We start from the raw sequence: 274,862 nt of genomic DNA, 5'->3' as shown, positions 1-274,862 counted from the left end.
TCTCGCTCTGTCGCCCAGGCTGGAGTGCAGTGGCGCGATCTTGGTTCACTGCAAGCTCCGCCTCCCGGGTCCACGCCATTCTCCTGCCTCAGCCTCCGGAGTAGCTGGGACTACAGGCACCTGCCACCACTCCCGGCTAATTTTTTGTATTTTTAGTAGAGACGGGGTTTCACCGTGGTCTCGATCTCCTGACCTCATGATCCCCCCGCCTCGGTGTCCCAAAGTGCTGGGATTACAGACATGAGCCACTGCACCCGGCCTATTTTTATTTTTATTTTTTTAAGACAGAGTCTCACTCTGCAAACCAGGCTGGAGGCAGTGGAGATATCAGGGCTCACTGCAGTCCCCACTTCCCCAGGCCAACCCATCCTCCCAGATTAGCCTCCCTACCTGCTGGGACTACAGTGTCACGCCACCTCTTCTTTGTAGAGGCAGGGTCTCACTGTGTTGCCCAGGCTGGTCTCAAACTCCTGGCCTTACATGATCCTCCCTCCGTGGCCTCCCAAGGTGCTGAGATTACAGGTGTGAGCCACCGCACCTGGCCTCTAAAAGACCATTTGGCTCATTTTAAACATGAGGAAAATGAGCTACAAGGAGGCTAGGGCCTGCTCCAGGGCCACTCTGCTTTTCAAAAGTCAGTTCTCCTAATCCCGCATCTTAGTTCTTCTTGAAGGCTTCTCCAACTCTGAGTGCATAACGATAAAGCCTTGGCCCACACTGCGACATATCAAAAGTTTCTCCAAGAGGTGTCCTCACCTGTTACCTGCACATCACCCTCTTCCACCCCTAACCTTCACCACTCTCCTTAAACTCCTGCTTCCTCCCTGACAAGAGACAGCTCCTCCTATACCTCTGATCTCCCAGCCAGGCTCCCGAGCCAGCCCATCCCTTCCATCAACACCCAACCTTGTTGGATCAATCTCACCTTCTCAGAGCTGCTCCCTCAGAGCCCACAAGAGACCCAAGTGACATGGCAAAGCTTCAAGGTATTGTGATATACATATTGGGAATTACATGATTTTTTTGTTGACAACAGTATCTCTCTTAATGCTGAAAATATGAGTGGTCAGAATTCTTGTAGTTGGGAAGAGTTTTTCACAGGAACCTTCCCTGGCTTTTGGGATAAGTGAACCCCTCTGGTTGCCCTGGATCCTTCTCCTCAACCTAGACACATGCTCAAGTATCTTCCAATTCAGAAATCTGCTCCCTGAACCTGAGTGTCCTGTTTTTTTGTTTGTTTGTTTGTTTTGTTTTGTTTTTTGTTTGTTTGTTCATCTTTGAGACACAGTCTCGCTCTTTCACTCAGGCCGGAGTGAAGTGGCGCGATCTCGGCTCACTGCAACCTCTGCCCTGCCCCCGCTGGGTTTAAGCAATTCTGCCTCAGCCTCCCAAGGAACTGGGATTACAGGTGCCCACCACCATGCCCGGCTAATTTTTGTATTTTTAGTATAGATGGGGTTTCACCATGTTGGCCAGACTGGTCTCAAACTCCTGAACTCAGGCAATCCACCTGCCTCCGTCTCCCAAAGTGCTGGGATTACAGGTGTGAACCACCGCACCCAGCCCTGAGTGTCCTCTTTTGCCTGCCATCTTCTCTCGTTTCTTTCTCAGACACATTCCATTTTAATGGCCACATCTATGATGCTAGATTCCAAATAACAAGCCCTGACCTGTTATTCCCTTAGCATGGTTGCCTGGGCATCCTGGTGGCACCCCACAATGTCAGAACGGAATTCCTCATTTCCTCAAGACACACTTCTGCTTTATCTCATCTGGTGGCCCCATGATTCACCCACTCACCCAAGCCAGAAGCCTGGGAGCCATCAGTTCCCACCTCTCCGGAATTCCTTTGGTTACATAGTTCTACCAATGTGACATTCCAAATATCACTCAAATCTGTTTGCTCCTCCCTATCTGCACCTCCTCTTAGTTTTGGTCTATACTGCCTCTCATCTAAACATGTCCTAGTCTCCTCCCTCTGATTCCTGCCTCTGACCTCAGTTGACTCAGCTGCTGTAGAAGGCCTTACCTGACTGCCCTCCTGCACTTTGGCCTATCAAGCACCCTGCTTTATTTGATTCAGAGTACTTTTACTATCTAAAATTATCTGGCTTACACCTTTGTATACTGGTCTGGATCTCTCCTCCATGATAATGGAAGCTCCTCAAGATTGGGAACCTTCTCTGGCTTGTTCATTGTTCCAGTCCCATCATCTAGATTAATGCCCAGTACATAGGAGGTGCTCAAGAAATATTTGTAGGCCAGGCACAGTAGTTCAGCCTGTAATCTTGGCACTTTGGGAGGCCGAGGCGGACAGATCACTTGAGGTCAGGAGTTTGAGACCAGCCTAGACAACATGGTGAAACCCCATCTCTACTAAAAATACAAAAATTAATCAGGCATGGTGGCGTGTGCCTGTAATCCCAGCTACTCAGAAGGCTGAGGCACAAGAATCACTTGAACCCAGGAGGCGGAGGTTGCAGTGAGCAGAGATCATGCCACTGCACTGCAGCATGGGTGATAGAGCAAGACTCTGTCTCAAAAAAAAAAAAAAAAATTTGTTCAGTGAATGAATACTCTAGATCATTATTGCTCAACAGAAATATACTGTGAGCCACAAATGTGAGTCACATGTATTATTTTATTTTATTTTTATTTACTAATTTTGTATCAAGACCTAATCTCAGTCTGCTGCCCAGGCTAGAGTGCAGTGGTGTGATCTTGGCTCACTGCAGCCTCTACCTCCCTGGTTCAAGCAATTCTTGTGCCTCAGCCTCCCAAGTAGCTGGGATTACAGGCGTGCGCCACCATACCTGGCTAATTTTTTGTATTTTTGGTAGAGATGGGGTTTCTCCATGTTGCCCAGGCTGGTCTTGAACTCCTGACCTCAAATTATCTGCCCAACTCGGCCTTCCAAAGTGCTGGGATTACAGGCATGAGCCACTGCGCCCAGCCACATGTATAATTTTAAATATTCTTGTAGCCACATCAAAAAGGTTTAAAGAAACAGCAAAAATTAATTTATAATATATTTTAGCCCAATATATCAAAAAGATTATCATTTTAACAAGTCATCAACATAAAATATATTAATGAGATACTTTATAATCTTTTTCCATTCTGAGTCTTCAAAATCCCATGTGTGTTTGACATAGTACATCTCAACTCAGACTAGTCATATTTCAAGTGCTCAACAGCCACATGTGGCTAGTGGCTTCTGTATTGGACATGGCAGCTCTAGACTTACCCCTCCTGTCATACTGACCTGGCTTCAGTTGTGCCATTTTACTATTATAAAAATAGATATGATAATTACATCACTAATCAATTCATTTTATCAACAAACATCCTCAGAGAGTCTGCTGTGTTTCCATCATTATTCTAAGAAGTGAGCATACAAAGATGAATTACAAATTGCCCAAGAGGACCACAGACTAGTATGAGAGAGAAAGACATGTAAACAATTACCATATAATGCAATAAAAATATATAAGCCAATTGCTATAGGAAACAGCAAATTTGGTCTGGAGGATCCAAGAAAAGCCTCAGAGGGAAGTGAGGCTTTAGACCAGCCTTGAAGAACAAGTAGAAGCTGGCCAAACAGACACGGAAGAGGTTGGGCTTTCCAGGCAACAGAAACACAACATGTTAAAGGCAGAAAGAAATGTGTGAGAAAGCTTGCCACTTTATGAAGTGCAAGTAATTTGCGCTGGTTGGAAATACTGGGATGTCGTGTGCTGGGGGCTGGCAGGAGGTGAAGATGGAGAGAGATCAGGGGCTCAATCTCAGAGAAGATTATAAATCTTAAATGATTTGTATATGAGGCCAGGCGTGGTGGCTCATGCCTGTAATCCCAGCACTTTGGGAGGCTGAGGTGAGAGGATCACTTGAAGCCAGGAGTTGGAGACCAGCTTGGGCAACATAATGAGACCTTCTCTCTACCCTGCCCCGCCAAAAAATTAGCCAGGTGTGGTGGCACGCACCTATAGTCCCAGCTACTCTGTAGGCTGAGATGGGAGGATTACTTGAGCCCAGGAGGTCGAGGCTGCAGTGAGCCATGATTGTGCTACTGCATTCCAGCTTGGGCAACAGAATGAGACCCCATCTCTGAAAACTAAAAAAATAAACCATATAAGTGGGAGGAGGGATGGACTTGATCAGAGTAGCATATTTAAAGCTCTGTCTGGTAGCTGGCATGGACCATGGTTTACAAGGAAGAGGGATAGGAGGCAGAAAGAATAATTAGGAGGCTCCTACAATTGTCCTGTCAAGAGAGGATGAGCCCTGAACCAAGGTAATGGCAGTGAGAGGGAAGAGGAGAAAAAGAAGACACAGGTGTGAAAGGGAGGAGGGCACTAGAGATGATTTTGGTTGTGGACATGTTGGGTTTTCAGTACCCAGGGGCTCCCAGGAATAGCTGTCAACTGTTTGGGTACTCATCTGCGGCACCAAGAGAGGCACAAGTTACAGAGAGTTTGGGGGTCATTAGCATAGAGGTGGGGCTTAAAACAAAGGAAATGAATTCGATGTCCCAGGAAGAGGAGAGCGCCAAAGAGAATGGTGAACAGAAGCCACTTCAGAGAGGTTGGTGAGTCTTTCCACCAGCAGAACAGCCATGGGGATCTGAACTCGATAACAGAAACATCCAACAGCCCAACACTGAGACCTGCTCCCTTAGAGCCCACAAGGGACCCAAGCGACATGGCAGTGTTTGAGGTATTGTGATGTATGTATCGGAGATTACATGATTTTTGTTGACAACAGTTTCTCTCGATGCTGAAAATATGAGTGGTTGGAATGCTTGTAGTTGGGAAGAAGTTTTCACAGGAAACTTCCCTGGGTTTTGGGGTAAGTCATAAACCCAACAAATAAAATCTGATTTTGTGACAATACAGTATTCTGTAGATTAAACAGTAATTCCATCAATTATATCTCCTGTAATTCTCACAACTGCTGTCTGAAGAACACAGAGCCATTTATGGATGAAGAAACTGGGGCTGGGCCAGTTGCGGTGGCTCAAACCTGTAATCCCAGCACTTTGGGAGGCCGAGGTGGGTGGATCACGAGGTCAGGAGATAGAGACCATCCTGGCCAACATAGTGAAACCCCACCTCTACGAAAAATACAAAAAAAATTAGCTGGGCGTGGTGGCGGGCACCTGTAGTCCCAGCTACCCGGGAGGCTGAGGCAGGAGAATGGCGTGAACCCGGGAGGCAGAGCTTGCAGTGAGCGAGATCGCACCCCTGCACTCCAGTCTGGGCAGCAGAGCGAGACTCTGTCAAAAAAAAAAAAAAAAAAAAAGAAAGAAAGAAAGAAAAGAAAGAAACAAACAAACAAACAAACAAACTGGGGCTGAAAGAAGTTTGCCAAATTCAAATGTCTAAGAAGACGCAGGGCAAACTGGAATTCACATCTTCTGACTTAAAGTAGCTAGACTCATGATATCATAGCTGACCCCCAGCAAAGCTCCATGCCCAGCACCTTAGACAATGATGTTTGGACATGCTTTGATTTAATCATTTGACTCATTGCCCAGGAGACTAAGGTCTGAAGTTCTGCTCAGTGTAGGTCAATTCCAAAATTATTGTTTGAAAAAGCGTTGTATATGGCTTTTTAAAAAGGCATTCAGGCCGGGTGTGGTGGGTCACACCTGTAACCCCAGCACTTTGGGAGGCCCAGGTGGATCATTTGAGGTCAGGAGTTCGAGACCAGCCTGGCCAACATGGTGAAACCCCATCTCTACTAAAAATACAAAAATTAGCTGGGTATGATGGCACACACTTGTAATCACAGCTACTTGGGAGGCCAAGGCATGAGAATCACTTGAACCCTGGAAGCAGAGGCTGCAGTGAGCCAAGATCGTATCACTGCACACCAAACTGGGCAACAGATCAAGAAAGACTCCGTCTCAAAAGAAAAAAAAAAGTCATTCAAACAATAAAGATGTTTTTTGATTTTTGTTTTCTGCTTTTTAAGGAGCATCAATCTTGCAAGCCATAAAGGCTAATATTGCAGCTGTGACAAAGCATCAAATTTGACTCCAAGCTTCCTGGAAGCAAAAATAGAAACACAAAGGCTGTACAATGCCAATTACCTGAGAAAGACAGTGTTTTATAATGCAAATTCAAAAATCACTGACTTAACTGACTAATCAGGAATTAAATGCAAAGCCCCCACCTTACCATGCCTGTTTCTGCCACAGAGGGGAAGTGAAAGCAGAACTTTGAGGAACTTGGTCACATTGAAGCAGGAACAATGGAAGAGTGGGGCTGGGCAGATTAATGATCTTCAGGAAAAGTAAAGTGGAAGTCGGCCCCGCTTTCACTCTTTAGCCCCCAGCTCCTGAACATTCACTGTCTTCCCCTTATCACATGCTTCCATTCTCCTTTTTAAAAAAAATCTTTTTGATAAAAGTTGTGTTTGTGTACTTATGAAAGGCTACCCACTCTAGATGAATGTGCAAGAGGCACGTTCAGATTGATCTATGGGGTGTATAGGGACAGAACAAATGATCTGAGAGAGAGCAGGGCAAGGAGATGTGCTTAGTGTGTAGGTCACTAGGATCCTCTCTGAAGAAGAAATCAGGGAGGGCCCAGCCCACCTGAAAAAAAACTCTGGAAGAATCTACTGATGAATGAATCTCCCTAAGTCTTTCCAGTAACCCCGAGTGCTGTGACTAAGGCTGTAATTATTAACATGGGTTTGGGAGAGGGGAGGGTAAAGGTGACTGTGAGTCCAACCCCTAACACAGTGCCAGGCATACAGCAGATGCACAATTAATGTTAACTGAAGAGGGGAAAGGAGAGATGAAGAAAGCAAGCAGGGGGAAAAGAAGGGAAGGAAATCAAGAGGGAAGGAAGGAGTTCCGAAGAAAAAAGAGTGATATGAAAATAAAATGATGGGAGAGGTAAAGTTAGCATGTCAAATGTTTTTCAAAGGTCTTGTGCAGTTGCCAGAGGAGGTCTGCAATTTCGTCCTGGGTTTCCTAGCAACCAAAGCAAGGAGGGAAACATAATCAGTTATAACATTCACAGTGTCCATAAGGTAAAAACAGATCCGTTGCTCAGAAAAACTCTTCCCTGGTTCCTCTTAAAGGGAACACCATGTCATATAGTTTATCCTCAGCAACACTTCTGCAATAAATATAGAATCAAATTCTGAACAATTGTCTCTCAGAACATCCTCAAGGCAGGTGATTGGCATATTGTCAAGTGCCACACAGGACACTCAAGTGGTCAAAACAATTATATACAGACAAACAACTTTCTGAAGTTCTGGCTTGTTTTCAGTGATACATTTTACAATATCTGGGAACAGGGATGAAAATACCTTCCTGGCACCCACACCATCACTTCTAGTCCAAGCCCAGGACAAACATCACCAAATGATCACTGAACTTTTTCCCACTGAGACTGGACATTGCCTCATAATCCTTTCCAACTGTACTCATTAATAGGGTTCTTCTCCCATGCCAACTTGAATCTATCTGCCAGCTCTGATCAAAGGAAATTGGTGAATATCCTTCAAGCAATGCTCTATTAATATGATTTCATATAATAAAGCTTGAATACAAATGAGGCAAGAGGGAGTGTGAAGTTATAGTGGCTGACAAGAAAGAAGAAATATTATATATTGATAGGTAAGGATAAAATGTAATGGTTTGACAAGCAAAGAAATGGATAATTTGACATTCTGTATGAAAAAGGTGAATTAGAACAAGGCCTAAATCAAAACCCAATGTTGCTGTAGTATCCAGACTGTTGCTGGGTGTGTCTTTCTCATACATACACATACATGCACACACACATTTTTTTCCCTTTAGAGACAGGGTCTTGCTATGTTTGCCAAGCTGACCTTGATCTCTTGGGCTCAAGCAATCCTCCCACCTCAACCTCCTGAATATCTGGGACTACAGGTGTGCACCACCAATCTCAGCTCTGTTTTATTTTTTAAAGAAGAAAAAACACAGTACCTGAAAACAGGAAAGGGTTCTACTAGTAGACCAGAAAATGTGAAGGGTACATAGAAGATTGTGCTGTTACTTCGGGTGCCCCAATAAACTACATCTCTCCTACCACTTGACTTTGAACTTGGCTATGTAATTTGTTTTGGCCAATGAGACATTAGGAAATGTAAGCAGAGGCTTATAAAACTGCTTGTACATTAGGGTTTAATCCTCTTAGAAGGAACCTCAGGTTCCTTCTTGGAACCTAAGCCACCATGCTGTCAGGAAGCTCAACCAACCATGTGGAAAGGCTAACATGGAGAAGAACTAAGGTCCCTGGCTGACAACCTGAATTGAGATCCCAGCCAGTAGGTATCACTAAAAATTAGCCATGGGAGGGTGTCGTTGTGAATCTTTCAACACCAAATAAAGCAAAACAACTGCATAATCAACCCACAGAACCATGAGAAATGATACATTTTTTTTTTTTTTATGTTTTAAGCCACTAAATTTTGGGGTGGTTATGCAGCAGTAGATAACTGAAAAATACAAAACAGCAATGGAGAAAGAATAGAGGATTAACACTGAAGCACCAAAATTCTTCCTAAGGGAGATAGGTCCAAGCTCAGAGTCAACAAATGCAAAGAGTAGAAGGAGACTTTGGATGATCATTCAGGAACAACACTGAGAACAGCTCAGATAGTCAGCTCTTATCCTCTTCTCTGCATGAACATGTAATAGCTACAAGCAATGGCTTTCATGCTCAAGATTAATCAGGAAAACTGCTTTTTAAAGAAAGTGGGCAAACTTCCTAAGGAGTGTTTTTCGTTGTTGTTGTTTTGCTTTTTAGAGACAGGGTCTTGCTGTGTCACCCAGGTTGGAGTGCAGTTGTGCAATCATAGCTCACTGCAGCTTCAAATTTCTGAGTTCAAGTAATCCTCCCACTTCAACCTCCAGAGTCTTGGACTACAGACTTGCACCACCACACCTGGCTAATTTTTAATTTTTTGTAGAGATGAGATCTTGTTATGTTGCCCAGGGTGGCTCATGGAGTGTTTGAAGCAGGGTATAGGACTTAAGAATGAAGCAGACCCCAGTTTGAAATACTAAACAGATCTACCCCTCAGTAGAGGGTAAAGCCCCCGTGAACTACTGTGAATGTCTCTAACCTGACTGTTTGCTTCTCATCCAGACATCCTAAAAATCCTAAAAGGGTTTCTCTCTTTTGATAGGCCCCACCTACTTACAAATAACCCTCAGATGATTCTATCAGCCAAGGAAGGGGCCTAACAGTGACTTACACATCTCTGCAAAGACACTCATGGAAACTACCATACTAATGAACACAGTCCTTTATTCATCAATGTAAACAGAAAACCAAAGATTGCAAATATATTAGGAAAACCAACAGCATGGAAGAGAAGATCCAAGTTGGACCAATAGAAAAACTGACCTTGGAGGAAACAGGGATAGTTTAGGAAAGAAAGACTTTATAAAAATTGTGGTCACTATCTTCAGAGTAATTTGAGAAGATGCTGCATTCAAGAACTGAGAAGAGGTGACTATGGGAAAGGAACAAGCAAAGAACAAGAAAAGATTCTTGGGAATCAAAAGTGGGATTGCAATAAGGAACACTCAAAAAGTGGACCAAATAATAAATTGGATACAGCAAAAGATCAAGCAGTTGACCTGGAATCAAGGAATATCAGAATGTAGAGCAAGAAAAACAAAGAGACAGCAAACATAAGAGAGTGCCAAGGACAGACACAGAGATCCAGCGTCTATCTGATTAGGAAAGAACAGAGAAAATGAAAGAGAGAGAATACCCAAAGAAGTCACGGAACATTTTCTTAAGCTCAAGAAATATATGAGTCTTTAAGACTGAAAGTGTTTACTGAACAAAATTAAGGTAAAAGGGTTAAAGTCTTAGGCATGGTGTCTGACACCTATAATCCCAGCACGTTGGGAGGCTAAGGCAGGAGGATCACTTGAGCCCAGAATTTCAAGACTAGCCTGGGCAATATGGTGATACTCCATCTGTACAAAAAGTTTAAAAATTAGCTAGGCATGGTGTTGCACACCTGTAGTCCCAGTTACTCAGAAGCCTGAGGTGGGAAGATCGCTCAAGCCTGGGAGGTCGAGGCTGCAGTGAACTATGATTGCACCACTGCACTCCAGCCTGGGGCAACACAGTGAGACCCTGCCTCAAAATAATAATAATAATAATAAGATTAAACTTCCCTCACTAGCATTCCCAGTTCTCCTTACTCTATTTATTCCTTTTTTTGATAGCACTATATAATACGAGCACACTATATAATTGTCTTATGCATTATGCATATTATTTATGACCTGTCTCCCCTGCTAGAACGTAAGTTCCAGGAGGGCAGGAATCTTTTATTTGCTCCCTAATGAAGCCCAGCACCTTGAACAGTGCCTTGCACCCTGGAGCCATCAGTAAAGATTTGTCAAATTGAATTAAAATCCAGACACATCTTGGTACAATTTCACAACTCCAAATATAAATGGGAAATCCTAAAATCTTGGGGATTTCCTAGAAAGAAGAAGAAACAGAACTTTCACCTGACATGAACAACATTGGATCCTGGACAACAATGAGTAACATAACATCCTCATAGTTAGCAAGGAAGAAAAGCTTGGTACAATCTAAACCCTGCCAAAGTACCAGTTATTTCTAAAGGCAATCATAGGGCATTTTCAGACATGCAAGAACTCGGAACATTTACTGTTCATATTCCTTGGATGACAAAATTATTCAAACACATTTTCCAGCAAAAATTAAAGGAGAGTCCAAGGAAAAGGACAACATGGGATACAAGAAATTGAAACCCCAAAGAAGTGAAAGAAGCCGGCAAGAGATTAACAGGATTCATCATTTTTGGATGCCCAAAAGGATTTCTTTAGACCAACAGTTCAAATGGCATGAGGATTTACATTTATTAATATTCCCTGGCTCCAATCATATTAATTGGCTCTTTTTTTATGGGGGTTTTTCTTTTTTTTTTTTTTTGAGACGGAGTCTCGCTCTGTCACCCAGGCTGGAGTGCAGTGGCCAGACCTCAGTTCACTGCAAGCTCCGCCTCCCGGATTCACGCCATTCTCCTGCCTCAGCCTCCTGAGTAGCTGGGACTACAGGCGCCGCCACCTCGCCCGGCTAGTTTTTTGTATTTTTAGTAGAGACGGGGTTTCACCGTGTTAGCCAGGATGGTCTCGATCTCCTGACCTCGTGATCCGCCCGTCTCGGCCTCCCAAAGTGCTGGGATTACAGGCTTGAGCCACCGCGCCCGGCCCATGGGGGTTTTTCAGTAAAACAAAACAAAACCCAAAAAACAAAAACAAAAAAATCAGAAAACCTGGTAGACAAATTCTAAAAGAGCTGTAACAATTGGTTATTTAGTTAGTAATATTTACATAGTCACAAAGCTGAAATACTATTTTAAAGTTTTTAATTTTTGAAACAACTATAGGCAAAACATAGAAAACTTACTTAGAGTTACCAAATAAAATGTAAATTTTATAAACGTTTACCCTGTAAGAACAGTAACTGACAAAAATTGAGGTGAGGTCGGGGGGCGGGGGGCAGAAAATATGCTTCTTTTTTAAAAAAACAAAATTGAAATCCCCTCTGCAGTCCTGGTCCTGTCTCTCCATCTCTAGAAGCAATCACTCTCCTGAAATTGGGGCATAGTCAGCCCATATTTATATACTTTACCGATAAACAATAGATAGTTACTTTATAAAAATTTAAAGTTTATGTAAATAATATCCTAACATGTTTTTTTCACTTAACATTAAGTTTTTGAAATCCACTGATTTTTATACATTTGGTCATTCATTTTCACTGTTAGAGTATTGACCTTACCACAATTTTTCATTCCCCTCACTAATGGGCCACCGAGTTGTTTCACTACTATAAACCACGTTGTAGTGAATATCCTTGTACTTCTCGCCTTGTGCACATGCTCAGGAGTTTCTCCAGAGCACCAATGCCTAAAAGTGAAATGGCCAGGTGCTGGGTGCGTGCACGTTGTTTGGAGCCTCTTTATACTTGGTCGGTTCATCGCTTCTCTGTGATTTGGCTGAGATCAAGTGTGTACTTGATCAGTCCAGGACCAGCTCCAGTCAGTTCCTCCACTGACCTGCTGAGCTTTGAAAGCAAAGGCCCTTTAAGAGTCACTAAGCTTGGCTTTAATCAAGAGACCTCAAGTTTTAATGTGTCCCAGGACTACTTGGGAAACTTGTTAAAAATGTAGTCTCCCGGATGTTCTGATTTATTAGCTCTAGGGTAAGGCCTAAGAATCTGAATCTTTAACAAGTTCCCCAGAGATTCCAATACAAGTAGTCTCTAGCCTACACTCTGAGAAACATTCTCCTAATCCACAGCTACAGACAACACATTTTAACCTAAGCCAGACATCAGCAAAAGGTGCTATGTATTGCCAGAAGAATCAGATGGGTAAGGGGAGTCATTTCTTCCAGAATGTGCTGGTAGCAGAAACTCAAATCTCAAACAATGGTATACAATGACCACAAATTAACAAGCAAGAGTTTTCCCCCTACTTTAAGCCCAGGCCAAGACATGTCTTCATTCTTGTCTTCCCGTGCGCAGGGACATTTTTTTGCTAGTTCACCCTTTTATCCCCACATCACCTTTAAAAGCCTCAGCTCTCTGCAGAGATGTCAGTTTCCATTTTCTGCATCCAGTAAACTCAGAGCCTGTTCTTCTAACTTGGTGTAAACAAAAACCAAACTTCTAGGTTATTGAGATGGCAACCTCCCTAGAACTGTGCCACGTTGCTCATAGACTCTAGGTCCCAGAATTTAGTTTTCTCCTAGCCTCTGGGGCTTTTACCTGTTTTCTTGGATGCTTGGCTGTGTGTTTAAATGATTTTGTTCTATTTTATCCAGCATTTTTAGGTGCTTTGTAGTGGAAGTGTTTTCAGATTATCTAATGAAGATAGTTTGAGATTTTAACTTGAAAAATTAAACTATCAGGTAAGAGGAGCAAAAAATAGAAGCATTTTCAGAGATGCAAGATTTCAAAAAAATCTACCTCCCAAGGGCCTTTACTCCACCAAAACCAGGCAGTACACGATGCAGAGGAAGATGTGGGGTTCAGGAAACAGGAGCTGTAGATCAGGAGTGAGGCTGAGGGGTCCCCTGGCACGACAGGGTGAGAGCTGTACAGCAAGCCTGGATGACAAACGGTCCTGCTTAGGGCAGGAGGGCTGCCTCTAAAGAAATATGAAATTATTAGGTTATCTAGTATGTTTGAAGGTCTTAGAGATAAAAACTTTTTCACCACAGAATTTGAGGCAGAAGTAGTGAGAGGAAATAGAAAACTAAGCGAACAGGCTTATATTACAAATGAAGACCCAAAGAAACAAGGAAACTTGGCTGGGCGCAGTGGCTCATGCCTGTAATCCCAAAACTTTGGGAGGCTGAGGTGGGCAGATCATGAGGTCAGGAGATCGAGATCATCCGGGCCAACATGGTGAAACCCCATCTCTACTAAAAATACAAAAATTAGCTGGGTGTGGTGGTGTGCACCTGTAGTCCCAGCTACTCGAGAGGCTGAGGCAGGAGAATCGCTTGAACCCGGGATGCAGAGATTGCAGTGAACCAAGATCGCACCAATGCACTCTGGCCTGGCGACAGAGCAAGATTCTGTCTCAAAAAAAAAAAAAAAAGAAAGAAAGAAAGAAAGAAAAGAAAAAGAAAAAAGAAAGAAAGAAAGAAAAACAGGGAAACTTGCGCATTTTTGTGCTAGGTTTAAATTTTTCACTACTATAGACCATGTTGTAGTGAACATCCTTGTACTGCTTGCCTTGTGTACATGCTCAGGAGTTTCTCTGGGGCAATGATGTGTAAAAGCAAAAGGGCCAGCTGCAGGGTGTGTGCACGCTGTTTGGAACCTCCTTTTATTGAGACAGAGTCTCACTCTGTCTCCCAGGCTGGAATGCAGTGGTGTGATCTCGGCTCACTGCAACCTCTGCCTCCCAGATTCAAGTGATTCTCCTGCTTCAGCCTCCTGAGTAGCTGGGATTACAGGCACCTGCCACCACACCCGGCTAACTTTTGTATTTTTAGTAGAGACAGGGTTTCACCATCTTGGCCAGGCTGTTCTTGAATTCCTGACCTCGTGATCCACCCGCCTCGGCCTCCCTAAGTGCTGGGATTAGAGGTGAGAGCCACCGCACCCAACCTAGAGTCTCCTTATACTTGGTTGGTCCATCACTTCTCTGCTCTTTGGCTGAGATCAAGTGTGTACTTGATTAGTCCAGGACCAGCGCCAGCCAGTAGATAGTCATGAGGAACTATGATTGGACAAAGAGGATGTGATCTAATGGAAAGAAACTGAGGGGAACTCAGCAAGGCCTGTTTGTTCAGATTCTTCTTGGCGTCTCTTCGAGGATTAGGATGTTCCTAATGCCGTTGTCCTCTGCACATAGGAAGGGTAGTTCTGGAATGAGGGTTTTATGATTCACTCCAGAGAAGGGCAAGAGGGAAGTGAGAGTGACCTTCCTGATTCTGCTGTTTTCTCAAATGCCAAGATGCTGTCTTTTGGGGTAACGTATCCTGAACCTCAATAGGAGAGAGTGATTAATTCAACCAGGGAGGCAGGCTAGTTAGATAGAGACTGTGAACCCTGAAGGACCAGGGCAGAGAGTGCCTTTCAGAAGAAAGGTAATTAGAGCAGGTAGAATGGCCCAGACGCTATAGTCCCACAGCACAATCTAGGAACTCCCGGCCACCTAGCTGGGGGAGGAGGGTTAGTGAAACTTTTTTTTTTTTTTTTTTTTTTTTTTTGAGATGGACTTTCCCTCTTGTTGCCCAGGCTGGAGTGCAATGGCACAATCTCGGCTCCCTGTAACCTCTGCCTCCCAGGTCGAAGTGACTCTCCTGCCTCAGCCTCCTGAATAACTGAATAGCTGGGATTACAGGCACCTGCCACCACGCCCGGCTAATTTTGGTGTGTTTTGTTTGTTTGTTTGTTTGTTTTTGAGATGGAGTCTCACTCTGTTGCCCAAGCTGGAGTGCAGTGGCCTGATCTTGGCTCACTGCAAGCTCCGCCTCCCTGGTTCAAGCAATTCTCCTGCCTCAGCCTCCTGAGTAGCTGGGACTACAGGCGCACACCACCATGCCTGGCTAATTTTTGTATTTTTAGTAGAAACGGGATTACACTATGCTGGCCAGGCTAGTCTTGAACTCCTGACCTCATGAGCCGCCTGTCTCAGCCTCCCAAAGTGCTGGGATTACAGGCGTGAGCCACCTCGCCTGGCCTAATTTTGTATTTTTAGTAGAGATGGGGTTTCTCTATCTTATCCAGGCTGGTCTCGAACTCCTGACCCCAGGTGATCTGCCTACCTTGGGCTCCCAAAGTGCTGGGCTTACAGGTGTGAGCCACTGTGCCTGGTTGGTTAGTGAAACTTTTTTTTTTTGAGATGGAGTCTCATTCCGTTGCCCAGGCTGGAGTGCAGTGGCGCAGTCTCGGCTCACTACAACCTCCGCCTCTGGAGCTCAAGCAATTCTCCTGTCTCAGCATCCCGAGTAGCTGGGACTACAGGTGCCTGCCACCACGCCTGGCTAATTTTTGTATTTTTAGTAGAGACGGGGTTTCACCCTCTTGGTCAGGCTGGTCTCGAACTCCTGACCTCAAATGATCTGCCCACCTCGGCCTCCCAAAGTTCTGGGATTACAGGCATGAGCCACTGTGCCTGGCCTAGTTAAACTTTTGAGCAGAGGAGTGACATGGTCGGCTTGGCCATTTTACTAGTTTAGTCTGGTAGATATGCAGAGAATAAGGTGAGGGGGGATGAAACAGGCAGCAAATTGCTGAGAAGAGCAGTAATCTAAACCAAAAATGAATGGGTCTTGACTATGGCAGCTGCAGTGAAAGGAGAAAGGAAAGGTTATTTAGGAATCAAATCTAAGAGTTTGATGATTAAATGGATGTTGAGAAACATGCACCACAGAAGGATTTAGGGATGACAGCTGGCTGGGAGAAGGAAAGGGAAAGGGAACTAAAAGGACTAAGGTATACTGAGAGACATTGAGACATATTTGGGTTTTTCTCTGAGGCCTGGAGACAAGGTCCTCCTTCCTTGTGCTTGTGGCTGCCCAAATAAAATCAGGTTTCATAAACTAGGGAAGAAAGGAGAAAAAGATGTTGGGTAGTGGTTATAAGATAGAAACCTATTATATGCTTGATGCATTACTTTCAGTGCCTGTCTTGATTCTCAAGCAACTTTACAAGGTACTGTCTTCATTGGGAACGCACGAAGTTACAGGTAACAGAATGCATAACTCTGGTTTAAGCCATGAAGACATTTGAAAATCTGACATAAGAATCCTGGAGAAAGAAGTTTCCTTTTTAGCTGCAGGGGCTCGAGGATGTCATTAAGAACCCGGCCTCTTTATGTCTTCCTAATCCTCATTCTCAGCATGTTGGTTTTTCACTCTTAAGCTTGTCAACACAAGGCTTTTTCCTCTCTGGGCTTTTACCTTTAACTAGGCTACAAGAATCTTTCCAAAAGCCTGCTTCCAGACTCTTCCATCTCATTGGCCATAATTGGCCACATGCTGGGTTCAGAAGAAGCAATCTCTAGCAGGGGAATGGGCTAGGCTTCAACCAATCATGACTTTTCTCTGAGGCCTGGGGACAGGTATTCCTTCTTTGTACATGTTGTGGTCCAAATGAAATCAGGTTCTATTAACTAGGAAAGAAGAAGAAATAACTGTTAGGTAATGGTAGTAAGTCATATTTCCAACCTTCAGAACATATGAGGAAAGGGGACGAAAAGAAAAAAGAATTGACCCAGGTCAATCTCCTAAATGCTCTTTTCTTTTTTTTCTTTTTTTTTTTTTTTTGAGACAGTCTCACTCTATTGCCAGGCTGGAATGCAGTGGCGCGATCTTGGCACACTATAACCTCCACCTCCCAGGTTCAAGCGATTCTCCTGCCGCAGCCTCCTGAGTTGCTGAGACTACAAGCATGCACCACCACGCCCAGCTAATTTTTAGTAGAGATGGGGTTTCACCATGTTGGCCAGGATGGTCTCAATCTCCTGACCTTGTGATCTGCCCGCCTTAGCCTCCCAAAGTGCTGGGATTACAGGCATGAGCCACCACACGTGGCCCAATCTCCTAAATACTTATTGATGGCATTTACAATCAGAAAGATAACAAAAAGGCCTTATTTATGCAATAATTTACCAATATATAGCTGATCTGTCAGCTATGTAATTACTGAAGTATAAAATGAAGGTGTTTCCTGACCTCTTTGTGTAAGTGATATCCTGCACACATCACTTAAAAACCTCCTATGTCCATTCTGTGCCAGGGTGCATCCTAATGTGGCAAGAGAGGACCGGGAGCTGCAATGGTGGTCCTCAGGGTCTCTGTGCTTGGCCCAAGTCTCAATATCATCTGTATCTTTCGAATTCTCAGTAAAGGCCAATGCTGGATAAGATTACCGATGCCTGTGAGTCTAATTGAACAATCTGATCTTTTGTTATCCTAGGTAGGTAAACAACAATGTTATTATACCCATTTGACAGAAGAAGAAATGGAAACCTAGCAAGGTTTAAAACCTTGCCCAGGCAGGGCGCAGTGTCTCACGCCTGTAATCCCAGCATTTTGGGAGGCTGAGGCAGCCAGATCTCCTGAGGTCAGGAGTTCGAGACCAGCCTGGCCAACATGGTGAAACTCTGTCTCCACTAAAAATACAAAATTAGCTGGGCATGGTGACATGCACCTGTAATCCCAGCTACTCAGTAAGCTGAGGCAGGAGAATCACTTGAACCCAGGAGGCAGAGGTTGCAGTGAGCCGAGATCGCGCCACTGCACTCCAGCCTGGGCAACAAGAGAGAAACTCTGTCTCAATTAAAAACAAACAAACAAAAATCCTTGCCCAAACTCACCTAGCTATTGATGAGTAGACCAGGATAGCAACCAGGGCTTAACTAGTTTCTACCACAGCATGTGGCTAACTGGTTGGTGGTGCTATTCCCGAAACAGGAACGTGATGAAATCATTCCCTCATCTCTGGACACAATAGTATGACATACATAGCACATTTCCGTCTCATTCTTATATAAATGATCTGTCAGACAGCCAGACATTCTTCCTGCTTCACTACCAGGATTTTGGCTGGATTTTTTTTTTTAAGGTAGCAGAAATTTACTTACAAGGAATTGAAAGAGGTTCCAGGGAAGGAGATGTAGTCAGTTCAGTTTGACATGTCTGTAGGACACCAACAGATTTCTAGACATTTGAATGTTCAAAACAAGTATTATGCTAAGAATGATCAGGGCTGGAGCTACAGCTTTCGAGATCACCAGCACTAGCTGAAATCATGGGAATACATGAGATTAAGCAGAAAGTGGGTTGAGAGTGAGAAGTAGACAGCCAAGGGTGGAAGCATGGGTAATACCAGTGCCCAAGATGGGGACAGAAAAGGAGGTTGTGATATAGCATTCAGAAAACATTAGAGAAAGATGAGTGTGAAAAATTATAAAACTGTGTTACAAATTCCAGGTAAGGAGAGTTTCAAGATGTGAATTGTCAACTACCACGCCCAGTGAGGTCAAATAACATGACAGAAAAAGACTCATGGACTTGGCAGGTAGGAGATCACCAGCCAGTGGCCTTAGAGCCACTCAGGGGAGTGGTGACCAGAGCCAGATCATAGTGGCATGAAGACTGTGAGGAGATGAAAATGTGGAGTGAAGAAACTTTCACAGGAAGGAAGAAGAAAGGAAGACACTCAGAAGCTGAAGTAGAGGCTTTGAGGACATGTTTTTCCTTTAGGGGGATTAGTTATGTATTTGTGGATATCAGGGAAAGGAACCAGTGGAAATGGAGACATCAAAGTCACCAGAAAGGAAATGGACAGGCCAGGCACAGTGGTTCATGCCTGTAATCCCATCACTTTGGGAGGCCAAGGTGGGTGGATAACCTGAGGTCAGGAGTTCGAGACCAACCTGGCCAACATGGAGAAACCCCCGTCTCTACTAAAAATACAAAGTTAGCCGGGCATGATGGTGCAAACCTGTAATCGCAGCTACTTAGGAGGCTGAAGCAGGAGAACTGCTTGAACTTGAGAGGTGGAGGTTGTGGTGAGCCAAGATCGCACCACTGCACTCCAGTCTGGGCAACAAAAGCAAAATTCGGTCTTAAAAAAAAAAAAAAGAAAGAAAGAAAAGAAAATGGACAGGTAGTTTAGCAAGACAGCAAGGGAATAAACTCAACAGCAAAGATGGAAAATTTAGCCTTGAAAAGAAGGGGAATTTCTGAGGCTGGAAGGAAAGAGATAAGCAGACCTACTTATAGCTGGGTTGATTTAGTTTCTGTTGGCTGGGAAATGAGTAAAGATGGGCAAAGTTAAATAAAATGTGTTCACATAATCAGTCTGGTCTATATTTATTTCCCTGTAACCAGAGAGGCAGCATATTCTAGCATCGTAGACTTTGAAACGCAACCTACTGCTTTGAATTTTACTTCTGGCCATAAGATGCTTTTTCGTGGAAGGTCATATTTATATCACTGCGGCAGAATCACAGCAGCTGTGCCTAGTCCTCATAGATTATTTAAAAGATTCAGAACATGTGGGACAGAAATTTCAGCTCTTTAAAGTCCTTGGAGCCCTAATATTATTTTTATTAACACAACAACAGCCTTGATAATGTGGTATAAACTGGCCTAATTTTAGTTATTTATCTTATATTTGACTGCATCAAAGCAGTATGTAAGACAGCTAATAATAAAAGCACAACTGGACAGTTAAAATGGATTAAGAAGAAAAACAACTATGACAAAAATGTAAACAATAACAATACGGAAATGTAAGTTTGAAAAATGAGGCATCTTATGTTAGATAATCAAAAGCAAAGTCAAATTATTAAATCCTTGTAGGGTAGACTTTAGGAAAAGAGTAATACAGAAATTGCCAGTCAGTATTGAAATTGGTTTGGTTCTTTGAACACTTGCTAACATTTGTTGAGCACTTACCCTACATTGGGCACCGTTCCAATATGTATTCATCTCATTTTAATTTAACCCACTGAGGTAGATCATGTTACTATTATTGTCATCCCTATTTTCCAAATAAGGAAACTAGGACACAGAAAGGTTAAGTAAATTGGCCAAGGTCTTATAGCAAATAAGTGGCCCAGCTGCAATTCAAAACCAGGTAGACTGACTTTACAGCCCTTGCTCTTAACTAATACTTTAGACCTGCAGTTCTCAAATGGGTCTCACAGACACTCCACGTTCTTAAAAATTATTGAGGCTTTCATGACAAAACATTCAGCAAACTAGGAATAGAAGGAGGCTATCCTCAACATGATGAAAAACACAGCTAACATCACAGTCAATGGTAAAAAGCAAAAACTTTTCTGGTTTTTTTGTTTGTTTGTTTTTGAGACGGAGTCTCATCCTTGTTGCCCAGGATGGAGTGCAATGGCGCGATCTCGGCTCACCACAACCTCCGACTGCTGGGTTCGAGTGATTCTCCTGCCTCAGCCTCCCGAGTAGCTGATATTACAGGCATGTGCCACCACGCCCGGCTAATTTTGTAGTTTTAGTAGAGGTGGGGTTTCTACATGCTGGTCAAGCTAATCTCGAACTCCAGATCTCAGGTGATCCGCCTATCTCGGCCTCCCGAAGTGCTGGGATTACAGGCATGAGTCACCATGCTCGGTCAACTTTTCTCTTAAGATCAGGAATAAGACAAGGATGCCTATTTTCACCACTACTCTTCAACACTGTACTAGAACTCCTAGATGGAGCAATTAGCCAAGAAAAAGAAAAAAAAAACATCCAAATTGGAAGGGAGGAGGTAAAATTATCTTTATTAACAGATGACATGATCCTATATATAGAAAACCACAAAGAATACACACACACACACACACACACACACACAAACCTACAAAAAGGCTGGTGCGGGGGCTCACACCTGTAATCCCAACACTTTGGGAGGCCAAGGCGAGGAGATCAACTAAGGTCAGGAGTTCCAGACCAGTCTGGCCAACATGGTGAAACCCCGTCTCTACCACAACTACAAAAATTAGCTGGGTGTGGCGGCATGCGCCTATAATCCAGCTACTTGGGAGGCTGAAGCAGGAGAATTGCTTGAACCTGGGAGGCAGAGGTTACAGTGAGCTGAGATTGCACCACTGTACTCCAGCCTGGGCAACAGAGCAAGACTCTGTCTCAAAAAACAAACAAACAAACAAACGAAAACAAAAAACACACAGAAAAACAAACTCTTTAATGTCTGGCTTAATGGGAGACAGCAGGATTCTCTGCTTCTGCATTCCATCTGTTTCAATATCGCAAGTAGCCTTTGGAAAACCCCACTGCACACTCCTGAGACAATGAGAGTGAAAAAGGCAAAAATATCTTAGTATTTTTATGAAAATGTTTTTGACCTCACAAATCACTTGAAGGGTCTCCATGATCCTCAACACCCCAGGCCATATTCTAAAAACTTCTACTGCATACTATATAGACAGACTGCTTCATGGACATAGGACGGGTGAGGTCTCACAGGGCCCTGTTCTCTGAAGAGCCCCACATTTGAGGTTTAATGCTTTGAAGTCGCCATCTTGAAAAATTCTTAGTTATTTTATCTTCTTTTTTTTTTGAGATGCGGTCTTGCTCTGTCACCAGGCTGGAGTGCAATGGTGTGATCTTGGCTCACTGCAATCTCTGCCTCCCAGGTTCAAGCGATTCTCCTGCCTCAGCCTCCCAAGTAGCTGGGGCTACAGGTGTGCGCCACCACACCTGGCTAATTTTTGCAGTTTTAGTAGAAATGGGGTTTCCCCACATTGGCCAAGCTGGTCTCGAACTTCTGATGTCAAATGATCCGCCCACCTCAGCCTCCCAAAATGTGGGATTACAGGTGTGGGCCACTGTGCCTGACCCTTAGTAATTTGATCTTTGAATCTGTGCTTTGTAAGTGAAGTCTGATGAAACAACAGGGTATGCACTGGAGCTTGCATCCTGGCTCATGGAAGGTCCCACCTCCCAGGAGCTGCCTCCCCACTTCCTAGGGCCAACCCAAGCCACTTGCTTCCTACCCCCTGGTGCCTTGGGCCTCACTTGGCCTGTCTCCCCCACTCCTGCACAGCAACCACTGTCACCCTCCATCTCTGATAGAAACCTTGGCATAGGCACCAGAAGGTCAGAGTTGGGCACATGCACCCAGGTTGTAACTCAGGGGAAGGGATGCCAGCAACCTATCTCACCCAAACTGGCAATGCCATGACACATTCAGTAGCAACTCTTAAGGTATTTTAACAGATGTATTATACATCTATAGCAACTATAAATGTATTTTAACAGATGTATTAATTGTTAAAATCAAAAATATAAACTAGGCTGGGCACGGCGGCTCACACCTGTAATCCCAGAACTTTGGGAGGCCAAGGCAGGTGGATCACAAAGTCAAGAGATTGAGACCATCCTGGCCAACATGATAAAACCTCGTCTCTACTAAAAATACAAAAATTAGCTGGGCATGGTGGCACATGCCTGTAGACCCAGCTACTCAGGAGGCTGAGGCAGGAGAATCGCTTGAACCTGGGAGGTGGAGGTTGCAGTGAGCCGAGATCACACCACTGCACTCTAGCCTGGGCAACATAGAGAGACTCTGTCTCAAAAATATATATATATAAATATATATATTTATATATATACACACACACACACATATGTATATATATACTAAATGATTGATAATAGAAAAATTTTTATATTGAAAATAGAAAAATGACCTAGAAAAGGTAGTTTTTTCTTCCTCTCCTACTATATCTCTTCCCCTAATATTCACCATTTCAGCTCTTATCCATTGAGAAGTCCTAGAAAAAAATCATGAGCACAGAAGAAATGAGCTCCTGTGGGGCCACATTCTGGTTTCTAAATACATTTCCCACTAAAGGGAACAAATGCGCCTGGGAGAAAGGGCTGATTCCAGGTCTGGGAGAGGAGATGTACCTCTTGGCATACTACAAATCAAGGAAGCGCTCAAAGACCACTGCTGTTATGTCAAAAGACCTAGGAACCCAGGGCCTAGAACAATGCCTGGTAATTAAAATGCCTCGACACTGCAATTGAAAACAAGCCCATGTGGATGTGTGCAGGAGCGAATAGGGAACAGTGTTTGCTACCTGCTCATTCTCTGTATTCAAAACCTTATGGCAAGGATAGTCTTACTCATCTTCTAGCTGAATACTCAACGCATAGCTCCAACAAAATGGCTATTGCTTGGTGGGTGGATAGATGATTAGATGATGAATAGAGTGAAAAAGTAAGAGAAATTATAAACATTGTTTAACTACTAAATAAAATATTGTGGAGAGTTGCAATGCCAGGAGCTTTCTTCTCAAGTTATTCTATTAAAATATATACAAAACTTTCTATCACAAACTACTTTCAACATAACAAAAGTCTGCCAGGTGGGAAAATCAAGGAAAAATAAACAAGAGAAAGAAAGAAGGCTGCAAATTTATTCATGCCATACTCAGAAGTACTGAAGAAATTGAAGAAATGTTTTATTTCTCTGTAAGTGATCTGATCTTTTTTTTTTTTTTGAGATGAAGTCTTGCTCTGTCACCCAGGCTGGAGTGCAGTGGTGCAATCTTGTCTTACTGCAAGCTCTGTCTCCCGGGTTCACGCCATTCTCCTGCCTCAGCCCCCTGAGTAGCCGGGACTACAGGCACCTACCACCATGCCCAGCTAATTTTTTGTATTAGTAGAGACTGGGTTTCACCGTGTTAATGAGGATGGTCTCGATCTCCTGACCTCAGGATCCGCTCGCCTCAGCCTCCCAAAGTGCTGGGATCACAGATGTGAGCCACTGAGCCCGGCCGAGTGATCTGATCTTACCAGGTCCCACCCACTAGGTAACAGGGAAAAAATGTATTCAGTCTATCCCACTCTATCAGTCCAAGACAAGAATGTAACCAATCAATTTAAGTAAGGCTACCCCATAGGCAAAATGTCTCAGCCTCAGATTCCTCTCTCCTCTTCCAGCTTATCTCTAAGGTAGAATCTGGGTCTACAGAGAAGGGGCCGATGTGCCTTTGAGATATTGTGGGTTTAGAAGCCTCCCTTGGCCTCATGTTGGCCCTTTGGTATGTGCAGACTGGTGATCACTGAGGGGCAGCTGGGCCTGGCCCTGGTGTTCTGGGGTCCACAGCTAATCTCTGCAGTTGGTCTAACCAGCTTTGTTCCTCTTGGTGAGAGCCGGAGGGCCACTATCCAGCTGGCTCAGCTCACCTTGGCTTTCACTGACCCCATGAGCTCCACTGAATCACTGCCACATTGTCCATCTGGCCCCTGACCAGGAGGTCGAGCAATAGGGTCACATCACCCTCCCCCAGCAGGCCCATAGCTCTTCATTCTGCATTCCTGGGAGCTGAAAGAGGCTTGGGAGCAAACACCAGCTCTTCTCCCTGGTCACCCTATTGTTAAACCAATCACCTTGATAAGGAAGCCAAATATTCACTCTTTCCTGCTCTGGGAAGATAAGCCTTCTTTCTTACAGGAGGAAAACTGCACAGGAACATTAAGAGGGAAATCAAGGCTGGGCGCAGTGGGTCACGCCTGTAATCCCAGCACTTTGGGAGGCTGAGGCAGGCAGATCACCTGAGGTCAGGAGTTTAGACCAGCCTGACCAACATGGAGTAACCCTCTTTCTACTAAAAATACAAAATTAGCCGGGCGTGGTGGCACATGCCTGTAATTCCCGCTACTCGGGAGGCTGAGGCAGGAGAATCACTCGAACCCAGGGGGCGGAGGTTGTGGTGAGCTGAGATCACGCACACCATTGCACTCCAGCCTGGGCAACAAGAGCGAAACTCCGTCTCAAAAGAAAAAAAAGAGGGAAATCAAATACATCACTTTATTGTGTGCACAAATATTGTCATCGTTACTCAAGCAAGCAAAAAGTAATTTAAGGACATTGATGGTAAAAAGCAATAAGAGCCTAAGGAATATCTCTTAACTAAATCTTCCAGAAGAAATTCAAGAATTTAGAGAACAAATCTCTAGCTCTTTTTTTGAAACTTCAATAAAGACTAATATATACACAGAAAGGTGCGTGAATCCTGAAGTGTATATAGCTCAGTGAATTTGCAAAAATGGATAGCTCTTGAAAGCACACAAAGAAATGTTGGACATAATGAGCTGCCTCAGTCAGACTCCAAAACAGAACAGAAACAGCACCCAGAAGCCCACCTCTTGCCATTTCCATATCTTGCCTTCTGACACCATAGATTAGGTTCTTGTTTTTGCACTTTACGTATATAGTACACACTCTTCGGGATCTGGCTTCTGTTATCCAATATTATGTTTGTGAGATTAATCTATGATGTTGCATTTCATGGCTCATTTTCATGGCTGTTTAGTATTTATCTGTGTGAATATACCACAATTTCTGTTTTCTACTGAAGACGAACACTTTGATAGTTTCTAGTTTTTATTACAAATGATACTCTTGTGAACATATTTGGACATGTCTTTTGGTGAACACAGGTGCATATTTCTGTTGGGAATATCCCTAGATTACAGATTATATTTGTGTTCATCTATAGGTGATAATGCCAAACAGTTTTCCAAAATGGTTGCACAAATTTATACTCCCACCAGGAGAGTATAATATGAGTGTTCTGATTGTTCTACGTCTTTGACAACACTTGTTATTGTCAGCCATTTAATTTTTAGCTATTGTGGTTCTGGTGTAATGGTATCTCATTGTGGCTTTAATTTGCATTTCCTTGATGACTCATTATGTTGAAGATCTTTTTGTGTACTTATTGGCTATTTGAATACCTCTTTAAAGAAATACTTGTCTTTTGCCCATTTTCTGTTTGATTGGCTTCCTTTCTTTTAACAATTTACACATTTTGGTTGCCAGACCATTATCAATAAAGATCTTTTCCAAGACTATAGTGTGCCTTTTCCTTCTCTTAATTGGCATCCTTTGATAAACAGAGGTTCTTCTTTTTAATATAGCCTAATTTATAATTTTTTTCTTTTACTGTTAAAGCTTTTTATTTCCTTTTTAAGAAAATTTTGCATACTCCAATGTGTCCTATGATTTCATCTATAAGTTTTTTTATGTCTTTCACATTTGGATTTCTTCTGTGAGGTTCATTATTTATAAAAGAGACAAAGGGAGCATACACCCAAGAGCAGTAAGGCCAAGGTTTTAAAAAGTTTATTATAAAAAAACTATGATAGACTATTTAAAGTCGTCATTAGAAGTGGAAATCAAAATTGATGTGGTAGAAAATCAGTCAGCAAAACAAGTCTAATTTGAGTAACATTCAGAACATGAAAGAAATCTACAAAGAAAAACATACAGTAAAACAAGAAAAATTAAAAAATACTAAACTATTGTGTGCAGAATAGCTTATGTATAGTATATTTTGTCAATTATGAATGTATATTTCTTTACATTTTAACATCTCTGAAATTTAAATGAATCTTTTTTTTTTTTGAGACAGGATTTTCCTCTGTCTCTCAGACTGGAATGCAGTGGCATGATCTCAGCTTATTACAACCGCCACCTCCCAGGCTCAAGCAATCTTTTCACCTCAGCTTCCTGGGCTGGGCGCAGTGGCTCATGCCTGGAATCCCAGTGCTTGGGAGGCCGGGGTGGGTGAATCACTTGAGGCCAAGCATTCAAGACCAGCCTGACCAACATGGTGAAATCCCATCTCTACTAAAAATACGAAAGAAATAAGCCGGTGTGGTGGAGTCCACCTGTAATCCCAGCTACTCCGGAGGCTGAGGCAGAAGAATTGCTTGAACCTGGGAGGTGGAGGTTGCAGTGAGCCAAGATCACATAGCTGCACTCCAGCCTAGGTGACAGAGCAAGACTGTCTCAAAAAAAAAAAAAAAAAAAAAAGGAATTTTTGAAAGAGAAAGGTGTAAAATAATAAGGGTAATGTCAAAAGGAGGAGGAAGAAGAGGAGGAGGAGGAGGAGGAGGAGAAGGGATGACCAAAAATAATGACCTCAATACGTTAAGTAAATATGCTTATTGGCATTACTGTCGCTTCTAAATAAGCTGTCCTCAGAGTATCCTGCCTTCTATTTCCATTTCATTAACAAATCAATCTCCCCTGCACATTCCTTTTTATGTAACAAGCCCCTGGACATTATTTACTTAAATATGAACTAACATTTAGTTCAGTTCTACTGGTCCAGGCAGAGGCATACTCTCACAGGGCCAGAAGAAAGGAGGAGAAATTTTGATAAAGATGACAGATTCAGGGAGTCCATGAGAGCATTATGGGATCTGGAGTTTGTAAGAAAAATGGTGGGATGGAAGTAAATATAAATCATGCCTAGAACCCTGGTGCCAGCCAGTGCAACAAATGCTTGGGTTAAGAAACCAAGGCTCTTTGGAAGCTACAAACCTCAGCTTCCTCCAGTCATCCAAAGAAAACTGGATCTGAAGGAATGTTATTGCCTCAAGGAACCTAGGAACAGGAATTTTCTGCCTCTTCAATCCAAAAAGATAAAGGGTACAGATAGACAGCATCTCCTGTTCCCACCCACATGTCGAATTCGTCAGGGAAAAGGTGCCAAGAATCTGTTTGGGATGGGTAGACGTGTCCCCCATCCCTCAGATGGGTCACAGACTAAAATTGTGTATCAGCTATTAAATAAATTCTTACTCAAGCCCAGAAGAGTGGCTCCCAGGTGAGGCAGAACAGAGATATTTACTGTAACATGGAGATGAGACATGTCTGAAAAAGAGCTAGTGAACTGAGAGAACCTGAGTGGACCTGGGGAACAGGTCCATCTTTCCACTCATCTTTTTTTTTGAGACGGAGTCTCTCTTCTGTTGCCCAGGCTGGAGTGTAGTGGCACAATTTTGGCTCACTGCAACCTCTGCCCCCCGGGTTAAAGCAATTCTCCTCCCTCAGCCTCTCGAGTAGCTGGGAGTACAGGCATGCACCATCGTGTCCAGCTAATTTTTGTATTTTTAGTAGAGACGGGGTTTCGCCATGTTGGCCAGGCTGATCTGGAACTCCTGACTCCAGTGATCCACTCGCCTCGGCCTCCCAAAGTGCTGGGATTACATGTGTGAGGCACCACACCTGGTCCCTTCTTTATCCTCTTCTTGAAGAAAAGGTCTGACCATTGAGTCATGGAAGTGACGTGTAGAGAAGAGAACCTCTCAGAGAAGGATGAAGAAGAGGCAGCAAACTCACTTAGCACTGCCACTCAATGGAGTGGGGCACAAGAGGGGAGCCATCAAGGAATGTGGCTGGGCAGAGACAGCTGGGATAGGAGCCTGAGACAGAGGGGATGGTCAAGCGGATGGTTGAGGACAGGACAGCAGAGAAGGAAGGTTGAGCAGCTCTGTGCTGAACGTGGCAGGCAGATGGTGGGAAATCTGAGATGGAGGGGGTCTGCATAGTGGGGAGATGGGGTGAAAAGATGGGGGGATCAAGCTGCTTCACACTAGGGGTGACCCTTTTCCTGTTTGTTTGTTCATTTGTTTAATTCCTAGGGCCATGCCTCTGGGAAAGCCTTCTCAGAAACTCGAGATCTCAGAGAAGGAGGGAATGTTGGGTTTTGGGGCTTAGGTCAATCATATCTTTCCAAAAAGTGTTAATTCTCAGTCAAAAAAAGGTGAAGTATGGGGAGAAGTTAATAACCCTATGGGCTCAGAGATCTTAGAAATCAGCCTCTACTGTGCATTAGTGTTATAGTAAAGTGTGTCGAAGGCTGGGGTGGGTTTTAGATTTATAGGAAGGAGCCGGGAGCGGTAGCTCACGTCTATAATCCCAGCACTTTGGGAGGCTGAGGTGGGCAGATCACCTCAGGTCAGGAGTTCAAGACCAGCCTGGCCAACATGGTGAAACCCCATCCCTACTAAAAATTCAAAGATTAGCCAGGCTTGGTGACGTGCACCGGTGGTCCTAGCTACTTGGGAGGCTGAGGCAGGAGAATCGCTTGAACCTGGGACATGGTGGTTGCAGTGAGCCGAGGTCGTGCCACTGAACTCCAGCCAGGGCAACAAAGTGAGACTCCATCTAAAAACAAAACAAAACAAAACAAAACAAGATTTGTAGGAAGAGCATGTTGGGGCCCCTGGCTTTTATCCCTCACTTCTTTCCTGGAGCTCAAGCTTGGGTCATGGGCATAATTGCAGCCTTATGAGTAGAGGATGTTATTTTACATGCTCATCGGTCTCTGCTGGATGTGAGAGTCTTTTTCTGCCTTTGGCTTCTTGACCTTAGCTTCTATTTATACCTACAATACTCATCCTTTCAAATAGAGGGTAATTCAATAGCAGCTATATTTTCATGCACTCGCTGAAATATAAAAATCCTAAGGGCATAATAATTGCCTTTTATGCTTTTTAAATGTCTTATCTTTCTTTGGCATTAAATTATTTTCCAAAATAGATTTCTTCCTTCTTCTTTCTCCTGACTGCCTTTTCTAGAATTTTACTCAATGTTTTTTGCCAATAGATCTTTTTCTTATAAGTCCTCACATTTGTTCTAATTATAAACTAGCACACATGGTGACATATATTACTTTCCTAGGCTGGATTCCAGAAACCAATGACAAGCAAAGAAAGAAGAGCTCCTAAGTAAGCTGAATTTAGTCTAGGGTATGACAAATTGCCTTTGCTGCTGCATTTTTATTTTTTCAAATCCACCAGACATCAAAAGAAGTTTTATTTCTAGCTGAGCAGGCTCCAGTGGGCTTCCCCCTTTTCTACTAAATTATAAGCTTCTTCAGGGTGAGTAACATGTTCTAGTCATCTTTGGAATCTCACCTTTAAGTGCCTTGCAATAAGCATCGAACTGAATTAAGTTGCATTTAGTCAAATGAAAGGTGAAACCTAACAGCATTTCAGAGGAAGCCAAGGAAACAAACTGCATTCTATGGCATAGACATGCCTAGTGTCCCTGCTATAGTTGACCAGGTGGCTAATTCAAAACTTGCATATAGTCAAATCTCACAATATTTTTATTAAAAAAAAAAAACTCTCTCAAATAAGAAAAGTAATAGATTGAGAGGCTGAGATAGGCAGATCACAAAGTCAGGAGTTCGAGACCAGTCTGGCCAACATAGTGAAACCCCGTGTCTACTAAAAAGACAAAAAATTAGACGGGCATGTGGCAGCACCTGTAATCCCAGCTACTTGGGAGCCTGAGGCAGGAAAATCGCTTGAAGGCGGAGGCTTGAAGGCAGGAAGGCAGAGGGCTTGAAGGTGGGAGGTGGAGGTTGCAGTGAGCTGAGATTGCACCATTGCACTCCAGCCCGGGAAACAGTGTGAGACTCTGTCTCAAAAAAAAAAGAAAAGAAAAAGAAAAAGAAAAGTAATAGAAAGTAGGGGAAATCACCCACGTTCCCATTATCCTGCAATATATCAAATTGATAACAGTGGTCCTATTTTGTCTCTTTATACACATATATGTGTCAGTATATATATAGACACATATACATATATCAGACATTTAAAACAAAATGGTATACTCTGAGCCCAAAAGACAAAATGGTATGCTACACATCTTGTTCTGTAGCCTGTTCTTTTTACTTAGCATTAGGGGTTGAGAATATTGTTTCACATCAGTAGAATTTTTTCAACAGATATTTATTATTCCATCGTATGATTGATTATACCATAATTTAGTTAATTGATGATCTAAGTTGCTTCTATTTTTAAAAATATTATAATGCTTTGATATCTTTGTTATTGTTGTTTTTAACTCTACACCCAGCTCTTATTTCTTCAGGATACCATAGGTAGAATTACTGAAACAAAAGATATGTAGGTTTTAAACTGTGGGCACATTTCTGAATTGCTCTTCAGAAAGGTTATACTTCCATGAGTTCCCTGTTTGTGTCTTTTGTCCATTAAAAAAGAAAGAGTATTTGTCCTATTGAGTGGTAAAGGCTCTTTATATATTAAGGATACCATGCCTTTGTCATAAACCATGCCAACATTCTTCTCAGTTTGTGTTTCTTTTTAATTTTATTTTGCTTTATTTTTATTTTTACTTTATTTTATGTTTTTCTAATCCCAGCACTTTGGGAGGCTAAGGAGGACAGATTGCCTGAGCTCAGGAGTTCGAGACCAGCCTGGGCAACATGGTGAAACTCATCTCTACAAAAATACAAAAAATTAACTAAGTGCAGTGGCACATGCCTGTAGTCCCAGTTATTCGGGAGGCTGAGGCACAAGAATTGCTTGAACCCGGGACGCAGAGGTTGCAGTGAGCTGAGATTATACCACTGCACTCCAGCCTGGGTGACAGATTGAGACTCTTTCTCCAAAAATATATAAAATAAAAACAAAAATATGTAGCACCAGAAGCTAGTCTATGGAAAATACATCAAAGTATAAAGTTGTAAACAAAGGATTTGATTCTCATTAACACTTGGTCAAAAAAGAAGTCTTCTCCTTTCAGGAACATTCTTGATAATTTATTGATTATAACCATACCCTTGTGTGACAGGAATCACACAAAATAGAATTTATCAGATTCCTTGTTTGTAGGGCACAAATCTGTAGCAGTTCTCTGAATGTCTGATATAGCTCAGAAAGAAAATAAACACTAAGAGGGTTTCCTAGATTTCAGAGCAATCCTAAAAATGTGCATATTACCAGTAACAAGCTCTGGTTACCAGTAACAAGCATATTAACAGTAACAAGACTGAAGAAACTTCTTGAAAACAACCAATGATAAATGTTTAAGAAAAACATACATTCCGTTGGGATATCATTTTCTAGAAAGAGAATAGGAAAACATGGATATTCCTTTTTTTAAATTTTTTTGAGACAAAGTCTCACTCTCACCCAGACTGGAGTGCAGTGGTGCGATGTTGGCTCACCGCAACCTCTGCCTCCTGGGTTCAAGCAATTCTCCTGCCTTAGCCTCCCAATTAGCTGGGATTACAGGCACGAGCCACAAAGCCGGCTAAGTTTTGTATTTTTAGTAGAGATGGGGTTTCACCATGTTGGCCAGGCTGGTCTTGAACTCCTTACCTCAGGCGATCTGCCCACCTTGACCTTCCAAAGTGCTGGAATTACAAGTGTGAGCCACTGCACTCAGCCTATTCCAATGTTTTATTATCACAAATAATCCTGCACTGATATCTGCCGTGGTTTGGATATGGTTTGTTTGGCCCCACCAAATCTCATGTTGAAATTTCATCCCCGGTGTTGGAGGTGAGGCCTGATGGGAAGTGTTTGGATCACAGGGCAGGTCCCACGTAAATGTCTTGGTGCTATTCTCATGGGGGTAAGTGAATTCTCACTCTTAGTTCTCATTAGAACTGGTTATTGAAAGAGCCTGGCACCTCCTCCCCTCTCTCTTGCTTCTTCTCTCACTATGTGATCTGTATGTGCCAGATTTCCCCTTTGCCTTCCACCATGAGTAGAAGCAGCCTGCAGAACTGTGAGCCAAATAAACCTCTTTTATTTATAAATTACATAGCATCAGGTACTCCTTTATGGCATCACAAATGGATTAAGACAGAAAATTTGTACCAAGGGTCAGAGGTTGCTAGGAAGATACCTGAAAATGTGGAAGTGGTTTTGTAACTGAGTAACCCGCAGAGTTGGAAGAGTTTAGAGGGCTCAGAAGAAGACAGGAAGACAAGGGAAAGTTTGAAACTTGAGACTGGTTAAGTGGTTGTGGCCAAAATGCTGATAGAAATATGAACAATGGGCCGGGCGCGGTGGCTCAGGCTTGTAATCCCAGCACTTTGGGAGGCCGAGGTGGGTGGATCACGAGGCAGGAGATTGAGACCATCCTGGCTAACACAGTGAAACCCCATCTCTACTAAAAATACAAAAAAATTAGCCAGGCGTGGTGGCAGGTGCCTGTAGTCCCAGTTACTTGGAAGGTTGAGGCAAAAGAATGGCGTGAACCCAGGAGGCGGAGCTTGCAGTGAGCGGAGATCGCACCACTGCACTCCAGCCTGGGCAACCGAGCGAGACTCTGCCTCAAAAAAAAAAAAAGAAAAAAAAGAAATGTGAACAATGAAGGTCAGGCTGATGAGGTCTCAGATGGAAATGAGGCACTTATTGGGAACTGGAGAAAAGGTCACCCTTGTTAAACTATAGCAAATAATGTGGCTGCATTGTGTCCATGCACTAGGACTTTGTGGAAGGCTGAACTTCAGAGTGATGACCTAGGGTATCTGGTAGAAGAAATTTCTAAGCAGCAAAGCATCCAAGACATGGTGTGGCTGCTTTTAACAGATTATGAGTGGATATAGGAGTAAGGGCATGATCTAAAGTTGGAACTTAAAAAGGAAGCAGAGAGTAAAAATTTGGAAAATTCTCAGCCTGGCCATGTGGTACAGAAGAAAAGAGCATTTTCAGGTGAGGAATCCAAGAGCACAGCTGAGCAAGCACTTGTTAGAGAGATTATCACAGATAAAAGGGAGGCAGGTGCTAATAGTCAAGACAATGGAAAAAGTCCCTGAAGGCATTTCAGAAATCTTCGAGGCTGTCTCTCCCATCACAGGCCCAGAGGCCTAGGAGGACAGAATGTTTTGGAGGCCAGGCCTAGGGTGCTGCTGCCCTGCAACCACCTTTGAACTCTGCTTCCTACATCCCAGCCCTGGGTGCTGCTCAGGCTGCCTATCCAGAGGATGCAAGCCATAAGACTTGGTGGCATCCATGTGGTGTTAAGTCTGCAGATATGCAGAATGCAAGAGTACCGAAGGCTTACATTTCCTTGTAGTTTGATATATTTCATCAGTATGGAAATTTTCTAGCCAGTATTTTTTCAAATTCTCTTCTGCCTCATTCTCTATCATCCTTCTATGACTCCATTATACATATATTAGTCCTTTTCACTTTGTCTCATGATTAACAGAATTAACAGACATATGTTGTTTCTTATTTATTTATTTATTTATTTTATTGAGACAGGGTCTCATTCTGTTGCCCAGGCTGGAGTGTAGTGGCATGATCATGACTCACTGAAGCCTCTGCCTCCTGGGTTCAAGTGATTCTCCTGCATCAGCCACCTGAGTAGCTGGGATTACAGTTGGATGCCACCATGCCCAGCCAATTTTTGTATTTTTTATAAAGATGGAGCTTTGCCATATTGCCCATGCTGGTCTCAAACTCCTGGGCTCAAGTAATCTGCCTGTCTTCAGCTCCTAAAGTACTGGGATTACAGGTATGAGCTACTGCACCTGGTCTGTTTTCTATATTTTCTATGCTTTTTTCTCTCTGTGTTTCAATTTAAACACTTTATACAGGCTTGTCTTCCAGTTACATTAATCCTCTGTTCTGCTATATCTAATTTGCTATTAAACACAAATTAGTTGTTAATTTGTTATAGTACTTTTTCAAGTCAAGGATCTCCATTTGACCCTTTTGCACAGATTCCATTCTCTGGTAAAATTCTTCATCTTTTTTGATATTCTTCATTACAGTAATCATAGTTACTTTATTTGAGATGGGATCTTGCTCTGTCGGGCCCAGGCTGGAGTGCAGTGGTATGATCATGGTTCACTGCAACCTCCGCCTCCTGGGTTCCAGCGATTTTCCCACCTCAGCTCTCCCAAGTAGCTGGGATTATAGGTGCCCACCACCACACCCAGTTAATTTTTTGTATTTTTAGTAGAGATGAGGTTTCACCATATTGGCCAGGCTGGTCTCAAACTCCTGACCTCAGGTGATCCACCTGCCTTGGACTCCCAAAGTACAATCATAGTTATTTTAAAGTCCTTGTCTGATAAATTCAATACCTGAATCCTATAGAACTGATTCCATTATCTTCTCTCTCCCTCTCTCATCTTTTCAATATGCCTCATAATTTTTAATTTTCTTGACAACATTGTAGATAAAAAAGTGTAGGACAACACATATGTCTTCAAACAGATCACCTTGAACCTGTCAAGGATTAGTTTTAAGCTACTGAATTTTGTTCTTACTAGTAAAGTATAATTCTTATGTCTAGGGCATGTCCCTATGGGATTTCAGCCAAAAGGTTCATGTTTGCCAAGGCTCTCCCATCCTGGTGGAGCTGGAACTATAGCCTCCATCTCTCCAGCACTGTGCAGCACATAGAAGTCTCTACTTAACTCTTAGTCTCTCAGCTGCCATTGTTTCTCCCTGCACAGGGCAGCTTAGAAGTTATCCAACAGCATGAAGTGAATTTGTAGCAGATTTTTTAGTTTATGTCTCTGCAGTTTCCTCATTTCCAGGACTTTCCCCCAATTACTTTGGCAGCCTCATACTGTCTCCTTATTTCTTTCTGCTTGGGAAACAAGCAACAAATTAGAAAATGCCTTCAGAAGAAAAGTTGGAGTGAATCTCACACACTTCTTTTAAAGATCCTGATCCCTCAAGTCTTATCTGTATCTTTTATTCTTTCTTTCTTTCTTTTTTTTTTTTTTTTTTTTTTTTTTGAGACAGAGTCTCACTCTGTTGCCTAGGCTGGAGAGCAGTGGTGCGATCTCAGCTTACTGCAACCTCCGCCACCCCAGTTCAAGCAATTCTCCTGCCTCAGCCTCCCAAGTAGCTTGGAGCTTCCCAAGTAGCCTGCCACCGCATCCACCTAATTTTTGTATTTTCAGTAGAGACGGGGTTTCACCATCTTGGCCAGTCTAGTCTTAAATGGCTGACCTCATGATCCACCTGCATCAGCCTCCCAAAGTGCTGGGATTACAGGCATGAGCCATTGTGCCCAGCCATCTTTTATTCTTTTTTAAAAAATTCATTTATTTATATATTTTTTGAGATGGAGCTTAATTTTTGTTGCCCAGGCTGGAGTGTAATGGCACAGTCTCAGTTCATTGCAACCTCTGCCTCCTAGGATCATGCAATTCTCCTGCCTCAGCCTCCCAAGTTGCTGAGATTATAGGTGCCCGCCATCATGTCCGGCTAATTTTTTTGTATTTTTAGTAGAGATGGGGTTTCACCATGTTGGTTAGGCTTGTCTCAAACTCCTAACCTCAGGTGATCTGCCCGCCTCGGTCTCCCAAAGTGCTACAACTACAGGTGTGAGCCACTAGGCCCAGCCAGCATCTGTTATTCTTTAATATTGACAAAAACTCTCCCTTGACCAAACTTTTTAGTCAGGCTCCTTAGGACTTTTTTCTCAACTAGGCCTCTACCTTGGCCCATATCCTGTCTTTGGCCTGCTCAACCCAGTCTTAGCAAGAATCTCCCCGCCCTTAATGCATCATCTTAGTAATTTTCCACCCATTGACCCCCCTTCACTTTGTGCATTAGCTATAAATGCCCACCTATTGATGTTGTTTTCAGAACTGTGCCTGATCTCTGTCTCCTGTTGGAATGCTCCCACTGCAATCATCTTGAATCAAATCTTTCTTACCATTTTAACTAGTGTCAGAATAACTTTTTTCTTTTTCTTTTTCTTTCTTTCTTTCTTTCTTTCTTTCTTTCTTTCTTTCTTTCTTTCTTTCTTTCTTTCTTTCTTTCCTTCCTTCCTTCCTTCCTTCCTTCCTTCCTTTCTCTTTCTTTCTTTCTTTTCTTTCTTTCTTTCTTTCTTTCTTTCTCTTCCTTTCCTTTCCTTTCCTTTCCTTTCCTTTCCTTTCCTTTCCTCTCCTTTCCTCTCCTTTCCTCTCCTTTCCTCTCCTTTCCTCTCCTTTCCTCTCCTTTCCTTTCCTTTCCTTTCCTTAGATGGAGTCTTGCTCTGTTGCTCAGGCTGGAGTGCAGTGGCGCGATCTTGGCTCCCTGCAACCTCTGCCTCCCTGCAACCTCTGCCTCCCTGCAACCTCTGCCTCCCAGGTTCAAACGATTCTCCTGCCTCAGCCTCCCGAGTAGCTGGGATTACAGGCATATGTCACCACACTCCGTTAATTTTTGGATTTTTAGTAGAGATGGGGTTTTACCATGTCAGCCAGGCTGGTCTCAAACCCTGACCTCAGGTGATCTGCCTCCCTTGTCCTTCCAAAGTGCTGGGATTACAGGCATGAGCCACCGCGACAGCCCAGAATAACTTTTTTCTTTAACAATGCCTTCAAACAGTTGTTTATACACACAAACACAAACACATACACACACACACACACACACACACACACACACACACATTCCAGCTTGTATAGTTGTTTTTGGTGGGTAGGTTAGACAAGTTGGTACATTATGGCTGAAACTGGAAGTCTACTTACTTCTACAACAAACATGTATTATTTTAAACATTTCTTTTAAAACAATAATAACATGTTTAACTAGCTCATCTGGAACCTCAGGGAAGACTTTCCCTGAAGGTTATTATTTTGAAAGTTTCAATGCCTGCCCTGTGTCCAGGTTTTGAATTGTCCAGGTTTTCTAGACGAATACATTTCTTTGATATTTTCAAAGCCACTAATAGAATTACTCATATTTTTTAACTCCATAATTGTGTTTATATATCCTTTCTCATGTCCAATTCTATGTTTTTAAATCTGGTTTCCTTTTAAACTAGCTACTATAGTATACTGTAGAGTGTGATCTCTGGAAGGCCTGCATTAGAATACCTGGGATGACACTTAAAAGTAGTAAGTGAATTAATTTTCTGAATCATCAGTGGATGCTGAAATCAGTAGGTGAAAGCTTTTTGGGGAAACAGGTCAAACAGTCTCAGAGTTTCACCCTCATGGATTACTTATTACATAAGAATCATGCACCCTCACAATGGAGAGATCTGACAGTCACAGCCTCACCAGGTCATCAAGCTTAGCATCACCCACAGTGGGATAGCATACGTTTTCTGAAGTGAGGCAATGAAGTATTTAACATCACCAGCATATTCTTGCCTAAAATGTTTAACCTGGAATCTAACCATGAATCATATAGAATCCACCAGGCACATCCAGATTGTGGAGCATTATATTCCACAATTCCCCGGACTTTCAAAAAAGCCAACACAGTCAATAATATGTGAACATTGATTTGATCCTGGATTGGAAAAAAAGTCACTTATGAAAGATACTTTTGGCGGGGCGCGGTGGCTCATGCCTGTAATCCCAGCATTTTGGGGAGGCTGAGGTGGGCATATCATAAGGTCAGGAGATGGAGACCATCCTGGCTAACATGGTGAAACCCCCTCTCTACTAATGACAGGTGAGGCCAACTGGCCTTCAGGGTTGGGTGAGGACTTGAAGAACTTTTCTTACAAGAGGTTTGTAAAATGTGCCTGCCAATCAGTGCTCTGTAAAAAACACACCAATCAGCACTCTGTGGGTAGCTAGAAGTTTGTAAAATGGACCAATCAGCCTCTGTAAAATGGACCAATCAGCATTCTGTAAAATGGACCAATCAGCACTCTGTAAAATAGACCAATCGGCACTCTGTAAAATGGACCAATCAGCAGGACATGGGTGGGGACAAATAAGGAAATAAAAGCTGGCCACCAAACCGCCTTGCTCCACACGCCCGTTCTCCCTCCATTCTTCCGCTAGGCAGCAGCTGCAAGGAGCTGTGGTTCACTTCAGTGTTGTGGAAGCTTTGTTTTTTTGCTCTTCACAATAAATCTTTGGGTCCATGCCATCTTTAAGAGCTGTAACACTTCCGTGAAGGTCCTCGGCTCCATTCTTGAAGTCAGCGAGACCACAAACCCACCCAAATGAATCAACTCTGGACACACTAAAAATAGAAAAAAAAAAAAAAAGCAGGGCTTGGTGGCGGGTGCCTGTAGTCCCAGCTACTTGGGAAGCTGAGGCAGGAGAATGGCATGAACCCAGGAGGCAGAGCTTGCCATGAGCGGTGATAATGCCACTGCACTACAGCGTGGGTGACAGAGCGAGACTCCGCCTCCAAAAAAAAAAAAAAAAGACAAGTGGGGAAACTTAAATATTAACCGTACATTAAATATTATATATAGGACTGGACATGGTGGCTCACGCCTGTAATCCCAACACTTTGGGAGGCCGAGGCGGGCAGATCACGAGGTCAGGAGTTCGGGAGCAGCCTGGCCAACATGGTGAAACCCTATCTCTACTAAAAATACAAATAATTAGCTGGATGTGGTAGCGGGCACCTGTAATCCCAGCTACTCTGGAGGTTGAGGCGGAGAATCGCTTGAGCCCCGGAGGCGGACTTCGTGCCACTGCACTCCAGCCTTAGCAACAGAGCGAGCCTCCGTCTCAAAAAAAATTATGTATAGATGGTTTGATGATATGGTCAATTTTGTTATCACGATGTTTTATGTGATAATGGTATCATTAGTAGTATGATGTCCCCTTGTCTTGAGGAATTGCCTGCTGGCTTTGGGTAAGGGGTTGTTGCATCCATTATTTCAGCTCCTACTGCTTTAAGTCTCTTCCCGAGCACGTTCCTCTCCCAAAGAAGTTACCATTCTAAATGCCTAACAGCTGGAAGTCCCTTCTGGTGGTTTCACAAGTGGAGTGATTTTACAGGAGAAACCCAGGTTTGGAGTATACTATTTAGTTGAGGCATTTGTAATCTGCAAGGCTCTTCCTGCAAAGAATAGGTGTTTCCAACTATACGTGCCTGGTCAGTAACTATTTCTTGAGTTTTCTATGTTCTGCCTTTAATAGCTGACTTAACTCAGGGCCTGCCTCACTGAAGCGGGGAGAAGGAAGGCCTCTGTCCCCCGATCATGATGATCCGCATTGTAAATACTGCCTGGGAAGGGATAATAGGGCCTTTTCCATTGTGTGTGTGTTTTAATTTTTAATTTTTTAAATTTCAAGCTTAAGCAGTGGTTTGTTCAGTGCAAGGACTGAAAACAAGCGCTAGAAGGGAAGGTGGGTAAGCACTAGGGGTTTCAATACAGGGATGGAAACAGTAAAAGGAAATGTCTCTTAAGCCTGGAGCACCGAACCAAAGGGGGAATTAGAAGGGAAAGGGACCTGCGGACCTGGGGAGAGAGGTCACTGGGGTTCTAAGCCTTCCACCTCTGCTCCCGGAATTTCCACGGGTTTCGCGGCCCCTCATCCCCAGGCAGGAGTGCGAGCCGCCTGCAGATCCGCTATGCATCTTAAAATTACAAATTCTCAGGCCCTACCCCAGACCTACTGAGTCAGATACCCAGAGGATTGAGCCAGGGGGTGGGTGCCCACAGGCCCGGCAGCACCCAGCCTGCAGAAGCTCCACCTCCGGGAGCGCTAGACTAGGACGAGCTCCCCACACCCCTGCCCTTGGGCCTCCTCAAGTCCGTCCTGTCACACCTCCCGCGGCCGCGCACAGCTGCAACCCCGGCGTGCGGGGGCGCGCGCGGTGAGGGAGGGGCCTGAGGAGGCGCTAGGCCCCCGGAAGCGCCTTTCCCGGAAGGCAGGGAGGCGGTGCTGGCCTCCGGAGGCGGCCTCGGCGATGGCGGTGGAGTTCTGTTCCTAGCCTGGGCAACCGCGCAGCTGGAGGATGGCCTCGCTCGGGCCTGCCGCAGCTGGGGAGCTGGCGTCGGGGGCTGAGGCGGAGCCGGGCCCCGCGGGGTCGCCGCCGCCGCCTTCACCGTCCTCTCTGGGGCCCCTGCTCCCTCTGCAGCGGGAACCTCTTTACAACTGGCAGGCGACCAAGGCGTCGCTGAAGGAGCGGTTTGCTTTCCTCTTCAACTCGGAGCTGCTAAGCGATGTGCGCTTCGTACTGGGCAAGGGCCGCGGCACCGCCGCCGCCGGGGGCCCGCAGCGCATCCCCGCCCACCGCTTCGTGCTGGCGGCCGGCAGCGCTGTCTTCGACGCCATGTTCAACGGCGGCATGGCCACCACGTCGGCCGAGATCGAGCTGCCGGACGTGGAGCCCGCCGCCTTCCTGGCGCTGCTGAGGTGAGCGGCGGCGCGGCGCGGGCCGGGCTGAGGGTCCCCCTGGGCCCAGCCCGCCCCGACTCCCGGATGACCTTGGGCTGGGCTCCTCTGACCCGCCCAGGGCCTCAATTTCCTCCGGAGCCGTTGATGCTCCGGAGGGTCGAAATCGAAATCTGTGAGCCGGGACGGCTCAGTCGCCAACTAAACGTTCATGTCTTCATCCAGCAAGCGTACGTTTTACCGTTGAAAGGCGCTTCGCATTCCAATTGTGGATTGTCGCTCAGGCTTCAGAATTAGGTGGCAAGGATAGAGGAACAGATCAGGTTGTCCCGATTGCTCATTTGCGATGTTTTATGTTTTTGTTTGGGGGAAGAGAGTAGTTGAAAAATCTTGCAGGACTGATGTTTTGGGGTTATTGTCACCCCCTTCCCTCCGCGTTTTTTGAAAGCGGCCCAGGCTGGAGTGCTGTAACGCGATCATGGCTCACTGCAGCCTCGACCTCTCCGGGCTGTGATCCTCCGACCTCAGCCTCCCGAGTAGTTGGGACTACAGGCACGCGCCACCACGCCCGGCTAATTTTTTTTTTTTTAATTTTTGGTAGAGAGAGGGTTTCACCATGTTTCCCAGGCTGGTCTCCTGGGGTCAAGCGATCCACCCACTTGGCGTCCCAAAGTGCTGGAATTACAGGCGTGAAACCACCGGGCCTGGCCACTGTTTTGTTTTTGTTTTTCATTAACGTATTAGTTGTCAAGACCCAGGAAAGTAAATACCAAAACAGATAAGTGAGGCTTTACCTGTTTCATATTTCTACACACAAGGTCACATTTGCTTATAAATGCATCCCTCCTTTGATGTTAGAATTTGCTTGTTGGTTATTTGAGGATAGTAGATTGACATCTAATGGAAAGATGTGATTGTTTGGCATTATTAGCTTTTAATCACAGCCATTCTGTTAAGGAGGCGTAAGAATTGTTTACCCCAGTTTTACAAATGGGATTGAAGCCCAGAAGAGTCAAGTATCTTGCCCAAGGTAACAAACATTTAACTCGCACTGAAGACCATGTCTGTTTCATTATACCAAGATGGTTTTAAATAGCTGACTGAGTAGAACGTGTTGTTATTAAAGTGGCAGAGTCTTGGGTAGTACTGAAGCAAAAACAGGCAGGTCGGTGGGACAAAATTAGATACAAAGGTTCACACTGAATCAGAATCAAACAAGGAAATGAATGTAAAGTTCACACAACTAGAAACAAATACTAAGATTCCATTAACAAATGAATAAAGAACAGGATAGATAACTTAGAGAAAGAAAAAATACAACTAATTAACGAATGTTTTACCTGGCTGGTAATTAGGAAGTGCAGGTTAAAAGACAGTGGTATTTTTTCCTTCCATTAATCCCACCAAAAAGTTTAAAGGTAACATCTGAACAGCGTTATCTGACAAAGATAGTGGTAAAAACCCTTTTGGAAAACAGTTTGGTGCTATAGATTTTCTTTCCACATGTAAGAAGCATTCAAGTACTGAAAAAAAAGTTGCGTACAAAAATATTTACAACTTTATTTATAGTAGTGAGGAAGTAGTCAGCTGTAGGGAATGGTTAAACAGTGATAGGTTCACTTGATGAAATATAATGCGGTCACTAAATATGATGGATAGCACTTGAAACTGCACCATGATTACAACGTGAAAAGAAATGGACAAACATATACCTAGAGACAAGGATAAAAGGAAACATACCAAAATGCTAAGCAAAGGCACCTGGAGTAGTAAGATGAAAGTACCTTTTTTTCTTCTTTTCTCTTTGTTGCTGATATTTTCTGTAATTTAGTTCAATTACATTTATAAAGCGGGGGGTGGGGGGGGACCTCAAAAGCTAAAATCCAGGTCATTTTAGTTTAAAGTTCACCAGGAGGATTGGGTATAGTTCATTTGGATTTTCTAGACTAGAAGTAGTTTTCAAAATGATCTTTGGGCCATCTGCATTATAATCTTCTGGGGTGCTTATGAAATGTGTAGATCTCGTCCTCATTATATACCTTAATATTTGGAGGTGAGACCTTGGTAGCATTTTTAACACTCTCCCTAAGTGATACTTACACAAACTAAATTTGAGAACCACAAATCTAAAGCTATTTTGGGGCAATTTTTTATTTTGAAAAAATATTGACATTACTGGTATAAGAATGTAGAGGAAAAAATGCATATTTTTATATTTTCACTGAAGCTGCTAATTAGTCCTTTACCATCAATAGAAAATAAGTTAATTTTAGAGTGTTTGAAATGTGGGACAGTGCAATTTGTTTTTTGGTTTTTTTACATTTTAAAACTTTTTTACATTTTTAAACTTTTTTTTCATTTTTACATTTTCAGTGTGTTTTATTTTCATGGCATTGTATTTATCCTTCAGGTTCTGGTCATTTTTCTTTTTGAAATTGATATCTGGACTGATTTCTAAATTTGGTGTTGGCTGGCTTTGTAACATAGATGTTGTAGTTAGCTAATACGTGACAAAAAGATGCCTGATAGTACTTGCTAAGTTGGAAGAGTAGGTTAGTTTGGGCATACTTGAATTATTTAACATTACTTACAGGCTTACGAACTTAAGTTTGAAGCCTTACAGAAAACTGCGCACGTTGAACTGCCTGACCTTTAAATGATGTTCTTCAGTTGTTTATTTGACAAATACTATATGTCTCCCTTTTGGGGTGCTTGTGAAACCGGGAGTGGCTGTTGTAGGTGTTTGGGATACAGCAGTAAACAAGAAAAAGTCCTTGCCCTCATGAAGCACATAATCTAGTAAGGGGAAATTAAAGATACAATGTTAAGTACTGATGAATGTTTTGAAGAAAAATAATCAAGTTATGAGAGAAGGAACATTCTCAGCAAGGAAAAGCATTGCTTGTTTTAGGCACAAGGATCTCCTATTGGAGGAACACAAGAGTGAACCAATATACCTTGAGCACAGTAGGCGGAAGTGGTAGAAAATGAGGTCAAAAAGATAGGCCAGACAGGATGGTGCAGGGATTTAGAGACAGCGAAGACTTTTTCAGCTGCAATTTCATGGAAAGCCTTTGGAGAGTTTTGAATGGGGTTGGGAAGGTAGAGGTGGTGGCAGGAGGCTGTGATCTGATTTACATTTTAAAAAAACAAACTCTTTCTGGCAGTGGTTGGAGTAAAATAGGCAGCAAGGTCACAGATGAAGAGGCTTTTGCAGTAGTCTAGTCAAGAGGCGATGGTGAGTTGTACCTTGTACTAGAGAGATAGCAAAGGACATGATGAGACATGGTCAAATTCTGGATATACTTTTGAAGGTACAACCAAGATGACTTCCATGACATCCAAGTAGGGTCATAGAGTAGATAGAAATATGAATTTGGAGGTTAGGGAAGAGCTTGCTGAACATAAATTTGAAAGTTAAAAGTGAATGGTATTTAAATCGGGAGATCAAGTGAGATCACAAGAAAGGTACAAGGATGAGCTCTGGAATCTTTGAATATGTAGAGATGTAGCAGAAAAAAAGCATAAAATGAAACTGAGAGGCAGCTGTCATTGGAATTAGAAGAGAAAGCAAGGAGCATGGTATTCTGAAAGTCAAGTCAAAGAAAACATTTCAAGAAAGAAGTGGGAAATGTTAACTACGGAAAGTGGAAAGCGGTCAGTTATGCTAAATGCTGTTGAGAGTCAAGTAGAATGAAGACTTTGAGTTGATTTTTAGTCTTGGCAAGATGGAAGCTATTGATAACCCTGCCAAGAGTGATTTCAGCTGATTAGAGTAGGTTAGGGAGAAAATGGGAAGTGAGGAGCTGGAGACAGCTAGTATAAACAATTAGGAGTTTTGTTGCAAAGGGGAACAGAGAATGACGTGATGGAAGAGGCACGGAGTAAGTGTTCTTCAGTATTCTGTCCTCAGCTCTCATCATTTCTCCCATCAACCAAAGTGAGAGCTTTACGCACTGACTCCCCAACCTGTGTCTCCAAAGCTCTGCTTAGCTTCAGACCATCATTTCCAAGTGGACCATCGCCAAGTAATGTTTTATACCCATGCAAATGGACATGTTATTAATAAAAATATCTGACATTTAATGAGTACTTACTGTGTGCCATAGATTGTTCCTAAGCCCCTTTGTGATCTCACTTAAATTTCAGAAAAATCCTTTGAGACAGGCATACTTCTTATCCCCCTGCAATAGCTTTTGCCATATTAATGCTATAAATAAAGCAACCCCCAAAAAGCCATAATTTAGTCTTGCTTATGATTCTGTGGGTCAGCTAGGAAGTGACTTAATGGGCTTACTTCCAAATTGTAGTTTCATTTCACTCCATTCTACACATTTTTTGTTCATTTTAGACCATTCCTGAAAATTCTACCTGCCTCTCCATTTTTTTCTGCATTGCTTCAACCAAACTACTGCCTTTAGACTTAACTCTCTCCTTTCACCGTGTTAACAGTGATCTCTCCGATATTGATATATCGTCATATGATTCCCTTGAATCTTTTAATGACTTCTTTTTACCCACAGGATGAAGTTTAAACACTTTAGCAGTACATGAAACCTTTGTGATTTGATCTCTTTCTTCCTCTCCATCCACTCAGTGTTTCAACCCTAATTCATGATGGCCTTTTTCTTGTTTTAGTGCCTGCCTTCTAAGGCCTTCTTAGCCTTTGTACTTCTCAGTCTTTCTGCCAGGGCTCCACACTTAATTACTACTCTTCAGATAATCTTCAGGCTTTACCTCCTCTGTAAAAATTCCACCCATAGGCAAAATTGCACACTGGCTCATCTAATCTCTCACAGCATGTTTTGGTTATCTGTTGCTCTAGAACAAATCACTGGAATACCTAGTGACTTAAACAACTGTTTTATTATCTTTTACAGTGTGTGGTTTGACTGGAATCACCTAGGTGGTTTGTCATTTATGTAGCTGTAGTCAGATAGCAAGTGGGGTTGGACTCATCTGGAGGTTTGATTCAGAGTCTGGGATGGCTGAGCCTTAAGTCTCAGGTCCTCTTCAAGAGGCTTCTTCAGCTGATCTCTCCAGCAGGGTAGCTTGATGTCATGGCTCATGACTCCCAAGAACACAAAAGCAGGAGCTGCCAGGCATCCTTGAGGTGTAGGTCTCTGACTGGTGCAATGTCACTCTGCCACAATCTGTTGGTTCAAGGGGCTCACACAGGGCCAACCCAGATTCATCATGGGACAAATCTATGTAAGGGCATGAACATGAGAAAGCATGATTTCTTAGGGCCATCATTAGAGATTATTTATTAGATATGAGTGCCTAGTATATATTTCTGTTATTAGGACATTACTTTTTAATCATTTCAGTGCCAGACTATAGTCGTGTGCCACATAACGGCATTTTGGTCAACAATGGACTGCAAATAAGATGGTGGACCCATAAGATTATAATACGGTATTTTTACTGTGCATTTTCTGTGTTTAGATACACAGTACTCACCATTGTTTTAAAGTTGCCTACAGTATTCAGTACAGTAACAAGTAACATGCTGTACTGCTTTGTGGCCCAGAAGCAATAGGCTATACAACATAGCTTAGGTGCGTAGTAGGCTATACCATTGAGGTTTATGTGAGTACACTCTATGATGTTTGCATGATGATGACATTGTCGAACAATGCCTTTCTTAGAATGTATCCCCATCATTAAGTAATGCATGACTGACTGGGTAAGCTTTTTATGGGCAAAGCTATCTTACCCATATTTTTATCTCTAGGACTTTTACAGTGCCTGCTATATAATTCCTCAATAAATGTTTTTGAGTAAAATGAACAGATAAGTAGTGATACAAAGTTTCTTATACATGATCTTTTGATCATTCTTATATAAAATCAAGTTTTCACCTTAGGCTTTTACAATTTGTTTTATTTTATTTTTTGAGATAGTCTCTGTTGCCCAGGCTGGAGTACAGTGGTATGATCTTGGCTCACCCAACCTCCCCCTGCTGGGTTCAAGTGATTCTCCTGGCTCAGCCTCCCGAATAGCTGGGATTACAGGTGTGTGCCACCACACTGGCTAATTTTTGTATTTTTAGTAGAGATGAGGTTTTACCATATTGGCCAGGCTGGTCTCAAACTCCTGACCCCAGGTGATCTGCCTGCCTGGGCCTCCCAAAGTGCTGGGATTACAGGTGTGAGCTACCATGCCCAGCTCTACATTTTTAATTAGATTAAATGTAACCTAAGTGTTTTTATTTTTGTTTATTTTTGGGGTTTTTTTGGAAAACTATTAATTTTGGGGGAAAATAGGACTAATTTGAGGATATGTAATAATTTTTCTGTGCTCTCGTCCTTAGAGGTTGTATATGAGAGCTTAAATGGTCACTTTAAAATACAAAGAATTGTGGTAATGTCATGTTTAATCTTTATATTTTAAAAACCTTGGCTTAGTTTTTTAAAAATATTATAGAAACTCTAATAATTAAATAGAATGTAGAAGAAATGTATACATACGAACCAAGAGGATTCCTGGATTTTTAAGTAACTTTTTAAAATTACAAATGAAAATATTTTCCCTTTTGACATTATATAGAAACCTATACTGAATTGTCTAGTCAATTAACATGTATTTATTGAGACTTAAACACATGCCCACAATGTGCCTAGTAGTGTATAAGAAATTAAAAATATAAGATACACAGAGATCCTTTTCTTATTGTTTATTGTCCTGTATTTATTTTTAATATGCAGTGCACCCAAAAGAACTTAAAATGTCTTATAAGAAACACAGGGTAAGAAATAAACTAGAGTCAAGAGTGAAGCTAATAGAAAAATGTATGCTGTCGAGCTGGGTACAGTGGCTCAGACCTGTAATCCCAGCACTTGGGGAGGCCAAGGCGGAAGGATTGCTTGAGTCCAGGAGTTTGAAACTAGCCTGGGAAATATAGCAAGACCCGTCTCTACAAAAACATAAAAAAAAATTAGCTGAGCATAGTGGCATGTGCCTGTAGTATTAACTATTCCGGAGGCTGAAGCAGGAGAATCACTTGAGCCCAAGAATTTGAGGATACAGTGAGCTATGATCATGCTACCACTTTCCACCTGGAGTGACAATGAGACCCTGTCTCAGAAACAAACAAAATGTATGTTATAAGTAAGCTATAAACTTTTATTATTATTACTATTTTTTGCTGTTGTTGTTGCTTTTGAGACAGAGTCTTGCTCTGTCACCCAGGCTGGAGTACAATGGCTCGATCTCAGCTCACTGCAACCTCTGTCGCCCTGGGTTCAAGTGATTCTCCTGCCTCAGCCTCCGGAGTAGCTGGGATTACAGGCACCTGCCACCACGCTGGCTAATTTTTATATTTTTAGTAGAGGTGGGGTTTCACCAGGTTGGGCAGGCTGATCTCGAACTCCTGACCTCAGGTGATCCACCTGCCTTGGCCTCCCAAAGTGCTGGGATTACAGGCGTGAGCCACCAGGCCTGGCCAACTTTGTTTTAATTATCTTAGCAGCTAATGCAAAAAGAGAAACGTGGGTGGACATAATTATTTATAGATTAAAAACAAGGCAACTGCTTAGAAGATGCATAAATCTGATAATTAGATGAGTTTAAAAAAAAAAAATCCTGATGAGATCCCTTCATACAGAAGGCATTGCTGTAATGAAGTGTCTACAATCTGTGTCTTCAGATGCATACTTGTTTTTAAAGCATGTTCCTTGATAGAAGCCAAAGGTATATTACCGAAGTATAATTTGATAAAAGCAATTTGAATGGGAGATCTCACACAAAGTAATCTACAAACATGATTCTCTCTTGTTCCTGGAGTGTACTTTCCCCTGTCCTTTTAATCTTTTAGATCTAATCTCAAGCAGAAATTCCTCTACAAACCTTTTCCACATCTTCCTAAGTCAAAGCCTGCATTTATAGATTCTCATAGAACCATGTTTAGGTTTGTGGCACTTGTGCTTTTAAGTGTGAATCTACTCAAGGGCAAATGGTGATAAAGGCCTCACATTCCTGCTCTGTTTTACGACTCTAGTAATTTTTACCTGACAAAAATAAATAAAGGCAGGCATGTAAGGACTTCTAGACTTCTACTTTGTCCTTAAAACAAAACAAAAAAAAATTTTTTTTTGAGTCTCACTTTGTTGGCCAGGCCAGAGTGCAGTTGTGCGATTTCGGCTCACTGCAACTTCTGCCTCCCAGATTCAAGTGAGTCTCCCACCTCAACCTCCCAGATAGCTGGGATTACAGGCATGAGCCACTGTGCCTGGCCTAAAACAAAAATTTCTTCGGTTTCTAGTTTAAGAAGGGAATTGAGCATGCTGTTAGCATTTTCTCTCTCTCAATTAAAATGACTATTAAGAAATTTTTAAAAAATGGTAAGTCCATTACAATGAAGAGACAAAGAGAAGTTGGAAGGGCCAACAGAGTAGAAAGGAACAAAGAAGTTGGAAGCTGGTTGACGGATGAACTAGAGTGGATGAATCTGGAGCCCAGAATCCAGAGCTTTCAAAGCCTCAGTGGAGCTGGGAGCGCCTTTCCTGGCAGAACCGCAACAAAGTTATTGGCTAGGAGTTGGAAGTAAGGAGGGTGGAAATGAGAAGGTAGTGCTAAAACATGAAAATTAATTTAAAGCCTATGTGTAAACCATCCCCTTAACCAGCTGTTGCAGACTTACTCCCTATGACAATGGACAGGTTTTTTGAGATAAATTGAACAGACTGCCTGAGAAGAACTGGGACTGCTGGGTATGGCTTTGGGACCCCAGGGTTAAGCTCTCTTCCAATGGCTTTGAGGGGTCTCTGTGCTAGGGCTGGCTTCCCACTCTAATGCCAGGTCAGTGCCAGTCAGCAAGCCTCCCGTATACACAGAGCTCCCAGCCAACCTTTCTGTTTTGGAGATTGTTTTGTCTTGAAAACAGACCCGCTGCTTAGAATACTGAAGTTGGAGACAGTGTTTAATCGTTTGACATATAAGGAACAGCAGAATGTGAATGACAAAGACCAAGAGAAACACAGCAGCGGATCCTCAAGGAAATAGAGGAGAACTTTTAAAACTTTGGTTAATGTCATCTTGGAGACTTCAGAAAGCTTTGTATTCATAAAACCAGGACGTGGTGCTGTGGAGAAAAAAGGAATGATCAAGAAAGAAGCAAGGATTCTTAGAAATTTAAACGTGATTGCTGGGGAGAAAAAGAGGAAGGCACCAGAAAATAATGGCCAGGAAATCTTCCAAAATGCAGAGGGAAATAGTGATAAAAAATATGAGACAACATGCAGATAAATAGCTAATATTTACTGAGGCAATTTGTCAGGCGTTATTCAAAATGCTTTGTGTTTTAATTTATGTTAATCTTCACAACATTATGAAGTAGGTGCTGTTATTCTCCTCTTTTTAGAGAGGCAGGCGTTGATAATAACTTAAGTCACATGGCCAGCAAGTGACAAAACAAGCTCAAACCCAAGCAGTCTGTTTCCTCTTGGCCTTATTGTATGGCACTGAAAACAGTTAGAAGCCCAGAAATGGTGCGTGATAGTAAACAGCTCTTCTGTTTTCTCAGCCTTGGTTTTCTTATTGAAATTTAGGGAATAGCACCTTCCTTCTATGTGAGAGGATTAAATGAATTGGCATTTGTCATATGGCAGACACTCAACTAATGGTAGCTTTCTCTCTGGTTTATTCATTCCCCTCCCTTTGGCCAGGAGGGACTGTGCCTTACTTAGTTTTTAATTCTCTGTATTCATCACAGAGTATGCTACATAATGGCAAGTGAATGTTATGAGGGTGATACAGTTGACTAAGGAGTCTCTAAAAGGAGTGTTCAGGGGAAAAAAGTATGTAAGAACAATGTGATTCTGAAAAACAGCACCCTTGCCTTTGAACCTGAGATACAGGGGAGTATACCTCCACCTGAGATAGTTGTAAAGGTAACTTATCAGAAAAGTGCCAGGATTTGGTTAAGGTAGGGAGCGAGGGGGATGTAACAGGCTAGCATTTCATTGTGCATGGTGATTATGGCCTATAGGAATAAAATGAGGAAGTTGAAAGGTAGAGGGTAGGGACATGAAATAGAACTTAACTTTCCTCACTCACCTCAGTGTAATAAGAGTATTCTGAAAGAAGATAATGGGTTTTCTGGTTTTTTTTTTTTTTTTTTGAGATGGAGTCTCTCTCTGTCACCCAGGCTGGAGTGTAGTAGCTCGATCTCGGCTCACTGAAAGCTCCACCTCCCAGGTTCTTGCCATTCTCCTGCCTCAGCCTCCTGAGTAGCTGGGACTACAGGTGCCCACCACCATGCCCGGCTAATTTTTTTTTTTTTTTTTTTCATTTTTAGTAGAGACAGGGTTTTACCCTGTTAGCCAGGATGGCCTCAATCTCCTGACCTAGTGATCTGCCTCCCAAAGTGAGGAGTACAGGCGTGAGCCACCGCGCGGAGCCGATAATGGGTTTTCTTAAACCCATATTTTACAACTTGGGTCCTGGAAATACAAGTATAGTAAGTGTTCTGGGAGCTCATATCTAAGGCTACTTGGGTCTGAATCTTCTGGGTAAATAATCTTAAAAAAAATTTTTTTTCTGAAGTGTTCTTATGTCTTTATCACCGAAATGAAATAATGGTTCTTGCCGGGCGCGATGGCTCACGCCTATCATCCCAGCACTTTGGGAGGCCACGGTGGTCCTGAGGTCAGGAGTTCGAGACCAGCCTAGCCAACATGGTGAAACCCTGTCTCTACTAAAAATACAACATTTAGCCGGGCATGGTGATGCACTCCTGTAATCCCAGATACTCGGGAGACTGAGGCAGGAGAATCTCTTGTACCCGGGAGGTGGAGGTTGCAGTGAGCAGAGATTGCACCAGTGTACTCTAACCTGGGCGACAGAACAAGACTCTCTCAAAAAAAAAAAAAAAAAAAAAGCCAGGCACGGTGGCTCACACCTATAATCCTACCACTTTAGGAGGCCAAGGCAGGTGGATCACCTGAGGTCAGGTGTTTGAGACCAGCCTGTCCAACATAGTGAAACCTCATCTCTACTAAAAATACAAAAAATTAGCCAGGTGTGTTGGCGGGTGCCTATAATTCCAGCTATTCGGGAGGCTGAGGTAGGAGAATCACTTGAACCTGGGAGACGGAAGTTGCAGTGAGCTGAGAGCGCACCATTGTACTCCAGCCTGGGCAACAAGAACAAAACTCCATCTCAAGAAAAAGAAAAAGAAATAATGTTTTTTTTTTTAAATTTTTTATTTGTTTTTTTGAGAAGGAGTCTTGCTCTGTTGCCAGGCTGGAGTGCAGTGGTGCAATCTCGGCTCCCTACAATCTCTTTCTCCCAGGTTCAAGTGATTCTCCTGCCTCAGTCTTCTGAGCAGCTGGGATTACAGGTGCGTGCCACCACATCCGGCTAATTTTTGTATTTTTAGTAGAGATGGCGTTTCACATGTTGGCCAGGATGATCTCGATCTCCTGACCTCGTGATCCGCCCACCTTGGCCTCCTAAAGTGCTGGGATTACAGGCGTGAGCCACTGCACCTGGCCGAAATAATGGTTCTTAATGCCGTACTTCTCCGGTAGCCTCAGCTATCTTAAGTGTAGCTGAGAACTGGGCAGTAAGCACAAGGGTTTCTGAGGAGCCACAGAAAGAGACCTAAAGATGGTATGCACAAGTTCAAGTATAGTTTAACAAGAACCACCCAGGTCTTCACTGAGAATCTTAGCTTTTTCTCATTTCTTTTTTTTTTTTAATTTTATTATTTATTTATTTATTTTTGAGATGGAGTCTAGCTCTGTTGCCCATGCCAGCATGCAGTGGCATGATCTCGACTCACAGCAACCTGTGCCTCCCAGGTTCAAGCGATTCTTCTGCCTCAGCCTCCTGAGTAGCTGGGATTACAGGCCTAGCTAATTTTTGTATTTTTAGTAGAGACTGGGTTTCACCTTGTTAACCAGGCTGGTCTCGAACTCCTGACCTCAGGTGATCCACCTGCCTCAGCCTCCCAAAGTGTTGGGATTACAGACGTGAGCCACCGTGCTCGGTCTGTTTTTTTTTTTTTTATTTTATTTTAAGTTCCAGGGTACACGTGCAGGATGTGCAGGTTTGTTACATAGGTAAACGTGGTAATGTGGTTTGCTGCACCTACCAACCTATCAACCTGTCACCTGGGCATTAAGCCCAGTATGCATTAGCTATTTATCCTGATGCTCACCCTCCCCCATTTTTCTCAGTTCTATAAAACTGATTTATCTCTCGACCTACCAGTTAGAAGCAGTGAACTAGGAGGAAGGCAACATTGGGGCTGCTAGATAATATTTTTAGAGAAAAATTGGACCTAAATACTACAAAGTACATAGCAAGATGGAGTCATTTAATATATTATTAAGTTGCTTTATTCCTCCCAAGCCCCAGTACTCTAATCTGTGGTCATTATGCTAATTCTGGGATAACGATGGAAGGTTAAAAGATGCCCAGAATAAGAAGGCACTATTATCAGAAATCAATGAATATTTTAACACTTAGAGATGGAATTTTAGCCACCTGCAGATTTACTTAAGTGAACATCTTTTGATGAGGGAAAGGTAGGTGAACCACTGTTGTCCTAAGGAGCAGTGGGGTGCTAGAAAGAACTCTGAGGATGGCTTGGAGACATAGATTTGTCTCATGATTAAGTAATAATATTAATAATCCTCAGGATTAAGTAAGAATAAAATGAGATGTATGTGCAAATGCCCTGTAGATTGCAAAGACTGATGCAGATTTATTTTTATTTTTATTTCAATAGTTTTTTAGGAACAGGTGGTTTTTGATTACATGGATAAGCTCTTTAGTGGTGATTTCTGAAATTTTGATGCACTTGTCACCTGAGCAGTATACACTGTACCCAGTATGTAGTCTTTTATCCCTCACTCCCCTCCCACCCTTCCCCCCGTGAGTCCCCAAAGTCCATTATTATGCCTCTCTGTTGTGATACTGATTTCAGATTATTTTTTAGTTTGCTCATTATGTTTTAAAATATTCTCCCAGCACTTTGGGAGGCTGAGGTGGGAGGATGGCTTGAGCCCAGGAGTTTAAGACCAGTCTGGGCAATATGGTGAAACCTGTCTCTACAAAAAAATAAAAAATTAGCCAGGTGTGGTGGTGCAAACTTGTAGTCCCGGCTGTTTGGGGGGCTGAGGTGGGAGGATGGCTTGAGCCAGAGAGGTTGAAGCTGCAGTGAGCCATGCACTGCAGCCGGGAATTGATCAAGACCCTGTCGATGGATGGATGGATGGATGGATGGATGGATGGATGGATGGATGGATGGATAGATGAAAATATAAAATAGTAAAAATATAAATAAATATTCCTCAGAAATTTAACTTTGATGGATTGCTTATCTAAAACATTACTGATCATCTCTACAAATGTGCCAATTGCTTTCCAGATTTCTATATTCAGATGAAGTTCAAATTGGTCCAGAAACAGTTATGACCACTCTTTATACTGCCAAGAAATATGCAGTCCCAGCTTTGGAAGCACACTGTGTGGAATTTCTCACCAAACATCTTAGGGCAGATAATGCCTTTATGTTACTTACTCAGGTAAGTAAATGTAGCTGAGGTATGTATCATTGTAGTTTTAAAATTTTGAGTAAACTATATATGGATGTTTAATATTTCCTGGAGAATTCTAGATTATAATTTTAAAGTATATATTATTATTTTTGTAATACAAATTGGGGAAATATATCAGCTCCATAAGATTTTAGGATTGAAAAGTGTATTAGAGGCCATGCACGGTGGTTCACGCCTGTAATTCCAAGACTTTGGGAGGCTGAAGCAGGTAGATCACTTGAGGTCAGGAGTTCAAGACCAGCCTGGCCAGCATGACCCCATCTCTACTAAAAATACAAAAATTATCCCGGCATGGTGACATGGGCTTGTAATCCCAGCTATTCAAGAGGCTGAGGCAGAAGAATCACTTGAATCAGGGTGGCGGGGTGGACATCCTGGGAGACAGAGCGAGACTCCATCTCCAAAAAAAGCATTTTAGAGTTAATACGGTGCTGGATCATATAAGTGAAGAAGCTGAAGCCTTATATATATATATATATAAAAGTGGGGTGTTGTGATTCAAGGTTAGATAGCTATTTAGGATTGGAGTTGAGATTGAGATCCAGTATTGTTTCTGCTTACGATTGAGAGTATGATAGCATGAAATTTTATGAATGTGTTCGTTCTCAAATTTTGCTGGATCTAGAATAAAGATGGAATATTTCAAGTCCTGAAAAGTTCTAAGATTAATGATCTTTGGACCTGTAGTCTGGAAACTTGCTGATCCACTCCTGGAGAAGTTAAAGTTTTAGATTTATATGAAATATTCTTTTTCTGACATTTTTAAGTTTTCACTAAGTATGGAATCCATATAGAAAACTACATAGATTGTGGCTGGGTATGGTGACTCAAGCCTTTAATCCCAGCACTTTGGGAGGCCAAGGTGGGCGGATCACTTGAGGCCAATAGTTCGAGACCACCCTGGCCAACAAGGCAAAACCCAGTCTCTACTGAAAACACAAAAATTAGCCGAGCATGGTGGCGCATGCCTGTAACCCCAGCTACTTGGGAGGCTGAGTTAGGAGAATCATTTGAGCTTGGGAGGTGGAGGTTGCAGTGAGCCGAGACTGCGCCATTGCAGTCCAGCTTGGGTGACAGAGGGAAACCCTGTCTTGAAAAAAGAAAATTACACGTATTCTGAGTGTGTAGTCTAATGAATTTTTACAAACTGAACACAACTGTGGAACCTTTAACCAGTCCTTAACATATAGTATTTAGCATTTGTTATATATGTGTAATCTGAGCTTTATACTTTGTATATAAACAGTTTTTTCTTTTTAGACAATGTTGTAATCCTATGTAAAAATTGTTTTTAAAATTCTAAGGTGATAAAATACCCCATTTGATATTAGTACTGGAAGTAATCACTGATGGCCCCTAGCTCAACCCTCTCATTTTACAAATGGGAAAATTAAAACCTGGGGTAATTAACTGCCTTTCCAAACCCTCATAGGCCAGGTAGGGCCATGCCCAGAGCTCTTGTTTCCCAGTTCAGTGTTCATTCTATCATTTAGAAGATGTTTGGTACCAGCCGGGCACAGTGGCTCATGCCTGTAATCCCAGCACTTTGGGAGGCCGAGGTGGGCAGATCACGAGGTCGAGATCAGGACCATCCTGGCCAACAGAGTGAAACCCCGTGTCTACTAAAAATATAAAAATTAGCTGGGCGTGATGGCATGTGCCGGTAGTCCCAGCTACTCATGAGGCTGAGGCAGGAGAATTGCTTGAACCTGGGAGGCAGAGTTTGCAGTGAGCTGAGATCACACCACTGTACTCCAGCCTGGCGACAGAGTGAAACTCGGTCTCAAAAAAAAAAAAAAAGAAAATGTTTGGTACCTTTTAAAAACATCTTCTGTCATTAAGTATTTGTAGTTACAGAAGAAAGAACATTCTGATGTCATCTCTTCTTGGACGTAATTATAGAACTCCACGTATGCCAGACACCAAATTATCCCCTTTACCTGTCTTTTAGCACTTACTCCTCACTATGATGCTGTGATGATGTAGTTTAATATTATTACCCCTTTTTTTTCTTTTTTCTTTCATTTTTGAGGCAGAGTCTCACTCTGTTGCCCAGCCTGGAGTGCAGTGGTGCAGTTTGGCTCACTGCAGCCTCCATCTCCCGGGTTCAAGCAATTCTCCTGCCTTGGTCACCCGAGTAGCTGGGATTACAGGGGCACACCACCATGCCTGGCTAATTTTTTATTTTTAGTAGAGACAGGGTTTCACCATGTTGGCCAAGCTGGTCTCGAACTCCTGACCTCAAGTCATCCACGCACGTTGGCCTCCCAAAGTGGTGGGATTACAGGCATGAGCCATCATGCCTCGCCTTATCCCCTTTTTAAAGATGAAAAATGGAAGCTTACAGAAGTTAACATCTTATTACTAGACAGCAGTGGTAAAGCTAAGGTCTCACCTAAAATCAACAGTTGTTCAGGTTTAGTGATACTGATAATAGCAGAATGTACTGGGAGATAATTGTATGCCGGGCACCTTTCTCAGGACTTTGTGTACATTAATTCATTTAATCCTCACAATAACTTCATGAGGTGTAGGTTTTCAAAGTAAAGATTTTCTTATTACCACCATTTTTAAGTAAGGAAATTGAGGCACAGAGAGGTGAAGTAACTTGACCAAAGTCATATAACTGATAAGTGATATCTCTATTTTTTCCTCTTTTGAATCTGTGATGAAAATCTAGTAAATAAGTTGATACTCATGAGATTCTTTATTGTCCAAGCAGTTTTAATGTGTGTAGAGACGATCACTTAACTACTTTCATTTTAAAGGTGAGATATAAATTCAGAAACCAATAAACTAAACTTTGGCAGTTAAAATGCAGATTCTGGTTCAGTAGGACCAGAATAGGGCCCCAGAGTACATTTCTAACAGGCATTCAGATGACACCAGTGTTTCTGGAGCACATTTTGAGGAGCAAGGGTTAACAGGTGTCACTATGAGAAAAAAAGAACTTTTCAGTATCTTGTTGGTCTGAGATTCCAATATTACATTACATTTTTCACTGGTGGGGTCATGCGAATTAGCCCATGAATTGTCATGTGAAACTTCTTGTTCCTGCCAAGTGAGTCATTTGAACTGAGCGTGTTCATTTACTTAAGAGGGCCTTTGCAAGCTTCTCTCTAAAACAAAGTGCCAGTATACTGTACCAGCATGATTTATAGAGGGAAAAACACTTTTTATGAAGTGTTATCAGAGATAGTGCCAAAATCAAAGTCAGTTTTGAGAAAATTTATTTTACCCTAAATAGCAGCTATAGATTCCATCAGAAATTTGATATTGCCTGTGTAAGGAGTGATAGACATTTGTTAACCTGAATAAGAAAACTTTTATAAAAAATTGTTTTTCCTAGAGTGAAAGATAAATTTTTATATAAACACCAACTAAAAATGTATTTGAGTTGGCCAATTAAAGTATCTGTTGAGGCTGGGTGTGGTGGCTCATGCTGCAACCCCAACACTTTGGGAGGCCAAGCCAGGCGGATCACGAGGTCAGGAGATCGAGACCATCCTGGCTAACATGGTGAAACCCCATCTCTACTAAAAATACAAAAAAAATTAGCCGGGCCAGGTGGCGGGTGCCTGTAGTCCCAGCTACTCGGGAGGTGAGGCAGTAGAGTGGCGTGAACCTGGGAGGCAGAGCTTGCAGTGAGCCAAATTCGTGCCACTGTACTCCAACCTGGGCGACAGAGCAAGACTCTGTCTCAAAAAAAAAAAAAAATCTGTTGATATTAGAATTTCACTTTATAAAAATGTATTGCTTCATACTTTGAAAATGTGTAAGTATGATCCTAGACTAGATCATGTAATAAAAGGAAAAATGTTATTAAAAAACATTGTTGGGCCGGGTGTGGTGGCTCACACCTGTAATCCCAGCACTTTGGGAGGCCCAGGTGGGCGGATCACCTGAGGTCGGGAGTTCAAGACCAGCCTGACCAACATGGAGAAACCCTGTCTCTACTAAAAATACAAAAAAATTAGCTGGGTGTAGTGGCGCGTGCCTGTAATCCCAGCTACCTGAGAGGCTGAGGCAGGAGAATTGCTTGAACCTGGGAGGCAGAGGTTGCGGTGAGCCGAGATCGTGCCATTGCACTCCAGCCTGGGCAACAAGAGCAAGACTCTGTCTTTTAAAAAAAAAAAAAAAAACGAAAACAACAAAAAAGAAACGTTGTTGGGGCAAGTGACAAAACTGAAATACAGCCAGTGGATTAAAGATACTGTATTGATGTTAAATTTATCAAAGTTAATTACTGTGATTATGTGAGAGAATATCTTTAATCTTAGGAAATTTAAGAGTAAAAGCCCTCCAAGCCTGGTGGCTCACGCCAAAAATCCAGCACTTTGGGAGGCTGAGATGGGCGGATTGCTTGAGCCCAGAAGTTGGAGACCAGCCTGCGCAACATGGTGAAACCTTGTCTCTATTAAAAAATACAAAAGCCAAGCACAGCGGCCCATGCCTGTAATCCCAGCACTTTGGGCAGATAGATTGCTTGAGGTCAGGAGTTGGACACCAGCCTGGCCAACATGATGAAACCCCATCTCTACTAAAAATTCAAAGATTAGGTGGGTGTGGTGGCATGCGCCTGTGGTCCCAGCTACTCAGGAGGCTGAGGCAGGCGAATCCCTTGAACCTGGGAGGTGGAGGTTGCAGTAAGCCAAGCTTGTGCCACTGCACTCTGGCCTGGGTGACGGTGAGACCTTGTTGCCAAAAAAGAGAGTAAAGGCCATGACTTATGCAACTTACTCTCAAATAGTTTAGTCTCTCCTCCCAGATAGATGTATATACATATATATATGGAAAAAAAAGTAATAACTGAGGCAAAATGTTAAATAATATTTAAATAGATAAATCTGGATAAAGGGTATATGGGTTTTCTTTGCGCTATCTTTACAACTTTTCTGTAAATTTGAAATTCCAAAGTGTTTGTGTGTCTAAACAAAAAAGGTACAGTTAAAAAAAAAAGGAAATTCCGAATGAAAATTACTTTGAGGGAAAATTGCATGAGATAGATTTAATATTTATTAATACAAATTTTTTCTTTAGTGCTAAAATTTATTTAAAATTTGACAAAGCAAATTATTGTAAACAGGCTCAGTGTATAATCTAGGGAAGTGCATTTTCAAACATATTCGAGTATTCTATACATATTTTATATTATGTGTAAATGTTTTAAATTTAAAATATATATATAAAATTTTAAAAATATATTTAAATTAAAAAAATCTAAAGCCAATGTGTTCAATGTTTTCTTCTCTCCCCCATGAAACACATAACTGTTTAGATATTTATCAGTTGTTCAGTAGTATCTGAATTATTGGATACTTTAAAATGAATTTTACTTTAAAATTAAATGAAGAGTCATCAGTCATGCCAAATAATTAGTATCATTTATGATATGATTAATTAATTGGTAGTATTCTCAGAAGGTTTCTACCCAACCCAACATAAATACCTTTTGGGCATTTAGTATTTGCCCATCCTCTAAAATGTAAAGAGAACTGACCCCAGGCCAGAATGAAAGGCTGGTCATTGGCATGCTTATCATCATACCTCCTTTTTCAGTGTTTCGGCTTTTTAAAAACCTTGCTTGAATTTGACTTGGACTCTCCCTGTGTATAGATGGTTTTTTTTTTTTTTTTAAATTATAACATACGTATTGATAAAGCACATATTGTAAGCTTGACTTCTAACATCTTAAAGCCAAAATTAGTTCTTCTGAAATTATACAGTACATATTCTTGCTCATTATATATTCTGGCTTTTTTGCTCATCATTAGGTTTGTGTGGTTTGTTTATATTAGTTTGTGTAGTTGTAGATTGTTCATTCTCATTGTTGTATAATATTCCATCATGTGAATTTATGTATTTGTTCTTGTGTTATTAGACCTAATTTTGCTTAGGTTTCCAGAGCTCTCATGCTCTAAAATTCTTGTACCCTATTCTCTCCTCAAAATCAAAACAGGCAATGGAAGAGAAAATCTGATATTTATACTGTTGTGCTTGACAATTGATATTATAGTTTAGTGAAAAGACTATAAGATTCAAGTCCTAGCTTTGCAACATATTTAACTAGATGATCTTAGGCAAGTCACTGTACGTCTCCAAACCTCTGAAAATGGGATAATAATGTAAGCCTTATCTAACATAAAGGGTTCATTAAGGATCAGAATAAGTAATGTATAAGAAAATAGGCTGTATACACAAACACACATAAGCACACAGAAATAAAAATAACAGGATTGGTATTGGTAATGTGAATTTGTTCTTATCTCAGCAGGGCATTTGTGTTTTTAGCTTTTCATTTCTGATTGTAGAATGAAAAGTTTTAAGAATATGTAAACATTATCACTGTATTTCAAGTAGATATTTTTACATAATTAGCAGTTATAACTGTTGACAATGTTAATTTCAAATATGTACAGCCTGAAGGTAAAATAACTGTGAAAGTTAAATAACTATCTCTTTGTATGTTTAGGCTCGATTATTTGATGAACCTCAGCTTGCTAGTCTTTGTCTAGATACAATAGACAAAAGCACAATGGATGCAATAAGTGCAGAAGGGTTTACTGATATTGATATAGGTAAGTTCACTATGAAGTAAATTGTTACATTTTAAGTACAGTTAATGCCTTACTTGTCAGCCTTGTTGGAGAAGGAGCTGTTTTTAAATTAGTGGCTTTCCCAAATGACTGAAGTCTCTCTCAGAGTGTTGCTTTCTTTTGTTTTAGGGAAAATATTTCTAAAAGTCTTATCTACCTCATTGCCTGTTAAAAGATTTCAAATCAAATATTCATTGAATGCTCACCATATGCATGGCATTATTCTAGAGTCCACAGGAAATATAAAAAAGAGTAAGAGGCGAGTTGTCTTGTTAAGGAAACGTCTAATTGGAGAATCAAGGAACAAATATTTGAAAATTAAGATTTAAAACGCTTTTAGAAGAGAGGGCATTAATACATGGGTGATGAAATGGTCTGTACAGCAAATGCCCATGACACAAGTTTACCTGTGTGACAAACCTGCACATGTCCCCCTGAACTTAACATAAAAATTAAAAAAAAAAAACAAGAGAGGGCATATGGTAAAAAGTGATTTCTGTCTTTTCTAAATTAGATATGTAGAAAATAATTACTATGCAAATTCAGAAAATAGAGTGATTACTTCAGATCACAGTAGTGTTTGGAAAATTTTGACAGAGGAGGTTCTGATATGAGCCTTAAGGAATGGATAGTACAGTAGGTCCTTGAATAATGTCGTTTCATTATAATGTTGATAAGAAAAACGTGGACTCCTGGCGGAAGGCCACTATCTATAGAGTTTACATCTTCTCCTATATCTTCATGGTTTTCTCCAGGCACTCTAGTTTCCTCTCACATCCCAAAGATGTGCATGTTAGGTTCTTTGGTATGTCTAAATGGCCTCAGTCTGGATGAGAGTGTATGTGAGTGTGCCCTGTGATGAAATGACGTACTGTGTGGGATTGGTTCCTGCCTGTACCAAGCCACTGGCAGATGTGTTAAAGTAAGAAGTTAAAGCTACAGTCGACCTGGAATAAGTGGATTGGAAAATGATTTATCAAGTAAAAATTTGTAAAGTATATGATAATCATACAAACGTTTGATGATAAATGACATAGTATGAAAGCGCTCGGGAAGCCCACTATGTTACTTGATTTTGAACTGCGTTGTGTGGGAGGTGCTCCTCAAAATTTTCACTTTGTAAACGTTTACTTCTGGATTTAACCCACCGCCGCTATGACCACTGTCACTCACTGATTCACCAAAAATTGGGTAAATGATTATCTTTCTTGTCTTTATTAATCTTTCTTAAATGTATGTATAGCTCACATTTATTTCACTGTTTAATTTAGAAGTGCTTTGAGTATTTAGAAGCTTGGTGGTATTTTTGTGACCAGAAATAAGCCGTAAAAACTTAACTCTTGTTTGTATCAGTTCATCAGAAAGCAACGGCAAAATTGCTTTCGTTAGACATTGTTTCATTTGAAGTCACAGTTTCCAAGAACCCATACATTGAGGACTTACTGTATTTGGATAATGGAGAGGGGAGGGCATTAGGGGCAAGTGGAACCTCAGGTATAAATGTGTAAGAGGAAGGAGGTGCAAGGCAGGTTAAACCCAGGTGATAGAGGACCATCTAATGATAGGCTAACGATGTACATTTTGTCTTGTAGGAGAGTAGAGAGATCTAATCCAGGCCAATGGCTTTAAATACTATCTTTATGATGATAACCCAAAATAGGTATCTTCAATCCCTGTCTTCTTCTTGGCTACAAACTCATATACCCAACTGTCTACTTGACATCCTCATTTGGAGATTTTATAGGCATTTGAAACAGAACAGCTAAAGGAGAACCATTGATTCCCCTCACCGTCTGTTAGGTCTCTTCTGTTCCTTTCAAACTGTTTTCAGTCTTCCTTAGCAACACCACCATGAACCTGATTGCTTGGGCTAAACGCTCCAGTTATTCTTGATTATTCTTTCTCATACCCCACATGTGGTCTTATCAGCAGATGCTCATGGCTGTACTTTGAATATGTATCCTGAGTCTGACCACTTCTTACCATATCCATGGCTACCATGTAGTCTAAGCCACCATTCTCTTTTACCTGGATAATTGCAGTGGTCTCTTGTCATCTGTCCTTTCATCCAGGCTTGCTCCCATACGCTCCATTCTCTACATGGCAGCTAAAATGATCTTTATAAGTAAAAAAATCAGGCCATATAACTTCCTTGCTTCCAGTGTCTTCCCACTTCCATTTGCATAAAATTTAAATTCCTTATCAAAGCTCACAGGGCCCTGTGAAATCAGGCCTTGTATTTGTCAGGGTATGTTAGTCTAGGCTGTGGTAAGAAATAGACCCAAAAGTGCAGACTGGCTCAAACACAAAAGAAGTTGGTTTCACACTCATATAACAGACCAAGGGAGTATTATAGTCAATAGGTAATTCTGTCTTGTTGTTCTGTCATTCGCTGGAGCCTAGCTATTATCTGTGTTTTGCTGGCAGATGGGAGAAAGTGTGGATAGGGAAAATACCCACGTATTAAAAGCCTTGACCCTGATATAGCACCTACATTTTCGCTGTTATTTTATTGGTCCTATTCAGTTGCAAGATCTCACCTAACTTTTAGGGAAGCCAGGAGATGCAGACTAGTCACACCTCATGAAGAAGAGAAAACATCTTTGGTAAATAGGTGGAAGTCACTACCTACATCTGACTTTGTCTCCTACCATTCTCCCCCTAATTCAAGTCCCATATATGCTGGCCAGGATTATTTATATTCCATTCTTTTGTATTTGCTATTCCTTCTGATTAGAATCCTTCTCCCCCCCTGAATCTTTGCATCTCAGATTAAAGGAGACCTGAGACTTCAGACCTACTTAATTAGATACTGTGTTCCCCTAAGCAATCTCTGTTCCATTACTCTTACTCTGATTTAATTTCCTTGTAATAGACATTGCTCTCTGAAAGTCTTATCTAGGTATTTGTCTCTCTGTGTGTATATATATATATGTTGATTGTCTGCTTTTCTCTCCTAGATTGTAAACTCCTTGAAGGCAGGGACTTTGTCTTGTGTACAAGTGTATCACTAGCACCAAAGACAGAAGAATATAGTACATGTTCAGCCGATATTTGTTGATCAGCTGGACTGACTGGCTGTGTCTAGAATAATGCCTTTTCTTCCCATCTTGGCTGGCTCTCACGCAGTCTTAAGATCTTGGCTAAAATAACACTTCCACATGACTTATTTTTTGAGAGCTGATACCCCACCCTCCTCCGTGATGCTTGGTATATTCCTCTGTTCTAACATCCTGTTGTTCGTTTGTATATTGCACAGTACCTTGGGAACAAATAATACACTGCTTATAATATACTGAAGGACAGGGACTAAATCAGGTTCCTCCCCAGCACCTGCATGTGGTATCTGTTGAGTTACTGGATATTTGAGAGCCCTAAACACTGCCCAAGTTGTTAATGAAACATTACGTAATCCTAATTTCCTTCCTATTAGGGGCTGTCAAATGCTTCATTTGTTCTTCAGTCTGTTGTCATTTGAAGTTTTACTGCTTGCATCTGGGTAACGTACACCTTATAAATAGCTCTTAAATTATGCATGCTGTTGGAGCCTGCTAATCTTGAAGTATGTGCCTTGTACAGGGTAGAAGCCCAATAAATATTTGGTCATTTGATTTGACTCACAGTTGTTTATATGAAAATTCAATATTGTGTTACATTTATGAAACAATCTGCTGTTTTTTTCTGATCTTTATTTGGTTCTCAGCTTTAACCTCTTTCTTTAACACATCTGCCAGTAGAAGACTTATGTGTTTGTCTTTCTACCCCATAGACTAGTTTGTTTCAAATGTACTTGTTAAAAATTGGTAATTAATTAAAAAACATTTTTTATTAATGTTATTATTATTATTATTATTTTGGTAGAGAGGGGGGTTTCACCATGTCGCCCAGGTAGGTCTCGAACTCCTGGGCTCAAGCCATCTGCCCGCCTTAGCCTCCCAAAGTGCTGGGATTACAGGTGTGATCTATTATGTCCAGCCCCAGAAACTGGTAATTCAAGAGAAGACTGGGAACTGAAAGAAAGGGCTGGCTTCAGGAGCTTTTTATAGCTGTCTTATATTCTCAGGATGTTTTTTCTCCTCTGGGATTTGAATATGTGTTCTGGAGGAAGAGATACTGTTTCTTACAGCCTTTTGCTAAAGGAAGAAGATAATTTATCATGTTGATAGAACAAAATGAATTTACACCAAGGGTAGTGTGATGTGCTTTTTTTTAGTAATAAAGTTTATGTGTTTATCTCTGCAGAAGTTATTAGCATACCAAGTGGAGACATGTAGGTTCAAAGTCTTCTGGTTTTCCATCAAATGGTTAAATATTGTCATCACTGTATATTCTTAATCCGACAAGTATTGTGGCATATTGATTGCATTTAATTTACTTGTGAAAGGGCTTGCTGGTGCCATAGTTTATACTCATCCGCTTAGCTACAATAAGAGATACTAAAGTTTGATTTTTTTAAAAAAAATTATGTGTAACCAGTTTATTTTTAACATGTTATTAAAGTCTGGGACTTTGATACCTTTGCTAGTATATTACTTATGTTTGATATTAAGCACACATTTGGCTCTTAGCATGTGTAGACCATTGCAGAAAAGGTTTTTTTGTTTGTTTGTTTGTTTTGTTTTTGAGACAGAGTTTTGCTCTTATCACCCAGGCTGGAGTGCAATGGTGTGATCTCAACTCACTGCAGCCTCTGCCTCCTGAGTTCAAGCAATTCTCCTGCCCCAGCATCCCGAGTAGCTGGGATTACACAGGCGCCTGCCTGTAAACCACGCCCAGCTAATTTTTGTATTTTTTGTGGAGATAGGGTTTCATCCTGTTGACCAACCAGGGTGGTCTCAAACTCCTGACCTCAGGTGATCACTCGCCTCAGCCTTCCAAAGTTCTGGGATTATAGGAGTGAGCCACTGTGCCTGCCCCTATTGTAGAAAAGTATTTAAAGAAATGTTTATCTGTTATGTATTTCTGGATAATGTAATCATATTTAATGCTTTAATTGATTTATGTTGTGTGTAAGTATAGCATACTCATTTTTATTTAAATTTAATATAAAGTATAACTATTAGATATTTCGTAGAAGTGCCTATGTTATCTAGTTCTTTAGAGATTTTCCTATCCATCTAGAACTGTCCTTTTTTAGGAACTGGAGTATTTATTACTATTTTTTTATTAGCACAAACACATTTATTTATTAACCAAAGAGATGATCCTAATTAATCCAACAGACTTCGAAATAGCTGCATGTAAAATGTTTGTGATAAAGATAATTGGACACAGTAATGAAAAAAAAAACAGTATGGAGATTTGCTCATTGAACTGAGCTTGGTCATTCTCTTAGTTAATTCCCGTCCAAAGTGATGATGGAATTTTTATTCTACTTTTTCATAGATCCTAGTACAGGTGACATTGTTCATGACATAGTCCACCACTAATTTCCTATCTTTCAATTTTCCTGTTACTGTGTTTTCCTTCCCATCACACTCCTGATGCGGAATCAATGCACCATCTGTAAAGTTGCAGACAGTCTGAGTTTTTCTGCCATCAGCTGTGGTTTCTTCAAACTTCCTTCCCAGGGTACAAGAAAACTGTGCTGTTTTCAAAGTGCTGTCAGTTTTTATGGTGAGGTTTTTGCCATAACAAGTGATGATACAATCTGGCTTGGCCATTGTGCCCATTATTTGCAAAGCAATTCCCACTCCTAGCTCCTTCATGTATTCATCAAAACCTTTGCTGTCCACCAGGCGCCATCTTCCTTCCAGCTGCTGAACTGTGGCCATGGTGGGTGTGGGTGGGCACAGGCAGGCGGGCGTGCAGAGTGGGGTTGAAGTTGGCGTGGATAGCGTGCTGTCGAACTGGGGTATTTATTTTGACCCTTTGAGAAATCTAAGACATATTTTATTTTACCTACCTGTTAAACAATATATACCGAATATAATTTAGGATTCTCGCGATTATTCATACTATCAGTTACATTAGTATTGTACAGTAAAACCCTCAGGTCTGTGAAGTGTTTTTTTTTTAAAAAAAACTCTATAAGACCCTTGATTGCTATTCTTTTCAAGTGCTTAACGTCTTCTTTTCACGAATTTCCTCTTTTCTCTATCCCTGTTAGATTGCAGTTTATCATTTCATTCTAGCATATTAGCCTCTAAAGCCCCTTTCTCTTCTGAACTTATTGCTTCTGGGCTGCTAGAACTTAAAAGTAACTGAGCTTATTTTAATTTTGCCTATCATAAGAGGAAAAGGGTTCTGAGTGAGGACCTGAGGTACAGACATGATGTTTATACTTGGATGTCAAATAGGAATTTCAAACTTAGTATGTCTAAAATGAAACTTCAGCTCTTTCTCCACCCCAAACCTGCACCTTCTGTGATCTTTCCCATCTTGGTTGATGCTACCCTCATCCCTCCAGTGCATAAGCTATATATAACTACTCTTGACTCCTCTCTTTAAGTCACACCTCACATCCAATCTGTTAGGAAATCTAATTGAGTCTTCCTTCAGAATATATTCCAAATATGATCAGTTTCATCACTTCTACTCCTACCCCCCCTTGTCCAGGTCACCATCCCTTACCTGGATCGATGCAAGAGCCTCCAACTGATAAATTGTCTCCACTATGGCCTCTTCTCAACACAGAAGCCAGGGCAATCCTTTCAGAACATAAAATGTGACAACTTAGAACCCTCCAGGCATTCTCCATGTCACTCAGAGTAAAAGCCAAATGATCTACAGGGTGCTGCATGATTGCCCCCGCTCCCCACAGCCTCTGGCCTCCTTGCCTGCTACTCCTCCATCCTGCTCACTCCACTCCACTACGTTGGCCTCCTTACCATTCCTCAGATATGCCAGGCACACTTTCATATGAGAGCCTCTGTACTTTTAGTCCTGGAATACTCTTCCTCTAGGGATCTATTTGGCTTACTCCCCCACTTCCTTCAAGTCTTGGCATAAATGAAGCCTGCTTAAACCACCCGATTTTATTTTATTATTTTTTGGCACAGTCTGTCTCTGTTGCTTGGGCTGAAGTACAGTGGCATGATCATGGCTCACTACAGCCTCAACCTCCCGGGCTCAAGTGACCCTGCTGCCTCAGCTTCCTGAGTAGCTGAGACTACAGTTGCATGCCACCATGCCTGGCTAATTTTTAAAAACTTTTTTGTAGAGATGAGGTCTCACTATATTACCCAGGCTGGCCTGAAACTCCTGGGCTCAAGCCATGCTCCTGTCTCAGCCTCCCAAAGTGCTGGGACCGCAGGCATGAGTCGCCATGCCTGGTCCCTTCCTATTTTAAACTGCATTTCTGATTCTCCTTAACCTGATATATTTATCCACGTATATCATCTAAGATACTCTAATTTACTTGTGTTTATTTAATGTGTTTCTTCTCATTAGAAGGTAAGCTCCATGAGGGCAGGAATTTTTAACTTTTTGTTCAGTGACATATCAGTGCCAGCTGGGCGCAGTGGCTCACGCCTGTAATCCCAGCACTTTGGAAGGCTGAGGCAGGCAGATCGCTTCAGGTCGGAAGTTCGAGACCAGGCTGGCCAACATAGTGAAACCCTGTCTTTACTAAAAATACAAAAATTAGCCAGCTGTGGTGGCCCATGCCAGTAATCCAAGCTACTCAGGAGGCTGAGGCAGGAGAATGGCTTGAACCTAAGAGGCAGAGGTTGCATTGAGCCGACACTGTGCCTCTGCACTCCAGCCTGAGCAACAGAATGAGACTGTCTATCCCTCCCCCCACAAAAAAAAAAAAAGATTTATCAGTGCCTAATAGTACCTGGCACATAGTGAGTGCTTAATAATAAGTATTTACTGAATGAATGAATGAATTATAATCTGTAGACTTTAAGAATTTATGTAATTAACTTGGAACCTTTTTCTGTGGCTTGTTAATCTTATTCTGGATAGTTGAGTTTACTTGATAAATGGCATAAATATATAAGGAGAGTACTATATCTAATATTGCATGTATGGTAAGTAATAAATTGATTGTTTTTTTGTTGTTGTTTTTTTTTTTTTTGAGACGGAGTCTCGCTCCGTTGCCCAGGCTGGAGTGCAGTGGCCGGATCTCAGCTCACTGCAAGCTCCGCCTCCCAGGTTTACGCCATTCTCCTGCCTCAGCCTCCCGAGTAGCTGGGACTACAGGCGCCCGCCACCTTGCCCGGCTAGTTTTTTGTATTTTTTAGTAGAGACGGGGTTTCACCGTGTTAGCCAGGATGGTCTTGATCTCCTGACCTCGTGATTCGCCCGTCTCAGCCTCCCAAAGTGCTGGGATTACAGGCTTGAGCCACCGCGCCCGGCCAATTGATTGTTAAACTAATTTTTGTGGAACACTTTTGAGTTTAAGTCCATTAATTATTTGTATTGTAAAGTTTAAAGTCTGTAGTTTTAAGTGTCTAACCTATTTTTTGTTGAGATCTGAAAACTTAATATAACTATGTCTGTTGGTATTGCTTGGTTAGAGAGCTAAAGTATTTCTAATTGGGTTTATTTTGTATTTTGCCTGTAGATACACTCTGTGCAGTTCTAGAGAGAGACACACTCAGTATTCGAGAAAGTCGACTTTTTGGAGCTGTTGTACGCTGGGCAGAAGCAGAATGTCAGAGACAACAATTACCTGTGACTTTTGGGAATAAACAAAAAGTTCTAGGAAAAGCACTTTCCTTAATCCGGTTCCCACTGATGACAATTGAGGAATTTGCAGCAGGTAAGGGTATAAATTCACCAAAATCTATTTGAAACTGTTTTAATAGTCTGTCAGGACTGGGCATGGTGGCTCACGCCTGTAATCCCAGCACTTTGGGAGGCCGAGGCAGGTGGATCACTTGAGGTCAGGAATTCGACACCAGCCTGGCCAACATGGTAAAACCCCATCTCTACTAAAAATACAAAAAAATTAGGCATGGTGGCGGGCACCTGTAATCCCAGCTACTCGGGAGGCTGAGGCAGGAGAATCGCTTGAACCCAGGAGACGGAGGTTGCAGTGAGCCGAGATCATGCCATTGCATTCCAGCCTGGGCGACAGAATGAGACTCCATCTCAAAAAAAAAAAAAAAAAAAAAGTTTATCAGTCTCCCTGTGCCAGAGAGGAAAAGAAGCTGTTATTTATTCAGTACTAATCACATGACAAACATATATGCAAGTGTATGATTTCATTTAAGCCTTTCAAAATTATATTATCCATATTGTGTAGGTTAGAGAAGTGAAGTTGGGAGAGGTTGAGTGCCTTGCCCCAGATTATGACAGATCTTTATGACTTTTTTTTTTTTTTTTTTTTGGAGACAGTCTCCTTCTGTTGCCCAGGCTGGCGTGCCATGGCACAAACACATTTCACTAAAGCCTCCACCTCCCAGGCTCAATTAGTCCTCCCACCTCAGCCTCCCAAATAGTAGGGACTATAGGTGTACACTACCATGCTCAGTTAATTTTTTAACTTTTTTTGTAGAGACAGGATCTCACCATCCTGTCTGGGCTGGTCTTGAACTCCTGGGCTCAAGCCTTCCAAAGTGCTGGGATTACAGGTGTGAGCCACCACACCCAGCCCCTGTTTGACTCTTAAGGTTGATGCTTCTGGTTAAAATCAGATCTGTTTTGAGTCTCCATGACCACTTATGACCTGTTTTCATTAACCATATCATAATTGACTATTATCTGCCTTTAAATCATGGCCAGGTTGATTCAAAAGAAAGAAAAGTCTCGTGATATATTTTTTATTTTTTATTTTTTTTGAGACAGAGTCTCCCTCTGTTGCTCAGGCTGGAGTGCAGTGGTGTGATTTCAGCTCACTGCAGTGTCCACTTCCCGGGTTCAAACGATTGTCCCACCTCAGCCTCCTGAGTAACTGGGATTACAGGTGTGCACCACCACAAGCTGGCTAATTTTTATATTTTTAGTAGAGACAGGGTTTCATCATATTTGTCAGGCTGGTCTCGAACTCCTGACCTCAGGTGATCTGCCCACCTCGGGCTCCCAAAGTGCTGGGATTATAGGCATGAGCCACTGCGCCTAGCCCTCAATTTTTTAAAAAATAATTTCAGCTTTTATTTTAGATTCGGGGGTAACGTACAGATTTGTTTCATGGGTATATTATGTGATGATGAAGTTTGAGGTACAATTGATCGCATCACTTAGGCAGTGAGCATAATATCCAGTAGTTAGTTTTTCAACTCTTTTCCTGCTTCTGTCCCTTCCTCTTTCCCCCTTTTTAACAGTGCTCAGTGGCATTGTTTCCATCTTTATGTCCATTTGTATCCAATGTTTAGCTTCCACAAGTGAGAACATATGGTATTTGGTTTTCTGTTTCTGCATTAACTCGCTTAGAGTAATGGCCTCTAGCTGCATCCATGTTGCTGCAAAAGGCATGATTTTGTTCTTTTTTATGGCTGTGTAGTATTCTGTGGTGTGTGTGTGTCCATGGGTGTGTATGTATGTATCACATTCTCTTTACCCAGTCTACCATTGATGGACACCTAGGTTGAGTCAATGTCTTTGCTGTTATGAGTAGTGCTGTGATGAACATATGAGTGCATGTGTCTTTTGGTGGAACAATTTATTTTCTTTTGGATATATAACCAGTAATGGGATTGCTGTGTTGACTGGTAGTTCTGTGTGTTTTTCTTTCTTTTTTTTTTTTTTGAGACAGAGCCTCACTCCAGGCTGGAGTGCAGTGGTACAATCTCAGCTCACTGCAACTTCCACCTCCTAGGTTCAAGCAATTCTCCCACCTCAACCTCCCAGGTAACTGGGACTGCAGACGCCCACCGCTACACTCAGCTACTTTTTGTATTTTTTGGTAGAGACAGGGTTTCGCCATGTTGGGCAAGCTGGTCTTGAACTCTTGACCTGAAGTGATCCACCTGCCTTAGCCTCCCAAAGTGCTGGGATTACAGACATGACCCACTGTGCCGGACCTTGGTAGTTCTGAGTTCTTTGAGAAATCTCCAGACTGCTTCCCACAATGGCTAAACTTGTCTATATTCCCACCATCAGTGAGTAAGAATTACCTTTTCTCTGTAGCCTCGCCAGCAACTGGTTTTTTAAATTTATTTATTTTAATAGGTATTCTGAGGAGTGAGGAGTGTGAGATGGTATCTCATTGTGGTTTTGATTTGCATTTCTCTGATGATTAGTGATGTTGAGCATTTTTTTCATGTTTGTTGGCTGCTTGTATGTCTTCTTTTGAGAAATGTCTTCATATTTTTTGGCCCACTTTAAGAGGTTTTTTTTTCTTATTGAATTGTTAAAATTCCCTATAGCTCCTGGATATTTGACCTTTGTCAAACACATAGTTTGTGAATATTTTCTCCCATTCTATAGGTTGTCCATTTGTTGGGTTGATAGTTTCTTTTACTGTGCAGAAGCTTTAATTAGGAAGTTTAATTATGTCTTACTCGTCAGTTTTTGTTTTTGTTGCAATTGCTTTTGAGGACTTTGTCATAAATTATCTCCCAAGGTCAGTGTCCAGAGTGGTGTTTCCTAGGTTTTCTTCTAGGATTCTTACAGTTTGAAATCTTACTTTAAATCTTTAATCCATCTTGAGTTAATTTTTGTGTATGGTGAAAGGTGGGGGTCCAGTTTCATTCTTCAGCGTATGGCTAGCCAACTATCCCAGTACCATTTATTGAATAGAGGGATCTTCCCCCATTGCTTATTTTTGTCAACTTTGTCAAAGATCAGATGGCTGTAGGTCTGCAGCTTTATTTCTGGGTTCTCTTTTCTGTTCCTTTGGTGTATGTGTCTGTTTTTGTACCAATACCATGCTGTTTTGGTTACTGTAGCCTTATAGTATAGTTTGAAACCCAATGGTGATGTGATGCCTCCGGTTTTGTTCTTTCTGCTTAGGATTGCTTTGGCTATTCAGGCTTTTTTTTTTTTTTTTTTGTTCCATGTGAATTTTAGAATATTTTTCTAGTTCTGTGAAAAATGATGTTGGTAGTTTGATAGAAATAGCATTAAATTTGTAGATTGCTTTGGGCAGTACGGTCATTTGAATGATATTGAGTCTTCCAATCCATGAGCATAGAACATTTTTCCATTTGTTCGTGTTGTCTGTGATTTCCTCCAGCAGTGTTTTATAGTTCTCCTTGTAGAGATCTTTTACTTAGTAAAAATACATCTAACCAGGATGTATGGATGTAAAAATACCTGATAGAAATACATCTTAGAAATACATCTTAGTTAGATGTATTTCTAGGTATTTTATTATTTGTGTGGACATGGTAAATGGGATTGTATTCATAATTTGGCTCTCAGTTTGAACGTTATTGGTGTATAGAAATGATGCTGACTTTTGTACATTAATTTTATATTCTGAGGCTTTACTGAAGTTCTTTATCAGTTCCAGGAGCCTTTGGTGGAACTTTTTTTTTTTTTTTTTTTTGGTTGTTGTTGAGATGGAGTTTTGCTGTTTGTTGCCTAGGCTGGAGTGCAGTGGCGTGATCTCAGCTCACTGCAACCTCTGCCTTCCAAGTTCAAGAGATTCTTCTACCTCAGCCTCCAGCTGGGGTTACAGGTGCTTGCCACCACCCCCAGCTACTTTTTGTATTTTTAGTAGAGACGGGTTTTCACCATGTTGGCCAGGCTGGTCTCAAACTCCTGACCTCAGGTGATCCACTCTGCCTCAGCCTCCCAAAGCACTGGGATTACAGGCATGAACCACCACACCCAGCCTGATGGAATCTTTAGAGTTTTCTAGTTATAGAAGCATATAATCTGTGAAGAGAGATAGTTTTGACTTCTTTTCTTATTTGGGTGCATTTTATTTCTTTTTCTTTCCTGATTGCTCTGGTTGGGACTACCAGTACTATGTTGAATAGGAGTGGTGAGAGTGAGCATCCTTGTCTTTTTCTAATTCTCAAGGGGAATGCCTCTAGCTTTTGCCCATTCAGCATGATGTTGGTTGTGGATTTGTCATAGATGGTTCTTGTTATTTTGGGGATATTCATTTGATGCCTAGTTTGTTGAGGGCTTTTATCATGAAGAGATGCTGGATTTCATAGAAAGCTTTTTCCATGTCTATTGAGACAATCATATGGTTTTTATTTTTAACACTATTTCATGATTGTTGTGAATTGTATTACTTTTTATTTTTCGATTTTATTTTAGTTTTAGAGTGAAGTCTTGCTATGTTGCTCAGGCTGGCCATGAGCTTCTGGGCTTAAGTGCTTCTTCCACCTTAGCCTCTTAGCCAGTGTGCCTGGCTGAATTATATTTCATTACGCTTATTGGCCTTTTTATTTTCCTTTACATTATTCATGTCTTTTGTTGTTCTGTTGGTGTGTTCAAATTTTTTTTTACCGGTTTATCTTACATTGATTCTTTGTATATTATATATTCCAGTTTTTCTTTCTGACTTATACTTGTTCCAATTTTCTCCAAGATTGTTTTTGTTTTTGCTGATAAGAATCAGTGTTTGGGTTTTTTTTAAAACAAACTTTTGAAATTGAAGTTTAACATCCATATAGTAAAATGAACAAATAAAGTGAACATACTCATTTAACTAATTTATCCTACTGTGCTAGTACCCCAGAAGCCTTTGTCATGCCCCTTTAAGTCACTAATCTCCCTCTGAAAGGTGACTACTTTCTGTCTTCTATAAATTAGTTGTGTCCATATTTAAACTTTATATAAAGGAAATCATATATATGGTGTATATTCTTTTATGTGTGGCTTCTTTCTCTTAACATGCCTGTTAGATTCATCCATGTGGTTGAGTGTGGCAGTAGCTCATTCTTTTTCATTGCTTTGTAATATTCTGTTATATGACTGTGCCATGATTTATTTATCCATTTTACTGTTGTTGGATATATGGATTGTTTCTGTTTGGGGGCCATTGAGGCCATTCTTGTACATGTGATTTGGTATACATATGTAAACGTTTCTGTTGGATATAGATGAGTGGAATTGCTAAGTCATGGAGTGTGCATATGGTCAGCATTAGTAGATCCTGCCATCCTGCCAAACAGTCCCTTAAAGTGGTTGTAACACTTTAACATCAACAAAGTGAAGAGACATAAGAGTTTGTTCTGGTTGCCCACATCCTCTCCAGTACTTTGTATTGTCAATTTTTGTAGTTTTAGCCATTTGTGTGGGTGTGAGGACGTATTTCATTGTGGTTTTAAGTTTCATGTCACAGATGATTAATGATGTTGAATATGCCAATAGTTTTTTGTTTTTTTTTTTTTTTTTGAGACGGAGTCTTGCTCCGTCACCCAGGCTGGAGTGCAGTGGCGCAATCTTGGCTCACTGCAAGCTCCGCCTCCTGGGTTTACACCATTCTCCTGCCTCAGCCTCCCGAATAGCTGGGACTACAGGCGCCCGCCACCTCGCCCAGCTAGTTTTTTGTATTTTTAGTAGAGATGGGGTTTCACCGTGTTAGCCAGGATGGTCTCGATCTCCTGACCTCGTGATCTGCCCGTCTCGGCCTCCCAAAGTGCTGGGATTACAGGCTTGAGCCACTGCACCCGGCCACCAATAGTTTTTTAATCCAGTCTGACAGACTTTGTCTTTTATCTGAACTGTTTGGTTCACTTGCATTTAATGTAAATTTGTGCAATGGATATATTTGGGTTTATGTTTACCATCTTGCAATTTGTTTTCACAAATTGTCACATCTGTTTTTTGTTTCTTTTTTTTCCTTTCTTGCTTTCTTTTAGAGGAACCAAGTTATTTTTATTATTATTTTATTATTTTATTTTTTATTTTCTTTAGGTAATGATAACAGTTTCCCCCCTTATTCTGTGAATATAGTGAACTACATTAATTGAGTTTCCAATTTAAACCTATTTTGGATTCCTTACGTAAATCAGACTTGGTTGTTATGCATTATCCTTTTTATATATTACTGGATTTAATTTGCTGAATTTTTAAAGTATTTTTATGACTACTGAATGAGAGAAATTAGTCTCTCTATATATTTTTTCTTGCAATGAAATTGTCAAAATTATCTTCATACAAAAGTTAGAAATATTTCCTTTTTTTCCCCCCAGTGTTTAAGAGTTTATATTATTAATTTTCTCTGGGAACCAACTTCTGGCTTTATTAATTTTCTGTATTATAGTATGTTTTCCATTTCATTACTTTCTGCCTTTTTCTTTATTACTTTCTTCCTTTCCTTTCTTTGCTTTTAATTTGCTGGGGTTATTTTATTAGTCTTTGTGACTTTTTTAGATACTTAGAAGGTCAACCTATATTCTTTTTGAATGCATATATTTAAGTCTGTATTTTTCCTCCCAGCACCCTTCCCCCTCCAGTTTTTGATATGTGTATTTTCATTATCATTTGATTAAAAATTTTTAATTTTTGCTTTTTTTTTTTTTTTGACTCATAGATTGTAGATAATTTCCAAATATTTGGGATTTCTTCTTATCTTGCTCTTGCTGATTTCTGGCTTAATTCCAGTGTAGTCAGAAAATATATTCTGTATCATTTCAGCCCTTTGAAATTTGTTGATATCTGCTTTGGCCCAGCATATGGTAGTTTTATTTATTTTTATTATTTTATTTTATTTATTTTTGAGACAGTGTCTCGCTCTGTCACCCGGGCTGAAGTATAGTGGCATGATCTCGGCTCACTGTAACCTCCGCCTCCTGGGGTCCAGCGATTCTCCTGCCTCAGCCTCCCGGGTAGCTGGGATGACAGGCACGTGCTGCCATGCCCTGCTAATTTTTATATTTTTAGTAGCAACGGGGTTTCACCGTGTTTGGCCAGGCTGGTCTCGAACTCGTGACCTCAGGTGATCCACCCACCACAGCCTCCCAAAATGCTAGGATTACAGGCGTGAGCCACCTCACCTGGCCCATATGGTAGTTTTAATAAGTATTCATGTATACTTGAGAAAAGTGTATTCTTATTTGTTATATGCAGAAAAACCTGAATAGTCCTGTATCTGTGCAACAAATTGAATACTATATTTATGAAAGGAATATATAGTAATAATCTTCAAATTTTCTATATATCTGTCTATTGATTTGCTTTTTGTTTGTCCCATCAGTTACTAAAAGAAGTAGATTTAAATCTCAGGGTATGCTTGAGAATGTGTTTCCTTTCGATTCCGTCAGTTTTCTTCTTTATTTTGAGACTGTATCATTAGGTACATTCAAATTTAGGATTTTTTTTTTTTTTTTTTGAGACGGAGTCTCGCTCTGTCACCCAGGCTGGAGTGCAGTGGCCGGATCTCTCACTGCAAGCTCCGCCTCCTGGGTTTACGCCATTCTCCTGCCTCAGCCTCCTGAGTAGCTGGGACTACAGGCGCCCGCCACCTCGCCCGGCTAGTTTTTTGTATTTTTTAGTAGAGACGGGGTTTCACCGGGTTAGCCAGGATGGTCTCGATCTCCTGACCTTGTGATCCGCCCGTCTCGGCCTCCCAAAGTGCTGGGATTACAGGCTTGAGCCACCACGCCCAGCCAGGATTTTTTTTTTTTTATTGAATTTGCTTCTTTATCTTTACAATCTATCTCACTTTAAATCTAATTAAATTTCTTGTGGGTTTTTTTTTTTTTTTTGAGGCAGAGTCTCCCTCTGTCACCCAGGCCGGAGTGCAGTGGCACAGTCTTCGCTCACTGCAACCTCCACCTCCTGGGCTTAAGCAGTTCTCATAGCTGGGACTACAGGCGTGCACTACCATGCCCTGCTAAATTTTGTATTTTTAGTAGAGATGGGGTTTTGCCATGTTGGCCAGGCTAGTCTCGAACTCCTGGCATCAAGTGATCAGCTCGCCTCAGCCTCCCAAAGTTCTGACATGAGCCACCACGCCCGGCCTAAACTTCTTGTTTTAAAGTCTTTGTCTGATATTGGTATAGTTTCTCAAGGTTTTTAAAATTCTATGTCTTTCTCATCCTTTTACTTTTAGCCTTACGTTATTTTGACCATGTCTCTTGTAAGCTTCATTTTTTAAAAATTCAGTCTGAAAGACTTTGCCTTTTATTTGGAATATTTGATTCACTTTATACTTAATATGATTAATAGTCTATTAAACTTTAAACTTTCTTTTTTTTTGTTTGTTTGTTTGTAGACAGTGTCTCCTCTGTTACCCAGGCTGGAATGCAGTGGCATGATTTCAGCTCACTCCAGTGTCAACCTCCTGGGCTCAGGTGATCCTCCCACCTCAGCCTCCCTTATTAAAGAGTCTTTTATTATTATTTTAGTGGGTTGCCCTTATTATTACGAGAATATATTCTTACTGATTTTTAAATTAAATCTTAAAAATTAAAATTTTTAGGTGGGGCACAGTGGCTCATGCCTTTATTCCCAGCACTTTGGGAGGCTGAGGCGGGTGGATTGTTTGAGTCAAGTTCAAGGCCAGCCTCGGCAAAATGGGGAAACCCTGTCTTTACAAAAAAAAATTTAAAAATTTGCCTGGAGTGGTGGCACACACCTGTAGTCGCAGCTACCTGGGGGACTGAGCTGGCGATCACTTGAACCCAGGAGTTCAAGGCTGCAGTTAGCCATGATCACACCACTGCTCTCCATACCTGGGTGACAGTAAGACCCTGTCTCTAAATAAATAAATTAAATTAAAAAATTTTAATTAAAATTTTCTACACTATAATAAAGGCATTATTGATACTTTTGCTATATTTAACCTTCTCTAGCCTTTGGTGCTACTATTTCATGTATTTTCATTTTTCGTATGTTATAAAGCCCACAAAACATTAAAGTCAATAATCATTTTGATTTGCCTATATATTTGCCCTTTCAGTTATCTTCATTTTTTTCTGTATGACCAGATGTGTGCTTCTATCTGGAAACATTTCTGTTAGCTTGAAAAATTCCCTTCAGTATTTCTTTTAGAACAGGCAGGATACTAACCAGATTCTCTCAACTCTTTTTTGTCTTTTGTCTAAAAACAGCTTTATCTTACCTTTTTTATTTTTTATTTATTTTTTATTTTTATTTTTTTAGAAGAGATGAGGCCCTGCTATCCTGCTATGTTGCCCTCGCTGGAGTTCAGTGGCTATTCACAGCCTCAAAATTCTGGCCTCAAACAATCCTCCACCCCAGCCTCCTGAGTAGCTGAGACTAGAGGGGCACACCGCTGAACCCAGCTTGCCTTCATTTTTGAAGGATATTTTTCTGGGTAGAAAGCTCCATCTTTCATTTGAATGCTATTCTATTCTTTTTTTTTTTTTTTTTTCTTTTTTTTTTTTGGAGACAGAGTAAGACTCTGTCACTACCCATCCTAGAGTGCAGTGGCACAATTTCATCTCAGTGCAACCTCCACCTGCCAGGTTCAAGTGATTCTCCTGCCTCAGCCTCCCAAGTAGCTAGGATTACAGACACCCACCACCATGCTTGGCTAAATTTTGTATTGTTAGTAGAGACGGGGTTTCACCATGATTAGGAATGGTACCCAACATGTAGGCTTTTATCGCTCACCTGCCTTCCACCATTTCCCCAAAGTCCCCAAAGTTCATTGTATCATTCTTACGCCTTTGCCTCCTCATAGCTTCTTAGCTCCCACTTATAAGTAAGACCATATGATATTTGGTTTTCCATTCCTGAGTTACTTCACTTAGAATAATGGCCTCCAAGTGCATCCAAGTTGCTGCAAAGGCCTTTGTTTCGTTCTGTTTTATGGCTGAGTAGTATTCTGTGATGTATACATACCGCATTTTCTTCATCCAGTCATTGGTTGATGGGCATTTAGCTTGGCTCCATATTTTTGCAGTTGCCAGTAGTGCTGCTATAAACATGTATGTGCAAGTATCTTTTTCATGTAATGACTTACTTTCCTTTGGGTAGATATCCAGTAGTGGAATTGCTGGATGAAATGGTAGTTCTAATTGTAGTTCTTTTTTTTTTTGAGACAGAGTCTCGCTCTGTTGCCCAGGCTGGAGTGCAGTGGTGCGATCGTGGCTCACTGCAACTTCCGCCTCCAGGTTCAAGCGATTCTCCTGCCTCAGCCTCCCGAGTAGCTGGGACTACAGGCGCACATCACTGCACCCAGCTAATTTTTGTATTTTTTTACAAATGGGGTTTCACCATGTTGGTCAGGCTGGTTTCAAACTCCTGACCTCGTGATCTGCCCACCTCAGCCTCCCAAAGTGCTGGGATTACAGGCATGAGCCACCATGCCTGGCCCTTTTTAGTTCTTTAAGGAATCTCCATACTGTTTTCCTTAGTGATTGTACTAGTTTACATTACCACCAGCAGTGTAAAAGAGTTCCCTTTTCACCACATCCACGCCAGCATCTTTTTTTTTTTCTTCTTCTAATTATGGCCATTCTTGCAGGAGTAAGGTGATACCTTATTGCGGTTTTAATTTGCCTTTCCATGATAATTAGTGATGAGCGTGAGCATTTTTTCATATGTTTGTTGGCCACTTGTATATGTTCTTTTGAGAATTGTCTCTTCCTGTCCTTTGCACACTTTGTCCTGGGATTATTTGTTTTTTTTTTTTTTGCTTGCTGATTTGTTTTGAGTTGTAGATTCTGGGTATTAGTCCTTTGTTGGATGCATAGTTTGCAAATATTTTCTCCCACTCCGTGGGTTGTGTGTTTGCTCTGCTGATTGTTTCTTCCACTGTGCAAAAGCTTTTTAGTTTAATTAGGTTCCATTCATTTATTTTTGTTTTTGTTGCATTTGCTTTTGGGTTCTTAGTCATGAATTATTTACCTAAGCCAATGTCTTGAAGAGTTTTCTAGATGCTGTCTTCTAGAATTTTTATGGTTTCTTAGATTTAAGTCTTTGATTCATCTCGAGTTGATTTTTATATAAGGTGAGAAAGGAGGATTCCTGGCATCCATAAGGAACAGCATTTATTCCTGGATCTAAGTTTTGACTAATTAATGCTTTTAACATTTTAATTAATGTGTTTAACCTCAAATGGATTTATCAAAACTTTAAAATATATGCAAAGATTATATATGCTAAGGTTTTTTTCCCCTATTTTTATGTTACATTCTCTAGATTTGAATTTACTTTAAGTGGAGTATTCCAAAGTTAAGAATTGAAATCAAATTGCTTTTTTTAGGTTTATGTTTTTATTTCCACAGGTCCTGCTCAATCTGGAATTTTGTCAGATCGTGAAGTGGTAAACCTCTTTCTTCATTTTACTGTCAACCCTAAACCCCGAGTTGAATACATTGACCGACCAAGGTGCTGCCTCAGAGGAAAGGAATGCTGCATCAATAGATTCCAGCAAGTAGAAAGCCGCTGGGGTTACAGTGGGACGAGTGATCGAATCAGGTATCTGTTATATTGGGGATACGGGGGTAGAGTGGGGGTAGCAGTTACCATTTGGCCTTTTTTATGTATTATGGGAGATAATTAACCAACATTTCATTTTATACTTTGTTTAATACACTTTTAAGTTAAGTTAATACAGGAGTCAAGAAGTCACTGAGGCATCCTGCCCTCCTCACTGATTTATGAGTGAGGGTGACTTCTTAAGAAAAAAATAGAGTAAGAAAAGATTGGGTTGGACCTTCTGTTACGTGATTTTTTTCCCCCCCGAGATGGAGTCGCTCTGTCACTCAGGCTGGAGTGCAGTGGCGCGATCTCTCTCACTGTAACATTTGCCTCCTGGGTTCAAGCGATCCTCCCACCTCAGTCTCCCAAGTAACCTGTAAGGCATGCACCACCATGCCCAGCTAATATTTTTGTATTTTTAGTAGAGACAGGGTTTCACCATGTTGTCCAGGCTGGTCTTGACCTACTGACCTCAAGTGATTCACCTGCCTCAGCCTTCCAAAGTGCTGGGATTACAGGGGTAAGCCACCACATCTGGCTGTTATGTGATTTTTGTTTGGATCACCACTGCCCAGTGAGCTGAGCTCTAGACCTTAATTGATCAAACATTATTTTTACAGACTTAGGGCTACAATTAATAAATGCAACCTTACTATGTTTAGTGTGAGTTTTTTCTTTGCATGGATGTTGCAGGGAAAATATCTCATTATACATTTATAAAAGCTTTGAGAAAAAAATCAAGAATCTTGAAAAATGCATGCATATAATCCTGTTGAAGAAATTGTCTTTGCTGTATTGTGTTTCTTTAGGTCAAGTGTCAAAATAGAATCAGTGCCGGTTTTCACAATTAACAAGTTGGTTAAAAAAGAGAAATCTGGTTGGATGGGGGACTATTATAAATCTCGAGTTAACATGGAAATTAAAAATGTACTTGTAGGCTATTGAATAATAATTCACAATAACTATATGTAAAAACTTATGGGATGAGGCCAAAGCTGCACACAAATAAAAAATAATAATTAACTACTTATAGTAAATAGAGTAGAAATAAATGATTTAAGCATTCAGCCCAAGTAGCTAGAAAACAAATAGCAAAAGAACTATAAGAAAAGAGAAAGTAAATAGATAAATGCAAAAATTAATGAATTAGAAATAGTAGAATTGATAAATCCATAAGCTGGTTCCTTTAAAAGACCAATAAAATAAATAAACCTCTGGCAAAGGTAATAAACATTCACATTTAGAAGTAAAAACGGGAATATAATTACATGCTGACATTTTTATTTTAATTCTGGGTTTATTCTGTGCTAATAAATTGAACATGTTGATGGAATGGATCATTTTATAGGCAAATATAAATTACCAAATTGACTGAAGAAGAAAGCCTGAATAGACCAATTACCATGGAAGGAATTAAAAGTTATCAAAGAACTGTCCCTTCACAAGGTGATTTTTACAGGTGAGTTTTGTCAAATCCTCAAGGAACAGTTAGTTTCCTTGAGCATTAAAAGAATAAAATACTACTTGGTTAATTATTGAAGGAAGCATAACCCTTATATAGGAATCAGACAAGACAAAAAAAATCTAGATCAATCTCAATATAAAGAAGAAAGTTTGTGTAAAACATTAGGATAATGAATCTGTACCTTAGGAGAATAACACTGTATGATCCAAACAGAGTTTATTTGGAGATTGAAAGAATGGCTCAGTGTTAGGAAATGTATAGTATAATTCTCACAACAGATCAAAGAAGAAAAACAATTTGATTTCAGTCGATGTCAGAAAGGTTTTTGATAAAATTTTACCTTCATTCTAGATATAATTCTTACTAGATTAGGCCTAGAAGAATACTTGTTTGCCATGATAAACTATTGAAACCTCAAGACAGAGATGCCTACTGTCCTTGCTGTTTTCAGCAGTGTTATTATAATTCTGATTGATTATTTGCTAATGACATTATGTACATTAGTAGTTCACAACTCTATCAAACCCAGTTCTCTCTTTTTTTAATAAATATTTTGTAATTCCCACTTTACTAACCTGAAATAAAATTCATAGATAATATGCTTTATACATTTTGTAATTGATGAGTGATCTAGTTATAATATAAAGGGGAAATAAATGTAACTTATAGTAAAATATGTAGTTCAATACATAGACTTTGGGCAGGACAACACTAGAAGGCAAACTGAAGTAGTCAGTTGCTATACATGTATGTATCACCATGATGAGACAGTTTCAGCTGCACAGTACCTGTGTGTTATGTCTTAAATACCAAGAGCAGCATTGCTGCCACTTACGTTTTCTTTAAAGGTTCCAAGTAAAAGAGTATATATAGTTGATCCTACTCATGGTGTCTATTTCTGAACCTGCCTACTGGCTGAAATTTATCTGTAACCTGTAAAGTCAATACTCTGGGCACTTTCTTAGTCATTTTCAGCAAAGGCTTTAGTTGCCAGACCAGCATGTTTCCAGCTGCGGCTGAACAAGGCAAGGCTCTAGTTTCCTGTTTCAGCTCTCCTACAGAGGTGGAGACGGGGAGGAACAGTGCAGTGGAGTGCAGGAAACTCTGGTTCTTGGGCAGGTTGAATGGGGCTTGAATCCCAGCTCTGGCACCTCTTAGTGGGGCAGCCTCAGACAAGTCACTTAACACTTCCAAATTCTGTTTTCTCTTTTGTGGAATAAAGAAAATAGAATATACTAGGATGAGGTGTTTATTGGTTTGTTTTGAGATGGAGTTTCACTCTTGTTGTCCAGGCTGGAGCGATCTCAGCTCACTGCACCTCCAGGTTCAAGTGATTCTCCTGCCTCAGGCTCCCAAGTAGCTGGGATTACAGGCATGTGCCACCACACATGGCTACTTTTGTATTTTTAGTAGAGACAGGGTTTCACCATGTTGGCCAGGCTTGTCTCGAACTCCTGACCTTAGATGATCCACCAGCATCAGCCTCCCAAAGTGCTGGGGTTACAGGTATGAGCCACCACGCCTGCCTGGATAAGTTGTTTTTAGGATTTAAGATTATAATCTATGTGAGGTGTGTATATGTATGTATCTGTATAGATACACACACACACACACACACGCACACGTACACGTGCATATTTCCCCTGGGAGCAGTGGTTTAGTATTTGCTAATTCTGTATATTAAGAAATATAACTTATGCAGATAATGAGAATTTACTGTATATTGCTTCTGTTTATATGGTAGTCGCCTCTTGTAAAAGTCTGAATATTAAAATTGCACTAGAAGACTGGGCACGGTGGCTCACGCCTGTAATCCCAGCACTTTGGGAGGCCAAGGCAGGTAGATCACCTGAGGTCGGGAGTTCGAGACCAGCCTGACCAACATGGAGAAACCCTGTCTCTACTAAAAATACAAAATTAGCCAGGCGTGGTGGCGCATGCCTGTAATCCCAGCTACTCGGGAGGCTGAGGCAGGAGAATCGCTTGAACCTGGGTGGTGGAGGTTGCGGTTAGCCAAGATTGCGCCATTGCACTCCAGCCTGGGCAACGAGCGAAACTCCGTCTCAAAAACAAAAAAATGCACTAAAAAATCTGGTTTATAAACAATGGAATGAGGTTCAAGGCTTGTAGTTATAAACAGATTTTTTACCTACATGAATTCTGGCAAGACACCTAAAAGTTGATTGAGTTATGGGAGACTGTTCTATGCATTTCAGGAAATCTAGTTTCCCTGGCTCCTTGCCAGTAGTGCCCCTAAACCTTTGTGAAATCGAGTATGCCTCCTTGAGGGTGGAACTGCTCTTGAGAACAACTGGTCCACCTAGATAACCTTAGTGTCAAGCCAAAAAACTACTAGAACCAACAAAAGAGAATAGTGGCCACTTATACAAAGCATATTTAAAAACCATTGGTGTTCCTGTATGTCATCAAAATTCAGTTACAGAGATGAATAATGGTGACAGTTGTAAATGATATGAATGTATTTAGTGCCATTGAGCTGTACACTTAAAAATGGTTAAAATGGTACATATTTTACCACAAAAAATTATTATATAAAAGAATTTAGTTACAATTGAGTAAATATCAGTAAATAATATTTTGAGTATGTTACTATTACAGTATGTTACTGTATTACAGTGATTTTATATATCACTATATATATAGAATGTTACTATAGTATTGTGAATAATCCCATTCATAACAGTAACATAATATTAAATAGTAGGATTAAACCCAATAAGAAATATAAAGTACATTAGCTTTATGAAGAACTGGAAAAGTTTGAGTAGAATCAGACTTTAATAAGGACAGTGTCTTCCAAGTTAACCTATGTATGTTAGAGAATTTCTTTCAGAAGTCACATACTAGTTTAGGTAGTGGAGAGTGGCTTGGCAAAATTCTTTTTTTTTTTTTTTTTCTGTGACGGAGTCTTGTTTTGTTGCCCAGGCTGGAGTGCAATGGTGAGATCTGGGCTCACTGCAACCTCCACCTCCCGAGTTCAAGTGGTTCTCCCTGCCTCAGCCTCCTGAGTAGCTGGGATTATAGGCGCTTGCCACCATGCCTGTCTAATTTTTGTATTTTTAATAGAGACAAGGTTTCACCATGTTGGTCAGGCTGGTCATGAACTCCTGATATCAGGTGATCTGGCTGCCTCAGCCTCTCCAAGTACTGGGATTACAGGTGTGAGCAACCGCACCCAGCTGGCAAAATTCTTAGCAGTTAATTTGGAAGAGTACATGTTTCTCTTTTAATAAGAGTAATACAGATGACAAAACAAAGTATTGTAAAGTTATAGGAAATTAGTGTTGTATGGAGCAGACTATAGATGTCAGAAACTAACCTAACATAAACAAACATTTAGAAAATGATATGGCCAGGTGTACTGGCTCACGCCTGTAATCCCAGCACTTTGGAAGGCTGAACTCACTTTTGAGCCCAGGAGTTTGAGAACAGCCTGTGCAACATGGTGAAACTCCATCTCTACAAAAAAATTTAAAAATTAGGCATGGTGCATGCACCTGTAATTGCAGCTACTTAAGAGGCTGAGGAAGGAGGATCGCTTAAGCCTGGGAGGTTGAGGCTGCACTGAGCTGTGATCTCACCACTGCACTCCAGCCCGGGCAACAGAGCAAGACCCTGTCTCAAAAACAAAAAAGATTATGATAAAGGTGAGAGAAAGATTAATCACTGGGAAAATTAAGTTAGATCCTTACTGATCCCATATACCCGTATTCATGTAAATTAAAATTTTAACATTAAAACTGAAACCATGAAAGTCTTGGAACATGTAAATGTTTATGTACTATGAGGATGAGGTAGACCTCTCTAAACTTGGCATATATCATAATTTTGAAAACAGATAATTCAAAAATTTTAAGTACAAAATCACCATGAAGTTAAAAGATACGTGACAAATGGGAAACTTATAGTGGATATTACCAACAAAGCATAAATATCATCTATATATAACATGATCTTTTGAATCTACATTAAAAAGACAAACTCATCTGTAGAGAAAAATGAGAAAAGAACATGAGTTCAGTATTTCATTAGACAGAAAATCCAGTGGGCAGTAAGCATATATGAGCAAATATTTTATCTCATTAATAATCAAATAAATAGGCTGGGCGTGGTGACTCACACCTGTAATCGACGCACCTTGGGAGGCTGAGGCGGGTGGATCTGTTGACCTCAGGAGTTCCAGACCAGCCTGGGCAACATGGCGAAACCCCATCTCTACAAAAAAATACAAAAATTAGCTGAGCATGGTAGCGTGTACCTATAGTCCCAGCTACTTAGGGGGCTGAGGTGGGATGATTGCTTGAACCTGGGAGGTGAGGCTGCAATGAGCGGAGATCGTGCCATCGCACTCCAGACTGGGTGACAAAGTGAGATCCTGTGTCAAATAGTAACAATAATAATCAAAATATAAATGGAATTTGTCACTATCAGTTTCTCAAAGGCAAAAGGAAATGAAAAATACTCCTGGTTGATAAGACTGAGAGTAAAATGATCCTTATACCTTATGGGGTATAAAATGTTATCTTTCCAGAAAGCAACTTGACAGTGTTTACCTAATTTAGCCTTAAGACTCTGTCTTTTGACTGGGTGTGGTGGCTCACACCTGTAATCAAAACACTTTGGGAGGCCAAGGCAGGAGGATCGCTTGAGCCCAGGAGTTCAAGATCAGCCTTGGCAACATAGTGAGATCCTGCCTCTACAAATAATAATTTTTTTAAAGTTAGCTGCAGGTAGTGGCATGCACCTGTGGTCCCAGATATTCAGGAGGCTGAGGCAGGAGGGTCACCTGAGCCCAGGAGGTTGAAGCTGTAGTGAGCCGTGATTGCACCACTGCTCTCCTGTTTGAGTGACAGAGCAAGACCCTGTGTAAATAAAGAAATAAAAATAAATTTTTTTAAAGAATGTGCCTTTTATTTTCATCAGCAATTCTACTTCTAAGAATTTATTCCAAGGAAAATAATTAAGGCTTCATAAAATGATTTAGCTATAAGATTGTTCATCATGCCATTATTATATAATAAAAACTGCAAGTAACCTAGATTATCCAACAAGGCATTAGTTAAATATAGTGAATTGGTAGTATTTTTTTTTTTATCATTTTACATGAAAAAGAGGTTACAAATATATATATTCTGATACGATTTTTAAAAGTACATATATGTTCATAGAAATGTAACTGAAAAATATAAAGGATTAAAAAATGTAAAGGGTTTGCAAGGGCTATCTCTGGATTTATGGATACTTTTAAATTTTCCTCTTATTTAGCTGCATTTTCTGTTTTTTAAAGCAGGATATATTATTATTTGTTTATTATTTTTAATACTTTAAGTTCTAGGGTACATGTGCACAATGTGCAGGTTTGTTACATATGTATACATGTGCCATGTTGGTGTGCTGCACCCATTAACTCGTCATTTACATTAGGCATCCTAATGCTATCCCTCCCCCCTCCCCCCGCCCCACGACAGGGAAACTGAGTTGCCCAGGCTGGAGTGCAGTGGTGCGATCTTGGCTCACTGCAGCCCCTGCCTCCAGGTTCAAGCGATTCTCCTGCTTCAGCCTCTTGAGTAGCTGGGACTACAGCACACACCACCACACTCAGTTAATTTTTCTATTTTTAGTAGAGACAGGGTTTCACCATGTTGGCCAGAATGGTCTCGAGTCCCTGACCTCATGATCCATCCCCATTAGCCTCCCAAAGTGCTGGGATTACAGGCATGAGCCACTGTGCCTGGCCTTTTTTTTTTTTTTTTTTTTTTTGAGACGGAGTCTTGCTTTGTCGCCCAGGCTGGCACCATCTCGGCTCACTGCAACCTCCGCCTCCTGGGTTCTAAGCAATTCTCCTGCTTCAGCCTCCCGAGTAGCTGGGATTACAGGCGTGTGCCACCACGCCTGGCTAATTTTGTATTTTTAGTAGAGATGAGGCTGCACCATGTTGGCTGGGCTGGTCTCGAACTCCTGATCTCAGGTGATACACCCGCCTCGACCTCCCAAAGTGCTGGGATTACAGGCATGAGGCACTGTGCCTGGCCTGCTTTTTTATAATAAAAATTATAAATAACATATATTAGAGCCAGGAGTGGGTAGCTCATGCATATAATCCCAGCAACTCAGGACAATGAGTTGGGAAGATCATCTAAGACCAGTTCTAGACCAGCCTGGGCAACTTAATGAGACTCCATCTGTTAAAAAAAAAAAAAAAAATTTAACTAGCCAGGAATAGTGGTGTGTGTCTGCAGCCCAGTTACTTGGGAGGCTGAGGTAGAGGGATCACTTGAGCCCAGGAGTTCAAGCCTGTGGTGAGCCATGATTGTACCACTGTACTCCAGCCTCAGCAATAGAGCAAGACTCCATCTCTTTAAAAAAAATTACATGTTTGTAAGTGTTTAAGGTGATCTTACTGTACCAGATGTTTAAAATAGTACTGTTATCTAGCTTATAGGGCTGTTATGATGACTGAAGGAAATAATTCTGTAAAGAACTGAAGTTCAGTGCCTGGCACACTAGGAAGTACTCATGAAGTGGTATTGATGTGCTAGTAGTATTACTAATAATTGAGGTTGTTGCTGAAAATGTTGAGAATTACTCAATGTTATTTTGTAATGTAAGACATTATAATTATGTCAGATTTTACAGGCTTTTAGTTCATTATTATTATTATTATTATTATTTGAGAAGGAGTCTCGCTGTGTCACCCAGGATGGACTGCAGGGTCGCCTGCAACTTCCATCTCCCACGTTCAAATGATTCTCCTGCCTCAGCCTCTCAAGTAGCTGGGATTACAGGTGCCTGCTACCACGCCTGGCTAATTGTTATATTTTTAGTGGAGATGGGGTTTTGCCATGTTGGCCAGGCTGATCTCAAACTGCTGACCCCAGGTGATCCACCTGCCTCAGTCTCCCAAAGTGCCAGGATTGCAGTGTGAGCCACCACACCAGGCCTCAGTTCCATATGTATTTAATATCAGTTTTTATACATTCATAAAATGGAGTAAGATGGGTCAGTATTTCTTAACTATTATGACCAAACTGGACTTGCTAATTATTCTAGTTAGTAAACTGCATTCGAGTCCTGTCCCAGCCTTTTGCCACCAGTATTCTATTAGAGTAGCCTGCTCCCTTCACAGCTCTTGTTACAATTTGTAATTATTTATTTATTCGTTTCTTGTATTATCAGTGTCCTCCATTAGACTGTAAGCACAATGCAGGTAGAAACTGTCTTGTTGACCATTACTTCTGCAGTGCCAGGCCTAGTACCTAAATATGATAGGCCCTTAGTAAGTATTTATTGAATTGATAATTGTTATAGTTTGAGATGCTGGGCTTCAGTCCTAATGGCTGATAGGTCTGCGTTCATGAAAAATATGTACAAATATTTGGACTCATATAGCACTAAAATTGTCATTACAACAAAAGTGGATATTTAGGTTAAATTCTTTTACAAAACCAATTTTTAGGTCCCTGTTAAGTTCAAATCTACTCTAGAAAGCTTTTGGTAAGCAAACAGATGACATTTCCAAGGATATCTAATTTGTTTTCCTCCAGGTTACACTTAAAAAAATGTATAACCCTTCAGAATATGAACACATGGGATTAATTATGTTATTTTATTTTTGGCTTCTTTCTCTCAGGTTCACAGTTAATAGAAGGATCTCTATAGTTGGATTTGGCTTATATGGATCTATTCATGGCCCTACAGATTATCAAGTGAATATACAGGTACAGTTTCCTCCCCCACCATATATCATCTTAAAATAAAACAAATAGGTAACTTTACAATAAGATATTGTTTTGACAGAATCCAAATTTCAATATAATTGTCAAAGGAATCGGAAGGCCTCTCAGTAGCATTGTAAGCATAGAGAGTTCTGTTTTAGAATTGATCTAAAAAGTCTGGTTGCAGAAAATTGGGGTCCTTCACAAAAGCATTAGCATATAAGAAGGTCTTCTTTGTCCAGGAATCCCTTCTATTAATACTTCCTGCTCTGCAGTCTTAAAACACCCTCCTGCCTTTTTCATGGCTCTTTCAACTCTAGGACTGAAACTAAATTTCTTGTAACTGGTATGAGCATCCTGTGACTTCCCAAGGGGCTGAGCAGACCCTACTTTATTCTTGGTTACTTTTTTTTGAGACAGGGTCTCACTTTGTCGCCCAGGCTGAAGAGCAGTGGTGCGATCATAGCTCACTGTAGCCTCAATCACCCAGGCTCAAGAAATCCTCCCACTTCAGCCTCCCAAGTAGCTAGGACCAGAGGCATGTGCCACCTCGCCCAACTAATTTTTCTTTGTTTTTTTGTTTGTTTGTTTGTCTCGCCATATTGCCCAGAGTGGTCTTGAACGCCAGGGCCCAAGTGATCTTCCTGCCTTGGCCTCCCAAGGCATTGGGATTACAGGCATTAGGCCCCTGCTTCATTCTTTAGGCTTTCTCCACCTCAGTTCTTTCAGATAGGGCGCTACTCCCTGATCTGGAGGAAAGTTAAAATACCTGTCTCCTCCCTTTCCTTATTAATAAACCAGTGTTCTTTACACTTTTGACTGCATACCCCGATTAGTAAAATTATTTTTGAAAACACATCCATATTGTATTTTTACTTACCAACTTATATATATGCAATACTGTATGTATATTTTATGTACAAACTGAAACATGAAAAATATGAGAAAGTAGACAAATGTTTCACATTTTTGTTTATCAACAAGAACCCACCATCTCTAAAATGTTATTAATATATTATCTTTAATAAAAAAACTTTGGTTAACTTTGTGATCAAAGTGCATTGTTAGTTTTCAAAATACTGGTTTTATATTTTGTGATACAACAGTTCAAACATCTGGCTTGATGACAGTCAAAAAAGATACCATACTACCTCAGAAAGAAGATACCATCCTCCAAAAGGAAGAATTGCGTTATTGGCTGTGCCAACAGAATCATTCTACTTATTTTCCAATGCTGTACACTAAGGTTTATTGTGAAATTCAGCTGCTAAATTTACATCATTCATGTCAGTTTGTTGTGCTTATAAACCAATTAGAAGGCTATTTTTTTTTTTTAAGCAGAGTCTCTCTATCACCCAGGCTGGAATGCAATGGCACGATCTCTGCACACTGCAACCTCTGCCTCCCAAGTTCAAGCGATTACTGTGCCTCAGCCTCCCAAGTAGCTGGAATTACAATCACGCGCCACCATACCCAGCTGATTTTTGTAGTTTTAGTAGAGACGGGGTTTCACCATGTTGGCAAGGCTGGTCTCGAACCCCTGACCTCAGGTGTCTGCCCACCTAGGCTTCCCAAAGTGCTGGGATTACAGGTGTGAGCCACTGTGCCCAGCCAGAAAGTTATATTAATATTTTAATAAATAAATTTTAAACTCACTGAAATTATTTGAAAGATTTTTTAATAGGTTAGAAAATTTTGTTTCCATGTTTTTAAGTACAGAAAGACTTTAGCAAACCTCTGAAGGATATAAAAGATTTTCACAATCACTCCCCATTGTACTTTATATACTTTTTTAACGTATTGTTAAGGTCCTATTCAGTAGACCCCATGAACTCACTTAAGCAAGCTGGATAATCGGCAGGTCCAGGAAGGCGCAAGTTCCCCACTGTCAGCCGCTGATTGTGGAACTTCACTCTTACATTATGTATTACAGAAGTCACCAGACTCGGCCAGGTGCAGTGGCTCACACCTGTAATTCCAGCACTTTGGGAGGCCAAGGAGAGTGGATCACGAGGTCAGGAGTTTGAGACCAGCCTGGCCAACATGGTGAAACCCCGTCTCTCCTAAAAATACAAAAAAATTAGCTGGCCATGGTGGTGCATTCCTATAATCCCAGCTACTTGGGAGGCTCAGACAGGAGAATTGCTTGAACCGGGACCCGGGAGGCAGACATTGCAGTGAGCCAAGATCACACCACTGCCTTCCAGCCTGGGCTACAGAGTGAGACTCCATCTCAAAAAAAAAAAAAAAAAAAAAAAGACACCAGACCAGACTCCTTGTGTACAAACTGAGGGAGGGCATCAGGATTATAGGTACATTAAAATGATGAAGTGTACCAGCCATCCCATTACTGGGTATATACCCAAAGCATTATAAATCATGTTGCTATAAAGACACATGCACACATATGTTTATTGCGGCACTATTCACAATAGCAAAGACTTGGAACCAACCCAGATGTCCATCAATGACAGACTGGATTAAGAGGCACATATACACCATGGAATACTATGCAGCCATAAAAAATGATGAGTTCATGTCCTTTGTAGGGACATGCATGCAGCTGGAAACCATCATTCTCAGCAAACTATGGCAAGAACAGAAAACCAAACACCGCATGTTCTCACTCATAGGTGGGAATTGAACAGTGAGAACAGTTGGACACAGGAAGGGGAACATCACACCCCAGGGCCTGTTGTGGGGTGGGGGAGGGGTGAGGGATAGCATTTAGGAGATATACCTAATGTAAATGATGAGTTAATGGGTGCAGCACACCAACATGGCACGTGTATTCATATGTAACAAACCTGCACGTTGTGCATATGCACCCTAGAACATAAAATATAATTTAAAAAAAAGATGAAGTATAAATACTATGAGTAAAATAATAGAAACCGTTTGGGCAACAGAACATGATCCCATCGCCACACACAAAAAAATGAAAAATTAGGGCTGGGTGCAGTGGCTCAAGACTGTAATTCCAGCACTTTGGGAGGCTGGGGTGGGCAGATCACTTGAGACCAGGAGTTGGAGACCAGACTGGCCAACATGGTGAAACCCTGTCTCTACTAAAAATACAAAAAAAATTAGCCAGGTGTGGTGGTGCACACCTGTAATCCCAGCTACTCAGGAGGCTGAGGCACGAAAATTGCTTCAACCTGGGAAGTGGAGGTTTCAGTGAGCCGAGATCCCACCACTGCACTCCAGACCGGGCAACAGAGTGAGAGTTTGTTTAAAACACACACACACACACACACACACAGATGCCTAAGGGCTTCATACTATTTTCTGTAGTTTGCTTCATTTGGTTTAACTTAAATGTAACTTGTCTCTTAAAAATTACAGATCATTGAATATGAGAAAAAACAAACTCTGGGACAGAATGATACCGGCTTTAGTTGTGATGGGACGGCTAACACGTTCAGGGTCATGTTCAAGGAACCCATAGAGATCCTGCCCAATGTGTGCTACACAGCATGTGCAACACTCAAAGTAAGAATCATGCACAATGTTCCAGATGGTTTCCTCATGAATGTTGCAGAAAGTGTGTTTTAGAAGCTGGGAGTCACTGACAGCTGAGCCATTTATAAAGAGCGGGGAAAAGAAGCTGGTACCTAAAATATTCCACTGTCTTCCGAAAAGAAGTGCTTCTCCCCACAGCTCTGTTCTGAAGGAAATAGGTCTTCCTAAGAAGTAGCCCTTTATTTCAGTAAGCAGTTGAATGTTTGGCAGAAAATAAAAGTAATTTTTAAAAAATCTTTTCACTATTCTGTAATAGCTGGGCTCTACATTCAGTATTTTTATTCATTAATTAGTTTTTTTGGTAAAAACTTCATTTTTCTCTAAATGACATCATAAAATTTTATATAGGAGTGATAGTGTAATGTAATAGAACATTAATCTAATTAAAACACCACATTAAACTGAGTGCTTATTAAATGAAAATTACTAAGGAACCTTTTGTTCTCATTTAGGGTCCAGATTCCCACTATGGCACGAAAGGATTGAAGAAAGTAGTGCATGAGACACCTGCTGCAAGCAAGACTGTTTTTTTCTTTTTTAGTTCCCCAGGCAATAATAATGGCACTTCAATAGAAGATGGACAAATTCCAGAAATCATATTTTATACATAATTTAGCATTATACTACATCTTGGCAAAATAGTACCATACAATCTAGTGTCAAAAACATAAATGGCCACAAAAAAGTAGTTTGAGTGTTACGAATATTTATAATCGTAAGATAAGAAACAGTTTCTTCGAGGAGATAGAAAAATGTTTATTTAAATCTTTGCATGATTTAAAAACAGATTTTCCATTTTCTTACAACTTTAGGAGAAAAGAACTGGGTTTAGTAGTTTAAAAAAAAAGCACAGCTTTTTCAGCTTCAACTTGTATAATTTCATAGATTGGCTGACAGGGTCTTTCAATAGTTTGGAAATTGAAAGATTCTTGTTATATATAGCTAGTTTGGGTTTGTTTTTAACTATTTTGAAGGTTAAGTGAGATGGGCAAATAGGCTTAATTAACTGTTTTGAAGGTTGGATGAAAAGAGATGGGTCAGTATTCCTACAGAATTCATATTAACTAAATTTCAGAAAATTAAGAAGCTGACTTTATATTTGGGGGTTTGAAATATCTAGTTGTTAGCATTTGTAATAATGCTAAAAAAAGGCCTAGTAAAATGCCCAAGAAAATTTTCAGTGCATTTACAGAGAAGGATATTTTGTAGTAGTAATGTGTTATGTAGTACAGTTTTAAAGCTATAAATGGAATTTTGTGTAAATTCACAAAAATGTGATAGAAACAGGATCTAAGACTGGATTCTCTGTCACTAAACTGCACCACTATACCTGTCTCTCTGTGTGGGGGACACTGCTGATGGTTCCCAAGACTGAGACAATGACGGTGATGACAACTGGGTGAACAGATATCACTTCAACATTGTCAAAATCCTGCACAGCAAGAAACCAAATAAAATACTAACATTTCTAACAACTGCTCTGATATTGTAAAGAGATCCAACAGAATCACTCCTGCTGAAAAATACACTTTCTGCCACCTACACATTTCTATCTAGGAAGTAAAATTTGTTTCATGGTCATGACCCTATCAGTCACTGTTACAGCTGTGTTGGGGATAGGAAGTATATCTGGCAGATTGACATTTATATGCTTTTTTATAAAGCAGATTTTAAAAATATAGTAAGATTCATTTTTTCCCTTGAAAGTGATTCTCTTATAAAAAATGTAAGTGGAGTTTAAGGTATATCAAATCGTTGTGGAAGGTGATTAAAAATCAAAATTCTTTTAAGTATCAATTTAATTTTTTCTAAATAATATATAAAAACTTTTCATCTAAAGCAATATTTCACTTTATATTGTCAAGAAGGTAGGTATATTGGTGGCTGAGGTCTCTTGAAATTGCTAAAGGGAATTTTTCTGTGGTAATGCTCTTATGGATATAAACCTCAGTTAAATGGAATATCTATGGGATGTGTGGTTCTGGTTCACTAAAAATTAACCAGTAAACACTCTGTAGTAACCATTATACAAAATACTTCTGCCTTAAAAAATATGATATGCCAGAGATGAGTTAGTGTTTCTTGATGGTGGAGACCTTTCAAATGACCTTTCTGTTGAACTGAACAATTGAAACTGCATCAGCCATAGAAAGGACAAGAAACAGAACTGTTTACTAACTTTGGGACATCCCCTGGAATTTTTTAAAATAAATATATATATGTAACCCTTTTTTGTCATTTGCATTTTTCTTCTAAAAGTGAATATAAACAGCATTTTGATTTTTTGTTTGTTTTTTGAGATGGAGTCTCACTCTGTTGCCGTGCTGGAGGGCAGTGGTGTGATCTCGGCTCACTGCATCCTCCACCTCCTGGATTCAAGCAATTCTGCAGCCTCAGCCTCCAGAGTAGCCGGGATTACAGGCGCCCACCACCATGCCCAGCTAACTTTTGTATTTTTAGTAGGGATGGGGCTTCACTATGTTGGCCAGGGTGGTCTCGAACTGACCTCAGCCTCCTTGGCCTTTCAGAGTGCTGGGATTACAGGCATGAGCCACCACGCCTGGCTGTAAACACCATTTTGGAACAGAGGTTCTAGTTAATTGAGGTTTAACTTTATGGGAGTAATGCAATACAAAATACAAATACCTCACTGCTGACTTAAAGCAGTTCATAGGAACTACAGCGATAACTGCCACTGTCTTTTGTTTCTTGATCACTTCTTGTGGTCTCAGGTTTTTCTCCCCTGTTCTAATCTCAGGAGGTGGAGGATGAAGAATGTGGGAGAATCCAATAAATAATCTTATTTACTGTTAGAGTGTGACTATCATCTTACAGCTGTTCATTAATAATAACTACCCAAGTGACTACTACGTACTAGGCTCTGCAATAAGTACTTTACTACATTCTTTCTTGTTTCTCACAGCATCAGTATGAGGTAAGTACCCATTTCACAGGCAAATTAAAAGGTCAGCTAGGCTGGGCATGGTGGCTCACATCTGTAATCCCAGCACTTTGAGAGGCTGAGACAGAAGGATCACTTGAGGCCACGAGTTCAAGACCAGCCTGGGCAACATAGACCCTGTCTCTGAAAAATAAGAAAATTAGCTGGGTTGTGGTGGCATGTGCCTATAGTTGTAGCTGCTTGGGAGGTTGAGGGGAGGATTGGTTGAGCCCAGGGGTCAAGATTACAGTGAATTATGATAGCACCACTGCACTCCAGCCTGGGTGATAAAGCAAGACCCTGTTGGGGCAGGAAAAAAAAAGTTTATCAAGTGGTGGGAGGTGGAATTTAAACCCATTTACAGAGTTGAGAAAATATTTTGCAGGGTTCAAAAATAACATGTCACCATTCTCAAACTTTGCAGTGAGACCCAAAAAGATACTTTACTATAAAATACACTTTAAGAAAGTGTGATATTCCAGTATCTACCCAACAAATTGAGATTCCTTGCATTATCAGAGTGTTGACAGTAGTATCTATAGTTTTTTTTTTTTTTAATTTTTTTTTTCTTTTTTTCTTTTTTGAGACAGAGTCTCGCTCTGTTGCCCAGGCTGGAGTGCAGTGGCGCGATCTCGGCTCACTGCAAGCTCCGCCTCCAGGGTTCACGCCATTCTCCTGCCTCAGCCTCCTGGGTAGCTGGGACTACAGGCGCCCGCCACCACGCCCGGCTAATGTTTTGTATTTTTAGTAGAGACGGGGTTTCACCGTGTTAGCCAGGATGGTCTCGATTTCCTGACCTCGCGATCCGCCCGCCTTGGCCTCCCAAAGTGCTGGGATTACAGGCGTGAGTCACCGCGCCCGGCCTTTTAAAATTACTTTTAACATGGGAATAAACTTGTAAGACATTAAAGAGAGCAAGGTCTTCAATGGGATATGTTACATGCAATGTGTTTAAAACGTCCCACTTTTTAGTGCTTCTTCAAACAACTTTCTACTTCCTGTTCTAGTCATCCAGATTCAAGACCTGGAATTGTCCCCCAATTAGAAAAAAACACATCCTTCACAAGAAGGATGGTACCTTTGCAGTCCCAGCCCCAACAACCAGCCCCAGAGCTGCACGGTATATTTATTCACATACACCTAATTTATATGCTTTTAAAAATCCCTTTTCCTGTTTCTCCATTGCGAGTTTTTAAGTGGAACTCTATTTAAAACAAGATAAAATGAGTCCTGTAGTTATGCAGCTACTGAGGAAGCTGAGACAGGAGCGTTGCTTGAATCCAAGAGCCTGAGATCAGCCTGAGCAACATGGCAAGATCCTGCCTCAATAAAATGTGAACCACCACAAACATTTACAAGGGGTTTCCTGCTATTTGAATCAGTCTCTGTGTTTTCCCTCACCGTTAGGCAGTATGTCTTCCCACTCTGCCTCTCTCCCTTCAAGAGGCAGGGATGTGGGCAGGAGCAACAAATCAGGTGGACATGGGGTGGATGGCTTTTCTCCTCCCTGCTGGTGCGATGAAGTCCTCATACCGCCTACTCCTGACTCATGTGTGGGAAAGACTGAATGGTTCGCTGCAAGGCATCTCTTCACTCTCTTCACCCATCTAGCCAGATGCCATCATAACTCACCTTCACAGATGTCCCCTTTATTTCCATGACAACTGCCAAACCTCTAATTGAGGCTGACGTGACTTCACCCAAAGCAGATTCTACAAATGACTGCTATATAATGCTGGTTCTGCTTTTGTGCCTCAATTCTTAACTGATTTCAAAGAAGGGAAATACGGTTTTGGTTTAACACCTGGCTCACTTTCTTCTGCTCAAGCCTTTACACTGCGTGGCCTCAGTGGCCATGTGGACAACCCAGCCACACCTAGGTTTCCAGTTTCTTCTTTACCTCAAGCAAACTTCACTATTCCTTATCATGGCCACACCATATACCCTATCATGATGTGGAATTGCTCTACATCTGAAATAGTAAATTCAGACAGCCCACTCTTTGGCCACAACATTTGGTGTTTCTTCCAGCTCTCACATTCCAGTTACACCCGTTACTGAACCTGAAGACTGCAGCCCCTTGTCCCCTCTGTTCTTTTCTTCTTCCTTCTCTACCCAGTTAGACTCTATTTTTGGTCTCCCTCAACCCCTCTCCACCTTAGGTCTTTAATCACTTTAACCATTTCATCAATAACCTTCAACACACTTATATATACCTAAATCAATCCAGTTGTATGCCTTACCTTCAACTTCCTGACTGCTTTGGTAGTAGCACTGGGGCCAAAAAAAAAGAAATTTTAATAAAACAAACAAACAAAAAAAAAAAAACAAAAACTTCTTAGCTGGTTAACCCAGGCATTTAAAGTAATGTAACTATAGGCCAGGCGCTAGCTCACACCTGTAATCCTAGCACTTTGGGAGGCCAAAGCAGGTGGATTGCCTGAGCTCAGGAGTTTGAGACCAGCCTGGACAAAATGGCGAAACGCCCATCTCTACTAAAAATACAAAAAATGGGCGTGGTGGCGTGCGCCTATAGTCCCAGCTACTCTGGAGGCTGAGGCAGGGAGACTTGCTTGAACTCAGGAGGCGGAGGTTACAGTGAGCGGAGATCCCGCCACTGCACTCCAGCCTGGGCAACAGGCTCTTCCCATCCCCCTGACTCTTTCTCAAAATTAAATAAAATAAAATAATGTAACTATAAATTGGGATCATGAGGATTTCATGGTCTCCCTTAACTGTCTACTGCTGAGTGAGGTGCAATAGTCAGCCCTTTGCCAGTCTCCAGAGTCCCAATGTAAAGCTGTTCCACTTTGCTCACACCTTCAACACCTCCCCTGTCCTTAGTTAATGAAAGAAATTCCACTTCCCATCACCAAACCTATAAACGCAGCTACATGTCCATCTAAGCTTTCCCTTAGGAAGGAGGGAGTGTCTAAGGCCTCCTGTAGTGAAGTCAGTCTCTACTTGAGCTCAGATCCTACCTCTTCAGGAACCGCCCTCTGTTGTAACCTCTCCTCTCCTGGCTCTTTCCTACCAATCTTCAAATATGGTAAAAATAAGTATCTGAATGTCATGTGCCCCTCCAGATACCAATTGCTCCTTCACAGTGAAGTCACTGGATTATTCTCTACAATTATCTCCATTTTCTTCTCTCCACTGAAACTGCTCTAGCCCAGGTCACCAACACTGACCTGATTTCTAAATCTTGTGGCCACTTCTCAGTCGTTACATGTGACATGTTCTCTCTGGAGCATTCATCACTGTTGATATTCCCTCTTGAAGCGCATTTCCTTAGTTGCCGTTGCACTGTTCTCTTACCTGGTCAATGACTTCTCTACCTGCCCTTGCTGTTCTATCCTGAGCCCTCGTGCTCTTTACACACTCTCTCATCCATTTCCATAGCTTCAATTGCCATCTGCTTTCAGAAGATTCCAGAATCTCTATCGCCAGCCTTGATTTCGCAAACTTTCAGTTACATATATTCAGTTACCCCTTTAATACTTGTACTTGGATGTCCCGTGGGCATCTCAAACTCATTATGTACAAAGTTGAACTCCTCATCTCGGACTCCCAAACCTGTTCCTTGGGCCTCAAACGTGGGCATTTCCTTGACTCTTCCCCCTTATTCGCACATGCAGTAATTCCCAAGTTCTGATGATTCCAGTTCCTGAAGATCCTTGAAATGATCAGCGCTCCACTCTCCCTGCGGTTACTCTAGTTCAGGCCACCCTCTCCCATTTAGGGCGCGGATCTCCCTATTTCTGGCTTTTCCTCTGTCGGCCACAGTGCAGCTGGTGTCTTTCTAAAACAACAAATTGGACTGCTAATCCCTTGCTTGAAAGCCTTCAGTGACTCCATGATCTTGCCTCTGCTGATTGGTTTCATGTCTCGCCATATCACATGTCGCAGTGTATTTCCTTTTCTTTTACATTGTGGGATCCGCTGCGCCTGGCACAAGGTAGGTGCGCCATCGATACGTGGAAGATTCACAAAGGCCAAGCTGGCACGAGGCTCTATATCGACTTGATGGCCACAGGCAGCAGCGTGGGACTCTGCTGCCTGTGGCTTGGCTATGGGAGCGAGAAGACACCTGGCCCTGTGCACTCCTTGCCGCGCTCTCCAATTCTGAGAAGGGACAATACCTTTCTTTCTCTGATTAGGAAAGAACACCAGAGGTGACACACCTTCCCATCAGCTGAGGGGGTGGGCCATGACACGGTGAGGCCCCAGCTCCGCAGTTCCACTTCCCGAGGCCAGTTCCAGAACAAAAGAGGCTCGCGCATGTTCTGGGGGCACGAGACTCGCTTCTACCGGCCTCAAGGTGTCGCCGTCGGGCCAGAGCTGATGCGCCGGGCGCTGGGGCCGCTCCTGCCCGCTACCTGCGCAAGCGCATAGGGCTCTTCCGGCGCCTACCCAGGCGGGGATGCTGCGGCTCTGCAGCGTGCTGAGGCAGCTCCGGGCAACACCCAGTACTCGGGGCTCAGCTCGGCTTCCTCTTCGCGCTGAGATGCCTAAGAAGGCTGGTGCGACGACCAAGGCCAGTAGTAGGTCCCGTGGCAGCAGAGGGGTGGGCCTTAGGGCTACTCATTGAGGAGCGCGGGAGAAGCGGGGCCCGAGGGTGAGTGGAGGCACTCCCAGCGGTTTGCTGTCTTTCAGTTCCGGGGCTCAAGACAGCCGCTGCCATCCCCAGAGCTGCGGCTCCTGCTGCTGGCGCCCCGCCTCTGTAGGCGGCGCCGCCGTCCACCCGGTGACTTCTGAGCGCTGGGCCCGGCGGTAGCCGAGCTCTCCTTGGGCTGCGTGTGCTGACCTCTGGCCTCCTCCCCGCACTCCCAGTCTAGCAATTCATGTTCCAGCAGCGGCATGACGCCTGCGCTTCCCCGGGAGGCTGTATTCTGCTTTCTCCTCCCTTACCTTAGCTGATCGCACCCCTTCTGTCAAGAATCACTCCCATTTCCACCATCTTTGTATGGCCAACCCAGTCCGTTTCTCAGACTCAGCTCAAGCACTGCCTCCTACTGGCAGCATCCACCAGTGTCCCAATGCTGAGCTGCCTGTGGGGTAATGTTCTGTGCCTGTCTCATCGGTACCCTTAGCACAGTGTATTATTATTTTGTGTGTTCTTTCTCTCTCGCAGTAGTCCGAGCTCCTTGAGAGCAAGGACCATGTACCTTTTCATCTTTACATATCCATTGCCTACCTATTTGTTGAAGGAAAGTTCCTAGCACAGCCCCTATCGCATAACAGGCCTTTAAATATCAAGCACTGTTGTTTTTTTCTCCCTTTCCCCCAACACGCACACATACACATTTTCACCAACATTTATTAGCTCCGACTGCATGAGATACAATGATGAATAATAAATGGACCATGCACCCAAGGAACTGGAAATACAAAGCAGAGGGAAGAACAAGCATTAAAGTTTAGAAGCCAGAGTTAGGTTTTCTTGCAAGGGAGGAAAAAACACTGTTGGGTTGATGGGAACGCTTCGTGGGAAAATTGAGTAGAGCCTTGAACGTTGTGGGAAAAGCGTTCTAGGTGGCCAGAAGTACCTGGACATCACTGATTAACCTAATTTGCCTGTTAAGGGTGAAAGGGGGTAGTGGAAGAATCAAATTAAATGTGTGGGAAAGTATTTTGTAACCTGTAAAGTTGCGTGGTTGTCATTTTAGGGGAAAAGCCAGAGCAAGGAACCAGAGAGACCACTTCCTCCCTTAGGTCCTGTGGCAGTTGATCCTAAAGGTTGTGTCACCATAACCATCCATGCAAAACCTGGCTCCAAACAAAATGCTGTAACAGGTATACCTGGACACTGGGGTGGGATCAGGTGTGAATCAGGTGTCTCCTACAGCCTCCCTTTGCTTTGGTTAGCTGAAAGCTTATTCTGTGACAGTTCATTTTTCACATCTGCAGTTAGAGACTTCTCCATTTTAAAATTCTAGATTCTAATGTAAAGGTGTCTGAAAGTGAATATATCTTTAAATCATGCCAAGTTACACGAAAACCATTGTATATTTTCCTTTTTAAAAATACGGTATTTTAGAAAGGACAGGTATGGAAACTTGTGCGTAGTCTAGATTATTCTTAGTTTGTCCTGTTCCAAAACTGGAGACATTGGCCAGAGAAAGAAGAGACATTTTAGTGTAGTTTAACTATCACTGGCCAAAGGAGAGGGAGAAAACTTGAGATCTGAGACCCGTGATCAGTTCCTGTGCTAACTTGTTTTAAATCAAAACAGTATAAAACATTCGTGAGCCCAGTTTTTTCATCTGTCAGATGAGATCATTAGACTAAGAGGCTTTCAGGCTATTCTCTGGAGTGCTGGAGGTGCCTCAGGAATCAGCTTTGGGCAAAGGGGAGGCCAGGCAGACAGGGCTGCTGACTAGCTGTATTTACATTTGTTTTAAATATTGGGATTCTAGAGAAAATTGGGGGAAAGGGTTTCTAAAGGAGAAGAAGGTTGGAAAACCATTGCTCTAAATTATTTTGAAGGTCTTTTGCACCTCTAAAGCTCTGTATTTCAAACCATTTTTAGATTTTGAAAGGAAGACCACAAAATTGGTGTGCTAGACCTGGTTTATGCTGATGACCAAGTTAACTTAGCCATACCCTCCTTGGCCAGCATTTTCTAAGTAGTGGGTGTAGACATTATCTACTGTTGGAATATTATGTTTCATTAGATCTAAAATGGGAGGCTGGGTGCCATGGCTCATTTGTAAAATGGAGATAATAATGGTATTAATATCTTCATAAAGTCATTACAAGGATTAAAGAAGTTAGTATTTATAAAGCCTTTAACACATTTGTGTGTGCTTAAAATTAGTGTATAGTAAGTGCTCTGTAAATATTTGTTAAGTAAACATTATTAAATTTTAAAAACACTCAGGATATATGTCACATAAGAGGTGAACCTAGTCCAGGGCCCTCATTTTCCTGATGAGGAAACCCTGCACAACCCTGTACAATCTAGTAAGCTGCCCTGTCCATGCACTTCCTCAGTGACATGGATGAGGCTGAAGGCCATCTATGACTCCCTGCCTGGGGCTTTTCACATACCAAGGTCTATTTCCAGTTGCCTAAATCCAGGATACTCCCCAGGGCTCTGTAAGCCCATCTTGGTCAGCAAGATTGAGTTAATAACTGTTTTCTTCTCTGGATTTATTTCCTGTAATGGTAGGGCCATTTTTATCATGTTCATGTTCCCTTAAATGTGATTAATAATTCATTTCTTCATTCAGCAGTTTTTAATTGAAAATTTATGTGCCAGGCAAATGCAAAAACTCTTTTACAAAATGTCCTTGCTTCATGAAGAAAAAGAACTCCTTAAGGATAAAGTCCATACTGTTTTCATTCCAGATTTGACAGCAGAGGCCGTAAATGTAGCTATCGCAGCACCTCCATCAGAGGGAGAGGCTAATGCTGAGCTCTGTCGGTATCTTTCCAAGGTCCTAGAACTCAGGAAGAGTGATGTGGTTTTGGATAAGGTAGGTCTCTCTTTATTTATTTATTTATTTATTTTGAGACAAAATCTTGCTCTGTCGCCCAGGCTGGAGTGCAGTGGCACAATCTTGGCTCACTGCAACCTCCACCTCCTGGGTTCAAGCTATTCTCCTGCCTCAGCTTCTTGAGTAACTGGGATTATAGGCGCATGCCACCACGCCTGGCTAATTTTTGTATTTTTAGTAGAGACAGAGTTTCACCATGTTGGTCAGGCTGGTCTTGAACTCCTGACCTCAAGTGATCCACCTGCCTCCTCCTCACGAAGTGCTGGGATTAGAGGTATGAGCCACCATGCCCGGCAGTCTCTCTCTTTTTAAACATCTTTGATTACTTTATTTCTTTGTTTTATTTTTGTTTTTGTTTTTGAGACAGAGTCTTGCTCTGTTTTCCAGGATGGAGTGCAGTGGTACAATCTTGGTGCACTGCTACCTCTTACTCCAAGATTCGAGCGATTCTCCTGCCTCAGCCTCCCGAGTAGTTGGGATTACAGGCACCCACCACCAGGCCCAGCTAATTTTTGTATTTGTAGTAGAGACAGGGTTTCACCATGTTGGACAGGCTGATCTCAAACGCCTGACCTGAGGTGATTCACCCACCCCGGTCTCCCAAAGTGCTGGGATTACAGGCGTGAGCCACTGCACCTGGCCTTATTTTATTTCTTTTTTGAGATGGAGTCTCACTCTGTTGCCCAAGCTGGAATGCAGTGGCGTGATCTTGACTCACTGCAACCTCCGCCTCCCAGGTTCAAGCGATTCTTCAGCCTCAGGCCTCCCAGGTAGCTGGGATTACAGGTGCCCACCACCACACCCAGCTAATTTTTGTATTTTTAGTAGAGACGGGGGTTTCACCATGTTGGCCAGGCTGGTCTGGAACTCCTGACCTCAACTGATCTGCCCACCTCAGCCTCCCAAAGTGCTGGGATTACAAGTGTGAACCACCACGCCCAGTCATCTTTGATTATTACACATTAATAATGATTCGTAAAATACTGATTTTTCTGTCTTTTTCAAATAATTGAGAAACTAGTTGTTTATAACTTTTATATTTACTTAATCGCAGAAATCTGTGAATTCTTCCTATTTAGTCTCCTTCATGCCTGCTACCTTAATCCTTACTGAGACTGTCCGCACTGTGTGCTTATGCTTCTTCACTGCCACTGTTGCCAACATTTTCTACTTTCTGAAATCATTCCTGAACCTGCTGTCAGATTAATCTTGCTTACCTCTCTCATCCTTTACCATCACCACACTAAACAACCTAAAGCAATTCCTATTGTTAGTCATCTCCATGAATGACTCCGTCAAGTATTGCTAAACCCCCACTTTGTCCTTGCTCGCTATTGCTAAACCCCCACTTTGTCCTAGCTCATTGGGAAGATAGAAGGTTCATATGATGTCATTAATATGGTTTTGTACTAGGGGTGGATATCAGAATCACCTGGGACTGATTTCTAAATACAGATCCATGGGTATCACTGTAGACTTCTTGAAATAGAATCTGCAGGAGGGGGGCCCAGCCATGTTTATATTTCTTAAAGCTCTACTTGTTTTCCAGTGCTATACTATATAGCTCCTATTCAGATCCAGCTGGCATTCACAGTCATTGATTAACAAACTGCACCTAAAAATCCAAACCTGTGGCAGGTCATTTCTGATTTTTATTTAGTGCTCATGCTCTGACGTTTACCTGAAAGGTATTCCCCACTCTTCTGCCTGTTCAAATTCCATCGATCTAAATAAACCCCTTCTCAAATTTTATCTTCTTTAAAGGCTGTGTTTGAAAACAAATCCTTTTTGTTTTGAGACGGAGTTTCACTCTTGTTGCCCAGGCTGGAGTGCAATGGCGCAATCTCGGCTTACTGCAACCTCTGCCCCCTGGGTTCAAGTGATTCTCCTGCTTCAGCCTCCCGAGTAGCTGGGACTGGAGGCGTGCGCCAACACGTCGGCTAATTTTTGTATTTTTAGTAGAGACAGGGTTTTGCCGTGTTGGCCAGGCTGGTCCCGAACTCCTGACCTTAAGTGATCCACTCGCCTCGGCTTCCCAAAGTGCTAGCATTACAGGCATGAGCCACCACACCCGGCCAACAAATCCTTTTTAAAGTTGTTTTAAGTGGTTGTGAAATCGTGGCACTTGAATATCTGGCTACTTTTTGTTTGGAATTTTCAGAAATGTTAACAACATAGAGAATAGCAATTTGTTTATATTTATAATTATTTTACTACAAAGTTTATGTAAAATTGCAATATTTATTTATTTTAAAGATGATTTTCATTTTTAACTTAAAGAATTGCTTGAGACTAGAATATTATAAAGATTCTATATTCATTTTTTAGTTTTTTTTTTTTTTTTCAGATGGAGTCTCGCTCTGTTGCCCAGGCTGGAGTGCAGTGGCACGATCTCAGCTCACTGCAACCTCCGCCTCCTGGGTTCCAGCGATTCTCCTGCCTCAGTCTCCTGAGTAGCTGGGATTACAGGCACACGCCACCACCCCCAGCTAATTTTTGTATTTTTAGTAGAGACAGGGTTTCATCATGTTGGTCAGGCTGGTCTCGAACTCCTGACCTTGTGATCCACTGCCCGCCCCAGCCTCCCAAAGTGCTGGGATTACAGGCGTGAGCCACTATGCCCAACCCATTTTTGAGTTTTTAATGTCCAGCTTTTATTATAGAAATTGATGTATGAAAGTAAAAACCCTGGAGAGTTGTTAGTACTAACCAAAGTTTAGTAACAAATGTTAGGAAGAATGTAAGAGACAGTCTTTGATTAGACCCTAAGTAACCAAGAGAAAGTGGTACCTAAGCCATCAGGAGAGCCCATTATACAACTAAGGTCGCTATCTTTAATAGCATTAGAATGTGCTAAACATTAAAGTATGTTTTTTCTCTTTTGGTCCAGGGTGGTAAATCTCGTGAAAAGGTGGTGAAGCTTTTGGCTTCTACAACTCCAGAAGAGATCTTGGAGAAATTAAAAAAGGAAGCCAAAAAAACATAAAAGCAAGAAATGAGGCTGGGCTCAGTGGCTCATGCCTGTAATCCCAGCACTTTGGGAGGCCGAGGTGGGTGTATCACCTGAGGTCAGGAGTTCGAGACCAGCCTGACCAACATGGTGAAACCCCATCTCTAGGAAAAATACAAAATTAGCTGGATGTGATGGCGCATGCCTGTAATCCCAGTTACTCAGGAGGGTGAGGCAGGAGAATTACTTGAATCTGGGGGGCAGAGGTTGCAGTAAGCCGAGATCACGCCTTTGCACTCCAGCTTGGGCAACAAGAGTGAAACTCCCTCCCCCCCCAAAAAAGAAATGAAAAATACATCCTTGAGAAACTTTTTTATTGCTAATGATAAAGAGACTGTTAAATAGAAAAATATACTACATGCTAGCCGGGCGAGGTGGTGGGCGCCTGTAATCCCAGCTACTCGGGAGGCTGAGGCAGGAGAATGGCGTGAACCCGGGAGGCGGAGCTTGCAGTGAGCTGAGATCCGGCCACTGCACTCCAGCCTGGGCGACAGAGCGAGACTCCGTCTCAAAAAAAAAAAAAAAAAAAAAAGAAAAATATACTACATGCATAGAGGAACATGGCAGACATATATAGGTATATATTCGAATAAGACTCCAAAAAATAGAAATTTAGAAAGTGCTATACATTGAATCAGGTTCTAAAATCCCTAACCCCAAACAGCCTGGAACATGTTACTCTGATTTCATGGCGTTGTAAAATAACAGAGTTGGAAAGAATATTCAAGATGACCTGATTTAACACCTTTAATTCTGTTGCTTTTGATATCCTATATCCAGAAGTTGAGAGACTTACTCAAGATTGTACCATGCAAGCTGGCAACTAGAACCCAAATCCTTTGACTCCTTGTTGAATGCAGTTTTTCTAGATTGTAAATTAAAAATCATATCTTTACAACGGTTCTGGAATTCGGGGGTTTGCCTTCTAATCCAGTTTACAAGTGACAGAAAACTTGTTATGCTGCTTTGTAGTCTTACCTTAGATTTTAAAATGCTTATTTAAATGTAAAAATGGGTTTTTTTTACATCTTCTAAAGACTATTGACCATTTTGTGGAAAAAGTAAAGAAAAATCATGACTTGTAATTAAATGTGAATTATAATTTTTGAGAAGTCACTGAATTTTCTTCTTCCTCAGTAATAACTTATAATTAGCAAGTTCAGTAGTTTTTATGACTCTCCAAAGATCCTTAGGAAAGAGGATTTGGAAGCTATTTTTAGTATTTGTAAAAGCCTGTCAGAAATTACATCTATATTAAAGTTTCAAAAGCTAATAATATATTTTTACATATTCAGGTCAAGTTATAGTAATTAATTATATAAGGTAAGTAACTTAATTTCCTTTGCTGATCAGAAGAGCGGATTTGCAGTTGTGCGCTTTGTCCAGCAAGTACATGAGAAAGATGTATTGATGGACCAAATCATTAAAAACAAAATCCACAAGGAAGACCAATAATAAAAATTCCCAATGGTAGCTGGGCATGGTGGCTCACGCCTGTAATCCCAGCACTTTGGGAGGTTGAGGCAGGAGGAACACTTGAGCCCAGGAGTTGGAGACCAGCCTGGGCAACAAAGTGAGACACTGTATCTGTCTCTGTGTCTCTCGATAGACAGATAGAATTTTATAAATATGTATATATATACACATACATATATTTATATATGAGATTATATGTAAGACCTCATATGTAAGAAGTCCAGGCCGGGTGTGGTGGCTCATTCCTGTAATCGCAGCACTTTGGGAGGCCAAGGCAGGTGGATCACCTGAGGTCAGGAGTTTGAGACCAGCCCGGCCAACATGGTAAAATCTCGTCTCTACTAAAAATATAAAAACTAGCTGGGCGTGGTGGTGGGTGCCTGTAATCCCAGCTACTCGGGAGGCTGAGGCAGGAGAATTGCTTGAACCCAGGAGATGGAAGTTGCAGTGAGCCGACACAGTGCCACTGCACTCCAGCCTCGGCAACAGAGTGAGACTCCATCTCAAAAAAAAAAAAAAGAGGCCGGGCGCGGTGGCTCAAGCCTGTAATCCCAGCACTTTGGGAGGCCGAGACGGGCGGATCACGAGGTCAGGAGATCGAGACTATCCTGGCTAACACGGTGAAACCCCATCTCTACTAAAAAATACAAAAAACTAGCCGGGCGAGGTGGCGGGCGCCTGTAGTCCCAGCTACTCGGGAGGCTGAGGCAGGAGAATGGCGTAAACCCGGGAGACAGAGCTTGCAGTGAGCTGAGATCCGGCCACTGCACTCCAGTCTGGGCGATAGAGTGAGACTCCGTCTCAAAAAAAAAAAAAAGAAAGAAAAAGAAAAAAAAAAAAAAAAAAAAAGAAAAAATCCCAGACAGTGAAAGAGAAGCCACTCATCTAGAATAACTCTTAACTTGTACCAAATAGGTATCAAGGACAAGAAAAAGGTGGCTTATGTGAGATCACAGTTCACATTAGTGGCAGAGCTTGGTTTAAGCCCAGCTGCTTTGTCTTCTAAACTATGCCATACACTGCCTGCAAATGTGCTTCTGTTTTACATGGTCTTAAGAGCTTTTCCCACTCTTTTTCAACACCATTTCAGTGTGTGCCATAAAGCCATTTTACTTGTGGATTTTACATGGATCACTGTTAGAATGTCATAAAATGATACTATAAAAAATCAACTTTCCTGGCCAGACAGTGGCTCACGTCTGTAATCCCAGCACTTTGGGAGGCCAAGGAGGGTGGATCACCTGAGGCCTGACCAACATGGAGAAACCCCGTGTCTACTAAAAATACAAAAAATTAGCCAGGCGTGGTGGTGCGTGCCTGTAATCGCAGCAACTCAGGAGGCTGAGGTAGGAGAATCACTTGAAACCAGGAGTCAAGGTTGTGGTGAGCTGGATCTCAAAAAAAAAAAAAAAGATCAACTTTCCGTAGGGCGTGGTGGCTCATGGGCTCATGCCTGTAATTCCAGCACTTTGGGAGGCTAGGGCAGGCGGATCACGGGGTCAGGAGATCAAGACCAGCCTGAACAATATGGTGAAATCCCGTCTCTACTACAAATACAAAAATTAGCTGGGCATGGTGGCACATGCTTATGATCCCAGCTACTCGGTAGGCTGAGCAGGAGAATTGCATGTGAACAGGGACCCGGGAGGCAGAAGTTGCAGTGAGCTGAGATCGCACAACTGTGCTCCAGCGTGGGCTACAGAGGGAGACTCCATCTCAAAAAAAAAAAAGCTTTCTTTCCTTCCCCTCACTTTTCAGCAGTGCCAGTTTCATCCTTAGGCCCACTTACCTCATATAGACAAAAGGCCAACCAGGTTTCATATTCATGTATCAACCCCTCCAGTAGGAGAAAAGGCCACTCCAAGGAGCTCTGGTATTTTCCAAAAGCTTTCAGTCAACCTTCCCTTATATCAGCCAAAATCAAGTCACATGAAGTTTCTAAGCTAGCCCCTATGGTCAAGGAATGCCATTCTATAACACAGGTTCCCTAAAGCAGTAACTAGAGGAAAGAGTTACCCTAATTATTTCAGGCCAATTAAGGCCCATCCTAGAGGTCAGCAAACTCAGAAGCAAAGAAGTAGAGAGAGTTGGATACCTGAATAAAATTGGGAAAAGTACGAAGAGAGGAATGGGTGCTGGATAGGAACCACCAGTTTCTACTACGATAACCTGTTTACTTCATTTTAAGTGGTGATATTTTAAATGTGGGGACATTTTGCCTACTAAGTTTTTTTTCTGTGAGAAACATAGCAGTATCTTGTAACAAAGAAGATATGGTGACACTTTGTCATCAAAAACTACTTTGGGGCTGGGCATGGTGGCTCACGCCTGTAATCCCAGCACTTTGGGAGGCCAAGGCGGGTGGATCACCTGAGGTCAGGAGTTCAAGACCAGCCTGGCCAACATGGTGAAACCCTGCCTCTACTAAAACTACAAAAAATAGCTGGGCATGGTGGTACATGACTATAATCCCAGCTACTTGGGAGGCTGAGGCAGGAGAATCGCTTGAACCCGGGACGCAGAAGCTGCAGGGAGCCGGAATCGCACCACTGCACTCCAGCCTGGGCGATAGAGCGAGACTCCGTCTCAACAACAACAACAAAAAAACAGAAACAAAACAAAACAAAAAAAACTGTTGGAGGTAGGAACTGGCCCAGGGGCTGTATTTCCAGAACATGATTCCCTTTTCCCCCTGCAAACGAGGTAGTCTTTAGCAGTCTAACAAATTGTCTCACATAGGATTATTCCTACTGGTAAGAGATCACAGCTAAGGCTTGGGCACCTTGACCTGCTGTAGAAGCTCAGTTAATGTACTTTTCATCATCTGGGCTGTGGTCTTCCCCTATGAATACTGAAGTAGACCCAGTGACCTAGTGCCCAAGACACAAAATATTCAGCCTCCATAACATTCGTTTAATGACATGATTCTAGCTTTGCCCACTCCCATTAATTTCAAGTGAATACTGGCTAGGCAGTCTACATTGACTTGATTACACTGCCTTTCTTGTCCTGTGTTGTCCTGAGAATCCCGGATTTGAAGCAGCCCATGAATAAGGTTTGAAAAATATTTATCCAACTATGCTGACATATGATGTTCTAGCACTGCATCTGTCATCTATCATCCCCACCTTAATAAATGATAATTACTTGTGCAAACATGATGTATTAATCATTTATTATCTTGGGTGCTTACTTGACAGACACTGCTAGGTGCTTTGCCTATACTGTACTTTGACAGAACCTGGGAAAGAAGAGCCTGGCTCATTATGCCCTGGAGGCAGGAGCAGAGATTTCAGACTGGATTTCTGTGAGCCATTCCACACATTCCTCTCGGTTAGGGGATGGACAGCATTCCCTCTGATGGACCAGAGGATGGAGGTGGCATCTTTGCAGTGTTTACAGTTCCAAACACCTAGGCTAGGTGTGGTGGCTTACGCCTGTAATCCCAGCACTTTGGGAGGCTGAGGCGGGTGGATCACTTGAAGTCAGGAGTTTGAGACCAGCCTGACCAATATGGCGAAACCCCGTTTCTAAACTAAAAATAAAATACTAGCAGGGCATGGTAGTGCATGCCTGTAGTCCCAGCTACTCGGGAGGCTGAGGTCTGAGAATCACTTGAACCCAGGAGGTAGAGGTTGCAGTGAGCCAAGATCGTGCCACTGCACTCCAGCCTGAGTGACAGAGATTCTGTTTTGAAAAATAAAGTTCCAAACACATAAATGCTCAAACTTTAGGAGGCAGCTCTCTAGGCTGTGGGCTGTCAGCATCCCCTCCTGGATTCCAGGCATTTGGTTATATAGTTCCTTAGCTATAATGCAGAAGATACATTTTTGAACCCATGTGGCACCAAATTCAAATTGTTTTAATGCATGTAACTAGTGACTAAAAACTTAGAATTTCAATACACATCCAAGAGGTGGCACCATAACACAACAGCAGAAAGCCACACAAACTTTGAAACTCGGTTCCTTTTGTAGTCAATAGCACTATTAGGAAATTTGTTCTGCAGTGCCTGACTACCATGCTCACATGCTGTGATCCTTCTCGTCTTCTCAGAGCCATTCCTTAAGCTTAGTCCCCTTGTATCTTAAATTTAGCTCAGGCCAGAGTGGTGTTAACTTGGGGCCAGCTGGGTACATAAGAGTCTCAGCCCATTGCCACGATGGAATCAGCATGGTCTTGAGTTCCTTCCTTAACTCTGCAGGTTTCAGAAGTCCACGTAGCCAGTGTTTCTGAAAATGGATCTGGGCTGGGCAATTGGCAAGGAGCTAATTTCTAATCAGGATGCCAACTTATTAACTTGAGTGAAGAACACGCCTGCCAAATAGACTATAGTGGGATCTGCTAGTGAGAACATTCTGTCCCTTTGGGAAATCTCTTTAAGAGAATCATCATTTGAAGGCTGCTTGGAGAGCTTGGAATCAGAGCTAGGGAAATTAGGGGCCAAGGTAAGGGAGCTATGACCATCTGTAACTCCCATTTCTGCTGCAGGGATGGACCTATGGTATCAACCAGCCACAGATGATCTTTTGGGACAACACTGGAGATAATGATCCTTCATAGTACAGGAACTCCCTTTTTCTGGGTTGCAGGAAGACCACCTATTTCTACCCACATAGGCATTCCTCAGATAATCCTTATAAGTCAGTTATTAAGGGTTTTTGCATTTTATGATCCTGTCTGCCTCAGGGTCCATCAGTTCCCAAGATAGAGTTTGGGGAGGGAAGAATCCCCAAACTTTGCAGCCACAAGTTACATACTCCCTGGTCATTTCTACAGGAAACTAATCTGTGATGTGTTTTTACTATCACAGTGATGTTCAAACTGTTTCAAAGCCTTAGGTTTCCCCAGAGATGCCTAGGGGGATTGGGGCACTGTGGACAGTAAGAGAGTGAGTCAGGTCAACAGAAATGCTAGCCTTTAGTTATCTTCTATAGTCATACTGGGCAGCATGTACACATGATAGCTGCTCATACCACATGTGGCTATTGAACACTTGAAATGTGACTAACAGAATTTAAAAGTAAAAGATAAGGCTGGCCATGTTGACTCACACATGTAATCCCAGCACTTTGGGAAGCTGAGGCAGAAGGATAGTTTGCGGCCAGGAGTTTGAGACCAGCCTGGGTGACGTAGTAAGACCCCATTTCTACAAGAAAATTTTTTTAGAATTAGCCAGGCATGGTGGCGTGTGCCTGTAGTCTCAGCTACTTGCGAGGCTGAGGCAGGAGGATCACTTGAGCTCAGGAGTTTTACGCTGTAATGAGCCGTGATTGTGCCACTGCATTCCAGCTTGGGTGACAGGGCAAGACCCTGTCTCAAATAAAAAAAAAAAAGAAAAACAAAAGCATAATAGAAATAAAGGCCATGTTGGAAGCAGTGCAACAGAGAAGAGGCTGAAAACAGTATGGAATTTAGAAGGCAAGATAGAGAAGAGTGAATAAAGAAAGGAAAATAACAGCTATAGAAGTCAGTTAAAAAATTATTATTATTATTTATTTATTATTATTTGAGACGAAGTTTCACTCTTGTTGCGCAGGCTGGAGTGCGGTGGTGCAATCTCCGCTCACTACAACCTTCGCCTCCCAGGTTCAAGCAATTCTCCTGCCTCAGCCTGAGCCTGAGTAGCTGGGATTACAGTCCTGAGCCACCATGCCTGGCTAATCTTTTTTTTGTTTTGTTTTGTATTTTTAGTAAAGACGGGGTTTCGCCATGTTGGCCAGACTGGTCTCAAACTCTTGATCTCAGGTGATCCATCTGCCTCGGCCTCCCAAACTGCTGGGATTACAGGCGTGAGCCACCATGTCCGGTCAAAATTATTCATTTTTGTATTGTTTCACTTTTTATATTATTTTGTAAACACACAAGTTGAGGAAATGCGAAAAATACACATACAAACAACAAAGCTCTGGCCATTAGCAATTAGAGCAGCTTTATTTATCTAATTCAGACAAAGAAGCTGGAGATCCTTTAGGGAGTTAAAGGCACTAGCAGTGGAAAAAAACCATGAGATCATCATCACATCATCCCCTGAAGCTGTCTCAGGAGGAGTCACTGAAACCCAGAGAAAATCTAACTGGTAATTAATACATAGGGCTCTCGTGTCCCTGAGGGAAAGGAATGAAAACACCAGCTCAGTTAGCCCATACATGGGGCTGTCTGTGCCCTTTAGGGAGAGGAATGAAAACAGCTGAAATCAGCCCATCAGCCCATGAAGACATGGTGAAAGATATGCGAGTTGTCCTTCTTGCACCTCAGCAGCCCACAGATAACTCATTCTTATATATGAACCTGACTGACTGGGTACCCATTATATGCCTAGATCCGTGCTGCATACTTCATGCTCTCTCTTAATCCTGCAGTGGGGCAGTTGAATCACATATTAGCTGTTTTTTGTTGTTGTTGTTGTTGTTGTTTGTTTGTTTTTGAGACGGAGTCTCGCTCTGTCACCCAGGCTGGAGTGCAGTGGTGCAATCTCGGCTCACTGCAACCTCCGTCTCCTGGGTTCAAGTGATTTTCCTGCCTCAGCCTCCCGAGTAGCTGGGATTACAGTCATGTACCACCACGCCCAGCTAATTTTTTTTATTTTTAGTAGAGATGGGGTTTTGCCTTGTTGGCCAGGCTAGTCTGGAACTCCTGACCTCAGGTGATCCTTCCACTTCGGCCTCCCAAAGTGCTGGGATTACAGGCATGAGCCACTGTACCCGGCCAGCTGTTCTGACCAAAGACTTGTCTTCTTCATTAACCTACTCCTCCTATTTCATCCTGTAAATCTTTAAATCTGAGGGGTATTATCCACAGCTCATCTCCACTTTTCTAATCTGACAGCACTGATAGTTGAATTCCTCAGAAGCAAGATGTTTCTCTGGCACCCGGAGGCCTCAACAGTGTCACAACAGCTGAAGTGTCACTTCTTCCTCATCCTGGGCACACCGTGATGTAGTGCAGCCCCACTGATTGGGACCCATGCAGCCAGCCTGGCCCAGGGCCGCTCTCTCCCAGAATGTCCACAGGTCAAGGGATCTCTACTTCCATCCTTATTTTCCTCAAAAGCTGGTCCCAGCAGTAATCGACCAGACTTCTAGAAAAGAGGAGATATCTGCTCTCAAGGCTGCTGTGGGCTCCAGTGTTGTAATCTACTACTTGAATCTAGTTGTTTATTTCATTCTATAATAATTTAATATAGCAGATGTCAGGAAAAATCTTTGTTTAGATATTATGTCATCTCTGGATATATCTGAATCCTAAAGGATTAATCTTAATATTAACAATATTCACTTCTGCCAGTGTCAAGAGTATTTTCTGCTGTGGGGCTTAAATCAGTTTTAAAATTTGAGCGTTTTAAAAGCATATCTTTCTGTGTTCATAAATAAACAAAATAAAAATTCTTTGAGTACCTTATATAATTTTTCACACAGAATTAACCAAAGCCTTATTTAATATTTCAAAATCCTCATTTATACATATTAAATATGTGTCTTTGGTTAAAATGCAAGATACTGAAAGAAAAATTCAAATAGGCATTTCAGTAAATAGTTTACATATAATAACTCATTTGTCTGACATTCACAAGTAATGTTTCCAGCTAACTGAAGTCCAGTAATAATAAAGGCCACCTTAAGCTGGGAGTATTTGTTTCCTATATTGCCTAATTAAAAAAAAATCCTTTTCACTGTAGATAATTGTGCTAATTAAAAGAAGTCAACAGTCGATGGCATACATTTCCATACATAGCCAGATCTGTGTTTGGATAGAATGAATCAAATGAAATAGGAGGTCTAGGAAAATTTTTAAGGTATAAAAAATTGTATTTCGGTTTGGCTTGAACTTGTTTAAAAATAGATAATGTTTTTTTAAAAAATTACATTTAGGAAACAAGTGTAGTTCTTTTATGAGAGTTCAAAATTAGTGCTGTCAATAACCTTCAGGGCAAATGATCATTTCCTTCAATTTTAACATTCTAAACTTAAAACTGATATTTCATTACTCTTAATTCTATCATAAAGTCCTGTATTTTTCTTTAGGTGAATAAAATACAAGGGGTAATTACATATTTGTCTGTTGAGCATTATAAGGAAAGTGGCTTTGGGAACAAAAACCATGCTAGAAATCTCCCCAGATGTCTTTTTCCTATGTGGTTTCGGGAACCCCAAAACTATTCTCAGAGCAGTGACTCAAGTTTATTACATTCTGTGTAACCCCAAGTCCACCTAGCACTCAAAAACAAAACACAAACAAAAAACTCTAAGAGTCCCCAGCATCCTGTTCTCAAAAGGACATTAATCTGATGTGTTCAATAATTAATATTTGACATTCTAAATTCACTAGCAATTTTCAAATGTCAAATGCTATAATTTTATTTTAATTTATGTATTTATTTATGTTTGAGATGGAGTCTTGCCCTGTCACTGAGGCTGGAGTGCAGTGGCGCAATCTTGGCTCACTGTAACCTCCACCTCCCAGGTTCAAGCGATTCTCTAGCCTCAGCCTCCCTAGTAGCTGGGACTACAGTTGTGCACCACCATGCCTGGCTAATTTTTGTATTTTTCATAGAGACAGGGTTTTGCCTTGTTGGCTAGGCTGGTCTCGAACTCCTGACCTCAGACGGTCCACCACCTCGGCCTCCCAAAGTTCTGGGATTACTGGCGTGAGCCACTGAGGCTGGCCAAATGCTACTAATTTTAGCTCAACTTTTATGCAAACCATCTTCCACATTTGAAGTGTTTATTTTCTGAATGAGATAATTTGCTTTCCTTTGCCAATTCACATATGAATTAACGTAAGGAAACAATCACAGATCCTTAATTCTCAACGTCTCTTGCCCTACCTCATCTTCTGCCCATTACTCTACATCCTTTATGTCAACACTACGCTTTACAATTTACCAAATACTTCCCTCCCGTTGATTCAACAAATGTTTATGCAGCACCTATTATGTCCCACTAGGGGTTTAATGGTTACAACTCTATATTCTCAAGCTCTTCCTTTGGTTATTTATTTTTATAATTCTGTGAGGGTGGCAGGGTGGGTATTGTCACATTTTTACAGCTGAGCCAATAAGCTCAGCGTTTACATGATTTTCTCAAGGTCACATAGGTTTTAAGCACAGAACTGGAAGCTAGGACTCCTTATGCCTAATGTCATACGTTATTATAACAGACTGTCTACTTGAAATTAATTCTGTTTGACACTATTTTAATTCTTTGTTCTCACTCTTAAATTATCTTTAAGCTTTTTTTCATGTCATTTTCTGTCCTATGAAGCAGAAACTGTGCCTTTTATTTCTTCCTGGTTTTAAGCAGATGGGAGGCAGGGGTACAGTCTGATAGTAACTGCTGTTAGAAAACAAAAACCGTAACAGCATAGATGATTCATGCAGCATGCAGAACTCATGTTGAAAGGAGGTTTCTTCCCATTTTTTCAAGCAGGACTGATACTCAGGACACATGCAGCCTAGCTGTGTTGGGTGTTAAAACATTTAAATACTGTTGGAAAACCACATCTCTTCTGAGCTTCCTGAGAAGCACTCCTCCAGCGCTGGCCTTGGACCCATACGTCTCCCTTTGTGTCAACAGCTGGCACAGCACAGAATCCTGCCCTAAAGCTATAGTCAGCTACTGTCCCAACTGCCTGTGCTTTCTCAGGTGATCATTTTATAAATCTTTTTTTTTTTTTTCTTTTTTTGAGACACAGTTTTGCTCTTGTTGCCCAGGCTGGAGTGCAATGGCATAGTCTCCGGTCACTACAACCTCCACCTGCCAGGTTCAAGCAATTCTCTTACCTCAGCCTCCCAAGTAACTGGGATTACAGGCATCTGCCACCATGCCTGGCTAATTTTTGTATTTTTAGTAGACACAGGAGTTTACCATATTGGCCAGGCTGGTCTCGAACTCCTGACCTGAGGTGATCTGCCCATCTCGGCCTCCCAAAGTGCTGGGATTACAAGCGTGAGCCACCGCGCCCAGCCTATAAATCGTTACTTTTAGAGACAGGGTCTGTCTAGCCCAAACTGGAGTACAGTGGCATGATCCTAGCTCGCTGTAGTCTTGAATTCCTCCTAGACTCAAGGGATCCTCCTGCCTCAGCCTCCTGAGTAGCTAGGACTACAGGCATGCACCACCACAACCAGCTAATTTTAAAATTTTCTGTAGAGACAGGATCTTGCTACATTGCCCAGGCTGGCCTCGAACTCCTGGCTTCAAGTGATCTTCCCACCTCGGCCTCCCAGAGTGCTGGGATAACAGTTGTGAGCCACCATATTCAACCAGGTGATACATATTTTTAATAACACTTCTGCTTTCAGAGAAGATCCTGGGGTATAGTCAGGACATTACTATGTAGGCTAAATATCTGTAGTATCAAATCCTATCTCAAATCCTATCTTTATATAACAGCACTGGCTTCTTGCCTACTGATGTAATTAGCGGGGTACAGGGAAAACCCTTACTGTTAAAATTGTATTTGCGTCTTAATGTGAATGCATGACTTATTAGGTCCTTTCCAATAAAATAGTTACCTGAGAGGGTGGCTCTTCAGGAAGGGAGAATAAAAGGGAGAGGTAGATGCAGAGCATGAAGTACCTGGGGAAGTCAACCTCGAGGGCCTAGACTGGGGTGCTGAGAGAAGGCAGTAAAAAACAGGCTTACGAAGATACCCTTTTTTTTTTGAGATGAAGTCTCGCTCTGTTGCCCAGGCTGGAGTGCAGTGGCATGATCTTGGCTCACTTCAACTTCTGCCTCTGGGCTTCAAGCGATTCTCCTGCCTTGGCCTCCCGAGTAGCTGGGATTACAGGCGTGCCACAACACCTGGCTAATTTTTGTATTTTTAGCAGAGACGGAGGTCTCATCATGTTGGTCAGGCTGGTCTCAAACTCCTGACCCCAAGTGATCCGCCCGCCTCAGCTTCCCAAAATGCTGGGATTACAGGTGTGAGCCACCACGCCCGGCTGGAAGGTGCCTTTTAAAATATTGTTTCGTTTTTTTTTTTTTTGGTCACTCTAATGAAGTCAGGAAGGTGCCTGTTAATTCCTCTGACCTATGTTGAAATTTGCACTCCTAATGTTACTCTCAAACGAAATAAGCCCTTTTCAACAGATATGAAGGACAGCATAAAAAAACCAAAAATCTCATTTCAACATATTAATAAATGGATTAACTGCCAGAACTTGGGAGTGAAGATGCTTAAATTTTTAAAATTTTTATTTGAATGAAATCATTGTAATAATCATTCAAATGATTTGAAATAGAATGATCTCTGTGAAAGGAAGTTTATAGCATCACTATTTATAGAAGAGAAAGCAGCAGAGGTATGTATCTGGAAGTGAATATAACATTGTAAAATCAGCCCACATTAAATACCAAAAAAGTAAGAACAATCAAAATGCAGCATTACTTACAGGATTAAAAAGAAAAGTGTGAACAGTACAAAGTTAAACTTTTGTATGTGTGAATTTTGACCTGCTATGTTGTTAGCGAAAAGCCTTAGTGTTTGCATAAAATGATGTGCATGTACCCTGATCCCAACCACCATGAGATCAAGACGCAAACTGACGATTCCTTCTTTATTTTACAGCTTTATTACTAATTTCCCTCTAAAAAGAAACCCAAATAAATGTGACGCTGACTCATCTATAGAGTAAGGAATCACAAAGTACCATAGTACTTTACAAAAGCAAAAGCAAAAAAAAAGCGATTGTTTTACCTTTCAACTGCTGATGTTATATACAATCTATCATAAGCAGCATAGCTGTGCATTCATGAGCTGATTATATCAACCTCTAGAATTTTAGAAATGAGTGCATCTAAGCATATGGAACCTCTCTTACCTTACAAAGTAAAAGTAAGCATTTTCTATTTAAAAATTTTTATTTCTGTGTAAAACAAAGAACTCCTAGAGGTCAAATAATATACCAAACTCATAGCACTATTAAGTCATGAAACAAAGAAGATTCTGAGGTAGAAGTCAAGCAATATAACCCACAATTTCAGGTATTCCCAGCAACCATTGCATCTTGCAAGTAAGATCTATTTTTTTTTAAAGTCTCAACTTCCACAAAATCAATAATCCATTCTCTAAAATCAGATATAAAACTATGACCAACAGAAGACACCCAAACTTTTGTCATGGTAACAGAGTAAATGCTTTTACTAAAAGCTGCCAACATTTCTATCAGTAGTAACCATAAGGAGGCCGCTGGTTGTAACCATAATGTCCATATTGCTGGGGATAGTAAGGTTCTTGTCTGTGTTGCGGGTAATTGTTACCCCAGGATCGTCCATGCCACTGATTGGATCGATTGTCACTTGACCACCCCCATCTGTTGTCCCTGCCTCTGAACTGTCTGTTGTCTTGCAACCTACAACAATAAAAACAAAAAAGGTCTTTAAACTTCCCTTGTTAAAAAAACATTATGACAACCCATAGCAGTGCTTCTGGTTTCTCATTCTAATACACAATAAATAAGACTATAAAACATTTTTCACAATAGAACGTTATAGCACCAGTTATTCAAAACTTTCCTAAGATTGAAATCACTCTTCCAGTGTTATACTAGGTACACTTTACAGAGACATAGGCAGACTATATAACCAATAGAATAGTTCTAAAGTGAAATCTATTCAATTGCACAAAAACGATAATTTATTCCTTTGACTATTTTGAATTATTTATTTATTTATTTATTTATTTATTTTTTGAGACGGAGTCTCGCTCTGTCGCCCAGGCTGGAGTGCAGTGGCCGGATCTCTCAGCTCACTGCAAGCTCCGCCTCCCGGGTTTACGCCATTCTCCTGCCTCAGGCTCCCGAGTAGCTGGGACTACAGGCACCCGCCATCTCGCCCGGCTAGTTTTTTGTATTTTTTAGTAGAGACGGGGTTTCACCGTGTTCGCCAGGATGGTCTCGATGTCCTGACCTCGTGATCCGCCCGTCTCGGCCTCCCAAAGTGCTGGGATTACAGGCTTGAGCCACCGCGCCCGGCCATTTTGAATTATTAAGTAAAAATAACTTACATTTGTAAACTTCTTCCTAAAGTAAAATCAAAACAATATTTTCTTTCTGGAATTGAACAAGTTGTTGAAAACTCTAGGGTTTTATTTTTTTCTTTCTTTTTTTTTTTTTTTTTTGAGACGGAGTCTCGCTCTGTCGCCCAGGCTGGAGTGCAGTGGCCGGATCTCAGCTCACTGAAAGCTCCGCCTCTCCGGTTTACGCCATTCTCCTGCCTCAGCCTCCCGAGTAGCTGGGACTACAGGCGCCCGCCACCTCGCCTGGCTAGTTTTTTGTATTTTTTAGTAGAGACGGGGTTTCACCGTGTTAGCCAGGATGGTCTCGATCTCCTGACCTCGTGATCCACCCGCCTCGGCCTCCCAAAGTTCTGGGATTACAGGCTTGAGCCACCGCGCCCGGCCAACTCTAGGTTTTTAAAGTAGATTTGCACTGAAAATATTAGTCTACAGAAAGAACATCTAAAAACAAGAAAACACACACACTTGAACAGCAAGAAAAAAATATATGGTGCTGAAAAAATATTAAAGCAAGTATCTATCAGAAACGATGTACCAGGTACTGTTATTAGGTACTAGGCATGCCATACTAAAAACAGTGGTCCCTGCCCTCACTGGTCTTCCAGTCTAGCAGATTAAAGTGATCCTCTGCCACATCAACCATCTGCATTTATTCTTTTGAATACACACCGATTGCCTCTGTTTCTTTGGTTCCCACCAGCTCTGCTATTCCATTCCTCAACAATTGGAGGAGACTCAGGAGGGCGTTTCAGGTATTCCTGATACTCCTTGTCATTTTCTGTGAATCTACTAGCAAACATCTCTTCAAAATTTGGAACAGCTTCGGCAGTGTCAGTCATTCTGAAATTCTGTACAATTTTAAAGACATTTCCATTAAAAAAACTTAAAAATTTACACTCTCCAGATAATGAAAAACCAAGAAGTAAGTAATTTTTAGGGAGGGTATTCGTGGAAGCCTTTGTGTGCTTTTAGACTTGTCATATTTTAGATATTGAATTCAACATTTCTTTTCTTTTTTTTTTTTTTTTTGAGACAGGGTCTCTCACTCTGTCACCCAGGCTGGAGCACAGTGGCACAACCTCGGGTCACTGCAGCCTTGACTTCCCTGGCTCAAACAATCCTCCCACCTCAGCCTCCCAAGTTGCTGGGACTACAGGTGCATGCCACCCATACCCAGCTAATTTTCGTATTTTTTGAAGAGATGGGGTCTCGCCATGTTGCCTAGGCTGGAAGTCTTGGGCTTCAGTGATCCTCCCACCTTGGCCTCCCAAAGTGCTGGGATTACAGGCTTGAGCCACTGTGCCTGGCCCAAATTATTTTTCTTACGTTATTAACTTCCAATAAAAGGTTTTGGACAAAGAGATGTGACAATGGAAGCTACTGTGGTAACTTCTTCATTAGCCTGCCTTTCCTCCAAACATATGCAAATATTTGTAACATTTATACTACCTACTTTCACCCCAACAAAATTAAACCGAAATTATTGTTTGGAGTGCAAGAAACAATATGTAGATTTTCTTTGTTTTTTTGTTTCCCCAAGACAGAGTCTTGCTCTGTCGCCCAGAGCTGGAGTGCAATAGCGCAATCTCAGCACAATGCAACCTCTGCCTCCCAGGTTCAAGCAATTCTCCTGCCTCAGCCTCCCAAGTAGCTGGGATTACAGGCATGCGCCACCACACCCAGCTAATTTTGATATTTTTAGTAGAGATGGGGTTTTGTTGACCAGGCTGGTCTTGAACTCCTGACCTCATGATCCGCCCGCCTTGGCCTCCCAAAGTGCTGGGATTACAGGTGTGAGCCACTGCGCCCAGGTTTTTTTTTTTTTTTTTTTTTTTTGAGACGGAGTCTGGCTCTGTCACCCAGGCTGGAGTGCGGTGGCCGGATCTCAGCTCACTGCAAGCTCCGCCTCCCGGGTTTATGCCATTCTCCTGCCTCAGCCTCCCGAGTAGCTGGGACTACAGGCGCCCGCCACCTTGCCCGGCTAGTTTTTTGTATTCTTTAGTAGAGACAGGGTTTCACCGTATTAGCCAGGGTAGTCTCGATCTCCTGACCTTGTGATCCGCCCGTCTCGTCCTCCCAAAGTGCTGGGATTACAGGCTTGAGCCACCGCGCCCGGACAGGAATGAGTTTTAAATAAATTCAGCTAATTAAAATTATGCCTAGAAGAATTCTACTGGGATCACAGAAATCACTAAAAAGATGACCCATACCTAATCCAGATGGGCAGTAAAAATCGTAAGGCAAGGAAAAGGTGCTACTCCATTTTTATGTTCTCATATGTTCTCCCACGACTCCCTACCCACACTCATGTAAACAAATATCAACTGTATTATTACTGAGAATGGAATTTAAATAGAATGTTAATTGACCCAAGCTTTACTTACCCCAAAGATTTGAGGCAGCTGTATTGCTTATTAGGTTGTTTAAATCTGTGGGAGGAAAAAAACAAACTTGTATTTAAGGAAACTCTCAAAAGGTGTTTGGCGGGGAGGGTAGCGCATAAGAGTCTTACTCAAGGACAGAATTGGAGTAAAAGTGCTCTAAGGCCAGGCGCGGTGGCTCACGCCTGTAATCCCAACACTTTGGGAGGCCGAGGGGGGCGGATCACGAGGTCAGGAGATCGAGACCAGCCTGGCTAACACGGTGAAACCCCGTCTCTCCTAAAAATAGAAAAAATTAGCCGGGCGTGGTGGCAAGTGCCTGTAGTCCCAGCTACTCGGGAGGCTGAGGCAGGAGAATCGCTTGAACCTGGGAGGCAGAGGTTGCAGTGAGCCGAGATCGCGCCACTGCACTCCAGCCTGGGCGACAGCGAGACTCCGTCTCAAAAAAAAAAAAAAAAAAAAAAAAAAAAAAAAAAAAAAAAAAAAAACGCTCTAAAGACTTCCAAAACTAACATTCCAAAGAGGGAACTGGTTCTCACAGTGAAGAGCAAGAAGCTACAAGATTTGTCCTCTGGGTCTTCAAAAGCAAAATAGTTCAAGGATGCATAAGAACTTCATAAAGTATATATGTTCTTTTAGGATAAGCCTTTCAGATTTGTACTTGAACACTACTAATTTATTCACCACAAATAAAACCACAAAGAACTTTGGCTGTGGGCGACTAACCCTGGAAATAACCAACCAGAATGGGGTTTCGCTGCCCTAGGAGGTGAGCCCGGGGAACAGACAAAGATGCAGACTGAAAACAACTGCGTTTTCCAGTCCGTCCTCAAGGCACATCACAGCTTGCTTACCAAGGTTCTGGCATTTTGCTCCCTTCCGAAGCACCTATAACTCCAGAAGTGAGGGAAACTATGGGCCGTGAGAAGTAAATGGGTTTCGGTCTAGCAAAGAGTACAGATCACCGCACGGCGGGAGGACACCTCGCCGGCCACCCAGCTCGGCCGCCCCGCTCCCTCCTCCCGGGCGTCCTGGGCGACTCACCCGCCAAGGGCTATGTCTATCCAACTCGGGCCGAACCTCGCCGGCGAGACACTGAGAAGCCGCAGGAGATGTGACCTCTGGCTCACCACACAGTGAAACTCCAGACCACTCCAGCTCTCCAATGTAACGGAGCCCCTTCCTCTAGAATCCGACAATCACCTGACTTCCGCTTCCGGCGGGCTAATGTTGCGGGTGCCTGTCAAGTCTCGCGGTAACTAAGGCTCGTCGTGTGGATCGCTTGGCAACAGATCCCTTCTTCAAATGCTGGCGCAACGCCCAGAGCTCGATGAGGTGTGGGCAAGTAGCTGTCTGAAGGTGGATGATGCCCTCCATGCGCTTTCAGCCTGCCTGGTGGGTGGCCAGTTGAAAACGTCGCCGTCTATTAAGCTCCTTTGACTGGGAGCCGTTGACGGGTAGAGACGGAAATTCTGGGAATCACCGGAGAAGGGAGGGAAAGGCTCCTTCCGGCCGCCTGCTCCCGGCGTCTTCGTGGGGAACTGAGGTGAGAGCAGGCCGTGAAGAGTAGACACGACTGATGACTTCAGGGATGCTACGCCTTTCTCTCCTGCCAGGGCAAGCCTCAGTAGTAAGATTTCCGTAGTCCGTTTTGTATGTGGTTTTGCAGAAACATACCCCTCTCTGCTCCAGCTTCAGTCGTCAGTATCCAGCTACTTCCAAGAGCCTTGCCCATGTCTTCTGGGATGTTCTGCAAATGTGTAAACACTTAATATCCCGACAAAGCTTGGCCTCTTCCCTCCCAAATTACTTCCCAGGCTATGCACCCGTTTTTGTTAATACAATCAACTTGGAAACTTTGATGTCAGATCTGATGCCCTTTCTTTCCTTTCCAAGCTCCAATCACTTGCCAAGTCCTGTCGATTGTACCCCTACAGTAATTCTGGCATCCTCTTAACCACTGCCCCCACCTAATCAAAGTTCTCATTACCATCCCCTGCACGGTGTCAGTGCAGTACCTTTCTCATTGATGTCCTGCCTCTAGCATCACTCTGCTACTAGTCTATCTTACATATACCTGCTATAGGCGTAGTCATCTTCAAGCACCACCGTGATCCAAAATAGCTGATCCAGTGACTCTCTGTTGCCTGTAGATTAAAGGTCAAGTTTATTAACTTGGATTCAAAAGTTTTTTTGTTTTCTGCTGTTCCCCTTCCATTCTCCCTCAGTCAGTGGTAAACCAGACCCTGTGAAGTACTTCATGCATAAATTATTACATTTTTATAGATTGCTTATGTCCCTTGCATGAAATACCTGTCCCTCCCCCTCATCTCCAAATATTGAAATTCTTTCCATTATTTAAAGCTTTAGAAAGTGACATCTCCACCTAGAAATAATTTTTCTTTCTATTGAGAATCCATCATATTTCTGGAACTTCATGTATTTAGTTATTACCACTTTCTAACTTCGATCTACAATTATTTACTTGCAAGTTTTTCCCCCTATTAAACTGTAAACAGGCCTTTATCTAATGCATTTCTACATTCTGGAGTGTATTAGCATTGTGCTTTTTTTTTGTTTGTTTGTTTGTTTGTTTCTTGGACACAGGGTCTCATTCTGTTGCCCAGGCTGGAGTGCAGTGACGTGAGCATGGCATACTGCAGCCTCAACTTCCTGGGCTCAGGTGATCCTCTTGGCTCAGCCTCCCGAGAGCTGGGACTACAGGTGCACACCACTGCCCTGCTAATTTTTTGTATTTTTGTAGAGATGAAATTTCGCAGTATTGCCCAGTCTGGTCTTGAGCTCTGGGCTCAAGCAGTCCACCCACCTCAGCCTCCCAAAGGGCTGGGATTAGAGGCCTGAGCCGCCAAGCCCAGCCCCACATTGTGCTTTTTACATGAAGTTAGCACTAAGTAAATGTTTGTGGAATGAATGATAGAACTATGAATATTCCAAGTAATGTTTTAGAAACATTAACGTAGCAAAAGTGTATAGGATAGTATGGATGAGGGAATAGGATAGTCTTGGTGTTGGGTAGTAAAGGTAAGAGGTGTAATAACCAAGGTTACAATAATTTAATAGTACTGTCCTGGAGCTCCTGTAGTGCAATTGGTTAGTGTACAGTACTTAATATGAATAGTACTATCCTTAGTTACTGAGTGGATGATGGGAGAAAAAGATTGGCAGAAATCAGGGAAGGAGGCCGGGCGCGGTGGCTCATGCCTGTAATCCCACCACTTTGGGAGGCTGAGGTGGGTGGATCACGAGGTCAGGAGATCGAGACGATCTTGGCGAACACGGTGAAACCCCGTCTCTATTAAAAATACAAAAAATTAGCCGGGCGTGGTGGCAGGCACCTGTAGTCCCAGCTACTCGGGAGGCTGAGGCAGGAGAATGGCGTGAACCTGGGAGGCGGAGCTTGCAGTTAGCTGAGATCTCACCACTGCATTCCAGCCTGGGCGACAGAGCGAGACTCCATCTCAAACAAAAAAGAACCAAAAAAAAAAAAGAAATCAGGGAAGAAGCTGGGTGCGGTGGCTCACTCCTATAATCCCAGCACTTTGAGAGACCGAGGCAGGTGGATCACCTGAGGTCAGGAGTTCAAGACCAGCCTGACCAACATGGTGAAATCCTGTCTTTACTAAAAATTCAAAAAAATTAGCCGGGCGTGGTCGCGGGCACCTGTAATCCCAGCTACTCGGAAAGCTGAGGCAGGGAGAATTGCTTGAACCTGGGAGGCAGAGGTTGCAGTGAGCTGAGATTCCACCACTGCACTCCAGCCTGGGCAACAGAGTGAGACTCCATCTTAAAAAAAAAAAAAAAAAAAAAAGAGAGAGAAATCAGGAAAGGCTCCAATTATTTAAGCCTGGGAAATTGGGGCTGAAAAAGAATATCCGTAAGGTAAATTGGCTTTAAGGCAAAAATGAACTCAGAGCCCAAATACATTTGTAAAATTTGAAACACTAGTGAAATATTCAAGAGAAAATTTCCGGGGTTGTTGTTAGAAATTCAAGACTAAAGCTCAGGAAAGAGAGTCTCTGCCCAGATGTGTAAATGTGTCAGTAATTCATGAAGAAATAATAGTTGAAATAACTTGTGTACAGATGCTCCCCAACAGGACAGTTTGACTTAACGATTGTTATACTTTACAATGGTACCATGTGCATTCAGTAGCAGTGTACTTTGAGTACCTATACATTCTATTTTTCACTTTCAGTACAGTAGTCAATAAATTATATGAGATATTCAACACTTTATTATAAAATAAGCTTTGTGTTAAATGAGCCTGCCCAACTATAGGCTAATGTAAGTGTCCTGAGCATGTTTAAGGTAGGCTAAGCCAAACTATGATGTTTGGTAGATTAGGTGTACTAACTGCATTTTTGACTTAATGATATTTCTACTTATGATGGGTTTATCTGGACATAACCCTGTCAAAAATCAAGGAGCAGCTGTATATGATCTTTTCAACAGGGAAAGTATTCATAGAGAAGAGAAAGCTACCAAGGCCTATCCCTCAGGAAATACCCGTATTTAGGAGACAAGAATAGGAAATAGAAAACTTGAAGAGGGGCAGTGTAACAATTGAAAAACTGAGAAAAATGCTTCCCCACCTAATATCAGGAATCAAGGAGGATATTTGGAAACGGGCTTCTTGTAGGCTAGTTTGCTTGTTTCCTTGTGACTATTACTGACATTATTTGTAAGTAGTGAGGACTTACCCAGAAAAGAATATATAGGTTGGGCATCCCTAATCCCCAAATCCAAAATCCAAAATGTCCCCAAATCCAAAACTTTTTGAGTGCCAACATGACACTCAAAGGAAATGCTCATTGGAGCATTTTGGATTTCAGATTTTCATAGCAGGGATGCTCAACTGGTATTTCTTTCCTGTAAATTTGTGTGTGACACTTAGGGGCCTCTAGGCCTCTGAGAGTTTCTATGAAGAACTCTAGGTATTCTATCAGATTTTCAAATTTTCAAATGAAATTATTTTCTGCCTACCAATGTCTTTTCATACTCTGATATCTTATTGATTATTATGTCTAATTTTCTGACAACAGGAAATCTGTTTCATGAAGGAGAATTTTCTAGATAACTGACACTCAGACTTTAAGCATCAGAAATTTTTCATTGAAACCACTTTTGATGGAAATGTTTGCAAAATGTACCTCTTACCTATCTGGTATAACCATAGTATGTGGGCCATAATTTAATCTTTGCTTGGCAACTAAAAGTCACTGTTCAAGCATCAGTTATATTCTTCTGGATATCCTTGGGCCTGTTGATATGTATGAGAAAGGTTACATCATGATATTTATAATGTCTTTTTCTACTAATTGTAGACATTTTGTTTTACCTAAGCAGATGTATTTTTTAAATTGTGATAAAATATATGTAACATAAAATTTATCATTTTAACCACTTTTAAGTGCAGAGGTCATTGACAGTAAGTACATTCACATTGTTGTGCAACCATTACCACCATCCATCTCCAGAAATTTTTTCGTCTTCTCACACTGAAATTCTGTGCCCATGAAGCCATAACTGCATTTTCCTCTCCTCCCTGCCCCTAGCAACCACCATTCTACTTTGTCTTTATGAATATGACTACTCTAGATATCTCATGCAAATGAAATACATTATATGCCATTTTGTGACTGGCTTATTTAACAGCATAAGATCCTCAAGGTTCATCCACATTGTAGCACATGTCAGAATTTCCTTCCCTTTTATTGAATAATATTGCATTGTATGTTTACACCGTATTTTGTTATCCATTCATATATTAATGGACACTTGAGTTGCTTCCTCTTTTTAGCTATTATGAATAATGTGTCTGTGAATATAGATATACAAATATCTATTCAAGTCCCTGCTTTCTATTCTTTTGGGTATATACCCAGAAGTGGAATTGCTGGATCATATGATAACTTTATTATTAATTTTCTGAGGAACCACCATAGTGTTTTCCATAATGGCTGTGCCATTTTACATTCCCAGTAGCAGTGCGCAATTACTCATAACTTTAAACCTTAGTTTGACCCAGTGATCTACAGGCAAAACACACCAGCAGAAAGTCCTGGGGAATCCTAGCATCAAAAGAACTCTACTTTCAGAGGCCATTTGTGATCTTGGACAACAACCACTTTAAAGACAGTAAAGCGGTCAAGAGGTTATGCAATTTATCCAGGGGCACAGCTTTTAAATGGGCCTGTCAAATGGGATAGGAAGAGGGAGATATTGGGCAGCTTGCAGTTGCCTGTGTCTTTGGCCAGTGCATCCTCTGCTCTTGCAAGTTGTGCTTGCAATTATTCCTTCTCTCTTCTCTGTTTTCAACTCTCCCTCTTTACTGGCTGCTCCCACCCCCACACTTGCTCAAATTTCTTCAGTCTCAAGACAAAACTGATACCCTGCCCTCAATCCTGTATCCTCCTCAGACTATCTCGGATCTCCTTCCCGCGCCCCCTCCCACCCCCCCACCCCCATGGGTATTTTACAAAGAATACTCCACACCTGCAGTTTATAATTCTCTACCTTTTCCATACAATTCAGTCAAGTTTCTGCCCTTGAGTACTCCACTGAAACCACTCTACTAAAACCACCCTGGCAAAGTTCACTAGGGAAAAGTTTTCCCAGGGCCAAATTCAAGACTCTTTCTAAAATCGTCTGCATATTTCGTATCTGTACAGTATTTGTTGCCTTTATCTCCTTCCTCCTTTAAACCTTTTCACTTTTTTTCCAAGTTTCTCATGATTCTCCTCTTCCCTGGGTCACTGTTTTCTTATTGTTCTGTATTATTTTATGTGATGGTCAGTCAGGTGTGGCCACAAAAGGAGATACAGGAGAGGCTCTGAAAAACAAAGTTCATTATACTCACAAGCCCTGGAGATAGGAACCACAACACGCCACGCATGGCCACATGTGAAAGACACCAGGGTGGTCAGAGGCAGAAGACAGAAGCAAGGGGAAAGCATTAGGCTGGAGCCTTTACTGGAGTTTCATTAGGAAAGGAAAGGCAGGTCAGGGCAAACATTTTAGGATTGACTAGTTTGAATAATTTCAGAGGGCTGTAAACTATAGGGATGGTCCCTAGTTGCCTGGTACCTGGCCCTGGGGTGACTGAGACAGGAATATTGTCTTGTGGGGTGGATGGGCCGTATAGAGGGGGTATGGCTCTTGATTGGTTGGTTTGTGTATTTCAGGCATGCTCCTGGCTGGGCCCTTTTTTAAGACATCAAAACATAATATATACCTCTTAGTGGTATATAACAAAAAATAAAAATTATTTACAGAAATTTAAATATATATATCTATATGTGTATATATATATAAACATACATACATATATTTGATACACTTTTCTATCTCTGTCTCTTTGGCTGATTCCCTCTTCCTCTGCCTGCTGCTTAAATGTTGGTATCCCTATAACCTTGCCTGTACTCTCCTTGTGTTGCCTATGCAGACTATCACTTTTGTGGCTTCAGCTTCCATTTCTCTTCCGATGACTCAACAATGGATATCTCCAGCCATCCATCACATATGAGCTCTAGACTCGTAAATACTCCTGCTTGCTAGACATTTCCATCTGGATGTCCAACAGGCATCTGCAGCATGTGTCTAAATGGGAGTTCATCTTTCTTCCTGAACCTGTTTATCTCCTCTCTTTCCATTTTCAGAGAATGCTTCCTCCCAGTTTCCCTTGCCAGAAACCTAGCAGCCATCCTGGACTCTTCCATCTCTCTTACTCCAGATACTCAGTGTCTCCCTAAGTCCTGTGAACTTCAGCTTCTGACTGAACTTTCTCTTCTGTTTGTCCACTCCTCTTCTTTCCTTCATGTCACCCTCTTGGTTATAGCATTCATCATTTTTCACACAAACCAAGATGACAGTCTCTTAAATGGTCAGTCCCTGTATCTGGCCTTGCTCCCCTCCAGACCCTTCTCCACTCTGCTAGTAGAGCATCCTTTATCATTGTGAAACATACAGAAAATAATTGATGATAATATAATTAATTATATATCTATCAGCTAGCTCAGAGTAGCTTGATTATATCTAGCCCTGGATCCATCAACCTTTCCTAATTTCTTCTAGGATACAATCCAAGCTCCTTAGTTTGGAATATGCAGCTGATCAAGATTCAACTCTGTCTTATTGGTCCAGTATCATCTCCTGCCACTCTCCCTGTATTAGTCTGTTCTTATGCTGCTTTATTAATAAAGATATACCCAAGACTAGGTAATTTATAAAGGTAAGAGGTTTAATTGACTCACAGTGCAGCATGGCTGGGGAGGCATTAGGAAACTTACAATTATGGCAGAAAGGGAAACAAACACGTCCTTCTTTACATGGTGGCAGGAGAGAGAAAAGTGAGAACCAAGTGAAGGGGGAAGCCCTTTATAAAACTGTCAGATTGGGGCCGGGTGCAGTGGCTCACGCCTGTAATCCCAGCACTTTGGGAGGCCGAGGTGGGTGGATCTCGAGGTCAAGAGATCGAGACCATCCTGGCCAACATGGTGAAACCCCGTCTCTACTAAAATTCAAAAGTTAGCTGGGTGTGGTAGCACACACTTGTAGTCCCAGCTACTCAGGAGGCTGAGGCAGGAGAATTGCTTGAACCTGGGAGGCAGAGGTTGCAGTGAGCTGAGATCGCGCCACTGAACTCCAGCCTGGCAATAGAGTGAGACTCCCTCTCAAAAAAATGAAAAACTGTCATATCTCATGAGAACTTACCCACTATCACAAGAATAGCATGGGGGAAACTACCCCCATGATTCAATTACCTCCCTCCCACAACACATGGGGATTGTTGAAAGTACAAAATGAGATTTGGGTGGGGACACAGCCAAACCATATCACTGCCTAAATGAACTAAATGTATACCCATATCAAATTGTTTAAAGTTATTGGAAGACTTTGTTCTGTGTTGAACACATGCTGTCGCTTCTGTTTGCAGTGCCCTCCCCACTCTGCTCTACCTGGTAAACAGCCTCTTCAGGTGATCTTCCATAATACATCCCAGTATTGTCCCCACCTCCAAAGAGAACAGATTATTCTTTCCTTTATATCTTTCATGTATCTAGTCATGCGTTTATCACAGGAAGTGAATTCCTGTGAGTAATTGTAATTTGTTTACATCCACCTAAATCATAAACTCCTGGAGGGTAAGGCCGTGTCTTTCACATCTTTAGCAATGAGCATAGAGTCTGACAATCTGATACATAGTTGGTGCTCAGTTAATATTTATTGATCTCGCCCCTGCCTTCCTCTCCAGGTTTGTTTGTTTGTTTGTTTATTTTGAGATGGGGTCTCCCTCTGTTGCCCAGGCTGGAGTGCAAAGGCACGATCTCGACTTGCTGCAACCTCTGCCTCTCAGGTTCAAGTGATTCTCCTGCCTTAGCCTCTGGAGTAACTGAGACTACAGGTGCCTGCTGCCACACCCAGCTAATTTTTGTATTTTTGGTAGAGACAGGGTTTCACCATGTTTGCCAGGCTGGTCTTGAAATGCTGACCTCAAGTGATCCACCTGCTTCAGCCTCCCAAAGTGCTGGGATTATAGGCATGATCCACTGGGCCCAGGCTTCCAGTTTTATTTTTGACTAATTTTTTCCCACTTCCTCTCCCCTGAGTCAACATTCAACCATATATAAAGACTCAGCCCACCTCTTGTGCATAACACGTTTGTTCCCTGGACTCCCTTTTATCAGATAAGCATTCACATTACCTTATTGAATCTGTTTTGATGTCCCTCTTTCCTGCTAGAGTGTAAGTGCTAAGAGTACAGGGACCATGTGTGATGTCTCTTCATCTCCAGCCCTAGCACTGAGGCTGACACATCAGGCAGTGAAGAGATATTTATTAACATAAGAGTGAAGGACTTAGACTTTCCAATTTATAAGGTCTCCTCCAGCTCTAAAACTTGATTTGAGGCTCTGAAAATTGTGACATAATCTAAAACTTTTCTCTGAGCAGATGGTCACAACAGTTGAAGCACCAATTTAAACAGTTGGCAAATATGAGGTAAACATTTAAGAAAGTTAATCAGAATGAAGGTGAATCCTTTAACAAGATTGGAAAATTAACAAAACTGTGGATCCACGTAATCCCAGGCACCCCGTTTGCACCCATGGTGGGTTCCATATGTTCCCTCCGATAACACATGTGCCTCGGGAGCTTCTCAGAAAGGTGTTTAACAACCTCCCTATGACTAAACCACTACTGGCTAGAAATGAGCTGCAAACACTTATTTCTCTGCTGCAAAAATTACTTTTTTTTTCAGCATTTTGCTATAATTTGCTTGATTTTTGTTAACACAAAGTAAGATCATTTAACATTTTATTTGTGTTCAGGTATAATCCTAATCTAAAGATTCTTAGGATTTTTTTTCACCCCACAAACATTGCTATACAATTTATTTCTGGGCGTAGTGTTGGGGAAGTGAGGAGAGTTAAAAACGTGTGGAACACAGCTGGGTGCGGTGGCTCACGCCTGTAATCCAGCACTTTGGGAGGCCGAGGGGGGCAGATCACCTGAGGTCAGGTGCTTGAGACCAGCCTGGGCAACATGGTGAAACCCCGTCTCTACTAAAAGTACAAAATTAGCTGGGCGTGGTGGCGCATTCCTGTAATCCCAGCTACTTGGGAGGCTGAGGCAGGAGAATTGCTTGAACGCTGGAGGTTGTGGTGAGCCAAGATCATGCCATTGTACTCCAGCCTGGGCAACAAGAGCAAAACTCTGTCTCAAAAAAAAAAAAAAAAAAAAAAAAAAAACCCACGCAAATCTTAAGATCTAATTGTAGAGTCAACCAAAAGATAGTTATGATGGTAATATATGCAGTATATAAAATAGTGTGGCCTCACGCCTGTAATCCTAGCACTTTGGGAAGCCAAAGCGGGTGCATCACCTGAGGTCAGGAGTTCGAGAGCAGCCTGGCCAACATGGCAAAACCCCATCTCTACTAAAAATGCAAAAATTAGCTAGGTGTGGTGACGGGCAACTGTAATCCCAGATACTTGGGAGGCTGAGGCAGGAGAATCGCTTGAACTTGGGGGGCGGAAGTTGCAGTGAGCTGAGGTCGCAACACTGCACTCCAGCCTGGGCGACAGAGCAGACTCCGTCTCAAAAATAAATAAATAAATTAATTAATTAAAAAAACAGTGCATAATAATCTAATGGGATGCAGGGAGAGATAATTGCAACTAGGTGTATAAGTATAGAGGTACTTCAGGATAAAGGAAGAATAAGAGGAAAGTGAAATTAACCTTGAGAAATTTACTGAAGAAGGTGATTCTGCAACAAGTATATACACAGAGTGCGTGCACACACACACTATATGGATTGCCAGAAGTGAGCTCCTGTGAGGAATATGAATTCTTGGGTGCAGAGGATGCAAACTGACCATTCTTTTAAAATTTATTTTATTTAAAATTAAAAAAAATTTTTAATTTATGTGGGTACATAGTAGGTGTATATATTTATGGGACACAGGAGGTGCTTTGATTCTGGCACACAATGTGAAATAAGAACATCATGGAGAATGGCGTATCCATCCCCTCAAGCATTTATCCTCTGTGTTACAAACAATCCAATTACACTCTTTTAGTTATTTTAAAATGTACTATTATTATTTACTATAGTCACTCTGTTGTGCTATCAAATAGTAGGTTCTTACTCTATTTTTGTTGTACTATTTAACCATCCCCACCACCACCCCCCATCATGCCACTACCCTTCTTAGCCTCTGGTAACCATCCTACTCTTTATCTCCATGAGTTCAATTGTTGTGATTTTTAGATTCCACAAGTAAGTGAGAACATGCAATGTTTGTCTTTCTGTGCCAGGCTTATTTCACTTAATATAATGACCTCCTGTTCCATCTATGGTGTTGCAAATGACAGGACCTCATTCTTTTTTATGGCTGAATAGTACTCCATTGTGTATATGTACCACACTTTCTTTATCCAATTATCTGTTGATAGACACTTAGATTGCTTCCAAATTTTAGCTATTGTGAACCATGCTGCAGCAAACATGAGAGTGCAGATATTTCTGATATGCTGATTTCCTTTCTTTTGGGTATATACCTAGCAGTGGGATTATTGGATCAAATGGTAGCTCTGTTTTTAGTTTTTTGAGGAACCTCCAAATTTCTCCATAGTGGTTGTACTAATTTACCTTCCCACCAACAATGTATGAGGCTTCCCTTTTCTCAACATCCTCACCAGCATTTATTGCCTGTCTCTTGCATATAAGCCATTTTAACTGTGGTGAGATGATACCTCATTGTAGTTTTGATCTGCATTTCTCTGGTGATCAGTGACGTTGAGCACCTTTTCACATGCCTGTTTGCCATTTGTATGTCTTTTTTTTCTTTTTGAGACGGAGTCTGTCTTTTGCCCAGGCTGGAGTGCAGTGGTGCGATCTTAGCTCACTACAACCTCCGCCTCCTTGGTTCAAGTGATTCTCCTGCCTCAGCCTCCAGAGTAGCTGGGATTACAGGCACCCTCCACCACACCCAGCTAATTTTTGTATGTTTAGTAGAGACGGGGTTTCACCAAATTGGTCAGGCTGGTCTTGAACTCCTGACCTCAGGCAATCCACCCGCCTCGGCCTTCCAAAGTGTTGGGATTTACAGGCATGAGCCACCGCACCTGGCCTGTATATCTTATTTTAAGAAATGTCGCTGGGCACGGTGGCTCACGCCTGTAATCCCAGCACTTTGGGAGGCCGGGGTGGGTAGATTGCTTGAGGTCAGGAGTTTGAGACCAGCCTGGCCAACATAGTGAAACCCCACCTCTACTAAAAATACAAAAAATTAGCTGGGTGTGGTGGTGGCGCCTGTAATCCCAGCTACTTGGGAGGCTGAGACAGGAGAATCGCTTGAACCTGAGAGGAGGAGGTTGTTGTGAGCCGAGATCGCACCATTGCACTCCAGTCTGGGCAACAAGAGTGAAACTCTGTCTCAAACAAAACAAAAACAAAACAAAAAACACTATTCAAATCATTTGCCTGGCCAGACGCTTATATCTGTAATCCCAGCACTTTGGGAGGCCAAGGCAGGCGGATCGTTTGAGGTCAGGAGTTGCAGACCAGCTTGCCCAACATGGTGAAACTCCATCTCTACAAAAAATACAAAAATTACCCAAGGTGGTGGCATGCACCTGTAATCCTAGCCACTTGGGAGGCTGAGACATGATAATTGCTTGAACCGGGAGGTGGAGGTTGCAGTGAGCTGAGATCACACCATGGCACTCCAGACTGGGTGACAGAGCAAGACTAGTCTCAAACAAAAACACGTCTTTTGGTTTTTTTTTTTTTTTTTTTTGATTATTAGATTTTTTTCTTATTGAGTTATTTGGCCTCCTTATGTATTCTTGTTGTTAATCCCTTGTCAGATGGGTAGTTTGTAAATATCTTCCCCCATTCTGTGGGTCCTAATTATTTTGTAGAATACTCTTCAGAGACTCCAAGATTGCTGCATTTCCCGGTGGGCTGACTCACAGAGCTCTTTACTAGTCTCCTTTCCCAAGTGCCCCCAGGGAGCCCCTGTGTAATATCATCCCAATCATATTTGGAATATGAGCCGTGACCCTCACTCACCTGGGGAAATATGTCTCTCTCTTCAGATTAGAGCATATTCATTCTAATTAGACATTGTCGTGTGTTGACTCTGTTGTTGCCGTGGTACGTAGAAGTCTGCCCCTCCCATAGGTGAGTGGTGAACCTTTGCTCGATGGAGATCTTTATTATTTTTTTTGTTTGTTTTTTTGAGATGGAGTTTCATTCTTGTTGCCCAGATGGGAGTGCAGTGGTGCGATCTCGGCTCACTGTAACCTCCGCCTCCCGGATTCAAGCAATTCTCCTGCCTCAGCCTCCCACGTAGCTGGGACTACAGACACACGCCATCATGCCCAGCTAATTTTGTATTTTTAGTAGAGATGGGGTTTCTCCATGTTGATCATGCTAGTCTCAAACTTCCGACCTCCGGTGATCCACCTGCCTCTACCTCCCAAAGTGCTGGGATTACAGGTGTGAGCCACCGTGCCTGGCCGATCTTTAGTATTTTTAAGTGGGAAGGACTTTGGCTTAATTTTTTCACCCAGGCTGGAGTGCAGTGGTGCGATCTGTGCTCATTGCCACCTCTGCATCCTGGGTTCAAGTGATTCTCGTGCCTCAGACTCCTGGGTTCAAGTGATTCTCCTGCCTCAGCCTCCTGAGTAGCTGGGATTACAGGTGTGCACCACCATGGCTGGCTAATTTTTGTATTTTTAGTAGAGACAGTGTGTCACCATGTTGGCCACACTGGTCTCGAACTTCTGGCCTCATGTAATCTGCTGACGTCGGCCTCCCAAAGTGCTGGAATTACAGGCGTGAGCCACCATGCCTGGCCAGACATTGGCCTTAGATGGATGCGGATGACCTGAGTGACTTTGCCGAGATACTTCTCTGAGGCTCAGTTTCCTGCTACCAAAATGAGATTATAATGATTTTATGAACTATGATGTGTTTTCTGTAGCTTAGATAAGCATTAACAAGCAGTTCCTCACTGTTTCCCAAACCAAACTAAAACACTCTAACTTGGCTTGACAAGGGATTCTAATACAAACATTTTGTCATTGTCCTATGAAAACAACCATGTTAAAATGTGAAGACTACTAGGACTACCATTATGTAGTAAATATTGAGCATTTACTACATGCCAGGCATGTGTACCTCACGGAGGTATACCCCAAATTTAATGATTCTTGAGAACTCACACAGAGTAAGATGTCCACCAGGTCCAAACATGTAGAACTACAGGCTCACTGCTTAGCGCCCAGATACAACTTTTACCTCCATATAAAGCATTTTGTTACTCAGAGGGCCACGTCACTTGGGGTTATTATCCATGTCTGAGGCTTTGAAATTCCTGCTGTGCCAGCACTTGAGGCAATCTCCATTTTCTTGTACCTCTACTGCAGCACTTAAGAACTCCTCTTCCCTCTCCCTTCCCCTCCCCTCCCCTCCCCTCCCCTCCCCTCCCCTCCCCCCTCCCCTCCCCTCCCCTCCCCTCCCTTCCCCTCCCTCCCCTCCCCCTCCCCTCCCCCCTCCCCTCCCCCCTCCCCTCCCCCCTCCCCTCCCCCTCCCACCTTCCCTCCCCTTCCCCTTCCCTTCCTTTCCCGTTTTGCTCTCATTGCCTAGGCTGGAGTGCAGTGGTGCCATCTCAGCTCACAGCAACCTCCGCCTGGGAGGCCAAGGTGGGCCAATCACCTAAGGTCAGGAGTTCGAGATCAGCCTGACCAACATGGAGAAACCGCATCTCTACTAAAAATACAAAATATTAGCTGGGCGTGGTGGCACATGCCTGTAATTCCAGCTACTTGGGAGGCTGAGGCAGGAGAATTTTCTATTTATTTCCACTTGGGTGCTTTCCATGGCTGACCTGGCCATGGCCTTCTACAGACACACTGGCAAAAAGTTGCATTCTATTGTAAAACTTTAAGAATATAATTTGTATTCTTAGCCAGAAGGGCACCCCACCTTCAGGTAGAGATGCAGGAGTTCTTGGATGGTTAAGGCAAAAATTTTCTTCAAAAAAGAAGCTCTGATAGAGACATAAAGCAGATTTGTGATTGTCTGGGTTAGGATAGGATAGGGATTGACTACAAATGAGCATTAAGGATCTTTTTGGGCTGATGGAAATGTTCTGAAACTACATAGGGGTGATGGCTGCACACTCCATAAATGAGCTACAAATCATGAATTGTACACTTACAATGGGTGAATTTTATGGTAGGTAAATTATACCTAAGAGCAAAAGAAAGAAGGAAGGAAGCTAGCAACCTAGCTTGAATATACAACCTTGAAGCACTTGGTTGAAACCCCAGGATAATATGGCACAGAAAACAGAAGAGGAGATTTGGGCCTGGAAAACCTTAAGGGCAGGAGTTAATGATTAAAGTCTTAGTGTCCAGACATCTACCTTTGAGTAGTCTGTGTCCTGATGTACCTCTTGGAAAGATGACAGTCATAGTATTACCGTTGGCTGTGGCAGAAATAGTTAGTTCCCTCCCTCATCCCCATATCAGTTCTGTTCTGTCCTTCCACAGTAGAGGAAGGGTTTTGAAGCACTGGCCCAGAACTGGACTGATTTTAGCACAGTCAGAGATTAATGGCAAGAGCCATAGTTTCTTGCTTCCAAGAATCCTCTAAAATCTATTTAAAATTTTAAATAAATTATCCACTATAAGGTTGTTGCATCTAAAGAGAAATGTCAAAGTGAAGTTGGCTATCCATCCAGGCTGGATAGTGACACAATTACTAAAATTTATTTGAAAATGGTGTCAAAGTAGAAAAAAAAAATGATACCCTTAGCAGCTCTGCCTCCTCAACAGCTTCTGTTTATCTTTGTGTGTGTGTGTCTGTCTGTCTGTCTCTCTTGCTCTCTATCTCTCTCATCTGATTCAAAATTCTTGAGAAAGGATAGGAATCACCAATGTTAGAAACAGCCATGCCCCAGTGCCCCGTGAAAGTTAGGACTGCAGGAAGGAGCACATGAGCTTCCTCTTCCCTACCCCCCATAATTTTACTTACCTGCACCTATGGCACAATCCAGAGCCCAATCTTTAGCTGAAGACATCCAGAAATCCAGAGCTGCTCATTATCAAGAATTGGCTTATGTTAACCAAGCTCATGATGGTCTCAGTAAACAGGTGCCCTTGTATTAATTTACAATGAGGAATACATCTTCCCTTTGAATGGACTGTTTTCTTCCCATCAATAATTCAGGGAGTCCCTTCCTCATGTCTGGGTATCCAGCTGTTACCAGGGGCCATGGACTATGGCTTTTCACCTCTGTGTCCTCAGCACAGGCTCTGGAACACAGCTGGTGATTAGCAAATATCTGTCAAAGGGAATTGAATTCTGCCAGCGACAAGGCTTATTTATCTTGAGCCATTTTTAGTCAAACAGGAGCTGAGATATTTTTACTCACATATTATTGTAGTCAAAGGCTCTTTCTTAGCCACAAGATCCATGCAAAACACAGCATGGCAAGAAGAGGCCATGTTTTGTCTTACACAGCTGACTCCATTAAAAGAAATTTTATCTCAGAGGATTTACCTAGCAAGATATCAATCTACTTTATTTTGTATGTTCTCTTTTCCTTTACATTCGACATGAATACTATACAGGATTCTACTATGGCACAGGTAGTAATAGCACACACAACTACAGAGTCTCCACTGCCCATCCTTGAAATAGATTATTCAGTAGAAGAAGAGCAGTGCTGTCATTTACTGAGTTGTATGGGAAGAAAGGATCAAAACCAAAGATAAAAATAGAATTATGAGTCAGTGGAGTCTAATTTAGCCTTGATGGTAATGTGAGGCACGTTATTAGGTCCATTTTCAGGGAAAATTACATTGTTTGGAAGGAAGTGTCCTGTCCATTTGTCAGAGCCCTGGTGACAAAATCACTGGTGATAAGAGACCTTTCTCAGGCCCCAAAACATAGGCCTCCTCTTCTCTTGGGCCCTCTCAAATCATCTGCTGATCTAGATAACTCCTAATAGTCCCCAAGCCCTGCTGACAGCTCTGTCCTCCCCCTGCCTCAGTCAAGAAGAGTTTCTGGTCAGCTTGAGGAGGTCTTGCTCAAAATTCTTAGCAGTCGTGACCCTGTTCTCTCTGAGGTCAGTGTGCCCAGGACCCTCCCCTTGACCTCTTCTCATTCTGCGTACTCTGCATGTGCATCTATTCCTATGTGTATCTATTCCTATGACTTCAGCTCCACCTATAAGCTGGATGGAGCCTTTGCCCCTGACTTACCATGTACAATCCTCACAGTGTTTAGGCATGAGTTATTTTTCACATGATAATCCTCTCTCACCCCATTAGATATCCTAGGTCTCTCTTCATCCAGCTGTTGTGTTCATTTCAGTTAAACAAACATTTATTGCATGTGTTTGGCAGGCATCTTCTGTAGTTGCTGAGAATACAAAGGTTCTATTTAAGTGACTCTTCCTCTATTTCATTCATAGAGTTTTTTGTTTTTATTTTTACTATCCAGTAATTGTTGGAATCTCTGAAGTGTTAACTTTCAGTTACTGTTCTCTTTCTGTCCCTGCATCTTCCCTAAGTTTATTTATTACTATGGTTTCAATTTCATAAAGATAATTTTCAAATAAAATGTCTGGCTCCATGTCTTACCTGTCTCATTTACTGTATGCACTTAGATGTCTCTTCATCTCCTTAAATAAACATTTATTGTAGCTTTAGTTCCTGGATCTCTAAAATGTGGAAGTGAATGAGGAGTGTTCCTCGGTCAGTAGGTGTATGCGAACCTACCCACAAAGGCTAAGGGAGCTTAGAGGCCGAAGAAAGAGGCTGACAAACCCAGCTTCTCAGAAGGAAACATTTAATAGGGACTTATGAACAGAAGTGATATCTAGGCAGCCATGAGAATGGTGGATCCCCGCATCCGCCCTCCAGAAAGTATCCTTTGTAAATAGCAAGCTTTTAGGGTAAAGACGTGCAGCTGGTCATGTCTTCAGACTTTCTTCCAAGATTCATGACCACTGGGGAGGTTAGGTAAGCATCTTTATGAGGGTTTATCTATGTACAGCATTGTTTCAAGACCTTACGGCAGAATACCTTTGTGTGTGGAGATCAAACATCATGGCAGTTTCTCCTCAAGATGGTGTGACTCTTGCCATGCAGTATGCTGTTTTCCTACAGTGAGCTATTAAGTTATGGTGTGTCAATGTAGTGCAGTTTTAAGCAGCTATTGAACATGCTTACAAACAACTATGGATAATTCTTCTGCTTGTCCTTCCACTTTCTAAATTTCCTCAATGAGAATCCCTTTCTTTTCTAATCAGAAAAAACATGAGAGGACATAAATGATGTGATCAACTGTCTTAGAGAATAAGGTGGAAGAGAGGCAGCAGTTTGCTGTCACCTTTGCCAACATCTGCTAGCCAATCCCCCAATATTTCTCAGACCACTTTACTTTAGATCTCTTTTTTTCCTTCCAGATAGTCTGGCTGTGAAGTGAGCTGAGATTATGATCAGCCTTGAAGCTGAAACCTATAGTTTGTCTCCACACTCCCTCTCAAAAGAAAGTACTTTTTAGACTTTAAGCTGCCTAGGAAAAGGACCATATTTTGTTAATTTCTGTAGCCCCAAAGCACTTAACTGTGTGAAACACAGTCTGAAATGGTGGAATACTATGCATCTGTAAAAGGAAAGCTCTTTTTGTTCTGTTACAAGGTGATCCCTGAGATAAGTGAAGTAAGGCCAACTGCAGAACAGTGTGTATAGAATACTACCATCTGGGTAAAGAAAGAGGAATTTTTAATTTCTGGAAAGATGCCTCTGGATAGGGAACCGTGTTGCTGGGGAAGAGGGGTGAGAGGGAGACTTTTCACTGCAGACCCTTTTGAACTTTAAACCTGTGAATGTTTTAGTTATAAAAATAAAATTTAAATCTAAGAAATGTGTTAATTTATTTGAAATATCCAGAATAGGCAAATCCATAGAGACAGAAAGCAAATTAGTGGTAGCCAAGGGCTAGGGGACGAATGAGGACTGACTGACTAACTGGGTTTGAGGTTTCCTTGTGGGGTGATAAAATATTTTGGAACTGTATAGTGGTGGTGATAGTTGCGTAACATTGTGAAAGTACTAAATTCCACTTTGGTTAAAAATGGCTGGCCATGGTGGCTCATGCCTGTAATCCCAGCACTTTGGAAAGCTGAGGTGGGAGGATCACTTGAGCCCAGGAGTTTGAGACCAGACTGGGCAACATAGACTCTACCTCTACAAAAAAGGAATAAAAAATTAAAAAATGATTAAAATGGTGAATTTTATGTTATGTGAATTTTGTCACAATGTGTTACATATTTTTGAATGAGTGAATACATGAATAAAATACCTATTATATTTACACATATACATGAGATGGCCTGCCTATGCCATTGCACAGGCATAGATATATCTCTGCTTTGTGGACTTTTGTTTTTTTTTTTTTTTTGAGACAGAGTCTTGCTCTGTCACCCAGGCTGGAGTGCAGTGGTGCGATCTCAGCTCACTGCAACCCCCACTTTCCAGGTGCAAGTGATTCTCCTGCCTCAGCCTCGCAAGTAACAGACTACAGATGCCCACCACAACGCCCAGCTAATTTTTGTATTTTTAGTAGTGGGGTGGGGTTTCACCATGTTGGCCAGGCTGGTCTCGAACTCCTGACCTCATGATCCACCCACCTCAGCCTCCCAAAGTGCTGGGATTACAGGCGTGAGCCACTGTGCCTGGCCTGCTTTGTGGAGTTTTTAGTGGAAAATTCCAAACATATGCAAAAGTAGAACAGCATAATAAACCATCACATACCTACCACCTACCTTCAACAATTAGCAACTCGTGGCCAAACTAACTCCATTTATACCCTGACCCACTTCTCCACACCCACTGGATTGTTTTGTAGCAAACTGTAGGTATTTCAGCATGTATCTCTCAAAGCTAAGAGCTCTTTTTTAAAAACTTACATTATCATACCTAAAAAAATTATTCCTTAATATAATCAAAGAATCGTGTTCAGTTTTCACATATTTGAACATCTCACAAATATCCTTTTTATTTTTATTATTTAGTTATATATTGAGACAGGGTCTTCCTCTGTCACCCAGGCTGGAGTGCAGTGGGGCAGTCATAGCTCACTGCAGCCTTGAACTAACTCCTGGGCTCAATTGATCCTCCTGCCTCCCTCCCAAGTAGCTGGGACCACAGATGTGTGCCACCATACCCAGCTAATTTTTCTTTTTATAGAGACAGGTTCTCACTATGTTCTTCAGGCTGTTGTTGAACTCAAGCAATCCTCCCGCCTTGGCTTCCTAAAGTACTGGGATTACAGGTGTGAGCCACCATATCCAGCCACAAACATCCTTTTTAGAGTTGACTTGTTGCATTGTGGTTTTAAAGAGACCAAACTACTTTTCTCAGAACTGACCTAGTAAGTTCATTCTCAGCCATCATGAAATCTTGAGGAAGTTAAAGTTTCTTATCTGAAGATGACTGAAGGTGGACAAGATGCTGTTAGTTTCATTCACACTCACACGTTTTCTGAAGAGTTTCTGAGAAACATCTTTGCCCACTATAACCCACACTGCTGTGTGGCAGTAGATGTCAGTCATGAAATGCCAGTAAGACCACTGAAATCCTAATCCAAGAGGTTCCAGGTTAGCCCTGCAAGTCACCAGGAGGAACCTCTCTATTCTACCTCTTGGCTATTAGTATCTTAACATTTCCCTGCTTTTGTTTTATGCAATTCTGGGTGGCTCCTTTCTCTGCTGGAGACTTCTAGTAAAATTCACTTTTGCACACTGTCCAAACTAGTATCCTACGTTGTCAACCTCCTTAAGAGTCAGGGAGCAACAGGGTGTGCACTGGAGTCATAGGCTACAGCTAAGGCTGTCTTAAAGAAATTGTGAAGTTTGGCTGTTTTCTTTTCCCCCTCCTTTTATTCTGTTTTCATAATATACTTACTGACCCACATAGGCATGTATTTTTATATAATCTGTTACAAGGTTGACTTGATTCTTTTATTTTCCTCTTTCTCCATGTTTTAGTGAACTTTCCCCTTCACCCTGGGCCTGTTACTCTCACCTGTACCTCCACTTTTCCTCCCAGGTACTTTGAGCTCCAGCATAATGGCCCCCTTCAGCTTATGCTTACTCCTTCCATTCACTCCTCAATTCTACCATACTCCCAATGCCAACTTTGTTATACCCTCTAAAGTGACCCCTCTTTTTTGGGGTACAGGGTCTCACTCTGTCACCCAGGCTGGAGTGCCGTGGTGCAATCTTGGCTCACCACAGCCTCGACCTCCTGGGCTCAAGCCATACTCCTGCCTTAACCTCCTCACCCACAGTAGCAGGGACTACAGGTGCACGCCACCATGCCTGGCTAATTTTTGTATTTTTTGTAATGATGGGTTTTGCCATATTGCCCAGGTTGGCCTTGAACTGCAGGGCTCAAGTGATCCTCCCATCTCGGCCTCCCAAAGTGCTGGGATTACAGGCCTATGCCACCACGCCTGGCCCCATGACCCCTCTTTTATCTGCTGGAAAATAAAAAAAAAAAAAAGGGCTTTGAGGACCCACTTCTCTTCAGGATCCAATGCACTCTGCTGCTTGATAATAGCCCAATGTGTGCCTTTAATTCTCACCACAGCCTTTGAGAGGAGGTACCAATATTGCCCATTTTACAGCTAGGGAACTTGAGGTACAGAGAAGTTAGGTAACACATCTGAGATTAATAAGTATGGAAGGCCAAATACAAATCCAGACAACCTTCTTACTTAACCACTATGCTCTACCCCTTAACCCCAAGAAGTGATTTTTATGGTTATAGAGAATAATACCTCAGAGGTAGGAGATATTCACCTGAGATCAGACAAAGTAGCAACTGCTTATTTCTATTAGGTCAAATTGGCTCTGGGTAACAGTATCTTTTATTTCAGCATTTCCTAAAATGTTCTCTGGAACACTACCTAAGGATTAATTGTGAATAAATTCATCTAATTTAGAAAATATAGGCTGGGCACAGTGGCTCATGCCTGTAATATCAGCACTTTGGGAGGCTGAGACGGGAGGATCACTTGAGGCCAGGAGTTAGAGATGAGCCTGGGCAACATAGTGGGACCTCGTCTCTACAAAAAATACAAAGGTTAGTGGGTATAGTGGTGTGTGCCTGTAGTCCCAATTAATAGAGAAGCTGAGGCAGGAGGATCCCTTGAGCCCAGGAGTTCGAGACTGCAGTGAGCTAGGATGGTACCACTGCACTCCAGCCTGGACAACGCAGTGAGATCCTGTCTCAAAAAAAAAAAGGAAGAAAGAAAGAAAATATAGTACATTGTATTCATTTATTGGAATTTTTTAAGTCTACATTGACATATTAAAGGTCCTAAAAACAAAGAATAAAGAAACTTATTTCACTTTGCTTAGCATAGTATTTCCCAGACCTATGGAGGACGGAACCTTTTCCTGCTGCATAACACTTCTTGACTTCCCAAGGAAACACTGCTTTCTGTAAACTTTCTGAAGTGAAGATAAACAGGGATTATTTCAGAAATTGTGTTTTGTTTTGTTTTGTTTTTTTTGAGATGGAGTCTCACTTTGTCACCCAGGCTGGAGTGCAGTGATGTGGTCTCGGCCCACTGCAACCTCTGCCTCCCAGGTTCAAGCAGTTCTCCTGCCTCAGCCTCCAGAGTGGCTGGGATTACAGATGCAAACCACTGCGCCCGGTTAATGTTTATATTTTTAGTAGACACGGGGTTTTACCATGTTGGCCAGGCTGGTCTCAAACTCCTGACCTCAGGTGATCCACCCACCTCGGCCTCCCAAAGTGCTGTGATTACAGGCGTGAGCCACCATGCCCGGCAGAAATTGTGTTTTAATTAAAACAAAGCCTAACTGGCTAAATTAATTACAGGTCCAGCTTGACCTGTAAGAAATAAGCAGTTGCTTAATTAAAACATCTGAATCTCTAGCCAAATGGCATTCATCAGCCTGTTTTATCGTAACCCTTTCTGACCTGGAGGAGTTTTAGGAAGGGAATGGTGATGGTACAATTGTGCCATATGTAAGCAGGGAGACCCGCTGGAGCAGCCTGAACGTGAATGAACCTCCCAGGCTGCATTCGGCAAGCTTGTATCAGGAGAGCCCCAAGGTGAAATTTCAGCTCTGACAATTATAGTTGGTGTCCAGTGTCTTCCTCTGTAAACACTGACCTCAGATTTAGTAGATATAAACTGCCCAAGTTATTTCCATAAAATGACCCAGCTGGATCTAAAGGTAGACTATAATGTCACCAGCTATCTGTAGTCATTTCCTAAGTAATAACTGGCCAAAGAATACCTGGTTCTTTAGTTCTAAATTAGGACTACATCTCTTTGTCAATGCTCAGTTGTAGGGAAGCAGCCAGGGGATGGGGCTGCCAGAACTTGGGATCATCCAAGGCTTTTGGCAGCAGAAGTGGAAGTAAGAGGCCCTGCATGGAGGATGTTGGAGGAGGAAAGGCCAAATGTGCAGAAGCAGCAGGCCCATAGGATTTTTGAGAGTTGGTAAAAGCAGCCAGTGGTCTGAGGAGCTCCCAGGATCCCATGGTAAGACTGGCTGGAAGCCTTTACCTTCACAGCTCCAGGCAGCTAGGTCAGCCCCTCTTTGCTAATGGAATACTCCAGTTCATTCTTTCCCAAATTTGCCTTTCGTAAGAATCACTCCAGGTCCTTATTAAACATGGATATTCCCATACCCCATCCCAGAAGTACTGAATCGGAATGTTTAATGGATGCCTGTGTGATTCATACGATGAGGCAAGTTTGGGGAAACACTGTTCTTTCTAGTTGCTCCAGGGCTGTTATTCAGTAGTAATGGGCTCAGTCTGTTCCTCCTAGTGCTTTTGTTTCCTATCAGCTAATGTTTTAGCCTGACTGGGGACTCCACAGGGGTCCATGTCATTTCAGAAGAGATGGCAGGCCCAGTGTGGTGGCTCATGCCTGTAATCCCAGCACTTTGAGGGGCTGAGGCAGGAGGATCACTTGAGCCTAGGAGTTTGAGACCATTGTGGGCAACATAGGGAGATCCCATATCTACAAAAACTTAAACAAAAAAATTAGCTAGGTTTGGTGGCATGCACCTGTAATCCCAGCTATTCGGGAGACTGAGGCAGGAGGATTGCCTGAACCCAGGAGTTCAAGGCTGCAGTGAGCTCTGATTGCACCACTATATGCCAGCCTGGGCAACAACAACAAGAAGACAAGGTTTCACCATGTTGGCCAGGATGGTCTCAATCTCTTGACGTTGTGATCTGCCTGCCTCAGCCTCCCAAAGTGCTGGGATTACAGGTGTGAGCTACTGTGCCCAGCTGGCAAGGCCTCATTCTTATTTTCTTCAGGGGCTTTGGGCTCTTAGCCCCTATGGCCAAGGTCAAGTCTAGCCTGATGTTGGGTCCCAGCTGGAATAAGTTTATGTTTTCTCCCTTTTCTCTTGGTTAGCTTTACCCCTCTTGTTTTTTTTTTTTTTTTTTTTTTTTTTTTTTTTTTTTTTGAGACGGAGTCTGGCTCTGTTGCCCAGGCTGGAGCGCAGTGGCCGGATCTCAGCTCACTGCAAGCTCCGCCTCCCAGGTTCACGCCATTCTCCTGCCTCAGCCTCCCGAGTAGCTGGGACTACAGGCGCCCGCCACCTCGCCCGGCTAGTTTTTTGTATTTTTTAGTAGAGACGGGGTTTCACCGTGTTAGCCAGGATGGTCTCCATCTCCTGACCTCGTGATCTGCCCGTCTCGGCCTCCCAAAGTGCTGGGATTACAGGCTTGAGCCACCGCGCCTGGCTACCCCTCTTGTTTTAGTAAGAAGTAGTTTAGAAGTAGTTTGATGGGCCGGGCGCGGTGGCTCAAGCCTGTAATCTCAGCACTTTGGGAGGCCGAGGCGGGCGGATCACAAGGTCAGGAGATCGAGACCATCCTGGCTAACACGGTGAAACCTCGTCTCTACTAAAAAATACAAAAAACTAGCCGGGCGAGGTGGCGGGCGCCTGTAGTCCCAGGTACTCGGGAGGCTGAGGCAGGAGAATGGCGTGAACCCGGGAGGCGGAGCTTGCAGTGAGCTGAGATCTGGCCACTGCACTCCAGCCTGGGCGGCAGAGCAAGACTCCGTCTCAAAAAAAAAAAAAAAAAAAAAAAAAAAAGTAGTAGTTTGATGGACTGATATTGGTGTCACTGTGGTACCTTTTATATTAAACCTCTTATCTGCTTTAATTAGCCAAGAGTATGAGGCATATACTATGTTCAGAATTAAGAACAAAAAGTGAACTAAGCATGTCCCCACTTTCTGGACTTTTTTTTTTTTTTTTGAGACAGAGTGTCACTCTTTGCCCAGGCTGGAGTGTAATGACGCAGTCTCGCCATTACATCCAGCTTGAACCTCCACCTCGTGGGTTCAAGCAATTCTCCTACCTCAGCCTCCCGAGTAGCTGGGATTGTAGGCGCACACCACCAAACCTGGCTAATTTTCATATTTTTAGTAAAGACAGCATTTCGCCATGTTGGTTAGGCTGGTCTCAAACTCCTGACTTCAGGTGATCTGCCCGTCTCAGCCTCCCACGGTGTTGCAATTACAGGCGTGAGCCATAGCGCCCAGCCTCTGGACATTTTTTAAAAGTTTGTGTGGGCTGGGTGCAGTGGCTCACACCTGTAATCCTAGCACTTTGGGAGGCCGAGGTGGGTGGATCACCTGAGGTCAGGGGTTTGAGACCAGCCTGGCCAACATAATAAAACCCCATATCTACTAAAAACACAAAAATTAGCCAGGCTTGGTGGCAGGCACCTGTAGTCCCAGCTACTTGGGAGGCTGAGGCAGGAGAATTGCTTGAGCCAGGGAGGCAGAGGTTGCAGTGAGCCAAGACTGCGCCACTGCACTCCAGGCTAGCTGACTCCATTAAAAAAAAAAAAAAAAAAAAACAAAAACAAAAATGTGGGTTTGGGATAATGGAAAAGTTTGGGAGATGGATAGTGGTGAGGATTGCACAATAATGTGAATATACTTAATGCCACTTAAATCTACACTTAAAAAGGATTAAAATGGTAAGTTTTATTGTTATGTATATTTTACCACAATTAAAAAAGAAAAAAAACTTCTTTAGGAGACAGTATATCCAATAACCAACTGAGGAAGACATTTTACAAAGTGATAAACCAGTGAAGCACAGGAATTTAAAGGGATACTTGAGTAAAGTAGATTGAACACTCAACTTTCATGATGGTTTTGAAGGAGGTAAAGAATCAGTAGACTGGAAAATTAGGCAAATGGAGAGATGGCATGTGCCAAGAGAACAATAAGTCATATATAGTTGAAAGCAAATTTCTAAAAGGAGGGGTCTGTTACAGAGGCAACCCTCATAGTACCCCCCAACCTGGGCACGAGAAACATTTGCTGGATAGATGAGGGGATGAGGAACCCGAAGAAAATAGTGAAAGAGGAAATCTATATTAGTAAGTGGGGACTGTGAGAGATTAACCAGCCCCTTGCTTTGTGTGAGTAGAAGAGTATTGTCTTGATTCCAAGTGACTTGCTGGAAACTGTTGTGGTGGTGTAACTCGGAAGTGACAGAAAGGAAATTCCTGAAGACCCTGCGGGGTGAACAGTTGGAGAGATGTTGGAAATGCCATCTCACTGGTCTGCTCATTTGGGGCCAACAGCCAGATAAGGCATCTCTGCCCTACACAGGAGCTGGGAAAGAGCTGGAGGTGGACCTTGGAGCAGAAGCCAGGTCTTACGTGGAGCCCAGCACAGGCCAGGGCTTTGTGGAACAGACAAAGCCTAAAGCCTGCTGGGCAGCTGAGGTGCAGCTTCCCGCAAAGGTGTTCCTTACTATGAGGACCCCAGATTTGTAGGAGACCTCACATAGAACAACTGGTGGGTCAGCTGAAGCAAAGATTCTAGGAACCAGAACTACCAAGGCCTCCCAGATGGGGCTGAAGAAGAGAATAGGAGTGGGGCCAGGTGCCTGATAAGCTAACCATGCCAGCCACACCATCTGCGGCTAGGCTGGCGCATAGTAGGCGTTCAGTAAATATTTGCTACATTTGAATTGAAAACCCACTTGTTTCTATTTTGTATTAATTGCTTTTTGTTTGTTTTTATTTGCTCTTAGTATACTGGCAAGGAGTTATCTCGTTTTTTAAAAAGTTGATATTTGATTCAGCGAAATCATGCGGGGGATTGATCCATATTAGAACAGAATGGCCCCTTGGATACTAACGGCCACTCTTTCATCCTCACAGCCTCACTTTCCTCCCTGGTGATTCCCTCAATGTCTCCCTCAGCCCCACCTCTGTTCAACACACACTTCCCAGGTTCAGATACTGACTTGCTGATGGCTCCCAAGTCTCCCTTCCAAGCTGTGTACCTGTAATATCTAACTGCCCACTGGACATCTCCTCTTATTTGTTCCTCAGATTCCTGCATCTCAGCATGTCCAAAATTGCACAATTATCTCACTTCTCTGACTTGCTGCTGCTACTTCTCTCCCTCTTGAGAGGTATCACCCTCTACCCAATGTCTCCAGTTAGAAGCCTCAGCTATATATGACTCCACCATTTTCTTAACTCATCCCTAGTGTTGCTGACCCTACCTGAGGCATGGCTCTCAATTCCAGCCTCACCCGTCTGAACCTGAACCATGCCAGCTTTCCAGATATACACACAGGCACCTTCTCGTTCTACCACTGCCAACTGGAGGCAAATAGTTCTTAGAACTCCAGGCTCTCTCAGAGAAAGTTAGCCAACTTCAGAATTAATTCCTTCTGCTATGTGTTCACAGGAGGTACTGCACCTCCCTGGCCTTACAAATTCTTTGGATTTCTTAGTTCTTCGCCGGAACCCTAAATCTCATGTGAGCCCAGCCAGTGAGCTGGGTGTCCTCCTTTTTGTTCCCACCAGTTCCTAAACTCTTGGGGCTCTGGGTATCACACCTACTTCTCTTCGAACACTGAGACTTGGGCAGTGGTTCTCAACCCTGGCTGCACATTGGAATCATAATCAGTTTAAAGGATTACCGATGCCTGGGACCACCCAGACCAATTAAATCATTCTTTCTGGAGGTGGAGCCCTGGCACTGGTATTTTGTCAAGTCTCCAGAGGTGATTTTAATGTTCAGCCAAGGTTGAGAATGACTGGTTTAATGCATATATTTCTACCGTCTATGCCTTGGATCCTCAGAACTGTGCCCACTCTCCAGACCAGCCCTTTCAAGTTCTTCTCCAGGAATTGCTTAACCTGCAATGACTGTGCTCTGCCTTCAACTACCTGTTATCCAACAGCAACTCTGTGCATGCCAATGGTAAACAAATATAACTATATGCCAACAGTGGGCAGTGTTATGTTTTGGCCACTACCCTGAATCTATTTACCTTGATTTTCCTCTGGGTGTCTGCCCCAGTCCTACACCCACTTCATGCCTTCTGTCAGAAGCTGCCTCCACACCTCAGCCCAGGGCCGCATGTGACCCAGAATGAGCCAATCAGGACATTCCATTCCTCTGGCCACAGTGATGGGCTCAGGAATCGGCCTGTGCCCCAAGGCAGGGCAGTCAGACACGGTGAGGCTTAGTTTGGAGACTTTGGCTTGACCTGTTTGGGAATTTGCTAGACTTGAATGTGAGATGGGAGTCCAGAAGAGAGCTTACCTGAGGATGGAGCCCAAACAGAACAAGAAAACCCCAGGGAGGGACCCTGTCCTTGAAGATCATAGTCTAGTGGAGGAGACACCTGTTGATAGGGGTAAAGGTGACAGTAAGTGTGACAGCTCAGAGCATGGGGCAGCATAATCAGAATGCCCCTGGGGGCACTTGCAGCTGGCTGGGCTATTCATGTGGTCATTTCTGTTTTTGCCTCTTGGAATTGAATTCTGCTGGGAGGCAGCCAGTGAGGTCCGAAGTCCTCTCAAAAAGGTTGTTGGATTGTTTGTTGACTGACCCCCCACCCCTGTTCCCAGCAGCTACAGCTTCCCAGGCCCTTGCATTGCCAGAGTCCCTGGCTCTTCTCTCTAGTCAGGCTCCCAACCTCACTGGGGGCTGATTAAGACACTTCCTGTCCTTCCCCAATCTTGGAGTCTTGCTAAGATCCTCCTGACAAGCTTCTCCTGCTTCCAGCCTGCCTTTCCACAACCTTCTCCCATCTGCTGCCAGGGAAGCTAAGACACAAGTCTGATCATGCCACCCTCCTACTTCAAAACCTCCACTAAATCCCTGTGGCCTCAGAATCAAGTCCAAACTCCTAACATGACCTAGAGGTCTTTCACAGAGTGGTCCCAACTTACCTCGCGTTCCTGGCCACTTCCCATAACACTGTTGAGCCAACCACATGGACATTCTTGTCATTTCCTATATAAGTCATGGCCTTTAATGCCCCTGTGCCTCAGCATGTGCTGGTCTTGTTGCGGGACATAGAAATGATCTTCCCTCCTGTACATCCTTGAGGACCCAACTCACACATCCCCTTTTTGAAGCCTTCTGCAGGAAGTACTTTATTGAATACATACCTCAGTTACATTATATTTAGCTTATTGTTTAAGGACACAGACTGGCTCAAAATAGGTGCTCAGTTAAGATTAAATAAATGGGTAGGCTGGGCACGGTGGCTCACACCTATAATCCCAGCACTTTGGGCGGCCAAGGCAGATGGATCACGAGGTCAGTAGTTCAAGACTAGCCTGACCAACATGGTGAAACCCTGTCTCTACTAAAAATACAAAAAATTAGCTGGGCATGGTGGCGCATGCCTCTAATCCCAGCTACTTGGGAGGTTGAGGCAGGAGAATCACTTGAACCCAGGAGGCAGAGGTTGCAGTGAGTGGAGCTCGTACCACTGTACTCCAGCCTGGGCAACAGTGTGAGACTCTGTCTCAATAAATAAATAAATAAATAATAAATAAATAAATAAATGGGTAGATGCTATCAAAATCTCTGGAGGCATCCAGGACACATAGACTTAGGAGAGCCCTGGATGGGAGAGGCAGAGGACAGATGGGACTGTTGGAAATAGTTTATAGCTCACCTTCCTAAGGGCAGGCCCTTGGCCTGATTGGAAACAGCAGGAGCTAGGGCTGGTGGTCCCACACTGATCTGGTGTCATCTTATAATAGTCTTCTCTGATCCTTAAGTGCCCGGTAGAGGGGTCCTGAATCTATGGAGGGCTCTGGATATAGATTGGCAAAGTGTTACCTGGCAGGAAGTACACAAGCTGTTTCCATGGTGGGTGCAGTTTCAGAATCCTGAAAATGACTCTACTAAAATTTAAAATGTTGATTATATAAGATCCATTTACACCATATTAATTCAGACACAATAAATGAAAATGTCACCTTAGTTCCACCATTATAGCCAGTAATAATAATAATAATACCTGTAATGTATTTAAGATGTACTATACTAGGGACTGAGCTAAGCACTTTACAGATATGATCTCATTCACTCTTCTTTTTTTTTTTTTGGAGACGGAGTCTTACTTCTGTTACCTATGCTAGAGTGCAGTAATGCTATATCTTGGCTCACTGCAACCTCTGCCTCCTGGGTTTAAGTGATTCTCCTGCCTCAGCCTCCTGAGTAGCTGAGATTACAGGCATGTGCCTCATGCTCAGCTAATTTTTATATTTTCAGTAGAGACAGGGTTTCACCATGTTGGTCAGGCTGGTCCTGAACTCCTGACCTCAGGTGATCCACCCAGCTTATCCTCCCAAAGTGCTGGGATTACAGGTGTGTGCCACCACACCTGGCCTCATTCACTCTTCTTAACAGTCCAAAGAGATATCCCCACTTTGTAGATGAGAACACTGAGGCTCAGAGAAGTTAAAAACTTGCCCATGGTCACAGATAGTCAGTGGTACAGCCAGGACTTAATGCAGGTCTGAGTCCAATACTGATGCCTTTACCCTATATTCCTTCTGCCATCCTAATAAAATTTTTCATTGTCTATACTCCAGGCCTTGTCCATATATTCTAATTTTACATAATTATAAGCACAGCTGTAATTCGGATTATTTTACAAACTTAACTTTATATCCTAATACACATCTCATCTACCAAGTCCTGTTGAGTCTACCTCTAAAACATCTATAATCTGTAATCCACTTCCCTTCATCTCCACCCTTATCTTTTGTCTAGAGCTTCTTAATCAGTCTCCATGTTTTACTCTTGTCCTCTTCTTATCCCCTCTTCTCCCAGGAGTGAATGATCTTTTAACAATATAAACCAGATCATGGCATTCCCCAACCCATCAGTGGGTTCTCACTGCATTTGAATAAATTGCAAATCCTTAATCCAGCCAAAGGGCCCTGCATACTTCACCCATGCTTTGCTAAGCTCACTGTACTCTAACCACACTGGCCTTCTCCCAGCTCTTCAAAACAGCCTGATTCTCTACCACCTCAGGGCCTTTTCAGGTTCCTCTGCTTGGGACCCTCCCCTCATGCTCCCCTTGACTGATGGCTCTTTCTCTTCAAGCCTTTTCTTTTTTTTTTTTAGATGGAGTCTCGCTCTGTCGCCCAGGCTGGAGTGCAGTGGTGCAATCTCAGCTCACTGCAACCTCTGCCTCCTGGGTTCAAGTGATTCTCCTGCCTCAGCCTCCTAAGTAGCTGGGATTACAGGCATGTACCACCATGCCTGGCTAGATTTTGTATTTTTAGTAGAGATGGGGTTTTGCCGTGTTGGCCAGGCTGGTCTTGAACTCCTGGCCTCGAGTGATCTGCCTGCCTTGGCCTCCCAAAGTGCTGGGACTACAGGCACGAGCCACCACACCCAGCCATCAAGCGTCTTTTTAAATGTCTCTTCAGGCCATTCCTGACCACCCTCCGCAACCTAAATTAGGTCTCCTATTTACACAGATAGTAGTTTATATATTTGTGTGTTTATTTGATTAATACCATTAACACAATCTTACAGTCCTATGACAGAAGGACTTGTCTGTTTTGCTGAGCACTTTATCCCTAATGCCCAACACAGTGCCAGATACATAGCAGGTAATCAACATTTATTGAAAGAATAAATATGTTTCTATATTACTCTACAAGCTTCACAAATATAATCTAATAGCTGCATAATACCCGACAGTTATCCCTTTAATTAATGGCTTTAATAAGACATTTGTTTCATATGCAATTGAAAGAACTGACCTTTTATTGTTAGAAGAAAAAAAAAATGTTTGAAGTCCCTGGACCAGCCATACCAGAAATCTGAGCACACTCACAATAACATTATGCGTGTACATGGTGAACCTAATTTTGCTGTTGAAAGTAAAAATACAGGCCGGGCGTGGTGGCTCATGCCTGTAATCCCAGCACTTTGGGAGGCCGAGGCGGGTGGATCACGAGTTTGGGAGATCAAAACATGGTGAAACCCTGTCTCTACCAAAAATACAAAAAAAAAAAAAAAAAAAAAAAAAAAAGCCGGGTGTGGTGGCATGCACCTGCAGTCCCAGCTACTGGGGAGGCTGAGGCAAGAGAATCACTTGAATCTGGGAAGTGGGAGTTGCAGTGAGCCAAGATCGCGCCACTGCCACTGCACTCTAGCCTGGATGAGCAGAGTGAGACTCTGTCTCAAAAAAATAATAATGATCAAAAATAAAATAAAATAAATGAAAAACTTTGATTTCAGTGGCTTGCCTTTGAAGTTATTTGAACACTTCAGAATCCTCAGATATTACCTGATAAATGATTTGTTCAGTGGTCTACAAGCTTACTTTTCTGATATTGCTGATTATTTTATTTTTTACAACCTTTTTTTGTGTGTGTGAGATAGAGTCTTGCTCTTTCACCAGGCTGGAGTGCAGTGGCACGATCTTGGCTCACTGCAACCTCCACCTCCTGGGTTCAAGTGATTCTTGTGCCTCAGCCTCCTGAGTAGCTGGGACTACAGGTGTGCGCCACTATGCCTGGCTAATTTTTGTATTTTTAGTCAAGACAGGGTTTCACCATGTTGGCCAGAATTGTCTCGATCTCCTGACCTCCTGATCCGCCCACCTCGGCCTCCCAAAGTGCTGGGATTACAGGTGTGAGCCACCGCACCCAGCCCTATTTTTTACAAACTTAATCTTGGAATAATTTTAGATTTAGAGAAAAGTTGCCAAGGTAATACAGAGAGTTCTCATATATCCCTACCCAGCTTCCCCTATGAACATCGTACATTTCCATGGCACATTTGTCATAACTAAGGAACCAATGCTGGCACGTAACTATTAACTAAACTCCAGATTATTTGGATTTCACCCGTTTTTCTTCTTTATGTTCCGGGATCTGATCCAGGATCCTGCACTACATTTAGTTGTTATGTCTCCTTAGTCTCCTCTGGTCTGTAGTGGTTTCTTGGTCTTTTCTTGGCTTTGATGACCTTGAACAGTTTTGAGGAGTATTGGTCAGGTCTTTTGCAGAACATCTCTCAATTTGGGTTTGCCTGATATGTTTCTCATGATTAAACTGGAGTTATGGGTTTTGGGAAAAAATGTCACATAGGTGAAGTGCCCTTCTCATCACACCCTAGTAGGGGGATACATGATATCAATGGGACATCACTGGTGATGCTAATTTTCATTACTTGTAAGGTAGTATCTGCCAAGTTTTTCCACTGTAAAGTTCCTATTTTTCCCTTCCATACTATATTCTTTTTTTGGAGACAGAGTCTCACTCTATCCCCTAGGCTGGAGTGCAGTGGTGCAATCTTGGCTCACTGCAACCTCCGTCTCCCAGGTTCAAACAATTCTTCTACCTCAGCCTCCTGAGTAACTACAGGCACCTGCCATCATGCCCAGCTAATTTTTGTATTTTTAGTAGAGACAGGGTTTCGCCATGTTGGCCAGGCTGATCTCGAACTCCTGACCTCAGGTGATCCACTCGCCTCAGCCTCCCAAAGTGCTGGGATTACAGGCGTGACCCACCGCACTGGGCCTCCATACTATATTCTTTGAAAGCAAATCACTAAGACACTAAGACCAGCCCACCCTCAAGTGGAAGTGGGGACAGGGTGATGGTGGTGGTGGCATTAAACTCTACCTCCTGGAGGAGGGAACATCTACCATAAGAAAGATTGTCTCTTCTCCACTTATTTACTTATTCAATAATTTATATCAGTATGAATTCATGTATACTTATTTTATATTTTGGGCTATAATCTTACACAACATGATTCACTTTTGTTGCTCAAATTGTTCCAGTTTTGCCCATTGGGAGCTCTTCCAGTTGGCTCCTGTGTCCCTTCCACATGCCCCATCCTTTTGTTTTTTTGAGTACTTCCTTACTTTCCAGTACCACAAGATGCTCATCTTGTATTTTCCCCATCCCAGACCTAGAAGCAGCCATTTCTCCGGGAGCCTGGGAGCTAGCTTTTGAGACTCAAGAGCCCAGAGCTGTGGAATGTTACCGTATTAGACACAGTGCTTCCCTGCTCAGGATGCTCAGGAGAATTTGTGAGCAATAAAGAAGAGGAAGGGTACGCATGGAGCTGCTGCCTGTTTCCTTAGTTCCCCAGGCTTGGATACACTCTCCTCTCTGATGAGCTACCCACAGTTATCTGATCTGCCTGGGTTAGACTGTAGAATGTTCCTCAGACCAACTGCCCTTGCCTGGCAATCAGATTTTGGAAGCCTCTGCTGTCTGCACAGAATAGCAAACATTCTGAGTCCCTGAGCTTATGCTGGTCAAGGTCTGCCCTCCTGGGCTGGACTTCTGCGGGCATTGCTGCCCTGCTCATTCCCAACCAAAGATCTATCCAAATACCAGTTTGTATTTTCCTAACAGTGTTGTTTCAAATTTGGCTTCTGTCCCATCTCCTCCCTCTCATGCATGCTCAGTAGGTGTCCTTGCTTCCTTTAGGAAAAAGCAGTGCACCAGGCAAGAGTTCCTGTAACCTCTCTCGCCTTCCCTGGGACAATAGCTTCTACCTTCTCCAAGGTTAACTCCTCCCGCTGAGCCTGGATCCATCCTCTCCCGCTTTCTCCAGGACCATCCCTCTTGCTCATATCTTTGACCTTGCCCCCCACTGACACCCCCAGCCCCCTTCACTGGCTCCTCTTGCTCAGCCTAAAAGGATATTTAAGTCCCTTGGCCTACAAAGACCCTCCTCAGTCTTGCCTCAACCTCCAGCCAGCACAGAATCTCTCTCCCCTTCACTTTGAGCTTCTTGAAAGGACAGACCTCACCAATCATCTCCCTTCACTACTGAGCCATGGAGACCACGGAGATAGGAGTTTCCACAGAAAAAGGGTGACTATATTGGCTTCCATGGAGGGACGCTGATAGGGAAATCAAGTGGCCCCTCTCGAGGAAGGATTCCTTGATGATGAAATACTGCCAGAAAGGACTGCCCCAGAAAATTAGATTCAGAACTGGAATGATCTGAAAAAGCTCCCAAGAAGCAGGACCCGACCTGTGCCTGGAGTTGGTGGGGTTGAAGGAGAGGAGTGGAGGCCACTCCCCACATGGATGGCAGCCATAAGTTGGAGAAAGGAGGGGTATCCATTTCCAAATCTTTTCTGATCCACTCTTTTCTCTCATCTCAGGGTGACAGCCTTTATCCCACAGTGACAGTCACTTTAATCAGGAGTATTTAACCTCATGTAGGCTCACACCTCCAGCATTGCCACGCGAAGTGGACACAGTGATTCACCACCCACCGGGTTTGCCTCGTTGCATCTTGCCAAGGTAATGGGGGTGTGCCCTTTCCATCAGTGGAGCAAAAGGAAACTCACGTTCAGCGTTTGGCCCCTCCACATTGTGGCTCTATCTTCTGGTACCCCTACTCCAGCTGGGTGGCTCCTGCTATTCATTCTGCTGCTGACTTGACCCTGCAAGAAACACCTTCCCTTCAAGTACCCTGGCTCAGCCCTGGTCTTTGGAATTCAGCTTGTGGTAGATAAACTTCCTCTAGGATCAAGAGTTCATCAGCCTAAGCTGTACACAGACTCACCTGTGCTCATAGACCCTGGCCAGTTTTGTGGTCTATGGTCTGATGCTTATTCATTCATTCAGCACATACTTGTGGAGGATCTTCAGGCACACTTGTAGGCACTGGGGATACAATGATGAGCAAAAAGATACGGCTTCATAAGAGTTTGCAGATGCAGCTGAGTGATTTCCCAACTATATAATACAAACAAGTGCAATGAAGAAAAATTATGTCCCACCCAGGGTATTGGGTAAAGCTTCCAAAGAAAGTGACAGTTTTAACTGAGGTCTGAAGAATGAGTAGGAATTAACAAGGCAAGACACAGTTGGGGTTACTGAGACAGGAGAGGAGAAAAATCTTCCCAAACAGAATAGCATGTGCAAAGGCCCTAGAGCAGGAAGGATGGCCTGCTAGCTGGAGTGTAGGAAGCAAGGCAGAGAGTGGGAGGAGGAAAGGCTAGAAAGGACAGTGGAGGCTGGAGGGGCAGGGCCTTGTAGGACCATGTTCATTATCTGGGTTTTCATCCCAAGAATGGTGGGAAGAAAGCCACTTAAGGATATTACAGAGCAACATGATCAGATTTGTACTTGAGAAATTACTGACCACAGTGTGAAGCACAGATGAGAAGGGGGCTGGTGCCCCTGTAAGGAGAGTTGGAGGTTAGGTGACAGCTGTGGTCCCAAGAGAGGTGAAGGCAGAGTGTGCCTGTGCTCCATCCGCTTGTCCCTTGACTTGTTTTTTCCTTTTTTTTTTTTTTTGAGATGAAATATCACTCTGTCACCCAGGCTGGAGTGCAGTGGCATAATCTCGGCTCCCTGCAACCTCTGCCTCCTGGGTTCACGCGATTCTTGTGCCTCAGCCTCCCGAGTAGCTGGTACTACAGGCACCCGTCACCACGCCCGGCTAATTTTTTTTTTTTTTTATTTTGTATTTTTAGTAGAGACGGGGTTTCACCGTGTTAGCCAGGATGGGCTCGATCTCCTGATCTCGTGATTTGCCCGCCTTGGCCTCCCAAAGTGCTGGGATTACAGGCGTGAGCCACCGCGCCCGGCCAATTTTTGTATTTTTAATAGAGGCGGGGTTTCACCATGTTGGCCAGGCTGGTTGCGAACTCCTGACTGCAAATGATCCACCCACGTCGGTCTTCCAAAGTGATGGGGTTACAGGCGTGCGCCATCGCGCCCGGCCTGTCTCTTTTTTTTTTATTTTTATTTTTTTTTTTGAGACGGAGTCTTGCTCTGTCGCCCGGGCTGGAGTGCAGTGGCCGGATCTCAGCTCACTGCAAGCTCCGCCTCCCGGGTTCACGCCATTCTTCTGCCTCAGCCTCCGGAGTAGCTGGGACTACAGGCGCCCGCTACCTCGCCCAGCTAGTTTTTTGTATTTTTAGTAGAGACGGGGTTTCACCGTGTTAGCCAGGATGGTCTCGATCTCCTGACCTCGTGATCCGCCCGTCTCGGCCTCCCAAAGTGCTGGGATTACAGGCTTGAGCCACCGTGCCCGGCCGGCCTGTCTCTTTTTTACTGTCCTGAGATGCCAGGCTTATGTGGGCAGTGTGTTCTCAGCAGAAGAGGATCCCGTGGAAGGCCCGGGGGGATGAAGATTAGGTTAGTCCCAGTGCCAGCCTTTGGTAGAAACTCAGGACCTGATAGGTAGAAAGGGGACAAAGAGAGCCTGCTCTTCTTCAAGTTCTACTTTTGCCATCCTAATTCCCCTTGCTCTAAGGATAAAACCAAGCTTGAGGAAGCCTCCTTAAAACTGGCCCTTCAGGTGGGAGGCCTCATCTCATTTTTATCCAGGAAAGAGCCCAGAGCACCTGCCGCGGGCTGTAGGCTCTTCTCTGCCACACTGGCTTCTGGAATTTCACGGTGGCGGTTACCTTAAGGCCACTCGGCCGGGCACCTGGCAGGAAGATGAAGGTGGGCTTTAAGGAGGGGCACAGCTATGCCCATCTCAGACTCTGGAGACCCGAACGAACTCTAATCTGAATGTGTGACCTTGGGTAAATCACTTACCCTCCCCAGGCCTCGGTTCCCTTATCTGCAAAGTAAAGGTAGCCCCAAAGTCCCCACCAGGTGCGAATGGGACTTTCGTCCATCAGGCAGGATGTTGGTGGCACTACGCCAGGCCCCCGGGTCGGCGTGGCGCGGGGGCGCGCCAACGCGGGGCCGTCACCGAGGACTGGGTGGCCAGGGAGAAAAGCGGCGACTGCGCGGCGGCGCGGGGGACGGCGCACACACTGCTGTGCCCCCCACCTCTTGGCTCGCTGCCGCCGCCCGGGGGCCACGAGGTTACGTAAGGAGCCGGGCGGGAGGGCGGGGCGGGCACCGCCCCAGCGCGGCCGCCCAGCCCGCGGCGGCCCAGCCCCCGCCCGCCCGCGCCTGACGGCGGTGGCGGTGGCGGTGGCGGCAGCGGCAGCAGTGGCAGCCGCGCAGCCCCGCGGAATGGAGCGGCGCCTGGGCTGAGCCGGGCGCGCACGGGCCGCCGCATGTGCCGCGCGGGGAGCGGCTCTCTAGCTGGCGGAGAGCGAGCGCGAAAGGCCCCGTCGGAGCGGCCGCCGGAGCAGCGCCGGAGATGGGGTGAGTGAGCCCGCGCCGCGCGCTCTCCGCGCGCCCCTCCGGAGGGACTGCGGGGCCGCGGCTCTCGTCCCCGGGCTCGGAGCCTCCGGGCGGGCCGGCCCCCGCCTCTCCAAGCCGGAGCGAGAGCACACTCGGCGCTCGGGAGCCTGGGGCCACCTGACCCGCGCCTTCCGCCGGGGCGCTAGGACACGCGCGCGGCAGGGGCACCCTGGCCTGGGCGCGGAGCCCATGGCCCTTCCCCTCCCATACAGCCCCGGCGCGGGGGCACCTGACGGGGACCGGTGCCCTGGCCGGCCTCCTGCCGCGGCCATTCCGCGGTCTCTTCGCCCCTGGGAGCGATCAACTCCAGGGCCTGTGTAAGTCTAAGCAGTTTGTCGTTCTCCACGTTTGGATTTATTACAAGCAAAATCGAAATCGAAGTTTTCCTAGAAATAATCAAATAATAATAAACCTTCAGCGTAGGAATAGTGGACTTTGGATCTGCTTTGAGATGCTGAAGATGATGCAAATCTATAAGGAACCTAGGTGAGGCTTCAGTCTTTGAAACAACTGAGTAGATGTTCAGGAGGGAAGTTGAAATACTCTGTCGAAGTGACTAATGCTTCTGAGTATATAAAGTAATTTAAGCTTTCCCCTCGGCGTCTCTCCGAGCAGTAGGCTCTGTGAGTCTGGGAGCCACTGTGCTAATAGCACAATAACTCCTTACATCTGCTCACCCTATTTGGGCACACGTTGATGGTTTGCCATACGTATTCAGGGGACACTTATGCCCACTTTACAGATGAGGAAACTGAGGCCCAAAGTAGTTCAGTGACTTCCCCTAGGCTGTGTAGCTGATGAGCATTTGTGTAGCAGGGGGACACTTAGTCGGCAGTGGCAAGGCCACTGCCTGACATGTGGGCATGGAGGTGGGGAAGTGAACCAGAGTTCCTAAATCTCTCTGTTCCCTGCTGCTGAGCCCAGCATTCTTCCAGCAGCCCTTCGCAGGACTCAAATGCTTCTGCTCCGAGGGTCTAGAGATCTTGCTTTCCTGTTTGGGATGGGTGGGGCCTGGAAGGCAAGAGTGAAGTGTAAGGAGCAAGATTATCCTGCTGCCCTGGCTCAGCCCCCCTGGGTCTGTGGCTTTCTTGCACCATACTCCAGGTAAGTTTCTGGAGTCATTTTGCCCGGTAAACCTTAGCCATGGGAGCTGCAGAGTGTGTGAGGGGATCAGAGGCAGGCCAAGAGTTTTGAGGAATGGAAGTTTGAGGGCTGTGGGCCAACATGAACTGGACATGACAGAGGTGGGTGACAGAGAGGAGGAAGCGAGATGGGCAGTGAGAGCTGAAGAAGTTTGCTTACATTGAGGAGATTTCACATAAACAGCAACTATAGGTGATTTTACCCAGAGGCACCCAAGCTGGCAGGCCATATTTCTGTAACATTTCCAGTGAGTCTTCAGTGAACTGTGAAAAGGCTGATCTTTGAGCAGTGGGAGCCTTTGAGGTTCTCAGATTTCATACTTTAAAAAACTGTACAGGGAAAAAGGAGTTGGCAAATGTAAGGTCTCAGGATGGAAGATAAAAGGGATCCGGTAATTTTAACTCGCTCTCTGGCCCTCCCTCCGCCTGACCAACACAAAACCAATCCATCATACTTGTGTGATCAAAAACAAATACTGAAACTCTGTGGTTGAGATCAAATAGTTCTGTGGAAATGAAAATGTTTACTCATAAAACCTTAAAATGTGAAAAAATAATTTTTGTGGAGAAGCAGGGAGGAGACGCTTGGGGATTTTGTTTAAACACAGACTATGTCTTTCATGTAATTTTAACATCATCCAATAAATGTATATATTACTCACTTCTTGTAGGTAAAGGGTGGTTTGTAACTCCTACCTACCTCTGCCATTTTTAATAGATCCATGTCTTCTATTATTTATGTGAAGATACAAACCATGGTCGTAAATTGAGATGCAGCTAAGGGCTGGGGAAGCAGTTCAGACAGGAGAGTGGAGGGAGCCGTTTTAACTGAAAATAGAACCAATGTCATCCTTTCTGAGAGTTGTGTAGGATGGAGGGGGAATAACTTTTTGAAAGGGCAGCTAGTAGGAAACCTTGCTGGAATCCTACAGCTTTATCATGGCTCTGCTGTGTAGACAGGACTAGGATTTAAGGGGGAAAAAAACAAACTATCTGAGTTTACCTCCCCCCGCCACTTGAGATGCTTCTCCTCCTTCAAATGTTCGCTACCATTTCCCACTTCTCTTCTGCGACGTGTTCTGTGTTAAGTGTGGTCTCCAGTGAGTTTGTTTTCCTACTCCCTAAGGCAACTATTTCATACATGTTCCCCTTTCCAGACCTCTCCCCTTCCTCTGCACACCCCTGGCTTCCCTTTCGATTGACAAGATAGGCACTTTTGACCAAGGTAATGTCTTCATTTTGCCACCACCTAGTCTAGTATGCAGCTGCTGCTACCTTCTACCTGCCTGCTGTGCTGGATGGCCAGTACCTCATCTCTTCCTACCAGAGGCCCCATCTTCTGGAGTAGCGTCCATTCCATCCCTTCCTCTTCCCATCTTTTCTCTCCTTTGTAACCGCCTTTCTCTCCTTCCTAACCAGCTTTCTCTCTGGGATCTTTTCCATCAGTATAAGAGCATACATCTGTCCAACAGAACTTTCTGCACTGCTGGAAATGTTCTGTATCTGCATGGCAGCCACCAGCACATGTGGTTATTGGACACTTGAAATGTGGTTGTTGAGACTGAGGACCTGAATTTTTAACTTAATCTAAATTTAAATAGCCACATGTAGCCAGTGGCCACCATATTGGATAGCATGGCTTTAGTTTCTCTCATCTTAAAAAGGAGCTCTCCCTCCCTCCTACGTCCCTCTCCTGTTTCACTTCTTTGCTCTTCTTCACCTGAAAACACCTCAAAAGATACATCCAAACCCACTGGCTCCATTCACTTTCTCCTGCCATTTGTTCACTCTCCACACTCTACAGTCTGGCTTCTGCCTCACCTCTGTACCAGAACAGGGTCTTGGGTGGCCAGGAGGCTGCCAGATATCTGCCTCACCTCACTTCACGTCTCTCTCAGCAGCATTCCTCACAAATGACCACTCCCTCTCCTCAAAACAACACCCCTCTCAGCTCCTCTGGCCCCACTGTTTCCTGCTTTTCTTCTTACTCCTAATCATTGGGTTGCCCAGGGACTGGTCCTGGTTCCTTTTCTCTGTCCACACTGTCTTCCTAGGTAATACTGTCCCACCCCCAACTCCTCCCCACCCTCCCATGGCTTCAAATGCCATCTATATGCCCATGATGCCCATGCTTTAATTTGTAGCTCAGATCTTTCTTGGAGCTTCTGACTCTCGTCCATACATGGAGCTCTTGATATGCCTTCCAGTTCTCACCTTCCTTCCATCTTCCCCATCCCAGTCAGTGGCCCTACCACGCACTCATTTGCCAAGAGTCATCCTTGAGTCCTCTTCCCCACCTCTCACATGCAGGCTCTCAGTTTGTCTTATGTGTTCTACTTCCAGGATATATCTGGAGTGCATTCACCTCGCCCCATAGCCATAGTTCCCACTCTAGCCACCATCACCTCCTTCCTAACAGGCCCCCCAGTATCCACTTTGGGTTGTCTGCAGTCCATTTTTCACACAGGAGCCTAAGTGACCAGCTTTTAAAATCATAAATCAGCTCATGTAATTCCTCTTTTTAAATACCTCCCACTGACCAGGCGCTGGCCCAGCTCCCCCTGCCATGCTACTATGTCCCTCACTGTGTTCTGCTAACATAGATCTCCTTCCCTTTTCTTGCCCTACCTGAGATCCTTGTACTTGCTGTTTCCTCTGCCTGGAATTCTCTTATCTTCCTCTTTCCTTTCAGACTTTGGCCTCAGGGTCACCCGTTCAGGGTCTTTCTTGCCATCCTGTCTAGAGCACTCACCTCTTTAACCCAGCCCCACTTTTTTTTCTTTTTTCTTTTTCTTTTTTTTTTTTTTGAGACAGCGTCTCCCTGTGTCACCCAGGATGGAGTGCAGTGGTGTGATCTCTGCTCACTGCAACCTCTGCCTCCTGGGTTCAAGCGATTCTCATGCCTCAGCTTCCTGAGTAGCTGGGATTATAGGCATGTGCCATCACACCCAGCTAATTCTTTTGTTGTTGTTGTTGTTTTTGAGACAGAGTCTCACTTTGTCGCCCAGGCTGGAGTGCAGTGGCTCGATCTCAACTCATTGCAAGCTCCACCTCCTGGGTTCACGCCATTGTCCTGCCTCAGACTACAGGCGCCTGCCACCACACCGGCTAATTTTTTGTATTTTTAGTAGAGACAGGGTTTCACCGTGTTATCCAGGATGGTCTCCATCTCCTGACCTCGTGATCCGCCCGCCTCAGCCTCCCAAAGTGCTGGGATTACAGGCGTGAGCCGCCGTGCCTGGCCACACCCAGCTAATTCTTTTGTATTTTTAGTAGAGACGGGGTTTTGCCATGTTGGCCTGGTTGGTCTTGAACTCTTGGCCTCAAGTGATCTGCTCATCTCAGCCTCCCAAAGTGCTTGGCCCCAGCCCTACCTTTGTTTCCTATAATTGCTCACCACAGCATGCCAGTAAGCATGCAGGTGTTATTTACTTATTTATAATCTGTCTTCCCCCAGTAGCATCCCAAAAGGATAGGGCCTTATCTTTTTCACCTGTGTATTCCAACACCTAGCACAGTGCCTGGCACCAAATAGGCCTCCAGTAAATAATTTTTGATTGAGTTAATGCTTGAATGTTGTCGGCAGCCTTGCTTCATGCTGGCCTGGAAGTTGTGATAATTTGGGGGTTAACTTTTGTATAGCTTGCTTGATTGGGAGTTGCAAGGGCCAAGAGAGAAAGAGATCACGTTTGGATGCAGTTTTCTTTTAACACTAAAGCAAACCATTTAACTTTTATTGTGACATAGGTTAATTTTCGGGCTGTCTGCTGTCATTTGAGTACTGGGGTTGTAAATTACCTTTTTACTCTCCTGCAAAAGACTAACAGAAAAGCCAGCTTGTCTACTGTTGTGACTTTTAGCTGATTTTGTCAGTGTTTACAAATAAGATCTACTGTATTGCTGTTTGGCTTCATTTTACATTCATTTATTTTGTTCAGCCAATATTACCTTGCCATGTACGGGTGCCACAATCTTGGTTATCTAACACCTCGGGCTGCCTTTTGGTAGTCTATACCGATTAACTTTCTTTTGATGTTCATTCATTCCTTCTTCTTTAATTTTCCATTCCTCCTGAATCACACCAGATTCTGTAGTCCCAACAAATTATAGGGCTGTTCTTTGGGGTTTGAGTTGACTACAGTAGATACAGTCTCTCAGATATGTTGAGGTGAGTTTGTCTTCTCTTGGTCCTGTGGGTTTGTTAAACTTCACTTTCTAATGTTCCTTCTGTCCGTACACTGGTAAGGCAGTTGGCAAGTGCTGTGGGGATCCAGAGATGAGCAGACCCACTAGTTAGTTCCTGCCCTTGGGGAGTTTATATTTTAGAAAGGGAGATAAACTACATACACAAGGACCAGCTTTATATGTGAAATGCTGTGAGAGTAAACACAATGTTATAGTCCATTGGGTGTCACAGGTGGTGGTGGAGGGGTGCCCATCTATTTGGGGAATTGAGGAAAGATGCCGTGGTACATTGTGGGGAGGACAGATGCTGTGGCACACTGATGGTTACACAACCATCCCCCTTACTGTCTGAATTGGAAGAATACACAGAATTTGGAATGGAGTAGGCACTAAATAAGTAGATATTGAATGAGTGTGTAAATAGGTGTGAATGAATATTCTCTTTTGGTTGACTTGCTTTGTTGTTTTTTTTTAGTAAAATACACAGTTTATTAGATAGCAATAGGATAAGGAAGGGGACTAGAGGATGTTGCAGTGGGATAGAGATTTTAGATGGGGATCCAGTTAGAAGACTTCACTGAAAAGGAGGCATTAAAGAGCTGAAAGAAGGAGGAGAGTGAGCTGTGGAGGTGTCTGAGGGAAGTGTTCCTGGCAGTGTGAATAGTGTGAACAGCAGGTGTAAAGGCCCTGAGGCAGGGGCATGCCTGGCTTTTTCAAGAAATAATAAGGAAGCTAGTATGGCTGGAGCAGAGTGAGCCAGAGAGAGCATGAAGGTGAAGAGGTCAGGGAGGTAGCAATGGCCAGACCAGTCTTTGGGTTGACTTTTACTTTGGGAAAATGCCATCATTCTTGTTGGAAACTGTCCTGAAGTTTCTGGTCTGAGGGTTGTTAGGAAAGAATAGAGGCATGTTTGCTGCTCGCGCAGTTCCCTGAAGGAGGATGCTGAGCAGAGCACATGGTTTATTTTTGTCTAATAGACTCAGTGATTTGTGTAAATTATTAGGTTTCTTTTCTGGAATGGCTCCTGAGGAACTTAAGAGTTAAATGTGTGATGACCCTTAGCAGATTTATCAGACCTCATCCATTACCTTTATTTCTAGCTCAGTGTGATGGCCCTACCTTTGTTTTGTCTTTACCCTTTATCATCTACCACTTTTTTTTTTTTTTTAATTTTTTTGAGACAGAGTCTCACTCTGTTGCCCAGGCTGGAGTGCAATGGTGCGATTTTGGCTCACTGCAACCTCCGCCTCTTGGGTTCAAGGGATTCTCCTACCTCAGCCTCCCGAGCAGCTGGGACTGCAGGCACCTGCCACAATGCCCGGCTAATTTTTTGTATTTTTAGTAGAGATGGGATTGCACCCTGTTAGCCAGGATGGTCTCGATCTCCTGACCTCATGATCTGCCCACCTCAGCCTCCCAAAGTGCTGGGATTACAGGCATGAGCCACTGCGCCTGGCCATCTACCACTTTTTTTTTTTTTAAACCAAAGGAAAATAGCTTTGCTTTTTTCTAATTATAAAAAAACTACGGCCGGGCGCGGTGGCTCAAGCCTGTAATCCCAGCACTTTGGGAGGCCGAGACGGGCGGATCACGAGGTCAGGAGATCGAGACCGTCCTGGCTAACACGGTGAAACCCCGTCTCTACTAAAAAATACAAAAAACTAGCCGGGCGAGGTGGCAGGCGCCTGTAGTCCCAGCTACTCGGGAGGCTGAGGCAGGAGAATGGCGTAAACCCGGGAGGCGGAGCTTGCAGTGAGCTGAGATCTGGCCACTGCACTCCAGCCTGGGCTACAGAGCGAGACTCTGTCTCAAAAAAAAAAAAAAAAAAAAAAAAAAAACTACATGTTTATACTGAAAAATAACAGCATAAAGAAGGAAGTGAAAATTACTTGTCATCCCACGTCTTAGGGATAACCTCCATCAGCATTTCAATGTCTGCCTTTGTACTTTTTTCCACGTATATATGTCTGTGTGTGTCTAGATGTATGTCTACATAGAGCAAGTCTATTTTTAACAAAATGCAATCATTTTATACATCTGTTTTGTAACATAATTTTTCCAACTTAAAATATCTTGAGTGGACATCTTTATATGCCAATAACTATAAAAATACCTCATCATTTAAATCCATACCTACTTCTAATTTGTCATTTTGCTAAATCTTATACATCTTTGTAAACCTATTTAAATCCTTTCTGGAACAAGACAGGCTCTTTTTCTTTCTTTCTTTTTTTTTTTTTTTAAGACATTTTAACAATTTCTTAAAGCAGTTGTTTGCTTTAAATGAATTACTGAAGGAAAGAAATGGTAGAGGAGACCAAGATCACAATTAACATGGGGTAATTTGCGGTGCCTGTGTAATTTGGGTGAGTCACGGCTACTTAGTGAATCTTGGTAAGAACATCAAGGATTCATCATTGTTGCTAAGGGTGGTTGGTGGACCGAGACCCAGCTGCTCAGATTGTTTCTCCTTGTTTGGAAATATCAGGGCAGAGTAATTCTGCTTTAAGACTTGGATGAGAAGGTTCTTTGCAAGCAGAAAGCACCCATAACCATACCTCGAAGGCCCCCTTTTGCTTCAATGGCTCTTTGGTGTATATCACACCCCCTCCTTCAAAGAGAATTCCCCCAGTGAGCTGGTTGGCAGGGATGTGTACCAAAGGAAGGACATTATATTTCCTGCTTTAGTATGAACGGAAATTTAAAATGTTTTAAAAATAATAAACCCTGGGCAAATCCACTGAAATGTCACCACAGCCTGCACAAACATCTAAAATCTTTGGAAAAAGAACTTCCCTTTGGTACACGGGGTGGGGCTGAGGGCATGGACCCCTTTTCCATTTGACAAGAAAAACTTTTTTCACCTTTGTGAAATGTGAGCAGCAGTCAAATAGCATATTTACAATAGAGAAAAGACATTTTTCTGAATGTTAGAAATCTGTGGTGTATGAAGTCCTGACTTTATAGATCTTGAGAGTTAGACTTTGTTTTTTTCCCCAGGGTGAAAATAAATTGAGCAAAAAGAAGCTTTGTGAGGAATTGGGGCAAAAAGCTTCTAATTTGCATTGGTTTTCATCCACTGGTCTTTTAAGCACTGCTTGTTATGTGTCTGCATTTTCTAGGTATTGCGCACACAGGCTGCCCCCAAGTCGTATTTATAGGTTTGGAGGTGAGAGCTGGCATCATGATCCGGTTTCCTAGCGGGGTGCTTTTTGTGTGGGAAGAGTGGCAGGATGGGAGCCTCTGAATGCATGATGAAGACTCCAGTAGTTCTGCCACCAGAGTGCTGTTAGTCATATGGTATCATTCTGGTAGAATTTATTTAAATTATATTTCAAATTAGCTTGTTAGAATAAAAATACGCTTGTGGGGAACACATTTAGACATTTATCAAAGGCTAGAGAGATTTTTTAAAAAAATTTTTATTCATAAGCCTGGTTGATAGTCTTATTATTATTCCTCTGAGGAAATGGAGATGGTAGAGTCCCCACCCCTGTGCAGACAAGCTTAGGATAAGGCTTTACCACCAGCCACAGGAGTCAGGGTAAGAGCCATGTATTAAAAAGAAGCCCTGAGTATACAAGTAGCTCCCAGTCAAAGGAGGGCCGAAGTGAAGGCGGGTCCCAGCTATGCAGGGGCTCTAGGTGGCCCCTTTCTTTGCCTTGCCTGGGGAAATCTCTGTCTAGATCACCAGTGAGGGACAGTCCAGTCTGCCTTTAGTCCTCCTTTTGCTCTGGGGGTAATCTTGTCTATGGGTTATGGGGTGGGCGGTGTCCACAGGGACCTGATGAGTGAGGAATATTGCAGACCCCACTGCCTGGGCAATGGATTCCTTTTGGGGTCTCTAATTGGGAAAGCTTTTAATTGGAGTTTTTAGATAAATGGAAAAAAGGAGAGTTGTTTTTTCTTGTGTCCTGCGGGAGCTGGTGATGGAGAGGGTCCTCATGGGGAAGAGGAATGGAGCCTCTTCCAGGATGCTCCAGACAAGGAAAAGTAGCTCCCAGTGGAGGTGGCATCAAGGCACATTTCAGCTCACTTGGTATGAGGAAGAGCTCTCTAACTGCATGTGGACTGAGCGTAGACCCAGCTGTCTCAGTGGAGAGTGCATTGTCATGGAGTACTGTTGGTTGTGGGGGCTGGGAAGGATGGTTAAACGCATGCAGCTCAAGCCCCAGCCCTCCTCACCCTCACTGGCTGTGTGAGCTTAGATGAGATATTTTCTCTCTCTAAGCTTCACTGTCCTCATCTAGTAAATGATTGAGGTGATTAAATAGAAAATGTGTATAAAGCATTTAGTACAGTGCTGGACACATAAATACTCAATAAATGGTGGTCAAGTTTATCATCATTATCATTACCATTGCCATCATTTCTTCTTTGGGTGAGAAGTTAGCCCTTTGGGCACCCGCTGGAATTAGGTGGTTGGGGATGACACGTGCCTCCATTCCCTCATCCTTAATCCCCCTGGGCACTGTCTGAGTCTTCAGCCACTCTGTGCAGCTGCCTTCGAGACTACCCAGTCACTCTGCTCCCAGTCCGGAGCAGTGCCAGAGTTGGCTTCCAGTCATCAGGTGACTCAGGCAATCTGAGGCTTGCCCTGTGAAATATTGCCTCATGTTGCTAAGCCTCTCAGGTGGTGTGGGTGGAGGAATGTCAGCAGCCAGAGGATCGGGAAGGCCAGGAGAGTGAGCTGACCCATGTATATCAACAAGAAAGCCAATCTGCCAACCAGTTGCTTTTACAGGGAGGTGCAAATGTGGACAAAGTTTAGGGGTTTCTCCCCATTGTGGCATTAGACTAGGGATTTGTGTTGCTGGTCAGGGAGCCCTTCATTGATTATTTGTATATGCATTCACTCATTCATTCAACAGTGACCTACCTGTGTCAGGCATTGTTGTGGGTGCTCGGAACACAATGATGGACATCAGTGGCTCTAGGATGCTTACAGGCTAGTGGAGAAGTTGGACATGAAGTAAACACTGCCCAATGGATGGGCATTGGGGGATGTTGTACCAGGGGCCGTGTGGACTAGTCAGTAGTTTCAGGGTCCCTATACGTCTCTGGACTCCCATCCTTACATGGATCTGAATTCCTTTTTGATCACCCTTCATCGGTTCATCAGCTCTTACCTTTCTTGCTCCTTTGGCCAATGACCGTCACCTGAATGTTGAGCACCTTCTCTGGGCTAGACACAAGGAAGACAGGTCATAAGACAGAGTCCCTGCCTTCCTGAGGGAGATGGCTGGTGAGCAGGTAATTAGGGCAATGAGATAAGTCTGTTATTGAAATATGAACATGGATACATGCTTAAGTCTGTAAGAAGTTAGAGAAGACTTCCTGAAGGGGGTGACATCCAAGCTAAGTCTTGAAGGATAAAGAGGAGTTTCTCAGGCAGACAAAATGAGGAACAGGGCATTTAGGCAGAGTGTTGCCCAAGGAAAGTAGTGAAGTATGGGGCTCAAGAACAGGGACCCTGGACCCAGTCTTTGTCTGGCCATTCACTGCCTGTGTGACTGGAGCAATGTACTGATCTTCTTTGAGATTCCATTTCTTCATCTGTGAAATAAGAATAATAATAGTATTATACCAATGTTGTAGGGTTGTTGTAAGGATTAAACACCCATGTTGATTCACATTAGCTATTAATAATAGGCATGGAGATGCAAAAGAGTGTGGAGTAGAAGGTGAATGTGGAGAAGGGCTTGGGAAGGTATAGGCATGAAGAAGAGACCTCTGGGTTAAGGTGTTGGGACTTAATCCTGGGAGCCAGCTATAGGTGAGGCTGGAGGTCAGGGGAGCAGCTTGTCCTAGTGTCGAAGAATGAGGCCTGACCTGGGCATCAAGCAGTGGGCTTGGAGAGGAAGAGGTGACTTGGGGTGGGAGACAGGAACGCACTATAATGTATGGAGTTCAATCTGTAGGCAGTAAGGGAATATTTTCAGTTTTGAAGGAAGAATAATGCTTGTTTTAGGAATTTTTTTTTTTTTTTTTTTGAGACAGACTCTCACTCTGTCGCCCAGGCTAGAGTGCAGTGGCGCGATCTCTGCTCACTGCAAGCTCTGCCTCTCAGGTTCACGCCATTCTCCTGCCTCAGCCTCCCGAGTAGCTGGGACTACAGGCGCCCGCCACCACGCCCGGCTAATTTTTGTGTTTTTAGTAGAGACAGGGTTTCACAGTGTTAGCCAGGATGGTCTCGATCTCCTGACCTCGTGATCCGCCTGCCTCAGCCTCCCAAAGTGCTGGCATTACAGGCATGAGCCACCACACCCGGCCCATGCACAGCTAATTTTTTATGTTTTGTAGAGATAGGGTTGCACTGTGTTGCCCAGGCTGGTCTTGATCTCCTGAGCAATCCTCCCGCCTCGCAGTTCTTTCACATATAGTTGCTAAATGAGGACACAATTAAGCTATCATTTAATGGTAGGTTGGAGTCACTATGGAGAGTGCTGTCTATGCAATATCCTATTTAACTCTTACAACAACCTCCACATTTTCTTTCTTGTTTTTTTTTTTACTATACTTTTAAGTTCTAGGGTACATGTGCACAACATGCAGCTTTGTTACATATGTATACATGTGCCATGTTGGTGTGCTGCACCCATTAACTCGTCATTTACATTAGGTATATCTCCTAATGCTATCCCTCCCCGCTACCCCCACCCCACGACAGGCCCTGGTGTGTGATGTTCCCCTTCCTGTGTCCAAGTGTTCTCATTGTTCACTTCCCACCTATGAGTGAGAACATGCGGTGTTTGGTTTTCTGTCCTTGCAATAGTTGCTGAGAATGATGGTTTCCAGCTTCATCCATGTCCCTACAAAGGACATGAACTCATCCTTTTTTATGGCTGCATAGTATTCCATGGTATATATGTGCCACATTTTCTTAATCTAGTCTATCATTGATGGACATTTAGACAAGTGTCCAAATTTTCGTAGTTGAAGAAACTGGGTTTAAGAAATTCAGTAGCCTACCAAAGCTGTCAGTCAGGACATGGCAGAGTTGGAAACCAAGCTTGAGCATATCTGAGAGCAAAATTCACATTCTTTTTTGTTGTCGTTGAGACAGAGTCTTGCTCTGTCACCCAGGCTGCAGTGCAGTGGCGCAATCTCGGCTCAATGCAACCTCCACCTCCCAGGTTCAAGCGATCCTGCTACCTCAGCCCCCTGAGTAGCTGGGACTACAGGAATGCACCACCACACCTGGCTATTTTTGTTTTATATTTTTAGTAGAGACAGGGTTTTGCCATGTTGGCCAGGCTGGTCTTGAACTTCTAGCCTCAAGTGATCTGCCCACCTTGCCCTCCCAAAGTGTTGGGATTACAGGCATGAGCCACAGTGCCTGACCAAAATTCTTGTTCTTTTTTTTTAATTATTATTATTTTGAGACGCAGTCTCGCTCTGTAGCCCAGGCTGGAGTGCAGGTGGCGCGCAATCTTGGCTAACTGCAAGCTCTGCCTCCTGGGTTCACGCCATTCTCCTGCCTCAGCCTCCCGAGTAGCTGGGACTACAGGTGCCTGCCACCAAGCCCAGCTAATTTTTTGTATTTTTAGTAGAGACAGGGTTTCACCATGTTAGCCAGGATGGTCTCGATCTTCTGACCTTGTGATCCGCCCGCCTCAGCTTCCCAAAGTGCTGGGATTACAGGCACGAGCCCCTGTACCCGGCCCCAGAATTCCTGTTCTTAAGATGCACTTTCTGGAGGCCAAAGCTCCCATTAGAGTCCTGTGGTGGATGGACTCCACTCTTGGTTGTCAGGATGAGAGAATGGGAGAGGCTGAGTTACCATTGACGTGTATGTTTCTAGGCTGTGCGGCTGATAGTGGTGATGTTGACAGATTGGGAATGTAAGAGGAGATGCAGTTCTTTTGGGGAAAATGAGAGTTTAGTTTTGGGTGGATACGGTGACATTCCACTTGTCCAGGCTATCCATAGCAAGTGTAAATTCAGTTCTAACACTCAACAGTTCAGATAGAGTCAGAGATACAGATTTGGGAGCCATCACCTCTAAGATGGATTTGACTTCCTAAGGAGAAAGAAAGTCAAGAAGGATAAAGATGGAATTCTGGCCAAGGCCTGCAATTGGAGGGAAGGAAAAGAAGCTGGTGAATGAGACCGAGAGGTGATGAGACTCAGAGGAAGGCTGGAGGAGAGAGGGGTTGCAGAAGCCAGGAGAGAGAAGGCTGAAAGGGGAGCATTCTCAACAGGGTCAGAGGGCTCAGAGAGCTTAGTGGAGGCGGGGGGACTGAGACTATTAAGTACCCCTATGGGAGCAGGAGCGTTAGGGCACTGAGGGAGTTTGAGAGCAGCCTCAGCCAAATGTGAAAACACAAATCCATTTGCAGGCAAAATGCATTTAAGAAGTGAGTATGTGAGGAGCAGGTGGAGAAGTCTAGCTGATGATGAAGGCAGCTTGAAAGTGAGTCAGGGTAAAAGGACCATTGATGTTTGTTTCATAAGCTGAGGATGTTGGGAGTCTAAGGGTAAAGAAAAGGGGAGATTGAACATCTTAGAGAAGGATGAGAGGCAGTGAGGTTGGAGGGAGGAGGCAACTAGAGGAAGACCTGAAGAGGAGTGCAACATCCTCAGACACCAGGCAAGGTGCAGGTGTAGAGGCATTTTGAGACTGTGGCCAGAAGAAGGGTGTGGGAGCTTGATCAGCTGGCATTTTCTTTTTTTGTGGGGGGATGGTGTCTTGCTCTGTCACCCAGGCTGGAGTGGAGTGGCGTGATCTAAACTCACTGCAACCTCTATCTCCTGGGTTCAAGCAGTTCTCCTGCTCAGCCTCCTGAGTAGCTGGGATTACAGGTGTGTACCACCATGCTTGGTTAATTTTTGTATTTTTTTAGTAGAGACGGGGTTTCGCCATGTTGGCCAGGCTGGTCTCAAACTCCTGACCTCAGGTGACCCACCTGCCTCGGCCTCCCAAAGTGCTGGGATTACAAGCATGAGCTACCACGCCCAGCTGAGCTGGCATTTTCTTCTCTGTGTGAAATAAGGGGTTGATTGAGAACTGGAGGGTAGATCAAGAAGGAAAATGGGTTGGTAAGGCTGGTTGTAGGGTTGGGGCGGGAAATGAGCTGAGACAAATACTAGGGAATAGCCTTCAGGGACCAGTTGAAGATTGAAGACTGTGACTTTGTAAAAGTGCCAGTGGCCACTGGTAGATGATGTGCCAACATGCCAAGCAACCAGGGAATGAGAACAGATGCAAGCAGTCCCAGACCCAGAAGGTGGGTGCACAGGGACAGCCACCCTGATCAGACTCGGAGTGCTTTGCCATCCACAGCCCTGGGCACACCGTGTGGGAGGAGGGGGAGCCTGCTCTGTCTCCATCGGTCACCTCTTTACCCTCACTTCTCTGAGTTGCCAGTCACTGTTCTGTTGTTAATAATTCTTCCAGACCCTTTCTGAAAAATGCATTAAAATTCTCACCAGCATGACCACTTTGAGTAATGAGATCTGTAAGTTTATTAACCTCTGTGAGAAGTGGATTTTCTTGCTCCATGGGAGCGGATAATCTCTTGGAGGGAACGAACATTAATGTGCTGACCTGGAGGGCAGAGGCAGTGTGGGGGTGGCTTATCTGTGTCCCTCCCCACTCTCTGACTTAATGTGTGTCTCATGGAACTCAGGGAATATGGGCTGATTGCTTCTGCACATCACTGTCCCTCAGCCCACTCAATCCAGCAGCAGCCCAAAGTTAGAGAAATCAAACCATAACAAAATCCAAGTTTCTGTCACTGAGTCTCATTCACTAAGTTTGAGAAGGGGAAAGCTGAAGGTGAGAGCATGAAGTCTTATGCAGAGAAGAATGTCTAGACTGTATGTCATTCACAGTGGCTTGGGAACCCATTGGAGTTGGGAGGGGCAGCAGGATATTTGCTGTATGACTGTGTTGAAACACATCCTCTGTCATCTGAATGTTGGCCTTCAAATGTGCACATGTCATGGATATTTGACATAAGCTAAGTAGTGATGATTCATGGCTTCATCTTCATTAGTTGATATTTCAAGCCTGCTATAACCTAACCCAACCCAACAGTCTTGTGTGTACCCTGAATATTTTTGGTCCAGGCCCCTCTATGTTGTTTAGCTCATAAAACGTTTAATTATCATATGAAGTTATAATCTGTTATAATCTGTGACTCCCCAACCCTTGGCCTTCCAGACCAGCTCTGTCTAATAGAAATAGGAGAGCTGGCCGGGAATGGTGGTTGATGCCTGTAATCCCAGCACCTTGGGAGGCCGAGGCAGGTGGATCACTTGAGCTTAGGAGTTCATGTAGAAACCCCATCTCTACAAAAACAAAAACAAAAACTAGTTAGGCATGGTGGCATGCACCTTCTGTCCCAGCTCCTTGGGAGGTTGAGGTGGGAGGATCGCTTGAATCTGGGAGACGGAGGTTGCAGTGAGCTGAGATTGCACCACTGCAGTCCAGTCTGGGTGACAGAGCGAGACTCTGTCTCCAAAAAAAAAAAAAAAAAAAAATAGGAGAACCATGTATGTAATTTTAAGTTTTCTAGTATCCACATTAAAAGAGTGACAAGAAACAAGTGAAATTAACATTTTAATCCAATATACCAAAAATAGTATTTCAACATGTAATCAATGGTGAGCAAAACAGACACCATCCCTCTCTGTGTGGAATTTACATTCTAGTGAGGAAGACAGTTCCACCTGTCCCTGGCCCCTCCCCTGAAAACACAACCTGTAAATGGATCCACAAATAAAATAACTGCAGGTTGTGCTCAGTGCCAGAGGAAAGAAGCAAGGGCTGAGACCGACTTTAGAATGTGTGGTTGTGAGATGCCCCTCTGAAGAGGTGGTGACATTTAAGCTGCAACCACATGTGCAGAAAGGGAGCAGAGCGTTCTAGGTGGAGGGAAGAACAGGTGCAAAGACTGCAAGTAGGAAGGAGATGTCTGGAATGTTTGAGAGACTGAAGTCAGACCAGCAGGGCGGGATTGCAGCGAGTGAAGGGAGGGCACCCTGTCTCAGATTGAAGAAAGACGTACGTGAGGATGAAATTGAACTGAGGCATGGACTGGCAGTTTTATTTGATGGGCAGTATGATTGAATAAGAGTGAAAGGTTTTAGTACGGCTGCAGCATGATCCTTCTTCAGATTTAAGAAGAGCACACTGCTGCTCTGTGGGGGATGCAGTGGAAGGGGACAAGAGTTGAAGGAAGCAAAGAGACCCATCGAAGATCTCCAGGTCAAAGCAGTTCCTGGCTGAGGCTGAGAAGGTCGCAGAGGAGACAGAAGTGGGTGTGTTCTACAGAAGGCTTGCAGATGGATTTGTGAGAACTTTCAGATGGATGAGATATGGCATAAGGGGTGAGGGAGAGGGAGGGAATAAAGAAGACCCCTTTGGTTTTTGGGTTATGCCACTAGGAGATGTGGGGAAGCCTGGAGGAGGAGCAAGTTAGGATCGGGGTATGGGAGTCAAATTCAGTATCAGCAGGTTCAGGTTGAAGGGGTGAGTAGAGGTGGAGCTGAGGAGGAGGCAGGTAATTATATGAATCTGGGGCTCAGCTGAGAGGTCAGCTGGGAAAACTCTAGTGAGGTCACCCAGGGAGGGAGGGTAGGCAGAGGAGAGGGCTCAGGACTGAGCATGCAACACCCATCCTTTAGGTGGCCATAGAGGAGGAGGAGCCGGCAGAGAAGATAGAGGAGGAGTGGCCAGTGAGGTGTGGTGGCCCCAGGGTGGCCAATGGAGAAGTGTCCCAAGCAGGAGAGTTTGGGCATTGGTTTGAGCGCTGGCTGACCCCCATCCATGTTGAGATGGGTCCGGGAGCCAGGTGGGTTGGAAGGTGAGTGCGAGGCTGGGGAGCAGCGTTGTGTAGACCACGTTTTGAAGAAGTTGACTGTTAAGGGAGCAGAGAAATAGAACCATAGCATGAGAGGCTGCAGGTGCGGAAAGAAGCATTGAAGGCAGGAGATGCAGCAGACAAGGTGTGAGGGGAGCGCTACCCGGTTGAAGGCAGGGGGCCGAGGAGCCCAGGCCTTAAGAAGATGAGAGGCTGTGGTTCAGAGCACCAGGGAAGGAGGCCACCGTGACGGAGATGCAGGCGGGACTGGTGTGGTGAGAAGACAGAGTTCCCATCTGCGGCTCCTCTTTTCCATCTGAAGTATGAAGCAGGGTCATCAGCAGAGAGCAGGAATGGGGGACAGGGCGTGGGAAGCTGGAGGAGAAGGTGATGTGAAATTGTTGTCTGGGAATGAGCGGCAAGCCTACCAGAGAAACACAGGCCTGCTGGCCACTGCAGAGTGACAGTTTGAGGTCAGAGAACATGAATTTAAAGTGAAACTTGTCCACCCTGTTTTGACCTTGCCCAGTGGCTTGGGTGTGGGCGTAAAGGAAGCAGATGGCAGAAGGCATCAGGCTGGGATTCGGCCAGGCTTGGCGGGGGCAGGATCCACTGGGGATTGGTAACCATGAGAGACCATGGGACGGACATGAGCCCTTCCAGGAAGAAAGGGAGGCCAGGAGGTGGCCAGTGGAGAGGGGAAGTAAATCAGTGGCCTGGAGGTCTCTGCAAGGTGGGAAATTCGTGTGCTGGGGGCTGGGAGGATGGGCAGTGTGAGCGGGAAGCAAGGGATTTGCAGCTCATGTTTTAGGGTGATGGAGGATTCCAGGGTATGGCTGTGGGTGAGGGTCACTAAAGGAGCATGGGGAAGGAGGCATTGGAGTGAAAGAGGCTGAGGAACTGAGTCCAGGGTGTTGAGGGTTATCCCTGTGGATGGTGACAGGTGGTGGGTGGAAGAGGAGGCTGGGCCAGGAGCTGAAGCACTTGGTGGATGGCAGAAAGTAACGTAGAGGCAGGCAAAGGTGGGTGGGAGCAGGTGGCTGAATGACCTCGCCTCCAGGACACACAGGGACGGCATGATGGGGGCCACCAGGATACCCTTCCCCCTCCCTTTCTGTTCTGCGTATGTGGGGGGCGGTGGGGTGTGTTGCCCTCAGGGACTCACTGGTTTCCAGTAAGCCATGAAAGTGAAGGGAGTGTTCTGGCCAGGGATACTGAGGCCTGCTCATTTCCAGAAGGATTTCCCGTGAGTGTGGGAGGATAGGGAGCGGGAAGGACCAGCTCAGATTTGGGAATATCCAGAGCAGGGAGGACCCTGTGTGATGCTGCGTGGCAGGGAAGGTGTGGTGTCTGCCTCTTCCCAAGGTAGAGTGATGGCACCTATTCATGTCTTGAGTGTGGGGAGTGGGGCGGGTCTTTTGTGAGTGTAAGAGAGACTTGGGGATTTCGAGTGGAAGGTGAGCTCCCTGTGAGTCAGCCCTGGTGATGTGATTGCCGGGATGCTGCCTAAAACTCTGAAGACCTTAGTGAAGTGTGAAAGCACTGTAAGAAAGGAGGCAGTGGGCCTGCCCCGCTCCCATCTAGAACCCTGCGTTTGGTTTTGGGCACCAGAGGTCCCCTGAGTATAGATGTGTGGAAGGACATTTGGAGGAGAGCAGGAGGGATCTGGGCATGTTTCTGTGAGAATGATGAGAAGGTGGGATTCTTGGCTGGGTGCAGTGGCTCACACCTGTACACCTAGCACTTTGGGAGGCTGAGGTGGGAGGATTGCTTGAAGCCACAAGTTCGAGATCAGCCTGGGGTGACATAGTGAGACCTCTTCCCTACCAGTCGTTTTTGTTTGTTTGTTTGTTTGTTTGCTTGCTTGCTTTTTTTAATCAGCTGGGCGTGGTGGCGTGCACGTGTAGTCCCAGCTACTCAGGAGGCTGAGGCAGGAGGACTACTTGAGCCCAGGAGGGTCAAGGCTGCAGTGAGCCATGATTGCACCACTGCACTCCATCGTGGACAACAGAGCAAGATCCTATCTCAAGGAAGGGTTCTTAATGTGGGATGTGGGGTCTCTGAACACTCCTGCCTGTCCTGTGGAGATTGGTAGATAAATGTGTGCTTTTCTGGGGACGATGTCCATAGTTTTTTTAAGTCATATTTTCAAAGGGATCCTTGATCTAAAGGAGATTAGCACCACCTGTTTAAAGGACTTGGGCATACTTAACCTAGAGAAGGGACAACTTGTGCTGACAGTGAGGGCGCGGGGAGGAGAGAGCCACCCCCCTGTAGATTACCAGCTGCCATTCGTGGTGGGGAGCTTGCTCTGTGCGGACCCACCTGGCAGGGCTCAGATCAGTGGGAGGGAGCCCAGCTTTGGCTCTGTGTGGGCATCTGAGGGAGCCTAAGAGCACTTCTCACAGTTGGGGTGTGCACAGGGCAGGAGGCGGAAGGAGAGGGCCTGTGATGCCGCCAAAAGGTTTGTCCAAATCTTGTTCTGACAAGTGAACAGCTTTGAGCATTGCTGGGTTTTCCTCGTCCTCAGGGAGAATATCTTGAGGGCCGAGCTTTGTGGGAGTGATGAAGCCCCTGTGGAGGCTCAGGGGTATGGCTCAGGAGACAGCGCATTCATTAATTTTCATCTTAGGGAGTGCACCAGCTTGTCTTGGGACCCCAATTACTCTTCTGTGGTGTGAGAATACTGTTCCGTATGACATTGCCTTGGGGTGTGGTGGGTAGCTCTTCCCCACATCTTTTTTTTCTTTTCTTTTTTTTTTTGAGACAGAGTCTTGCTTTGTTGCTCAGGCCCAGGCTGGAGTGCAGTGGTGCGATCTTGGCTCACTGCAACCTCCAGCTCCCAGGTTCAAGCGATTCTCCTGCCTGAGCCTTCCAAGTAGCTGGGACTACAGGTACGCACCACCATGCCTGGCTGATTTTTGTATTTTTAGTACAGACAAGGTTTTGCCATGTTGGCCAGGCTGGTCTCAAACTCCTGACCTCAAGTGATCCACCCTCCTCGGCCTCCCCAAGTGCTGGGATTACAGACGTGAGCCACTACGCCCGGCCCTCTTCCCCACATCTTACTCGGGGTGCGGGGGGGTGAGCTCCCTCACTTGCCCACCTAGATGGTCTCTGACACTGGGCTGTCTTCCATAATATGGATGGATCCCCTCAGCTAGTGTGTTCCTAGTGATGGTTAGGGCTCCTATCTTTCTTTGGCACCAACAGAATCAGATTCAGTAAATTTAAAGTGACTCCCGTGAGACAGAACTGCTGGTTAATTGAGTTTGACTTTGTGAGAGTGTCCTCTCTTTTTCTTTTCTTCTGTCAGGGTTTTTTTTTTTTTTTGAGACGGAGTCTTGCTCTGTCGACCAGGCTGGAGTGCAGTGGCTCAACCTCGGCTCACAGCAACCTCTGCCTTCCGGGTTCAAGTGATTCTGCTGCGTCAGCCTTCTGAGTAGCTGGGACTACAGGCGTATGCCACCGCACCCAACTAATTTTTTGTATTTTTAGTAGAGACAGGGTTTCACCGTGTTAGCCAGGATGGTCTCGACCTCCTGACCTCTTGATCTGCCTGCCCTGGCCTCCCACAGTGTTGGGATTATAGGCATGAGCCACTGTGCCCGGCCTTTTTTTTTTTTTTTTTTTTTTAAAGCAGGCTTGCTTCACCAAGGATGAAGTATTCTGAAAAACTGGAATTGGAATCCCACAGCCTGATTGAAAGCCATATCACTGGCTTCAAGGGAGGGAGCTAAAAAAAGCCACTCCTTGGCTTCTCCCATGAATTTTAAATGTTCTGAAAGCTTTGCCTTGAGAAGGAAACAATGCCTCATGCCTTAAATAATTAAGTGGAGTACACTAAGAATGGCAGTGTCAGCCCAGGCTGGTCACACTGTGGCCCCAGGGGGCCTCTCTCTCAAGGGCAGAGCTCTGTGGGTGCTCACCGAGGTTGTCCTCATAGCAAAAATTGGTGCAGTTTCAAATACTGCCTTTTAGGCATTTGGTGAAATTGGCATAACCCTGGAATTGTCATAAAAGAGGATGAAGGTGGCATGTGGTAGAATGCAAGCTTTTTTTTTTTTTTTTTTTTTTTTTTTTTTTTTGATTCACAGTCTTGTTCTGTCGTCCAGGCTAGAGTGCAGTGGCTAGATCCCGGCTCTGTGTGGGCATCTGAGGGAGCCCAAGAGCACCTCTCACAGGCGGGGTGTGCACAGGGCAGAAGTTGCACAGGGCAGAAGTTGCACAAGGCATACTGCAACCTCCGCCTCCTGGGTTCAAGCGATCCTCCTGCCTTAGCCTCCCAAGTAGCTGGGATTACAGGCGCCCACCACCACAGCCAGCTAACTTTGGTAGTTTTAGTAGAGACAGGGTTTCACTGTGTTAGCCAGGCTGGTCTCAAACTCCAGACTTCAAGTGATCTACCCGCCTCAGCCTCCCAAAATTCTTGGATTACAGGCATGAGCCACCACACCCAGCCAGAATGCAAGTTTTCTGCTGAGAGGCTGCATCTGTCAGCTGTTTGTATCAGACCTGTGAATTCTTAGCTGGCCTTAATTTGCCCCTCTACTGACACATGACTGTCCATGTGGGATGACTGTGGGCCAGGCCCAAGTCTGTATCCTCCCAACAACTATAGTATTGGCAGTGGTTTCTCTGTACACTTGGTGGAAACTTCTGGAGAATCTGTGCAGGGAAAAGGCTACTTTATCTTCAGGCAGAAGACCCTCCCTTCAGGGGCAATGATGACATCTTAGAGATGCTTCCTGGCTGTCCGTGCACTCTGTGATTGCACAGGACACTTACCTCTGAGGCTGCAGGATGGCATGCTGTACAGATGTCAGGTCATGCCAGGCGGTCCTTGTGGTACCTTCCATGGTTTCTGTGGACAAGTGAGTTCTGCCGGGGTAACTAATACTTATTGACTGTCTTTATACGGTATTTCATTTAAGCTTCACATTTTGTGGATAAACTAGAGGTTAGAGAGGTGGAGTGACTTGGTTAAGGTTACACAGCTAGCACACAGAGTGGAGCTGGTAGTTACATGTGTGGTCCGACTCTGAGACATGTCACCCAGAGGGGCACATTTTGTGAGACTTTTATAGTTCCATGAGAAAAACAGCCTTTATTTCAAAAGTACAACTTGAAGTCTAAAATCAAAAGCAGAGATGTGCCTCAGAAAAGCTGTGTTAGGCTGGGCGTGGTGGCTCACGCCTGTAATCCCAGCACTTTGGGAGGCCGAGGCAGGCAGATCACTGAGGTCCGGAGTTCAAGACCAGCCTGACCAACATGGAGAAACCCCATCTCTACTAAAAATACAAAATTAGCCGGGTGTGGTGGCACATGCCTTTAATCCCAGCTACTCAGGAGGCTGAGGTAGGAGAATCGCTTGAACCCGGCAGGCGGAGGTTGCAGTGAGCCAATATCCTGCTACTGCACTTCAGCCTGGGCAAGAAGAATGAAACTCCGTCTCAAAAAAAAAAAACAAAAAACAAAAAACTGTGTTAACATACCTGTAACAGGGTGGGGGCTAGTAGTGGAGGCTTCCTTTGATGTCTTTTTTTTTTATAGAGTTTCACTCTGTCACCCAGGCTGAGTGTGCAGTGACGTGATCTCGGCTCACTGCAATCTCCACCTCCTGGGTTCAAGTGATTCTCTTGCCTCATTCTCCCAAGTAGCTGGGATTACAGGTGTGTACCACTACACCTGACTAATTTTTGTAGTTTTAGTAGAGACGGGGTTTCTCCATATTGGCCAGGCTGGTCTTGAACTCCTGACCTCAGGTGATCTACAGGCCTTGACCTCCCAAAGTGCTGGGATTACAGGCATGAGCCATTGTGCCCGGCCTCCTACAGATTTCTTTTGCCCAGAACGTGCTAAGCCGTTAATTCATTGTCTTCCCTTTCTCATCCATCCATCTATCTCCCAGCTTCTCCCTGGTCCTTTTTCTCAGATTTCAGTAGAGGTTCTCAGAATGACTTAGTTCTTTGATCCTGTTGGATTGTATGTTACGATCACTTCTATGAAGGCAGATTACATGGTAGGAATCTAAATCTCAAATAAGTTAAGCCTGTTAGGCTGGGTTTATGATCGGTTGTATTGATACTAATCTTGACACACAGCAGGGTTGTAAGCTCTCCAAAGCCCACATTGCTGCTCACCCTCTTTTTGGCCTTGAATCGGAATCTTTTCCATACCCAGCAATGGTTCACACTTTAGATGGTCGTCTGCATTGTTGATTGTCTCAAAGATGTATGACAGCTTTTTCTTTTTTTTTTTTTTAGTTTTTATTTTTTTGCCAGTTGTTGCAGCTGTTATGTTGTAGCTGGGGCTCTTCTGGCTGTAATAGGATTCATCTGTTGGGAATGTGAGAGGAAAGGTGCTTTTGTGATATGGTTTTCAGGACTGGTTTCTTAAATCAAACAGCACTTTATCTCCATGGAAGTTGGGAGTTTCAAGCTCCTCTATCCTAGGTGAGACGTGAGACTGACTTTGAGAAGTGAAATTTGGTTCTTTATGCATCTTACAAAAATCAGTTGTTTGATTTATTTATACGCCCTTTTTCTTGGAGCAAGTCTACCCATTAAGGCTAAACTAATCTAGTAAATAATGAATGCAGCTTGATGAGGAAGTTACAGACTAAAATTATGATCTGAACCTAGATAGGCTCTTGTTAAGTGTTTATTGCTGGTTATTCATGGTCATGGTCTTTTAGGTAATCTGTTTTTATTTTTTATTTGCTTTTGTTTTCTAACCAAAAGAGAGTTGGAGTAGGTAATCTGTTTTTAGAATGAAAAATTTTATGAAGTCTTTGGAACTGTTCTTGGTAACAGGTAAAATCCATTTCCCTCTACATCCATGCGATTAAATATTTGCATGGCGGAAACAGAAACCAGTCTATGTGCTCAGACCTCTCATGTTCTAAGGGCTTCCAATGTTTTGTGCTTGGGGTTATCAGAATCAACAGCTTTATTTAGGTTACCTGTGTTGCAGTGGCCACCAGTGGGAAGAGAGCTGCATCCAACCAGTCCAGGTGGAGGTTACCCTTGCACACAATAGATTTAGCCCAGTAGTGCACTTCTGGCTGGTCTTTAGGCTGGCAGTGCATTTCTAGCAAAAAAACCACTGCCAATACTGTAGTGGTTGGGAGGATACAGAGTTGGGCTGGGCCCGCAGTTGTCCCACACGGGCAGTCATGCTGCCGTGGAGTGGCAGAAGTAGCCCAGCGGTGCACTTTTTTTTTTTTTTTTTTTTTTTTGAGACGAAGTTTTTACCCTTGTCCAGGCTGGAATACACAATGGCACAATCTCAGCTCACTGTAACCTCCACCTCCTGGGTTCAATCGATTCTCCTTCCTCAGCCTCCGAAGTAGCTGGAATTACAGGCATGCACTAGCACGCCCAGCTAATTTTTTGTATTTAGTAGAGAGGGTTTCACCATGTTGGTTAGGCTGATCTCGAACTCCTGACTTCACGTGATCCACCCGCCTCGGCCTCCCAAAGTGCTGGGATTACAGGCGTGAGCCGCTGTGCCTGGCCAGCAGTGCACTTCTTACATCCTAACTTTGCTCTTCCATTCATGCAGTTAACTAATATTTACTGAGTACTCACCCCTGTCCTTGTAGAGCTTACAGTATAGCAAGGAACATGAGAATTGAATATTATAAAAATAATTACTCAATTATTGAATATAAAATATATAAATTGCAGTGTGGTTTCCAGGACTGGTTTCCCAATCAAGCAACACTTTATCTCTATAGAAGTTGGGAGTTTCAAGCTCCTCCATCCTAGGTAAGAGGTGAGTAATTATTACAAAAGTAATTCCTCAGTTATAATTCACTCATTCAGCAAGTATTTGTTAAGTATCTAGTGTAGGCTAGGTACTGTTCATGGAAATGATGATATCCATGAGCCAGACAGACAAGAATTCTTGCCTTTTGAAGCTTACATTTTAATGAGACATACAATAAATGAAAACAACAAATAAGTAGATTTCATGGGATGTTAGAAGGTGGTAAGTGTTGTGGGAAACAACAGAGGCAGGTGTAGGTGACTCGGAGTATGGGCTGGGCTGGGTGTGGCATCGTATGTGCTACAGCCTGAATGTTTGTGTCCCCCACAGATTCATATGTTGAAATCAAATCATAAATGTGATGGTATTAGGAGGCAGGATCTTTGTTGGGGTGATTAGGTCATAGGAGTAGAGCCCTCATTAACGGGATTAGTTCCTGTCTTAGTCCATTTTGTGCTGCTGTAACAGAATACTACAGTCTGGGTAATTTGTAATGAACAGAAATTTACTGGATTACCATTCTGGAGGCTGGGTAGTTTAGTATCAAGGTGCAGGCATCTGAGGGGGCGGGTCTTGCTTGTCATCACATAACGAAAGGGCAAAGAGAGAGAAAAAGGGGTGGATCTCACCCTTGTATAATGCATCAATCCTTCCCATGAGGATAGAGCCCTCATGGTCTGATCACCTCTTCAAGGCCCCACCTCTTAATACTGTTACAATGGCAATTACATTTCCTTCTTTTTTTTTTGAAGACAGAGTCTTGCTCTGTTGCCCAGGCTGGAGTGCAGTGGCACAATCTCAGCTCACTGCAACCTTCACCTTCTGGGCTCAAGTGATTCTCCTGCCTCAGTTTCCTGAGTGGCTGGGATCATAGGCGTGTGCCGATACGCCCAGCTAATTTTTGTGTTTTAGTAGAGACGAGGTTTCACCATGTTGGCCAGGCTGGTCTCAAACTCCTAAGCTCAGGTGATCTGCCTGCCTTGGTCTCCAAAAGTGCTGGGATTACAAGTGTAAGCCACCCAACCTGGTCCGAAATTAAATTTCAACATGAGTTTTGGAGGGGACAGACAAACTATAGCAGGGTCCTTATAAAAGAGGCCTGAGAGAGCTGCCTTGCTGCTTCCTCACATGAGGATATGTGAGAGTGTGCCATCTGTGAGTCAGAAAGTATGCCTTCACCAGACACCAAATCTACTGGCACCTTGACCTTGGACCTCCCAGCCATCAGAACTGTGAGAAATAAATTTCTGTATAAGCTATACCTGGCCTCTCGTATTTTGTGATAGCAGCCCACGTGGGCTAGGACAGTGTGTGTCAGTGTCAGGGAGTGGGATATATGACATGAAGATTATAGATGGGTTGGACTTACTGGTAATGAAAGGTTATGACAGGGAGTTGGAGAGGCGAGAGAAGAGAAGGTCAAGAACTGAGCCCAGGTGGAAGAACCATCTATATGTGTATCGAAATCACAAAGAATCAAGACAAGACTAATGTAGGAGAGAGGGACTGTGATCTGGAGCTAAAATCATTGAGCAATGAGGGGGAGTGTCATGGGGGTTGGTGGTTGACAGAGTCTGATGACAGGAGATTCAGGGCTGGGGAATTTTAGGGAGGGGGAAGAGAATTATCTGGTAGGGGCAATGAGGAGCCTAGTGGTCCAGCTGTGAAAATGTTCTGAAGGAGAATTATGGGGTGGCATGAAAGCAAACAATAGGTATCTAACCTGGTATGGAGGGGCTGGAAAGGATTCCCTGAGGAAGTGACATTTGAGAGAGTGATGGGTTGGGCTAGAGGAGGTCAAAGGGAAGAAGGAACTTTTAAGGGTTACACAGCCAAAAGGAAGTTTGTCTGAACAGTTCTGGGGGCTGAATGTGGACAAGGAGCTTGAGAGAAAGAGGATTTCCCAAGGTAGTGCAAACTAACTCCAGCCCATCTGTAATCTTCATTTCATGCATACCACCCTCCAAAACTGACACACATGGTCCTAGGCAGTGCAGGCTGCTATCATGGGAGGAAGAGACCTGTTGTGGTAGCTGGTGGCTACAGAGAGACCCGGGGGACCACATGGAGGTTCTGTGTGGCTACCCAGGGGGCTGGCTGTTGAGGCACCAGGTACTGCCTACTGTCCCATCATACTGACCCCATGGCTGGTTGATGAACATGGTCTAAAGAGGCTTGAGAGGCACCTTCAGGGGCTATGAAACCTTGGGCTGGTACCTGGAGGTTTTGGGAACTTAGGGAGTATTTTTGGGCTTTCTGCTGAATGGGACTTTGGGAAAGGTTGTGGAGATCCTATTGATGAGAGGATTGGGATTTCTGAATCATTCTTTAAGGCCTGAGATGACAGCTTTGGTAAGGGATAGATAAGGATGAACCTGTTTACCCGAAGACCAGCTGAGCAGCTCAAGGGTTTCAGCCTAAACATAGTGGTAGGGGGAGAGGAAAAGGGCTGAGGTGGTCTGGGAGAAGAGTGGATAGAACAAAGGTGTGGGAAATAACTGATGATATGCACAATGGAACAAAGTAAAGGGACCCTGGAGCATCACGTTGGGCTTAGGGGACTGTCACTGAGTAGCTATGTGTGGTTTTGGGCAAGTTACTTAATCTTTTTCTCCTTTCTGTTTTCCTCTGTGAAATGAAGTATATATGCTGATTTCTCAAGGTTGTTGGGAAAATTGGGTGAGATGTATGTCAGTGCACAGCATGATGCCCAGCACACAACAGGTGATCAATAAGCACTAGAACCTCCAGAAAGTACCTTTTCTAAGGTTCTGCTGAGATTGAGAGGAGTGGATTTTAGCAAGCATTGCTGTATGACCATGGAAAGGCATTTTCTATTCAGAAAACAGAACTCTTAGGAGCAGAATGTGAATTGCCCTGAAGCCCTAAGATGTAAATGTACATGGAAACATGTCCATCTGAGGAGGGAAGCTTGAAGAAGAGAGCTTGGAGAAGATAAAAGTGAAGTGGGGAGAAGTCTACACACACAAACCATCTGGCCCTTTGGAGAAGACAAGTGACATGTCCCTGCTGCATGGGAACAAGCAGAGGCTGTTCTGGGGCCAGACTCCAAAAAAAAAAAAAAAAAAAAGGGCCGGCACACATGGGCCCCAGCTGTCTAGACACCTGCTGGCAGCTTCATTCTACTAAAAGTCAAGCATTGAACCTTTTCCAAAAGAGAGAAAAAACTCTAGAAGATCCAGTACCATAGCCCCACATCTGATTGATCTGAACCCGTTACCCACACAGCAGCCAGAGCACTCCACAGAATAACGGGAGAATGTGCCGGTCTTCTGTTGCTTACTTCTGTGTGCTGAAGACCTACCAATACTCTGTACCTTTTCTTTCCAAACCCAAAGAAGTATACGAGGAACTTTACTGGGTGTTTGTTCCCATCACCTCTTGTTCTCTCTTTCTCTCTGTCTCTATCTCTGTCTCTCTATGTCTGCACCCCTCTCTCTCACCTCTTTGTTGACACATTCCTGGGTGCGACCTCTGTCTCAATTCTGGCTGAGACATGGCACATGAGATGTAGTCATGACCCCTAAATTTACCCTGGTAGAGCTGTGATTTACAGCCTCTTTCAGACCAGGCAGGGTGCATTGGGAAGGGTCACTTGTACAGCCCACTGGGGAAAATGAAGGAGGTTGATGGTAGGATCAACCATAAGCCAGGGCTCCAGCTGTCAGGCCCTGCCAGGAGCTGAGAGGGTCAGTGTACCTCAGCATACCCCTGCATGGGTGTGGGTGGGTATGTGCACACTTGCATGTGTGCATGGGAGGAAAACATTATCTAGCGGTTCTGCTGTAGAGCGTGTTCTCAGCTCCCAGTACTGTCCAACAAAGATCTGCTTGTTTGCTTTTTGGAATTACACAGGGTTCCAGTAGGCAGGAGCTGGTCACTCTGAGCCCTCTGAGACTGGGGTTCACTCAAAGTCTCTGGCCACAACATCAAGCACCTCTTTTTTTTTGAGATGGACTCTCTCTGTCACTCAAACTGGAGTGCAATGGCACGATCTCAGCTCACTGTAACCTCCACCTCCCAGGTTCAAGCAATTCTCATGCCTCAGCCTCCTGAGTAGCTGGGACTGCAGGCACGTGCCACCAGGCCCTGCTAATTTTTTGTATTTTTAGTAGAGATGGGGTTTCATCATGTTAGCCAGGCTGGTCTCGAACTCCTGACCTCAGGTGATGCCCCTACTTCAGCCTCCCAAAGTGTTGGCATTACAGGCGTGAGCCACCACACCTGGCCCAAGCACCTCTTTTATCAAGGCACTACAGGGGCCCCAGAAATGAAAACCTGGTCCCTACCCAAGGGGACTTGCAGCCCAATTTGGGGGGAACACATCTCTAGCTACCCAGAGATGAGGCTGAATAACATATGAGGGCCACAAGTGAGTTATAGAGAGAGCTGGTATCCAGGGAGAGAATCCAATCTGGTGTTGGAGCCAGGTGCCTCTGATGGAAGAGGTGACCAATGTGCACTTTGCCTTGAAAGGTGGTAGGATTCTGATCTGGGAATGGTGGGCTCAGTGGGGTGGGGAGCGTGACATGAGTAGGGGACATTCTGGAGGAAGGCATGGCTGCTCGGAAAGCACAGGTATGGGGTGAGCAGGGACGTCTGTTAAGCCTGTAGGTTGGGTGCAGGGATTGATAGGGAGGAGATGACAAAGTTAGGTGGAGACAAAGGCTGAGTGAGGACTTGGATTTTGGCTCAGAAGGCTGCCTTCACAACCTGTTTATGAATAGCTGGACAGGTGAACACCTGTGGTTGGTTTGAATGGAGTGCAGTTGGCCTTGTGTAGTACAGGGGAATCAAGCATAAAAAAAGGCTCCCTTCACTGGTGTCTCACTCGTTTGAGGTCCGCAAGGGCTAACTTTCTATTGAATGTGGCCTCTCTTGGCTTCTTCCAAGCCAGCATATACCTAGTGCCTACGGGGCTCTGTAAAGCTGCGGACACAAACTATTTTTGTGCTCCTTCAAATGCCCATGTTTATTTTTAAACTTGAGCCTTTGTAAAGCAGGGAGGTATCATACAGGCTTTGCTTTTGAGTAAAAAGCTTCTCTTGGGCTGATAGAACCTGCAAAAAGTGTTCTTGATTTAGAGTTGTGCATTCTGTTAATGCCTCAATGCCTGTAGTCTGGCATTATGGGGAACGCCATGGAACTAATTTGCTTTAAAACAAATCCTGGAAAGAGGAAACCCCACATACGTTTGCCAGTTCCTTAACGTGTCCTGGCAGATCTGTGTCAGAGGCAGTGGTGTTCATACAAGAAAGGTCTTTCAGTGTTGGAGGTGGGGCAGTTGTGACAAGCTGGGATGTAAGTCTGAATGTGTCAAGCCCACCTCCAACCTCCCACCAATAGGAGCCCTTGGACAAGGAGCTTAGAATAGAATATCTGTTATCTTTTAAGCATATGCAAGTTATAACTGAAAAATAAATGAGATTAACTTAATGTTCAAGACGGAGGATTCAGCACTTGTGCTTATTTATACCTTCTCTCCCCAGAACTCATTAAAATGATAATAAGGAGATTATGAAAAGTATAATCCCAGGACAGCAAAATGAATGGGAGGGAATTATCAGTAGTTGAGAGATTACAATAGATTTCTGGACCACAGAAAGCTAGTGGAGGAAAGGCAATGTCAGAAATATAGCACAGAGGAGACCAGAGCCCAGAGTCTGAGTGGAGGGGCCACAGGGAGTGGGGGTAGCTGACCAGTCTGCCCTGCACAACCCCAGAGAGCCTATGAACCGAGCCTGCAGGTCCAGCAAGGGCAGGAATGAGATGTGGTGCTGAAGCTGGGGCTTTAATTGGAGGTCTCAGGTGATACTCCTGCCACAGGGACACTGCATATCAGCAGGATGGGGGATGAGCAGACTCCACTGGCAGAGCTAAGACTGGGAGTGTGGATGTTGGCATTCATAATAAAGTCTTCCTTGGTCTGGTGTGCATCCAGGTAGGTGGATGGTATTTGGAAGCATGGTATCAGCTCAGATCAGCGTGGGGAAAGGGGGAAAGTGTGGCATGCTCCAGCACCAAGGAGTCCGGAAGAAGAGGAGGAGCCCACAGAAGCAGCTTCTCATCAGATAAAATGACAGGAGAAGACTGGAGCAAGGCCTGAATGGTGGCACATGAGGGAAAACCTTTTTTTTTGAGATGGAGTCTCACTCTGTCCTCCATGCTGGAGTGCAGTGGTGCGATCTTGGCTTGCTGTGACCTCCGCCTCCCGGGTTCAAGTGATTTTCTTGCCTCAGCTTTCGTGCCTCAGCTAGCTGGGATTACAGGTGTGCGCCACCACACCCGGGTAATTTTCGTATTTTTTGTAGAGATGGGGTTTCCCCATGTTGGCCAGCCTGGTCTCGAACTCCTGACCTCAGGTGATCTGCCCACCTCGGCCTCCCAAAGTGCTGGGATTACAGGTGTGAGCCACCATGCCCGTCTGAAATTTTTTTTTTTTTTTTTTTTTTTTTTTTGCCATTTAAAACAATTATTTTAAGCTGAGTGTTGTGGTAGTCATAGCTCCTAGGGAGGCTGAAGTAAGAGGATTGCTTGAGCCCAAGAGTTTGAATCTAGCCTGGGCAACATAGTAAGATTTTGTGTCTTAAAAATAAATATATTGTTTTACGCCCAGTGTGGTAGGCTAAAAAATGTCTCCCATAGATATATCAGATGCTAATTTCTGAACCTATGTTATTGTATATGTTAAAGGGTCTTTGCAGATATGATTAAGTTAAGGACTTTGAGATGGGGAAGTTATCCTGCATTATCCAGGGCCCAGTGTAATCACAAGTGTTCTGAAGAGAGTAGCAGAGGGAGATTTTACTACACACAGACAGAAGAGAGAAGAGGATGTGAGGATCTCTGCAGAGAGCTTTGAAGATGCTTTGCTGCAGGCTTTGAAGATGGAGGAGGAGGCCATGAGCCAAGGCACGCAGCTCTAGAAGCTGGGAAAGACGGGGCAATGGATGCTTCTTTAGAGCTTCCAACCCTGGAGGCTCTGGAGGGAGCATGGCCCTGGCGGCAGCTTGGTTTCAGCCCAGTCAACTGACTGCGGATTTCTGGCCTCCAGAGCTGTGAGAGAATAAATTCCTGTCATTTAAGCCCCCAAGTTTGTGGGAATTTGGTACAGCAGCCTAGGATACATCCAGCCAAAACCAATCAAGTATAAGGGGGAAAGTAAAGGCGATTCCTGATGTGCAAGGACTTAAAGTTGACCTCCCACTCATCTTGAGGATCTACAATAGCAAAACAGTGGCGAAGACTATGAAGGAGGTCATGGGGGGTAGGAAGTGAGCAAAAAGAATTGATGACTTCTGGGAGTCCAGTGAAAAGAACGTCTGGACAGATGGCTATGAATGGGACTCAGAAGCATTCACTCTAAATTATACCTGGAAGTTACTGGCTCCAAGAATAATATCTTTAGGACAGAGACTGGAGCAGATTCCAGACAATGGACAGAGTGAACAAGCTGGAAGATACTAGGGTCATGGGAAGATGGGCTGTGTTTCTTTCCTCGACAGAGAAGGCAATAGGAAAACATCACAAAAATTAAAAATTATCACAAGCATGTCATGTTTCAAATATGAAGCACACGAAAGATACCGCCTGCTTTTGAACAACTGGGAGAGTGCTAGAAAGGAGAAGCTTCTCTCTGACCTTGATACTAGGAATGTTTTCCTGTGAGTAGCACTCTGCTGTTGACATTGGAACTGTACAGAAAGAACTATAATCCTGGCACATTTTTTGCCTCTGCAGGGAACAATATTTATATAGTTATAAGAATGTTCTTTTTTAAAAGGGTTACATAGTACTCTATTGTGTTAATTTATTGACTTGATTCTTCCTGGTACTGGACGTTCCAATTAATTTCTGGTTGACCTTTTTGTAAATAATGCTCGAACCTGAGGTCAGTTTGATCCGTGAAGCCTCTTTGTTGGGAGAGTTGAATAATTGAATTATTATACTAGTAATGTATGATTATGTATGAGGAGAAGGTGCTCCATGTGCAAGAATGATGACTGAATTCTGCAGGGAGGTGGTTGATTGGCTTACCTAATGACTCTCCCTCACTGGGCTGAGCTGTTTGTGCTGGGCATCTGGCCAACAGGCTAACCTGTCCTTGATCCTGTATGGACGAGCAACCCGTTGTGACTTCCCTGAGTAAGGCCTGAAGGCAGAGAGGGGTGTTGGGTGGAGCAGGCATGCTAACTTATGTCTGGTATAAATGGGAGAGATTTGAGCTTGTTTATATGCCAACAGAAGAGATCCGGAAGCACAGAGAGGCTATTGGTGTAATCTAGGTCAGTGTTTCCCAATCTTTTTAGTGTCATGGACACATGGAAAATATGTTTACAGCACCTAGGCAAATGGACAAGACAGTGCCCAGCCCTGGGACTCCTGTGGCCCAGGCCCTGCTCTGCATCTTGAGGGTTGAGATCCCCTTCTCAGCAGGCTACTTCTTCCCAGCCCAAGTGACATCTTTGTACAAATTAGAAAAAACACTTCTTTAAGACACCTTCTGGATGTCTGTGATCTGCCAAGCAATTGACATAATGAGTCTGCACATCTTTCGTGATTGACACTCAGAGTTGTGCACTGCACAGCCATTTGCAGGGCCGAGCTCAACACACCTGTGGCCCATTGGAGGCCACTGCTAGGAAGGAGGCTGACAGCCTGGGCTGCTGTTGAGAGGACAGCGAGGGAGATGTTCCTGCTGTGTCTGGTTGGGAGATTCCCAGGTTTCTGCCATAGTGACAGATCCAGTGGTGTGAGTCACTGAAATAGGAGTGCAGGGAGAACAGCAGCAGGGAGGTAAGGTGCAAGCATGGGGTTCAGGAGAGACACCTGGGCTGGAGGTACACATTCAGGTGTCATCACATAGACATGTCCTCGAAGCTGTGGAGGTGAGTGTGGAGGGAAAACCCCATGGAGAAGAACTAAGGGAATGAGCCCCCACCACACCACCCAGCGTCACCTGCTAAGGCGGGGTCTGATGCTCAAGTAGGACACGGAAATTAGGCCCTAGTAGGACAGAAATCTGAGCACCGTGGTATCCTGTCCCATGGACACTGTCCCAACACGATCACGCTGTCCTGAGAATAGCGTCTGCCTGCTCTAGAGGATCCCTGGCAAAGACCTCTGGCTGTGACACCTGAACCCCAGAGCGCCATGGCCTGAGTATCTGCACCCTCAGGTGCTGGAGTTTCTGCACCCATTACTCATCCTGAGTCACTGCCAGTGAGTGCTGTCGGGGAGGGATGGCGTGTATGTATCTTTGTGTCCCTAGGGTCAAGTGTTAGATTTTTGAAGGGTTCTTATGAGAGTAGACACCGGCACTTTGATGAGTGTATAACGTGGCTTGGGCAACGGTGCCTGCTTTTAGTCCCTAGTTAGCGCTGGGCCATTTGCTGCCCAGGTGTTCTCCATGATCCTGCTCCGAGCTGCTCCTCAGAGTAGATGGTCCAGCTGGGAGGAGTCTGTCCCAGTCCTGCAGGGCTGTGGTCTCAGCAGCAGTCTCGCCCCTAGAAACTGTAAGGATTTGGGGCCCCCACACCTGTCTTCTTGGACCAGATGAGGTTGATTACACTTTTGCCCTTGACATTGTGGGAAATAATAGAGATGAGTTTTGCTTTGCTGGGCACATGTGATACAATTTCAAAGCCAAATAATCTGTTTAGCAAGTATTTTGGGCCTACTATGTGCATAGGACTGCAGCATATGAAGGGCTGGAGGCACACTGTTTCCAAGTGTTTACAGCAAGCTCACTATGGCTCTAGAACAATGGGTTTATTCTTCTTAACTAGTTTTCCTTCCTTGAAGACTTACCTTGAATGCTTCAATCTCATAATATTCTAAACACATAACTTCTCCCTCTCACATACACTGGGGCTTGGTGCTGTCCCCACGGGGGCAGATCTTCCCCGCTTGCACCTTCTTGCGTGTGTCTTTGATATCATATGCCATGTCCTTGAGTGCAAAGGAAATGGCTGTTCCAACAATTCCCCATGGGGCCCTGGGAGAGAAGGGACAGGTGCCCCTGCTATTTCTCCAAGATAAAGGGCAGCTGTTCTGCTCTCAGCCTGCTCAAGCTGGTAACATACCTTCATTTGTGGCTGGAATCCTATCAATTCTTGAGGCCACCTTGGTGAAATCCTGCAGATTACAAAGCCATTTGGTGGTTATATGTGACTTAGACCAGTGAAGAAATGAGGAAATAAATTACTCTTTCATAAATTCTGTCTAGAAGGGCAAACTCTTTCAATAATGGGATTTATAGGGAAAATACGAAACAGAAATGAGTACTTCTTGTTCACTGGGTTAACTGTGAGTTAGAAAAAAACAAACAAAAATTTTAAAATGAGGGCTCTGGGCTGGGCGTGGTGGCTCACTTCTGTAATCCCAGCACTTTGGGAGGCCGAGGTAGGCGAATCACGAGGTCAAGAGATCGAGGCCATCCTGGCCAACATGGTGAAACCCTGTCTCTACTAAAAATACAAAAATTAGCCAGGCGTGGTGGCAGGCGCCTATAGTCCCAGCTACTCTGGAGGCTGAGGCAGGAGAATCGCTTGAACCCAGGAGGCAGAGGTTGCAGTGAGCTGAGATCACGCCATTGCACTCCAGTCTGGCAACAGAGTAAGACTCCGTCTCAAAAAAAAAAAAAAAAAAAAAAAAAAAAAATGCGGGCTCTGGCTCTTTTCAGAGTAGCCCATACTTTGGGCCAAGCAGCTGGCAACTCAGGGCTCATCTCTCTTGGTGCCAAGTCCCCATCTAACTTGTGTCATCTTTGTCCATTTGCGATTGAAAGCTCTTGAGAGTACTTAACCTCTCCCGCTCTGCCGACCCTGGTGTTTGGAGCTCCCTCACACCTGTTCTTTTGGTCCAGCTGGTTCTGCACTTGACCTCTAGATTGGGAAGCAAGAGACACTGGCCTCTCTCTTGCCTGGACATGACTTCTCATTGCAGCAAGGCTGTCTGCACGTTGCATGCATGCAGTAGACCTATTCTCAATCCTGCCAGAAGACCCTCGTTTTAGGGTCACCATTTCATACCCCATCCCATGCACACACAGGTGTTCAGACAGACAGGTACCAACCTCCCTGGATTCTGAGGCCATGGCTGGCTTGTTTCCTGGGAAATTCTTGTCACCCAGCACAGCTCTCCTTTATAGTTGTGGATTAAATATTTGTTAAGTTAATATATATTTGTACACATATTTACAAGAATGGGAGCAGAGGCAGATGCTATTTTGCAACTCGCTCTTTTCACTCCACACTCCTAGTGTTGGCTAAATATTGTTGGAATTCTGGAACCTATGAATTCTTTGTTTCCCCCCATTATTTTGTTTCCTCTGAGGCAAGAAGTTTCAAGTGACACTCAAGTCCTTCAAGGTCTGGCTAGTTCTATTTGGTAGGGAAGGGAACAGAAAGTTGTAGTTAGGTTGGGACTCAGCAACACTGGGTGATCTCTTTATTTTGTAACAGCGAAGTATAGAATAAATCAGAATATGTAAAGAAAACAAGACCATCTTTCCATGTGAGCAAATATTTACTTATAATTTGGAAAGGCCAAGTGGTACTTCTTGCACAGTTGTATCATACTTAATTTAACCAATCCTCAACTTTGGGGCATTTAGTTTATTTACAGGTTAATTTTTGTTTGTTTATTTATTTATTTTTTAATAAGCAGCTCTTCAGTGACTATCCTTTGGCATAAGTATCTTTGTATATCCTTATTTATCACTTTTGAATAGATTCCAAAGTGGAGTTGTTGGGTTAAGGAGTATGCAGTTCTAAGGCTCTATCTATCTATCTATCTATCTATCTATCTATCTATCTATCTATCTATTTGAGACAGGGCAGCTCACTGCAGTCTTGAACTCCCAGGCCCAGGCAATCCTCCCACGTTAGCCTCCCAGCAGCTGGGACTACAGGCACATGCCACCATGCCTGGCAAATTTTGTTGTTTTTTTTGTTTGTTTGTTTTTCGTAGCAAAGAGGTCTCTCTATGATGCCCAGGCTGGTCTTCAACTCCTAGGCTCAAGTGATCCACTCGTTTCAGCCTCCCAAAGTGCCAGGATTACAGGCATGAGCCATTGCACCCGGCAGTTCTGAGGCTTTTGATGTGTGATGATGATAAATTGCCTCCCAGATAATTCTATCAAGGTATAGTACTCCAACAGTGGTATAGAAGAGACAGACAGTGGGGTTTTTTTCCAGTCTTTTTAAAAAAATCATGGTAAAATTTATGTAACATAACATTATGATAACATAAACATTTTTTTAGCCATGTTACATGTATAGAGTTCAGGGCATTAAGTGCATTCACATTGTTCTACAACCATCATCACTATCTCCAGAATTCTTTCAGCAGTTGATTTTTTTTTTCTAATTAAAAAAATATTGAAAAAATTTTCAGTTGAGCCTCGAGTTCCTGGGCTCAAGCGATCCTTCTGTCTTGGTCTCCCCAGTGGCTGAGACTATAGGCACACACCATCATCACACCCAGCTAGTTTTTGTATTTTTTGTCACATTATGTTGCCCAGGCTGATCTCAAACTCTTGGCCTCAAGCATTCTTCCCACTTCGGCTTCCCAAGGTGCTGAGATTACAGGTGTGAACCACTGTGCCCACCTCCATCTGTCCTTTAAATGCACACCCTTTGCAGCTTTCTCTTTGGTGCCATCGAGCTATTCATCACAGTTGCTCTTCCTCCCCTTGTCCTCCTAAGGACTCAGCCCTGTCATTATCTCTGTGAAACCATCCCTGACCTCACCAGGAGTTGCTCCCAGCACACTTTGTTGTTGTTGTAAAACACACATAAAATGTACCATTTAAATCATTTGCAAGTGTACAATTCAGTGGCATTAAGTGTATTCACAATGTCGTGTAGCCATCACCACTCTCCATTTCCAGAACTTTTCATCATCCCTAACAGAAACTCTGAACCCATTGAGCAATAACTCCCCATTCCCTCCTCCCCCAGCCACTGGTAATCACTGTTCTCCTTTCTGTCTCTATGTATTTTACAATTTGATTCATATAAGTGGACTCATAGAATATTTATTTTGTGACTGGTTTATTCCACTTAGAGTATTTCCAAAGTTCATCTGTGTTGTAGCAGACTTTCATTCCTTTTTTTTTTTTTTTTCGATGGAGCTCCACTTCCTGGGTTCACACCATTCTCCTGCCTCAGCCTCCCAAGTAGCTGGGACTATAGGTGACCACCACCATGCCTGGCTAATTTTGTTTTTTTGTATTTTTAGTGGAGACAGGGATTCACCATGTTAGCCAGGATGGTCTCAATCTTCTGACCTTGTGATCTGCCCGCCTCAGCCTCCCAAAGTGCTGGGATTACAGGCGTGAGCCACTGCGCCTGGCAGACTTTTATCCTTTCTAAGGCTATTCAATTCTATGTGTATGCCACATTTTGTTTATCCATTTATCTGCTGATAGACTGTGGGTTGTTTCTACTTTGTGGCTGTTGTGAATAATGCTGCTTTGAACCTGGGCATACAAGTAGCTGTTTGGGTCTGTGCTTTCAATGCTTTTGGGTATATACCTAGGAGAATTGCAGGGCCACGTGGAAATGCTGTGTTTAACTTTTTGAGGAAGCACCAGTTTTCCAGAGCCCTGTACAAGTTTTGAACAAATGACCAGAAAAGAGATGGCACCTGAGAATTCCCAGGGAGCCAGGATGATGGACTGGTAGTGGGGAGTCTGGAGGAAGGGTCCAGGATGGATAGACTGCAGCAAGAACATGTCCTAAGGCATGTAAAGCTTGACTGTGTGATCTGCTGTCTACCATCAGTAGTTTACTCTTCTAAGCAGGGGTTTGTGTTGCTTTCAGGAAGATGGCCTGATAGAGTGCTGCTGTTGGGATGAAATTACAGAAGCAAGAACAATGGCAGAAATGGGAGGCAGGCTGTGTACTCTGGGCTTAGGCAGTAGGTCAGACTCTCAGGTCCAGCTGGCAGGCACCATTGGTTAGGAACTGCACGGGGTTTCCAGATGCAGAAGAGAAGTTCTAGAAGGATCTGGAGCTCCCCTCTTCATGTAACTCAGGCTTCTTCAAGATGACTAGACTATATCAGGCAATGTTTGCTGTTAAAGAAGCAAGAAAAATCAGACTAACTTGGAGGCAAAGTAAGAAAAGTGGATGTTCTCCTTGGGCACTGATGGCTTCTATAACCACCCTCTCCAGGGCACAGGGATGCTGAGCTTTAACTCCATTGTGGCCACTTCATACAAGAAGAGAATGGCAGAGTCCAGTATGACATCTTCGTTGTCTTTGAAATATGACCTGCCCATTATCTGCAGGTTTGCTTGTAACTTCCAAGGTTGCATCACATAAAAACCATTTGCTTCACTGTTACCTGACTCCGTCTTGTCTCTCCACACCCCAGTTTTCTGTGTTTTCAGTATTTCTAAGAGCATTATTTAAAATTTTCCTGTTAATAAGAGACCCTGAAATAGGTAACCTAGTGTGTGAGGTTCCCTCCTTGGGCAGCTGCAGCCCAAGAAAGTCACTGGGGGCCCAGAACAGTCACACACTCAGTCTGCCTACTTAGGGTATAGGCTGCCTTCAGATAGGTACACGGTTGTTTCTTTAGAGATTTGCCCAGTGTCCGTCATTCTTCACTTCACACCCACTAGGATGGCTATATCAAAAAGACAGACAATAACAAGTGTTGGCCGGGCACGGTGGCTCATGCCTGTAATCCCAGCGCTTTGGGAGGCCGAGGCGGGTGGATCACGAGGTCAGGAGATCAAGACCATCCTGGCTACCATGGTGAAACCCCATCTCTACTAAAAATACAAAAAAATTAGCTAGGCGTGGTGGCGGTCACCTGTAGTCCCAGCTACTTGGGAGGCTAAGGCAGGAGAATGGCGTGAACCCAGGAGGCAGAGTTTGCAGTGAGCCGAGCGAGACTCAGTCTCAAAAAAAAAAAAAAACAAAGCCGGGCGCGGTGGCTCAAGCCTGTAATCCCAGCACTTTGGGAGGCCAAGACGGGCGGATCACGAGGTCAGGAAATCAAGACCATCCTGGCTAACCCGGTGAAACCCCGTCTCTACTAAAAAATACAGAAAACTAGCCAGGCAAGGTGGCCGGCGCCTGTAGTCCCAGCTACTCGGGAGGCTGAGGCAGGAGAATGGCGTAAACCCGGGAGGCAGAGCTTGCAGTGAGCTGAGATTCGGCCACTGCACTCCAGCCTGGGCGACAGAGTGAGACTGCGCCTCAAAAAAAAAAAAAAAAAAAAAAGTGTTGGTGAGAATGTGCACATATTGGAACCCTTATACATTGCTGGTGGGAACATAAATGGAGCAGCTGCTTTGGAAGCCAGCCTGACAGTTCCTCAAAAGCTAAACATAGAGTTACCCTATGACCTAACAATGCCACTCCAAGAACCAAGAAAACATATGTCCACATAGTCATAGTTTATGGATATTCATAGCAGCATTATTTGTTTTTTTTTTTTTTTTTTTTTTTTTTTATTATACTTTAAGTTCTAGGGTACATGTGCATAACGTGCAGGTTTGTTACATATGTATACTTATGCCATGTTGGTGTGCTGCACCCATCAACTCGTCAGCACCCATCAATTCATCATTTATATCATGTATAACTCCCCAATGCAATCCCTCCCTCCTCCCCCCTCCCCCCTCCCCATGATAGACCCCAGTGTGTGATGTTCCCCTTCCCGAGTCCAAGTGATCTCATTGTTCAGTTCCCACCTATGAGTGAGAACATGCGGTGTTTGGTTTTCTCTTCTTGTGATAGTTTGCTAAGAATGATGGTTTCCAGCTGCATCCATGTCCCTACAAAGGACGCAAACTCATCCTTTTTTATGGCTCATAGCAGCATTATTTGTAATAGCCAAAAGATGGAAACAACCCTAATGTCCATCAACTGAAGAATTTATTTAAAAAAAGTGATATATCCATACAATGGGCTATAATACAGCCATAAACAGAATACTGATATATATTGACATGGATCAACCTCAGAAATATGCTCACTAAAAAGAAAAGCTAGACATAAAAAGCCACATATTGTATGATTCAATTTATATGAAATGCCTGAAACAGGCAAATTCATAGAGTCAAAGTAAATTAGTGGTTGCTGGGGGCTGGGGGAAGAGGAGAATGATTGCTAATGAGTATGGGGTTTGAGGAGTGCTCTGAAAATGCTCTGAAATTAAGTAGTGGTGATGGTTACACAATTCTGTGAATAAAAAGCCACTGAATTGGGGACTTTAAAAAGGTAGATTTTATGATGTCTAAATTTTTTTTTTTTTTTTTTTTGAGACGGAGTCTCGCATTGTCGCCCAGGCTGGAGTGCAGTGGCGCGATCTCGGCTCACTGCAAGCTCTGCCTCCCGGGTTTACGCCATTCTCCTGCCTCAGCCTCCTGAGTAGCTGGTACTACAGGCGCCCGCCATCTCGCCCAGCTAGTTTTTTGTATTTTTTTAGTAGAGGCGGGGTTTCACCGTGTAGGCCAGGATGGTCTCGATCTCCTGACCTCGTGATCCACCCGTCTCGGCCTCCCAAAGTGCTGGGATTACAGGCTTGAGCCACCGCGCCCGGCCGTGATGTCTAAATTTTATCTCAAAAATAACTTTAAAAATTATTCACCGTTTATGTGAAATTTAAATTTATTTATTTTTTGGGATAGAGTTGCACTCTGTCACCCAGGCTGGAGTGCAGTGGTGTGATCTTGGCTCACTGCAACCTCTGCCTCCTGGGTTCAAGCAATTCTCCTGCCTCAGCCTCCTAAGTGGCTGGGATTACAGACACTCGCCACGATACCTGGCTAATTTTGGTACTTTTTAGAGATGGGGTTTTACCATGTTGGCCAGGCTGGTCTTGAACTCATGACCTCAGGTGAGGTCCTGTCTCAGCCTCCCAAAGTGCTGGGATTACAGGCATGAACCACCACACCCGGCCGTGAAATTTAAATTTAGCTGAAAGTGCTGTCTTTTTATCTGCCAAATCTGGCAACTCTATACTTGCCACCTGTTTTTGTAAATAAAGTTTTATTGGAACACACACACATAGCCATTAGCCTGAGAGACCAACTGATAGTGTAAATGAAAACATAAACACTCTTTTGAGGTATGTCTGCACCTTTGGTTTTATGTTTTACACTTTTTGTAATTGACTTGGCAAGTTACCAGCTCTTTACACCATGCAATTCTAATTTTAAACTAAAGTGATTCCTAGGAAAATAAAAACAGCTTTTTTTCCCCTAAACCTAAATTCAGAGTGGTAGCCATACATTTACAACGACTGGCTTCTAGAAGTGGTACTAGGGTACTTCTTGCTGCTACCTGGAAACCTGAAAGGGTAGGTACCCGGGAACCATAAAACCAGTTTGCCAAAACTAGAACTAATTTGCAAGTAAAGGAAAAAACCAAATCCTAGACTTCTAAGTTTTTAAACTTTGAACAATTTCCTTAAGTTATAAAAGCACAGTTACTCTTTTTGAAGATTTCTTTGTTTAATTTGCTGATGGTAATAGGGAGAACTAGATTCTCTTTGGGCGGGTTGAGCTGTCTGCAGTGCCAAAGGGATTCTCTTCCCCGCAGGGGCACCTTACACCTATAATCAACATAACATTCCTTTAACAGGCTGCTATTAATAGCAAAAAGGCACTTTGCACACATTATCACATTTAATCTTAACCTCACCTTGAGGTGAGGTTATATTAATGTCCCTACCTCACACAGAGTGAAGAGACCTAACCCTGAACCACTTCCTCCCTTACTCCTTCAGAAGAGAAACAGAAAAGTTTTGTGGAGCAGCCGTCCTCTTATTTAACTTTGACCCTGACAGAAAGAGTCCTGACAGAAACCAGACTTGAAACTAGGCGCTGTTATGTTGCTGAGACAAAAAGAAGAATGTTTCCGAGGAGAGCGAAAATCACCTGGTGACCATTGAACAGGCCCCAGAGACAAAAACTCCTATGTGAGAAATTTAGAAGGGAGCAAAGACCACTTGGTGACCATCAAACAGGCCTTCTGAGGCAAACTCCTTATCTGGGAAATTAGAAGTAATTGTATTTCCCTATTATCTAAATGAGGCATCTGGTTCCAGATTTCTTTCCCCCCAAATTTATAAGTCACTAGGATTTCTATACATCTCCAGAATGCCATATCAAAACATACTGTGCAACCCTTGCTGACATGAAGGCACCAGAATTACTACAGATGTAATCATTTATCATGACCTATGTGGCTAGTATGGTCCAAATTACCCTCAAGCTCCCGCCTTAAGGTCCATAAATACTCCTAAGGAAAATTCCACCATGTGGCACTCAGTCCTCTCACAGAGGCACCCCACTGGACTCCTCTGCAGCGTTCCTTCTTCTAATAAAACTTCTTCAAGCCTATATGGTTGTCAGTAAATTCTTACCAACCCACAGGTCAACCACTTCACAACTTTACAATGTGGGGGCTCTGACACCTCACCTGGCAGTATCATCTTTTTAACGTGTATTTGAGATATGTCACTTTCTTTACCTTTCTCAGTAAAGGTAGGGAAACAAGTTAGTTTTTTTTTTTTTTTTCTTTTTTTTTTTTTAGACGGAGTCTTACTCTGTTGCCCAGGCTAGAGTGCAGTAGCATGATCTCTGCTCACTGCAACCTCTACCTCCTGGGTTCAAGCAATTCTCCTGCCTCAGCCTCCTGAGTCACTGGGATTACAGTCACACGCACCACACCTAATTTGTATTTTTAGTAGAGATGGGGTTTCACCATGTTGGCCAGACTGGTCTCAAACTCCTGACCTCGGGTGATCTGTCGTCCCAGACTCCCAGAGTGCTGGGATTACAGGCATGCGCCACCATGCTCAGCTGAAACACGTTAGCTTTTAATATGATATGTAACTGTAGGATACAGTAAAATTCCTCTTCAAAGGTTTTAGCCTGTTAACTTCCTTTAAAATCCAAGAGTGGAAAAGTTATTAAGTACAATAAGTTCTGAGTTCCTCTTCAAAGAACCAATATGTCAGTATGTGCAGCTCCCCGGTTCTTTGTTCTCCATTTTAAAGTTTAACTTCCTCGTTCTTTATGCCTCCTTGCCCTTAGTTTCAGTAAACAACCCCCTCCTAGCCTCTCTCACCTGCTCTGACTTTAGTCATCCTTGGTCACCTGCTCTGTCCTTAGTCATCCTTAGTCACCTGTTCTGTAACCGTCCCTCCCACCAAAACTACTCACTCCGCCACTCCAACTCATACCCCTGTCTTCTTTAAAACAGCCAATAGGAATTAGCTTAGACTGTGCGGTCCAACCCTAGCCAATAGGGGAAATACATAGCAGTAGGGACTAACTGTGTTAGGAAGAAGACCCCTTTCCCCTCCCTTGTCCAGTGTGCTCTCACCACTGTTCCATCTATGAGATGCACCCTTCTATAGAAGTAAATTGCCTTGCTGAGAAAACTTTTGCCTGAGTGCTGTTTGCACTTCGCAGCACCGAGCATTTACTTCCAACATAGCCAAATGGTTTTTTGGAATGATCAGTCAACCTGAATGATCCTGAACTTAACTTTGAGTTCCAGTACTCTTTCCTGGCTTTCCCACTGTGTTCTTGGCCCTGTGTTCATCCAAGGATGGTTCCTTTTCTTGCCCCTGACCTGGGCGCCTCCCTAGTTTGGTTGTTCCTCTACTCTTTTCTCTATGCAGACCCTCCCTGAGTGGTTTCATCCACTGTGATTTCTTCTTGGTTGCTGCTGTGGGCTCCCCAGTGCTGTCATCTAACCCTGCAGTCACCCCAAAAAGAAATTCCACTCACTCTCCAACATCTCTTCCAGTTGGTTCACAGGCAAGGCACACCCAGCATCACTAAAATCTCCTCTCAGTTGCCCAAGCCAGGCAATTTAGAGTCATTGAGTCTTTTTTCTCCTTCATCCTCCACATTTGATTTTTTTTTTTTTTAAAGCAAAACAGCTGATAAAAGAAAAACTTAAGACAAAATACATTTAACAAAACAATTACTGAATTGGGCAGCCCTCAGAATCAGAAGAGATTCAGAGAATTCCACCCTGCAATGTGGACACTGAGTATGTATGGACAGAAAAGAGCTGAATAAAGCAGAAACAAGAAAGAACAAAAAGCAGATGGTTGTTTCAAAGTTACTGTCCCTGTTAAGGTTAAAGTGGAGGGAGCTTCCTTATCATGTCTGATAAAACTGGCCTGTGTGGGGATTTGGCTATTCTCTGTCCTGATTTCTTGAAAGGTCAGATAAACCACTTAGTTTTGGCATGGTCACCTGGAACTTTAGCATAAGTGACTCCATTTTGGTTTGGTCTGTTGGGACTGAGTGCAGAAGCTCAGTCTGAATCAGTGGACTCCTAGAAGTTTAGTACAGCTTTATTGTGATATAATTCACATAATATACAATTCACATAAGTATACATTCATTGATTTATTTTTCTACTATAATCAGAGACTTTGGAACCATCACCACAATCTAATTTTATAGAACATTTTTATTCCCCCTGAAAGTCAGAATCCATTAGCAGTCACTCCTAATTTCCTCTACCCTGGCTTCCTATCCTTGGACAGCCACTCATCTACTTTCTCTCCATAGGTTTTTTGCCTATTCTAGACATTTTCTATAAATAGAATCATAGAAAGTCTGGCCTTTTGTGACTGCCTTCTTTCACTGAGCACAATGTTTTCAAGTTTCATCCCTGTTATAACCTGTATCAGTACTTTATTTCTTTTTTATTATCAAATAATATCTATATCCTGTATCGCTACTTTATTTCTTTTTTATTGCCAAATAATACTCTATTATATGAATATACCACATTTTGTTATTCATTCATCTGTTGAACATTTCAGTTGTTTCTACTTTTTGGCCACTCCTATTATTGAATTCTAGTTTAATTCCATTGTGGTATGAAAACAGACATTATATAATTTCTATTCTTCTAAATTTGTTGAGGTGTGTTTTATGGCCCAGAATATGGTCTATCTTGAATGTTTCATATCACTTTGGTTTTTTTTGTTTTTGTTTTGTTTTGTTTTTGAGACAGAGTCTCACTCTGTCGCCCAGGCTGGAGTGCAGTGGTGCGATCTCAGCTCACTGCAAGCTCCGCCTCCTGGGTTCACGCCATCCTTCTGCCTCAGCCTCCTGAGTAGCTGGGACTACAGGAGCCTGCCACCATGCCTGGCTAATTTTTTTTCGTACTTTTAGTAGAGACGGGGTTTCACTGTGTTAGCCAGGATGGTCTCGATCTCCTGACCTCATGATCCGCCCGTCTCAGCCTCCCAAAGTGCTGGGATTACAGGTGTGAGCCACCGTGCCCGGCCTCATGTCACTTTGAAAAAGAACATGCAATCTACTCTTGTTGGATGAATAGTCTGTAGGTGCCAGTTATACCCCATTAGTTGATGTTGTGATGTTGAGTTCAACTCTGTACTGAAGGATTTTCTGCCTCTTGGAATCCCTCCTTCCCTCCCTCCCTCCCTTCCTTCCTTCCTTCTTTTTGAGATAGGGTCTTGCTCTGTCACCCAGGCTGGAGTGCTGTGGCGCAGTCTTGGCTCACTGCAACCTCTGCCTCCTGGGTTCAAGCGATTCTCATGCCTCAGCCTCCTGAGTAGTTGGGACTGCAGGCACCTGCTACCATGTCCAGCTAGTTTTTTGTATTTTTAGTAGAGACAGAGTTTCACCATGTTGGCCAGCCTGGTCTCAAACTCCCGACTCTTCAGTTATACACCCGCCTTGGCCTCCCAAAGTGCTGGGATTATAGGCATGAGCCACCGCACCCATCCTCGGATCTGTCCATTTCTAACTGAAGGCTGTTGATATTTCCAACTATAATAGTGGATTCACTAATTTTTTTTCTTGTAGTTCTGTTAGTTTTGGCATGTATTTTGACACTTTGCTGTTAGGCACATACACATTAAGGTTATGTCTTCTTTTAGTATTGGCCCCTTTATTATTAGGTAATGACTCTCTTTATCTCTTATAACTTTCCTTGCTCTTAAGTCTGCTCTGTCTGAAAGCGATAGAGCTACTCCTGCTGTCTTTTGACTAGTGTTATATGGTGTATGTTTTTCTATCCTTTACTTTTAATCTATATGTGTCTTTATATTTAAAGTGGGTTTCTTGTGGCCGGGCACAGTGGCTCACACCTGTAATCCCAGCACTTTGGGAGGCCAAGGTGGGCAGATCATTTGAGGTCAGGAGTTTGAGACCAACCTGACCAACATGGAGAAACCCCATCTCTACTAAAAATACAAAAATTAGCTGGGCATGGTGGCCTGCGCCTGTAATCCCAGCTACTCGGGAGGCCGAGGCAGGAGAATCACTTGAACCCCGGAGGTGGAGGTTGCGGTGAGCCGAGATTGCACCATTGCACTGCAGCCTGGGCAACAGAGCGAGACCCCGTCTCAAAAAGAAAAACAAGGCCGGGCGCGGTGGCTCAAGCCTGTAATCCCAGCACTTTGGGAGGCCGAGACGGGCGGATCACGAGGTCAGGAGATCGAGACCATCCTGGCTAACACGGTGAAACCCCGTCTCTACTAAAAATACAAAAAAAAACTAGCCGGGCGAAGTGGCGGGCGCCTGTAGTCCCAGCTACTTGGGAGGCTGAGGCAGGAGAATGGCATGAACTCGGGAGGCGGAGCTTGCAGTGAGCTGAGATCTGGCCACTGCACTCCAGTCCGGGCGACAGAGCGAGACTCCGCCTCAAAAAAAAAAAAAAAAAAAGAAAAACAAAAAGTGAGTTTCTTGTAGTCAGGCCTTATTTTTTAACCCACTCTAACAATCTCTATCTTGTGTGTGTTTAGTATATTGACATTTAAGGTGATTTGATATCATTGGATTAATATGTCTTATTTGTTACAGTTTTCTATTTGTTGCCCATGTTCTTTGTTCCAATTTTTTCTTCTACACTTTTCTCTTCTACACTTTTTTTTGAGCATTTCATATGATTCTGTTTTTTTCTCCTTTCTTAGCATATCAATTATACTTCTTTTTTTTTTTCACTTTTTTACTGTCTGCCATAGAGTTTGCAGTATACATTTACAATGAATCCAAGCTCACTTTCAGATGACACTATACTGCTTCATGGGTAGTACAAGTAATTTATAATAACAAAATAATCGTAACTCCTCCGTCCCATCACTTATGTCATCCTGTCATTCACTTCATTTACATATAAGCATATATTGTTATTATTTTGATCATACTGTTGTCTGTTAGATCAATTAAGAATAACAAAAAAGTTTTTATGCTACCTTCACTTACTCATTCTCTGATGTTCTTTCTTTATGTAGATTGAAGTTTCTGTCCTATCTCATTTTCCTTCTTTCTGAAACACTTAACATTTCTTGTAAAGTAGGTCTATTGGCAACAAACTCCATCCATTTTTGTATGTCTGAGGGTACTTATTTCTCCTTCATTTTTAAACAATAATTTCTCAGAGTACAAAATTCTAGGTTGGTGAAGGCTTTTTTCTCTTAACATTATGTATTTTACTCCATTCTTCTCACTTGCATGGTTTCTATGAAGTTAGATGTCATTCTTATCTTCGTTCCTTTGTAGGTAAGGTGTTTCTTTCCTCTGGCTTTTTTCAAGATTTTAAATTTATTTTTTTATTTTTCTGAAGTTTGAATGTGATATACCTAGGGTATAGTTTTTGGCATTTATCCTGCGTGGTGTTCTCTGAGTTTCCTGGGTCTGTGGTTTGGTGTCTGACATTAATTTGGGGGAAATTCTTAGTCATTACTGCTTCAAATGTTGCTTCTGATTTTTCTTTCCCTCTTCTCCTTCTAGTATTTTTATTATGCCTATGTTATACCTTTTCCAGTTTTCCTACATTTCTTGGCTACTCTATTTTTTGGTGTTTTTTGTTTTGTTTTGTTTTCAGTCTTTTCTCTTTGCTTTTCAGTTTTGAAAGTTTCAGAACTTCTAATCCCTGAGCCTTCCAGAAGCAGTTTAATAAGGGCTGCCTTGAAGACTGAGATTCTTTCTTCAGCCCTGTCCTATCTACTAATGAATGCATCAAAGGCACTCTTTATTCTGTTACAGTGTTTTTAATCTGTAGTATTTCTGTTTGATTCTTTCTTAGAATTTCCATCTCCTTACATTATTCATCTGTTCTGGCATGCTGTCTACTTTTTCCATCAAAGCCCTTAGCATATTAATCATTTAAAAAATTCCTGGGCCAATAATTCCAACATGCCTGCCATATTACGACTCCAGTTCTCATACTTGTTCAGTCTCTTCAAACTATTTATTTATTTATTTATTTTTTTTTTTGAGGCGGAGTCTCGCTCTGTCGCCCGGACTGGAGTGCAGTGGCCGGATCTCAGCTCACTGCAAGCTCCGCCTCCCGGTTTTACGCCATTCTCCTGCCTCAGCCTCCCGAGTAGCTGGGACTACAGGCGCCCGCCACCTCGCCCGGCTAGTTTTTTTTTTTTTTTTGTATTTTTATTTTTATTTTTTTTTATTTTATTTTATTTTTTTTTGAGACAGAGTCTTGCTCTGTCGCCCGGTCTGGAGTGCAGTGGCCGGATCTCAGCTCACTGCAAGCTCCGCCTCCCGGGTTTACGCCATTCTCCTGCCTCAGCCTCCCCAGTAGCTGGGACTACAGGTGCCCGCCACCTCGCCCGGCTAGTTTTTTTTTTTTTTTTGCATTTAGTAGAGATGGGGTTTCACCGTGTTAGCCAGGATGGTCTCGATCTCCTGACCTCGTGATCCGCCCGTCTCGGCCTCCCAAAGTGCTGGGATTACAGGCTTGAGCCACCGCGCCCGGCCTTTTTTGTATTTTTAGTAGAGACGGGGTTTCACCGTGTTAGCCAGGATGGTCTCGATCTCCTGACCTCGTGATCCGCCCGTCTCGGCCTCCCAAAGTGCTGGGATTACAGGCTTGAGCCACCGCGCCCGGCCCAAACTATTTATTTTTAACTTTTGGTGTGCTTTGTAATTTTTTGGTGAAAGGTAGACATGCTGTCCTGGGTGAAGTGAACTGCATAAATAGGCCTTTAGTAATGTGGTGGTAGGATCCGGGGGAGGGGAAGCATTCCATAGCCCTATGACTATGTCTGAGTCTTTAGTTGAGCCTGTGCCCCTGGACTGTGAACTTCACCAATGCTTCTCAATTTTTTTCTCTCTGCTTAGGTAGGACAGGATGGTTGAAGCGGGCTGGAGTTGGGTATTTCCCTTCCTCCAGCTTAGTTGGGCACTGGTAGTACCCCAGCTGATTGGGCCCTGGTAAATTAGTTTCTCCTGAGGGCAGGGCTTGTTAGGAAGAACAGGTGCTCTGGTCTATTTTAAAATGGTTGCATTCCCCTCCCCCTGCCTGAAGCATGAGGGGATTTTTCTCTGATGCTCAGTGTGAAAACCTGGTAAAACTCATGGAAGTAAAACTCCAGACAGTGGGCAGGCCCCTCCCCCCACCCCTATGATTGGGTCCCTCTGGAGTTTTTAACTCTTGAGACCTACCCACACTGAGCTTTCAGCAATTCCTCAATTATAGTTCAGGTTTTCCTGCCCTGGCACTTGTTTCCACAGAGGTCTCTGCTAATGGCTTTCTGCTCTGGTAAGTTGTGATTCTCTGTACCTGCTTGTCTCTCCAATTTTGGGGGCAGTGGTTTGCCCTGTGACCCCACTTCTGTGACAGAGCGGAGAAGAGGTGTTGATTTTTCTGTGAGTATTTTGTTTTGAGCCAGTCTCACTCTATTGTCCAGGCTGGAGTGCAGTGGTGTGATCTCGGCTCACTGCAGCCTCCACCTCCCAGGCCCAAGCAATCCTCCCACCTCAGCCTCCCGAGTAGCTGAGATTACAGGTGCGGGCCACCACGCCTGGCTACTTTTTGTATTTTTAGTAGAAACGGGGTTTCACTGTGTTGGTCAGCCTGATCTCGAACTCCTGGCCTCAACTGATCTGCTCGCCTTGGCCTCCCAAAGTGTTGGGATTACAGGCGTGAGCCACCATTCCCAGCCCCCCAGCTAATTTTTCTATTTCTAGTAGAGACAGGGTTTCACCATGTTGTGCAGGCTGGTCTCAAACTCCTGGCCTCAAGCCATCTGCCTGCCTTGGCCTCCCAAAGTGCTGGGATTACAAGGCGTGAGCCACTGCGCCCAGCCTTGTTCAGCTTTTTACTTGGTGTGTGTGTGTGTGTGTGTTTAGACGGAGTTTCGCTCTTGTTACCGAGGCTGGAGTGCAATGGTGCAACCTCTCTACCTCCCGAGTTCAAGCGATTCTCCTGCCTCAGCCTCCTGAGTAGCTGGGATTACAAGTATGCACCACCAGGCCCGGCTAATTTTTTTGTATTTTTAGTAGATATGGGGTTTCTCCATGTTTGTCAGACTGGTCTCAAACTTCCGACCTCAGGTGATCCGCCTGTCTTGGCCTCCCAAAATGTTGGGATTACAGGCGTGAGCCACGGTGCCCGGCCTTTTACTTGTTAAAATGAAGTGGCGACTTCCAAGCTCTTCACGTGCGGGACTGGAAACTGGAAATTGTCCCGACGCCATTTTGAAATCTCAGGAACCCACTCCCTTCCTTTCGTCCCTACCACTCTAGGCCAGGCCTCCATCTCCAGGTGCCTGGGGTGATTGCGAAGTGCCTCAGGAATAGCTTCCGGTCTCTTCCCCCTTCAGCCCGTCTTCAATAGAAGTGCCACAGTGATCCCTCTAAATTGTAGTGCTGATTGTGCCACTCCTTTGCTCAGCATTTTCTAAATTTATTTTACTATGGAATAATGTACCCATTTTGAAACACTAGTGGAAGATAAACCGATCATAAAATACAACAGACTCTTAGGTGAAGTAGACAGCAAGATATGGTCTCACAGATGAATTAATTGCTGTGAGATTATTCACATTTGTAGGTGAATGCTTTGTAACAGAATAAAACAAAATTATTTTCAGCTTAAGAACAAAGTATATAAGTAGACACCTAATTTCATTTTTATTGTAGATGAATATAAAAGCCTCAGTATTTAAAATTGAAAACATTATTTTTCCAGTCCTTTAAAAAAAACTATCTAATCAATATTAAGAATAATGTTTCCAAGTGATACCCTCATATCAGGTATGGCATGACGTCTTCCATAATTTGTTTCATTACAGTGTAATATGAAAATCTTTGCACACAGATGTGTTATAGCAAAAGGAAGAACACAAACTGTTCCTTCGGCAAGATTTTGTGCTCTCTTGAATTAAAAACTGTCTCAGAAATCATTAATCCTTGTGACTTGGGCAGCACACCACCTGGTTTTTTAGAAATCACTGGGATATTGGCTGGGCACAGTGGCTCATGTCTGTAATCCAGCACTTTGGGAGGCCGAGGTGGGCGGATCACAAGGTCAGGAGTTCGAAATCAGCCTGGCCAATATGGTGAAACCCTGTCTCTACTAAAAATACAAAAATTAGCCAGATGTAGTGGCAGGTGCCTGTAGTCACAGCTACTCAGGAAGCTGAGGCAGGAGAATCCCTTGAACCCGGGAGGCAGAGGTTGCAGTGAACTGAGATTGCACCACTGCACTCCAGCCTAGGTGGCAGAGAGAGACTCGGTCTCAAAAAAAACAAAAAAGGAATCACTTGGATGTTTTCCAGTTCTTGGCTTGTGGGGTTCATACGTGAATCATAAACTCTGCTTTTTGTTTAAAACTTCCTTTGTTCATGATAGATTAAAGTGGGATTAATTTTTATAGTATAAATGTTAACCATACCATCTACAGAAACAAATATATGTTGAAATCCTGAGATGATTCCTTCTGTAGACAACATACTGTGGATAGAAAGTAACCATCCATGCAGTGACCGGTTTGTCAGTGCAAGAATACACCTGTGTTATGGCTCACAGGAAGATACCTGTGTATTATGCAGCCCCCAAGCTATTTCCTGGCAGTCTTGGCTTGAGAACACTTCTTGAAGGTGATAGCACATAATTATGAGAATGACTATCCAAATGCTTTTAATGTTTTTCCTACATATATGTTTTTTGGAATGTATTTGGAAGAGAAAATAGCTCCACAGAGCACATTAGGGAGATGCTGGTCCCAAGATAAAAACTTACTTCCTTAGCCTGAGGCTCAGGCTCCATGGTTATCTGGCTTTGGCCCTCCCTGAGACCTCATCTCCTGCCACCTGCTTCCTGTGCCACACAGTGGCCCTTGCTGATCTCTGAGTGCACTTCTGGTGCCTGAATAGCTGTTTCCTCCCTCATCTGCTAAACCTAGCAGATTTGCTGGGCTCTGGACTGAGGTGGAGGGAGATGTATATGTATGGAGGTGGGAGAGGGGTTTCTGTGCAGGGGTGCTGTTTGAATATAGGATGGCATTGCTATGTTGCTAGTGAGTTTTGTTTTATTTTCTCTTCTGTCCCTGTCCTAGACTTCCCCTTCACTTCATTCATCCCCACCGCCATAATGTTTACCTATCCTGCATCCTCAGAGAAGCTTTACCTCCCCCTCTGCACCCCCATGCCCATATTTGCTTTCCATCTCAGCTTTGCTTCTCCACAACTCTGCCTGTCTCCCTCCTGGCTGTCCAGATCCTCACCCACTGTCCTGGGCCCATCCAGCCCTTTTGGAGAATTGGGACCCTTTTCCAAAGCACATGGGAATGGATCTGATGGCTCCTCTGGGGCAGCCCTTAGCTGTGAACCAGCCCCAGAACTTAGTCAAACCTATATCTCAGGAGGGCCAATAGGAGAATGTGTGTTCAAAGCTCCTTAAAAACTGTCAGACACTCTAGGAAATAAGGTAGTGTCATTAATAAAGCCTGTCGGTATTCATCAGGGGCACTTGCCTCATCCATTCCCTGGTGTAAATGTGACCCAAAAAGGGAATCCCTAGTCAGAGGACTAGGAGGATTTGTGACAAGTATTTCTTCTATCAGATCACTAATTTGTAAGGTTTGTTAATTGGTCAGTTTGGGGGCAGGAAGAAAATAACTTTAATAGAATGGGGCAGCTGTGACCTCCTTGAAGGGGCTCAGACCAGGCAAGGAGACAGACATCTGGCTAAGGTCCGGCAGATGCAGACTCTTCCTAGGTAGCTGTGCATTGTTGTAACAGGATTTCTGTGTCTCCACTAGTGATCAATACTGCCTGTGTCATGCACTGAATTCTTTGGTCTTCTATTTCTGGACTCTGCTCTTCCATTATTTATCTATTTACTAAGACCTTCTGCCTTGTTTGCTATAACTTTATAATAATATATTTCAGTATCTGAGATGGCTAAAACTCTTCATTGCTTTTCATTTTCAGAATATTTGGACTGTCCTCACATAGTTTTCCCTATGAATAACCCTGTCTAGTTCTAAAAATAATACTACTGTTTTTATTATGTTAGATTTATATATTTAGGGATAATTGACAGCTTTGTTTTGGCTTTCGCATTTAAGAATATGTCTTATTAAAGTTTTCTTCTGTGTGCCTCAGAAGTTTTTGTTCTTATCGTATTTATTTATTTGACTTCTTAAAAATATTGGTCTTGCTATGTTGCCCAGGCTGGAATGCATTGGAAATTCACAGGCCCAATCATAGTGCGTACTAGAGCCTGGTCTCAAGCCATACTGCTGCCTCAGCCTCCTGTGTGGCTGGGACTATAGGGGCACACCATTGTACCTGGCTTACTTTTATTTTCTAAACATAGATCTTGCATGCTTCCTAAATAGATTCCAAGAAGTTGTATCCTTTTGGTTGCTACTGTAAATGGGATTTTAGGAAATCTATTATTATGTATTTTTTATTTTGTGACAGAGTCTCACCTATTGTGTTATCCAGGCTTGAAGTGCAGTTGCATAATCTCAGCTCCCTGCAACCGCCGCCTCCCTGGTTCAAGCGATTCTTCTGCCTCAGCCTCCCAAGTAGCTGGGATTACAGGTGCCCACCACCACACCAAGCTAATTTTTATATTTTTAGTAGAGACGTGTTTTGCCATGTTGGCCAGGCTGGTCTCGAACTCCTGACCCCAAGTAATCCGCCCACCTTGGCCTCTCAAAGTGCTGGGATTACAGGCATGAACCACCTTGCCCAGCCAGACAATCTATTACATTTTTATCTGGTTGTTTGTGTATTTAGGAAGGCTACTGATTTTGTTTATTAGTAATTTTATACCTAGCCACTTTACTGAATTTCAATTACTATACTCTTTCAGTTGATTTTCTTGGGTGTTCTCTATGTGCAATTCTATTATCTGCAAATAACAATAACGTTGCTATGTAAAATTTTATGTACAAGTAGAACTCCAATATGCTTATAAGTTAGATTCTTTGCATGGGAAGATGTGCAAGAAAAAAATTTCTGTCCACATCTCCTTTTTCCTTCAGTTCTCTGTCCTGGGTTCTGCGGATTTGGCCCTGCTGGCTGTCGTAGCCTGTTGACCACGTAGAGTGTGGGTCAGTGGTCAGATGAGCCCATGCTTCCAATCCCTTGTGATGGGTGAGCAGTCAATGGCCTGTGTCTTCAGAGCACAAATCAGACTTCACAAGATACTATGACAATACATGAAGGGACAGTCAAGGGAGGATGTGTTGGGTCCAGTGATGGGCATATGCATTGGCTGGGATGTGTGAAAGTACAGATGAGTCAGAAGTTCTAGAAGGAAAGCAGCAAAAGCCCTTCTGGTGAGAGGGCAGGGCGAGGTTTGTCAGGGGCCAGCCTATAATTCATGCAAAGCACTGGGAGCTGGTCCTGTTGGGGACAGAGCCAGGGAAGCCTTTGCATCTGGGCAGGCAGAGCATGACCCATCTGGACTAGAGGAAGACCTGTCGGTTGGTGTAGTAGATGGTGTTTGAAGGGGTTTAAGACTCAAGACAGATAAACTAATTAGGGTAGCTTATGAGACTTTGTAATACTGTAAAAAAAAAGTCTTAAGGGTTGGTTTTAATTCAAATCAGATAGAAGTAGGAAAAATAAGAATTTTTGGATTTTGTAGGTTTATGTCAGAAAAAGTGTGGAGCTAAACATTGCAAGTGAAGAATTATGATAAGTTAAAACATCATTTCTCTCTCCCTCTTTTTCTTTGCAAAAAGTAGTTATGCCAATTCTTTGCAGAATTATTTCACCCGGAGCCAGAAATTGTTCAAAGCAGGAGTGGTCTCTTTGCCGAGTGGTTTCATATTCCAAACATATGTTGCACAGAGTGTCTAATTATTCTTGGGAACAATTACTGTCAGGTTCCAGAATGTGTTCAATGAACAGCAATTGGTGTTCATCCAGCTCTAAAGAAACTATGCAAGGAACGGTAGGTTATATTGTATGTCTAAAGTGTTTTGCCATCCGGAAACATCTGCTTTCTATTTAAAGCACTGAAGAAGGAATGGGAGTATATTTGAAATTTACTCTCTGAACATTGAACATCAAAGGAAGGAGAATAAATTTGGATATGAAGGTAATTTCTGTCCTCTGATACATTCTCTTCAGCTTTTCCCTGCTGGGAAGGAAATGTGGGTTGGAAAGTTCTGATTCTCTTAAATCTTTCTATTTATATTGATTTGCACACAGGAGGAAATGACTTCTATGTCCTACTTCTAGCTCTTTTGCTTTCTCAGGTGAAGCAGAATACTCTTTCAAAGTCAGGGTCTGCTTTTCTGAATTTTGTGGTGAGGTTTGTATTTGGATTTTGCCCATAAAGGTGTTAAGATTTGTTCAGCTTGCCTGAAGTGATCCTGTGACCCTTGATTTTCTTGTGGATAGCACTGCCCACTCACTGCCTTGTTGGGAGGATTAAATGAGAATATGTACGATTTGCTTGGTGTATAGTAAACTTTCTGTGAAGGACAATGTCTCTTCTATTGCTACGTAATAAACTGTCACATACATAGCATCTTAAAACAAAACACATTTCTGTGTGTCTGGAGTCCGGTATAGCTTAGTTGGGCCCTTTGCTTCAGGGGCTCTTGCAAGGCTGTAGTCAAGGTGTTGACCAGGGCTAGAGTCTCATCTGAAGGCTCACTTGTGGAAAGATCTGCTTCCAAGCTCCTGTAGTTGTTGGCTGAATTTCCATTCCTCCAAGGGAGTTGGACTAAGGGCCTCAGTTCGTGTCTGGCAGTTGGCTGGTGTCTTTCCTCAATTCCTTGTAAGGTGGATCTCCCTAATATGGCAGCTTGCTTCATCAAAACCAACAAGGTAATTTATTGAGAGAGCCTGGTAGGAGACAGATGTCATAATCCTATGTGACTTACACAAATGACGTCCCATCACCTTTGCAAGTTGCAGGCCTCAGCCACACTCAAGACGAAGGGATTCCATAAGGGCGTGAACACTAGGAGTGGAGGTCACCGGGAGCCACATCCGAAGCTGCCTACTATGGACAGCTATTATTGTAGGAAGAAAGAGTAACATAATGGTTAAGAGGGAGGGTTTCCATGTCACTTAGAAATGACATCAAATCGCCAGGTGCGGTGGCTCATGCCTGTAATCCCAACACTTTGGGAGGCCGAGGCAGGTGGATCACGAAGTCAGGAGTTCAAGACCAGCCGGGCCAAGATGGTGAAACCCCGTCTCTACTAAAAATACAAAAATTAGCCGGGCGTGGTGGCGGGTGCCTGTAATCCCAGCTACTCGGGAGGCTGAGGCAGAGAATTGCTTGAACCCAGGAGGTAGAGGTTGCAGTGAACCAAGATCATGCCACTGCACTCCAGCCTGGGCGACAGAGCAAGACTCCATCTGAAAAAAACAAAACAACAAAAAAAACCAAAACGAACAACAACAACAACAAAAAAAAAAAACATCAAATCTCAGACCTGTCATGTACTGCGGTACCCAAGTCAGGTGACTTGGCCTCTCTGAGTTCCTGTTTCCCCACCTGTTCAGCCCCTTCCCTGTAGGATTGTTGCAGTTTCAAAGTGGAGAGCAAGCCTAGCAGAATAGTAAGCAGTCATTGGTAAAGTCAGTTACGAGCTTTTCTTCTCCTTGCCTTCCTTTTTTGCCTTTTCTTAAAATATTGTCAGGCATTTTGGATTGTAGAAGAATAGCATAGAACTCCTCAGTGCCCCAAGACTTGGTTATTCATGTGAAATCCCAGAGCCACAGGTAGTTTCCTGCCAGACTAGCTGTGCAATCCTCCCCTATTTGCCCAGGGGCTCAAGGATGAGGAATGCAGGTCTTTGGCATCAGGAGGATCATAGCTTCCTGCCATGGTGACTGCCTCAGAATGGAGCTGCCAGGATGCCCTGCAGTACCCCTCCCAGGTCTCTGTGCCTCCCCCCACTCTGGAGCAGCCACTTGCCCTGCAGAGGGCCTGACCATGGTGACCAAGAGTATAGCCAGGTGAGCCATTGTGTTCTGCCAGCATCCTTGCATTTCTACTTGGGCGTCCTGATGGCAGCCCACCATGACTTCAGTCCATCCACAGAGCTGAGCAGGCAGATTTGGAGATGGAGCCCCTCTTGTCTGCTCACTTTGACCCGGATCATGCCTAGCAGACAGCCGGCTGGTTTGCCTGTGCCTGGTCAGGAAGCTCTGCCATCTTCTGGGCTCCCTGTGCCTTCTCCTCCATCTTTCCACTTTGCTTTCCTCACTTCCTCCCTCGTGTAGGCCTCAGGGACAGAGAGTGCTTGTGGAAGGCCACTGCTGGGCCACCACAGGCCACACTCATCTCCACCCTCCTTCCTGACCAGAACAGCTCTGCCTGTTCCCTTGCCCCCATCCTTTGCATCCAGAGACCCTGTTCTTGGTCCACCTGTTGCCCCACCTCCAGCCCCCTCCACAGCTGTGGGAGAACTTTCTGGAGTCTTCCTCTGTCATTCAGTCACCAGTGTCATTCTGGAGTAGAGATGCTGGCTCTAGGGGCCACTTCTTTATTTTTTCTTTTTTAGATCATCTGATTATATATATCTAATGTGAATGTCTCCCTAGCTTCCTTGAAAATAAAAATCACCTGGAGTTCTTAAAAATGGAGCCCCCTGGGCCCTTCCTTGGAGAGCCAGGTTCAAGGAGCCTAGGATGGGGCCTGGGAACAAGTATTTTTAGTAAGTGTACCAGCTAATTCCTGTCGTGGAGATTTAGGAAACACGTGTCTAAGCATGCCAAAACCCAGACCCAATCCCTCTTTACTGGTGTAGGGAATAGGAGGGAAGATCTGAAAATCTGGGTCCCTTCCCAGGAAGGCTCTTCTCTAACCCGTGGGCCCCCAGCCCTGCCCATTTAGTGCTCTGACAATGAGGCAGATATTGTAGCATAATTTGATTCTTCAAAAAATGTTCTGTAGTTAGTGCCCTTTAAATCGCTCCTTCCTTTCACATATGTGAGAGAATACTGTGTGAGGAAGTGTTTTCCTTTATGGTGTTGTACTTAGATGACTAGGAAAATATGGTGCTGGGCTGAGAGTGGCACAGCTGGGTGATCCAGATGGCAGACTGGATCCTATCACGTGGACGGAATATGAGGGCTTGCATTGATATGCACACACTCCCCATCGGCTGGCCTCTCTTGACAACAGATGCAGGAAATTACAGTGAGAATCTTCCTTTTGTTTCTAACAGCTGTCACCCAGCTGCTGGAAGGGTGTTGGTTTAGCATTAAGTGTGTGGGTGAACTTTGTCTCTGTTGAGGGAATAAAAACGCCCTAGTAATCCACAGCTCCAGAGGCACTTGTCCTGCTCCAGGGGACCTAGAAGGGAAGTTTTGGGAAGCAAGGAATGCTGCTAGCCTGTGTTCTGGAATGCTGGCCTCTGTGAACAGCTGCACTGAAGCAGCATTAATAGCATGCCCGTGGAGAAACAGGTGTAAAGAAGATGGCTGCTTTTCTTCAAAACCACAGTTGATGGTTGAGGCTGCTGGTGTTACTCAGTAGCCCTTATATGAGGCTCAAGTGGAAATTGGTTTTCTAGGAAAAGTTTCTCAAGAGCATTCTTAAAATTTTAATAATGAGTATTCTACAGTCAGGATGGATTCAAAGACTGCTTCGCCTAAAATTATTCCATCTAGAGACCAGAACACTTACAATTATCTTTTCCCTTTGTTTTATTTTTTGTTTTATCTTCTTGTCTATGTCTCTTTTATGTTACCTCTTTTGACATTGTAAAGATTTAAAAAATTGTATAAGTTACCTTTTGATTTAATTTTGTGTCTGTAATAAGTACTTATTAAATCGGTACTTATTAAATCTGTAGCATTTTATAAACAATGGGATTTTTTTTTTTTTTTTTTTTGAGACAGAGTCTCGCTCTGTTGCCCAGGCTGGAGTGCAGTGGCGCAATCTCGGCTCACTGCAAACTCTGCCTCCCAGGTTCACGCCATTCTTCTGCCTCAGCCTCTCGAGTAGCTGGGACTACAGGCGCCCACCACGATGCACGGCTAATTTTTTGTATTTTTAGTAGAGACGGGGTTTCACCATGTTAGCCAGGATGGTCTCGATTTCCTGACCTCGTGATCCGCAACAATGGGACTATTTTTACATGTTGATAGCTTTTTTTCTATTCATATCTTACTTAAAGGATTTTTGAGAGTTTGTGTAAAGGTACTTTCTTCAGAACTAAATATATTTTGTGATAAGTCTGTGTCATTTTGCCTTACTTTGTGAAGTAGATAGCTTAAAATACGAAATGCAGTAAAATCCATTACAATTTTTATTCATCTGCCTTATTTCTAAATACTTATTGTCAAAATCTAATTCCCCACTCAACAGAAAGAAACATAGGTAATATGCAAATTTGGTGAATCACATAAAGTGCTTTAGGCATGTGGAGTGAAAAAGCAACAATATAGAGGCAAGAATAGCAGAAGGGATGGATTTGATGAATTCTACACAAAACTCAAAAGGTTTATGAGTTGGAAACATAAAATTTGAAGGTTTGGTCAGGTTGGTGAATGGTTCCAGAATTAGACTGAAGAGATACAAAGACACAAAATAATTCTATCATATTACCAGGTGCAGTGGCTCATGCCCTATAATTGCAGCACTTTGAGAGGCCAAGGTGGGAGGATTACTTGAGATCAGGAGTTTAAGACTAATCTGGGCAACACAGAGAGACCCTGTCTCTACCCACCACCTCCCCACAAAATTAGCCAAGTGTGGTGTCACGTGCCTGTAGTCCTAGCTACTTGGGAGACTGAGGCAGGAGAATCACTTGAGCCTCGGAGATCCAGGCTGCAGTGAGCTATGATTGCATCACTACGCTCCAGCCTGGGCAGCAGTGAGACACTGTCTACTTAAAAAAAAAAAAAAAAAAAAGAGAGCCAGGCACAGTGGCTCACACCTATAATCCCAGTACTTTGGGAGGCGGAGGCAGGCAGATCATGAGGTCAGGAGTTCAAGACCAGCCCAGCCAACATAGTGAAACCCTGTCTCTACTATAAATACAAAAATTAGCTGAGCACAGTGGTGCACGCCTGTAATTCCAGCTGCTCAGGAGGCTGAAGCAGGAGAATTGCTTGAACGCAGGAGGCAGAGATTGCAGTGAGTCGAGATCACACCACTGCACTCCAACCTGGGCAACAGAGCGAGACTCCATATCAAAAAAAAAAAAAGATAAAATTATATCATTCATAAGTTACTGCAAATTTGAGAAGTACTTAATAGAAATATAACATTAAGCTGCAAATGGATTGGAAAATCCTAAAGTTGTTGCAGAATCCCCTAAAATTTGTTGCAAAATTCTAAAAAATGAATTGGTTCCAAAATCCTAAAAATGACAACAGGATGTCAGAAAAAGTATAGGACACTTGACAGGGACTCAAAAACACTGAACAAGGAGTTGCCTTTTAAGCAAATTGTTCATTACACCAATTGCCCTGCAGTCTCAGGGGATAACAGCTAAGTGGAATGTGGTTTGCAAAAACTACTCACTGGTGTCTTTTTCCTCTCTCTTTGCTTTTATTTTAATTGTCTTCATGCATATGTATGTTTCCCTATAAGCTATTTAAAATCTTTTGGGGCAGTAGGTGGCCTAGAAATCATAAATTATACATTAAGTCATGTTCTCTCAACTCACACGCCCACTCTCCTATTGCAGAGAACAGCCCATCTTCACCACCCGAGCGCATGTCTTCCAGATTGACCCCAACACCAAGAAGAACTGGATGCCTGCGAGCAAGCAGGCGGTCACCGTTTCCTACTTCTATGATGTCACAAGGAACAGCTATCGGATCATCAGTGTGGACGGAGCCAAGGTACCACCCCCTCAACTGATTTTAACACTCTCAGTGGCTTATTTTTCATCCAAGATTCACCCAAAATCCTGCCATCTTAACACAGAAGTTATTGTTATAATGTCTGTATAACATACTCTGTTCTTTTTTCATTTAAACTTACAGTAAATGGGAAAGAAAAAGATTTTTCTGTTACCACTGTCTTCATAACTAACATTTTAATGCCTGTATAATAATTCCACCGGCGGCCTATAATGCTCTTAATTTTCCCCCTGTGGTTGGATATTTAAGTGGCTTCCAATGTTTTGCTATTATGGATAATGAGCATCTTCATGTACCAGATAGCCTCAATTGTTCATCACATACCATTGCTTTCTTTTGAATAGTCCTTAGGATAGATTCCTAGAAGTAATATTATAGGGCAAGATATTAACACTTTATGGCTCTTGATGCATATTGTCAAGTTGTTTTCTATAAGGGTTTGTTCTTCCAGCCTGTATGAGAGTGTCTGTTATTGCACCCTTGCGAGCATTGGGTATTCTATCTAGTCAGGTTTTGGTGTTATTAGGCATAGGAGTCGAACTTTATTAAGTGGTTTTGGAGTATTTCTTGAAATACATATATATTTTATTCTCTCTCCTGTGATATTTTTGCCACATTATCATAGGAACAGAATGAAGAAGGGATACCAGCAGAAGTATCACCAAGTCTTTTTTTAAAAAATATAGACCTGCTGGTTTATGGTCTTTCTGTCTTCATCCTGCTGTACATTTTTTACATGGATTATCTGCTGCCACCTGGAATTCAGTGTATCTAAAGCTGAATTCCCCTATTTGTCCTCTAAACCACCTCTCCATTTTTATTCCCCAATCATTCGGGCTAATAAAGTGAAACACAGAGTCCTTCCTCTTTGTTTGTCAAGTGAATCTGCCTTTGAAGTGTCACCCCCTCGTGCCTGCTGTTTTAGAGACCATAACTCTTGTCCTATCACAGTCTCGACTGGACCCTTGCGGTAGCTGCCTCATCTCCCACCTGCAGTCTAGTCTGACTTCTGCCTCTAGATCAGCCTTCCTATGCAACAGGAAGCAGGGGAGTTAGGGGCTGGGCAATAGAACGGGCCCTGGGTGGAGGCTCTTCTGTGCACTCCACAAGCAGAAGGCATGGGGAAGCTCCCCCAGGGAAGACATGAGAGCCTGCTGGTGCCTCCTGATCTCTTCAGGAGATCAGGGCACTTCAGCCCGTGTTCTCTAAGTGACTGCTTTGTTTCCTTTCTCTGCACCTTGGCAACTGCAGATAAAGGTGGCTTGACCCTGGGATCCTCTTGGGCTCCCTTTCAGTTGCCACAGCCCTTCCTCCTCCTCAGGAATGGACCCCGGAAGTCCTCATTTTACAGCTGAGATCTAAGGAGAGGTAATGACCTGGCCTGGGCCAGGTTCACGCCTCTGGGGAGGCTTGGTAGACTGGGGCCTGTGCCCAGTTATTTGCACACCAGTTCCTGGTTTGTCGGGTTGGAGCAGGCCTCTCCTGGTTGGTAGAAGAGAGTTTCCTGACACATATCAGGCAGGTAGTGTGTTATCTGCCTCCACTTCAGAGATGAATGCACGGGTCTTTCTGCCTAAGCAAGCAGAATGATAGTAGGATGATAGCACATCCCAGGATCTGGTGAACAGTAAGGAAGTATGCTAGTGCCTGGCACATAGTAGGTAGGCACCTTGTGTTTAATGAGGGAACATCTGAAAGGTGCCTTTATTTTTTTTCCTTCTGAGAGACATAGTGATGCCACAGTTGTAATTACCACTTCTCTGTGCTTCTGCGCTGCAATCGCCTGGACTCTTTCCAGGGTGTTCTGGCAGCAGTGGTGAATCAAGCTGACCTGCTTTCTTTTATCTACAGATTCTGTCAGTTCATCTGCCATCCTTCGATGGGCTTGTACCTTTGTCAATTGAGTTATCCAAGGATATATTGGGCTTAAATATAGATAAAACAACTTTCTTAGAACAAGTGCTTTAGTCCTATTAGCTGAGCTTTTAGTAATTTGTCAAAGTGTCGGCCACTGTGTCGTTATGGCTCTGCAGTTCCTGAAGGCTGTGACGATGTGGTGGGGTCCGAGCCAAATATGACAGTTATGAGAAATCAGATGGGTGTAGGAGGGTGGGCTAAGCCCCTGGGTGCAGCACAGCGCTAGTCTAGGCTCAGTGTGGGAGAGCCATCAAGCTATAGACTTACAGGCTAGGAATCCAAAACCTAGGCCATGGGATGCCAGTGGAACTCAGAGCTAGTTGGAGGATCTTGGACTACCCTTTCTGTGGTGCCCAGCCACCTGTTTTTGTTTGTTTGTTTGTTTTTTGTGTTGTGTTTTGTTTGTTTGTTTTTGTTTATTTGTTTGTTTTTGAGACAGGGTCTCACTCTGTCACCTAGGCTGGAGTGCAGTGGCACGATCTCAGCTCACTGCAGCCTCCACCTCCTGGGATCAAGCGATTCTCCCACCTCAGCCACCCAAGTAGGTGAGATTACAGGTGCCCACCACCATGCCTGGATAATTTACATATTTTTAGTAGAGACGGGTTTTGCCGTGTTGGCCAGGCTGGTCTGAAACTCCTGGCCTCAAGTGATCCATCCCTGGGCCTCCCAAAGTGCTGGGATTACAGGTGTGATCCACCATGTCCTGCCGCCACCTGGTGGTCCTGCCTTAGTGCTGTGGCACCAGAGATCCATGACAGAGCCTCGTCCTGCAAAAGGAAGCATCCCATGAGGGAACAGAAGGCCCCAGGAAGTGGGGAGTAGGGATGGACCTCAGCTGTTTAATTACTATCTTTGGCACTCAGGGATTGGGGGTGGGAGCACATATCGCATCTGGAGAACCTGACCACACTGCACTGGAAAGTGGTCCCAATGCAAACTCAGCCCTGCTGAGCCCTCTTTCGACCTGGCAGGCAGCAACCTGTAAACCCAGCATCCCAGGTCTAGATCAGACCCTGTGCCTTCAGCTGCTCCACAAGTCGGGTGGGCGTGGAGAGAGATCCCTAGAGTGGTAGCAACTGTTGCTACTGTCTGGTCCCCTGCGGCTTGCCCCTTCCCCACCCATTACTAAGGTCCTCATCTCCCTGAGCCCAGTCTCGATCCTGCCCGAATACTCCAGATGGATCGCCTGCTGTCTGCAGATTGGAATCAGGTGCAGTGTGTCGAGCTGACTGCTGGGCATCTGTGCTGATGCCAGTGTCTTCTTATGGGGTCTTGTCTGTTGCCCTTGCCCACCCTTACCCCCATCTCTGTTCACTCGGCTTGGTTCTCCTTCTGTTCTTATTCCTGAGTATCTATTCTGGTTCCATGTTCACTGGCTACCCAAGCCTGGAGCCCTGCTCCCTGCCCAGCCGCACGTCCCAGGCCTCATGCATGCTGTGGAGCCTCAGGCAGACCACATAGGCATGGATGCTCCTGGGCTGGGGGAGTTTGAACACTCCCTGGTGTCCTCCTCGTTGTGTTCCACCACACTGGGTCAGCCCACTTGGTTTTAGGCCTTTGATCCCAAATGTTGGTCTGAACCGTGATGACAGGTGGTCAGATGCATTTAACTTTTGGGGCTGTGTCTTAGCTCATGGGCTGCACTGAAGGGGCGGCCTGCCCCTCCACACCTGTGGGCATTTCTCGTTAGGTGGAACGAGAGACCTGAGGAAAGAAATGAGACACAAAGACAAAGTATAGAGAAAGAAAGTGGGCCCAGGGTACCGGTGCTCAGCATACAGAGGACCCACGCCAGCTCCGGTCTCTGAGTTCCCTTAGTATTTATTGATAATTATCTTTACCATCTTAGAAAAAGGGAAGTAGCAGGATAATAGGATCATCGTAGGGAGAAGGTCAGCAGTAAGACATATGAATAAAGATCTCTGTGACATAAGTTTAAGGAAAAGTGCTGTGCCTTGATATGCATATGCAAACATCTCCGTAAACCTTTTTAGTGCATAAAGAACAGCATTGCGCTAGCAAGTCCCACCTTTTGCCCTAAGGCGGTTTTCTCCTTTCTCAGTAAACAGAACATACAATCAGGTTTTACACGAGATGTTCCATTGCCCAGGGATGGGCAGGAGACAGATGCTTTTCTCTATCTCAACTGCCAAGAGGCCTTCTTTCCTCTTATACTAGGCCTCCTCAGCACAGACCCTTCACGGGTGTCAGACTGGGGGACAATTAGGTCTTTCCCTTCCCACAAGGCCATATTTCAGACTATCACATGGGGAGAAACCTTGGACAATACCTAGCTTTCCTAGGCAGTGGTCCCTGCGACCTTTGGCAGTGGACCTTTGGCAGTGTACGTGTCCCTGGGTACTTGAGATTAAGAGAATGGTGATGACTTTTCACAAGCATACTGCCTTCAGGCACTTGTTTAACAAAGCACACCCTGCACAGCCCAAAATCATTTAAACCTTGAGTCACCACAGCACATGTCTCTTGCAAGGACAAGGTTGGGGGTAGGGTCACAGATTAACAGCCTCTCAAATACAGAACAAAATGGAGTCTCTTATGTCTACTTCTTTCTATATAGACACAGTAACAGTCTGATCTTTCTTTCTTTTCCCCACACTGCACCTCTGTGACCTTGGGCAGGTCTAGTGCCTGAGTCCTGCCTCTCTCTGTTGGCTGGGCCACATCAAGTTTATTACTTTCAGCCTCTGAGTGGTACTTCTGGGCCATCTGTCCCTCTCAAAGCAGGAGGCTGTTGTGGGCTGGAAGGGGAAGCCTCCTCCACTCCTCCCCAGTGAAGGAGTAGATGTGTTTCTGTAAGAAGTGGCTGGTGTAGAATGGACTCAGAGGTCATTCTGAGCAAAGGCCACATTAGATTCAGCTTCTGTGTAAACTGTGGGCAGCCAGAGAGCACAGGCTCCTTGAGAAGGAAAGCTGTGGCCAGCAGCTTTAGCAGCTGTCATTCCATGCCAGGCATAGCCAGCTCGTCTGCCCTGTCCAAGCATGTGTTACGCTCTACCTGGGGAGGGATGTATGGACAGCCTCTCCTCCCTCTGGAAGCAGCTGGTGCTACTCATCATAGGAAGATCTGTACTCAGATCTGTTCTTAATTCTTAAAACAGAAAGACATTTCCTTCTTCCCTGGGACAATATTTCATGTGTCAGTTCCAGCTGTTGTCTAAAGACGTGAGTGGGTGGGAAAACTTCAGTGTGTTGCCTCAGCATTGCCCAAGCTCTAGGGGATGATGTGGATCCACGTCAGTGTTGGGGCTGCCAGGAGACTGTGAGCTCTTTGAGGATGGCAACCATGCCTGGCTCATTGTTGGAGTCCCAGCACCAAGCCAGGGTGGGCAACGCCATGGAAGTGGGTGGGGGAATGAGTGGATGATGAGGTCAAGTCTGGCCACCTTCTCTCCAGGCCTGTGGCAGGTGTACTGTGTCCACAGAAGGACAGCAGACAGGGGCAGGGTCACCGCCAAGGGGGTACCCAAGATTCCAAACCTTGGGTTGTCCCTGTTTATAGACACTGGACAGATGGGAGCCACATGAGGGCATCTCCCCACTCCTGGCTTCTCAGAGCACTGCTATGAACCATGTGGCACATGCCAATAGGCATGTGATTTATGGTGAGGTTTTAGGCAGAACGGCCAGCTCCATTATAAAGAAACTCCATTTTCAGAGCATTGGTTAATTGAGCCATCACAGCACTTGATTTCATTGCGTTGTTGGCACTCTTTCCAGACTGAGTTAATCACTGCCATCCTTATGAGAAACTGCCTGCCTGTGGACAAGACTTGCCTGAAGCAGGTGCTTCTCCTGGGAGCTCTGGATGACTCTGCTGCCCTTGGTTCTCAGTTATTTATAGGATCACAGAAACCTGTATTGGAAGAGACCTTAGAGGTCATCCCTTCTACAAATATTTAGCTGCACCTGCTGTGTTGTGAGTGCTGCCTGATCGTGATGGTTCAGAGGATATCAGCTTCTAAAACTCTGACTTGTTTGGTGTTTTCTTTTAGGAATGTAAAATTACTTTCAGGAGCACATTCAGGCTCTGCTCGTCTACCCATCATTAGAATTCACTCCTTTGAATAAATATAGAGCACCTTCTGTTAAGGGAGCAAGCATTAGGAAGGTTCCAAGCACACAGTAGGTTTTCAGCTTTTCTTTTCTTCGCTGTCTGTGATTTGTTTTTTTTGTTTGTTTGTTTGTTTTTGAGACGGAGTCTCGCTCTGTCACCCAGGCTGGAGTGCAGTGGCGTGATCTCAGCTCACTGCAAGCTCCGCCTCCTGGATTCACGCCATTCTCCTGCCTCAGCCTCCCGAGTAGCTGGAACTACAGGCGCCCGCCACCACGCCCGGCTAATTTTTTTGTGTCTTTAGTAGAGACAGGGAAGCACCTGTTAATAACTACTCTTGGAGCAGATGACATGTCTCAGCCCCAGCCTCTTGTGGAAAACTCGCAGGTTCATCCAACTTCATCTCCCTGGATTTGGGAAAGACTTTTCAGGAAGGGAATCCGATGGGCCTGTCTCCCCCTGCCTGTTTCATGAGCAACTTCCTCTGAAATCTAGAGCAGGTGAGACTAGAGACAGGAGGAGCTTAGCATTTTGCTACTTCCAAGTAGCTCTTGACTACGTGTGTTTTGTGCATTTTGTGACAAGTTGGTCCCACTGATCTGCAGGACTGGGTCTTTTACTAGGTTGGCTTCTTTTTCTGTGAAAGTTTCAGAGATGACTCACACAAGAGGAAGGTGTACACAGATGGGAGCCCATATGAAGCTTATGCCTGGGGTGCTCTAGCGCAGCCCCTTCTCCCTTCTGGGCTTTGGTTCCTTCCCCCAGATCCATTCTCCCCTCTCCCCAGGGGGGAACAGTTCTCATTCTGCTGAGTCATTCTGCCACATCGTACACTCAACTGTGCCCTCATCCTTCACACACTCACCCTTGGCTCCCAGGGCTTCATTCTTCCTTGGTTCCCGGCCACCTGTGGCAGGTGTACTGCCAACTCCTTCACCTGCTGTTCCTTAAGTCAGCCTTCTGCCCTGGGCCTCTTCTTCTCTTCCACCAGATGACTCTCCACCCAATGACCCCTTCACTTCTCATCCCTCAGTTTACTCAAGTCTCCCATCTCCTCTGACGCCAGAACCCACAGGTCCAGCCACCTCCTCGGTCCCTAACACAATTTTCCAAGTGTCTCCATGGGCGGGAAGGGTACTCCCTGCTGTTTTCATAAGCCTCTGCCCACTCTGAAGATTAGCCTCCCTGACAACTTTGTTATGAGTTTGTAGACTTTATTTTTAACCATTTGTATTAATAGGCACCATTCAATGTCTAATAATAAAGCAAACCCATATGTACCCACCACCCAGTGGAAGTACATCTTTCATTAATACTTCAGAAGTCCTTCAATGGGCCTTTCCTAATTAGATGCTCTCCCATCCACTCCTCAAGAGATCACCACTCTCTATTAAGAGTGTATTAAGCATTCCCTTGCTTTTCTGTATAGTTTTGCCACATATGTATATATTGCTAAACCAGAAGTTGGCAAACTTTTTCTTTAAGGGCCAGAGAGTAATTTTTTAAAAAAGTTTTGTATTCAGGTTGTACAGTCTCTGCTGCAGATATTTGACTCTTTTGTAGCCAGAAAACAGCCATAGACCAATATGTAAATGAATGGGCATGGCTGTCTTCCAATAAAACTTTAATTACAAAAATAGGCCCTAGGCTAGATTTGGCCTGAGGGTTATAGTTTGCTGACCCCTGTCCTAAATAATCTGTTACTCAGTTTTACCTGTTTTTGACCTTTATATGAATAGAATCATACTAGAGACTCATAATGTGTGTGTTCTTTTGTAACTTCTTTTTTTTTTTTTTTTTTTTTTTTTTTTTTTTTTTTTTTTTTACTTACTGTTAAATTTTTGTGATTCATCCATGCTGATCAATTTGGTTAGCCTTGGTTAATTTTCCTGCTGGATTAGTATTTCTTTATATGGAAATACTACAGTGTGTTTATCCATTCTGTTGGTAGTGGATATTGTCTTTGCAAGTTCTACTGTAGATAAAATGCTGTCAAGCAGCATTGCATGCTACAGAGAAATCTTTTGTGAAAGGAAAAATTAACCAATGCAGCAAATATTATTGTCTTATTTAAAGAAATTGACACAATGACTCCACCCTTCAGCAACCACCACTCTGATAAGTCAGCAACCATCAGGATCGACACAAGTCCCTCCATCAGCAAAAAGATTATAACTTGCTGAAGGTTCAGATGATCCTTAGCATTTTTTAGCAACAAAATATTTTAAAATTAAGGTATGCACATGGTTTTGTTTTTAAAGACATAATGCTATTGCAAACTATGATTTTTTATTTTCTTTCATTCTCTTTCTTTTCTTTTCTTTCTTTTTTGAGGTAGCGTCTCACTTTTGTCACCCAGGCTGGAGTACAGTGACGTGATCACGGCTCACTGCAGCCTTGACCTCCCAAGCCCCAGGTGATCCTCCTGCCTCAGCCCCCTGAGTAACTGGGACTATAGGTGCACACCACCATGCCCTGCTAATTTTTGTATTTTTAGTTGAGATGGGGTTTTGCTATGTTGTCCAGGCTGGTGTCGAACTCCTGGGCTCAAGCAATTCACCTGCCTTTGCCTCCCAAAGTGCTGGGATTACAGGCATGAGCCTGCAAACTATGATTAATATATTCAAGGAAACAGAGGGAATGTGGACAAAATAGATGAAGGAGAATATTCCCAGAGACTTAGAATTTTTTTTTGAAAGAACCAAATGGACATTCTAGAACTAAAAAATAATATCTGAAGTTAAGATAACAATGGATAGATTTAACAGCAGATTGGATACATCAGTGACCAGGATTAGTGACCTGGAAAGCAGATTAATAGAAAATACCCAAATAGAATCAGAGAGAACCAAGAATCAGGGAAAAAATAATTGATGAGTGTAAAAAATATTGGGCATGGCCAGCATGGTGGCTCCTGTCTATAATCCCAGCATTTCGGAAGGCTGAGGCAGATGGATTGGTCGAGCCCAGGAGTTCGAGAACAGCCAGGGCAACATGGCAAAACTCCATCTGTACAAAAATTACAAAAATTAGCCGGGCATGGTGTTGCACACCTGTAATCCCAGCTACTTGGAAGGTTGAGACAGGGGGATCACTTTAGCCCAGGAGGTTGAGGCTGCAGTGAGCCATGTTTGTGCCACTTCACTCTATCCTGGGCAACAGAGCAAGACCCTATCTCAAAGAGAAATGTTGGACACACTCAAAAAGCCTAGCAGGTCTGTAATTGGAGTCCCAAAGTAGAAGCAAGGAGAGAGAATAGAGCAGAAGCAATATTCATGGAGAGAATGAGAATTTTCTAAAAACTGATGAGTCTACAGATTTAAGAAGCTGAATGAACCTCCAGCCATCATAAATAGACTTAGCTCTTGAAATCAGTCCATTGTTGCTTTGTAAGTAAGACATACATTATATTCTTTTTAGCCACTTATTCGTTTTATAACCTTGAACAAATCACTTGACCTTGTTCAGCCTCTGTGGGGATTAAAGACTGTGAAAAAGTGCCCTAGAAACTAAGTTTTAAAGAAATAGCAGGGGGTATCACCATTGTTATTCCAGCTTGACTGCCTCTGGAACAGCCTGTTTGGGTGAGCTTAAGAGCCATGTCCTGTACTTTGGCCAGCCTCTTCCCACTGCTTTTCAAGGGGACTTGGGGTGTGGTGACTGACCTAGGGGCATAGGCCTGCAATGAGGTAGCAGCAAGATTTAAAATGAATCCAGTTTCTGAATGGATGTAGTCATTGCTTTGTCCTCCCAGGATTCTGGTAATTGAGAGATGACCAGAGTTGGCTTTCGGGGGTCATGTGATCCATTCTGATCCAGCTCCCAGCCACACACCTTCCTTAGGTCTGCCTTGGTTCCACTATATCTGCCCTGCTTGGGGCTGAGCCAGAATCCCACCACCCTCCAAGGTCCCATAACTTTGCCCTACACTTGCCAGTAGTTTAGATCTGCATTTTCCACACCCTGCTCCCCTGCCCCCATCTCTTGATAGTGTCCAGTGACAGCAGGCAGATCTCTTGACTTCTCATGTTGCATTCAGTTTTCCAAATGGAAAACATTTGGTAAAATATCCTAACTCACATGGCCACTGGCATTATGGAAGGGTTATTATAAGGAAAGAAAAAGTCACCTGGACCATAGCACATGGACATCAGTACTTCATAGATGGGGAAAATAAGAGAGGCAGTAATGTTTGTTACCTTCATTGTGTATAAAATGAGAAGCAACATGATATAGAAGTTTATTGGACAAGTTTTGGAGTCAGACAACTGGGTTTTTATCTCTAGAGTCTCCTGCTGGCCAGCTTTAATGTGTTACCTTAAGCAAATTAGTTTAACCTTTCCCAAATCTCGGCTGGGTGCGGTGGCTCATGCCTGTAATCTCAGCACTTTGGGAGGCCGAGGTGGGCGGATCAGCTAAGGTCAGGAGTTTTGAGAACAGCCTGGCCAACATGATGAAGCCCCTCCTCTACTAAAAATACAAAAATTAGCTGGGCGTGGTGGCGGGTGCCTGTAATACCAGCTACTCAGGAGGCTGAGGCAGGAGAATCGCTTGAATTTAGGAGGCAGAGGTTGCAGTGATCCTTGATCATGCCATTGCACTCCAGCCTGGGCGACAGAGCAAAACCATCTCAAAAAAGTCAAACAAACAAAAAAAAACTTTCCCAAATCTCAGTTACTTCTGTGAAATGAAGGAATAGTCATATGCATAGGCTTGTTGTAAGGTTTAAGTGAAACTGATGTAAATCAGGCACTCAATAAGTGTTCAACAAATAATAATTGCTGTTGTTAGTATTCTAAAAATTATTTTACCACCTAAGCCAAGGTTTTCTCTTGAGCCAGTGGCTTATCAGCAAACTCGATAGTCTAATAGATAGATAAACGTAGATATAGCAATAGCAATGATACTTCTACTACTAGTGACAGCTGTCACTTAGTGTCTAGATCCCTTTAGTTAAGGCAAGGGTTTGTATCTGGAAGGTCTGTCCTTTAGCAAAATAGTAGACTCAGGTTCCTACCATGGAAAGCAAGGGCTATGCCATTCAAACTTTTTTCTCTTCTCTGTTTTATCAGTTACAAGGAAAGTGTTCTGAGTTGACCATTGAGAATAAACAACCTTAGTAAGTAAAATTGCTGGTAGGTTCACTCTTTAGAGTATTTACTTATATTCCTCTTATTCTCTGCTCAGATCATCTGATGAGGAAGCAGCCAGTGGTTACTGCCACCCTGCCCTTATGTAGACACCTAGTAATCCTTTATTTCCAAGAGTATTTTTCCTGAGTGTTTCTTAGAGTCTTAGGGCTTCCAATGATTTCTACTTAAGTAAGCCATTGTTGATATTTTATAACCCTTATCAGTTGTTTGATGTCTCTGCCCTCTTCCTGACTACTTGTCATTGAAAGAGCAGGAACCTTGACTCATTCATCTTTGTATCTTTGATTGGCAGAGTGTCTGGTGTATAGTAAATGTTCAATAGATGTTTGAATGAATAAATGTACCATGTGCTAGATATTATTTTTTTACCCTTCCACCTCAGATTCATCCTCTACCCTTCTTGACACTGCTCTGGTCCCTGAGGGGCTAACTTGCAGACATCAGTGGGCTCCCACGCCCTCTAGCTTCTAGCTGGGTTTGTCCAATGGCAACTGGAGATCAAAGGGAGAGGCGAGAGTGTTTGCTCCCCCAGTTTCCCACTCCTGTGAGGTAACCATGTGCTGACTGTGTCCCCCAACAGAAGGTAACCTCTCTTTTCAAGGTAGCTTGCTCTACATGACCCCTCCCCCTTCCAGGGTCTATAGCCACTCCATCCCCTTATTCTTTTAGGCCAAGGAGTGGTGACAGCTAGCACCAGGCTGCTGCACCATCCTTACAGTTTCCCTGTATCCCACTCACACCTGTATAATTAGTTTCTTTGTCAATTAACCCTCTACAAATTATCCTAATTGGACTGTACCTGCTCCTGCCTGTTGGGAAGCAGCAGGCCTCAATTGCTTATAGAGATTTTCGATTGTTTGAGTTGGACACTGGGGCTCCAGGTGACTCATAAAGTGACATAGTGCTGTTCTTCAGAGAATGTGGGACATAGCTAGCCATTAAGGGCACTCTGATGCATGGCAGCTTTGGGTAAATAAATAGCAGTTTGGGAAACTATTATTTGCTTAGGAGAGACTTTCTCCCATGGATAACATGTAGGATCTTATTTTAGACTGACTGTTAAGTCTCTGAAGTTGCCCCTTTTCATGGTTGTGTATCTGACTCAGCATAGGTTGTGCCAGGAGAACTTGGGACCATATTTAACAGGGCAGGGGATGCAGACTTGAAGCACTGGCTTTGCCAACAGAAGACTTTCTAAGGAATGACTTTGTCTCATTCAACATTTAAATTTTCACCCTTTGGGCTGTTTTTCTTCAGGTGATCATAAACAGCACAATCACACCGAATATGACCTTCACCAAAACGTCACAGAAGTTTGGGCAGTGGGCCGACAGCAGAGCCAACACGGTGTTTGGTTTGGGGTTTTCCTCTGAACAGCAGCTGACAAAGGTAACATGGTCCTATCCACAGTACAGTAAGTCCCGCATCAGATGCCATTCTCATTCAGTGATTGCCCACCGAGGGATGTGCCCTTGGTGAGCAGGATTCCTTTCTGGTCTTTGGTTTCACTCCTTCTGGCATCACGGGGCTACCAAAACAGGGGCCCTTTTGAAATACCAGGTTCATTGAAGTCATCTGGGGAAGGGAAATTCGTATCTAACAAATGCTGCTTTGGGGCCTGAAGTTGCAGTGTGGCCAGTCCATCCTCCCCTCCAGGTGTCAGCCACTGCTCCCTGTGCCCGGCGGTATCAGCATACAGACTGAGCACTGGCTTGTGTGCCAAAACCAGATCCATTAGGTTTTCAGGACTCTGAGGATTAGATGACCTTCCTGTGTGAGGTCACAGTTATTGGAGGGTTGTTACTATAGGACTTCCAAGGAAGAGACTGTGTTCCTGCTGCCAAGAATGCATCTTGATGAAATAAGCATGTTACCCCTTTTGAAGTAAGGCACACTTTGTCTCTGACAGCTGTCAATGTCAGTGACGCTGTGGTTGGAGCCCTTGGAGAGTAAGGTGATGCATAATGGAAGCTCTTAGCCTGGACTCCCCATGTCCCTTAAAATGCTACACAGTGGTGTGTGTATGTTGCTTTTTTTTCTAGGGAGAGGATTCATAGCTCCAAGTCACTTCTCCAAGGGGCCTGGGACATACTCCTTGGATGGTTAGAAAGGTGTTGAGGAGCAGATCATGGCTGACCACAGCCTTGGAGAACCCCAAGAACTGAGGGAATAAACTGATCGCCTCTAAGAGGCCTCACTCAGCAGTTTAAAGGGGCTGAGAGCCTGTTTTAGAGACTACATTTCCTTTTAGGGTGGTAGAAGAGTCCTTTGTAAGTATTGAGAATATTTTGGTTTAAGGTAAGACTGACTAGTTTACAAATCAAAGAAATTTATTGGAAGAATGTTGGAGTCTCTCAAGGAGTGCAGAGGAGAGTTGCAAATCCAGGAAAGGGCCAGAGCCAGACTTGCTTCCAGCAGCTTGGCTCTAGGAGTTGTTTTTCTCTAGACCCTTGCTGTGAACATCTAACCGACTGGACAAGTGCTGACCCAGCCTCTGCTCTGCCGACACCATGCTCGGCACTGAGGATACAGAGATGTGGCCCTTGTTCCAGGGCTTCACAAATTTCCAGATTCTTGGGGAATTGACAGAGTTGCCTAGAACACATTTGACTGCTTGGGTTACTTGTGTGTCTTGAAGACAGTTTTCAAAGAGTGGGAAATTAGGGTGAGTCAGGAAGCCCCCCACAGCAGGAGCCTGCTAACTTGTCCCCTTCCTTTGTCCAGTGTGTGTGCATGTATGTGTATACTCACATATGTGTGCGCACACACACACTTCCAAGGAGGTCCCTAGCGCACAGATCCAGCCATCAGATACCCAGTCACAAATGAGCTCCCCAGTGGGGATACCCCACAGACTGTCCTCCTCTGCATCCCAAGGTACTTCCATGAGGACTCTGTTTCCTCAGAAGCCTGAGAAGCCCAAAATGACCTGGTGGCACTCTGAGCATCCACCCTTGTGCCACCCTCTCACAGAAGCATTCTTTCCTGGGTGGTAAAACCTCCAGATCACCAGGGCCTGGAAACATGGGCAAAAGGCAAAAATCTCAAGGGCAGGTCATTGCAGATAGTTATGGGAGAAATCCTCTCCGTCCACAATCCCTCAGTTCCAGGATTACAGCACACAAGCCCAGGATGTTCAGCAGGCATGAGTGCAGCACAGTTCTGCAAGGCCTGCCACTTCTGGCTGATAAGGTACCTGGGAGGAGCTGAGAATCCTATGGCAACTAGACTCTTGCTTACCTTCATGTGCAGAGAAGTGAGGTCTCTGCAGCCTCACTTGGTTTGAAGCAGTGTCATGTGGGATAGAAAGTATTGGGTAAATCTTTGGCTGGTATGGCTGGCAGAGGCATGGCAGTCCACAGTGTCTATTCTGGTGATAAATCACTCTTCCCCTGGAAGAAGGGGCCCAGTGGAATCAGCCTTCAGCAGGAAGCTGCCTGGTACCTAGAGGTGTGATGCTTGGCGTGGGTCACTATGTTGGCAGTAGGACACTCAGCAGGCCCAGGAGTCAGGGTGGCCATGGAGAGCAGGAGTATGTGTTTTCAAGGCCATTTGGTGCCCTTTCCCCTGGCACCATGGCCAGTGTGTCCTTAAGTCTTTTGAGGAAGTACCAGGCTGCCTGGAGAAAGTGAATGATTGGGTATCCATAGAACAGCCCTTCCTGCTGCCTAGTTTGAAATATTCTCTTTTGCTGTAAAGGTCTCTGAAGAGCATGCATGTGGAATATGAGTATTTTCAGGCTCTGGTTCCATTTGGACCCATTGATATTGCTGTTTCTCAAACCTCTTTGTCACCTTGTTTCTTCCCGATTCCTCCTCATGCAGCTAGGCCCTTAACCATTCCCGCCGAGCTGTCAAATCCAGGCCACCTCTGCTGTGTGTGTGGCACCATGAGATGTTCCAGGGTTTGCCCACAGGGAGGATTTCCCTTTTCCATCGTCTGCCCGCCAACAAGATAGCTGGAGGGAAGTCGTGGCACTGAGGTGTGTGAGGGAAGCTGTGGAGAGTTTACTGTTGATGGAGTGTCCAGGATTTTCAGGGTGGGTAAGGCTGCTAAGGTCCAGTCTTGGAAGGCTTTATTGGTGATGCCAGAGCTCTGGACTTTGTCCTATGGCCTGAGAAGAGTTTTAAGTCCAGAAGGAAAATGATCAGATTTGCATTTTAGGTAGAATTTTTTCTGGCAGCAAGTCAGATTAGATTGTTTTAGTCCAGGGTAGAGCTGATGAAGGGTTAAGAGTTGGAGAAATTTAAAAAAGACCGAGGCACAAATATTGGCAAAACTGGGTGAATGGAAGAGGAAGAAGAGATTCTGGGGTGATGAGGGATGGTGGGTAGTGAGGCTGTTTTCTGAAACGGGGAAGGTGAACAGGAACAGGTGCCGTGAGGAGCAGAGAGAATTTGTTTAAAGCAGAAGCAAATGTGATGGTGACTTGTTGAAAGAATAATTAGCTGGAACCTTTGTCTGAGGGGGGAGTGAGGGTGTGTGCTTTCCCTCCTGAAGTGGTGCTTGGTGAGGAAGGGTGTGTTGGGAACCCCCTTCCCACAACTGCCTCATATCCAGACAACTAGGCTTGGGAGCTTCTGTCCGAGACGTGGTCCCTGGGAGGCCCGTCCTGGTCATATGCTCCTGATCCCTCTCAGGGCTGGGAGTTCTTCCCTGAAGCCAAGGATGGTTTGAGAGAATCACTTACAGCTGCCTGAAACAATTTCTTCAATCTTTAAAGGAACCCAAGCAGCTAGGTAGAAAGGGGGAAGGTTTCTATGAAAAGAATCGACAGCAGACAGAACTCCAAATGAAAACCAGAACACATTGTCCAAGTTAAATGCTCTGTGCCTCTGTGAACTGAAGAGACCTTGAGCTGTGCTGGCTTCCAAGGATGGCCACCCCTAATTTTTCCCAGACAGAAGAAAATGTCCTATCATTAAGGAGGAGTGCATTGTCCTCCCAAGCTACTCAGCCTCTGGTGCAGTGCTGGAGTTCTGCTCTGTGCCCACAACCTCCATCATCACAAAGACTTGTCAAGGAAGCCTTCAGATAACCCCTTTGTCCAAACGTTTCAACTCAACTTCTTCCCCTGCTCTCTGAAGGAAACGATTAACCACACACTGATAAATTATCATGAAGTGAGTCTGGCCATCTCAACAAGTGACAGTTAGCTAGCACAGAGGAACTTGGCCTTGAGGGCTCCCAAGGTGTGTGCTGAGGGGACAGCCAGGCTGAGTATTCCTGACTTCCCAGAGCAACCACCCACAGCCCTGTAGGGGAATGGTAATCAAGCACTATAACTAGGCTAGAGAAAGGAACACCAGTGTGGACATTTTCATCTAAGAACACTTTATATATAGTTCCCTCTCTACCCCCCAGAAAGAAAATAGATGCCTTGGTCTTAACTGCTCCATTATAAGGACTATTTCCCAACCACAGTCCAAAAAGTATTATTACAGGGCAATTTTCTGCTCTTTAGATAGGCTGTCCAAAAATAGTAGAAGCTGTGTTTTCTCAGAAGTAAACTGGGACTCGTCTGTCCATCCACTGGAGAGGATATAAAACCCCAGCCTACTGAAGGAAATTGAAAAGGGACTTGCATATTCTGATAAAAGGAAGAGCTTATGAAAGGAGACAGAAGGAGGAACAAATATAAGAATGAGCCAGAGGTTAAAGTTTAGATTCTTTGTGACATTTGACCTCGAGTTGTCACTGTTCTAAATTTGGTTCCATCTTATTCGTTACAGACAGAAGGAAACACATTCTGCCCTTAACGGGGAGCGACCCAGGATGGTGTTGCCAGTGCACTGTGGTTGATCTGGCCAAACCCTGATACATGCATGGCATTTACTTTTGACCCATTTCAGTGATTTCATCTGTAATTCAAATTTGTCCCTGTATAGTCACTTTATTTACTCAGTGTCATTGTAAGAACATTGTTTTATCTCCTTCCTTTCTGGGTCCTGATTTCACAGCTAATTTTTAAAAAGGAGGATATTAATAATTATTTTGACATGTTTTAGGTAGAATGCTTTTGGCTGCGAGTAACAGGTAACCTAATCACAGTGCTTAAATAGATGGGGTAATTTCTTCTCATGTGAAGGAGAAGTCCTGAGGCAGATGGTTGCTGGTACAGTGGCTCCATGATGTTGGGTCTGACGGATCTGCATGGATTTCATTTGTTTCTTTTTTCTTTTATTGGCCTTTCCTTTATGGTGATAAGATGACTTTTCAAGCTCTACCCGTCACACCTGCATTCTTGGCGAGAGGGAGGAGGAAGAGGCTGGTACCACAGCAACCCCCCTGGCAGATTTCTTGGGCCCCATTGTCAATACTGGATCCCTGGCCCATTCCCCTACCCCACCAAAAACCAGGGAAACGGGTTTCCATGATTGGCTTAAACTAGCTTTCATTCTCTAGCACCTAGGAAATTTCCTGCTCCAGAAAAACTTGAGATTCTTTTAAGCTAAGGGAAAAGAAACAGATTTTAAATAAGCAAACAGTAGTGTTTGCCGCAGGTCTTCAATGGCTAAGGCCAAAAAAGCCACAAATGAAATCAAACAGTAATGGTCTCATTTTCTATCATGATAATGATTTTGTTTAAAATTATTACCACAATTTTAATAAGTACCAAAAAATGACCTTAATGAAGATGTGAGAATTTGGCAATACATTTTGGAAACCTTTGTGGTTTCAGTATCCTTTGATCCATGGATTTCATTGACAAGAATTTATTCTAAGGAAACAATTGTAACTGGGTATAAAGATTTCACTACAAAGATTGCAACCTCATTTATAACAGAAAAAAAAGCCCTAACATCCAGTAGTAGGAAATTAGTTAAACTGCGGTGTATCCTTCAGGATAATATGTAGCGATCAAGATGTGTAGTAGAGGCTGGGTGTGGTGGCTCACGCCTGTAATCCTAGCACTTTGGGAGACCGAGGCAGGTGGATCACCTGAGGTCAATAGTTCGAGACCAGCCTGGCCAACATTGTGAAACCCTGTCTCCACTAAAAATACAAAAATTAGCCAGGTGTGGGTGGCAGGCACCTGTAATCCCAGTTACTCAGGAGGCTGCAACAGGATCACTTGAACCCGGGAGGCAGAAGTTGCAGTGAACAAGATCACGCCACTGCACTCCAGCCTGGGCGACAGAGTGAGACTCTGTCTCAAAAAAGAAAAGGTGTAGTAGAAGATCATATAATTGCATGGAAGTATTATTATCGTATTGTTTATTTCAAAAGAGGCCATAAAATGAGATATATAATCTGTTTTAAAAGAAATGTAGGTAATGAATGCATATATACAGACAAATATATCAGAAGGTTATGTGGTTCTTATCTTGGATGATGGTGTTACAGGCCAGGGGAGCTCATAAACTGGGGCTCCACCTGGGAAGGTTCTTGGCTTTGCCCAGGAGGGAACTGAGGGGTGAGTTGGTGGTAGAAGAAAATAGTTTTATTGAGGTGGCAATGTTACAGCTCTGTGGCTGCTCCTGCAGAGCAGGGCTACCCTGTAGGCAGTGTGTCGAGACTAGCAGCTATGGGGCAGTTCTGTGGTCACATTTTTACCTACTTTTAATTACTTGCAAATTAAGGGGCAGGTTATTCAAACATTTCCAAAAAAAGGGTGGTAACTTCTAGGTCATTGCCAGGGAATGGGTAAACTGTCATGGCTCTGGTGAGCGCATTAGCCAGTCTTTAGTCTGGTCCAGAGTTAAGTCCTGCTTCCTACCTCAATGGGACCGTAGGTCTAAATATATATATATATATATATATAGCTGGGCACAGTGGCTCATGCCTGTAATCCCAGCACTTTGGGAGGCCAAGACAGGCGAATCACCTGAGGTCAGGAGTTGAGACTAGCCTGGCCAACATGGTGAAGCCCTGTCTCTACTAAAAATACAAAATCAGCCGGGCATGGTGGGGCATGCCTGTAATCTCAGCTACTCAGTAGGAGGCTGAGGCAGGAGAATCACCTGAGCCCGGGAGGTGGAGGTTGCAGTTAGCCGAGATTGTGCCACTGCACTCCAGCCTGGGCGATAGAGCAAGATTCAGTCTCAAAAGGAAAAAAAAAAAAAAAAAAAAAAAAAAAAAATATATATATATATATATATATATATATATATATATATTATAAATAAGTTATATATGTAACTTATGTAACTTAAAAGTTAAAAAATATGTATTTTTCCAGATCATCTTCCTCCTTCCACCCTCCACCCTCCAATAGGCCTCTGTGTGTGTTGTTCCTCTCTATATGTCCATGTGTTCTCATCATTTAGCTCCTACTTACAAGTGACAAACGGGATCTAATTAACCTAAAGAGATTCTGTACAGCAGAAGAGACTATCAACAGAATAAACAGACAACCTACAGAATGGGAGAACATTTTTGCAAACTATGCATCTGGCAAAGGTCTAATATCCAGCATCTATAAGGAACTTAAATTTACAACAACAACAACAACAAAACAAAACACATTAAAAAGTGGGCAAAGGACATGAACAGACACTTTTCAAAAGAAGACATACATGCAGCCAACAATCATATGAAAAAAAAATTTTTTCTAAGTTGTATTTTCCAAATTTACAAGCTTTTTTTTTTTTTTTTTTAAGAATAAGGGGGAAATATTAGAAAATGCAAGACTTGGAGGGAGGCGATTTTTCACCAAAGGACAATTACTAGGTGGCTCTCATGACTGGCGCTTCTGCTAGTTGGAGGCTTTGAAAGGAAGTTTCTCTCTGTAATTCTCCTAGGACCCACTGGGTTGTTTCCAGTGTTCATATTTGTAGACAATGCTGGAACTAACATCTTGGTATTGAGGGCCTATTTTTCCCCCATATTCCCGATTATTTTTGCAGAATCGTTTCCCAGAAGCGGTATCACTGGGTCAGTAGGCTGTTGTTTCCCTTCTGGTTTAGTTTTTTTTTTTTTTTTTTTTTTCCTTTTATATTCAAAAGCTTTAAATTGTTATGTAGTGAAGTCTGTCACTTTTGTGGGTTTTTAAGAAATTTCTTCCAAGTTTAGAAAATTGTCCACCCACCTCTCAAGCAGAAGCTTGATACATGCTCAGTTCTGTTTGCATCCAGATTTTTTTTTCACTAACGAGACATATTTCCAAATAGTTTCTCAGTGGGGCTGCACCAGTACACAACACTACCAGAAATACCTTGCCAGCACAGGGAATCTAATTGTCTTCATGGTTTGCTCATTTCACAGGCAAACAATGGTACCTCATTATTTTGATTTGCATTTCCAACAAGGCTGAATAGTCTTTTCTATAAGTAGTTATTGCATTTTTTATTCCTGGATTTTGCCATTTATCTATTGGGCTTTTCATACTTTTCAATTTGTACAAACTCTTGCCATACTAAAGAAAATAGCCCTTTTTCTGTTGTACTAACCTAGCTATAGATATTTTCCCAAGGCTGTTGTTTTCCTTCTGGTTTAGTTTTTTTTTTTTTTCCTTTTATATTCAAAAGCTTTAAATTGTTATGTAGTGAAGTCTGTCACTTTTGTGGGTTTTTAAGAAATTTCTTCCAAGTTTAGAAAATTATCCACCCACCTCTCAAGCAGAAGCTTGATACATGCTCAGTTCTGTTTGCATCCAGATTTTTTTTTCTTCAAGAGCATCCTGATTTTTTGAAGTTTTATTTTCTTTTTCTTGCCCCTTTAACTCATCAGTAATTTATCATGCTACAGGTTTGTGGGATTTAAATTCATTTATCTCAGTTTACTAAAGTTATCTCAATTATATGTTGAATAATCTTCCTCATTAATCTCTGATTCCCCCTTAGTCATAAGCTAATTTTTTATATAAAAGGTGAGGCCCATTTCTCATCCGTTTGTTCTGTTCCATCATGCATCTACTAATACCACACCTTTAAAAATGATTATTTATTTAAAATGTATCTGATAGGATATATTAGTCCATTTTCACACTGCTGATAAAGATATACTCAAGACTGGGCAATTTACAAAAGAAAGAGACTTATTGGATTTACAGTTCCACTTGGCTGGGAAGGCCTCACCATCATGGCGGAAGGTGAAAGGCACATCTCACATGGCAGGAGTTGAGAGAAGAGAGCTTATGTGGGGAAACTCATTTTTAAAACCATCAGATCTCCTGAGACTTATTCCCTATCATAAGAACAGCACAGGAGAGACCCGCCCCGATGATTCAATTACCTCCCACCAGGTTCTTCCCATGACATATGGGAATTGTGGGAGTTACAATTCAAGATGAGATTTGGGCGGGGACACAGAGCCAAACCATATCTTTCAATTCCCCCCCAAATCTCATGTCATCACATTTCAAAACCAGTCATGCCTTCCCAACAGTCCCCCAAGGTCTTAACTCATTTCAGCATTAACTCAGAAGTCCACAGTCCAGTCTCATCTGAGACAAGGCAAGTCCCTTCTGCCTATGAGCCAGTAAAATAAATAACAAGTTACTTCCTAGGTACAATGGGGGTACAGGCATTGGGTAAATACACCTGCTCCAAATGGGAGAAATTGACCAAAACAAAGGGGCTACAAGCCCCATGCAAGTCCAAAATCCATCAGGGCAGTCAAATCTTAAAGTTCCAAAATGGTCTCCTTTGACTCCATGTCTCACATCCAGGTCATGCTGATGAAAGAGGTGAACTCCCACAGTCTTGGGCAGCTCTGCCCCTGTGGCTTTGCAGGGTACAGCCTCTCTCCTGGCTGCTTTCATGGGCTGGCATTGAGTGTTTGTGGCTTTATCCAGATGCATGGTGCAAACTGTTGGTTGATCTACCATTCTGGGGTCTGGAGAACAGTGGCCCTCTTATCACAGCCCCACTAGGCAGTGCCCCAGTGGGGACTCTGGGGTTGGCTTTGACCCCACATTTCCCTTCTGCACTGCCCTAGCAGAGGTTCTCCATGAGAGTCCCGCCCCTGCAGCAAACTTCTGCCTGGACATCCAGACGTTTCCATACATCCTGTGAAATAGGCAGAGGTTAGCAAACCTCAATTCTTGACTTCCGTGCACCTACAGGCCCAACACCACGTGGAAGCTGTCAAGGCTTTGGGCTTGCACCTTTGAAGCCATGGCCCAAGCTGTCCGTTGACCCCTCCTAGTCACAGCTGGAGCAGCTGGGACGCAGGTCATCAAGTGTGTAAACTGCACACAGCATAGGAATCCTGCCAAAGCTTGGGGACACAGCCAAACCATATCATAGGGCTTATCCTACCTCATTCTATTTTAAGCTTATTGTCTGAAATTTTCTCTTTAATTCTCACCTGTTTGAATGTAAACAAAATCTTTTTGTTAGATAGACTTGGAGCTCCTTTGAAGACAGGACCAAGTCTTTTACATGATTTTTTTTTTTTTTTTCCTAAAGTGGGCAGGGCTGTGCAAGCCTAGAACTTGTTCATTCACTGAACAAACTTATTTGTACATCCCTGCTTTCTACCAGGTATGGGAGGAGGGTGCAAAGAGGAAAGATGTAGACCCTGCCACAAAGGAGTTCGTGATAATGATGTTTTTCCTTAAGAGGTCCCCAAAAAGAAAAGGTGAGGGAGGCTTTGTTCATCCCTGCTGGACCTCACGTTTTAAGCAACAGGTAATGTGATTTTCCTCTGCCAGCGATGCAATAGTTAAATAGGAAGCCTCCCCAGCAGTGGCTTTATTGACAGGGCCTGCAACACAGGCCAGAACAGAAAGACTGACTTTTTCTGCTTACCATAGGGTGTGGGTGCACCTACATCTATTGTCTAGCAAGGTTTCCTAAAGCAGACCACTGTTGTCGGCATTGTGAAGATACTCAGAGGATAGCCTGCGCTCAGAAATAAATGAGTTCTCAATAAAACCTGCAGAATTGTTGGTAGCCTTGCGACTTGCTAGTTTTGTTTTGTCTGCAGCCATATTTGGCTCTTACTTTGTAATACATACCAGCACTATCACAGGCTGTTCTCTGTTCGAACAATGAATTTGCTAATTAAAATTGGCCACCTTGTCAGTGACAATAAGCTAGTGAGTGATATGATTGTCCCAGGACTTGAAGAATTGTTTTATTATGGAACTATTAAGATATTAATGAAAAGTAGAGGGCATAGTATAATGAACACCCATATACACATGACCTAGATTTAACAGTTGTTAACATTTTATCACATATCTTCATCTCTTTTATTGTTGAAGTACTTTAAACTGTAAGCATCAAGACATTTCATATGTAAATACTTAGTATTCATCTAGAGAAAAATGACATTAAAAGGTTTTGGCTCTTTTCAGTATGGATTGTGAAGTTTTCCATGGATTTCTTTTGTGGTATAGCCAAATTTCATTTGCCATTTTTGTATTAGTTTGTTTTTAATACATCGTCATCAAACTAGGTTCAGTAGCTTAGATATTGGTTCAGATCTGACCTTGCCCAGGGCTGTTTACTGGAATATACATCCTTATATTCATTGAATAGCAAATAAAATTCTTCTGGATTTATACAGAATGTATGGGCCTAAAATTGATGCAAAATAAATAAAGGTGGGTTCTGAATACCAGCCATGAATGAGGTTAATAAAAGCCTTAATAACTATTCTTCATGTTCAGTTTGCAGAGAAATTCCAGGAGGTGAAAGAAGCTGCCAAGATAGCCAAAGACAAGACGCAGGAGAAAATCGAGACCTCAAGTGATCATTCCCAAGTAAGACATTTGTCCATGAAGTAAATCTCAGTGGGGTTGGTGATGGGGACTCTGTGTTCCTTGTCACTTCTGGCCAGAAATAGGGAATTTTGAGAGTAGGTCATTTTGAAGGCTTTTTCAATGATTAGCCTGATCACAGTGACATGTTTTTATGAGACTCTTGAATTTTTTAGGATGTGGTACTGTATTTCTGACAGAAAATGGTTGATGAGATTCGAGTTAATGTATATCCTGGCCCCGGAGAGACATTCTGTGGTCATTGTGTTTAAATGCCAGTGGCCAGATAGCATGTCTCCTGGCTGTGCTGGGAGGAGGTGAGTTTCTATGTAGGGTACCTTGTGCCCACAAGAGAGAGACTTGATGTCAGATAGCCCTTGTGTTCATCTCCGGTTTTAACAGAGGTCAGGTGTAAGATGGTATTCCAACAGTTCTGTCTTAACAGAGGAGATCTGGCTTGACCAGGAATTGAATAGTCTGTCTAAAGTGTGATGATTGACTGAAAAGGACCTATTTTAACCTGAAATGAACACACCAGGTTCTCCAGACCCGCTTTCCTGATGTCTAGATTAGTATATGTGGTGGTGGGGAAGTCTTGACCTAGTGACAGGGTTATATGTAGAAAGCCAGGGAAAGGGAGACGTCGGGAGAGAAGACTTAGGGGCAGGAGTAAGTGTGATGTACTAGCAAGGTAGCCGGGAGTCTGCCTGGTGGCAGCTGAGGCGTGCTGTGGGAGGCATGGGGATGTGCTTGGAGAAACTGTGAAGACCTAGAATTCTTCATTAATGGGTAATTTATTATTTATTAGCTATTTGTTTAATTATTCTTGGGTAGTTGGTGGACACTGGAAGTGTTTTGTGATTGTTGATTTGAATATCACCTGAGAGGGTCAGCTTGCTTGCAGATGGTAAGGCAGGCACAGAGGGACTGAGGGCAGAAAGATTGTTCAGGGGACTGTGAAGGAGAGAATGGCTGGGTCAGGAAAGCCCAGGGAGGGGGTCGCAAATGAGGACAGGGTGCAGGAAGAGAACCAGGAGGCCTGGGCATCTTGAGCAGTGAAGATCGATGCTCTAGACTTGACCATCAGCCTCACAGGGGCAGTAGCTGCAGCCTCAGGTGCACAAAGAAGCAGTGGAGAGAGGAGGGCAGATGCTGGAGCCCTAGGAAATAGGCCCAGTTATGAAATGGGAGCCAGCAAAGAAGACAGGAAGGGAGAAATTCCAGCATCGCTGAACCCCAGGAGGGAGTACGCCCAACATATTGGTGCTCAGAGGAGGGAAGAGAATGCCAAGAGGGACCCTGGGTTTGTTAGCGCTGTGGCTGACCCTTGGGACAGGAGATTTGGTGACTCAGGATGTTTCACAAAGGCAGAACCTATGTCTACCTTGAGTTATCTTTCCAATACCTTGTTCTGGCCTCATCATACAAAATATACCCACATGGACTTATGGAAATGCATGTGAATTCAATTGCAGGTAGACAGGAACTTTCCTGAATCTTTCTAAATAATCTAAGATCTAAGTGATATCGTTAATTTTGTATGCTAATTACTTGATTAATCTCTGAGGATCTGTGAAATTCAGCATCTGAAATGGTCCATAATCTAGAAAGTTTCTAATATACTATCTTTTTCAGAATACCACATAGTACAGTGATATCTTTGAGTTTAATATCTGAATTTCTCTATATTTTGTTTTAATATTTGCTCCCTCTCAAAAGTTTGTTTTATTTATTTGAGACAGGGTCTTGCTATGCTTCCCAGTCTGGCCTCGAGCCCCTGGGCTTGAGTAGTCCTCCTGCCTTGACCTCCCAGGTAGCTGGGACTACAGGCATAAGTATTTTAAATCTTAAAAATACATGTATACCTAATAAGATGTTATTTAATGTATATGCATTATTTAGGAATGACTTTTTGTTTCTAAGCTTTAGCTTTATTTACCCTTCCTGATATTTCCCCGGGTATAGAGGTTATTGTATGTATTTTTTTAAGGCTGGGTACAGTAGCTCACACCTGTAATCTCAGCGCTTTGGGAAGCTGAGGCCAGTGGACCTGAGCTCATGAGACCAGCCTGGGCAACATGGTGAAACCCCATCTCTATTTAAAAAAAAAAAAGGAGGCCGGGCGCGGTGGCTCAAGCCTGTAATCCCAGCACTTTGGGAGGCCGAGACGGGCGGATCACGAGGTCAGGAGATCGAGACCATCCTGACTAACACAGTGAAACCCCGTCTCTACTAAAAAAAATACAAAAATCTAGCCGGGCGAGGTGGCAGGCGCCTGTAGTCCCAGCTACTCGGGAGGCTGAGGCAGGAGAATGGCGTAAACCCGGGAGGCGGAGCTTGCAGTGAGCTGAGATCCGGCCACTGCACTCCAGCCCGCGCGACAGAGAGAGACTCCGTCTCAAAAAAAAAAAAAAAAAAAAGGAAAGACTATTTTTTTTTGTTTTTTTTGTTTATTTTTAAGACAGAGACTCACTCTGTTGCCCAGGCTAGAGTGCAGTGGCATGATCTCAGCTTGCTGCAACCTCTGCTTACTTCAACCTCTGCCTCCCAGGTTTCTCCTGCCTCAGCCTCTCGAGTAGCTGGGATTACAGGCATGCGCCACCATGCCCGGCTAATTTTTTTGTATTTAATAGAGACGGAGTTTCACCATGTTGGCCAGGCTGATCTCAAACTCCTGACCTCAGATGATCTGCTTGCCTTGGCCTCCCATAGTGCTAGGATTACAGGCGTGAGCCACTGCACCCGGCCCTTGTATGCTTTTTAAAATTAGTAATCACACAATTACTTGGTTTCCTGAATCTCTTAGAGTATGAACACTAAGTTTTCTGAATAGTTGGATATTTAAACAGCCTAATTACAAAAACACTTAATGTGGGACTGTTTTGTGACTATAAATGTAATACATGTTTATTGTATAAAGGAAAAATATACCATACTATAAAGAAGGAAATAAAAATCGTCTACCTTCTCACCACGTGAAGATATTTTGTTACTGTTTTGGTGTGTATCTTTCTAACATAGATTTCCAGCATATATTTTATATTATACCTTTCAACTTTATGTCATGATTGTTCCTTTTCAAAACTGTTTTAATGACTGGACAGCATTCTAGTGTTTGTATCACAGCTTATTCGGTTAACCTTCTATAATTCAGGACATCTGCATTTCTAATTTTTCACTAATATGAATAACACTGTGATGAACATTCTTGCATATCTTTGTGGATTTGGTGGTTTCTGCATAGCTTCTTGAAATGGAGATATTGGGTTAAAGGTATGGATGTTTTTAAAGCTTTTGATGCATACCACAAACTTAGCCTGCAGAAATATACCATTCTAACTCCCACCTGCAGTGAATAAGGCTTTTTCTTCCCACACCCTCATTAGTAAAGCTTTGTTAATTTGACAGATGAAAAGTCCTTCCTTCCTCCCTTCCTTCCTTCCTCCCTTCCTCTCTCTTTCTCCCTTTCTCTCTCTCTCTCTCCTATTTTCTATCTTTCTTTCTTTTTTTTTTTTTAAATTTTTTATTTTTTATTATACTTTAAGTTCTAGGGTACATGTGCATAACGTGCAGGTTTGTTACATATGTATATTTGTGCCATGTTGGTGTGCTGCACCCATCAACTCGTCAGCACCCATCAATTCATCATTTATATCATGTATAACTCCCCAATGCAATCCCTCCCCCCTCCCCCCTCCCCATGATAGGCCCTGGTGTGTGATGTTCCCCTTCCCGAGTCCAAGTGATCTCATTGTTCAGTTCCCACCTATGAGTGAGAACATGCGGTGTTTGGTTTTCTCTTCTTGTGATAGTTTGCTAAGAATGATGGTTTCCATCTGCATCCATGTCCCTACAAAGGACGCAAACTCATCCTTTTTTATGGCTGCATAGTATTCCATGGTGTATATGTGCCACATTTTCTTAATCCAGTCTGTCACAGATGGACATTTGGGTTGATTCCAAGTCTTTGCTATTGTGAATAGTGCTGCAATAAACATACGTGTGCATGTGTCTTTGTAGTAGAATAATTTATAATCCTTTGGGTATATACCCAGTAGTGGGATGGCTGGGTCATATGGTACTTCTAGTTCTAGATCCTTGAGGAATTGCCATACTGTTTTCCATAATGGTTGAACTAGTTTACAATCCCACCAACAGTGTAAAAGTGTTCCTATTTCTCCACATCCTCTCCAACAACTGTTGTTTCCTGATTTTTTAATGATTGCCATTCTAACTGGTGTGAGATGGTATCTCATTGTGGTTTTGATTTGCATTTCTCTGATGGCCAGTGATGATGAGCATTTTTTCATGTGTCTGTTGGCTGTATGAATGTCTTCTTTTGAGAAATGTCTGTTCATATCCTTTGCCCACTTTTTGATGGGGTTGTTTGTTTTTTTCTTATATATTTGTTTGAGTTCTTTGTAGATTCTGGATATTAGCCCTTTGTCAGATGAGTAGATTGCAAATATTTTCTCCCATTCTGTAGGTTGCCTGTTCACTCTGATGGTAGTTTCTTTTGCTGTGCAGAAGCTCTTTAGTTTAATTAGATCCCATTTGTCAATTTTGGCTTTTGCTGCCGTTGCTTTTGGTGTTTTAGACATGAAGTCCTTGCCCATGCCTATGTCCTGAATGGTACTACCTAGATTTTCTTCTAGGGTTTTTATGGTATTAGGTCTAACATTTAAGTCTCTAATCCATCTTGAATTAATCTTCATATAAGGAGTAAGGAAAGGATCCAGTTTCAGCTTTCTACTTATGGCTAGCCAATTTTCCCAGCACCATTTATTAAATAGGGAATCCTTTCCCCATTTCTTGTTTCTCTCAGGTTTGTCAAAGATCAGATGGCTGTAGATGTGTGGTATTATTTCTGAGGACTCTGTTCTGTTCCATTGGTCTATATCTCTGTTTTGGTACCAGTACCATGCTGTTTTGGTTACTGTAGCCTTGTAGTATAGTTTGAAGTCAGGTAGCGTGACGCCTCCAGCTTTGTCCTTTTGACTTAGGATTGTCTTGGCAATGCGGGCTCTTTTTTGGTTCCATATGAACTTTAAAGCAGTTTTTTTCAATTCTGTGAAGAAACTCATTGGTAGCTTGATGGGGATGGCATTGAATCTATAAATAACCTTGGGCAGTATGGCCATTTTCATGATATTGATTCTTCCTATCCATGAGCATGGTATGTTCTTCCATTTGTTTGTGTCCTCTTTTATTTCACTGAGCAGTGGTTTGTAGTTCTCCTTGAAGAGGTCCTTTACATCCCTTGTAAGTTGGATTCCTAGGTATTTTATTCTCTTTGAAGCAGTTGTGAATGGAAGTTCATTCCTGAATTGGCTCTCTGCTTGTCTGTTACTGGTGTATAAGAATGCTTGTGATTTTTGCACATTAATTTTGTATCCTGAGACTTTGCTGAAGTTGCTTATCAGCTTAAGGAGATTTTGGGCTGAGACGATGGGGTTTTCTAAATATACAATCATGTCATCTGCAAACAGGGACAATTTGACTTCTTCTTTTCCTAACTGAATACCCTTGATTTCTTTCTCTTGCCTGATTGCCCTAGCCAGGACTTCCAACACTATGTTGAATAGGAGTGGTGAGAGAGGGCATCCCTGTCTTGTACCAGTTTTCAAAGGGAATTTTTCCAGTTTTTGCCCATTCTGTATGATATTAGCTGTGGGTTTGTCATAAATAGCTCTTATTATTTTGAGGTACGTTCCATCAATACCGAATTTATTGAGCGTTTTTAGCATGAAGGGCTGTTGAATTTTGTCAAAAGCCTTTTCTGCATCTATTGAGATAATCATGTGGTTCTTGACTTTGGTTCTGTTTATATGCTGGATTATGTTTATTGATTTGTGAATGTTGAACCAGCCTTGCATCCCAGGGATGAAGCCCACTTGATCATGGTGGATAAGCTTTTTGATGTGCTGCTGAATCCGGTTTGCCAGTATTTTATTGAGGATTTTTGCATTGATGTTCATCAGGGATATTGGTCTAAAATTTTCTTTTTTTGTTGTGTCTCTGCCAGGCTTTGGTATCAGGATGATGTTGGCCTCATAAAATGAGTTAGGGAGGATTCCCTCTTTTTCTATTGATTGGAATAGTTTCAGAAGGAATGGTACCATCTCCTCCTTGTACCTCTGGTAGAATTCAGCTGTGAATCCATCTGGTCCTGGACTTTTTTTCGTTGGTAGGCTATTAATTATTGCCTCAATTTCAGAGCCTGCTATTGGTCTATTCAGGGATTCAACTTCTTCCTGGTTTAGTCTTGGGAGAGTGTAAGTGTCCAGGAAATTATCCATTTCTTCTAGATTTTCTAGTTGATTTGCGTAGAGGTGTTTATAGTATTCTCTGATGGTAGTTTGTATTTCTGTGGGGTCAGTGGTGATATCCCCTTTATCATTTTTTATTGCATCTATTTGATTCCTCTCTCTTTTCTTCTTTATTAGTCTTGCTAGCGGTCTGTCAATTTTGTTGATCTTTTCAAAAAACCAACTCCTGGATTCATTGATTTTTTGGAGGGTTTTTTGTGTCTCTATCTCCTTCAGTTCTGCTCTGATCTTAGTTATTTCTTGCCTTCTGCTAGCTTTTGAATGTGTTTGCGCTTGCTTCTCCAGTTCTTTTAATTGTGATGTTAGAGTGTCAATTTTAGATCTTTCCTGCTTTCTCTTGTGGGCATTTAGTGCTATAAATTTCCCTCTACACACTGCTTTAAATGTGTCCCAGAGATTCTGGTATCTTGTATCTTTGTTCTCATTGGTTTCAAAGAACATCTTTATTTCTGCCTTCATTTCATTATGTACCCAGTAGTCATTCAGGAGCAGGTTGTTCAGTTTCCATGTAGTTGAGCGGTTTTGATTGAGTTTCTTAGTCCTGAGTTCTAGTTTGATTGCACTGTGGTCTGAGAGGCAGTTTGTTATAATTTCTGTTCTTTTACATTTGCTGAGGAGTGCTTTACTTCCAATTATGTGGTCAATTTTGGAATAAGTGCGATGTGGTGCTGAGAAGAATGTATATTCTGTTGATTTGGGGTGGAGAGTTCTATAGATGTCTATTAGGTCCGCTTGGTGCAGAGATGAGTTCAATTCCTGGATATCCTTGTTAACTTTCTGTCTCGTTGATCTGTCTAATGTTGACAGTGGAGTGTTGAAGTCTGCCATTATTATTGTATGGGAGTCTAAGTCTCTTTGTAAATCTCTAAGGACTTGCTTTATGAATCTGGGTGCTCCTGTATTGGGTGCATATATATTTAGGATAGTTAGCTCTTCCTGTTGAATTGATCCCTTTACCATTATGTAATGGCCTTCTTTGTCTCTTTTGATCTTTGATGGTTTAAAGTCTGTTTTATCAGAGACTAGGATTGCAAACCCTGCTTTTTTTTGTTCTCCATTTGCTTGATAGATCTTCCTCCATCCCTTTATTTTGAGCCTACGTATGTCTCTGCATGTGAGATGGGTCTCCTGAATACAGCAGACTGATGGGTCTTGACTCTTTATCTAGTTTGCTAGTCTGTGTCTTTTAATTGGAGCATTTAGTCCATTTACATTTAAGGTTAATATTGTTATGTGTGAACTTGATCCTGCCATTATGATATTAACTGGTTATTTTGCTCGTTAGTTGATGCAGTTTCTTCCTAGCCTCGATGGTCTTTACATTTTGGCATGTTTTTGCAATGGCTGGTACCGGTTGTTCCTTTCCATGTTTAGGGCTTCCTTCAGGGTCTCTTGTAAGGCAGGCCTGGTGGTGACAAAATCTCTAAGCATTTGCTTATCTGTAAAGGATTTTATTTCTCCTTCACTGATGAAACTTAGTTTGGCTGGATATGAAATTCTGGGTTTAAAATTCTTTTCTTTAAGAACGTTGAATATTGGCCCCCACTCTCTTCTGGCTTGTAGAGTTTCTGCAGAGAGGTCTGCTGTTAGTCTGATGGGCTTCCCTTTGTGGGTAACCCGACCTTTCTCTCTGGCTGCCCTTAAGATTTTTTCCTTCATTTCAACTTTGGTGAATCTGGCAATTATGTGTCTTGGAGTTGCTCTTCTCAAGGAGTATCTTTGTGGCGTTCTCTGTATTTCCTGAATTTGAATGTTGGCCTGCCCTACTAGGTTGGGGAAGTTCTCCTGGATGATATCCTGAAGAGTGTTTTCCAACGTGGTTCCATTTTCCCCCTCACTTTCAGGCACCCCAATCAGACGTAGATTTGGTCTTTTTACATAATCCCATACTTCTTGCAGGCTTTGTTCATTTCTTTTTCTTCTTTTTTCTTTTGGTTTCTCGCTTCATTTCATTCATTTGATCCTCAATCGCTGATACTCTTTCTTCCAGTTGATCGAGTCGGTTACTGAAGCTTGTGCATTTGTCACGTATTTCTTGTGTCATGGTTTTCATCTCTGTCATTTCGTTTATGACCTTCTCTGCATTAATTAGTCTAGCTGTCAATTCTTCCACTCTTTTTTCAAGATTTTTAGTTTCTTTGTGCTGGGTACGTAATTCCTCCTTTAGCTCTGAGAAGTTTGATGGACTAAAGCCTTCTTCTCTCCTCTAGTCCAAGTCATTCTCTGACCAGCTTCGATCCGTTGCTGGCGATGGGCTGCGCCCCTTTGCAGGGGGAGATGCACTCTTATTTTTTGAATTTCCAGCTTTTCTGCCCTGCTTTTTCCCCATCTTTGTGGTTTTATCTGTCTCTGGTCTTTGATGATGGTGACGTACTGATGGGATTTTGGTATAGGTGTCCTTCCTGTTTGATAGTTTTCCTTTTGACAGTCAGGACCCTCAGCTATAGGTCTGTTGGAGATTGCTTTAGGTCCACTCCAGACCCTGTTTGCCTGGGTATCAGCAGCAGAAGTTGCAGAAGATAGAATATTGCTGAACAGCGAGTGTACCTGTCTGATTCTTACTTTGGAAGCTTCCTCTCAGGGGTGTACTCCACCCTGTGAGGTGTGGGGTGTCAGACTGCCCCTAGTGGGGGATGTCTCCCAGTGAGGCTACTCAGGGGTCAGTGACCCACTTGAGCAGGCAGTCTGTCCGTTCTCAGATCTCAACCTCCGTGTTGGGAGATCCATTGCTCTCTTCAAAGCTGTCAGACAGAGTTGTTCGCGTCTGCTCAGGCCTCTGCTCCTTCCCCTGTTGTTTTTTTAGCTGAGCCCTGCCCCCAGAGGTGGAGTCTATAGAGACAGGCAGGTTTCCTTGAGCTGCTGTGAGCTCCACCCAGTTAGAGCTTCCCAGCGGCTTTGTTTACCTACTTAAGCCTCAGCAATGGCGGGCGCCCCTCCCCCAGCCTCGCTGCTGCCTTGCGGTTAGATTGCCGCAGACTGCTGTGTTAACAATGAGGGAGGCCCCGTGGGCGTGGGACCCTCCCGGCCAGGTAAGGGATATATTCTTCTGGTGTGCCCGTTAGCTTAGAGCGCGGTATTGGGGTGGGAGTTACCCGATTTTCCAGGTGTTGTGTGTCTCAGTTCCCCTGGCTAGGAAAAGGGATACCCTTCCCCCTTGCGCTTCCCAGGTGAGGCGATGCCTCGCCCTGCTTCAGCTCTGGCTGGTCAGGCTGCAGCAACTGACCAGCACCGATTGTCCGGCACTCCCTAGTGAGATGACCCCAGTACCTCAGTTGAAGATGCAGAAATCACCAGTCTTCTGTGTCGCTCGCACTGGGAGTTGGAGAGTGGAGCTGTTCCTATTCGCCCATCTTGCTCCGCCCCCCCTTTCTTTCTTTTTTAAGACAGAGTCTTGCTGTGTCGCCTAGGCTGGAGTGCAATGGTGTGATCTTGGCTCACTGCAACCGCCGCCACCCAGGTTCAAGGGATCCTCCTGCCTCAGCTTCCCCAGTAGCTGGGATTACAGGCGCCTGCCACCACGCCTGGCTAATTTTTGTAATTTTAGTAGAGACACGGTTTCACCATGTTGGCCAGGCTTAGTCTTGAACTATTGACCTCAAGTGATCTGCCTACCTTGGCCTCCCAAAGTGCTGAGATTACAGGTGTGAGCCACCATGCCCGGCCTTCATTTTGTATTTCTTTACTAGTGAGATTAAATATTTTTTATGTTTATCGATTGTATGCTTTTCTTCTTTTGTAAATATCAATTACCTACCCCTTTTTTAAGGTGTTCGTCTTTTGTGGTATTGATTTTCAAGAGCTTTATTTTTTAAACACAAAAAAATTTTGAACATATGTAAAGCTAGGCATAATTGTATAATAGACCTTCCTGTACCCATAGTTCAGCTTTAACAATTAGGAAATTATGACCAATTGTTTATGCACCCACTTGTTCCCCCCCCCCCCCATATTTTAAAGCAAATCCCAGATGTTTAATTTCATCCATAAATATTTCAGCATGTAGCTCTAAAAGATGAGGACTCTAAGAGCTTGTCAATATAGGAAAGATATTAACTTTGTTTTTCTTCTTTTTGAGATGGAGTTTCCCTCTTGTTGCCCAGGGTGGAGTGCAGTGGCACAATCTCGGTCGGCTCACTGCAACCTCTGCCTCCTGAGTCCTGCCTCAGCTTCCCAAGTAGGTGTGATTACAGGCACACACCACCATGCCTGGCTAATTTTTATGTTTTTAGTAGAGACGGGGTTTCACTATGTTGGCCAGGCTGGTGTCAAACTCCTGGCCTCAGGTGATCTGCCTGCCTCAGCCTCCCAAAGTGCTGGGATTACAGGCATGAGCCACCACGCCCAGCCAACATTTTGTTTTTCATATGTGCTGCTGCATATATAAGGTTTTTGTTTTATACTCATTTTGTTTATGGCATTTTTTTTTTTGAAATTCAGAAATTGAAACTTGGATTTATACACCATTCTCTTCTAGTTTCTTCCTTTGCCCATGTGCTTATTTGGGGCTAAATAACATCTTTCTAAGGTCTTATCTAGCACCAGATGATATTTCACCTCTACGTGGTATGACTTACGGAAAACACTTGAGCATATTCATAACAACACTAAGTAGTAAGGGAGCTGGAAAACTTCAGGACCTGGTTCTTGTTTCTTTAATAAATGTGTTGATCTAACTCTCCATAGCCCCAAGATATTTAAGTTGTCTCCATTTCTAATATGTGCTTTTTCATTCCGTGTTTCTAACAGTCCCTCCTCCCTTGTGGCTTCTGCCCTGTGGTATTTCGGGAGACCAGGTCTCCAAGTTTGGTAGGTTTCTCCATAAGGCTTAAGTAAAAAGGCTCTGAGCACTGGCCCAGTTCCCTTGTCAGTAAAGCACACAGACTTTGTGAACTCCATATGGTCTCTTCAGTGCCTTTTTCTTTGGTCTTGATAGTCTTTGTTAGGTTTTGTTTTCTTTTTTTGTTTGTTTGTTTTCTTTTGTTTTTAAACTTGTTAGTCTTTGCTGCATTCTGGTTGGATGAGTTGGTTCATCCACACTCATAAACAGTTTCTTATTATGCCTAACTTGCTGCTGATACGCGGGCAAGCAGTAACGTGTGAAGGTAATTCACTGTGGCTGGGAATCAGGGCGTGAAACCCCATCTTCTACTCAGGCATCCAGTGTCAATGGGACGGATGATGAAAAGGCCTCTCACACCGGTCCAGCCAACACGCACCTGAAGTCTGAGAATGATAAGCTGAAGACTGCCTTGACGCAGAGGTAAGGCTGTTTTAAAGTCCAGATCCTATTTTCTCCACCTTCAACACTTCCCTGGAAGCCTTTCTTGCTGGACAGGGTTTCAGGAAATTGAGAGAGAAAACTGGGACCTGCTTGGAGCATCCACTCTTGTCTCCTGGTGAAAGGAAGGCCAGCTGGCTTCGTGGCCCTGCTCTGGCCAACCACATCAGCATCCATTTGTGTGTGTGTGGGAAAGAGAGTGTGTATGAGAGAGAGATTGTGTGTATGTAAATGTGTAGAGAGAGGGCGAATGTGCGTGACTGTGGTAGTGTCAGAGTATGTATGTTAGTGTGTGTGATTGTGTGAGTGTACATGTATGGAGAGAGGGTGTGTGTGTGTGTTGATGCACCCCTGTGCTTGTGCTTTGTTTTGTTTTTGAGGAACCAAATTTATCATTTACGTATCTATAAGATTGACTCTTGGCCAGGCATGGTGGTTCCTGCCTATAATCCCAACAGTTTGGGAGGCCAAGGCAGGCAGATCACTTGAGCCTAGAGTTCGAGACCAGCCTGGGTAACATGATGAAACCCTGTCTCTAGAAAAAATATTTTAAAAACTAGCCAGCTATGGTGGTGTTTACCTGTAGACCCAGCTACTCTGGAGGCTCAGTTGGGAGGATTGCTTGAGCCTGGGAGGTGGCAGAGGTTGCAGTGAGCTGAGATTGCATCACCGCACTCCGGCCTGGGTGACAGAGTGAGACTCTTGTCTCAAAAAAAAAAAAAAAAAAAAAAGAATTTTGAACATCTGAGAAATGCATGTGAAAACATAAACTATTAAAAATATGAAATCACACAAAACTCAGTCACCTATATACAAAAAAGTCATGTGGAATATATATTTGAGGAAGAGATCCTTTACAATATGAACTAGAACCATAAACTCTATAGAAATAAACTTAAATATACAAGATCTATGTGAAGCAAACTTTAAAATGATTTCAAGGTTTATAAAATAATTGTTTAATAAATAGACATTCTGTTGGGAAGTGGCAAAAAGCCTTGATATTTTCAAAGTATCAGTTTCTCCTAAATTGATCTATAAATGTAACACAATCCCCATAGTGATATCAGTAAGATTTTAATTTACTGTATGAGCGGTGCTTATGATTTTGTATCTTGAGAATGTGGAGCATTGCACACAGGCTGGGCTGGACTTCGTGGTGTAGGGTGGTCCCATGAGCACACCCAGGGCTTTCTGCTCACCTGGCCAGCGTGGTGGGACATGCCTGTAATCCCAGTGCTTTGGGAGGCTGAGGTGGGCGGATCACTTGAGGTCAGGAGTTCGAGACCAGCCTGGGCCACATGGTGAAACCCCATCTCTACTAAAAATACAAAAATTAACTGGGCACGGTGGTGCATGCCTGTAATTCCAGCTACTCAGGAGGCTGAGGCAGGAGAATTACTTGAACCCGGGAGGCGGAGATTGCAGTGAGCCAAGATCATGCCACTGCACTCCAGCCTGGTTGACAGAGCAAGACTCTGTCTCAAAAAAAAAAAAAAAAAAATGCTGTATCATCTTAGAAGCGGTCTTTGCTCAGGCTGCTATAACAAAATACCATGAACTGGGTGGCTTAAACAACAAATCTTTATTTCTCATAGTTCTAGAGGCTAGAAAGTCTAAGATCAAGGCACTGGCAGACCTGGTGTCTGGTGAGGGCCTGCTTCCTGGTTCATAGACCACAGTCTTCTCCCTGTGTCTTCACAGGTGGGGAGAGGAGGTGAGCTCTCTGAGGACTCTTGTAAAGACCTGGATCCCATTCATAAGGACTCCATCCTTATGTCCTCACCTAATCCTAATTACCTCTCAACTTCACCCCACCAGCCCCCCAGCTGCCCCACCTCCCCACCCCCATCTCCTAAGACCATCACATTAGGGGTAGGGTTTCAACATGAATTTAGGGAGATCTCAAGCATTCAGTCCATAAGAGAAGCTGTCATTTTGAAATTCCCCCCATTTTACAGTTGAGGAAACTGAATTCCAGGTGACAAAGTGACTCCTTGCCCAAGGTCACATGGCTAGTAAACTTTCCATCACCTCACAGAGCCCGTGTTCCACTCAAGGCCGCACTCACAGTCTCTTCAGGAGTCTACCAGAGGCAGCCTGTCCCCTTCCCCAGCTAGAGCTGCCACAGGGTTGGCACCCACCTCTCCCACTCAGCTCGCCCAGCTGTGATCTGACCTAGGAATTCCAGAAAGCACATGTGACCCTTAGATCCAACCACCTGCCTTTGGACTGTGGCTCTTTGTCAGGCACTTCAAAGGGCAGAACTGCAACTGGTCTCTTTTCTTACTCATCAGGCAATTGTGAGAGCTAGATTTGTTTATTTATTTATTTGTTTATTTGTTTTTTTTTTATTTTTTTTGAGGCAGAGTCTCTGTCACCCCAGCTATAGTGCAGTGGTGTGATCATAGCTTACTGCAGCCTTGAACTCCTTTGCTTGAGTGATCCCCCTGCCTCAGCCTCCCAAGTAGCTGGGACTACAGGTACCCGCCACCATGCCCAGCTAATTTTTTTGTATTTTTAGTAGAAGTGGGTTTTCACCATGTTGACCAGGATGGTCTCGATCTCTTGATCTCATGATCTGCCCACCTCAGCCTCCCAAAGTGCTGGGATTACAGGTGTGAACCACTGTGCCTGGCCCCAGAATTGTGTATAGACCGCAGGATGACATGTCCACACCAGAGAGAGGAGCCAGTCCCTCCTGGACCTGGAACAGGGCAGCCACACCCACCTGCCAGCTCACTGTGGGGAGAGGGCGTGGGCCCCCCAAGGGTGTGCTGAGGGGTGGCAGAGTCACCTTCCCCAGGTGGGCGGAGGCACAGCCAGACGGGACAGCATCCACCCTGTCGTCACTGCCCGTCCCCATCCTGCAGCGCTGCCAACGTGAAGAAATGGGAGATCGAGCTGCAGACCCTGCGGGAGAGCAATGCCCGGCTGACCACAGCACTGCAGGAGTCAGCAGCCAGTGTGGAGCAATGGAAGAGGCAGTTCTCCATCTGCCGTGATGAGAACGACCGGCTCCGCAACAAGGTGGGTGTGGTGGGCACAGTGAGCCCCGAGGCCAGCTGGCGTGGGCAGCAGGAGATGAGGGCACCCCCAACCCTTTTTCTCCACCCCCAACTTTGCCCTTATCCCCATGGCTGGAGGAAGACTTGCTGCCTCTCCCACGGGAACATCCCTCCCCTTCCCTGCCTTTCTTAGTAGGAATTTAATCACATACATAACTGACTCGTTACCTTTTCTGTTTTTCTTTTCTTTTCTTTTCTTTTTTTTTTTTTTTGAGATGGAGTCTCGCTCTGTCACCCAGGCTGGAGTGCAGTGGCGTGATCTCAGCTCACTACAGCCTGCTGTCTCCCAGGTTCAAGCAATTCTTCTGCTTCAGCCTCCCAAGTAGGTGGGGATTACAGGCGCCTGCCACCACGCCTGGCTAATTTTTGTATTTTTAGTAGAGGCAGGGTTTCACCATGTTGACCAGGCTGGTCTCAAACTCCTGGCCTCAGGTGATCCACCCGCCTCAGCCTCTCAAAGTGCCAGGATTACAGGCGTGAACCACTGCTGCCTGGCCAGACTCGTTACCTTTTCTGAACCAAGTTTTATACTTCCCCTTACTGAGGAGAAGATAAACTGGAGGTGTCAGCCTTGTCCCTCCCAGAGTTTCCTCCCTCAGCATTTCTGTGGTTCACTGACCCTCCATGGAGGAAGGGGACCCAGAGGGTAGGTGAGAAACAGACTTGGGAGATGGTGAGCTGCGCCTGCTTGGAAGTCCTGCTTCCATTCACATTATTATTTCTAAACATGTAAATTTGGAGTTGGGAAAAGGATTGTGGTGCTTGAGGCATGAGGAGGGTGGACAGGTGCCGACCTGTCGTACGCCCTCTACTCTCCAATCCTGGCATTTTTATTTGTTTGAAAATGTACCTGTAACATTCCCTGTCATTAGTCAAACTCTAGTTCATAAGGTGCTTTTGGGGTGGCCAGAGATCCCCCATTGAGGTCTTGAGGTTTCTCTGCTAACCTCGTTTTGATGGTGATTAATCCTTCTGCTATAAACACATAGGCTTTGGAGTATGCTCCATCAGTGCAGGGTTTTAGGGGGACAGGTCCCATTTAGATTGGTGTTCACTTCCCCTTGACCCCTTTTATGCCTTGCCCTGCCCTGCCCAACCTGGAGGGTCCCTGCATCCCAGCCCTTGGTCACACTGTCTTACTTTCATGCTAATGCCACATAAAAGTGTCACGTGTCATTTTTTCATCTTGGTGCTGAAAGTGCTGATGGTTGGGCACCAGGCCAATTGCTGACTTTGCACTTTCCCATCCCAGGCCTGGCAGATCTGCCTGCCAGAGGGATCGATTGCCCTTTCTTGCATTTTCAAGAAAAGCTGAGTTTCTCACTTTGGTCTCAGTCTGATAGCCAGCAGCAGTGCCGGGGGAGTGGAGGAAGATCATCACACACAACTCGCTCCCTTGGAGGAGTGTCGACCTCTCTGGGTGGGACATGTCACAAGCTTGCCTCCCAGGGTTGGAGGCGGAAGTTGGTGTGGTGTCCAGCGGCAGCAGGGGCTGGGAGTTCAGACCCCAAAGCTTGGTGCAGGCTGCCTCTGGGAAGTGTCCTGGGTGCCCCTCATATCAAGGACTACTGCTGCCTGTTCGGGGGGGCTTCATCACTACAGTGCTTTTGTGTTGCATGGGGGGTCCACGCCTGCTATCCACTCTGCACACACATTTTGGCCCCCAGCATCCAATGGCAGTGTGAGAGTGCCAGGCCCTTGCACCCCTGTTCCACACAGGTAACTGTTTTGAGGGGTCAGCCTTGGGAAGGACGGAAAGATGCAATCTGGGGATTTGCCGTTCAGCCTCAGGGAAGAGGCCCACAGGCCAGGCCCCTTCCATGTGCATCCCCAGGGGAAGGTCACCTTGATTTATAATGTTCAAAATGTCATTGCTTCCCTTTTTGGCAGCCACTGTACCATGAGTTGCTTGGTTTTCTACCCTACTGGCTTAAACCATTGAGATGAAACAGAAGTAATGCAGGACATGATTACAGTGGTGTAACAGTCATTCTGGGGAAAAGCAGATCAATCCAGGGACACCTGGCCCTTGCTTGTGATGGATCCTTAAAGCAAATCTGAATCTACTTCCTCATAGCCATGAGAGGAAACCAGAAGCCCAGAGCATCTTGAAGGCGGGTTTTGTTACTTACTTGGCTCTGCTGATAAGATGCCTCTGTAAGGCATGTGCAAAGCAGGCCCCACGCAAGCGCTGCGGCAGCCCCTGATGGAGCTGCATGGGGTTTGTTCATAGCCACAAAGAAAAACCCGTAAGTGGATTAGGTTAGGGTTTATTTTAAAAGAAAACAGAAGTGTAGCTGTGGTGATCTCTTGCTTAATGACTAACGTAAGCTGCACCCCTGCTTTCCTGTATGGTGTGTATTGAAGATTGATGAGCTGGAAGAACAATGCAGTGAGATCAACAGAGAGAAGGAGAAGAACACACAACTGAAGAGGAGGATCGAGGAGCTGGAGGCAGAGCTCCGAGAAAAGGAGACAGTGAGTAATGATGCTCCGAGCAGGGCCCCTGGGTGTCCTCTTGGCCTTGTGGGGTGGCACACAGCAGGTGTGCTGGGGCCTATGACTGGCCCTGGCAGCTGCCTGGATAGCAGCATGGAGAGAGAGCTGGGAGCCACACCAGGGTGTGGACATGCTGGAGCAAAGGCCTCCCCATGACCTCTGCCGCCTCCTCGTCATCCCTATTCTATAGCCGGTCATGCAGATCCACAAGGGAGTTGAACATTTCACAAGACACTCAGACACTCTTGTCATCTGTCCTCAGAAGTTGAGTTTTGCTGCCAAATGAATGCCGCTAGAGAACCATGATGTAATCACTTATTTTCTTTTTAAAAAAATTTAAAATTTATTTATTTTATTTAAGATGGAGTCTGATTATGTTGCCCAGGCTGGTCTTGAACTGGGCTCAAGCAATCTGCCCACCTCAGCCTCCTGTGTAACTGGGACTATAGACACATGCCACCATGCCTGGCCTACAGTCATTTATTTTCTAGGGGTCAGACAGTTAAGGCGCACATGTTGGAGGCTGTGCACACGTTACCAAGCTCTCTAGACCTCACTTTCTCCACCTATAAAACAGAAATTGGAAAAACATCTGCCTTGTTGTGGTGTGTACAGACTTCACATGACAAGGCATGTGACACACTTCACCCATGGAATTCCCTGAGATGCAGTGTTCGCGTGGTCGCTGTCACTGTCTATGCAAACAGAACAGGTTCCCAAAGCTGCTTCCGCGAGTGTGCACACATTGGTGGTTTTCAAGAATATACTTTATCTGACTTGCTTTCATGTTCTATCTCAAATTTTTTTCATGTAGGAGCTGAAAGATCTCCGAAAACAAAGTGAAATCATACCCCAGCTCATGTCAGAGTGCGAATATGTCTCTGAGAAGCTAGAGGTACGTGGGTGGAGGGCACAGCCATCCTGGCTCAGACAAGAAGGCACAAATGTCGTGGTACTCATTGTCCTGCTTCCCATCACTTTCACACTGAGAATGCTGAAGGAGAGATTTTCTATTCACAAAAAGCTGGCGGTAACTGCACGCCAGATGGTACTGCATCCACCCCTGCCCTTGGGGCAGACTCGGCAGTGTTTGTCTTTTGGTTTTTCCAGTTCTGTGAAGGTTCCTGTGCATCACCACAGTGTAGACGACTGTTTCCTTGCAGAACCCTGGTGGGAGTGAGGAGCGGGGTGGGGTGGCCTGAGAGCCCAGGGTCAGGGTGTGGGGCCACCTCAGCCACTCCCCTGCCAGTGACCTTGGGCACTGACCTTGGGCAGGCCTTCCTCCCTAGGCTCAGATTCCTGATCACTAAAATGAGGATTTTCAGGGCCTCCTCCACCTCGGAGGGCCTCCTCCCTGCAGGCCCTCTGATATACACACGGCGCTTCATGTAGTTACACGACCCTGGAATTGGTAACTGGTTCCTGTGCACATGTTCAGAAAAGTCTCTGTTTATGCCCTCAACATAAAGCTCTTCTCTGATATGAAGAATGCAAGGCTTATGGCTCATTTAAGGACTCACAGCTGTCCTGTCTTTGGGAACCTGCATGTAATTTACCTAGATGTGTCTCTATAGGCTTGTGGGGCCCAGCGCCACAGAACATCTCCATGGTAACAGCATCAGAGGGTGCACAGACTGGCTGTCCCTGAGTCAATGGCATGGCCAGTCCTTCCTTACCGAGGGCCAGAGGCTGGCCTGGGACTGAGGAGGCCACGCCTCTCTGTGGGACCAGGGGAACGAGCCACTTTCCCATCTCTTCTGTCTCTCAGGATGGAACTGAAATGTGGTCTCTGCTAGCCACTCAGACGGGGATTTCAGACTTTCCCTGCTGGGCCCTGTGTGAGGTCTCCCTCAGGCAGGACTCTGCGTTCTGCCTGCTTTGTTGGGTCTTGGGTTTTCGGGCCGGGTGTTGGTCCCTCAGTGGGAGAGCAGGCAGGAAAGGAGGAGGTCACTGAAGTGCCTGCTGCTTCCCTTCTGATATCTTGGTCACAGGCTTGTGTGCTGGGGTAGCATGTCTCTAGGGAGCTTAGGCCCTTGCCCAGGCCCTCAGGGTAGATGGAGAATGGTTGGTTCAGCTGTAGCAGGTTTTGAAGGACGACTCTCATCACTCAATTTTCCAGGACGCTTCTCCCTTTTGCTTTGCCAGGCGGCAGAGAGAGACAATCAAAACCTGGAAGACAAAGTGCGTTCCTTAAAGACAGACATTGAGGAGAGCAAATACCGACAGCGCCACCTGAAGGTGGAGTTGAAGAGCTTCCTGGAGGTGCTGGATGGGAAGATTGACGACCTGCATGACTTCCGCCGAGGCCTCTCCAAGCTGGGCACCGATAACTAGGGCTGGCCGAGGCCTGGGCCCCGCCCGTGAGTCCCAAGCGTGTGTGCGAGACCAGATAGCTCTAGGACGTTCTTCTGTGTGCATTGCTTCTGTAAATGCAGGTGCAGTTTGTCGTGTTTTCAAACCAGCTGTGCCGTCCACTCACTCCTTTCCAGAATAGAAATCTCCTCTCGCTTCTCTGGCCTTGTGAGGTTGTGGACAACTGGAAGATTCTGACTCAGGAATCCAGAACTAGGTCTACCTTCAACATTTATGCAGTCAGGGCAGGGATGTTTATATCTTTCATAAGGGCTGTTGCAACCATATGAACTGAAAAAATGATTTTCTAATCCAAATATTGATATTCTTTACACCAGGCCATCAGGCTCCTTTTATCAAATAGCATTCAGAGTATTTGAATGTCCATCAGGCACCAGCCCCGGGGGGCACAGAGAGAACAACATTCTTCTCCATCAACATCAAGAGGCTTTATTTAAAACAACTGTTTAGTGGAAACTTATTGAGAGATGGAAAACAAGCTTCTGGTGGGTGCATTTTCTGGCCCGGGAGTCGCCTGCATCCACGATACTGCCCCTGCCCCCCAGTTTGTATGGTTGCGACAGTGTTCCTTTTCTTGGTTTTAATTTCTGAGCAGATGATTGTGCTGTGGGAACAGCACACAGTGAGGGTGCCTAGCACAATGCCTGGCACTAAGTAGGTGCTTAATAAATGTTTGTTCTACTAAATGTGTACACAGAATTTAGTGTTTTAATCAAACCCCACAGCAGAGCTGGGACCCTGTTGAATGATGCACCATCTTTGCTGTGCTGGGTAGTTATCAGACATGACTGTCCGGTCAAACCCAAGCTGCGTCTTGGGTGGCCCTGGGGCAGGGAGGGAGAAGGGAAGCTGCAGGAGCTGGTCTCAGGCCCCTGGAGCCCATCCGTGATGCTCTGCCCCTGGGGCTCTCCGACCCTCGAATCACTTCTCCCCTAGGAATGGTGACCCAGGGATTCCAGGTATAGGGGCTGCCCAGGGCTTGGGACCTAGGGTGGGATTCTTTTAAGGGTCTGGACAATTGAGAAGAAATCGCAGGCAATCGGGGGGAGAGAGCAGCTCAGCCGACAAGCTGTGGCCCTCATGACAGAGGTGTTCCACCCAGCTCTGCCTCCTGCCTTTCTCAGTTTCTCCTAGGAAAGGAACTGCAGCCATAAACCTCTCCTCTCTCACAGAGCTGCTCAGTGGGGCCAGCGGGCCTGTGTGTGCTGTCGGCATCCTGCCCTGGGAGATTGCCGGTGTATGGCAAGATGTTTTGAATCTCTGGCCCCACACATCTCTATATGCCTTAGGCAGGGGGGAGGCTTTGGTGCCCCCTTACCCCTTTGAGAACCACCTAAGCGGACTACTCCTTCTAGAAACCTTCTCCCATGGACATAGTTAGAGTTTCTCCCTGCTGAATTTGGATTAATGAACAAACAACCCGAGGAGGGAGGGAGATGGGGTCTGCACACAGGTACCCCGGGCCCCAAGGTGAACACATGAGTCCTCCTGCTTTCCTTCCCTTTCCCTCACTGAGACGCCTCTCTGAGCCAGGGAGTCTTGTTTGGGATGCGGATAGAAGGGAAGGCTGGGGATCTGGAGCACCAAGGCACTTTTAGAGGAGCCCCTGCAAGTGGGGGCTTTGGTTGAGTACACAGGGCTCTTGGCAGACAGGAAGTGGAAAGCGTGGCCAGCCCTGTTTGTGATTCGGGGTAGTCTGCTGCTGGCCCTGCCCTTTCTCCAGAGCTCCAGATGGCTCTCAGGACAGTTGGTAGCACCCCCCTACTGGCTGCACCTGGAGACCAGAGAGCCGAGCTGGCTGTGAGTCAGCCCCGTGGCCCAGCAGCAGGATGAGGGGATTCTCAAGCCAGCCTGGTCCGCTCAGCAGCAGGCTGGGTGTGTGGCTGTGCGGAAGCGGTGGACACTGGGTTCTAAACACCCTCCACTTGGGTCTTCAGATGACCTCTGCCTCTATCAGGTGACTTATGAATCTAGAAAGAGCCCTCTTGACTGACAAGAGAATGCTCAGGTGACACATCCATAGAGTAGTTACCAAAGCCACTTGTGCATTCTGATATCAGTGACTTTAGAAAACTCTGGAAGTGGAGGTGTAGAAAATGTTGGAAGAGCCATTTCCACAGTGGGCTGCTGTGCAGTCGAGACCCATGATCCCAGCTCACCAACCACTGAAGAGTGTGGTGAGCATCCTGTGGGCAGCAGGTGAGGAACTTGGATTCCTCCTGCTGTGTGTCCAGCTCTACAGCTGTTGCAGCCCCGGAGCTAAGAGTAGTAGGCACTCCCTTAAAGGGAAAGGTAAGTTGGGCTTGGCCGTGAAAGCACAACAGCTTTTACAAAAGCACTGAACTTTTACATTCCTTCTGCTTTTCTCTGAAGATAATAATGGCCCTGGAGCAACCTGGACGGTGCTCCCTTGAGCTGGTGTGATGTGCCCTCGTTTATTCGGACATCCAGCTCAGTCTCAGTACTGTTGTCATAACCTTACACCAGAAGCAGGCAGAACGTAAGCCATTCACTCCGTGAGCATCGCAGCCACTTGTGCTGCCTGGAAGGTGCAGGGCCAGGACTGCACTTTTAGTTTGCAAATGAGGTCTCCTGATTTTGGCGTTTCCAAGACTGGCTGCTATACCTTGATACGCTTTCCTTCTGCCTCCATGAAACCTGGTGTCTAAAAGAGATCAACTAAAACTTGGAACCCTTCAACCAAGAGGACATTTAAAAATAACCTTTCATTCCAGTCAAGACCCAGCTGGATGCATTTTAAAGTTGGGAGTGGCGAGGAAGCCTTCCTAGTGCCGCACGGGGAATGTAAAACCAACAGAGCGACAGGTTGGGACAGTGTGGTCAGGCCTTGGAGGGAAAGAGAACCAGTATCCACACAAGACGTCGAACTTGTGTGACCCCTCAGTTTCATCTCTCCTGCCTGCCATCACATTAGACTTTAATTGGATGAGAGAACAGGGCAGAGCCTGTCACCTGCATTTTGCAGACGGGAAGTAGAGACAGAGAAAGTGACACGCCCAGGGTCACCCAGTGGTGACCAGCAGCGTGGACTCTGCATCCAGGTCTCCTGGACCTTGATGCAGTATCTTTTGAGCCATGCCACTCTAGTTCCTTTGGTGACCCGTGGGTGCCAAGAGAAAATAATTCTCATATCTTGATAAGAGCATATTATAATTATATTATTGTAATATGTGTCCACAGCAAAGGACAGTTTACCTGAATTCTGATTCAGGTGTGAATCTGAATGACATCTAGGAATGTTCATTAGAAACAGTAAGTTCAACTTTCGAATGATTCTGGTTTTGTAGGAATCTTTCCAAGAAAGTTGGTTAAAATGATGTGTCTGCCTGTGAGGCCAGTTCTATGGAAAACAAACACACCCCGAGTTCTTTATTGATGGCTTTAGTGGAGGCAGAGCAGTATGTTCAAAACAAGTGGGAGGCCCTGAGATCGCAGGAATGGAAGCAGAGTTCTGGCTGGGGGTGGCCTCTCCACTGCCCGCCCCTTCCCGGAGATGCACGCCTTTCTGGCTTTCTGGGGAGAGAGCAACCCTGGTCAGTGGTGGGAGCAGCTTGAATGGGACCTAATCAACACCGAGGAAGACTGTGCACAGAGGGCAGTTGTTCTCCAGCCTTCATGGTGGTGGTGGGCAGGCGCCTGCCTGCTGTAGACTACATTTGATGCAAAACATCAAGTAAAGGGTGGAGCATAATACAGTGGATATGCCTCCCAGAAACATCATCATCTGCCCATTTTAACAGGGCTCTTTATCTTTAGAAAAGTCTCCTTCTCTATAGAAACCAGGGACAATTTTGGATGAGAGCCAACCACAGGACATGCTAGGGACCTTATGGTGGGACCTCATGTGTGGCCAGATCCACCTTTGGGAAGAAGGCAGATGTGATGTGACTTAGCACAGGCACTCGAAAGAGGGAGCCAGCCACTGGTCTTTGCTAATATCCAGAAGCGGATTGTTTGTTCCATTCATCCTTCTAGAAGTTAAATTATTTCATTGCCTTGAGACGTCACTAGATTTTGAAGCACTTGCAAACTAGAAGCTTGCAAGATCAATGTCCATGTATATTTTTAAATGATATGCATGGTTTAAAAGGACCCTAATTTCTGAGTACATGGCTTCCCCAAAGAAACAGTATATATTCTGGAGATGATGGGAGTTTTGGCATGGAGAGGGACTCCTGTCTAGTCTAGAAATGTGTGTTACTTACATGTCTCTTCCATGTATCTATCTCAAGAATATGGGTTTTCTAGTTTGGCTTTAAACACTACCCAGGCAGGAAGGTGGCTTTGGTAAGAATTTTGAACTGGATGAAATGTTCTAGTGAACTTAGGACAGCGTGCGTGTGTGCGTGTGCGTGCGTGCGTGTGTGTGTGTATGTGAAGAAACAGCAAAAGGGGAAGTGGGAGAAACAGTAAGGAAGAGTTTTCAATTAAAAATATGTATGTCTAAGAGGAGACTTTATTTTCTGTTTCTGGTGGTGATGTTCTATGTTCTGCAATCCATTTCCCAGAAGAAGAGTTTGTAGGTCTTTGGTTTGAAGTGGAATTGTGCAGTGCCCTACTCTCTTTGACGGTGCACAGTCTTGCGGCAAAGTGGTCTCCCAGGCCCCAGAGACCCCCCAGGCACCTGGCAGGAGCCGACAAACCACGGCAGAGTCCCAAGTGGTGTGTGTTTTGGCAAGTGATGGGCAGGACTGATGATTCACAGCTGTGGGGCTGTGTTATTGTTTTTACCCTCTTGTACTGCTTTTAATAAGTCTCGACTTTACATCAGTTGTGAGAGTTGTCTTACGATGTGACAGGCAAGAAGACATTCCCCATATCAAATGTAAGAGTTTAGTTTAATGATAAGAGTGGAGTGGATAAGTGAATTCTCCCAAGAGTACTGTTTTTTGTTTCCCTTTTAAAATGCTTTTGTGGTACATAAATAACATAATACTTTTTTTTAAAGAGATGAGTAAAAAAAAAAAATCACCTGTTATTATACCATCTGATTATAACCACTGTTAACATTTCCATTTTTATCTTTTCAGACTTTTTTCTATGCATCTGTGTTTTATTACTTTTTCCATGAAATATAATCATATTATACATACTGTTTTATAACTTTTATCCCTTTTAATGCTATATTGTGAATGGATTTCTGGATCAGTAAATATGTAATTACATTATTTTTAACCTCTATGTAGGTTGTACCTTGGATACTTAAGTTGTTTCAATTTTTTACTGTTGTAGTCAAGGACATAATGAAGTTCTTCTAACATCCTTGTGAACTTTTCAGAATATTTACTTAGGATAATTTTCTGAAGTTATTACTGGCTCAAAAGTATGTGCCTCCCTATCTGTGGCTCCTTTCCTTCTGAGGCATACGGGACTTCATCCTCCAACCCCCTTGTACTCATTCAGGGTCCTATGACTAATTCTGGCCAATGAAATGTGAGCAGAGGTGAGATATGAAGCTCCAGACAGAGACTGAAATGCCCATGGGCAGTTCCTCAGTGTCTGTCTTCCCTTCCCTGATGTCCCAGGGACAGAGCCTCTGTCAAGCCTGGATCCCTGAGTGACTACATGGAGCAGCCCCCTTCTCCCTTCATGTTACCCTCACCTGCCACCCTGCATGGACGTGTAGCATGAATTAAAAAAATAAACCTTAGGTGTTAACCACTGGGATTTCAGGGTTAGTTGGTTAACTGCAGCATAACATATCCTGTCCCAACAATTAAAAAGTATGCACATTTTTAGGACTTTTAATATGTGTTGCCTCAAATTGCTTCCAGAAAGACAGTCCCAAATTATACTCCCACCCGCAGTGTGTGAGTGTGTACTGCTTCCTCTTTAACACCGGAGTTACCCTGGGGACAAAGAGCTAAAAAAAAAAATTTTTTTTTGGTTAAAATGTGACCCTTTAAGATGTTCACCAGTATCATTGATTTCTAAGAGGTTTATTTCATAAACATTGTAAAACAAGATTTTAAGTTGCATGTATGGCTTTTTTAAAACGTTTAGACATAAAAAAACACCCTTTAGTCAAGTTTATCTGTTACTTTTTTCTTTTTTAATGGTTGCTACCTATGCTGTCATGCTTATGCAGATCTTTCCAATTCTTTTTTTTTTTTTTTTTTTTTTGAGATGGTCCACCCTGTCCCCCAGGCTGGAGTGCAGTGGCGTGATCTCAGCTCACTGCAACCTGCGCCTCCCGGGTTCAAGCAATTCTCGTGTCTCAACCTCCCGAGTAGCTGGGACTACAAGTGCATGCAACCATGCCCGGGTAACTTTTTGTATTTTTAGTAGAGATGGGTTTCGCCATGTTGCCCAG

The 274,862-nt window shown here is 43.7% G+C and overlaps 4 protein-coding genes and 2 pseudogenes across 10 annotated transcripts; 3 read left to right on the top strand and 3 right to left on the bottom strand.

The window, feature by feature from the left end:
• Window positions 1-11,259: 11,259 nt before the first annotated feature.
• On the bottom strand, window positions 11,260-11,353 carry LOC115897852 (annotated as a pseudogene).
• A 28,755-nt stretch (window positions 11,354-40,108) lies between these two features.
• BTBD1 (BTB domain containing 1) lies at window positions 40,109-95,996 on the top strand. Of its 2 annotated transcripts, XM_010360822.2 has the most exons (8): window positions 40,109-40,710; window positions 54,071-54,227; window positions 60,733-60,838; window positions 69,369-69,566; window positions 80,854-81,046; window positions 90,166-90,253; window positions 93,596-93,742; window positions 94,225-95,996. In XM_010360822.2, exons 1-8 carry the CDS (start codon window positions 40,310-40,312, stop codon window positions 94,381-94,383), a joined length of 1,449 nt encoding a protein of 482 aa, XP_010359124.1. In that variant the 5' UTR covers window positions 40,109-40,309; the 3' UTR covers window positions 94,384-95,996. The 2 variants fall into 2 exon arrangements, with proteins under 2 accessions (XP_010359124.1, XP_010359125.1); XM_010360823.2 differs by lacking the exons at window positions 90,166-90,253; window positions 94,225-95,996 and having other exon boundaries at window positions 93,596-93,698.
• On the bottom strand, window positions 66,223-66,630 carry LOC104660462 (annotated as a pseudogene).
• A 5,116-nt stretch (window positions 95,997-101,112) lies between the features above and the next one.
• C5H15orf40 (chromosome 5 C15orf40 homolog) lies at window positions 101,113-119,423 on the top strand. Of its 4 annotated transcripts, none has more exons than XM_030931675.1 (4): window positions 101,113-101,250; window positions 102,383-102,509; window positions 104,067-104,194; window positions 118,853-119,423. In XM_030931675.1, the coding sequence occupies exons 1-4, from the start codon at window positions 101,137-101,139 to the stop codon at window positions 118,940-118,942; spliced, it is 459 nt and encodes a 152-aa protein (XP_030787535.1). In that variant the 5' UTR covers window positions 101,113-101,136; the 3' UTR covers window positions 118,943-119,423. The 4 variants fall into 4 exon arrangements, with proteins under 4 accessions (XP_030787535.1, XP_010359131.1, XP_010359130.1 ...); XM_010360829.2 differs by lacking the exon at window positions 118,853-119,423 and adding an exon at window positions 115,530-117,088; XM_010360828.2 differs by lacking the exon at window positions 118,853-119,423 and adding an exon at window positions 107,106-108,337.
• A 464-nt stretch (window positions 119,424-119,887) lies between these two features.
• RAMAC (RNA guanine-7 methyltransferase activating subunit) lies at window positions 119,888-125,320 on the bottom strand. The gene is made up of 4 exons (XM_010360824.2): window positions 125,147-125,320; window positions 124,106-124,150; window positions 122,391-122,569; window positions 119,888-121,056 (listed from the first exon to the last, which is right to left on the bottom strand). Exons 3-4 carry the CDS (start codon window positions 122,558-122,560, stop codon window positions 120,870-120,872), a joined length of 357 nt encoding a protein of 118 aa, XP_010359126.1. The 5' UTR covers window positions 122,561-122,569; window positions 124,106-124,150; window positions 125,147-125,320; the 3' UTR covers window positions 119,888-120,869.
• Window positions 125,321-125,630: 310 nt separating this feature from the next.
• Window positions 125,631-269,218, top strand: HOMER2 (homer scaffold protein 2). Of its 3 annotated transcripts, none has more exons than XM_030931673.1 (9): window positions 125,631-125,648; window positions 225,007-225,163; window positions 237,587-237,718; window positions 248,892-248,984; window positions 260,464-260,570; window positions 263,462-263,618; window positions 266,024-266,134; window positions 266,970-267,050; window positions 268,301-269,218. In XM_030931673.1, exons 2-9 carry the CDS (start codon window positions 225,074-225,076, stop codon window positions 268,487-268,489), a joined length of 960 nt encoding a protein of 319 aa, XP_030787533.1. In that variant the 5' UTR covers window positions 125,631-125,648; window positions 225,007-225,073; the 3' UTR covers window positions 268,490-269,218. The 3 variants fall into 3 exon arrangements, with proteins under 3 accessions (XP_030787533.1, XP_010359133.1, XP_030787532.1); XM_010360831.2 differs by lacking the exon at window positions 125,631-125,648 and adding an exon at window positions 162,937-163,134; XM_030931672.1 differs by lacking the exon at window positions 125,631-125,648 and adding an exon at window positions 163,473-163,490.
• Window positions 269,219-274,862: the final 5,644 nt, after the last annotated feature.

This window comes from Rhinopithecus roxellana, chromosome 5 (genome assembly GCF_007565055.1).
Source record: "Rhinopithecus roxellana isolate Shanxi Qingling chromosome 5, ASM756505v1, whole genome shotgun sequence".
Lineage (NCBI taxonomy): Eukaryota > Metazoa > Chordata > Mammalia > Primates > Cercopithecidae > Rhinopithecus > Rhinopithecus roxellana.
Note: the sequence above shows the minus strand (reverse complement) of the source record. Positions and strands in the feature narration are given on the sequence as shown.

What these genes read in the sequence shown, in the direction of transcription:
- BTBD1 (XM_010360822.2), top strand. Translation starts at nt 40,310, where the DNA reads ATGGCCTCGCTCGGGCCTGCCGCAGCTGGGGAGCTGGCGTCGGGGGCT. An exon ending in GGGACGAGTGATCGAATCAG is followed by an intron (nt 81,047 to 90,165) that starts GTATCTGTTATA and finishes TCTTTCTCTCAG; the next exon opens with GTTCACAGTTAATAGAAGGA. An exon ending in ATTATCAAGTGAATATACAG is followed by an intron (nt 90,254 to 93,595) that starts GTACAGTTTCCT and finishes TAAAAATTACAG; the next exon opens with ATCATTGAATATGAGAAAAA.
- C5H15orf40 (XM_010360825.2), top strand. Translation starts at nt 101,137, where the DNA reads ATGCTGCGGCTCTGCAGCGTGCTGAGGCAGCTCCGGGCAACACCCAGT. An exon ending in AGGCTGGTGCGACGACCAAG is followed by an intron (nt 101,251 to 102,382) that starts GCCAGTAGTAGG and finishes TTGTCATTTTAG; the next exon opens with GGGAAAAGCCAGAGCAAGGA. An exon ending in CAAACAAAATGCTGTAACAG is followed by an intron (nt 102,510 to 104,066) that starts GTATACCTGGAC and finishes TTTTCATTCCAG; the next exon opens with ATTTGACAGCAGAGGCCGTA.
- RAMAC (XM_010360824.2), bottom strand. Translation starts at nt 122,560, where the DNA reads ATGACTGACACTGCCGAAGCTGTTCCAAATTTTGAAGAGATGTTTGCT. An exon ending in CAAAGAAACAGAGGCAATCG is followed by an intron (nt 121,057 to 122,390) that starts GTGTGTATTCAA and finishes TTATTGTTGTAG; the next exon opens with GTTGCAAGACAACAGACAGT.
- HOMER2 (XM_010360831.2), top strand. An exon ending in CTGAACAGCAGCTGACAAAG is followed by an intron (nt 237,719 to 248,891) that starts GTAACATGGTCC and finishes CTTCATGTTCAG; the next exon opens with TTTGCAGAGAAATTCCAGGA. An exon ending in AGCTCCGAGAAAAGGAGACA is followed by an intron (nt 266,135 to 266,969) that starts GTGAGTAATGAT and finishes TTTTTCATGTAG; the next exon opens with GAGCTGAAAGATCTCCGAAA.